The sequence below is a fragment of the Castor canadensis genome, chromosome 1 (genome assembly GCF_047511655.1).
Source record: "Castor canadensis chromosome 1, mCasCan1.hap1v2, whole genome shotgun sequence".
In the NCBI taxonomy this organism is placed as follows: Eukaryota; Metazoa; Chordata; class Mammalia; order Rodentia; family Castoridae; genus Castor; species Castor canadensis.
Genome location: NC_133386.1, coordinates 171145995 through 171399480, shown reverse-complemented (window position 1 = coordinate 171399480; position 253486 = coordinate 171145995). Strand labels below are relative to the sequence as shown.

At 43.9% G+C, this 253486-nt stretch overlaps 1 protein-coding gene across 1 annotated transcript; it reads left to right on the top strand.

Moving 5' to 3' along the window:
* Positions 1-88567: 88567 nt before the first annotated feature.
* Abtb2 (ankyrin repeat and BTB domain containing 2) lies at positions 88568-251329 on the top strand. The gene is made up of 17 exons (XM_074044256.1): positions 88568-90005; positions 205342-205488; positions 211469-211682; positions 231746-231898; positions 233062-233227; positions 235944-236033; positions 236725-236826; positions 238669-238765; positions 239173-239308; positions 240891-241120; positions 242496-242674; positions 242997-243102; positions 243287-243389; positions 243856-243946; positions 247936-248004; positions 248623-248736; positions 250008-251329. The coding sequence occupies exons 1-17, from the start codon at positions 88607-88609 to the stop codon at positions 250203-250205; spliced, it is 3594 nt and encodes a 1197-aa protein (XP_073900357.1). The 5' UTR covers positions 88568-88606; the 3' UTR covers positions 250206-251329.
* Positions 251330-253486: the final 2157 nt, after the last annotated feature.

Genomic DNA, 253486 nt, shown 5'->3' with positions numbered 1-253486 from the left:
TTTTATCTTTAAATACCTTGATACATGTAAATAAATCATCAACTTCAAATTAAAAGTTCTCAGCTTTTACCTCTGTTTTTTGGGTTGTTTTTTTTTTCAGTAGAATTACATATAATAGGTGGATATATCATCATGAAAATTTGAGATGTTCTTGATTTTACAGAAGTGTGACACTAAGAATCTTAGTAGCCAAAGTTTAACTTTTGAAGTTCGTTGGGAAAACAGACCACAAATTGGTTTTATCACCTATACTTTTCCTATACGGCACCTAGCACAATTGTAAAGATGTTGTTAGCTGTGTGATTTATTTGCTGTCTTCTGCTACTCACCCCATTCTTACTGCTGCGAGACTATAAAGTCCATGAGGGCATGAACTGCCACTGAGCACTTACTGTGTGTCAGAGACTGCTCAGAGCTTTTTGTCTGTATTTATTTGCTTTGTTAGCTCTCCTAATTACATTATGAGTTAATACTAATATTCCCCAATTTTACAGATTAGGAAACTGAGGAAATTACACATTTACTAAGGGATACAGTCAAGATTCCAGCCTTGTCCATTCATCTGTAGAAGCCATGGCTTGATGAATAAGTGAATGATGAAAAATCAAACAAGTCCTTTTCTTCTTTAGCTAGGATAAGCATCAACAAAGTAAATAAAAAGAGACTTTGAGTCATATGTTAATCTTTGTAGTTTGTATGAACATTGTCCTGTTTGGGTTTATTTTTTTCCCTCTGTTTTAATTATTGTTAGTTTGGATTCCCAAAGAATTTTTTTCCAGAGAAAGAGAAACAAGACTGGTTTCTGATCTTGTCGTATCTTGTGTTTTAAAATATGATGTGAGTTTGCAAGTGATGACAGTGAATTTATACTGGCAAGATAGTAGAATTTCTATTCATTAGGAAACTTGGAAGATGAGGGATAATATATCAAATAAATAATCATTTATAGGTGGTAATAAATAGATATCTGTCTCACTAATATTTTTCTCTTGTACATATGAGATATCTCATTTATATCATGTGTGTGTACCTGCAAGGTTATATATAGGAGAGGTAGAAGGAGAGAGAGATTATTTATAATGCACCATGTGGAATATATAATCTTATGTCTATCAGGTACATGTGAGAGAGAGACAGAGAGAGATTTACAATGCACTGTGTAGAATATATAATCCTATGTCCTGTTTTTTTCTACTTAACATTATAACATGAAGTTTTTCCCAAGTTATTAAATATTCTTCCAAAAATATGATTTTTTTCCCCACGGCTGTGGTCAAAGATTGTTCTTTATTTATATATTCCCTTACTGAGAATATTAAACTTTTTCTACTATAATAGTGTAATGACCTTCATGTGTATTTGCATTTATTTCTTTACGGTCCTTTTCAGAAAAGTTTCTGATTCAAATCATTTAAATATTTCTTTTTTTTCTTTTTTCTTTTTAGCATTACTATGGTTTGAATTTGCTAGGCTCTACCACTTAAGCCACATCTGAAGCCCTTTTTGCTCTGGTTATTTTGGAGGTAGTACCTCCTTTCTCAGGCCAGTCAAGGCTAGGGCCCTCCTATTTTAAGTTTCTTGCCTTCACTGGGATGACAGGCCTTGGTCACCACACCCAGATTTTTCCACTGACGTAGAGTCTTAGAAGCTTTTTTTTTGCCTGGGCTGGCCTGGAACCATAATCCTCCCCATCTCAGCCTCCCAAGTAACTAGGATGTTAGGCATGAACCACTAGCACCCGGCTGCATTTGGACACAGTAAGGCTCTTGTAACAGCGTACACTCACTGGCACTGAGTGACTAGGCAGAGGAGTAGCTGCATTTGAGATGTCTACAAGTTTCATATTAGATTCTTCAGAATGGACAGCACCTCTCATGTTAGGTCCAGCCATCACCAAGACCCCACAGAATTTAACCTACTCACTGTCACATCCTCAGTCCTCTGCCTGCTAGGCTTTCAGAGTACAGCAGTGAGGGAGATAAACGTAGGCAAAGAGTAAGACAGTGACACGGTGAAGCATGCTGAGAGAGGGGAAGGACAGCTGCTTTAGAAATAGTCGAGAAGGGTGTCTAGCCTGAAACTGAGAGGCCTTGGGAGGCTTCCTTGAGGAAGAAACAGACAGATGAATGTTGAGGAATAACTAGGTGTTAGATACAGTACCAGAGAAAACAAATTATGGCCCACCCAGCACCACAGAGATCTGAAGACTTTCTTCCATTTTTCCTGACAGTCTGATGTCATTAATGATGGTATTGTGAGGACACCAATAGGACTGAGATAGAAGCAAACATTTACAACTGGCTTAAAAGCCTTTTTCAGGTTGGCCCAGGTACACTGGCTTCTGTAATTGACTTTGACTTTGACTTCTGGTGTTTACAGTGTTCCCTCCTCCCAGATGGGATAATACAATGCCTGTGTAAGCCAGTCATGTTTAAAGACTGAGATGATATGCCTGGCTTGGAATTATTCCAGGGCTGTCCTCTTTGAGCCATTTGATTTCCTTCTTTGTGTGTGCTAGTAAGCACTGCATCTGTGCTTGACTCTGAGCTGAATTCTGTATGTCAAAACTACATGTGGGTTCTTACACTCCAACAACACTAGTTTCAATAGCAAGTCAACACATTCACTATGCACTGAAACTCAGTTATCCATGAAGATGTGAATAATAGAAGAAGTATGTTTTGGGGAAGCCACCTGTTGTAACTAACATGGTCATCTAAGGAGGAATGGAACAAATGTCTCTTACATCTCTTTTCCCCCATAAACCCAGATCATAGACCAGCAGGACTTCAAAAGGCAAAATAAGGTGGTTCGTAGTTAAAAGTCCCAGCACTAGCATTGGAGCACTGGGTATTAGGTCTTACCATAGCCACTCATGAACTGTGTGACCTCAGGCAAGTCACTTAATCTTCTAAACTTCCATTTCTCCTTTGTAAAATGGAGATGGTAACTCCTTCTATTTTAGTTATAATCTAAGCTGCTATAACAAAAATAACAACACCAAAAAAATAGCAGAGCTTAAACACAATGAAAGTTTATTTCTCCACACAAAACTTCTCAGACCTAAATGGTGCAGGACTGGCTTAGGCAATTCTGCCATCCTCAAAAAGTGGTCTCCCTCTCTGGGGCCAAGGTAGCCCTCCAATCACATGATAATACCTGCGAATGCCAACTGGGAGGAAGGGGGACACAGGAGCATATGGAGCACATGCCCATTTCTTTGTAGAGCATAACCTGGAAATAGCATTTTCCTTTCTGCTCCTATCACATTCCATTGGCTAACATTTAGTCACATGACCAGGCCTACCTACACAGGACACTGGGAAATGTAGTCTCTGGCTGGCATTCTGTATTAAAAGAAGGGCGAATGGATGTTAATGGTCAGTGAGCAGCATCTGCTACTTCAACCTCCTGGGACTGCTGAGAGATGACATGCAGAGTTAATAATCAGTATTCTAGTTTCCAGAATTTCCATTGCTCTTAAACCACATATTGTTATGTGCTGCCTCAACTGTTCAGAAAATATAACAAACTTTATGTTGAGTTACATTACATTCATCCTTATGGGATGTAGCTACTGAAAGTGTGACTCTGAAATCACTGTGATGAACAGGCAGTGTCCTACACCAAACCTTCCCATCCCACACCACCCCCCACTTCAAAACATATTTTAACAAAAACTTACATGGTTCCTACCATGTCCAGGCTCTGCATTGAGAGATTTACCTATATTAACCTATCTAATCCCTCTAACAATCCAATAAGGAATAAACCCTAATTCTTTTTGCTCCACATAGGCAGACACTGGGGTACAGAAAAGTGAAGTAATCTCCCAAAGTTATATCACTAGTTAGTGATGAGGCTTCAGACTATGAAGTGTCTCTGGATATCACATCTCAACTCCTGCATTGTTCTTCCTGCAATAAAGTGGACAGGAAGACAGGGAGCCTGGGGTGAGTGTTGTACATTCTTAGAATCCACCTAAAGCATTGTACCATCTCCTACCCACCTAGAACCCCACTTTGTGGGAAGCACACTAATGTAAAGCAATTGTGAAATCCATAGTTTGCATACCCCATAATTAAGAAAGATCACAAAAAAAAGACATTCCAGACTTTGAAAGAAAGATTGGGAAGTGGTTTTGGAATTATGACACCAGAGCACGACAGGCTTAGAGACCCACATAGGATTGAGGATCAGCCCAAGGGAATGGTAAGAGTGCCAGAGAAGAAGCCCCCCTACTGAGCAGAAGAGATGAAGGGGAAGGAAAAAAGATCCTCAGCCACCCTCCTTCCTTACCACAAAGGGCAGGCAGAATGAATAGTCCCTGGGAAACCATGTCCATTCTAAGACTCAGTTTCCACCACGCAAGAAGAACCATTATTGTGCTTTATTGAAGCAGGAAAAATAGATGAGGAGACAGGGAAATTATATTGTTTTAGGATCCTTGAATGGGTAAAGGAAAAGGCTTGTCTGGCAATGAAAATCCTAAAGCTTACCAATTGTCTCTGTGTTTTGGGTGAGTCTAGGTAACATCTCTATATTGTACAATAATAAACAGCACCCTTCTTGGGTGCTCAGAACCATTATCTAATGGTTAGGACTGCTAGACTTCTGGTGACATGGATTCTCCCATTCCAGCAGAGTATAAGACTACAGATACCATTTTGAGTCTTTGCTCCTATTTCCTTCCTGGGGAATAGGAAGCAATTCTTTCTCCTCCCTCCCCCACTTTGTCTATACCTTATCCTGTTTCGCTAAAATAAATCCTTGCTAAAACGTCCACCTTGTGAGACATCTTGCTGTGAGACAACTTGAAAATGCTTTTCAAGTTTGAGGATCTCAAGGACCTGTGATTTTTGCATGGAAATTGGAAGCAGTGGGAGTCCCCTCTATTGACATAAATTGGTGAGCCTGAGGTTGGAGTTGAATCTCACAAGGTATAGAAGGCATTTGGCTTTGGAACATCTCAGTTTAAATCTGTCTCAGCCATGGTGGAGGTTTCTTTCATGTTTTCTACTCCATAGCCTGCTCCTGTCTTCTCTCCTGGACTGGCCACCCAAGTGAGGACAACAGAAGCAAAGATGGACAAGGAGAAGGGGGAAGGGAGAAAAGTCCTGATCAAGTTGCATTGTCAGTTTTCTCAGCCTCCTGAGTGACTCACATGGTCCCAGGGTTCAAAAACAAAATTAAAGGGAAATCTAAATGGCTTATGGCTGAGGATTGGAGCTGCTTCTCGGGACAGATTGACCTGGATTTTTTTTCCACCTGATGCTAAACCTCTAAATCTGCCTAAACTATACTAACAATTTTCTCCTTTAAGACTTGGTTTCAAAATGGACTGGCTTCCCCATTCCAGACATGTCAAGAACAAGAGAAGGAACAGGTCATGTCCAGGTCACTGCAGACAGTGACCCTGGGCTGGCCCATCCTCTTTCCTGGCTAAGTCACCATGCGGTTGGGGTTACAGACCCGTGCCCTCAGTCTGATGTGCACACAGGCTAGAGAGACCAAAGAGGAAATTTTAATTTTCTGTCTAATCCCCATGTATTTAAAATTGGAATCTTAACATTTCAGGTTATAATATTAGCTAAAAGACAAGAAATTTCTGCTATGGATCTAATAAGGCATTTGAGTTTATGATTATGAGGGGCCTCTTCCCTGAAATTAACTCTTGAGGGGCTAATTCATCCCACCTTTTCCATGCTTACTGAGATAGCCAGATACCACCAGTTTCAATGGGGATGTAATTCTTTTTCACTGTCAACAGTTTGCCTCTTTCCCTGTCTGACATGTTTGCATGTCTGATTTGAAAAGAAAACAAATTTTGATGTAAATTAAGAGGGTGGATTGCTACAATCTGTATCCTCTTTCAGGAGGAGGATATAGGATGCCACCTCTGCATCCAAAACTAGGCTCCCTAAATTGACTTTAAAAGGTTTGCCTAATAACAAGGTTGCTATAGCCCAAGGTCAACTATTATTGGAGATTATTTATGAAGCACCCTCTAGGAGTAAATCTGAAGGCTTTTAATATTAAAAGGGGTCATTATAAGCTAACATTCCACTCCTTGATCCTAGTTGTATGTCTCAATGTGCCTATTAAGTAGACTCCATAGATGACAGGGAACCTCAGAACCCAGCAATAAGAACTGCAGAGTGCAATGATTAGGATGGGATACTTCCATAAAAATCACTGCAGGTTTAGTAATCACACTCATTAAGGTGTAAGGAGACATCCGTCCTTAAGGGTATAGATTGATTGTTCTGAACAAGGGAACATGGGAATGGGGGTAAAATAACTTCCCCAATCTCCCAGCGAATTGTTCCCAATGTGGGCACAGGGTACATAAGGGGTGGGGAGGAAATTTTCCTAACCCCACAGTGAATGATGCAGCTATGCATGCTTCCACTTCTTTCTTTTCTTCCTTCTATCTTTCTTTTCCAGGCACAAATAGGAGACAGCATAGGAGAGCATGTCAGTACTGGCAATGCTCCCTTAGGATTTTATGAGCACTGCCTACTGTGCTAAGGGTACTACTAAATGTGTAAAATTTTTAAAAAGGAAGAAATTAAGAAAAATAATATATGACCAAACCTAACATTAAAACACCTCAAAATTGGACCTTAAAATACTCCAATTGCAATTTTGTGTACTTTTAAGCTGATTTTAATTGTCTCCAGTTTGATTAACCTGGAAATCTGGATTCTGTGTCAGTCTTTAGCAAGAAGGTATGTTACATACTAAAACAGGAGATTTGAGAAGAGCTGTTGTGATTTGCATAAAAATTAAAACCCCTGAGCCTATCTTGTTGACACACTAAGGAAAATTCTAACTTAAAATACATATGGTTTAAAAGGTTTTTCTGAGAGTACACTTTAATTGTTTTTATGTGTCGTTTTAAGTATGTTTTGGTCTTGTGTTTATGATCGACTTAATGGAGGCTAAGATTCTAAAGGTTGCAATAACAGTCTTGCTAGAGATTTACTTTTGCTTCAGCCACTAAGATAAGCCTCCAACAACATGAGTGCTAGAACAGCACTGGGCAAAATTTAATTTGTTCCTGAAATTCCAGCTCATCTTAGGCACAATTAAATTGACATTTTTTTCAGCATGCCTAACTTATAAAACTTTTCATGTGTGTGTGTAAATATCTTCAAAATGGTTCTTAAACTGCTGTTATAAGGTTAATGTGATATTCAAAGCTAACAAAAAGGAGGTAACTTTTAAGTATTTAGAATTAAAATAAAAATTATTTTTAGGGCTGGTGGAGTGGCTCAAGTGGTAGAGTGCGTGCCTAGCAAGTATGAAGGCCCTGAGCTCAAACTCCAGTCCCACCAAAAATAAAAATTATTTTTAAATGAAGCTACATAAAACTGCTTAAATGTATGTGGACTAGTGATCTTTTAATGTGTTTCATTCTATTGAAATTATAATTTAGATCCTATTCAAAATATTTGAGTCAACTAGCAAATGTATTTTTTATAAGTTTTCATTTAAAGAAATAAGATTGATTTTTTAACAAATCTTCATTAAGTTATAAGATTAAAACTATTTTATTGGAAAAGAAGCAATTTTGTTTAAATTCTTAAACATTTAATAGAAATTAAAAGATTTCAGGAAATAAGAAAAATATAAAAAGGTGTTAGATATTTTAAAAAAAAGGTTAAAAGTACAAGGAAATGACTTTTAAATAAAGGATTTTATAGGTTAAGTTTGTCCTAAAGGCTTGTTCCAAAATAAAAAAGGACAAAATCCATTGTTCAAAAGGTAGCAAAATATGAGTAGTCTTAAGAATATAAAAGCTAAAACTCATAAAGTTTGTATAATTAATGTGACTGTAATTTAAAAGGTTGTATAAATGATTTTCTAAAGTCAAAATTTAGTAAACTAATGAAAAGCTAGCATATAATTTTATCTTAAAATATTCTGCTCTTAGTAATATTTGCTAAAAACTGGTTTAAAGGAGAGATTTTATGTTTTTATCAAGATAATTGCTTATGGAATTCATTGAATTTTGACTCTGTAGGAAACTGAGTCTTAACTAAATCAGTTTATTTAAGTATCTGTCTTTTCAGTGATTTTAATGTATTTAACACCCTAAAAATGTGTAGGCTTATGTCGAAACTTCATTTAAATGCTATACAAAAGTCTAAGGGTTAAAGTTATATAAGTTTAATACAAAGTGACCAGCAATTTTTCAATAGACAGCAAGTCTATTTTGTGACACTGGCACTGTCTCCTTAAGCTTATAAGAGGTCTAAAATATTGATTTTCTTAGTGCTATGCACTTCTTATCTTACTTAGCCAAAGATTCTAGATTCTACTCAAAAGGTAAAATCTGAGTTAATACATGTAAGACATCTGTGTAGCTGTAATGCTAACTGTTGCTGTCTTTAAATGTTCAGTGTACTTAACATTCCCTAAGTATACATTTTCTAAAATTAAAAGCAGTGTCATTTGATTAAGGATTGGACATTGGTCACCCATAAAGTACATCTGTAATATTAAAAAAAAGCATATTGTAACTTCTTTAAAATTCATTTACCTTAAAAGCAAAATTAAAAGGGGGACTTATTCTATTAATAAGATGTATATTATGTCATTTTTTATACTGAAATAAGAGTCTCAAATATATACTTGAGAAGGAGAGCTTAATGGTACTAATTAATGCTGTCCATCATTATTACCCTAAAATGGTATATGCAATCAAAATTCTTTTGTCAGTTGCTAAACATTTAAAAACATTCTATAGTAATTGTTCTAAGTTTTTGTCATCTATAGTTTGGATCCTTCTCTAAAGCATTTATAATCAAACTCCCAGAAAACATCTCTAGCAAGTATTTACTTCTCAAACATTTGTCTATTTAAATATTTGCTCTCATTTATTTTGTATTTTCCTTATAAAACTTTAACTGTTCTCTGTTGACATTTTGCAGAAATATGACACAAATAGCATTTTTTTTAAATGCCACCACAATATCTACAGAACAAAAAAATTAAACTTAAAAGTGGGTACACTATAAGCCCAGCCTAGGGGCCACTTCTAAACTTCTCAGGTTGCTTAAATTGGCCAGCAAAAGGGTTTTTATTGGCACTGACTCTCAACCTATCTGGCGCTTGTCCCCCAACTTGGGATCATGGATCACATCAGACCATCTAGGGCATCTCATCCTGGCAACAACAATTACAACCAGACTAGAGTGACTGATCAGTGGATACCTTCAAAAGGAAATGGTTCAGAAACAAGTGAAAAGTTGTCAGAATAAAGATAAAGTCATGCTGAGCACGGTGGTACATGGCTGCAATCCCAGTGATCGGGAGGCTAAAACAAGGATCATGAGTTAAGTCCTGCCTGGACTACATAGTGAGTTTCAGGCCTAAACTATATGAGACCCTGTATCTAACCCAACAACAAATGAAATTACTCCTGCCAGCCCTTCCAAAGTAAAGCCAAGAAGTTAAAAAGAATGGGCTCTTAAATGTGGGTATTTTGGACAGGCAACTTAACTAGAGGTTTTATTCTTAGCAATTAAACAATTATAGTTAGTTTTTTCATAGAAATCTATCTCCTAATAGCACCCACTTGAAAGAAAAAAAAAAACCCATTATCTTCAGAGGATGATGACTTGACCATTACAATGTAAAAACAGACAATGGATGGATCCAGTTGCCATCTTCATAGAGGCTGTTTATCTACTACACTGTCTCTATGGATGGCAGGTGTTTTCAGTATGTTTAATCTATAGACTTTATACATGTGCTTAATATTTTCATGATTCTTCTGAAAAATTCTGTTGGCAATAATGGCGCCAATAGGTTTCAGTTCTTACCGCACCCTTAAGCCTCCGCTTTCCAGGGTCAAGGTCCTGCCTCAAATCTAGCTTGAATCCTCCTTCTGCCCCAACCTCCAATCAGCATGAACCATAAGATCCTAACCATTCAGATCATACTGAGTCTCACTGAGGGGCATTTAAGCCCCTGCCCTTCTTGCTTCTCTCTCTTGGCTCTCTTAGCTCTGTCCCTCTCCCACCTGGCAATAAAGAATCTCTTGGCCAGATCACTCCTCTCCACGTGGTCATTTTTGGGGCCTACATTTCCAACAAATTCTATTAACTTTATCCATGTAAAAACATTTTTTACTTTAAAGGATGAACTTCACTAATTTCGTTTTGATTTCTCTTTTAGTAAAAGAATAATTTGATGTCTCCTTATCCTGATTCTGGCAACCAGTTGACTAAATTTTCAGCCAAGTAAATTTCCCTTGCCACCTCCTAAATTTAAGATATGGAAATGACTTTTTGGTTCCATTTTTAGGTAGGACCAGCACCCAAACTCAACAGGAAGCAGCTATAGAAGATTGAACTGTTGCTCCTCTGCCCCCTTTTAAGATTAAAAGGGACAAAAGTCGTTTAGGGGGAAAATGAGGCAAGATAGATAGATGAGGAGACAGGGAAATTATTTTAATAAATATTTAAAGGGCCAGACACTGGAATAAGGAAGTAAAGGCTGAAGAGCCAGAGCAGCTAACCCCTTCCTATCTCCTTTTAGATGCTAAGTCACAGGAACAAGGAAGCATAAAGGAGTTTCCTGCTTTTGCTTTCCTCCTTCAGATGTTAACAAGCTGCAAGAATCCTTGGATGGGTAGAGAATAATCATGTCTAGCAAAGGGAAGTGCTAAAGTTCATGTGTCTGTGTTCTGGGTTGTCCAGGATGACCCCTCCTTTTTTCTGACAGCCAGCTCAGCCACCCAGATCCATTATCTTTGACCATGTATATTCTCCCAGCTCTTAGGTATAAGACTAACAGATGTGGGCCACCATTTTGAGTCTTTGCTCCCATTTCCTGTGTCTATATCTTATCCTGTTATACTAAAATAAATCTTTGCTAAAACTTTCACCACAAAGACTCCTTGTTGTGAGACACCTAGAAATGCTTTTCATGTTTGTGGATCTCAAGGACCTGTGGTTTTGCATGGAAACTGGGAAGCTGTGGGAGTCCCCTCACCCACCCTCTAGTGACATTGCCACTTGTAGGCAGCTCTTGCTCCAGGACATGTGGACATAAACAAATTCAATTCTGAGACTTTGTGACATGAAGCAATATTCTAACCCTGCCACGTGTCAAAAACAATTGCCTCATGAAAACACAAGGTCAAATAGTTGGGGTTTTAAAAGGCTCAGTGTCTGCACTTTATACTTAAATGGGTCGGAGAAAATAGCACATATGCCTGTAGTGATATAAAGATAACAAGCAAATAATAAACAGGGCAAAATCTGGGTAGAAGGTAAACTGAAGTTATTTGTACTATTTTTGTAACTTTTTGCAATTGTAGTATTATATCTGGAAGGAAATGTGGGCCCCAAAATGACCACGTGGAGAGGAGTGATCTGGCCAAGAGATTCTTTATTGCCATGTGGGAGAGGGAGAGAGCAGAGAGAGCCAAGAGAAAGAGGGAGAGAGGGGCAGGGGCTTAAATACCCCTCAGTGGGACTCAGCATGATCTGATTGGTTAGGATCTTATGGTTCATGCTGATTGGAGGTTGGGGCAGAAGGAGGATTCAAGCTAGACTTGAGGCAGGACTGTGACCCAGGAAAACAGAAGCTTAAGGGTGCAGTAAGAACTGAAACCTATTGGCGCCATTATTGCCAACAATATCAAAATAAAAATTTACCCAAAATGTAAATATATTCCTAGAAGAGGCCATATGCAAACATTTTCTCATTCAGTGCCTTAATTATAATTATTTGACAGTGGCTGAGAAGCAGAATGGGACCCAGGTTAGATCTGTCATGGGGAGCAAGTGTCAAGAAGAAGGTAAGAAAGGAGGAAATTGAATTTAAACTTCATCTGCATCAATTTTGCCTTGGATGCAGTGATTTTTTTTGGTAGGAATAACTTAAGACACAAAGATAGAACTTAAAAAGTAGGAAGATATAAACACAATTACTGACAGGCAATACAGAGAAATGGCCTTATGATTTAATTCTTATATATGTATTATGAGGTTTAATGTGTTGATACTTATAAAACTCTGAGGTCATCTGACAAAAACCACTCTAAGCCTATATTATATTATTACCCTAACTTAAGGAACTGCTTGAGAAGAACATATGTTTCTGACTGTATGAGTTATTTGTTTAACAAAGATCAGCTATTATCTTCCAATTAGGTCCTAATTTTATGGCCACCTTCAGTGGTGTTAAGAACACAACCTGTCTTGCTGTAGGTTCACACTGTTAGGTTTAAAGATTATTCTGTATACTGTTCTATTGGCAGAAACCCTGAGAACACAACTCTTGACACCCCAAGAAAGCACCCTGCCTTATAACAACATGCGTTTCTCAAACATTCTGAGCTCCGTTATCTGAGTGTCTATAGTTATAACCAATCAAAGCAAAGGAAAGTATCAGGATGTTGGAAAGGGACTGTGGCCACCAAAGTCCACAACAAACAGAAGGCGCCAAAAACACCAGTCGCCAAGACTCCCCATGTAGCACAATGAACCCCACGGGGAGCCTCACAGTCTGCAGCGTGACTCAGCAGTGCTGACCGCAGGCCTAAGGAACCTGGACTTCAACTTGGGCACATGGTCAAAAGCCTGCACTGGGTGGGGGCGGGGGTGGTGTGTGGTTGTACCCGGAAAGGCACAGGCCCCATGTCATTGCCCCTCAAACATTCTGACACAAAACCCCTATGACCTAAGGATGAAAAAAAAAATACATATATATGTACATATTCTTCCACATATTTCATATATATTTAAACATGTATATTTGTAACCATCAGAAGAATTATATAACTTGAAAAATAATAGTCAAAACATTAACCCATAAGTTGTGAAACCAAAGGCAAAGTTCTATCTGTTCTGTGCCAGCGTTTTTTATTTTGCTTTGTTTTTTTAAAGAGGCATGTTTTTTGGAGATAGAAACTAAAAAGATGGGGAAAAATGTGTAGAGTCCTATCTACACTGTGCCAGGTAGTTAGAACATTCCACTCCCAGCCACTCTATCAGCCACCCTTTGCATCTGGGTCTGGCAGAGCCTAGGAAATTAAAAGCAGTTGGCAACACAGTCACCGTAGTCAACATCTGTTGCAAATGTCCTTTCCCTCCAAAGCACTAGAAATGTGTCAATGTGGAACCAGAAAAACAGTCTCATAATTAAATGCAGATGTGCAATTATTTTACACAATTGCGGATCTAAAAGAAATTAAAGGAAAACCTGGTCCAGAAGAAAGTGTCTCCCTGACAGAGCCAAATCCGAGGATAGATTGAGCTGTGAGGATCTGGTTAGAAAGGAAGCCTTAGAAGGAAACTGAACAGATAAGAGTGAGTTAATGGGCAGCAGAGAATCTGCCCTCACCAACTGAGAGAGAAAAAGAAGAAAGAGGAGCAGGAAGAAGAGGGGGGAGGAGGGGAAGGAGGAGGAAGAAAGAACATTAGAGAAAAGCTTTCTGACTAGATCTGAACTCTGAAATGCTGGAGAAAGCACTATGTCCAGAATGAAAGGAGGGAATGTATAGGGACAAAGTCCAGGGAACCATGGGGGAGGCAGGCAGAGAAACGGCTTCAGTTAGGAGCACAATTCTCAAAGGGTGGAGGAAGGAAGGCCTGGCTACAAGAGACCTTTCTGCTTGGTTAGCAAAGTGAGCATTGACTCCAAAGAAGTGTAAGAGGAAATAAACCCACTTAGAGCAACGGTTGCCTAGGAAGTAGCTAAACTGACCTTTGAGTTTCACCATAACCGTTTGTAAGCAGTGGCCACAATTCGGACCATATACTTGGAGTGAGCCCAGTAGGCCAAACCCTCAAATCTAACTGTTTCTTGGCCAATGAGCCACGGGACCTGTTTTAACCAACGTACAGCTGTGTGGACTCTTCCATTCTGCTGAGGAAGGAGCTAGGGCCGTGACCACACTAGGGAAGTGCCATGCCACTGAGCTATGACCCCAGCCCTCACAGTGTTAGTTTTTAATCCTTAATGTGTGATTTTTTTCCCCTTATCAAAACTACTCAGTCAGTTTCTTCTATAAGATGTGTGCTGGAAAGTTAAAAAAGAAACTTTAATTTGTTTTGAAGTGCTAAGGATCTTTCTTAAGCAGTCAAAGGTAAGGGACCATGGGTTTAGGAACTAAAGGTGACTTCAGCCCCAGAAAAGCCCTATGAAATCAGGGAGAGCCAGAAAAGGGTTGACTAATGCTCCCCAGTGCCAACTGTGGGAGAAGGGATGTAGATATACAGCCATGGGAAGGGATATTTGATCTCCAGGAATCAGAACGTCTTTCCTGGAATTCCAGACATCACTGCAGGGTCCCATCTCCATCCAGCATCTTGGAGTTCCTGGTTACATCAGCAGTGGGAAAACAGAAAAGCATCCTTGCTAGAGCTGTCAGTGTAGCTCTTCACTTGGAGACCAGGTCCCCGCTGCCAGTGGCATCACTGTACTCTTCCAGTAGACCGCACCACTGTCACCATGGCACCTGCCACCACGCCTCTCATTTAGTTACTATTTCCTCCGCAATATTTTGCTGCCTCATCCAGTTTCCTCTCCTGGTCACTACGGATGTCCACCATTTAGGAAAACCAAGCAACCAATTTGTCTGGGGCACAGTGGTTCTTGGGATGTGGGGCTTTCAGAACTAAAATGGGGTAGGTTTTGAGGAAACTAGATAGTTGGTCATGCTACCACCACAGCTGCCACAACTGTGACCACCTCTGGCTTGTGTCTTAAAATTCAAGATGTGCCCAGGGCCTGTGGCTGGTGCCAGTAATCCTAGCCACTTAGGAGGCAGAGATCAGGAAGATTGCAGTTTGAAGCAGCCGAGGCAAATAATTCACGAGACTCTATCTTGAAAATACCTTTCACTAAAAAAGAGTTGATGGAGTGACTCAAGGTGTAGGCCCTGAGTTCAAACCCCAGTACTACAAAAAAAAAAAAAATTCAAGATGGAAATAGTGCTCTATCCCAAGAAAAAGTGCTGCAGCTTTTCACTTTGTCTTTACTATCTTGCCACGCTCCCTGGGAAACACCTTCACATCCCTGTGTGGAACTGTGTAACCCGATGAGACTGCCCACTGCCTTCTCCACCCCCTCTCTACCCATCCCACCTCCCCACAGCTATGCCAGCTATGCTTCCTCCAGACTAAGTCTGCCCATGTCGCCCTTATCTTTGGGGAGGGCCCTCATTGTACATCCTGGGAGATGTGTAAATCTTCCTGCAATTGTCTAGTGTGTGCACCTCAGCCCAGCACAATGCTCATGTTTTCCCCCTTAAAATCGCTTGTGTGCTGTGTTTAATGCTAAAGGGTAGGTAGGAAAAGAACATTTTTCAGATAATTTTTGAAAAAGAAATGAAATCTTCAAGAAGAAATTTCTTAATCTCACCAAAAAGCTTTCTTTAAAAAAAAAAAAAAAAACAATGCTAGGAATCTCTCTGTATAGCTATCCTTATGTCAAACTAGCAAAAACACTATGTCTTTCTTATTATTGCTTATGTCTTCTCTTCAACAAAATTGAAGAAGAGGGCAGAGATCAGGTTCTGCCTGGAAGCAAGAGGGGTTGGGGGGAGAGGATGGGAGCGGGGGGGTGGGCAGGCAGGAGGAATCCCCAACGTACCAATGTATTCACATATGAATAAATTTTTAAAAAAACAAGATAGAGATTAATTTGCTGGTCTTTAAAAACTCATATGTCCTTACTTCAACTGCTTTAGAAAATAGAGAAAAACATTCCCAAATTGTTCCAAATTACATCATTCTAAGATAATCATTGTTAATATCCTTCTATTGTTATGTATAACTATATTTGTATTTTGATATAGAAGGTCTCAAATAAAAATGAGAACATATATATAAATATTATGTATATATACATGTTCTAATAATAACTTCTTTATTCACTTTTTAATATATCATGAACATAGTCTCATGTTGATAAGTAATAATCTATAAGATCACGTGTAATGGCAACATGATATTCCATGTGTTCCATGGCAGCTCATGGATATTTCCTCCAGACTTTTAGCATGAGTAGTTAACAGAAAAAAATTCCCCAAAAAGAAGCCATTTAGAAAGCATTTTCCTTAGAAGCTACCTCCATTTCCTGGTAGTATGCCACCCTTTAAAAACCTGCCATAACTCTAATTTTCCACAATAGTTTACTGAATAAATCCATAAAATAAAATATCTAGAAATATATCTTGATTTAATATCACTGAAAGGAGGAACTAGAAAACCCAAAGCACCCCAGTGATTCCACATGCTGTAGGTAGGAATCATTCCAGAAAGCAAGAACAAATCAGTGAAAAAAAAAAAATCACAGGGACTAGAGCATGACAAGAGCAATCGGGAAGCAGAGAGTAAGTGAAATCATAGAGAAAACAGTAATGGCTCTTCAGAACTTGGGGATTGTAGTAGATAGCAAAAAAAGGAAAAGGAGAGACAAAATGCAGGAGTGTAAATTAGTACTTCATGTTTTAAGTCAGAACAAATTTAATTGTGAAATATTTCATATTTAAATGTTTGAATGTGATGAATTCATATATATGCAATGTATGTGTGTATGATAAAGAATAATAAAATCAAACATCTGGAACCATCACTCAACCTAAAAAAACAACATGGTCAATACGGGTAAGGCCTTTTGTATTTCCCTCCCTGGCATTCCTTTCTTTTCCCTTGCTTTACTTTATAGCTTAGCCGCACAATATATATAGATAATATATTTGGAGGGAGGTTGTTTTCCAGGGCCTCGCACATGCTAGGCAAGTGCTCTACCACTGATCTATATACAGTCACACTCCAGTCTACATGATTTTGAACCTTATATAAATGCTTTCATACTGTATGTGTTATTTTGCAAACAGAACACTTGCTTCTCTAAAGAGTCCACTTTTAGGATATAGGGTGTCTGGATATCTGCTATGATATGAATAAGTGGCCTTCAATGGTCCATGTTTTCAAGGCTTGCTGCCCAGGTGGCACTCTGGTGGGGTGGTGGAATTTTAGGAGGAGGGACCTTGTGGAGGTCCTTATGTCATTGGAGGAGTGCCCCCAAGGGAATTACAGGACTCTGTCTTCTCCTTCTTCCTCTTTTGCTTCCTAGCCATTAGGTGAGCAGTGTGCTCCACTACCCACCTCTCCTATGATGCACTCCTCATCACAGGCCTATAGATCACAGACTGAAACCTCCAAAACCATGGGCCAAAATAAACCTTCTCCCTTTGTAAGTTCCCTTTGTCTCAGCTATTTCATTATAGTGACAGACAGCTAGTACAGTATGTCTGATGACATGGTGGGACAGCTTTCTTTGTTTGAATGCTAAGATATTTCTATTTAAGAATGTATGCTGAGTGCCCTGTTGGAAGTTAGATGTATCTGGTAACTGGTAGGAAGGACACCACAATTTCTTTGCAGAGGCCCTAAGGAACCTCATATCTTTAAAGAAAAAGAACCCAAGCTTGAATTTTTGGACCCAGAAACAATATTTGAGGTAGGAAAAAGAAGTGGCAATTCTAAACATAGCACTTTGGGTATAAATTTAGTACCAAGGGAGAGATAGTGCTATAAAATAAAAGTCAGGAACTTCTTCCTGTATATCCTGAAACACATTGGAGTCTAGGCAACACTGCTGTGACATAAAAGAGAACTAAAGGTTCTTCCTCACTCTGAGGGCTTAGGGCACATATTAGGAGGATATAGCAAAGTCTAACGTTACCAACCAGAAACAATGAGAGTCTTCCTGGCACACAGGCAGGCAAAGCACAGTAATCTACCAGATCTCAGAACACAGCCCCCAGGGATGAGAGAGAACTATCATAGCAGCATGCCTGGCCAGTTCAGATACCATTCAACACTTGAGAACACTGCTGGAATTCTCAGAATTATTTAGGAGGAGATTTGGTAGAGGTTTGGACTTCCTGTGTCTTAAAGGCCAATGAAATCCCCATATTGATGATTAATTTATAAATTAGGTACAGTAAGAGACTATCAATGATTACTAATAATACAACAGAACAATTAAAACACTATACTATCATAAAAATTATGTGAATGTGATCACTCTCAAAATATCTTATTGTTCTTAACTTTCTTCTGATGATGTGCAATTATCAATGCGTATGTGATGAGGTGAAGAGAATGACATAGGCAGTGTGACATAGTGCCAGGCTACCATATAAGGGTAACTTGAACATAAGTACTATGATACCCCAACAGTTGACCTGATAACCAAGAGAACTAAACACATTAGGGGTAACATATACAGTGTGGATATACTAGATAAAGGAACGACCTGTGGCCTGGGCATGCCAGAGCAGGACAGCACAAGATTTCATCATGCAACTCAGAACAGAATTCAATTTAAAACTTATGAATTAGTTATTTCTGTAATTTTCTACTTAATATTTCAAGCCATGGTTGACTGTAGGCAACTGAAATCATGAAAAGCAAAACTGTGGAAAAGAGAGGACTGCTGTATAACGCCACCTTGTTCTTTTTAGTGGTCACATAAAATATTCCATGCTATAAGCAGGCCTTAATTTATTTAACCATTCCCATATTAACAGACATTTAGGTTGACTCCAATTTTCACTAATGCAAACTATGTTGCCATGAATATCACGTGTGCTTTTATAAGTCTTGAACAGGACAGATTCCCAGAAATTGAACTGGAAAATTCTCCTGTTTTATGAACAACACTCTACTCTTATTTATCCAAAGGATCCCACACTGGCCAAATACCCATCATACCAGTCTTAAAGGTGGACATCCACTATTTCTTTCCCCCACTGTAGGAGACATCATTTTATTATCTCAGTGAGATGCCTGAGCTGATTAACTTTATGAAGAGAAAAAGTTATTTAGCTTACAATTCTTAAGGTTCTAGTCCAAGATCAGGCCACCCCATCACTTTGGGCCTCTGGTAAGTATGACACAATCATGGCAGGAGTGTAGCAGAGCAAACCATTCACCTCATGAGCCAGGAAGTAGAGAGGGGATGAGAACAGGGTCTCAGAATCCCCTTCAAGGGCACAAACCCTATGACCTAAAGATGTCCCAGTAGACCCCTCCTTTCACAAGTTCCACCACTTCCCAATAGTGCTACCCTGGGGACCAAGCCATTAACACATGGGCCTTTGGGTAACCCTCAATCAAACCCAATACCCAGTCTCCCTTCACCTCCCACTTTCAACCACATGCTATCACTAACTGCTATCCTTTGAGGCAACTTGTTTCACAGACCACTGGTTTTATGTTCAGGGAATGTGGTTGAGCAAAAAGAAACAAGAATTAGTGCCATATAAAATGAGCTTTCAAAATGATGGACTGAAGGAGGCACAGTGAAATCATGGATAACTAAAAGGGTAATTTCAGATCATAAAGTAGTCTAAATGGTTTCTTAAGAGTCATTGCTTCAGATGCTCAGTGCTGAAAAGAAGTTGGACTCCAGATATCTTGGTAAATTGTCTTTTCTCACTGGTAGATTCTTCATTAGGCAACTTGTGTCAGGCACCTTTATCAGAAGAGACAGGTAAACTGGTACCAACTACTCATCATGCATGTTGACAGGTTCTTTTTCATGCGGAATTTCATTTGATCACCATGATAATCCTGGGAAGGAACGGAAGATCTAAGGAGGCTCAGCAATGGTTAAGTAACTTGTTCCACTATTGAATGAGGCTTAGGATTCTAAATCACCTGACATCAAACTTGTCACAGTCTTACTCTAGACCACTTTCCCAGGAAAGTGGTTAGTTAGTCTTTTACAGGTAACTCCTCCTAAGATAAAAAAGAAATCTAGAGAAAAAAGTATTTTTATCTCTGGGCCAGATCTTTTTTTACATTATTTCTTGCATTTATTTGTAGTATTTTTACTTTCTGTAAAGTTTCACTAAGACATAGAAATTGACCCATGTGAAAATAGAGACTGAAGAAGATATCAGCACTGCCTTGGAAAGCCCTTTCCCCATTCTGCAGGTAACACAACATGAAAGCAGAAGCCAGTTCAATCAAGGGCTAAGATATGGGCAAAGTCCATTCTATTTTTAAGAAAGAAATCCTCAAGCTAGACGACAGAGTTGATGACTTCCAGGACTTTGGTTCCTTGACCTTGGAGTTAAGCAGAAATAAGTTGAAACATTTTTTCCAGTTTTAATTTTTTTTTAACTTAAGACATTGTATTTTCCACTTTTAGTGCTTATAAAGTGCAATGTTATTTCCTTTCCCTGTGCACAGTTTCCATATTTAAGAATGAAACATTTTTTAAGGGTATGTATTTCCACAGAAACCCATGCTTCGTAAATAATAAAAGCCAGGACCGAATGAATAATAGGGGGTAGAGAGTAAGAGAGAATAATAGAGAATGTTGAACTGCCCAAGTACAGTACATTCACAGTTGAGATACATTAAGAAACCCTTTTAAACATGGACTTTGGAATTACAAAAGAAGGACAGGACTGTAAAATAGGTACTGGGGGGTACATGTGAGAGGGGGGAGGGTGAATGGAGGAGATAAAGAGGGAATATGGTTGATGGGTTTCCTATACATATCCAAAATAGAACAATGAAACCTTTTGCAATTGTTTTAAGTGGGGCAGGGAGGGAGTTGAGGGGGGAGATCAACTAATGTACAATGTAACTAATGTATAGTTGTCACAGTGAATCCCTTTACAATGAACATATGCTAATAAAAATGAAAAATAGCCTTGATTACATATGGTCCCTAACTTATAATGGTTCAACTTATAATTTTTTGACTCTATGATGATGCAAACATGGTACACATTCCGTTGAAACCACACTTTGAATTTTGGTCTTTTCCTAGGTAAGCAATGCACTTAATGATATTCTCTCACAATGCCGTGTGGCAGCAGCAAGCAATGACTCCCGGTCAGCAATGAAGTCACAAGGCAAACAACCAATATTCTACACTGTACTGTGTTGCTATGATGTTTGCTAAGTTAGGTGGGTGAAACACACTTTATTTATATTTATTTATTGTCTGTACTGGGGTTTGAATTCTGGGCCTCATGCTTGCTAGGCAGGTGCTATACCACTTGATAAACTCCATCAACCCTTTTCAAAATAGGGTCTTGCAAACTATTTGGCCCTGTTGGCCTCAAACCTTGATCCTCCTGATCTCAGCCTCCTAAATAGCTAGGATTACAGGCATGAGCCACTAGCACCCAGCAAAACACACTTTTGACTTAGGATATTTTCAATTTGCAGTGTATTTACTGGGACATAACCCCATCATAAATTGAGGAGCCTGTGTACTTAGCCATTTAGGAAATCCAGCTTCGTAAATGCATGGAGCACAAAGCAGGCTTGTAATTGAGAACTTCCTCTCCAAATTCAAAGGGGCTGGGGGTGTTGTCTCCAGTGGTGGAACTCCTGTGTAGTAAGACAGGCCCTGAGTTCAAACCCAAGTACCACCAAAAAAAAAAAAAAAAAAAAAAAACAACCTTTATACATTACAGCACAGTTGTAGAACAAAAGAATAAAGAGGAAACCATAAAATCTAAGCAAATTAAAGGACAGAGTAATTACACAATTAAAAAGTATAATAGCGCAGACTGTCCTTAGCAGCAACACATGCTCAAAGACAACGAAGGATGGTCTTCAAAGCACTAAAGGAAAATCAATGGTAATGTAAATTGTTATACCCAGCTAAAAACCATCCAAGAACACTGGCATAACAAAGACATTTGAAACCTACAGAATTGCACGAACACTTGATGAAAGAACAACTTAAGGATGTACTTCAACAATCAAAAGACAGTAGCCCATAGACAGGAACTCAAAAAACAAAGGAAGTTTTAAGAGACAGACTTCAAAAGGACCATCCAGACAACTTGACATGTGTCCTCTACAATTCAGGGATAGAGATCATTGGAGGTCTGACTCAAATGTGAGGAAACTAGCATGGCATGGGGGAGAGAATGGAGGTCATGAGTAGGGAACAGCATTACACTTCCACCACAAAACAGAAGAACATGAATCCTGGGGATCTGATAGGAATCTGAAATAGCCAAAGGGGCAAAAATCAAAGGGATCACATAGGAGCATCCCTTAAGACACTGTAAAAGTACTCATGAGAGAAAGATTTGCATCTGTCTTATCTTATAATAATTCTGGTCAAGAAAGGACTTTCCAATCCTCAAACCTATCCTCCCTCCTGTTGCTTCAACACAGAAGGTTCAGTAAGAACAACTGCTGGATAAGGAAAGAAGAAGGCAAGAAAGAGAAACAATTCAATTGTCCCTCCTGCCTAGAAGGCATGTTCTTGTCTGCCACAGGCCCAGACAAGGAGAAGGGAAAAACACTAATACCACAGTAAGACTGAACTTACAACTTAATGTGACCATATGTTTATTATGTGTAACCACTGACTACCCAAGTTTTCATACAGGAGTAGGGAAAGGGCCACTCCTGTGGAGAAAAAAATGAATTGACTTTACCATAATACTTTGGTTGAATGCACTGGTAATTCAAATACTGCTAGATGTTGAGGCCAGAGGTCTAAAATAGAACTTAAGGCCTTGCCATAGCTCCTGAAAACCCTCCATATGGAGAGGAATCTGCTCAACTCATGAAAGAGGAGTACCTCTCTTCCTTCCCCTTCACACCCTAGTCCCTCAGAAGGGGAGGAAATCTGTCCCTTCCATGGTCCAGCACTCCCTTTTTACTCCAGGACGGTCAATGGCGAGAACAAACATTTTCTGAAGGGGGAAATTCACCTTCTTATCCCCATGAGGGGTACAATCTGACACACAAGTCAGACTAGAAAATTATAATGATTGCAAATTTCCCAGAAATAGTCCATCTTACTTGGTGCTCCATAGACAGCAACCTTAGTTCAGTCCAGGTTGAGCCTTCAAGTACAACCAGATCTTTACCATGGTTTTTCCTCCACTGGGAAGTGTACACAATCAGACAACAGCCCCTCCGTGTATGCCTTCATTCCAGATTGTCTTTCATCTCTTATCAGTTTAGACATGAAACTATTTACACCTTTTAAAAACAGGTAATGTTTAGGCATTGGGCATTCACATTCAAGATTTAGGAAAAAGAGGCATGGTTTTAAAGATATATCAAATTATATTTTCAAATATAACTGTTTGGGATACAAAACACTAAAGAGTTTTTCCTTAAGTGGCTTACCACTTAACTTCCCCCTATCCCCAGTCCTTTTTGCTTTTAGTTTGTTTTTCAGATAGGGTCTCACACTTTTCCCTTGACTGCATTCAGACTTAAATCCTCCTACCTCTGCCTCCCAAGTATCTGGAATTTGCAGGGATGTACCACAATGCCTGGCCAATTCTTACAACACTTCCGATACCAGATGTGTGAGGAATTACCCCCCCACCTCCTGCCCAACAAGCAATTCTTCAGCAGATGTCAGCTGGATGTCCCTAGTCTAACTCAATCCTGACAGTATGTGTCTATGGACATAACACAAGATCCCACAGGTTAAGAGCTCATTCTTTCAAGATTGCCCTCACTTCAGATATCAATTCCAAGCCTCAGGCTGTGACCTGTGCTTCTGATTAACTGGCTATAGATCTAGGTTCCCACAATCCCCTAATTTGATTAATTTGCTAAAATGGCTCAGAGAACTCAGGGAAACACCCATGTTGACTGCTTTGTGATAAAGAATATTACAAAGGATGCAGATAAAAGAGCCAGATGGAAGAGATGAATAGGGAAAGGTATTGTTAGGGTACGAGGCCGGCCACTTTCTGAGAGGACAAAGGACACTCGAGACAACGGAAGTCACAAGGCGAGGTTTATTTTCTGGCTAGCTAGGGTCCGAGCATCCACCTGATGCAGCAGGTTTCAACAAGGACCCTGAAAGCAAAGTTTAAGCAGGTCTTATACTCTTTAAAGCATCAATCATCATCACATAGGAATTCCTCATGCCCCTGGGGTCACATTTTCCTGATCTTGCCCACATCCTGGTGGTGGGGTAATATTATTTATTGGGAACTGGGGAAACACCAGAGGTTTACTTATCAGGTTACAAGGAATGTGTTCTCCCATAAATTAGGGGCTAGTAGTGGAATAGAAACCTAAGGTTTAGATAAGAACAGCAGGGGAGTCCTGTTTTGGAAAGTTTATTTACAAGTGGAGACAAAGAAAGGCAGGAATGGGTGCTTATCTCTGCATGGTGCCTTTCATCTCAGTCCCGAACTTTTGCATGGCTCTAATGGGCAATTCCTCACAGCTCTGTCCGAGGTTACAGCTTTTAATTGACAGTTTACCATGTTTTACAACCCTGTTTCAAGGCTATCTTCCTCTTCATGAGGTTACCCAAGGGTCATGCCAGTTATAGCTGATTTTTAGGCTAGGTGGGCTGCAAGTTAAAGTATCCCAACAGTATGTGAGAAGGGATTGGAGATTCCATTCTCCAAGTTCATACCAACCTTCAAGAGCCACCTTGTGTTCAGCAATCCAGAAGCTCTCTGAACCCAGAACTTCTGAATTATTTGGAAGCTCCATTATGTAGACATGATTGATTATGTCATTGGCCATTGATGATCAACACACTCTTCAGCTCTTACCTTCCTCCTCCCCAGAAGTTGGCGAAGCAGGATGTTAGATTCCAACCTTCTAATCACACCTTGATCTTTTAGGTGACCAGCCCCCGTCCTGAAGCTAAGGGACCCTAGCCAACAGTCATTTTATTAGCATACAAAAGACATTTTTCACTACAGAGAATTCAAGGGTTTGGGGAACTCTGTACCAAGAACCAAAATCACATTTCTTTCTTACTATATGTAATATCACAATAATCCTTGACATCTTAATCTAGAGTTATGGTCATTCAGGTCACTGTGTAAATAAAGGGATCCATCCAAAATCTATTCCCAAAATATCTTCCCCCAAATAAATTTCCAAAATAGATACTGGTGTTATCTTTTAAATGACATCTTAGTGTCTTAAAAACAAAAACTAATCCCACTGAGTGCCATATTATACTAACCTCAGCATTTGAGGCATTCATGTATGCACAAATAGGAAGCTCTGTCCTTTTGTCACATTTACCCATGTGATAAGGTGACTTAGAATATAAATGGTCTAAACCATGACATCTTTCCTTCCAAATCCATTTTCTCTTTTAAGATTTGACTCATAATTTTTTTTATACTTTTGACTTGCTTTTTAGGAGAGGACACTTTGAATCCATCTCCCAGGGTTATCTGCTTCTTAAGGTAGCTGGTTTGCTCTGCCATTTGAGTATAAGCTGCTGTATGTAATGCAAAAAAGTAGAATGTAATAGGGAAAAGGAGGCCCTATGTCATAACACGTTGTGCCATTGCTTTGCCATGATCTGAGTGCAGGACCAATTATGAAAATACACTGGGCCTTGGTGAGTGAGCTCCACTGGGCAGAGTTTTAGGTAGGGTGGCAGATTGCCATTTGAAACTCAGGATCCTAAACCTCCTGTATGTTCTAGGTTGGAAGGCATCCTACACCTAAGACAGGATTAGATGGTGACTGCAATGAAGACGAAAAGTAGAGTTGGAGTAGATCAACTCTAGGTTCCAATTTGTAATGAAAAGAGGAAAGTATGCTGGAGTACAAGCAGACTTTGAAGATGATCAGATGGAACAAAATTAAATTGGTCATCCTTGCCAGCACCTGCCCAGCTTTGAGGAAATCTGAAATCAAAGACTTGCTGCATTGGTCCAAACTGGTGTCCATTATTACAGTGACAATAATAATAAATTGGGCACAGAATGTGGAAAATGCTACAGAGTATGCACTGACTGTCATTGATCCAGGGGATTCTAATATCTCTAGAAGCTGCCAGAACAGACTGGTGAAAGATAAACTATGCAAAAAATTTCTTTAATAAACTTGTTTAAGAAAAAGAAAGAAAGAAGGAAGGAGAGAGGGAGGGAGGGACAGAGAAAGAAAGAAAGAAAGAAAGAAAGAAAGAAAGAAAGAAAGAAAGAAAGAAAGAAAGAAAGAAAGAAAGAAAGAAAGAAAGAAAGAAAGAAAGAAAGAAAGAAAGAAAGAAAGAAAGAAAGAAAGAAAAGGGAAGGAAGGAAGAAAGAAAGAAAAAAGGAAGGAAGGAAAGAAAGAAAGAACTAATTATCTAACCCCAGAAATGACGGTTCCCAATTGCTGTCGCCCACTACCTTCTCATTTCTTTGCCTTCCTTCTCTCTCTTTGTTATCTGACATTTCTCTTGGTTCTTCATGTGCTTTTCAACTTTGGTCAAACAGCAATATAACCAGATGTCATAAGAAAGTCTCCTTCACATCTGTGTTGGCAGAATGAGGAGGAGAATTCCAAGGTCAAATATCAGAGAAAAGAGGGAGCTGGAACTACCAGACATTTTTGCCAAGTCATCATGACATTGAACTCTGAGTTGGAAAGCTTTTTTTTTCTCTCTTCCTTCTTTTTGATTTATGAGCATGACTTTTTTCCCCCTGCACCTGCTCCATATCTTAACAATTAACTGTAGAGTCAGTTAAAATGAACAACCCTTTCCCAGCACACTCTTTCTTTCCTAGGTTATCTGGAGAAAGATCTCAATTATGATCCAGCAATACCACTCCTAGAGATATAATCGAAGGAATGTGAGTTAGGATACAATAGACACTTGCATATTGGTATTTATTGCAGCACAGTTCACAATAGCCAAGCTATGGAAATAGCCCAGATGCCCTATAACTGATGAATGGATCAAGAAAATATGATCATATATATTTTTGCAATGGAGTTTTATTCAGCCATAATGAAGAATGAAACCATGTGGTTTGAAGTTAAATAGATGCAATTGGAGGACATCATGTTAAGTGAAATAAGCCAGGCTCAGGCTCAGAAAGACAAAAGCCACATGTTTTCTCTCATATGTGGGAGCTAGACACAATACAAGTACAAGCAATATTATAGAAACAGGTCACCACACTAAGGGGAGGTCACTAATGGGAGAGGGAGGGTAAAAGAAGGAAGTTAAGAAAATGAATATGGTTAATGTGATTTTTATACAGAATAAACAGAATTTTTAAACCTATTGAAATCACCATAAGAAGGGAACTAAGGTAGAAAGGAGAAAAATAGAGGGGATGAACCAGTTCAGGTTATAATACATATATACATGGAAATGTCATGATGAAACTCCCTGTATTTTTTTTTCAAAAATGGAGAACAGGAAGGTAAAGCAGGTCCTGTCTGGGGGTTGGTACCAGTGGGAGAAAAGGGTGTAGGAGGGTAAATGTGGTAGAAATATTATATACGCATATGAAAATAGAAAAATGACCTGTTGAAACTATTCTAAGAATGGGGGAATGAGGGATAAATAAAAATGATGGAGGAGTGAATTCAACTATGATATATTGTAAGAAATTTTACAAATATCATAGTGTACCCTCAGTACAATAATAATATGATAATTAAAAAATAAAAATAAAAGGTAGTTGTAATAAGTATAGAGCAGAGACTGTGACAGCATCCAGAGGCACAGCTCTTCAAACAGCAAACCTCTGAACAATGGCCTTGTCTCACATTCACAGGTCCAGGATGACCCCCATGACCTTGGAACCTAGATAAGATGCTCAGTTCCAGAACTGGCCAACTACACTGGTGCCAACTGGTCTTGAGACTGAGACAACATTCCCACAAAAGATGCTACGTGAACTTTCTCTCCAAAGTGCTAGGGAAGATGAGCCCAGATGCCAGAGTTTATTTTCCAACCTGCTGTCTTGTTGCTAAAAAAAGCTTTTCCTTTTCTGCCACTCTGTCTCACAAGTCCCTGGCTCTTGTTGGGTGGCAGCAGAATTGAAGCTTTCAAGGTTACAACCAGATCTGTTACAGAACCCTACAGACGACACCAAAAAATACATAAGAAAAACAAGCACCCACAGAGACCCTTCGGGTATACAACAATGGATACAGTTTCTCCAGAGGGGTCTTATGTCAGTCCCCATCTTGGGCTCCCTCTGCTTCTCATGTCTCCTTATCCCCTTGTCCCAAGGCCTCCGCTGTTCAGTGCCAGGCCTTATAGTCCTTTCTGTTTCTACTGCAAGTGGGATCAATGGCAATACTACTGGTCCTGGCTTAGCTTACACTACCCATGATGGCTTGACATTTTCTATTTGCTCCTCCAGAATCATTCTCTACCCTTCTCCATTCTACTATGTACTCTCAGGGGTCTTTTTCTCCCCAAATAAAAACTATATGTATTTTTTAAAGATAAAACATGATGTTTTGAAATTCATATATGTTACATGGAATGCCTAAATCAAGCTAATTAACATATGCATTATCTCACACAATTATTCCTTAAAATCTACTCTCAGCAATTTTCAAGAATACATTATTGTTAACAGTAGTGACCATGATGTACATAGATCTATTAAACCTATTCCTTCTGTCCTCAAATGTGTTCTTTGACAAACATCGTCCAACACCCTACCCCCAGCCTCTCTGCTTCTATAAATTTGATATATTTTTTAGATTCTGCTTGAGTGAGATCATGCTTCATTATGTCTTTCTGTGCCTGGCTTATTTCATTAATATCTTCCCGTTCCATTTATGTCATCACAAAGGACAAGATTTGACACTTTCTATGGATAAATAGTATCCTGTTGTATATCTATCCCACATCTTTATCCATTCCTCTGTTGATGGACAATTCAGAATCATATCTCAACTTTTGGGAATAGTGCTGCAGTAAACATGGGAGTACAAATGTCTCCTCTGCATACTAATTTCATTTCCTTTGGGTATGTAACTAGAAGTGGGAGTGCTGGATCATATGATAGCTCTATTTTAAATTTTGAAAACCTGGATACAGTTTTCCATAATGGCTGTACATGATGGCATAATAGCTGTTAAGAGGCTTTATACTCCTACCAACAGTGTGCAAGAGTTGCCTTTTTTCCACTTCTTCAATACTTATCTTTCAACATATTTTTATTACAGTTTTCATTTTTCTGTTCTCATACCTGAATACAAAATACTTCCAACATAGTTGTCCTCCTTCACCTTTTCTTTATGCTCTCCCCCTCTCCCTGTGAACTGTTTGGTAATAGCATTCTAACCATCTCCTTGTGGTTTTAACTTGCATTTCCTCAATGGTTTTATATATATATATATATATATATATATATATATTAGCCATTTGTGTCTCTTCTTCTGAGAAATGTCTATTCAGGTGTTCTTGCTATTCAACAGTTTGAGTTCCTTATTTATTTGGGCCATTAACTATCAGATATATGGCTTGCAAATGCGTTTTCCATTGGATATGTTGTCTCTACTGTGTTGATTGTTTCCTTTGCTGTAGAAGCTTTTTAGTTTGATATAATCTCATTTGTCCATTTTTACTTCTGTTTGTGGGTCAAATAAAAAAAAATCATTGTCAAGACCACATGGAGCTTTTCTCTAGGCGTCTGGACTTTACCATGCATTTGACTCCATGGCATCCTGGCTTCTTGCCAGGTTTAGCCAGTGGGAGACCAGAATGAGATTACAGTCAGGGAAAGGGAGAGGCCAGTGTTTTCATTATCTCAGCTCCAAAAATGGATTTACCATGAAGCCAATGAGGCTAAAACTCTAGAGTTCATTTGCCTGTGTTCCTTTCAAACCTTTGGTGCAGTCCTCACAATGTGTTCACATGCAATGTAATTCAACATGACCATTGTTTTCTACTGCGCTTCCTCTCTTATTGGGTGTCACTGGAGTGGCTGTAGGATTTTTTGGTAGGCCTTGTCCTGGAATGATCTGGCCCAATTGCAATCACTTCAACTTCTTCTTAACATAAAATTTCATATATAGTATCACAGCACAAATGATAAATGTATATTCAAGTCAAAGAGTGTTCACCATTGGCCACTATACAAGAAAACTTCAACTACCTTGAACTCCTACAATGTCTAGATGAAAAAAATTGGTATGGATACCCCTAAATTTGACAACAATCTTTAATTTTTAAATGGCATGACCAGTAAGAAGTTATGAAGCTGAAACAAAAGTATTCTAAAATATTAATAACAAACAAATTTTTGGTAAATTAAGTTAGAGGAAAGACAATTATCTTCCTATTTCTATTTAAAATTGTGACATTTTCTGGTGTATAAATAGATGATCAAACAGTATGCGATCAAAAATTATAGAAAATAAGGGCTGGGGTGGTGGCAAATTTTTGTAATCCCAGCTACACAAGAGGCATAGATGGGAAGATAGAGGTTCCAGGCCATCCTGGGCAAAAAATTAGCAAGACTTTATCTCAACCTACAACCTGGGTATAGTGGTGCATATCTGTAATCCCAGCTACATGGAAGGCAGAGGTAGGAGGATTGTGGTCCAAGGTCAACCAGGAGAAAAAGTAAAAGACCCTACCTGAAAAATAAACTAAAGTGAAAAAGACTGGGAGTATGGCTCAAGTTGTACAGCATTTGCATAGAAAGCACAAGGCTCTGAGTTTGAACCTTAGTACTAGGGGTAAAATATGCAGCTTAACATTAGGGCATTTGACTCCCATTAACATTCAGAGGGGACATCCTGACATCTCATTAGCTAACTTAACTTCCAAGATGGCTCAAAGGCAGCTATTATTTGTCTCAGGAAACATTAGATTACAAATTGAAGGATTTAAAATGGTTAATATTAGCAATTTCTGTAGTCTTTTGTTCAGGCACTTCACTTAGTAGGTGTGGAAAATTAAGTGATTTCCTCCAGACCACATTCTAGGGGGCAGCAGAGTTAGAATTAAAACCCAACCAAGGACCTTAACTTTCTAATCCGGACCAATTTCTCTGTTCCCAAAATGTGATTCCAAAGTTTGATCTAGAAAATCCTCTGTTCTCCAGGGACCTTCCAGAGGGCCAGTAAGGTCAAACTTCTTACTGCTAAGTTATTATTTCCCTTTCTACTCTCTTCCTCTCCTGAGTGGACAGTGGCGGTTTCCAAAGTTGCACGATGGGATACGAGAATCTAATCGCCTTCCATTGTGTCAGGCAGCTAAGACACTTGCCAAAACTAAAACGGTACAATTATTCTCACCAGCATTTAAGAAATGTAGAGTTATTTTTCATAGCAGTATGTTTTATATATTAACACATACTGGGCTTATTGTTTTATTATGAAACAAATAAATAATAAATATTTTAAATTTCTCATATATATGTGATAGATGGCTGGGTAGACAAGTACTTTCTGATTTTAAAAACAGAACTTTTGGAGAGTTCAGTAACTTAAGAAAGTATAAGTTGGTTCTAAAGTCCAAGATTTGAGAACTATTGCCCTGTATCAGGCTGGCTGGACATTTCATTGTGTGAGACAGGGCTGTGATATCTCCAGAAATTTTTCTTCAGAACATATTGCATTATTTTGCTTTATAAAAGTTGTATCAGTCAAGAGCCTATCAGCAATCAGCACACTCTAAAGGCACCACTGAGAAATTATCATGAAGGGACAATACAAAGTATGTGAGCAGAGTTAAGGGAAACTAACAAGGAAGGAGGAGGCAGCCATGACTATCTAGTAGCCTTCACCACCCCTGAGCCTAAAGAGCCAAAGAAAAAGAGGTTTCTGGAACCAATTATACCTGCTGCTGTAGGAGGCAGCTCCTCCAAGGAGCCATGATCAGGTAGTCAGGGAGTAAGCCTGGCAGGGATGGGTCCAGATATCTGGGGGTCCAAAGCTTATGCAATTTCAGTACCCTTTAAGGAAACAAGAACAAAGCAAGGTGCAAAAGTAAATTTTTATTTGCAATAATAAAAGAAACCATAGTTTACAAACTTGAATAATATGACAAATACCGTATAGATCACAAAATACAGAAAAATCGCGTGATATCTTGTTAAAGACTGACACATCTCTAAAATACTGTATGTGTGTGTGTGTGTATGACTCCTCCAGCCCCTTTTGCTTTAGGCTATTTTTCAGATAGGATCTCACTTTTTTTTTTTTTGATGGGATGGGATTGGAGTTTGAACTCAGGGCTTTACACTTGCAAAGAAGGTACTCACTGCTTGAGCCCCACCTCCAGTCCATTTTGCTCTGCTCCTTTAGTTGGTGGTGCTGGGATTTGAACCAGGACCTCTTGTTTGCTAGGTAGGTGCTCCATCACTTGAGCCCCTTTGCCAGCCCTGCTCTGGTTTTTTTAAAGATTGGGATCTCGTGAAGTATTTGCCCAGGTTGACCTTGAACCACAACCCTTCTGATCTCAGCATCCCAAGTAGCTAGGATTATAGGCATGAGCCACTGGCACACAGCTAAGCTCTCACATTTTGCCTAGGGCCGGCTTCAGACTGTGATCTTCCTATCTATGCCTCCCACATAGCTGGGATTACAGGCATGCACCACCATACCCAGTTAAACTTCACTTCTGAAGGCAGGTATCAGAAAATAATCAATTATGACTCAAGTTTTTGAGAAACTAACATGCATATTGGAACTCTCAATCTCTACATTACCACACAAAGATAAGATGTGGTTATGATGAGGCATTTTTATGGTAATTTTCCCTGGGAAAATTACAACAATGGTTTCCACCTTTCCATTAGCTAGAAACATGGCATGTGGCTAACCTCAATGATACTTAGCATAAATGTTTTGAGTTCTAAACAAGAAAAGTAACTATGGACAAAACAATGCTAGTAAATTCTCAGAGAAGTTTACATGTGTTAAGAACTAAGTTTAGGAAACCCAGTCTCTTCTACTTACAAATATGGACCAAGAGTAAGAATGAGCTTTTGTAACTCTCCCCACCCTTCCTGGGATGTGTCCAAACCATTGAGGTATCTTGTCTGGAACATCCAGTTAGACTGGATCTCTGGGGATGCACTTTGCCAGCCTGAGAGCAAAGTGTACCAACAGCACAATCCTTTCTTTGCCTTTTCTTATTTTCCCTGGTACTTGATCTTATATCTGGACCCACAGAAAACTGCCACTGGCACATTGGGGTGGTAACTGGTAGATTGCAAGAGTAAGAGGGAAGGAGGGTCAGAATCCACTGACAAGTTAGTTACAAGTAGGGCAGGCAACATCAACACAATGAACATCTGTTTGCTTATAAAAGACCTTTGTTTCGTTTATGGTACTGTCAGAATAAGTCATGTTCTCTGGGTTTGTCATAAAAAGATCTAACCTAGCTATAGGAGGCTAAAATGTCAGAATTCTCACCCTTACCATCAATGGAAGCTGTCATTTCAGAATTCAGTTCCCCTTGTGGTTTCTCCAAATGCATACTGACTATTAACTTTTAGATTCATAGCATAAGAACTTTAGGTATAGCTAGCTTTGAATTGGAAGTAACCCAATCCTGCCAATCCTCATTGTTCTACATTCCCAGGGTTTTACTGGTGATCTACATGGACAGGCATCAGATGTCAACAGTTAATAAAATAGTCATGATTCCTGCCCTATGGACCTTATGATTTCCTCTTCTTCCAGTTAGCAATATTAGAGTTCCAAGACTCAGTCAATTCTCAAAGGATAACTAACTGAGCTAGAAGAAACCATCCAATTCACTCAATTTGCCAATTTAAAAATAACTCTCAGAGCTGGGAGTATAGCTCAGTGGTAGAGCTTATGCTTAACATACATGGGGCCTTGGGTTCAATTCTCAGCACCCAAAATAAAAATAACTTTGAAGAGACTGTATCTGTGTATCTGGGATTCAATGCTAGTTAGACAGACAGGACTAGAACCCAGTTCATCTCACTTCCAGATCTTCCCTCTTTCTCTCTCCTATTCCCTCCCAGAAAGTCTAAGTTCATGTTTAAGGTACTTATCCCAATAAATTTCTGCTGACTATGCTGGAATAATGATTATTGACTCTGGCAAAAGAAATACTTTATTTGGTATATTTGCCAACTGCTTGGAAGAGAGTTGTGACATAAATTTGTTTTTCATAAAACTTGCTCTATTTTCAAAACCAAAGTCCAACAGAAAGCTGGACATAAATATTTCACATGCAAGTTTGATCAATGGATGGATTTAAAAGGTAAGCATTAAATAGTGGCATCAATCTTTATTATTTTGTATGTGAGGAAAGTCTCATCAAAGCTTGCCTCTCAGAAACATGAAATATTCCTTTAAATTGGCTCATCAGATTAGTAAAAGGACTTAACATAATCTTTGGATAAGGGATTTTAAAAAATGTTCTAGATGGATGAAATTGTGCAATCTCTTTTGTAGTAGGAACTTTGCTGTAGTTTTTTTTCTCCTTCTTCTATCCAGGGGGTTCTATGTCTTTTAGCCCAGTGTACGAAGTAGAGTAGTTAAATTCATGAGAAAATTGTCGAATATTCCTTGTTCTGGTTGTCTCAAAAGGATTTTTCTTTCAAAAAGAAGGCCCAGGAAAAACACTGCCAAGACAAAGCTTGAATGCTCAGGAAGATTGTAGGCAACACCAGGAAAGTGTCTGTTTTTCCAAAAAGTGAGGAGAGAGGTGGGAAAATGGAAAGAAGGAAAGAGGAAAATGAAATCTACCATATGCTCAGCACTGGCATTTACTTCTGTACCTTTGGTTTTGTTTTTGGTGGTACTGGTATTTGAACTCGGGACTTCACACTGGCTGGGCAGGTGCTCTACCACTTGAGCCACTCCACCAGCCCTTTTTAGTACTGGGTATTTATGAGATAGTGTCTCATTTTTTGTCCAGGCTGTCCTCCTGATCTCTGTCTTGTTAGTTGTTAGGATTCCAGGCATGAGCCACTGGCACCCTATTTCCATGTTTGTTTGTTTTTTTTCTCAATCCAGTGAGGAGAACACTGATACCATTCCTATGTCATAGATAAAGAAATTGAAGTTCAAATTGTCACTTGCCCAAGATCACAGGACCAGAATTGCAAAGCCTAATCTCATTTCTATCTCCTAATTGTAAGTCCTACTTGCTTTCCACTCTCCAGGCGTGGAGACTATCAGTTGTGCCAGGCGTGATGCATCCAACATTGTGTTTAATTCTCATAATGAGACCATGAAATGGAGGCCATTCTCAATTACAAAATTGAGATGTCTGCCTCGGAGAGGTGACATCATTTTGCCAAGGGCCCCACAGTGGCAGAGTGAGCATTTAGTACTTCACTGAGTGCACAGCTCCGCCCTTCATATCATTTCAGTGCAGCTGAAGCAGACACTGTGGGATTATGGGCCTATTCTGAGCTTGAACATCGTCGTTAAGAACTTTTAAATTTTGTACTCTGATTTTACAGAAGGCATTTTGGATAACCAAGCAATGCAATGAAGTTCCAGTGCAGGCATTTATGTTCCTGTTTATACTCATGATGACAGTGTTTATTTAGCTGGCAACTTTGTTGGCTACCTTTGAATTGGCATGCCCTTTGGTCAAATTGACTGTAACTCTTCTGCATTTGTACCAAGAAGGGTTTTTTTTAAATTATAAACTTTTCTTCTTCAGTAATCATTCATAGCTGAAAAAATCTTAGAATATTAAGTTATTTAACATGTCAAGACAGTAGCAACTCTAGAATGTCGATCTAGGAGAAACGAATGGTTTTATTGGGTTGGAATTAGGAGTAATATGAATTTTCTCAAAGCTTCATTAGTGAAGCAAGAGGAGTTCCCATCCAAGTACTAACCTGGCCTGGCCCTGTTAGCTTCCAAGATCAGGCGAGATAGGGTGCGTTCAGGGTGGTATGGCCATAGACACAAGCAGAGTTTTAATTTAATTTATATGTTAATTTTGGTGGCTGGGGCAAATAGAGCTTATGGTGGAACCAAAGACCTTCAGGTGACCTTTGGCAGCACCACTTAAATAGAAGACTTTGCCATCGTGACAATGCAGAGAAGTAATTTTATTATGGCAAATTAATCGTACAAGAATAAGTAGGCATAATACCAATTACATTCACAACAGGTAGAGGTCAAAACTACAGTGCACAAAGTTTCACCAAAGTTTAAAGAAAAAAAATTGCTGAGGAATCACATGGCATAATTCACTCAGATGAGCTGAACTCTGATCATACCATTGCTCAATACACAGAGAACCCAATAGCCAGAAAAATCCAGCAATAAAACTATAAATTTTTTTAAAGTTTGCTTGCTTAATTCTTCCATAATTACCAAATTTTGTAACTCAGTGACTAGTGAGTAAAATAGATTTTATTCTATTTTGAAACTTATTGAGTTTCACTGTGGGCATCTGCTGTTTTTTTCCCAAGCATCCCTGTAGTCTGCTGCTGGAAGTATCCTAACTTGTGAGTATCCACCTGTCCTCCGTGCAGCTCATGTGACCAGTGACTGCCTATTGAATGGAGCAGAATAGAACATTTCCATCATTGCAAACGCTTTATTGGATACCATGGATCTAGATCTCAACTGAGATGATATAAAATCATGTTTACTCAAGGGCAAACACAACAAGGGGATTGAACTTTGACCACAAGAAAAAAGCAAGAGCACACAAGGGAGATATGAGGACAGGTAAGACACCTAAAAAATTAGCTAGCATTTGTTGCCCTCATCGCAGAGAAACTAAAGCAGATACCTTAAAAGCAACTGAGGCCAATAGGAAAAGGGGACCAGGAACTAGAGAAAAGGTTAGTTCAAGAAGAATTAACGTAGAAGGTAACACACATGCACAGGAAATTAATGCAAGTCAACTCCCTGTATAGCTATCCTTATCTCAACCAGCAAAAACCCTTGTTCCTTCCTATTATTGCTTATAATCTCTCTTCAATAAAATTAGAAATAAGGGCAAAATAGTTTCTGCTGGGTATTGAGGGGGTGGGGAGGAGAGGAAGGGGACGGAGTGGGTGGTAAGGGAGGGGGTGGGGGCAGGGGGGAGAAATAACCCAAGCATTGTATACACATATGAATAATTAATTAATTAATTAATTAATTAACTAAAAAAATAAAAATTAAAAAAAACTAAGAAAATAAAATCATGTTTATTAAGGCATTTTATAAACTTCACAGCACTTCTAAAAATTCTTATTAGCAGTAATACCATTTTTTTGGCAGTATTGGGGTTTGAACTCAGAGCCTCACACTTTCTAGGCAGGCACTCTAACCACCTGAGCCACATTCCCATCCCAGTATTCATATTAATCACACTCATTTTTAGTCACTGGATGAGAGTGATTTTCTGCAAATGAATTGAGTTCTCTACAGAGAATGGTAATCTTTGAAAAAAAATCTCTAATATTTTAGCAAAATGATTATTACTCCATTATTACTTAATCTCTTTCCTTCTTGAAGACTTGTTTAAAATCAAACACCTTTCCCCCAGATCTTTTGTAATTCCTGGTGACTTTGAGCCTCTTGATTGTGCAACGTAAATATTTAAACTCTGAACATACTTAACCAGAGGACAGGCACGTGATTCAGATCAAAGCTTTCCCTCGGGAGTTAAATCTGTTCAATCTGACTATCAAATGGATTAGATGCAGTATAGATTTTGATGGTCAAAGTCACTGTGCTCTGTCACAGAGCTTCTGATTACAGAGCAATGATATACAGTTTTCCTTTCTTAATTAAATTCACTCTCCAAATTCATACTATCTGAATCCGGGAACAGAGTTCATTTGGATAGCAAGGAGTAATTATATAGAGAATAAAACATGCCCCAAATCTATTTGTTCTTAGAAGTCTCTTCCATAGAGGCAAAAAACGATACTGACCAATTGCATTCCTTCAGTAAGAAAACAGAAAGCAGCACTTCTTGCATGGGTTGGTTCTCTTTGTAACATCTTAACATGTTTTGAAGACAGAATCATTTGGTGCTGCAGAGTGCAAAAACATATTATTTATACTAGTACCTTTTTGGTTTTTTGGTGGTGATACTGGAGATTAAACTCAGGACCTCTGGTTTGCTAGGCAATCACTCTACTACTTGAGCTATGCCCCCAAGCCCTTTTTCCCTTTTTTAGATTGTTTTTTCAGATAGGGTCTCACACTTTTGCCCATTGGCCTCAGACCATGTCCTACCTCCACCTCCTGAGAAGCTGAGACCACAGACATGTGCCATCTGCCCAGCTTCTTTTTGAGATAGGGTCTCCATAACTTTTTCCCAGCTGGTCTAGAACCACGATTTTCCTATCTCTGCCTCCAAGGTAGTTGGGATTATAGGTGTGTACCCCTACACCTCACCACTAATGGCATTTTAGAATAGTATTTCTAGAAATGAGATTAAAGATAAGACCACATGAGGAGATTATATACATATATGAGTTTATGAATGTGGATATATAACCATACAGAAATAAGGCACTGGCAATAGGAGGAATTTCAAGCAGTGAATGATTATAAGAAGGGGGGAAACTCTTGCAAATATAAAGACCTGGTTAATTTGGAGAAGTTCCTGCTCAGTGGAGGGAAAACAATTATTTAAAACATTAACTGTCCTCTCTTTCACCTCTTAAGGTGGTTAGGAGGTGATTAGGATGTGGAGAGAGACCACATCCAGACTCTAGCCTCCAGTTCAGCAGAAACATCAGTGAGTCCGTAGCTAAGTAAGGGGCAGGAAGGAGAGGACTTGGAACTGACTTTAAGGACAGGGAAAGGAGCATAGTGAAAAAACAAAGCAATCAAAAACAACTTTTAAGTTGTTGGGATCCAGTGGTGTGGGGAGTGAAAGACAGAAACCTAGAAATGGTCAAGGAATTTTGAAAGACAAGAGACCTTGTTCCATTTTTTTATGTGCTCTATAGAGAACTGTAATATAATCACCTTTGCCCCTTACTCCAAATTATTTGTTCTACAAGTGAGTTTTTTCCTTCTTGTGGGAGCAATGGACATCAAGACAATGTGACTGAGTTGTAACTGAGCAGAGAAGAATAATAGCAAAGACAGTAACACCCTTGAACTTGGGCTAGAGAGGCCTAGTCCAGTCTAAGCCCTGTTCTAAAAAGTGCCATTCATACTGCAGTGCAAATGACCGTCCTCTCTCCCATCCTTGAGATGCAGTAGGCGTGTTAAAAGGCAGGCTCAGATTCAGTGAGCCTGCAGTAGAGCCTCTGTCTTTCCTACAAGCTTCCAGATGCTGCCGATGGGCTCAGTCAGAGGACTAACCCTCCTGCAAACCATACTCCAGATGTCTTGCCCAGTGGCCCCAGCCCATCTCCAGGACTATACAAATTTTGTCCATGGGCCCTCTATCCTGATTTTAGCCCATGTTGCTTATACACATGTCACTAGAGCTAAGATTTGCCCAAGGGGTGGCTGTTTGAGGGTAAGTGGACTGGGCAGTGTGCATTGAATGCCTGTGCATGATAGTGGGTGAGGAGAGCATGGGAAGAAAAAAAGGAGGTGGGATAGGAGTGGGATGCAGTTGCTGGACAGGGTCCAGCTCTCTTCACTCTGCTGAATTCCAGGAGGGAACCAGAAGTTCAAGAACTTTAAATTTCAAACTGGTCTTACAGTTTTTTATGAAGGCACATTTGTCAAGGTAGCTTGCTATCTATTTAGTCCTTGATTTGTGAACTTCCCTTCTTATTCTTGATCTGTACTTTCTTGGGCTCTGCAAATATAGGGGGCAGGCCTGGGCAAAGAAGACATACCTCAAGGCAAAGCAAGAGTGTAGGAGCTGGAACCAGCCAGAACAAAATCTCACTAAGAATATGCAGAAATCCTGGCATAAGTGTGCAATGGGAGGCCTGAGCTGACATCTGGGTTACATTAAAATGTTTGGAAAGTATCAAAATATACTAAGACTGAACTGGAAAAATGATGGCCTCATCCCAGAAAACTTACAATCAAATTTGACAACATGGAAACACAGTGAAACAATATATTAGCAACAGTTTGTTTCATATTTTGAAGCACAAGAGAGACTATCGAATATTCAGATAAACCAAACAATATCTGCAACATTGAGAACATTGCAGTTACTTTCATTTCCAAGCTAATAGAGAAAGGACAAAACTATTATTATTTCAATGGCCTGTACTTGAACTTTTTTAGCTTGAAGGGTAGGATAAGATTACAAAATGAGTCACAACTCCTTTACACAGAAAACCACCAGTGCCAAATGTTTTCTTAAAAATAAAAAATGGTTAGGAGGTCCTGGCCAGGCAATTTTGATATTGTTGTTTTAAATACTTATCTGATATTTCTTTTTTGCGGTGTTGGGAATCAAACCCAGGGCTTTGTGCATGTCAGACAGGCACTGGACCACTGAGCTATATCCCTACCCTTTGGTTTTTTGAGACAGGGTCTCACTGTGTAGCCCAGGCTGGCCTCAAAATCACAATCCTCCTGCTCAGCCTCCCAAATGCTGTGATTACAGTTGTACACCACCACATCTGGCAGAATTTCTTTCTTATTGGCTAAAGTCAGTGGCTATTAAAGTCCAAGGTCATCCAGATTGGTTAGGGGCAGTGTGAAGTATAGAAGGCATTACTCCAGAAGTCAGATCCCCAGATGTTAGTCTCAATTCTAGACTCAAATAAGCTCTGTGACCTTAAATCTCTCTGTGGTTAATCTTTAAATTAAAGCAGCATGCTTGCCAGAGCATGAAGGCAAGAGAAAGAAGTGGAAAGCATCCAAATAGAAAAGGGAATTAATAAATAGGAATAGTGAAATTGTCACTGTTGGCCAACAGTGTATGTATATCTTACAGACTCCACCAAAAACTGTTAGAACTAATAAATGAAGATATTGAAGTTTCAGGGTTCAAAGCCAACACAAAAATCAGTAGCATTTCTATCCAACAAACTATTCAATAAAAAGGAACTCAGTAGAACAGCCTTATTTACAATAGCCGCAAAAAATTAAGACAGGAATATATTCAATCAAAGAGGTGAGAGACATGTACACTAAAAACCATAAAACATAGATGAAAGAAATTGAAACCGCCAATAAATGGAGTGATAACCCATATTTTTGGATTGTAATAATTAATATTATTATCATATTCATACTAACCAAAGAGATTAACAGATTCAATGCAATCCTATCAAAATTTCAATGTCATTTTTTTCTAGGAATAGAAAAAAAATCCTAAAATTCATATGGGACCACAAAACCTGCCCAAATACTTCAGGATATTTACCCAAAATACTTGAAATCACTTTGTTGAAGGAATATCTGGCACTCCTATGTTCACTGCAGCACTTTTTATAATAGCTACATTATGAAATCAAACTAAGTTGTCCATTAATAGATGAAGAGATAAAGAAAATATGGTGCATGTTTGCATAATGGAAAACTACTCAGCCTTTGGAAAGAAGACAGTCAAGCCATGTGACGACATAAATGAACCCAGAGGAGCTCATACTCAGTGAAATAAACCAGGCACATATGGAATGTTTAAAAAAAATGTGCAAAAATATAGCTGCAAAGAGAGGAAAGAAGTTAGAGATCTGGGCTGGTGAAATGGAGCTGATGGTGATCAGAGGTTACTCAGACAGGAGTAATTTGTTTGGCTGCTTCATTAGAGTTCTATTGCACAGCATTGAAAACGCAGTTAATAACAGAGTAGTGTACATTTCAAAATTGTTCAGAGAGTAAATTTCAAATGTTTTCATCACAAAAAGATGAGTAGTATTTGAGGTGGTGGATATGTTAACTGGCTTGATTTAAAATATTCCACATTATATTCATAAACCACAACCTCTCCTTTGTACTCCACAAAACCATACACTTATAAATTATTAACTTTCAATTTTAAAAACTTATATGATTACAAAGACTTCAACACTTCAACACAAGCATTCTATGTTGTCTGTGAATATGTTATTATTTTCTCTCTCCCTGTACTGATGTTGATGGTATTATTGTTTGTCACCAGAAGAACCAGCACATATATCACAGAGTAAAAGAAGAGACATAAACCAAATCTCATTTTTACAGGCAAGAATATTGAGGTAGAGTTCAGAAGCAATCTCTTCAGTTAAGGCTTACTAAAGCAGGAAAGAGGAATTTACTGACTTGGACTAGAAAGTTTATAGAGCCAGGTGCTGGTGGTTCACACCTGTAATCCTAGCTACTTGGGAAGCTGAGATCAGGAGGATCGCAGTTTGAGGCTAGTCCAGGCAAATAGTTCATAAGCCCCCATCTCCAAGATAGGCAGAACAAAATGGGCTGGAGGTGTGGCTCAAGCAGTAGAGTGCCTGCTTTGCATGCATGAAGTTTTTAGTCAAATCCCAGTCCCACCAAAATAAAAGAAAGTCAGTCCATGGATAGGCAAGAGTTCTAGGTTCATGTCCTTTTAGGTGCAAGTTCAACGAAAAGGGGATTTGTCCTCTGCAGTTACTTGTTCTGAAGCCTAGGATCTTAGTTCAATTCCCCAAGAGCTGCCATGAGGTAGATATGTTTGTTCCCTTTAATACACACAAGTACCTTATTCATGGGGGTGCTATGAATTCAAAGCACTCAACTTAGGAATGGGTGAACTAGCATGGATGAGGCCCTAGGCTCCATCCCCAGCACCAAAAAACAAAAAGTACTCAGCAAGATCTGTAGTAAGAACAAGAAATGTTATCTATTGCATACATGCAAATCTGTATATATATGTATATATATCATATATCTCATTTTTATTATTTTACTTTATATGTGTGTTTTTTTATCTACACTAATGGTTTCCAAAATGTGCTCTGAGAAAATAAAGGTTTCCATGGACTCCACAAACAATGAAAAATGTTTGCCAGCATAATGAAAATCACTAAATGAGGAGCACATTTGATATTTAAATGTATTTTACATATTTGTATGTTCCACGTAAGACTTTGTTGAAATGAATTTCACTGCTGAAAATAGGTGTTTTAAAACACTGGCAATATTCTAATACATTAGTTTTACACTTTTAAATATAATATTTGATTACAAAACTGAAGAACAGAGAGATGAAATGTTTAAGTTCTTGGCTTTGTACATATTAACACATCCTTTAGGACATATTCAGTTGTAAATAACGGAAAATCTAATTAACTGACTTAAATAGTAAGGGCAACCTATCAATCACAAACCTAACAAGAAGGTCCAAAAGTAGGATCTAATTCAAGATTAGTTTGATTCAGTAACTCAATGATACCATTACTGTTCTATCTGCCTTCCTCCATGAGTCTTAGCCTATATCCAGCATCCCTCATGAATGTAAAATTGCTGCAATTTTTCCAGATTTTTAAACTACCCCAGGCTATTCAGAAAGAGACAAGGGGTTTGAATGTCAGCATTTCAACATTCACTCTGACTGGATTAGTTTGGGTCATGTGTCTACCTCTGAAACAATGACTATGTTCTGGGGGAATTGAGAGGCTACCCTGGTTGGATATTGTTCAGGGTCCTCCTGTCTATGGAAGGGTATATCCTCACATGAACACTCATGAGCAATTAGGAAGGAGGAAGAGGGAATGTAAAGCCAAAATATGTGCTCTACACATTGGGTAAGTTACTTCCATTTTCTTCTATGTAAATAAGGTGTTGAGTTGATCAGTGATCTCTGATATTAATATGCACAAAATTTCTGTGTTAATCATAAAACTGCCAATTCAGCCGGCACCAGTGACTCACACCTGTAATCCTATCTACTTGGGAGGCTGAGATCTAGAGGACTGCCTTTTGAGTCCAACCCAGGCAAAAAGTTTGAAAGACCCATCCTAACAGAAAAAGTTGAACATAGTGCCACACGCCTGTCATCCCAATTTCAGTGGGAAGCGTAAAACAAGTCCTGCTGGTTTAGGCAAAAAGTGAGACACTATCTCCAAAATTACCAGTGCAAAAAGAGCTGGAGGTGTGGCTCAAGCAGTAGAATGCTTGCTTAGCAAGTGTGAAACCCTGAGTACCATCAAAAAACAGAAATAACAAGAAGAAATCTGCCTAATGTTGACAGGTTACATTTTTTTTCTTTTTGGCAATACTAGAGTTTGAATTCAGGACTCTGTGCTTGCTAGGCAGGTGTTCTACCAGTTCAGCCCCAGCCCTGGGTTACATTTTTCAAATTAGCACTACTGATGACTTGCCCATAAGTGGTATGTGGACCTTTCACAGGGAAACACTGGGCCTGCTTCCAAGTGAGTAGTGTCAGTTCATGAACTGTATCTTGTGTGCTCTGTGGTGAGGCAGGAGCTTGCTGCAGAAGGCAAATGGGCTGTGACACTGAGCACAAAAATCCAGTTAACCACCTTTATGCAAGTCTTCCATGATGAAAGAAGTGATGCACTAGTGATGGATGACAGCAGAGTTTTGTTCTCCAATTACAGTAATTATCTAAGACAATTGTTTCTACTGGATGCTGGCAACCAGAGACTAGAGGAGTTGTTTTTAGTGAGACATACAGGAATCCCATCTAAGCGTCTACAAGGCATTGGATGCTAAGATATCTAGCATTTTAAGCAAGAAAGTGCTCTCCTGACCTGAGAGCCTTTTACTCTCACTCTGCCACTGTGACCAACTAAATAATGCACCAACTTTCTTAATGCGAAGCTCTGGGATTAGTCAACTATTTACAAGGAAGCTAAAATCAAAAACGGCCCCGAGCCACTGGTGAAGGCTGAGTAACAGGGCAGGTTGCTACCGATCCCTGTTTGAGCTAACTCTCTCACTGACACACTTTCTATGTAGTAATTAAATTCCTTCCTCAAGTATGTTCCTCAGAGACTCATTGAACTACAAATCATTATTCAGGGATATTTCAAAAGTTCTGTTGGGATAAAATTACGGGTCTCAAATTTAGGAAGTTAGATTTACCAGTGTCACTGTCCTTGTATATTAGAGTTAGAAAATTTAAAAAGCAGTGTTAGATAATATTAACAACTCAGACCTGGAATGAAACATATTTGGGTTCCAATTCTAGTTCTTCAATAGTCACACTTCATTCTTATCTTATAAATGTGGATTATATTTATACCTACCCCTCTGAATTTTTTAAAAAACACTTTTTCATATTAAATAATTTTTCTGATAGTACTGGACTCAGGAACTCACACTAACTATGCCACTCTGCCAAACCTTCTTAGGGGTTTTATGAGAATCATAGGAGGAGACCATCTAAAGCACTTATAACAATGTCTAACATTTAATAAATCAAATTAAATAAAAAAAATATAATCCACATGTTAAGATTGGCCTGAAATAGATACAGCAAGGATACTGTTAGTATGAAGAGAGTATAGTTAGTATGAAGTTAGTATAGAGAGATAACCTCTGATTCTACTGCTGGTAACTGTACTTCAGTTTTTCTCTAAGGAACCACCCGTACCCTCCCCCTACTCTCCACACACGTGTGTTAGGATGGTTGATACCACCCTACCTCAATTCAGTAGTGGACACAGGACTAAAGCCTGGCCAATTAGGTCACTGACAGAGCAACGGCTTTAGGAGTAGAAACATGACCCAACAACAGCTATTGGGAATGGAACGACAATTGTGCCGGGAAACTGAGAAATTTAACCTTATATTGTTAAATGTGAAGCTTGAGGAAGGTGTGACTTTTGACAGTCATCTTGCTCTACATAAGAAAAAGGGGGAAGGAGTTAGACAACACAAAGAAAAGCAGAGCACAGGGATGAAGAGAAATAGCCTAGTGAACATAATTTAATGCCTACATTCACCTCTGCTGAGTTATGCTTAAGTGAAACAATAAGTTCCCTTTTTGGCTTATCCCATTTTTGCAATCCAAAGGGCCTGAACTAATATATCCAGATGCATGTTTTAAAAATAGTTATGTTAGCTGGGCACAGGTGGCTCACTCCTATAATCCTAGCTACTAGAGAGGCAGAAATAAGGAAGATTGAGGTTCAAAGCCAACCTTTGGAAATAATTCAGGAGACCCTATCTCAAAAATACCCAATACAAAAAAGGGCTGATGGAGTAACTCAAGTGGTAGAACACCTGCCTAGCAAGCTTGAGGCCTGAGTTCAAGCCACAGTACTACAAAAAAAGTTAGAAAATAGAGCTAGAAACTTCCTAGCTCATATTGTAAGGGTAACATATAAATAGACTGAGGAGGAAATGAATGTGATACTCTCAATAGGTACAAAAGAGTGACTCAAAAGTTGATATACATTACTTTAAAATAAACATTTTCACTAACTAGGAATAAGAGCAGAAAGACTCTTTTTTGTGAGTTTGTGGTACAAGGGATTGAACTCAGGGCGTCATGCTTGCTAAATAGGCACCCTACTACTTGGGCCATTCTGCTACCCCTGCCTTGTGTTGGGTATTTGCAAGATAGGGTCTCCTGAACTAATTGCCTGGTCTGGCCCTGAACCTGGCTCCTCCTGATCACTGCATCTTTAGTAGCTAGGATTACAGGTAAGAGCCACCATTGCCCCACAGAACAGAAGGAATCTTTCTTTTTTTTTTTAATTTTTATTTTATTCATATGTGCATACAATATTTAGGTCATTTCTCCCCCCTTCCTCCCATCCTTTCCTTTACCCACCCCCCCACTCCCTCCGTTACCCCTTGGTACCCAGCAGAAACTATTTTGCCCTTATTTCTAATTTTGTTGTAGAGAGAGTATAAGCAATAATAGGAAGGAACAAGTGTTTTTGCTAGTTGAGATAAGGATAGCCATACAGGGAGATGACTTGCATTGATTTCCTGCACATGTGTGTTACCTTCTAGGTTAATTCTTTTTGATCTAACCTTTTCTCTACTTCCTGGTCTCTTTCTCCTATTGGCCTCAGGTGCTTTAAAGTATCTGCTTTAGTTTCTCTGCATTGAGGACAACAAATGCTATCTAGTTTTTTAGGTGTCTTACCTATCCTCACCCCTCCCTTGTGTGCTCTCGCTTTTATCATGTGCTCAAAGTCCAATCCCCTTGTTGTGTTTGCCCTTGATCTAATGTCCGCATATGAGGGAAAACATATGATTTTTGGTCTTTTGGGCCAGGCTAACCTCACTCAGAATGATGTTCTCCAACTTCATCCATTTACCTGCGAATGATAACATTTCGTTCTTCTTCATGGCTACATAAAATTCCATTGTGTATAGATACCACATTTTCTTAATCCATTCGTCAGTGGTGGGGCATCTTGGCTGTTTCCATAACTTGGCTATTGTGAATAGTGCCGCAATAAACATGGGTGTGCAGGTGCCTCTGGAGTCACCTGTGTCACAGTCTTTTGGGTATATCCCCAAGAGTGGTATTGCTGGATCAAATGGTGGATCAATGTTTAGCTTTTTAAGTAGCCTCCAAATTTTTTTCCAGAGTGGTTGTACTAGTTTACATTCCCACTAGCAGTGTAAGAGGGTTCCTTTTTCGCCCCCGCATCCTCGCCAAACCTGTTGTTAGTGGTGTTGCTAATGATGGCTATTCTAACAGGGGTGAGGTGGTATCTTAGCATGGTTTTAATTTGCATTTCCTTTATTCCTAGAGATGGTGAGCATTTTTTCATGTGTTTTTTGGCCATTTGAATTCCTTCTTTTGAGAAAGTTCTGTTTAGTTCACTTGCCCATTTCTTTATTGGTTCATTAGTTTTGGGAGAATTTAGTTTTTTAAGTTCCCTATATATTCTGGTTATCAGTCCTTTGTCTGATGTGTAGCTGGCAAATATTTTCTCCCACTCTGTGGGTGGTCTCTTCAGTTTAGAGACCATTTCTTTTGTTGAACAGAAGCTTTTTAGTTTTATGAAGTCCCAATTATCCATGCTATCTCTTAGTTGCTGTGCTGCTGGGGTTTCATTGAGAAAGTTCTTACCTAAACCTACTAACTCCAGAGTATTTCCTACTCTTTCCTGTATTAACTTTAGAGTTTGTGGTCTGATATTAAGATCCTTGATCCATTTTGAGTTAATCTTGGTATAGGGTGATATACATGGATCTAGTTTCAGTTTTTTGCAGACTGCTAACCAGTTTTCCCATCAGTTTTTGTTGATGAGGCTGTCTTTTCTCCACCATATATTTTTAGCACCTTTATTAAATATAAGTTGGTTATAGTTGTGTGGCTTCATATCTGGGTCCTCTATTCTGTTCCACTGGTCTTCATGTCTGTTTTTGTGCCAGTACCATGCTGTTTTTATTGTTATTGCTTTGTAATATAGTTTGAAGTCAGGTATTGTGATACCTCCTGCATTGTTCTTTTGACTGAGTATTGCCTTGGCTATTGGTGGCCTCTTGTGTTTCCATATAAATTTCACAGTAGATTTTTCAATCTCTTTAATGAATGTCATTGGAATTTTGATGGGAATTGCATTAAACATGTAGATTACTTTTGGGAGTACAGACATTTTTACTATGTTGATTCTACCAATCCATGAGCATGGGAGATCTCTCCACTTTCTATAGTTTTCCTCAATCTCTTTCTTCAGAAGTTTATAGTTTTCCTTATGGAGGTCATTCACATCCTTTGTTAAGTTTACACCTAGGTATTTGATTTTTTTTGAGGCTATTGTAAATGGAATTGTTTTTATATATTCTTTCTTAGTTTGTTCATTATTAGTGTATAGAAATGCTAATGATTTTTCTATGTTGATTTTATATCCTGCTACCTTGCTATAGCTGTTGATGGTGTCTACCAGCTTTTGAGTAGAGTTTTTTGGGTCTTTAAGGTATAGGATCGTATTGTCTGCAAATAGGGATATTTTGACGGTTTCTTTACCTATTTGTATTCAGAATGAATCTTTCTTAATCTGACAAATAATTGTCTCAATGGTAGATCATGGAAAGCTCTCTGTTTCAGCCTGGAAATAAAACAAAGATAATTCCGATCATAAGCTTTGCTTAACACTGTTGTTGTACTAGAAGCCCTAGCTGGTGCAGGAAAGAATGAGAGAAAGACACACTAAGAGAAGCAATCAGAAAATAAGAAATAAAATGTCATTTCTAGATATTATAGTCATATACATAGAAAACCCAAAAAATCTACCTCCACCTTATTAGAGTTGGAAGAGATTTTAGCAATGTTGCTAAAGATAAATAAAATTTACAAATACTACCTGCATTTCTAAAACAAAAACAAACCATTATCAGATGAAAAATTTAAAGTGAAACTATCAGCAGTAGCATATTAAGTATGTAGAAAGGAATCAAAGAATGTAAATTTTCTATAGGGAACATTATGTAATTACAGTGTATTTTTAAAAACCTGATTAAATGGGGAGAGATACTATATTCATTGACTGAAAGATTTGCCAAGATTTGGAGGGAGTTTTTGGCTTTGCTATGTTCTGGAACTTGACAAATTGATTTTAAAACATATATAGTAGTGCAAAGGATCAAAAATATCCAAGACAATCTTGGATAAAAAAGAAAAATGTCAGAGGCTGCTCTAAAACATATCAAGATTTGTAGATATCAAAGCAACAATAGTTAAAACTGTGAAACTGACACAGTGAAAGACAAAGAAACTAGTACATAACATAATACAGAACTTAGAAACAGACCCACAAATGTGTGGACCTTGATTTAAACAGAAGTGGCAATTCGGGGTATGGAGAAAGGACAATATTTCTAAAATACTTCTGAGACACTCCAGTGTAGATGTAGGAAAAAAGGAAAAAGGACTTGAAAAGGTGCTGACTTCATGACAAGCCAGGAAATGCAATTTAAAAATTACAAGGAGGTACAACTACCCACTCATCAGAATGACTAAAGTATTAAACAAGCTTTGATGAAGGCATGAACCAATCAATAAGTATCTCAGTATGCTGTTCATAAGAGTGTAAATTGGCTCATTCACTTTGGAAAATAGATTACATAATCTATCAAAGGTGAAGAAATTCATTGCCTATAACCTAGCAGAACCTACAGGAGTGTATCAAAAGAGCATATGCATGATTGGAAACAACCAGAAGACAGAAATCATCCAAACACCCAATAATCATAGAATGGATGTGTGTGTGTGTGTGTGTGTGTGTGTGATATGTTCCTATAATGAAATACTACGTAAGCAATGAAAATGAATAAACAATAGCTATCTACATATGAATCTAAATTTTAAATTTAAATGGTGGCAACATTTAAAAGAAAGCAATGTGGTTATTATAAAAGGAAAGCAGCCAGACATTCTTGTCTGCAATCTGATCTCCTTGGGAGGCTTAGGCAGGAGGATCTCAAGTACAAGGTCAGCCTGGGCTACACAATGTACATTTCTATCAGTAATGTCCAGTGGGACTTTCTGTGATGATGGAAATGCCCTAGAACTAGGCAGTTCAATCCTGTAGCCACTTATCATATGAGACTATATTGAGTTCTTGAAATGTGACAAACGAGACTGAAGAGCTGAATTTTAATATTTCATTTTCCATTTCCATTCATGGGAATGCAAATTTAAATAGCCACATATGACCATTGTCTACTATTTTTGCACAGTGCAGTATCCAGTTTACTGCCAAGATTACAACGGGAAACAAAGGGCTCACTCAAAAGGAGGACTCACTGACAGCTAGTCACCACGGTGCAAGTGTGGGGGACCCATAAGAAATGGCTTTACAACCTGAAGGTACTGACAGTCAAGCTATTGCCAGCCCTAGGCCTGAAGAGACAGGGGAAGGAGTGGTCCCTGGAACTAGAAGGAGAGAAGGCGATTGTACCATGTTAGGAGACCAGTAACCTTTAGTCGAGAAACACAGCCAGCCTGAGATGACCTTACAATAGGAGCTACAGGATAGGTATTCTATAATCACTTTCCTTCCTCACAACCAAATCCAAGAGGGAATGAGAGGGCAAGAAGACTCTCAGGTCCACACAAATCAACCTCCCAGACAAATAGCAGGAGAGACAGAGAGAAGACATCCAGAACATGGCTCTTATCTTGGGTATACACTGCTTCATTACTACATTGGATCATTTTTTCTAGATGGGGTTATAGCTTATATTTTAGGCAAAGAGGGTGCTGGAGGTATAGATCAGTGATAGAGTGCTTGTCTATCATGAGTGAGGCCTTGGGTTCAATTCCAAGCACAAAATTGAAAATAAAAAAGAGAGTAGGGAAAGAAGGAAGGAAGGAAGGAAATGAGGGAAGGAAGGAAATGAAGGAAGGAGGGAGAGAGGGAGAAAGAGATGAAGAGAGTGAGTGAAAAGAAAAAGGATTAAAGAGGAAAGAAAAGGAAGGGAATAGATAGGAAACAGAACATGTCTGACCAGCAGGGTCCTGCATTATGTACTGGTAAGAATCCAGTGGGTTTATCAAAACTCAAAAATAGTAACCAGGGGGATTCCAAGATGGCAGCTAGAGGTAGGAAGCAGAAAGCGAGCCTCCTATAGTGAAATCTTGGAGATGCTGGAGACACACTTTGCAGGCATAATCACTGAGAAAAGGAATAACTTTGACCCCTCCACATCTCCAGCCAGCACAGAGAATCTCCACCTCACGTTAAATGGAGAAACGAGGAGGGCCCCCGTGACTGCCAGTGGCCGGCACCCAGCCGGCTTGGGAAGACACGGACCAGGTGAGCTTCGTGGTACCACGGTACTCCCACAAACAAGCCTGGGCCAGAGCAGCATAGCCCCCTGGACAGGCTGACCTCCACCTGGGGAAAAAGAGAAACTGAGTGATAATCAATAAGAACAATTAAGACACGCTGGAGGAGGGTGGTGCGCCCTGAGCGCTGAAGATTGGGGGAAGGGAATCCTTCCCGGGACTGTAAATAAACAAGCCGGGTGGGCCGGAGAGGCTGTGGCAGGAGCGGGGCGCGCGCCCAGCAACCAGGAATGGGGAAGCTGGTGAGAGTGGCGGAGGGAGAAAAACTCCACAGGAGAGGAGGGAAGACCCACTTCCCACGTGAACTGTAAACAAACATGGCGGCCAGCAGGAGCAGCAGCACTGCCCAGTAAGCAGGAGCAGGAAAGCTTGTGAAAGTGGCAGTGGGAGTAAAACTGCACAGGAGGGGGGGAAGACCCACCTCCCACATGAACTGTAAATAAACACGCAGGCCTGACAATGCGGGGGCAGTGTCACCTTTCCCAGTGCTTGGAAAGGGGAAAGCCTGTAGCAGAGGCCCCCGCACAGGAGAACTCTGAGCAAACAAAGCCTGTGGGACCAGGTGAGTGCTAGCTCACCCCAGAGATCTGCATAAATAACGCCGCCAGCTACAAGCTGAGAGCAGCAGGCAGGCAAGCCACAGTTGCAGATACCATTCTCAGAACTGTCTCCAGATGCTTTTTTTTTTCTTTTTCTCCCTACCTTTGATGAGAGAACAACTGAATTACACCTGCAAGCAGAAAAACTTACTGAAACTGTATTGCATTTGAACTTGGGACACTTGGTGGGGCTTTGTTTTGTGTGCGTGTGTGTGTGTGAGTGTGCAGTTTTGTTCTACTTTATGCATCCCTTTGATGAGACAACTACAGAACAACATCTGAGGCACCAACTCCAGGACTGGAGATTGAGACGGACACCCAAATTATTAAGACTGAAACTGCATTGCATATAAACTTGGAAGTTTTTTGGTTTTTTTTTTTTTAATTTTCTATTTTCCATTTTATTTTAATTCATTTTTATATATAGATATTACTTTCATTTACTTTTTTTTATCTTTGATTTTCAATCCTCTCTCTGTGTCTCTAATGTCTGTTCAGCTTACTGTCGATTAGTACACTAACACTCCCTGTTTATACCTTTGGAACTCTCTTGTCTGATACCTTGTTCTGCTCTCTCCCTCTTGTCTGTATATTTGTTTTCCCCTTTTCTTTAACTTCTTGCTTTCCATCTCAGCTCACCCTTCCATTCTAAATATTACCATTGTTATTATTACAAGCTAGAAAATACTTAATTACACACAGTAAGGGACAGTAACAACAACAAAGACAATGATGGGAAGACAGAAAAAAACAGGGAAACCAGTTTCCCCACAGCAAAAAATAAGTACAGGAACCAGAGGGGAATGAAGAGAACAGAAACTCAGATCCAGACTCCAACAAAATGAAGATAAACTATGCCAAAGGACCCAATGAAGCCCACAAGAATAATTTAAAAGAACACATATTACAGGTACTCAGTGAGAATTTTATAGAGATGATACTGGGTAGGGTCAACCAAAATGTACAGGAGACACTCAAGAAATTCCAAGACAACAAAAATAGAGAATTTGAAAAAAGCAAAAGAAGAAATAAAGGAAACCATAGAAGCACTGTATAAACACCAAAGTGAAAGAGAGAAAACAATGAATAAATGGATAAATTAACTCAGGACAAAAATAGACAACATTAAAGAGGAAAACTGCCAGGATATGGAAAACCTCAGAAAAAAGAACGAAACAGAACTGCAAAACAAAACGGAAGGCCAATCCAGCAGAATAGAACAAACAGAAGACAGAATCTCAGAACTTGAAGATGAAATGGTAATTAAAGGAAAAACCGAAGAACTATTAATTAAACAACTCAAGACCTGTGAAAAAAAAATGCAAGAACTCACTGACTCCATCAAAAGACTAAACTTGAGAATCATGGGCATCGAAGAAGAAGAGGTGCAAGTGAAGGGAATGCGTAATATAGTCGACAAAATAATAACGGAAAATTTCCCAAATCTAGAGAAAGATATTCCCATACAGATGCAAGAGGCCTCCAGGACACCAAACAGACCAGATCAAAATAGAACTACTCCACGACATATCATCATTAAAACAACAAGTTCAGAAACTAAGGAAAGAATATTGAAGGCAGTAAGAGAGAAAAAACAAGTAACATACAAAGGTAAACCCATGAAAATCACAGCAGACTTCTCAACAGAAACATTAAAAGCAAGAAGAGCGTGGGGTGAGATCTTCCGGGCACTGAATGAAAATAACTTCAACCCCAGGATACTCTACCCAGCAAAGCTATCATTCAAAATAGATGGAGCAATAAAAGTCTTCCATGATAAGCAGAAACTAAAACAATATGTGACCACAAAGCCACCATTACAACAGATTTTGTAAGGGATTCTGCACACAGAAAGTGACACCCAACTTAACCATGAAAAGGCAGGCAGCACCAAACCACAGGAAAAGAAAAAGCAAGACAGTAGAGAGTAACATCAAGTTAGGTACACACAATCAAACCTTCAAAAAACTAAGACAACTAAAAGGCAGGAATCACCACATACCTATCAGTACTAACACTTAATGTTAATGGACTGAATTAACCCATCAAAAGACACCGTTTGACAAAATGGATTAAAAAAGAAGATCCAACAATTTGTTGCTTTTTAAGTCTCTGTTTCTTTTTTTTTTTTTTCATTTTGCTTTTATTATTCATATGTGCATACAAGGCTTGGTTCATTTCTCCCCCCTGCCCCCACCCCCTCCCTTACCACCCACTCCGCCCCCTCCCTCTCCCGCCCCCAATACCCAGCAGAAACTATTTTGCCCTTATTTCTAATTTTGTTGTAGAGAGAGTATAAGCAATAATAGGAAGGAACAAGGGGTTTTGCTGGTTGAGATAAGGATAGCTATACAGGGCATTGACTCACATTGATTTCCTGTGCATGGGTGTTACCTTCTAGGTTAATTCTTTTTGATCTAACCTTTTCTCTAGTACCTGTTCCCCTTTTCCTATTAGCCTCAGTTGCTTTAAGGTATCTGCTTTAGTTTCTCTGCGTTAAGGGCAACAAATGCTAGCTAGTTTTTTAGGTGTCTTACCTATCCTCACCCCTCCCTTGTGTGCTCTCGCTTTTATCATGTGATCATAGTCCAATACCCTTGTTGTGTTTGCCCTTGACCTAATGTCCACATATGAGGGAGAACATACGATTTTTGGTTTTTTGAGCCAGGCTAACCTCACTCAGAATGATGTTCTCCAATTCCATCCATTTGCCAGCGAATGATAACATTTCGTTCTTCTTCATGGCTGCATAAAATTCCATTGTGTATAGATACCACATTTTCTTAATCCATTCGTTGGTGGTGGGGCATCTTGGCTGTTTCCATAACTTGGCTATTGTGAATAGTGCCGCAATAAACATGGATGTGCAGGTGCCTCTGGAGTAACAGTCTTTTGGGTATATCCACAAGAGTGGTATTGCTGGATCAAATGGTAGATCGATGTCCAGCTTTTTAAGTAGTCTCCAAATTTTTTTCCAGAGTGGTTGTACTAGTCTACATTCCCACCAACAGTGTGAGAGGGTTCGTTTTTCCCCGCATCCTCGCCAACACCTGTTGTTGGTGGTATTGCTGATGATGGCTATTCTAACAGGGGTGAGGTGGTATCTTAGCATGGTTTTAATTTGCATTTCCTTTATTGCTAGAGATGGTGAGCATTTTTTCATGTGTTTTCTGGCCATTTGAATTTCTTCTTTTGAGAAAGTTCTGTTTAGTTCACTTGCCCATTTCTTTATTGGTTCATTAGTTTTGGGAGAATTTAGTTTTTTAAGTTCCCTGTATATTCTGGTTATCAGTCCTTTGTCTGATGTATAATTGGCAAATATTTTCTCCCACTCTGTGGGTGTTCTCTTCAGTTTAGAGACCATTTCTTTTGATGAACAGAAGCTTTTTAGCTTTATGAGGTCCCATTTATCTATGCTATCTCTTAGTTGCTGTGCTGCTGGGGTTTCATTGAGAAAGTTCTTACCTATACCTACTAACTCCAGAGTATTTCCTACTCTTTCTTGTATCAACTTAAGAGTTTGGGGTCTGATATTAAGATCTTTGATCCATTTTGAGTTAATCTTGGTATAGGGTGATATACATGGATCTAGTTTCAGTTTTTTGCAGACTGCTAACCAGTTTTCCCAGCAGTTTTTGTTGAAGAGGCTGCTATTTCTCCATCGTATATTTTTAGCTCCTTTGTCAAAGATAAGTTGGTTATAGTTGTGTGGCTTCATATCTGGGTCCTCTATTCTGTTCCACTGGTCTTCATGTCTGTTTTTGTGCCAGTATCATGCTGTTTTTATTGTTATTGCTTTGTAATATAGTTTGAAGTCAGGTATTGTGATACCTCCTGCATTGTTCTTTTGACTGAGTATTGCCTTGGCTATTGGTGGCCTCTTGTGTTTCCATATAAATTTCACAGTAGATTTTTCAATCTCTTTAATGAATGTCATTGGAATTTTGATGGGAATTGCATTAAACATGTAGATTACTTTTGGGAGTACAGACATTTTTACTATGTTGATTCTACCAATCCATGAGCATGGGAGAGCGCTCCACTTTCTATAGTCTTCCTCAATCTCTTTCTTCAGAAGTGTATAGTTTTCCTTGTAGAGGTCTTTCACATCTTTTGTTAGGTTTACACCTAGGTATTTGATTTTGTTTGAGGCTATTGTCAATGGAATTGTTTTCATACATTCTTTTTCTGTTTGCTCATTGTTACTGTATAGAAATGCTAATGATTTTTCTATGTTGATTTTATATCCTGCTACCTTGCTGTAGCTATTGATGATGTCTAGAAGCTTCTGAGTAGAGTTTTTTGGGTCTTTAAGGTATAGGATCATGTCATCTGCAAATAGGGATATTTTGACAGTTTCTTTACCTATTTGTATTCCTTTTATTCCTTCTTCTTGCCTAATTGCTCTGGCTAGGAATTCCAGTACTATGTTGAATAGGAGTGGAGATAGTGGGCATCCTTTTCTGGTTCTTGATTTTAGAGGGAATGGTTTCAGCTTTTCTCTGTTAAGTATAATGCTGGCTGTAGGTTTGTCATATATAGCTTTTATAATGTTGAGGAACTTTCCTTCTATTCCTAGTTTTCTTAGAGCTTTTATCATGAAATGATGTTGGATCTTATCAAAGGCTTTTTCTGCATCTATTGAGATGATCAAGTGGTTTTTGTCTTTGCTTCTGTTAATGTGGTTTATTACGTTTATTGATTTTCGTATGTTGAACCACCCCTGCATCCCTGGGATGAAGCCTACTTGGTCGTGGTGAATAATCTTTTTGATGTGTTGCTGAATTCGGTTTGCCATTATTTTGTTGAGGATTTTTGCATCAATGTTCATTAAGGAGATTGGCCTATAGTTCTCCTTTTTGGAGGTGTCTTTGTCTGGTTTTGGGATAAGTGTAATACTGGCTTCATAAAATGTGTTTGGCAGTTTTCCTTCCCTTTCTATTTCATGGAACAGTTTAAGGAGGGTTGGTATCAGTTCTTCTTTAAAGGTCTGATAGAATTCAGCAGAGAATCCATCAGGTCCTGGACTTTTCTTTTGGGGGAGACTCTTGATTGCTGCTTCAATTTCATTTTGTGTTATAGGTCTATTCAGGTGATTAATTTCCTCTTGGTTCAGTTTTGGATGATCATATGTATCTAGAAATCTGTCCATTTCTTTTAGATTTTCAAATTTATTTGAATATAGGTTCTCAAAGTAGTCTCTGATGATTTCCTGGACTTCCATGGTGTTTGTTGTTATCTCCCCTTTTGCATTCCTGATTCTACTAATTTGGGTTTTTTTCTCCCCTCATTTTAGTCAGGTTTGCCAGGGGTCTATCAATCTTGTTTATTTTTTCAAAGAACCAACTTTTTGTTTCATTAATTCTTTGTGTGGTTTTTTTTGTTTCTATTTCGTTGATTTCAGCTCTCATTTTTATTATTTCTCTCCTTCTATTTGTTTTGGGATTTGCTTGTTCTTGTTTTTCTAGGAGTTTGAGATGTATCATTAGGTCATTGATTTGGGATCTTTCAACCTTTTTAATATATGCACTCATGGCTATAAACTTTCCTCTCAAGACTGCCTTAGCTGTGTCCCATAGGTTCCGGTAGGTTGTGTTTTCATTTTCATTGACTTCCAGGAACTTTTTAATTTCCTCTTTTATTTCATCGATGATCCATTCTTCATTAAGTAATGAGTTATTTAGTTTCCAGCTGTTTGCATGTTTTTTGTCTTTACTTTTGTTGTTGAGTTCTACTTTTACTGCATTGTGATCAGATAGTATGCACGGTATTATTTCTATTTTCTTACATTTGCTGAGGCTTGCTTTGTGCCCTAGGATATGATCTATTTTGGAGAAGATTCCATGGGCTGCTGAGAAGAATGTATATTGTGTAGAGGTTGGATGAAATGTTCTGTAGACATCTACTAGGTCCACTTGATCTATTGCATATTTTAGATCTTGGATTTCTTTATTGATTTTTTGTTTGGATGACCTATTGATGATAATGGAGTGTTAAAGTCTTCCACAACCATTGTGTTGACGTTTATATATGCTTTTAGGTCTTTCAGGGTATGTTTGATGAAATTGGGTGTGTTGACATTGGGTGCGTACAGATTGATGATTATTATTTCCTTTTGGTCTATTTCCCCTTTTATTAGTATGGAATGTCCTTCTTTATCTCATTTGATCAATGTAGGTTTGAAGTCTACTTTGTCAGAGATAAGTATTGCTACTCCTGCCTGTTTTCGGGGGCCATTGGCTTGGTAAATCTTCTTCCAGCCTTTCATCCTAAGCATATGCTTATTTCTGACAGTGAGATGAGTCTCCTGTAAGCAACAAATTGTTGGATCTTCTTTTTTAATCCATCTTGTCAAATGGTGTCTTTTGATGGGTGAATTCAGTCTATTAACATTAAGCGTTAGTACTGATAGGTATGTGGTGATTCCTGCCATTTAGTTGTCTTAGTTGTTTGATGGTTTGATTGTGTGTACCTAACTTGATGTTACTCTCTACTGTCTTGCTTTTTCTTTTCCTGTGGTTTGGTGCTGCCTGCCTTTTCATGGTTAAGTTGCGTGTCACTTTCTGTGTGCAAAATCCCTTGAAAAATCTTTTGTAATGGTAGCTTTGTGGTCACATATTGTTTTAGTTTCTGCTTATCATGGAAGACTTTTATTGCTCCGTCTATTTTGAATGATAGCTTTGCTGGGTAGAGTATCCTGGGGTTGAAGTTATTTTCATTCAGTGCCCGGAAGATCTCACCCCACGCTCTTCTTGCTTTTAATGTTTCTGTTGAGAAGTCTGCTGTGATTTTGATGGGTTTACCTTTGTATGTTACTTGTTTTTTCTCTCTTACAGCCTTCAATATTCTTTCCTTAGTTTCTGAACTTGTTGTTTTAATGATGATATGTCGTGGAGTAGTTCTATTTTGATCTGGTCTGTTTGGTGTCCTGGAGGCCTCTTGCATCTGTATGGGAATATCTTTCTCTAGATTTGGGAAATTTTCTGTTATTATTTTGTTGACTATATTACGCATTCCCTTCGCTTGCACCTCTTCTCCTTCTTCGATGCCCATGATTCTCAAGTTTAGTCTTTTGATGGAGTCAGTGAGTTCTTGCATTTTTTTTCACAGGTCTTGAGCTGTTTAATTAATAGTTCTTCGGTTTTTCCTTTAATTACCTTTTCATCTTCAAGTTCTGAGATTCTGTCTTCTGTTTGTTCTATTCTGCTGGATTGGCCTTCCGTTTTGTTTTGCAGTTCTGTTTCATTCTTTTTTTCTGAGGTTTTCCATATCCTGGGAGTTTTCCTCTCTAATGTTGTCTATTTTTGTCCTGAGTTCATTATCTGTTTATTCATTGTGTTCTCTCTTTCACTTTGGTGTTTATACAGTGCTTCTATGGTTTCCTTTATTTCTTCTTTTGCTTTTTCAAATTCTCTATTTTTGTTGTCTTGGAATTTCTTGAGTGTCTCCTGTACATTTTGGTTGACCCTATCCAGTATCATCTCTATAAAATTCTCATTGAGTACCTGTAGTATGTCTTCTTTTAAATTATTCTTGTGGGCTTCATTGGGTCCTTTGGCATAGTTTATCTTCATTTTGTTGGAGTCTGGATCTGAGTTTCTGTTCTCTTCATTCCCCTCTGGTTCCTGTACTTATTTTTTGCTGTGGGGAAACTGGTTTCCCTGTTTTTTCTGTCTTCCCATCATTGTCTTTGTTGTTGTTACTGTCCCTTACTGTGTGTAATTAAGTATTTTCTAGCTTGTAATAATAACAATGGTAATATTTAGAATGGAAGGGTGAGCTGAGATGGAAAGCAAGAAGTTAAAGAAAAGGGGAAAACAAATATACAGACAAGAGGGAGAGAGCAGAACAAGGTATCAGACAAGAGAGTTTCAAAGGTATGAACAGGGAGTGTTAGTGTACTAATCGACAGTAAGCTGAACAGACATTAGAGAGACAGAGAGAGGACTGAAAATCAAAGATAAAAAAAGTAAAAAAATAAGTAAATGAAAGTAATATCTATATATAAAAATGAATTAAAATAAAATAGAAAATAGAAAATTAAAAAAAAAAACCAAAAGACTTCCAAGTTTATATGCAATGCAGTTTCAGTCTTAATAATTTGGGTGTCCGTCTCAATCTCCAGTCCTGGAGTTGGTGCCTCAGATGTTGTTCTGTAGTTGTCTCATCAAAGGGGATGCATAAAGTAGATCAAAACTACACACTTACACACACACACACACACACACACAAAAAACCCCACCAAGTGTCCCAAGTTCAAATGCAATACAGTTTCAGTAAGTTTTTTGGCTTGCAGGTGTAATTCGGTTATTCTCTCATCAAAGGTAGGGAGAAAAAGAAAAAAAAGCGTCTGGAGACAGTTCTGAGAGTGGTATCTGCAACTGTGGCTTGCCTGCCTTCTGCTCTCAGCCTGTAGCTGGCGGCGTTATTTATGCAGATCTCTGGGGTGAGCTTAGCACTCACCTGGTCCCACAGGCTTTGTTTGCTCAGAGTTCTCCTGTGCGGGGGCCTCTGCTACAGGCTTTCCCCTTTCCAAGCACTGGGAAAGGTGACACTGCCCCCGCATTGTCAGGCCTGAGTGTTTATTTACAGTTCATGTGGGAGGTGTGTCTTCCCCCCTCTCCTGTGCAGTTTTACTCCCACTGCCACTTTCACAAGCTTTCCTGCTCCTGCTTACTGGGCGGTGCTGCTGCTCCTGCTGGCCGCCATGTTTGTTTACAGTTCACGTGGGAAGTGGGTCTTCCCTCCTCTCCTGTGGAATTTTCCTCCCTCCGCCACTCTCACCAGCTTCCCCGCTCCTGGTTGCTGGGTGCACGCCCCGCTCCCGCCAGAGGCTCTCCGGCCCACCCGGCTTGTTTATTTACAGTCCCGGGAAGGATTCCCTTCCCCCAATCTTCAGTGCTCAGGGTGCCCCACCCTCTTTCCAGCATGTCTTAACTGTTCTTGTTGCTTATTACTCAGTTTCTCTTTTTTTTTCCCCAGGTGGAGGTCAGTCTGTCCAGGGGGCTATGCTGCTCTGGCCCAGGCTTGTCTGTGGGGCTACCGCAGTACCACGAAGCTCACCTGGTCCGCGTCTTCCCAAGCCGTATGTTGCCGGCCACTGGCAACCCTGGGGGCCCTCCTTGTTTCTCCGTTTAACGTGAAGTGGAGATACTCTGCAGCGGCTGGAGATGTGGAGGGGTCAAAGTTATGCCTTTTCTTGGTGATTATGCCTGCAAATTGTGTCTCCAGCATCTCTCCAAGATTTCACTATAGGAGGGTCGCTTTCTACTTCCTACCTCTAGCCGCCATCTTGGAGAAGATCCCAGAACTTTCTCAAAAGAAGAAATTCAAATGGCCAGAAAACACATGAAAAAATGCTCACCATCTCTAGCAATAAAGGAAATGCAAATTAAAACCACGCTGATTCCACCTCACCCCTGTTAGAATAGCCATCATCAGCAACACCACCAACAACAGGTGTTGGCGAGGATGTGGGGGAAAAAGGAACCCTCTTACACTGCTAGTGGGAATGTAAACTAGTACAACCACTCTGGAAAAAAATTTGGAGGCTACTTAAAAAGCTAGACATCGATCTACCATTTGATCCAGTAATACCACTCTTGGGGATATACCCAAAAGACTGTGACACAGGTGACTCCAGAGGCACCTGCACATCCATGTTTATTGCGGCACTATTCACAATAGCCAAGTTATGGAAACAGCCAAGATGCCCCACCACTGACGAATGGATTAAGAAAATGTGGTATCTATACACAATGGAATTTTATGCAGCCATGAAGAAGAACGAAATGTTATCATTCGCTGGTAAATGGATGGAATTGGAGAACATCATTCTGAGTGAGGTTAGCCTGGCCCAAAAGACCAAAAATCGTATGTTCTCCCTCATCTGTGGACATTAGATCAAGGGCAAACACAACAAGGGTATTGGACTATGAGCACATGATAAAAGTGAGAGCACACAAGGGAGGGGTGAGGATAGGTAAGACACCTAAAAAACTAGCTAGCATTTGTTGCCCTTAACGCAGAGAAACTAAAGCAGATACCTTAAAAGCAACTGAGCCCAATAGGAAAAGGGGAACAGGTACTAGAGAAAAGGTTAGATCAAAAAGAATTAACCTAGAAGGTAACACCCATGCACAGGAAATCAATGTGAGTCAATGCCCTGTATAGCTATCCTTATCTCAACCAGCAAAAACCCTTGTTCCTTCCTATTATTGCTTATACTCTCTCTACAACAAAATTAGAAATAAGGGCAAAGTAGTTTCTGCTGGGTATTGAGGGGGTGGGGAGGAGAGGGAGGGGGCGGAGTTGGTGGTAAGGGAGGGGGTGGGGGCAGGGAGGAGAAATGAACCAAGCCTTGTATGCACATATGAATAATAAAAGAAAAAGGAAAAAAAATAGTAACCAAAAGTCTGAATAAATGATGATATAAAACACTTTTATAAAGTCAGTAAAACAATAGAAATTTTATCAATTGCCTTTCTTTACCCATGATGAGCTTTAGACAATAACCTCTGTGGTTTTTTTTAATCTTAACATCTTTCTTTCTAAAGTAACCAGAAATTAAATAAAGACACATGAGATTCTCAGAAATGATGTAAACAAACATGGTTGTGTGGGCCTTTGATTCAGATTGCCTTCTTACAGTGTTAGAACTGCACTTTAGCCTTCTGGGTAAAACCAGATTCAGGAATGTGAACTGCGGTTTTTTTTCAAAAATGTGTGTGTCAGCCAGAAATGCCTTGACTGAAAGTGAAAGACAATCTGGTTTAACATACAAGGATTATTTTTCATGGTTTTTTTGTTTTGTTTTGTTTTTAAGAATCTGGATGAATGCAGCTGCTAGTGCTGATTCAGTGTCTCCCTGATATCAGAACTGGCATCACTGGGATTCTTTTTTGGATTCTTCCTCCTGGTCACAACTGACCACAACAGAACCAGGTATCAGTTGAGGGCACCTGAGGGAAGACAGGAAGAGGCACTGCAAGGCACAATCATTCCTTCACACCAACAGACCACTGCCTATATCTCCTAGGCTGGAACTGTGCCACCACCACCCCTGGCTGCAAGGAGGCCGTGAGCATAGATATATAGCTTTTTAAGCTTTTACAGGGAAGTTGGCAAGGGATGTCACAACTGGGAACAGCTGTCAGCTAAGTCAGCTGAGCTTTAATGCTTAAAATCCTTCTCTGTAACCTTCACAATGTCTACCACAAGAGTGAAATTTTGGCTTTAGGAGTAATTTCTAGAAGGCCTTTATTCGTGTGTACACGTTGTCCAGAAGGATGGCATAACAGCACACCTATGCAATAATCTGTTTCTGACTATTTGTTAGCATTTGCCTGGAACAAAACCAAATTAAAAGAACAGATTTAACATAGGAGAAATATATTGGGGAAACCCCAGACACTAATTGTGGACCTGCAAGATCAACAACCAGAGGAAGGGCTAAACTTAGCAGAAGGTCAGGTCAGGGGAGGAGGCACTTAGGGCTAAGGTTCACCCAATGTACTGGGTTTGGGATCAGTTTCAAGGCCAGCTCCTGAAGGATGTGGCAGATTCTCTCTAGTATTTGACCTACTATTCCCCTGCAGCCTGCCCAGAATTAGGGAGGCACAAAAAGAGGACAGCATGGGGGAGCAGCAATTCCTCTGCGAATGGTAGGGTGCTCACTAGAATAGGCTGTAGAGCTGGCTGGATGGCTGTGGTTCAGATCCTGACTCTACAAGTTCTGTGACCTTAGCAGGTTCCAGAACCTCACTGTGCTTTAGTTTCTTCTCAGTGGGAAAGGTCAGAGGTTAAGCAAGTTGATCAATGTAACTTACTTGAAATCATACATGGCGCATAGGAAGTGCTTTTGAAGCTGTAAGAGACGGTTTAAAAAGTAAAATAAAGCCTTTATCCCATGATGATGTTGGTATTGTGGGGTTTTGTTGTTTTGTTTTGCTTTGCTTTGAGACAGGAAGACGCTGTCTCTCAGCCTTCTGAATTCTAGGATTATAGGCAATCACCACCATGACTGGCTGATTTTATGCTTTTATGTGTGTATGCCTTGGGGAAAACTCTTCTTTAAAATTCTTATTCTAATGGCAGATATACTTGCCAATTAATTACTCATCAGACAGAGGGTTAATATCCAGAGTATCTAAGGAACTTGAAAAACTTGACAATAGGCGGAGGAATGGCTCAAACACTAGAGCACCTACTTAACAAGCACAAAGTCCTGAGTTTAAATCCCAGTAACAACAACAACAAAAATCACTTTACAAGACAACAACAACAAAAAACTAGTAATGTAACTGAAAATGGGCAAATGACCTGAATAGCTACTTCTCGAAAGAAGAAATAAAAACGGTCGATATGATTAGCCATCAGGGGTATGCAAATGAAAACTGCAACGAGATGCCATCTTCCCCCATTAGAATGGCTATTATCAAAAAGGAAGAAATGCTGGTGAGAATATAGAGGGAAAGGAACTCTAATACACTGTTGGTGGGAATGTAAATTCATATATCTATTCTGAAGAAAGGTATGGTGGTTCCTCAAAACACTAAAAATAGATCTCCCTTATGATCCAGCGATCCCACTTCTGGATACCTAACTAAAGAAAATAAAATCAGCATACCAAAGAGATATCTGCATGGCCATGGTTACTGGGACACTATGCATAAGAGTTAAGATGTAGAATCAGCCTAGGTGCCCATCCACAGATGACTAGATAAATGTGGTATATTTAGTCAATGAAATATTAGTCAGCCACAAAAATGAATAAAATTCTGTCATTTGCTGCGAAATGGCTGAAACTGGAGGATATTAGGTTAAGTGAAATAAGCCAGACACTACAAGTACTGCATGAGCTCACTTACATGTAGAAACTGAAAAAAAAATAGGCAAACTGAAATTAGAATAGTAATTACTACAGATTGGAAAGGGAAGTGGGGAGGATGGAGCAGAAAAAAAGTAGGTTGGATTTGATCTCTCTATGCTTTGTGAACATACAGGAATGTCACACTGCCCCATTAATATTTATAATTAATGTGTTAATAAAAAATAAATTCTTATTCTAAGAGCAGTGCAGGTTCTCTACAAAGAACTCAGAAAAGACAGAGAAAGAGCTTTTAAGAACCCATATTTTCTTTCCTGCAGAGAAAACCACTACCAACATATAGTATTTGATCCTTCTATAATTTTTTTTGTCATTCTGGGGATTGAACCCAAGACCTTGTCTATGTTAGGCATGTGTTTACCATTGAACTTCATCCCCAACCTGTCTATAGATTTTATTTACAAAATGAGATCGACTCTGCATGTCCTTTTATATTTAGCAATAGGTTAAGGACATTTTTCCATATCTAGAAATACATTTCCACAAAATCTTTGTAGTTGCTCTAAGGTATTCTTTAAATGAGCATTCTATCATTAACTCTGCCCATTCTCTGTTACCAAATGTTGATACTGTTTCTGTTTTTGCTTTGCTGGTTTGTTTTTGCACTGTAATGAATATCCTTATGGCTAATTTCCTATGTACATGTAAGATGATTTCTTTAGAATATATTTTCAAATAAAATTACTAGCTCAAAAAGCATATTTTTAAGGCTTGGATCTTCAGAAAAAAAACGCACTTAAGTACCCATTCATTCCCTTATTTGTTTTATTCAGTTTTCCTGTAATAGTTCCTAAGATTCCCAAACATGATAATGGTTTGATACAGAACGCCCAACACTCATCTGTGATTTCTATGAACTATTTGCCTATATGGCCCCTGACATTTTATCTTAGCTATACCTCAAGGACTTTGTTTTTTGTGGATTGGATTTTTGCCATGATGCTTTTATAGCTAAAGAGGTTTTTTTTTTTTGCAGTACTAGGGTTTGAACTCAGGGCCTCACACTTGCTAGGCAGTCACTGTACCACTTAAACCACTCCACCGTGTATGTGTGTGTGTGCGTGTGTGTGTGTGTGTGTGTGTGTGTGTGTGTGTGTGTGTGTGTGTGTATGTGTGTCTGGGTGTCTGGGTGTCTGGTAATTTTGAGATAGGGTCTCAAGAACTATTTGCCCAGGCTGGCTTCAAACCCTGATCTTCCTGATCTCTGCCTCCTGAGTAGCTAGGATTACAGGCATGAGTCACCAGCACCAAACCGTCCCACCCCTCCACCCCACCTCCACCCTACCTCCACCCTACCTCCACCCTGTGCCCTGTGCTAGAGAGTCTTTATGTCAGTTTCTGATGTGGTTGGGACTGGAGTCCTAGATATTAGCTAGGTTTGAGAAAATTTTTTTTTCAGATCAAAGTTTGTTTTTAGCTGGGCACTGGGTGGGCTCATGCCTGTAATCCCAGCTATTCAAGAAGTGGAGATTGGGAATATCACAGTTTGAGGCCAGCCCTGGCAAAAAGTTTGTGAAACCCCATCTCATCCAACATCTGGGCCCTGTTGTCCCAGCTATTGCGGGAAGCATGGCTAGGAAGATCAGGGTCCAGGCCAGTTGAGCCAAAAAGCAAGACCTTATCTCTAAAATAACCAGAGCAAAAAGGATTGGGGAAATAGCTCAAGTGGTAGAGCATCTGCCTAGAAAGTGTAAAGCCCTGAGTTCAAACCCCAGTATCAACAACAACAAAAAGTATGTTTTAATGTAAAGGGATACATTCATTACATTCTTTGTTAGGGCAAGACAGATGGTATGATTATCACCACATTTCTTGAAATTAAAATATAAGTCTTTCAACACACTTCTGAGTGCTGTTTACTCAATTATTCAACATTTATTTTTCACCTAATGAGTTTATGACCTATGTGCTAGGGATACTAAGATGAACATGAATAGCTTCTGACTTGGAGGACCTTAAGACTAAGGGAGGCAGACAGATAAACAGACAAATCACAATGCAATGCAGAATGCATAAAACATGTTTATCACATATCATGATAGCACAAATTATCACATAAAGAAAACTAGACATTAAGTAGCCTTTAATTCTTTCATCTCAATAATATTTAATAGAACCAGGCCTCACTTTTATTTTCAAAATGTGTCCTTTGTTGAAAAAGAACATGCTCATTTTAAAACATCAAAACATGCAAATGAGCCCAAAAAGGTGATTTTTCTTTTTTGAGATAGGATCTCCCTATATAGCCCAAGCTGGCCTCAAACTCACAATCCTCCTGTCTCAGCCTCCAGAGTGGGGGATTACAGATGTGTATCACAAATGTTTCTAGAAGGTACTTTTAAAAATATGCATATTAATAGTACAAATTCATGGATTTCATTCTGACATTTCCATACATGCATATAATAAGTATACTTCGATCATATTTACTCTCTCTGTTACCCTTTCTTATCCCCCTATCTGCCTCCTCCTTTTTCCCTACCTTTCTCATATCCCTAATGTCCCCCTGTTACTTTCATGTTCTGAATTGTTTCCAAAAGGTACTTTTTCTGGTGGTCCTAGGGTTTGAATTCAGGGCTTCACACTTGCTATGCAGGTACTCTACTCCTTGAACCATGCCTCTAACCCTCAAAAATTTCCTTTTTAAACTGTAATTTCGTCTACCTTGAGCCATTATAAACACTTTAGCATGTTAAGTCTTTTCCAACATAAGTGGAATCAAAACATACATGTTTTATAATCTATTAATCTAATTGCCAAGAATATATTTCAAGATAAAAGATATGTTTCTGCAATATCATTTTTAAATGACTATATATTATTCCACTATAGGGATATTCTATTACTATTTTAGTAATGTACTACTGTTAGACATTTATATTGTTTCTTTGTTTTTACAATTACCAACAATACTGGGGCTCTGTGGCTCACACCTGTAATCCTAGTTACTCAGGAGACAGAGATCAGGAGGATCATGGTTTGAACATGGTTCAAAGCCAGCCCAGGCAAATAGTTCAAGAGACCCTATCTTGAAAATACTCAACACAAAAAAGGGTTGGCAAGAATAAGGTCCTGAGTTCAAACTCCAGTACCACAAAAAAAAAAATGACCAACAATACTGCAATGGATTTTTGATTACTAAATATTTGTTCTCATTCTTATTGCCTTATCACAATTACAAGAAATTATATAATATTTGTAATGCTTTACCTGTAGTAGGGTTTAGAAAAAATAGCTATGCTATAATAGTTCAATTGCTTTTTGTGGTCTTGAATTTTATTCCTGCTTACTATAGTTTAAACTTGATCAAAGGTGCATATACTAAGTAATGTTAGACAAGAAGAACATGGTAAACAAGATGATCCCAGCCTGCGTCTCCACAAAAACAATAATTTAACAAAATCCATGGATGAAAAATAGCTATAATAGCTATAAGAGAGATCCAGAGTATAATAAAAAAAAAAAAGATGCAGCAACCCAATGGACACTTTGGCTGAATTTACCCCATCTCCCTGAGAACCACCACAGTCTTTACCAACAGGGACCCCAAGCGCCAAAGCCACCTGGTGGCAATAACTGCTGCATATCCCACCCAGAGCAGGAAACGATTGCACCCTACCCAGCTGTGCCCTCACGCCCACCTACAGGTGAAAGTCTTTCCTATCAAATTTAGTCTGCCACATCTGGACAAGATGACTGCTTCCTCAAATGCACAAATATCTCTACAAGATAACAAGGAATGTGAAAAATCAGGGAATCATGACACCACCTTAGAACACAACAAATTTCTAGTAACCAACACCAAAGAGATAGAAATCTATGAATTGCCTGATGAAGAATTCAGAATAATTGTTTTTAAAAAGTTCAGTAAACTACAAGAAAACAGGTAGACAAATCAACAAAATCGGGAAAACAATACACTAACAAAAGAAATTCATTCAATAAAGAGAAAAAAAATCATTAAAACATACCCCCAAAAAATTTAAACTGAAAAATGTAATAAATGAGATATTTGTAAAAATGCAATAGAGAGATTTAAAAGCAGAAGAAAGATCAGTAAACTTAAATACAAGTCATTGTGAAGTATTCAGTCTCAGGAAAAAGAAAAAAGAATGCAGAATAAAGACAACCTATGGGATTTATGGGACATCATCAAGTAAACAACCTACCTAGTCACACATTATGGAGTTCAAGTGCACACATGCACACATGAAAATAAGGATAATATAAGAAAATGCTGCCATTTGCAACAACACGGGTGAAACTGGAGGTCATTGAGCTAAATGAATTAAGCCAGACACAGAAAGACACATGCCACATGACCTCTCTTATATGTAGAATCTAAGGTGGTCAAACTCACGGATGAAGGAATAAAATGGTGTTTGTCATGGAATGAGAGGAGGGAGAAATAGGAAGATGCTGTTACAGGGTACAAAGTTTCAGCCATAAAAAGTGAATAAATACAATATACAAATGGTGACTACAGTTACCAGAAATTTGCTAAGAGGTTACACCATAATCATTCACACACATACACACACACACACACACTCACACACACACTCACACATACACACTCACACACACTCACATACATACACTCACACTCACACACGCACACACACTCACACACACACAGAGAAAGAAAAGGGCCACTCTTTGAGGTGACAATATCTGTTAGCCTGATCAAGGTGATCATTTCACAAAGTATACATACATCAAAATATCACAGGCTGGGAATATAACTCAGCAATAGAGCACTGCTTACTTAGCATATGCAAAGCCCTGGGTTCAATCCTAACACTGCAAAAAAAAAATCAAGTTGTATGTCTCAAATAAATACAATTTTATTTGTTAATTATATTTCAAAGAACTGAGAAATCACATGATAGATTATTCCCCCAGAGAATTTTGAAAATATATTAATATTGGTTCATAAATTATGTGAAATGTAGCATACTAACATAGATGTTAATTATACAGGAAATTGGGTAAGGAGCACATAGCAACTCTCAGGACTATCTCCACAATTTTTCTTTATAACCGTTCTAAAATAAAACGTTTCTTTACCAAAAACTGTGTATGTGGCATATTGTAAAAGTGCATGTCGCATGGGTTGAAGTTCAACAGATTTCACTCCTGCAGTAGACTGGAGGATATCTTCCTGCTGTAAGTTACAAGATTATTATTACTCCTCAAGTGTAATGTTTTCTTGAAGCCTGATTGTTATTTTTCTTTGTGATTTTTTTTTCTGATATCAGCATTTGCAAATTATCTTAGTGCACTCTTGGTAAGGTTCTGCTTGGCCACATTCAGCTGCAGCTTACCAAAAACCATGGGTATGTTTCCTGCTGCAAACTCCTACATGATCTTGGTCTACTCCAAGCTGACCATCAGCTTGTTAGCTCTGACTAAACAAAGAGCAACTTGTTCTCTGGGACTTATACTCAGGTTAGGTTCTGGAGATGCAAGAATATGGAGGAAGAGATATAAAACAGGGTTCTTATCTTCAAGAAATACAATACAGTAAGAAGGAAAGACAAATACCTGTGAAGCCAATTATTGGAGTCAGAGGTACGGGTGCATGCCTTGTAATGCCAGCACTCAAGAGACTGAGTCAGGAGGCTCCTGAGTTGGAGGCCATCCTGGACTACATAGCAAATTTGAAACCAGCCTGGGCAACAAAGGGAGACATTGTCTCAAAAAAAGCAATGATTGGGCATATATGATAATGTCATTGCTTCATTCACACCACAAAAGTATTGAATGTTTTCCGTGGGTCAGAGCCTGTGCTTGGTGGGTAGTGAGAACACACAATTAAATGAAATAAAATCTCTGCCTTCAAGATGCTCCCATTAAAATGGAAGAAATGGACAAGTAAACAACAGTTACACTGGACTGTGATAAGGGGCAACAGTAACAGAAATGGAAGTTCCCCTAAAAGGATCCAGAGGTTGTGGAGAAGTGGCAGGTCTAATTTTGAGACAGGAAAGTGCAAGGTAAGTCTGGGTTAGGGCAGAAATTTGTTCCTTGGATTCTTAACAAAGTGCACTGTGCAGTCTTGTATGCAATAAAAGTACAACGTGGTTTAATAATGTCACAGATTAAAACAGACTAAAACTCCTGAGGAATTTTCAGAGTGTGGTCAGAGAAGGAGGAACTTTGCTGAATTTTGGAAGAAATCTAGGATTTAAGGACAGCATATAAACAGGCATAATATTTAGGGAGAAATTTTGATGTATCTTTTTTAAAAAAAATTGAAGTCCATGTACGATGACTCATAATTCTGCTTCTAGGAATTGGTCTGTTACAGTTTGGATATTAAGTGTCCCCCAAAGGCTCATGTGATAAAAGCTTGGTCACCAGAGTGGCCCAAAAGGAAAATTAAAAAGTTGCTCTGGACACAAGGGAGATATGAGGATAGGTAAGACATCTAAAAAACTAGATAGCATTTGTTGCCCTCAACGCAGAGAAACTAAAGCAGATACTTTAAAGCAACTGAAGCCAATAGGAGAAGGGGACCAGGAACTAGAGAAAAGGTCAGTTCAAGAACAATTAACTTAGAAGGTAACACACATGTACAGGAAAGCAATGCGAGTCAACTCCCTGTATAGCTATCCTTATCTCAAGTAGCAAAAACCCTTGGTCCTTCCTATTATGGCTGATACTCTCTCTTCAACAAAATTAGAGATAAGGGCAAAATAGTTTCTGCTGGGTATTGAGGGGGGGGAGAGGGTGGTGTGGGGGGGGAAGGGAGGGAGTGGGGAAAGGGGGGAGAAATGACCCAAACATTGTATCACATATGAATAAAATAAAAATTTTTTTAAAAAAGTTGCTCTGGACCAGCCCCCAGGCTCACGCCTGTAATCCTAGCTACTCCCCAGGCAGAGATCAGGATGATGGAGGTCTGAAGCCTGCAAACAGTCTTTGGGAACCTATCTTGAAAATACCCAACACAAAACAGGACTGGTTGAGTGGCTCGAGTAGTAGAGTACCTGCCTAGCAAATGTGAGGCCCTGAGTTTTTTGGTGTTTTCAGTACTGTCAAAAAAAAAGTTGCTCTGGAAAGCCATTTGGTGTCATTGACTAGTTGCATCCTTGCTAAACGCAAGTGGCATGGTTCCTGGATGTGTTTCAGCCCCAAGATGTTCCAGGTGAAGAGTTTGATTTTCATTGAGTATTCCTCATGATATCATGTTTTTTGGGAAATGAGGTGGGTCCTATTTTTTAACTAACAATCGCTTCTGGGGACTTGGCCACATCTCTGGGACTTAAATAGAGTGGGTCCCATTTTACACTTAGGGTTTCCTCTTCTCTTTGGGGGCACCTCTTTGGCTCCTTAAGTTTGCTGCTTAGCATTGGAAGTTTGCAGGCAGGTGATCACACTGCAAGCTCTTACTGGCTCTGCAAAGGCAGTGATCGGTGAAGGCCATCATTACTATAAGAGCTGCAAGGCTGGAGTGTTTTCAGAATCTGCTGTTCACAGCTCTCCACTGTTATCCAAATACCATTAGTGCCAGCGCACTAATCTTGAGATAAGATTCATTAGTAAGTGCGTAAATGTTAATTTTCTCTTGCAGAAAATAGTACTGTATCTGAATTAATTATTAATATTTAAAAGATTTCATTCCTTAACCCTCCCTCATTTGCTTTGCCCACAGCCTTGTCAGTTCCTTTGTTTGGCAAAATTCTGTGAAATGTATTTCACCCACTACTGATATTATTCAACCCCTAATGTGTGTGTTTCATTTTGTTTTATGGTACCGGGTTTGAACTCAGGATTTCATGTGTACTAAGCAAGTGCTTTACCACTTGAGCCATACCTCTAGTCCATTTTTCTCTGATTATTTTAGAGATGGGATCTCATGAACTATTTACCTGGGCTGGTCTCCAGCTGCGATGCCTCTTATCTCAGTTTAGTAGCCAGGATTACAGCTACTCAGCACCTGGCTTGCTCTGGTTATTTTTGAGATAGGGTCTTGCATTTTGATTGGCCTGGCCTGGACCATGATCCTCCTAGTTTTGCTCCCCATAGCAGCTGGGATAATAGGTGTGCATCACAATGCCCAGGTTTTTCTGTTGAGGCAGGGTCTTGCAAACTTTTTGCCTAGGCTGGCCTCGAACCTCATTGCTCCCAATCTCAGCCTACCGAATAACTAGGATTACTCCAGTACCCAGCCTGTTATTTCTTTTAGCTTGTCCTAAAATGCATGTAGAAAACAGGTATTTTATGATAAAATTTTTGTGTGGTACATGCTCTGTCTGGAATTCGGTGGAAAAACCCTGATTCATTGATTAACAATGCCAAAAAATGCAAGTAACTAGCTATTGTTTAAATGATGGTGGAGCTATTTCTCATTTGTGGTGTTTTCGACTTTTGTTGCCCTAAAATTTCATTTTATGGGGAATCCATTTTCCAACTGGCCTGTCTTGACAGGGACTTCTCTACTTTAAACAGTTCCTAATAAAACTCTTTATTTAAAAAAAAAAAAAGTCTCTGCTAGTGGCTCCCACCTGTAATCCCAGGTACCCAGGAGGCAGAGATCAGGAGCATCACAGTTCGAAGCCAGACTAAGCAAACAGTTCATGAGACCCTATCTCAAAAAAAGCCATCACAAAATAGGTCTGGTACAGGCCCTGAGTTCAAACCCCAGCACTGAAGAAAAAAGAAAAAGCAAAAAGAAAGGAAACAGACTAATCATAATTATTCATACTTATATAATAACTTATAGTTAGTTTCACATAGGAGGGTACACTCACACCTAGCCAGGTATACATTGGGCCCCATAATCTAGAGCACAGCCACATTTGCAAATGTCTTCTTGGTATCAGGGCTATATTCTTTGACTCCAAAGCATATTTCCTTAACGTGAAACCAGAACTCAACTTAAATGGTTCAAAGCTACTGAGTCCAATAGCCAAGCAAAGATAGAAATGGAAGATACTCAATGGTATTAGGTTCTTACTAAATAGATAGGAGTTTTGTAAGGAAGAAAGAATCTGTTCATGAGGCAGTCAAGTGGTCAGATGTGGATATGGAAGAGCAAGTCTCAAATCTGCTCCTGGAAGATAGGGGTTGGATATTGATATACTTAGGTGTGGGGAAGGCGAATTGGAGACTGGGAAGTACTTGATGTTCTGTGCGTGTATAATCAAGCCCCTCTTAAGCTGCTGTTACCATGAAGACCCACACATCAGAGGTGTTATGTTCACCTCTGACATTGCAATTTATAGTCAACTAACAGGAAGTAACGAAGAGCAGTCAAAGCATATCTAAATGGGTTATTCACCTTTTCTTGGGTTTTGATGTCTGAGATTTAAAATCAAAATACTGGCACTAGGTAACTTAGTTATAATATAAACAAGTTGGATATACGTTAAAAACTATTAAATCTTGGAAATAGGTATATGGAGGCTTGATATGAAATTGTATTTTGATATATGCTTGAAATTTTCAATAAGAAGAAGTTGGGTTTTTTTAAAGTATGGGGCTTAGACCATTCAATTAGAAATCATATCTTGGCAATTAACCTGGTGTCTGATCCTGGCTTGCTGATCGAGTTTGTTAAAATAAATATTATGTGTTCCAGTCTTCATCTCGAAAACAGGATCATCTCTAACAACTGCTAATAACTTCAATTGCCATTTGATCACTTGCTTTGATTTGGAATGTTTTTAAAAAGATTAAAACAGGGTTCAGATTTAAACCCTTTGCTGCTGAATTAAGACATGTCCTCACAAATGTGTAGCCTCAATTGTTCTTAAATTAATTCTATATTGAAAGTGTAAAGAGGCCCCCATCTGAACTCTGAAGATAATTCCACTAATTCCACCTGCGGTTCAGCCCATCCCTGGGCTGAGGCTGTTTCTAATGCTGGTATTGTGCCTCAAGCTTAAGGGCAAAGATACATTCAGATTTGAGTGTGTAGCGCCACCTGCTGGGAATACTGAAATCCCTGGACTTGCATTTTTTTTTCCTTTTTTTTTTAATTATTCATGTATGCATACAAGGCTTGGGTCATTTCTCCCCCCTGCCCCCACCCCCTCCCTTACCACCCACTCCGCCCCATCCCTCTTCTCCCCACCCCCTCAATACCCAGCAGAAACTATTTTGCCCTTATTTCTAATTTTGTTGTAGAGAGAGTATAAGCAATAATAGGAAGGAACAAGGGTTTTTGCTGGTTGAGATAAGGATAGCTATACAGGACATTGACTCACATTGATTTCCTGTGTGTGGGTGTTACCTTCTAGGTTAATTCTTTTTGATCTCACCTTTTCTCTAGTTCCTGTTCCCCTTTTACTATTGGCCACAGTTGCTTTTAAGGTATCTGCTTTACTTTATGTACGTTAAGGGCAACAAATGCTAGCTAGTTTTTTAGGTGTCTTACCTATCCTCACCCCTCCCTTGTGTGCTCTCGCTTTTATCATGTGCTCAAAGTCCAATCCTATTGTTGTGTTTGCCCTTGATCTAATGTCCACAGATGAGGGAGAACATATGATTTTTGGTCTTTTGGGCCAGGCTAACCTCACCCAGAATGATGTTCTCCAATTCCATCCATTTACCAGCGAATGATAACATTTCGTTCTTCTTCATGGCTGCATAAAATTCCATTGTGTATAGATACCACATTTTCTTAATCCATTCGTTGGTGGTGGGGCATCTTGGCTGTTTCCATAACTTGGCTATTGTGAATAGTGCCGCAATAAACATGGGTGTGCAGGTGCCTCTGGAGTCACCTGTGTCACAGTCTTTTGGGTATATCCCCAAGAGTGGTATTGCTGGATCAAATGGTAGATCGATGTCTAGCTTTTTAAGTAGTCTCCAAATTTTTTTCCAGAGTGGTTGTACTAGTCTACATTCCCACCAACAGTGTGAGAGGGTTCGTTTTTCCCCGCATCCTCGCCAACACCTGTTGTTGGTGGTATTGCTGATGATGGCTATTCTAACAGGGGTAAGGTGGAATCTTAGCGTGGTTTTAATTTGCATTTCCTTTATTGCTAGAGATGGTGAGCATTTTTTCATGTGTTTTCTGGCCATTTGAATTTCTTCTTTTGAGAAAGTTCTGTTTAGTTCACTTGCCCATTTCTTTATTGGTTCATTAGTTTTGGGAGAATTTAGTTTTTTAAGTTCCCTATATATTCTGGTTATCAGTCCTTTGTCTGATGTGTAGCTGGCAAATATTTTCTCCCACTCTGTAGGTGTTCTCTTCAATTTAGAGACCATTTCTTTTGATGAACAGAAGCTTTTTAGCTTTATGAAGTCCCATTTATCTATGCTATCTCTTAGTTGCTGTGCTGCTGGGGTTTCATTGAGAAAGTTCTTACCTATACCTACTAACTCCAGAGTATTTCCTACTCTTTCTTGTATCAACTTAAGAGTTTGGGGTCTGATATTAAGATCTTTGATCCATTTTGAGTTAATCTTGGTATAGGGTGATATACATGGATCTAGTTTCAGTTTTTTGCAGACTGCTAACCAGTTTTCCCAGCAGTTTTTGTTGAAGAGGCTGCTATTTTTCCATCGTATATTTTTAGCTCCTTTGCCAAAGACAAGTTGGTTATAGTTGTGTGGCTTCATATCTGGGTCCTCTATTCTGTTCCACTGGTCTTCATGTCTGTTTTTGTGCCAGTATCATGCTGTTTTTATTGTTATTGCTTTGTAATATAGTTTGAAGTCAGGTATTGTGATACCTCCTGCATTGTTCTTTTGACTGAGTATTGCCTTGGCTATTCGTGGCCTCTTGTGTTTCCATATAAATTTCACAGTAGATTTTTCAATCTCTTTAATGAATGTCATTGGAATTTTGATGGGAATTGCATTAAACATGTAGATTACTTTTGGGAGTACAGACATTTTTACTATGTTGATTCTACCAATCCATGAGCATGGGAGAGCTCTCCACTTTCTATAGTCTTCCTCAATCTCTTTCTTCAGAAGTGTATAGTTTTCCTTGTAGAGGTCTTTCACATCTTTTGTTAGGTTTACACCTAGGTATTTGATTTTGTTTGAGGCTATTGTAAATGGAATTGTTTTCATACATTCTTTTTCCGTTTGCTCATTGTTAGTGTATAGAAATGCTAATGATTTTTCTATGTTGATTTTATATCCTGCTACCTTGCTGTAGCTATTGATGATGTCTAGAAGCTTCTGAATAGAGTTTTTTGGGTCTTTAAGGTATAGGATCATGTCATCTGCAAATAGGGATATTTTGACAGTTTCTTTACCTATTTGTATTCCTTTTATTCCTTCTTCTTGCCTAATTGCTCTGGCTAGGAATTCCAGTACTATGTTGAATAGGAGTGGAGATAGTGGGCATCCTTTTCTGGTTCTTGATTTTAGAGGGAATGGTTTCAGCTTTTCTCTGTTAAGTATAATGCTGGCTGTAGGTTTGTCATATATAGCTTTTATAATGTTGAGGAACTTTCCTTCTATTCCTAGTTTTCTTAGAGCTTTTATCATGAAATGATGTTGGATCTTATCAAAGGCTTTTTCTGCATCTATTGAGATGATCAAGTGGTTTTTGTCTTTGCTTCTGTTAATGTGGTTTATTACGTTTATTGATTTTCATATGTTGAACCACCCCTGCATCCCTGGGATGAAGCCTACTTGGTCGTGGTGAATAATCTTTTTGATGTGTTGCTGAATTCGGTTTGCCATTATTTTGTTGAGGATTTTTGCATCAATGTTCATTAAGGAGATTGGCCTATAGTTCTCCTTTTTGGAGGTGTCTTTGCCTGGTTTTGGGATAAGTATAATACTGGCTTCATAAAATGTGTTTGGCAGTTTTCCTTCCCTTTCTATTTCGTGGAACAGTTTAAGGAGGGTTGGTATCAGTTCTTCTTTAAAGGTCTGATAGAATTCAGCAGAGAATCCATCAGGTCCTGGACTTTTCTTTTGGGGGAGACTCTTGATTGCTTCTTCAATTTCATTTTGTGTTATAGGTCTATTCAGGTGATTAATTTACTCTTGGTTCAGTTTTGGATGATCATATGTATCTAGAAATCTGTCCATTTCTTTTAGATTTTCAAATTTATTTGAATATAGGTTCTCAAAGTAGTCTCTAATGATTTCCTGGACTTCCATGGTGTTTGTTGTTATCTCCCCTTTTGCATTCCTGATTCTACTAATTTGGGTTTTTTTCTCTCCTCATTTTAGTCAGGTTTGCCAGGGTCTATCGATCTTGTTTATTTTTTCAAAGAACCAACTTTTTGTTTCATTAATTCTTTGTATGGGTTTTTTGGTTTCTATTTCATTGATTTCAGCTCTTATTTTTATTATTTCTCTCCTATTTGTTTTGGGATTTGCTTGTTCTTGTTTTTCTAGGAGTTTGAGATGTATCATTAGGTCATTGATTTGGGATCTTTCAATCTTTTTAATATATGCACTCATGGCTATAAACTTTCCTCTCAGGACTGCCTTAGCTGTGTCCCATAGGTTCCAGTAGGTTGTGTTTTCATTTTCATTGACTTCCAGGAACTTTTTAATTTCCTCTTTTATTTCATCGATGATCCATTCTTCATTAAGTAATGAGTTATTTAGTTTCCAGCTGTTTGTATGTTTTTTGTTTTTACTTTTGTTGTTGAGTTCTACTTTTACTGCATTGTGATCAGATAGTATGCACGGTATTATTTCTATTTTCTTATATTTGCTGAGGCTTGCTTTGTGCCCTAGGATGTGATCTATTTTGGAGAAGATTCCATGGGCTGCTGAGAAGAATGTGTATTGTGTAGAGGTTGGATGAAATGTTCTGTAGACATCTACTAGGTCCATTTGATCTATTGCATATTTTAGGTCTTGGATTTCTTTATTGAGTTTTTGTTTGGATGACCTATCTATTGATGATAATGGAGTGTTAAAGTCTCCCACAACCACTGTGTTGGTGTTTATATATGCTTTTAGGTCTTTCAGGGTATGTTTGATGAAATTGGGTGCATTGACATTGGGTGAATACAGATTGATGATTATTATTTCCTTTTGGTCTATTTCCCCTTTTATTAGTATGAAATGTCCTTCTTTATCTCATTTGATCAATGTAGGTTTGAAGTCTACTTTGTCAGAGATAAGTATTGCTACTCCTGCTTGTTTTCAGGGGCCATTGGCTTGGTAAATCTTCTTCCAGCCTTTCATCCTAAGCATATGCTTATTTCTGTCAGTGAGATGAGTCTCCTGTAAGCAACAAATTGTTGGATCTTCTTTTTTAATCCATTTTGTCAAACGGTGTCTTTTGATGGGTGAATTAAGTCCGTTAACATTAAGTGTTAGTACTGATAGGTATGTGGTGAGTCCTGCCATTTAGTTGTCTTAGTTGTTTGAAGGTTTGGTTGTGTGTAGCTAAGTTGAGGTTACTCTCTACTGTCTTGCTTTTTCTTTTCCTGTGGTTTGGTGCTGCCTGCCTTTTCATGGTTAAGTTGCGTGTCACTTTCTGTGTGCAAAATCCCTTGAAGAATCTTTTGTAATGGTGGCTTTGTGGTCACATATTGTTTTAGTTTCTGCTTATCATGGAAGACTTTTATTGCTCCGTCTATTTTGAATGATAGCTTTGCTGGGTAGAGTATCCTGGGGTTGAAGTTATTTTCATTCAGTGCCCGGAAGATCTCACCCCACGCTCTTCTTGCTTTTAATGTTTCTGTTGAGAAGTCTGCTGTGATTTTGATGGGTTTACCTTTGTATGTTACTTGTTTTTTCTCTCTTACAGCCTTCAATATTCTTTCCTTAGTTTCTGAACTTGTTGTTTTAATGATGATATGTCATGGAGTAGTTCTATTTTGATCTGGTCTGTTTGGTGTCCTGGAGGCCTCTTGCATCTGTATGGGAATATCTTTCTCTAGATTTGGGAAATTTTCAGTTATTATTTTGTCGACTATATTACGCATTCCCTTCGCTTGCACCTCTTCTCCTTCTTCGATGCCCATGATTCTCAAGTTTGGTCTTTTGATGGAGTCAGTGAGTTCTTGCATTTTTTTTCACAGGTCTTGAGTTGTTTAATTAATAGTTCTTCAGTTTTTCCTTTAATTACCTTTTCATCTTCAAGTTCTGAGATTCTGTCTTCTGTTTGTTCTATTCTGCTGGATTGGCCTTCCGTTTTGTTTTGCAGTTCTGTTTCGTTCTTTTTTTCTGAGGTTTTCCATATCCTGGCAGTTTTCCTCTCTAATGTTGTCTATTTTTGTCCTGAGTTCATTTATCTGTTTATTCATTGTGTTCTCTCTTTCACTTTGGTGTTTATACAGTGCTTCTATGGTTTCCTTTATTTCTTCTTTTGCTTTTTCAAATTCTCTATTTTTGTTGTCGTGGAATTTCTTGAGTGTCTCCTGTACATTTTGGTTGACCCTATCCAGTATCATCTCTATAAAATTCTCATTGAGTACTTGTAGTATGTCTTCTTTTAAATTATTCTTGTGGGCCTTGTATGCACATATGAATAATAAAAGAAAAATGAAAAAAATAAAATAAAAAATAAAAAGCAAAAAAAAAATTATTCTTGTCGGCTTCATTGGGTCCTTTGGCATAGTTTATCTTCATTTTGTTGGAGTCTGGATCTGAGTTTCTGTTCTCTTCATTCCCCTCTGGTTCCTGTACTAATTTTTTGCTGTGGGGAAACTGGTTTTCCTGTTTTTTCTGTCTTCCCGTCATTGTCTTTGGTGTTGTTACTGTCCCTTACTGTGTGCAATTAAGTATTTTCTAGCTTGTAATAATAACAATGGTAATATTTAGAATGGAAGAGTGAGCTGAGATGGAAAGCAAGAAGTTAAAGAAAAGGGGAAAACAAATATACAGACAAGAGGGAGAGAGCAGAACAAGGTATCAGACAAGAGAGTTTCAAAGGTATAAACAGGGAGTGTTAGTGTACTAATCGACAGTAAGCTGAACAGACATTAGAGAGACAGAGAGAGGATTGAAAATCAAAGATAAAAAAAATAAGTAAATGAAAGAAATATCTATATATAAAAATGAATTAAAATAAAATGGAAAATAGAAAATTAAAAAAAAAAAGAAAAAACCAAAAAACTTCCAAGTTTATTTGCAATGCAGTTTCAGTCTTAATAATTTGGGTGTCCGTCTCTGTCTCCAGTCCTGGAGATGGTGCTCAGATGTTGTTCTGTAGTTGTCTCATCAAAGGGGATGCATAAAGTAGAACAAAACTGCACACTCACACACACACACACACAAAGCCCACCAAGTGTCCCCAGTTCAAATGCAATACAGTTTCAGTAAGTTTTTCAGCTTGCAGGTGTAATTCGTTTGTTCTCTCATCAAAGGTAGGGAGAAAAAGAAAAAAAAAAGAGTCTGGAGACAGTTCTGAGAATGGTATCTGCAACTGTGGCTTGCCTGCCTGCTGCTCTCAGCCTGCTGTAGCTGACAGCGTTATTTATGCAGATCTCTTGGGTGAACTTAGTACTCACCTGGTCCCACAGGCTTTGTTTGTTCAGATTTCTCCTGTGCGGGAGCCTCTGCTACAGGCTTTCCCCTTTCCAAGCACTGGGAAAGGTGACACTGCCCCCGCATTGTCAGGCCTGAGTGTTTATTTACAGTTCATGTGGGAGGTGGGTCTTCCCCCCTCTCCTGTGCAGTTTTCCTCCCACCGCCACTTTCACAAGCTTTCCCGATCCTGCGTACTGGGCGGTGCTTCTGCTCCTGCCAGCCGCCATGTTTGTTTACAGTTCACTTGGGAAGTGGGTCTTCCCTCCTCTCCTGTGGAGTTTTCCTCCCTCCGCCACTCTCACCAGCTTCCCCGCTCCTGGTTGCTGGGTGCGCACCCCCACTCCCGCCACAGGCTCTCTGGCCTGCCCGGCTTGTTTATTTACAGTCCCGGGAAGGATTCCCTTCCCCCAATCTTCAGCGCTCAGGGCGCCCCACCCTCTTTCCTGCGTGTCTTAATTGTTCTTATTGCTTATTACTCAGTTTCTCTTTTTTCCTGGGGTGGAGGTCAGTCTGTCCAGGGGACTATGCTGCTCTGGCCCAGGCTTGTCTGTGGGAGTACCGCGGTACAGCGAAGTTCACCTGGTCCGCGTCTTCCCAAGCCCTATGGGCGCTGGCCACTGGCGGCCCGGGGGCCCTCCTTGTTTCTCCGTTTATCGTGAAGTGGAGATTCTCTGCGCTGGCTGGAGATGTGGAGGGGTCAAAGTTATGCCTCTTCTCAGTGATTATGCCTGCAAAGTGTGTCTCCAGCGTCTCCAAGATTTCACTATAGGAGGATCGCTTTCTGCTTCCTACCTCTTGCCGCCATCTTCTCTGGTGACATTTGACTTGCATGTTAAATAGCAAATTGCCGGGACTTTGAATCATCTGGACCTGATGGTTAAAAAAATAAAGATCCATGGTCGCCAAGACTAGTGACTTAGAATTTCTGCAGGTGAAGCCTGAAGACTAGAAAGTTTGTAGGTGTTTTGAGGCTTAAGAAACAAACGCAGTTCTCCAACCTGCCTGACCAGGCAGTCCCAGTTATTCAGGGGGCGGAGAGTGGAAGGATCTCAGGCCCAGGCCAGCTGGAGCAAAAAAAATTAGGAAGACTCGCACCATTTCAACCTGTAAGCTGGGCATGGTAGCAAGTGCGTATCATCTTAGCTATTTGGGAGGCCATAGGTAGGAGGATGGAGGTCTGAGGCTGGTCCTGCCAGATCCTACCTAAAAAGTAAATAAAGAAAAAAAGGGCTGTGGGCATGGCTCAAGTGATAGAGCTCCTGCTTGGCAAGCTCAAGGCTCTTGTTCAAACCCCAGTATCAACAAAAACAATGGTAAAAAAAAAAAAAAAGAATCACTTGTTAAAATACCAAGAAAAGGGCCTAGGACTTTAGATTTCTCCAGATGAACACCTGGTAAATACTGCACAGTTGAAGGTCATACTTAACTCTAGAGGTTATCTAGATCAAGAAAGCAAAGCACAAATGTGGGCCGTTTGTAACAATATAAGAAGAGTCTACAAGTGGGAATCTGGTGGCCCTTGTCTAGCTCTGTAGTGCTATGATTTAGTCCATTCCCTAAAATTCTTGCCCTTAAACCCTAGGCTCCCAATGACTTACTTTATGAATCTGTGATGCCAGCTGCCTGATGAGAAACCCAAGTCTTGTTTGCTTTGTGAATCTTTTTAACCTTTGTATTATACTGAACCTCTTCCCCCTTTCACCCTCGTTTGGACCTGCCTTTGGAATCACATTTGTATACAAGGCCTTTGTGCAGTCATCACATGATGAGCGGGACCTGTTCTAAGATCTTTCTGGGTTTCTTCCAAAGCTCCTGCCCTACCACAAACTGCCTGATCAGACACATGAAAAAGGGGCGTTGTCTTCTCCAAGTGTTAAGTCCCAGTCACTTCAGAGCAGCCCTGTAAGATTAAAAAAAAATTCTTTACCTAGTTACACCTGGGATAGAGTGAGTTGAAAGAAGTATAAACAGAGCCTTACATAAAATATTGTGCATCATGAATATATGAGAGGGAGAAATCATACAAAAGTTCCCAAACTTAACCACCACGTCCTTTCTGCACCGGCCATCTCGCAAGAGTACGCATTCTGAAAACATAGCTTGGGGAAATGTATTTCTTTTTTAACTTCTCCATAATCATCCTGAAGACTCTGTTTCAAATTGCTGTCATATCTCTCACTGTGCATAGGGAGTTGGTTCCAGATCCACTCCCCCATACCAAAACCTGCAGATGTTCAAATCTCCTTGAAAGATAACAAAGAAAAATGTCTGCCAGTGTTCAATACAGGCATAATTTTTTAAAAGAATATTTTCTACAGTTGATTGAATCCCAGATTCAGACCTGTAATGCAGAGGGGTGGCTATACCTGTATTTCTCTTTAGTCAGGAGGTCCCAAAACAATTAGTGGGCTAATCTTGGTTGTTGGAATGAAAAATTACCTCAGTTTCCCCCACAGTTGGTTCCTTTTCCAACAACTGAGTATCCTGCTTGATTCTGCAACTGCACAGCTGCTCTGCTAGCATGGCTCCCTTCTTTACCTATTCCCTATTCAGTGCCCTTTGCACTTTGTGGAAGATTTTTTCCTTTTGTTTACCATTTCTTTCCTAGATGCGCCAAGCTGTGTGGTGAGTCAGAGAAGAGACTACGACTGACATCTGTGATTTTTGAACAGTTATCAGGTTTCCTATGAATTCCTCAAAGGCTGCCTGAAAAGTCAGGAGTTGAGAGAGAGGAGATATAGCTCTAAGGCTGCACCCAAATCCCCAAAGCAAGCCCTCTGCTTCTTCTCATAGACTGTTTTGTGTAAGCAATTCAAAGCACACTGGTTTAAATGGTCACCCATTCTCAGGTTTTTAGTAGTTAAGTGACCCAAGAGCCTAAACAGTTGTGTAGAGTCAAAAAGTCACAAAGGAGTCTTTTGTAATCATCTCTGGTTCTCTCTCAGTGACTCTCTGACCTTGGTAACTGGGGCTAACCCCATCTCATCCTAGTTTCTGGGACCAAGACTGGCATCTGAGATTCAGGATTGGACTACACTGCCCTTTTCCTGGCTCTGACAATTAGTGCCCAAGCCCCTGCCTGGGACCCCACAATCACAATAACTAAGTCCCTGTCTTGACTCTCTCTATTTGTCCTTCATTCCTTGATCCCCATCCCTGGGTTTAAAGGCCTGGAGTCTTTTACCAGTCACTCTGGTGGGGGCCTGCTCCCTGAATGCTATTTCTTCTGCCAATTACCTGGTCTGAGCACTTTCAAACCCCCAATTCAGAAGCCAATTGGATTTCTGAATCTGAGCCATTCCTGGCCTGACTTGCTCTCTACTTCTACCCTTTCTCCCATCTAAGCAACCTGTTACTTCCCTGCCATTAAAAAAAGCTTAATTTTCTTTGATAAATTTCAGATCTATTTCTCTAAACCTGAACACTGATCAGCTCTCTGCTTAAAACTCTTCAATGATAAAAACAGATGCAAAAAAAAAAAATCCTCTTTTGCAACCCAGAACTCATTGTGTATAATGGGTATGATACATATAAAAGAAATATAGTGAAAAAATAATAAAAATAAAAATAAAATAAAAACCCTACCACCTCACCCCTACTGTCTTCAGATGACTCTCAGTTCTTCCTGTCTTCAATTGCTTCCTTAAGGATTCCAGTGTCTCACTGTCACTGGTGTATTGAAACACCTGAGCTTGTTAGTCCAGCTACTAGAAAACTTCAGTGACTTCTCCTTACCTCTAAGATTTAAATTTTTTTTTTTAAAAAAAGAACACATCACAATCTGACTCTTGTTTTCCAGTTTTTAAGTGTCTCTTGACTATAAAATACTTTCTCATTGTCAACCTCGGGTTCCCAGTGCTTTACTGTTCTTTTATAGGTGAAAACATGAATCCAGAAGACATGGTTGTTCTCCTGGACTACCATGAGGATGGGGCGACCCCATATGTGATTTTTTTTTAAGGATGGTTGAGAACGGAAAAATGTTAACAAACTGGGTAGTTATGTTGGATCTATCACCTGTCATCACAACTGACTGCTGCTTGTCATCTACTCATGCAAGGCATTAAGACAAATGGGACTGATGTCATCTTGAGTCCTCATTTCTCTTGACTGTGACTTATGTGGAGTGGAGGCATTGTTTTTCAAGAAAGACATGTCATGTAGGTTGTCTGAAAATAAAGTACATTTAAACCAAAAATAAAACCCTCTTCAATGACATTCCATCCTGCCTAGCAGAGATGATTAAGACCATCTGTGAAGCTGGGCATGATGGTGCATGCCTGGAATCCCAGCACTCAGGAAGAGAAGGAAGGAAGAAGGAGAACTCCAGGCCAGCCTGGGTTACATATTGAGATTCTGGTAGGCTATAGCTCAATGATAGAGTGCTTTCCCAGCATGCACAAGGCCCCCAGCATTGAATGAAAGGGATATCTATCTATCTATCTATCTATCTATCTATCTATCTATCTATATATATATACACACACACACACACATATACATGCCAAATGCCTCAAAGATGATCCATAAAGTAAATTAAAACTTGGCCATTCTGCAAAGCCAAGGCCATAATCTATGCTTACAATCCCCTCACTTTCAAGATAAATTTTAAGGTATTTTGTCCCCTTATCTCCCGGTCACTTTTGATTTTGTAAAAAGCTGTATGACCAAATAGGAGACCTCACCAAGGTAAAATTTCCAAAGTTTATTTTAATCTACCTCTCTGATATGATTTTTGCATGGGCAGTCCCAAATATGTTTTTTAATTGCTCTCTGGACTGGGAATTTCCCCAGTGTTTACCATGGTCTTATGTTTTGTTCAACTTGTCTAGCTATGTGACAGCTCTTTTTCTTCAAGGATTATATTTAGCCCAGGCCTGTGTTAGGATGACATTCTCTCTTCTTCTAACATAATTTGTATCCCTAAAGTTAAATACTACTAACAGATTGCCTTGATCAAACACACACACACACACACACACACACACACACACACACACATACGAAGCCACACCCTTTCTTTTTTATCCAAAGTTTTGTATTTCAGTATGCCTGCCAAATTCCAAATCAGTTGGTTCATTTCTAAGATGCCTGGATGTATCTTTCCTTTCCATCTCTGCCTTTTTGTCTTGTCAAACAAAACACAAACACAGATACTCTGGATTCACTTGGTACCTCCATTCCTCAAGTTAACTAGAAGACTTTGGAGGAAATTTGAAAGACAAAAGATTTACAATCTTTTGTAACTTTCTAGTCTCTGTACTAGAACTTTTCATAAGGATTTTCCTTCCAAATGCAAGAAATTACAAAACACTTCCGTGTTTTGTAAAAGATAAGAGCATTTAATAAACGGAACCACACTGCTCTGACGACATCAGAAAGGATTTTGCAATAGCAAATATTGAGGCAATGTTCTTACTTCCAGTGGTTTCATAATATCGAATGCTTACTTTTTTTTAGTCAAAATCTAAAATTTCACACCTTGTGCTTGGTTAATGTCTTTTAAGTCTCTTTTAATGTGTGGTGTTCTTCTCCTATCCTTAGTTGCCTTGAAATTTATTTATTAAAGAAACTCAGTTGTTTGTGTAGAATCCTTGTGATGCAGTTTAACAATCAGGCATTCTGAAATTTGGCTATAGGCATGTGTACATTTGTATTTTAAGTCATCAAGTAATTTTAATATACTAACATAAACCCCATCTGCTCTTTTATCCTGAAGAAACACTTCAGATAATTCCCCCAAATCATTCAGTAGTCCCCCAAATCATTCAGTAGTCCCCCATTGCACTTTCCAGTTAAGGAATTTTCTTTACCTGTGAAAGGCGCGCACGAAGAAAAAAGGGGAGAAAAAACCTTTTGCAGTTAGTTTCCTCTAGGGGGCGAAATTTCCTTCATTGTATTTCTCCTGATGTTTTTGGATTGCACCGAATTTGTTTTCTTACTTTTGACAAGCACCTCATTATTTAAATTGACCTCTAATATCACCTCTAAAGCATGTGTTCTCCTCTGTTAATTTGATGCCGACTCGTGTCTTTTCACATTTCTTCCATCCTTGACTCGGTTCCTAATACTAACCATCAGGCGGCAATATTGGATAAATAAAGACCTACAGAAAGGAAAATTAAGTAGAACTGCCAAACACAAAGCAGTTTCACAGGGGAAAGGACCATTAATTTTAAGAAGGAAAGAAACAAACCAGACATTTCTAGTTCGTATCCAACTCACGGCCCAAGGTCAGAACTGCGTCAAACACAACACAAAGGAGCCATTCAGGACTAGGGGAGGCGGCTTGGGCAAGCGTGCGCACAGTCCTCTTCTTGATTTTGCGGTTCCTCAGGAGAGCAAAGGTACGTGTGTGCACGTGCGTGTGAACAGTTACGGGGCAGCAGCGGGACTTGCATGGGCCGGGCGTGGGTCTGCCGCAACCCATCCATAGCTGTCTGACCAACTGCTTCTGGACTCACATGGCAGGACCGGGCAGCGGTCCACTTGTTTTACCCAGGAGGAAACCAAGTCCTGTGGGCGCAGACGGCTCGCCCACATGAATACCCCACTGTTAAGAGGTGATCACCTGCATTCAGCCTGGTGTGCGAGGGCAGGCCGGTGTTGGGAACTCTGTCTCTCCTTCTTGTTCTTCCTGTAAAAACCGTGAAGAGAAGGTTCACCTGACAGCAAGTGCTGTCATAACAGTGGTAACAAGGAAGTCATAGATTCTTTTCAGAATCTGACAAGTTAGGACTCTCCCTCCAAAGTAATGCTCGGAAAACTTTTGGGTGTGAAACTACAAAGGAGGAAGGGGCGGAGGGCATCACAGGCCTCTTAGGGCCAGTCCATTCAGCAGATCCCAGGTTAAGAAGTTCTGTTGATTGGAGCCCAATGGCAACGTAAAGAAAACCAGTCGCATTTGTGAAGAAAGGCAACCCCCGCCTCCCTCCAAATGCAACTAGCGTTTCATCTCGGAAAACGGGAGGGGCTTGGCAGAAAGTCTAGGAGAGAGGCGGAGCGCCTGGCGTGAGTCCTCTCCCTTTTTCCTATTCCTGAACACCGGGACGTAAGACTGCAGAGGGTTTTAAAGGGAGCTGCGAACGTCCAAAGCCTGGATGGCGGGAAGGGGACAACACACAGTGGCTTTTCCTTTACGTTTTTATTTAAATCATCAGCTCCGGAGTCTAACATTTCCACCCCGCCTATCCCGGTCTCTGATCCCCCCCACCTCCCAGCCTGCTCTCCCTCTCGCAAGCTGGCTCGCTCTTTCTCCCCCTCTCCATCAACACAGCGGCTACACCCGACCCCGGGCCTCCAGCCCCGCCTCCACCTCCACTGGGTTTCACCCCCGGCCGAGTGAAATCTGCATAGTGCCCGCCCCCCCGGAGGTCATTGGCCCAGCTCTTGCCCGTCGCGGTCGATGATTGGTGAGTCGCTCGGGGGGAGGGGGCTATTTGCATACGGGCAGCGGTGGGGTACCCAGCTGTGCGGGCGGCAGGCGCGGCGGAGAAGTTTGCCCAGCGCTTTCTCGCCGGCTGGTCCCGGACGCGCGCTGCGCCGTCTCCTCCTTTTTGCCGCCGCCGCCGCCGCCGCCGCCGCCCTGTTCTCTCGGGATTTCTTTTCTTTTGAGGGCAGACGCTCTGTTTGCGGGAAGTTAAGGTGGACCAGAAGGAGTGCAGAGGAGGAAGGCGGGGAACCATTTTCACTGACAGCTTCGCTTCGGGACGCCGGGTGCGCAGGGCTCCGGCTGGCTGCGAATCTCGCCCACCTTCCCCGCGGCCCCCGGGCGGGCGATGCGGCCGCTGAGCCCCGAGGCGCAGAGAGGAAGGAGGGCGCCCCGGAGAGCCTAGAGCTTGTTTCTGCCCACTTGGGGAAGAGGGGGGCATGGAGTTGTGAGCGCCCCTCGCTCGGCGAGGCCGCCCGCGGCAGGCTCCCCATGGCCGGGACGTACAGCTCCACACTGAAGACGCTGGAGGACTTGACCTTGGACTCCGGCTATGGGGCCGGGGACTCGTGCCGCTCACTCAGCCTCTCATCTTCCAAGTCCAACTCGCAGGCGCTCAACTCTTCGGCGCAGCAGCACCGCGGGGCGGCCTGGTGGTGCTACTCCGGCTCCATGAATAGCCGCCACAACAGCTGGGACACGGTCAACACAGTCCTGCCCGAGGATCCCGAAGTGGCCGACCTCTTCTCGCGCTGCCCGAGGCTCCCAGAGCTGGAGGAGTTCCCCTGGACCGAGGGAGACGTGGCCCGGGTGCTCCGCAAAGGCGCGGGTGGCCGGCGGCTGCCGGGGTTCTCGGCCGAGGCAGTGAGGCGCCTGGCGGGGCTGCTCCGCAGGGCGCTCATTCGAGTGGCCCGCGAGGCGCAGCGCCTGAGCGTGCTTCACGCCAAGTGCACCCGCTTCGAGGTGCAGAGCGCCGTGCGCCTGGTGCACAGCTGGGCGCTGGCCGAGAGCTGCGCGCTGGCCGCGGTCAAGGCGCTGTCGCTGTACAGCATGAGCGCCGGCGACGGGCTGCGCCGGGGCAAGTCTGCGCGCTGTGGCCTCACCTTCTCCGTGGGCCGCTTCTTCCGTTGGATGGTGGACACCCGCATCTCCGTGCGCATCCACGAGTATGCGGCCATCTCGCTCACTGCCTGCATGGAGAACCTAGTGGAGGAGATCCGGACCAGGGTGCTGGCCAGCCAAAGCCCCGATGGCGGAGGGGCAGGATGTGGAGAGGTGTCCGCTGAGGCCTTAGAGATAGTCATCAACAATGACGCCGAGCTCTGGGGCGTCTTGCAGCCCTATGAGCATCTCATCTGCGGCAAGAACGCCAATGGTAAGCACGTGGAGCTTTGACCCACCAACGGGGTGGGCTAACCCGGGGAGTGAATTTCCTAGGACGAAGCTGATGGCGGTGTATTGATAAGGAGGACACTGGGAGAGTGTTTGGTCCAAGGGTGGAGGAGTTCATTAAATGGATCTTGCCAGAAACTGTTTTGCTGTGGAACTTTGTCCTGTTCTGGGTGGCATTGCGACTTTCTGGGTGTTCACTGATTGGGCCTCTGAATCGAGCCATTCCTGAACTTCTCTCCAAGTGAAGTTTACTGCCTTGTCACTATTTGCCTTGCTTGATTGGGTCTCTAGGTGTTGGGTCTTTCCCAACAGCTGGGCAGATCAATTGTGGTTGTCCCTCTTGTGTTGGTTTTTGGCTTTTTCCTCCAGCCCAATAGCAGCAGCCAAAGTGTCTGAACTCCAAGGCCTGAGTCTTAAGTGAGATAAGTGGGATGAGCAGAGGCGAGTGGGAAGCTCAGTACTTGGTTCTGTGCTCTGAGCTTCAATGGGCTGCAGGGTGCCAGAGTCGGGCCCCTCACTGGAGATGGAGGTGGGGGAGGGGGAAGTGGCAGTTTCTTAACACTATGTGTCCTGGGCGGGTAATGGAGCCTGGGGACTCCTAATCCCCTTCCCAGAAAGGGAGCCACACGCTGGTGCCCAGTGCTTAATATTCCTAGCTGTCATTAACCAAGTGCGTGATTGATTAAAAACCCTGTGTTGAATTAAATGCATCTCCTTCTGGGCTTTCCTGAAGGATGACCCACTCAGCAAACCACGTTATGGGGACAAGGTGGGGGAAGTGGACAACTGCATGGTGTCAAGTATGAGAAAGGAACCATTGGGTAGCTGCATTTCTCTGAAGGATGACATGGCTTCAGTGCCAAGGATGAAAGCAATCTACTTAACCTTGTCCATGGTAAGGTTAGGGTGTGACATGCATTCAACAGCAAACTACCCATCAGACTCCAGTTTCAGAAGTCAGGCACCATAAATTATTTAGAATGGACTGTAGTTAGACATCCTTGCAATCTGATTGGAAAGTTCATTTTGGGTACAGCTTTCAGTGGCGAATGAGCAGGCAGTGGAAGAGGCCAGGTGGATACTTGAAAGGAATAAAGGGAGCCAAATTCAAATGTGATTTAATATAATCATGATAGCTAAAATTTAAAATAACCCTTAGTGTGTTAGTCACTGTTCTTGGCACTTTATATGGTAGCTACTTTTACATGCTAGCAACCTAGTTGGTAGTTCAGTGTTGTGAAATATATATATGTGTCTTAGTCTCGACTTACTGGCATACAAATTCTAAAATCCTCTAAAGAGAGTGCTGACAGCTGGCCACCTCTAGTTAGTATAGAGTGGGGGCTAGCCACCATAAAGACTAAGGCAGAACTTTCAGCCCCCACCCCCAAACCTCCAGGGAGGGGAGAGAGGCAGATTAAGTTGATCATCAATACCAAGGATTTAATTAATCATGCATGTATAATGTATAATGAAGTCTCCATAAAAATCCAAAAGGATAGGGTTCAGAGTACTCTAGTTAGGTTCCTGGAGGGTGGCATGTCTTCTTCTATACATTGCCCTATGCATCTCTTCATCTGTGTTCTCTGTAATATCCTTTATCATAACCCAATAGACATTAAGTGTTTCTCTTAGTTCACTCAAGCAAATTAAACCAGAGAAGGGAGTTTTCAGAACCCTGATTTATAGCCAGTTGGTCAGAAGCACAGATAAAAACAACCTGGAGCTTGCCATTAGCATCTGAAGGGAGGAGAGCAGTCCTCAACCTGTGAGACCTGATGCTATCTCCAAGCAAATAGCAACAGAGTATGAGTTGACTTAGAGGACACCCAGGAGTGTCTGCTACTGAATTGCTTGCTTGCTAGTGGGGAGAAATGCCCGCACCTTCTGAGATCACAGAAAGAAGTCTTCTGTGTTGATTGTGGTGTGAGAATAGAGGAAACATGGTTGGTTTTTCCAAGAGTACCTATATATACAGATGGGGAAATAGGGTACCCAACAGTTAAGTATCTACCCAAGATTACAGATCTTAAGTAATGAAAATGGAATTTGAACACTGGCATGCTCCAGAGAATTTCAGATTCCAAGCACTGGTGGAGAGGACCCAGCTTCCAAGAAGAGAAATTGACATTCGAGTTTGGAAAACACTGTCTGTTTACCCAGAATGGCTTGTTTTGACATTCTTTGCTTTAGTTTTTCAATCCTAGCCCTGCCACTGGACTTGCCTGCAATGCAAAAGCATTTGCCTTTTCATTTTACTCCTCTTAGATCACAGTTGAGGTCCGTCCAGAAGCTCAGTTGATGATGTCACAGCTGATAATTGTGCCTTGCCCTTCAAATTTGTGGCGTCAGCACCAGGAACACCAGCTCCAGGAGAGGAAGTGAAGGGTAGGGGGATTTCCATCTAGTTGTCATAGCCTAGGGAAAGAGTTTTGTATTTTTGACTGAGAAGAGGTCAAGATCAGTCTTACTACTCAAAGAAGTAAAGGCTCATGGGTAAGAGGAAGCCCTAACCCTATAAACCAAACTAGACTAAAGGTGGAACAATGGGTGCAAATCAAACAAAACCAAACCCAAACATGCCTTTTGTGCCCAACTGGTCCACCACACCCAGGAACTTTTTCTAACTGTACATTGAGGCTAGGAAGAGCAGCTGCCTTTCCATGGTACCCTGAAAGTGTCAGTGGCCAGAAATTACTACAAAACAGGTGCATTCATCTAAATGGCTTACAACCAAAGAGCATTTCTTATTGAGGGTAAGCATCCCTTGGGATTGTCTTTATAGGATGGGTTTTTGACCCCAAGATTTGACCTCTCCTCCTACTCCACCTCCCCAGTAGTCCTTCTTAAGCCATGGTAGTCAAGGCAGCAGGACTCCCTATGTGACAGACAGCAAAGCTCCCTAGATACAGAGCCTAAGTGTCTCCCTCTATGCCTTCTCTGGTCTCCAGGGAATGCTCTAACAGGAGAAGTGGCCGTTCACTTCCACTTAGTAACATTGATGCTCATTTCTTATACATGAAAACCAGGGGGTGGCCTCACTAAACAATAACTAGGTTGATTTATTAAGTCCCTTTAGACAAAGTGAAATAGATGTTTAGTAGAGGAAAAATGAATTGCATATGCCTGGAGGCTGGCTGGCTTAAGAAAGAAATGGAGCGATCCAAGTCTTCTTTATGTTAAAGTTACTACAAGACCAGCAAGGTAACAGTTTACACAGCTGAAGACCAACTGGGGACTGGCTGTGTATGGGAGGGAGAGTGCTGGTTAGTATTTTTATCCTCCTGGTCTTCCCTTTAAATTATATATTTATTGTTGTTATGCCTGCTAATTATACATCATGGTCACATGCATTTGACTCAGCTATATAGGGCTCTTAAACTTGTAATGTCTTCCAAGCAGGAATTTAAGAGCTGTAATCCATCTATTCTTGTCCATTACACAGAATGCCTCACAAGTATGGTTTTGCTCAGCCTGAGATGGATGATAAAAGTTCTGCAGTGTTTATAAAACTTGATCCCAGCTTCACAGAGCAGCAGGAGTTATATATTTTGCTCATTTGGTATTGATGTCTTGGATCCCAGGACGATGTCATTAAACGATGATATCTTCATGACTTCCTTATGGGAGGCAGAGAAACCATTTTAATAGAGTAGTATTTATAAACAGAGGACTGGTAAAAAATAGAAACTTCTCCCTCCCTTGCCTTCCCTCTATCCTTCTCAAGAAACTCTCTGTGTGAGAGTTCGATGTAGAGTCTCACTTCTGAGTTTCTTATGAGCCTCCATGAGTGTCCATGGTATTTCAGTGTCTTTGGTTTCGAGTTTCAGTTAATGGTAGGACATTGCTGGGAATGTTCTATCATGGGGCAAACATGAGTTTTGAAGCTTCTTCTGCCATTTATAAGAATGACCTAGGGCAGATGTCTTAACCATGATAAGCCTCAATTTTATCATCTGCAAAATGGGGGATAATAGCACCTAGCTCATAAGTTTGGTATGAGGATTGTGATCATCGCTTTAACGATCATAATAAATGCTCAATAAATAGTAGCAACTCATTGAACAAATATTTACTCAGCACTGGCCCTATGCCCCTACTGTTAAAAAGTGCTGTTGCTTCAGTGGGGAAAGCCCTCCTTTCATAAAGTTGGTCTCTTCCAGTGGAGGAGACAAGAGAACAGTAAATAAGGATTTACTCTTAGTGTTTTGTGGTAGGCCAGGGTGATGGGATAGTGTGATTGGGCTAATTTAAACGACAGTCAAGGAAGGCCTCTCCAAAGTTTCATTAGTACTAGCCAACAATATCAACGTTGTGTAAGACATTGCATTGAACCACAACTAGTGACGGAGGACTTCTCTGTATTATTCACTTATTTACCAGCTGAGGCAAGTCTCAACATCTCATTTGCAGCCAAGGAATAAAGGGGCTGTGTAGAAAGCAGGAATGAAAGCTCTGGCGGTAGCATTCATTTATCAAGGAGATTGTAGACGGATTGCCACTGAGATAATAAACTAAGGAGCAAGGGTTAATTGAGCTGTGAGTTGCTGTTTAATCAGTTTCCACACCTGGGTAGTCCAAGGGAGGAGGGCTACTCCCCTTCTCTTTGAGCATTTTATTGAAACTACTGGAAGCTGGCAAAACTGAAGCAAAGCAAGTTTTGGAAATGAAAATGATTTTATTTCCCTTTGCTTGTCAAAGAAATGAAACCCCAACCTTAGGTGTAAGAACAAGCTGGAGTTGTTCAACTTCCTCCAGAAAGCTTTGCCCAACTCCCTACCCCCACTAGAAGAGCCACCCCTCCTCCACAGCACCCAGAGCTTATTCTTGAACCATTTCCTGCTTCTGTCTGTCTCTCCCATCAAACTGTGACTTCATAGGCTTTGCTGTCTCCCTTAAGCCTCTTGCAGAGTTTAACACACAATAGGTGCTGTGGAAACATTTGTGGAGCAGAAGACATAACCCACTCTGCAGTAGGTTTAATTCCAAATTGTGCATTTGAATTCCTCTGACCTGTTGGAAGCACCTTCTTTTATCAAAGCAGAGAAATCCAAGTTGTTCTGGATGAACAGAGGCAGCATTCCATAGGGACTTCCTGCAGCCAGTTGATGCCCTTGACCTTCTATGAGGAGTAAGATGTGAGGTGGAGGTTTCAGGTTGGGGAGATGCCTTTTGATGTGCAGTACCCAGAGAGGAAGGGCTTCACAGCAGAAGTCCAATGGGTAGCAGATAAATCAATGGGAAGACTGAGCTGAAAGTTTTTCTCATCTGTCATCTTCTGGGATCCCTATAAAATCCTGTGAATGGGATGTCTTTTCACAGAGAGGTCTCCGGGAGTCCAGTAATGACTGGACCAGGACTAAATCCTATTTTGTTCAAGCCCCAAGCCTGTGCTTTTTCTGTAAAGAATCACAGACTCAAAGGTAGAAGGAACAGATCAGTATTTGACCCTCTTCAAATGGCAGCTAGGGTCAAATTCATAGTAGCAGCATTACTTCCTAGAGATCTCACTTGTTAATGGCCTACTGTGTCCAGGCACTTTAAATTTGTCAGGCCAGCAAGATTCTCTAGGCCCAGGGAGTGTGCCCTGGAGGTGCCATTGATTTGAAGAAGTCATTATTGCTGCTCCTGAGGGAATAGGGAACTCTGCTGCCCAGGGAGGGCCTTACAAGTGGCAGCTGCTAGATGATCAATAAACTAGCTAAATGGAAAAGCTGTAGAGTCACTATAGTGATGCTCCTCTGTAGGAGGGTGGGCCAGCTTGGGACAGGTGGACACACAGGGAAGGGAAAGCTCCAAAAGCAACCATGAATTTGGGCCACCGCTCTTGGGGTGTGTGTGGGGAGGGTCAGCTCGCTTGCCTTGGAGTTGGTAGGAGAGACTCTCTGAAGATACATTGATTTCCTTAGAGTCCACCACAATGACCAGGTTCTGACTGCACTTCAGTGTTAGAACTACAGGGAGAGAAGGAGTCAGCCTAGCATAGTGATGAAGCGCTCTCCTGGCTTGGGAGTCCAGGTTGGGTCCTCACTTGCTTTGCCTGTTGCTGATTCATGCCTTCAAGCAAATCACTCCAAGTCTCAATTTCCTCTGTTGCCCAGTAAGGGCCCCATTCTTATGCCTAGGACTATTATGCCTAACACTCAGTGCTCCAGGGAAGTTAAAGATGCTGAGGTTTGATAAGAAGGGCACAGAATGGAGGTGGACTGCCTGGGGGTGAGACCTCCAAGTCTCACTTGTGAGCTGGGAGGCAGGCAGGGCAAGTTCTGTGCCTTAGCTTCTTCCTCTGTGCAAGGATTCTCAACCTCAGCACTATTGACATTTTGGGCTGGATCATTCTTTTTGTGGAGATGTCCTGGTGCATCGTAGGATACTTTGTAACACCACACACACACCAGTTGCTACAATCAGAAGTGTTTCCCAACATTTCTAGATGTCCCCTGGGTGGCAAATTCACCCCAATTGAGAAACACTGCACTCTAAGCTAGGACTGAAAGTAGTACCGAACTCAGGATGGTTGAAGATTTAAGCATCTCTGCAAGGGATTTTTTTGCATTGTGCCTGGCATGTAAAATTCTCATTGTTTTTCAGACTTGTGTTGGATGCATTGGGTGTGTTCACTTTTGCTAAAGTAGGAGTCTCTTGTGCAGGAGAGGATTATGATCTGAATCTCAGGGTGACAAGTGGTAGTCAAGGCTGTCTTTAATGACTAACACTTTGTGTGAGGAGGTAGGAGGAAGTAATGGAATCTGGAAAAAGTATCCTCACCCCCTCCTCAGGTATGGCTCCATTGTCCCCAGGACAAGGTGGCTTGATAGTGGCCAGTAAGATTGGACCTCTCCCTCTGAGCTCATGCCCACCCTGCCAGGATGCCAGCAACAGTGCCTATTCAAAGTGTCAGGCCCCCAGCTTGTTGTAGCCACCAAGAACTGAGTCACAGCAATAGCAGGTGACTAGTGTTCTGCTGGTCTGTCATGTAAACACACTTTTGTGGTCATCTTGCTTGTTTTTAAAAAGGCCTAAATGTTTTTGCAGCTTTGTCTGTTTGGAGCTGCTTGCTGGATTGGGAGGAGATGATTGAGAAACAGCCCATGTAAGCCTGAGAAATGCCACGCAGGCCTCATTAATCTACTTGCTGAGCACCAGCTATGTACAAGGCAAAGGAGAGAGGTTGGAGAAGGACAAGAGTCCTTGCCCACCAAGGTGTTTACAATCTAGCAGGGACAGCAAAGTGGGCACATGGATAGTTGCAAAGAAGTTTGTCATCATTGCATCAAACAGTGATTGGGGGTGGGGGGCAGTGCTGATGGCCTCCATTTATTACATGTGAGTGTCCATCATGATACTTTCCATGAGCAAATTTTTTCAAACCTCCCAGCCTCTCTGAAAGGTAGATATGGGCAACTGAGAGCTTTGGCTGAGAAAGGGGAGATGATACAGGGCTTAGGCTTCCAGACAGAGGGAAGAATGTGAGAAAGACCTGGAAGGCAATGCATGTGTGTTGGAGAAGAGCAAGTAAGGCTGCTTGGCTGAGAGGCTCAAATACTAATAAGGAGGAGCAGGAACGATAACACAGGAAAAAGGAAAATTTTCCCACATCTTTTATCCAGATGTTAAGATGTTAAGAAGCTTGCCAGAGTACAGGACAAGAGTTTTCCAAAACTTATTTTTATAATTCAGAAATGGAGTGTGTCTGCTCCCCAGCCCATCTTAACCACAGCCTCAGACCTCCCATTACCCTCTTGTTGACTGAAAGCTTGACCTCAAAAATGCATCTGTCCACTGTCCAGTAAAAGTAATGCCCACCCCCAAAAGACCTTACACCAGAAAACCTGGGCCAAGGAAACATGGAAAACCTTCAATCAGCCTTGCTTGTCAAAGTTGGCTTCTGATTTGGTTATTTCTTCCATGACCCTAAGTACAGCATTTTAGGCCAAATGAAGGTTGGGGACTGGCAAACTTGTTGAATGAGACAAATGAATTTACTCTTGCCAAAACAGGATTCTCAACCATAAAACAAGAAGCATAAAACAAGATGAGACGAAAGGGTTCCAGAAATTTTTCTGGCTTTAAATATAAGTTGATGAGTTCAATTTTTAATGTAAGGGTTTATCAGATGACATTTCAGTTCTGATGTTTAGTCCTTTTCTAATTCTTAAGGTGTTTCTAGAGCATGGGTAAAGATTTTAATTGTGTTAAATGTTTGATATTGCAGACCACCTTTTAGTTCATTTTCATCTGGATTGGACTTCCCAGGGTCCAGCTGAATTCTGCTGACAGCAAAATGTGAAAGATCATGAATGGCTTAGCTAATAACTTGAGTGTTTGTCCTTTTACTGGCCACAGTGTTATGAAAGAATATTATTGTCACTTAAAAAAGATAAACCTCAAATCTATTTGGGGGCCCATTATTTGCTCTCTAAGAGTGAGCTAAGGAGTCTCATGAGGGAAGAAAATTAAATAGGAGAGCTGAACTTGGATGTACTGGAGATACAAAGCTATGCTGGGAGAAATTGCATTGAGCCTCAAAGAGCAAAAGGGCCTTTTCCTTAGGAACTCCATTCCTACAAGTGAAGCCAAGCTTTTGTTGAATTTTTCTTTTCTTTTTTTTTTTTTTGTGGTGCTGATCCAACCCAGGGCCTCATGCTTGCAGTGCAAGTGCTCTACCACTGAGCTACACCCCAGCCCCTTTTGTGGAAAACTTTAAAGCTCTTTTTTTTTAAACCTTATACCTTCTAAAATATGAAAATCAGTATTTGCTGTGTGGCAAGATATTAGTAAACTTGAACAAAAGCTCACACAGCAAGCAAGTGTATGTGCACAAGTGCCTAGAACAATCCAGTGTAGACTGTGGATTTGAATCCAGAAAGTTCTGGATTAGAACTTCCCCCCTCTGCATCTGGAGTGAATCACTTCATCTTCTTGGATCTCTTTTTTTGTCTGGTATGAAGATGTTGGATTAGATTCTCTAAGGGCCTTTCTGCATCTGATAATATTTCTGGACCCCACAAGAGCACTGTGAAATCATTTTCCTAAGGTCAAGTCCTGTAATTAGTATCCTCAGGAAAAGAAACAGCCCTGGATGGAGCGGGATGCTGTCTCTGAAGACTCAGGCATAGTAGGCCTAAACACCATCTTTTCTATATTAGCATTAACTGTGATTACTGTACTTAGACTTTTGCTTTCCCCTTTCTCTCAGAAGGATGTTCTATGTGCTTTTGGCTGACCTAAACAACTTGACAGCTGTGTCCAGGCCCTGGCAGGCCAGTGCTATGGTGAGATCCAACTCTGAGGTGACTTCATATAGCCAGTGTTTGAAGCCTGCCTCTCCAGACTTGGGTATTTATAGTTGGGGAGCAGCTTTAGAAAAAAATTAAATATGCTACACCCTTCTTTATCCTACGTGGGACAGAGATGGGCATTGTGAGGAAGTTAGAAGGCAGCACTGTATAATCCAGCAAGATATTTTTAAATGCTGAGGAGGGAAAATGAGAGTAACTGAGGATGATAGGCTGCCAGGAATTCAGAAGGCCAAGACTTGGAGCTCAGTGTTTTGAGGTTTGCAGGCTGTAGCTTTCCTTCACAGTCCTCAGGTTTGAGCAGGACTTGGGATGAGAGGCAAGGAAATGAAATAGCTTGTTTATCCCTCTTCTACAGTCACCCTTCAAATTGCAAGTTGAAAATCAATGAAATGTTCTGGAGAAGGCAAAACATATGTCCAAAAAAGGCTGGCCTCTGTGAAAACCTGGACAGCCCAGTAGGTCAAGTTGCACATGGGATGTGAGCAAGTTCTCGCAGCTGTTCTTCTGGACTTAATCCTCCCAGGACAAGCCGGGCAGGCCAGAGCTATGTTGGTATCCTGTTCAATAGCGGGTGACAAGGCTTCAGAGGGAGAGCTGCCTCTGAAAAGCATCAACTTGTCAAATATCCTAAGCAGTGTTGTCTATCCAGCTGGTCCTTGAGAAGACAGATGGTGGTTAGGGTGGCAGGGGCCCCGGATTTAGGAGCAGGGGAGAAAGTTCAGTCTGGGGTATGTCCATTTGTTTATTCAACAAATATTTATTGAGGACTTACTGTGGATTGGATGGACACTGTTCTAGGTGGTGGTGATAGAACAAATAAATAAGACCTGAGGGAGGGGTGGGGTGCCTGCCCTGAGGATAATGAGGACAGTAGGTACAGAGGAATCACACTGAGGCCCTCATGGCTAGAGAAGGGAGCTCCAGGTGGAGGGCATAACAAGTGTTCCTGGTGGCTTAAAAAAGCACCTAGGCATGAGGAGTGTAGGAGATACAGTGGGAGAAGAATGATAGGCTGGTTGGGCAGGGCCTCCAGGCCATTGTATAGAAATGCCTTGGTTTTTAATTTTTAAATTTTATTTTATTGATTGATAGATTGAGACAAGGTCTCACTGTGTAATCCAGACTGGCCTTGAACTCATTCTGTAGCCGAGGCTGGATTTGAACTTGAGATTCTCCTGTGTTGACCTCCTGAGTGCTGGAATTACAGGTGTGCACCACCATGCCTGGCCTACCTTGAGTTTTAAATCTTAGTAAGCTGGGAGCCATTGAACAAACTTGAGCAGAGTGAGATGATTCAATTTGAATTTTAACAAGGTTATATTCTCCTCTGTTGGCATTGGACTGTAGCATCAAACCTGGAAGCAGGGTGACCAGTTAGTCTTTTGGAAAATCTAGATGTGAGAGGATGAGGCTTGGACCAGGTGCCTGTGGAAGAGGTTGTGGGTGTGTTTTGAAATTAGAATCAATGGCATTTGTATCCACTCAGATGAGTGATGTATAAGAGGGGGATTAAGTGTGATACAAGATTTATGATCTGAGGACTGCAAGAAAAGAGTGGCTACTGGAGACTGAAGTATGGGAGAGCAGAGTTGAACTAAAGATCTCAGGGTGGTTTTGGTTGTTGTCCCAGACTTAACAAAAAGATATTAAATAGGAGGCTGGCTGGCAAGCAAGGCTACTTTAAACTTCATTAATCATATGATGGATTTGAACATTGCCTTCCTTTACCCTTCCAGAGGGTGGCCACAGTTCAACAGGGCTGGGCAGGGCCTCGGACAATAGAGATTTCTTTGGTTGATGGCCTAAGAGCCCCTGAATTTTGCTTTCTGGCTTCTTTGCAGGCAACCAGCAGCTTTCAATGAAGATCATCAGCTCCCTTGTTTCCTGTCATTAGCATGTGGTCCGTTTAATTGGGTCCAGTTGTTCTGCGATCACTATGACTTTACACATGTGTCCTTCAATTCTGGGAAAGTGTGACTCCATTTTTAGGCAGCATCAGATTCCTAGAGGTCAAGTATGAGTCAGAAAGAGACACTGCTAGTTAGTTTGAGAAGGAGCAGGGTCCTGGAGCAGTCTCAGAATCTGAGTGTCTGTTAGACAGTTTGAACTCTGCTTTTCAGGAAGACCAGGGGAAACGTAAGTAAGACATGGAATCTGAAAGTTGTCACTGCCTGACTGCTGGAAGTTACCTGGTGTCTCTGAACCTCAGTTTTTCTCTTCTGTTGAATGGGGGTGTCATAGTTCCTCTTATAGGATTGACATCTCTCAAGTTCTCTACCCTAGATTCATGCTTGTATCACCTAGAACTTAAAAATAAAAGTGTGTGTGTATGTCTGTCTGTTTGTCTTAAGGCCCCACCCCCAGAAATTCTGAAATAAATGGTCTGGAGTAGGGCCCAGACCATGTGGCAGAGTTCTCGGGGCGAGTGTCTGGTACGCAGCAGGCATTCAGACATTAGCTATTATTAGTGGCAAAAGCATCGTTGTTCTGGAGTGCTGGTTGCTGCCCCACCCAGGTCGGTGGTTTTCCTTCACTTCACAGCTATGCTGCTTTGGCTTGCTCCTCATCTGGAGAGATCCCCAAAGAAAACCAAAAAAAGCCTGAATTGTTAGGTTTACCTGGAATGGGCAAAGTTAACCCAGAATGGCAATGGTACCACAGCATCATGGTTTTACCCCATGGGTAGTGGGTTATTGTTAATTCCATCTGTAGAAGGATAAAACAGACACAGAAAGGTTAAGTAACTCACTCAAGGTCACACAGGTCATAAGTGGTAGAGACTATAACCAAACCCAGACAGCCTTCCTCTGATTCTCTACGCTTCAGTCTGCACTCTGTCCCCAGTATGTAACAATCCTGTGTGGAATCTATACAAAGCACAAGGTGCCAGTTTGTGTGCTTCATGTGTGTTCTATTCTGTGATTTTTGGCATATGTGTTCTTTTTCTTCCCATTTTGCAGCTAAAGAACCTGCAACTATGAGAAGCCCAGGTGATTTGGCTAATGAAAGACATAGCAAGTGTCAAACTAAGTTCTGTAGTGCTGGAGTCCTCATTTGCCCTGCCATCTCCCCCACTTCTCCTGTCCTTAGTAGTTGTCCCAGGTGGGACCTAAGCATATGCAGTGATTTCCTGAGCCATGAAATACGTGGGTTGGTCCCACAGAGTGCAAGGAGGTGAAGCCAGGCCAAAGCATCCCTTGAGTCTCTGAACAAACTGAGCATTTTAGGTGCCTTAAAATAGTAGGTCACTGGGGTGCCAGCCTGATCTACAAACACACAAGTATTTGTTTCTGTGTGTGTTTAAAGATACACATTGCTTCCCTTCTGTTGAAGTGAATGAAATAACCTCTGAGAAATGGTACATAGTGGCTGCTTAAAATAGTTTCAGAAGAAGAATGTTTGGAAGCTTTTAGCTCTTGAGTCTATTTCCTCTGGATTTATGACACCTTGGAGAGCGCTGGGCCTCTTCTTGTTTATTCTTCTGGCTTTTCCTTTCTAACATATTTGAGTCCTCATGTCATCAGAAGCCAAAGGCATTTGTCACCAGAAAAACTGGCATCTTTTCTGTAAGTAATTTAGTTGGGGGTCCTTTTGCACATTTAATTTTTTTTCTTTTAAAAGGGGGAAAAATGAGAAGCCATTTGTTTGGAACTGGCCATTTCTTTCTTCCAGCTGTGAGGTTCTAAGATAGTGGCAATGACCTTGTCTCTGGAGTGAGGGAATTTTCTTGCTCTTTATTCACTCGCAGAAAGGCTGCCCTGGGGAGCCAGGATAGCCTTTACCCTGTGTGCTTAGGGAAACCTGACATACGGTGAGTGAGAAAAGCCTCCCAGTTGCTCTCTTCTGTAATGTGGCCACTCACCATGCGTGGCTAATTAAGTTTAAATTTAGTAAAATTCGACAAGGTTAAAATCTTTCCTTGTCCCACAAGTCTCATTTCCTGTGCTCAATCATCCAGTGGGCCCAGTGACTACCATACTGGTCAATGCAAATATAGAACACCTCCATCATCACGAGACAGTTCAGTGGGATAGCATGGCCATTAGACTGGGTCACCGGCCGGTCACATAGGGCCAGCTTTCTGGGTTTTCACATGTCTAAACATTTGAACCATTCCCTAGCTTTTGTCTCAGAAGCTCTGTTTGCAGAAGAGAGAAGATTCATGGAAGCAGAGATTAAGGCCATTGACTCTTGTGGCTCTAACCTTTGGACCCCTGACACGAGGTCATGGTTTATGATTTCCAAGCTGTGTGGCCTAGGGCAAGTCACTTAGCTTCTCTGAAATAGTTGCCTTGTTAGGGAAATGGTGGTTTCAAAAATACCACATGGGAACCACTACAGGGGAATCCTGTAAAGACTAAACCAAATGGTAAAAGGCATCTAAAACAATGAGCACAGTGCTTGACACCTAGTGAGGGCTTCTGCATGGTACAAAGTATCCTTACAGCCCCCCAGGGAGTGAGCTTGCTACTATTGCTGCTGCTGCTACTGTTCTCAGCCTTCTTCCTGGACCTGTCAGCTCACTTTCACTCCTGAACTGTCTGTTCCTTCCACCACCCCCACCTCCACCCCTACCACATGAGCTCTGTTTCAGAGGCATTTTGCCCAAAGCCAGTTTGTCAGCATGCCCTTGGATAGCTGCCACTGGGAGAGTTACTGCTGCAAACGTGGACTCTTGGAACTTGCAGCATACCCAAAAGGTTCAGGTTTTGAGTACTTCATGTGCCCCATGCTCCTTCTGCATCTTTTGCTGGGAGCCTAACAAAACCCTTGGTGGGATCTTGGTAGAGGGTGGCTTTGGGAAGAGTGTCTTTAAGATGAGTGAGGACCAAAAGAAACCTTTCTTGAGCTGTAGAGAGAGCAAAGAAGATATCTGGCCACATCCGGGGATTGGGTACGAACCTTGACTACGAACCTTGACTTACTTGCTGAGATTATTCAGCTAATTATTTAAACTTCCTATGCCTCCATTTCCCCATCTGTAAAATGGGGACGACAACACTGGAACCTACCTGGCAGAATGGTTGTGAGAGTTAAGTGAGATGATGCAAAATAAAGCATCTAGCCCAGGGCCTGCTTCACAGCACCCCCACGTGTGAGCTGGTTTTGCCACCTTCATCACTGCTCCCCAGTGACGGCATTTGGTGTGCTTTTTGATATGTGGGCTTTGCATTTTCTTCTTGAGGATGTTATCTGTTTAGTCAGAGGAAGTGATTCAGTGGGGGTTAGCACTTAGAATGAATGTGTAAATTAAATGTATCAGAACTCCATGCAGTCTCTTCTTTCTTGCCTTCCTATGGATGGTGGTGATAAGCAGGACAGTGCAGTTGTCATTTAGAACCTCACCAGCCTGCTTTCCTTTGTTGCTTTGGGCTGTGTAACAAGAATCAGAGCTGGTTTCTTTCTATAGGACTCCTTTGTGGTGTCAAGTGCCCATGAATTCATGTGATTGCCATTCATTTGCCCACATCCAGAATGCACTAAATCTGCTGCTTGTGATGAACTCTGTAACTTGGAGCCATTCATAGGGAATCTAGTAATTTTCATCATAAGCCTTGCAAGAAATGGATTTAAGTTGGGGGAATCCAAATGCCACCTCCCGAGGGAGGTACCACTCACAAAGAGAAGCATCCAAGAAAAGAAGGGGTGCACTCGGGCCAGAATATTATACTATTGTGTTGCCATTTGTGTGTCTTGGGCCCCACTGTGACCCCTCTTGTGTCCAAGCTGCTGTCCTTTGTGTGGTTTCCCTGAAACTGACAAGTCACTCATGGTTAATGGGTAACTCTGGTTCTTCTCACCAAATAGTTGCTTTGTCTGTTATCTGTGCTGTGGTCTCCTCCATTATCAGCACAGTCTCAAACCTCAAAGGGACTGTGTGTATGTGTGTGTGTGTGTGTGTGTGTGTGTGTGTGAGAGAGAGAGAGAGAGAGAGAGAGAGAAAGCGACAGAGAGAGATTGGTGAGCAGGCATACATGCAGGCACATGAGCCCACACATCTCCTCTTCCTTCTAAAATACAGGAGACTCTTAGTTAACTCAGTCATTTCCAAGACTGGCTGGTTGCTGAAACATCTTGAAGCACTTACAAAATTTATGTTCTGGAACTCATCCTGGATGTATTAATTTAAAAACTTTTAAAAGAGGGTCCAAAATAGCTGGACAATACTTTTTAATACTCCTCAGGTGATTGGGGTAAATAGGAAGATTTGGGGACCCTATTGTGTATCACTGGGAGTCAGTCAGATTTTGTGGTGGGCCCCACTGGAAGTGTGTGTCAGACCAAAAGAGGAGCTGGTCTGAGGCTGCCCTGGGAGGGTATCTTCTGAGTCATGGGATGGATACCATGATCAGAGCAACTTAAGAAGGGGGGAGATGGGGAGTGGTATTGCCTTGGAAAAGGGAACAGTGGCCAACAGTCTTGTTCTGTGCTCTTAGCCAAATGTGATAAGGTAATGGTGATGTTTGTTGAGCATCTTCCGTAAGATTCCAGTGATTCTCATGGAGTCCTCATTATAGCATGGGAGCAGAAGGTCCTATTAGATATCCCATTTACAGATGAGGAAAACTGAAATAGTCCTGCCACATGAGTATCCACGTTTTTAGCTATTATGAAGATGCTATTGACTACTAGGGGATTCCCTTGGAATGCAGAGGGAGCCCCTGTACTAGCACATCTTGAATATCAAGGGAGAGATCGGGGCTTTGGAGACAAAGTGGGTTCAACCCCACTTAGGCTGCTTTCTTAATGTGATGCTGAGCAGGTCTCTCAGCCTGTTTGTTTTGTTTTTCAATCTATAAAATGATTATGTGTTATAAAGGTGAAGTGCAGAAACAAAAGCAAAGCTTTTATGAGGCACTTGGGCTCACCTGGCAATGAGCAACTAAGAGGAAAAACATGAATGGAATGAATGAACTTTAGCAATATTATAATGAAGAAATCAGCTCAAAAGATCACATGATCTGTGATGCAGCTTTTTAAAAGTTACAAAGTTGGAGGAATACATTACAAGTAGAATAAATACAGTATAAAAGGAAAAATGAGAGGACAGCAGACATGAATGTTGGTGGGGAGAGGGGAGGAGAGAGAGTAAGAAGAGGACCATATGGTTAATGTAGATGATGGTCACAGCTCTAGCTTTTTGTTTTTAGAGGTGAGTTCACATTATTATAACTAATTAAAAGTGGTCATGAACCAAGGATTGTGATAAATCAAATCCATGCACCTGAGGTGAAAAAAATTAGTGAGCTCTCAATAGGTGGTGGCTGTCTATTATTAGTGTGCCGTGAGCCACCTGGACCATGCCGTAAGCCACCATTTGAGATGGCCTGTCATTTGTGCAAAATACCCTGAGAACCAAGTTTTTCCTCCTCTGGCCACAGTGGCTTCCATGTGGGGAGCACAGAACAGTCAGGATGTTTAAGTTGTTCGTTCCTCAGGTTTGGTGCAATGCTTGGGATAAGCTCCCTGTGAGTCCAAACTCACTGAACAAAGACAGGGTTGTTTTGTCCTTGCTATACCAGATGGAAGGCTTTCATTAGTCACTCTAGGAGCATTCACATTAGCTGGAGATTTTCTTTCCGAGGGAAGGAAACGTTTGGCTTGGACTCCATGGTGTTTGTCTTGGGATGATCTTAGCTCTCTCTGCTTTCATTACCATTGCCAAGCCTGATGACCTTTGCCTGTGTCTTTTCTTTACCCATGGTTCTCCTACCTTAATGGATGGGGAAGCATAGAGGATGTTTGACAGGTGCCAGTCACATGCTCCCATCTGGCTATACATGACCCTCATTCCCAGCTCCTCTCCTCTGATTGTGACAAAGAAGAGGAAACAAGAACATAGGCTTTGGAATTAGGGAGGCCTGGCCTTGGTTTTGGGCTCTTCATTGTGTGATTTGAGGTTAGTGTTCTGTGCTTTTCCTATATTTTAAATTAAGGTGTATGTGGTTCTGAATCTTAAGTGCATACCTTGATGAATTTTCACCCAGGCCCAAACCTGTGCAAAGTGCCCAGGTCATGATCAAGATCTGAGGAGGTTCCCTCCTGGCCCTTCCCTGTTTTTGTTGCTATCAACTACTTTTGCCTGTTCTTGAACTTCTGGGATTGGAGACATTATTAAACCTTTCTGAGGGTCTTCATGCATCAAAGTAAAAGTTTAGGGCTGTGCTATAGCACTGAGTTGGGAGAATCTGATACAGCCCCATGTGGACATCCTTTATGAAAGAGTTGTCAAACAGGTAACACCTGATGAGGTAAAACTGGTGTTTGTGATTGCCATTGTTGGCTTCAGAGACTTTGCCTATTTCTCACCAGAAAAGCAGACCTTCCCCTCCTGCTAACTGTAATACATGTGTTTCCTGTGCCCTCCATGTCCCTTACATCCTGTCACTCTCTGAACATGCTACAGATTGTTCCCCTACTGGTTTTTAGGGTTTCTTACTGAAACCATTCTTTAGCTTAAGAAGGCAGAGGAAATGGGTAAGAAAGCAAGAGTTCTGCTGTTGTTGCCTCTGTTTCAAAGAGGGTCTGTTTGCTCTATTAGCAAATCAACAAATGCACTGCACACAGCAGGCTGGACTGACCCCACTCCCATGGGCAGGTGGTTCCCAGGGGACCAGGTTTGCTGAAGTGCCAGGGGTTGGTCACTGTAGCTTAGTAGCAACAGAAAGGGCCATTTCTAGCTCCTCAGAAACAAAAACACCGACCCTTGTGAGTGCTCAAAATTCTACATTTATAATTAATTTCCTTAAGATGGGGAGAATAATGCCTGAGTTGGGTGGGGAGTTGCATCTTGGGAAGATAAGACTTTTATGATGTATTGATTCTATTTGGCTTTAACCTGAATTTTTAAAAAATCATGTCCTTTCCTGGGAGCAGGCCTTCCTGAAGAAGGTAGGACTGTGCAGTTGGTAGGAGACCCAGAGAGGTTATGAGGGCAAATTTCCTGAACCTGTCATGGGTCTGCGGTCTGCCCACACCCACAGACCATTCTCCACACATTCATAAAACACTTAGTTTATGTCAAGCACTGTTTCAGAATAGAGGTGAGGGGTTACAGGCCCTGCCCTGGAGCTTTGAGCTAGAGAGCAAGTGTTGAACAGGCAGCTGCAGTGAAGCCTGCTGTATGTGCTTTACTAGGAACACCATTGACCTTAAACCAGATTGGGGACTAGGGGTGATCACAGTTCTGCAAGTAGTGTCATTTGGGCTGAGATTTGAAAGATAAATAGAAGTTAGGTCTTGTACATCTAAAACCTATGACTCATGTCAGCAGGGTATCCTTGAGACTCTCACCAGGAAATACATTTCCAAGGATAATATTTTTGCCCACCCATAAATGAGCTTTTGCTTTTAGTAAAATGCTGGACACTTGCTAGATGACATGCCATTGATTTACAGCTCCTCTATCCATGCAATGTAATTTTGAACACAAGGCTCGGCAAATGATCTTCATTTCCCCCTGAAGTAAGTGAAAGAAGCTGAATGGGAAGATCTGTTTGGAAATTGAAGACTTTATTATTTAGAGTTTGTGAGTAGGAGCCTAACTCTGCCTTAGAGCTGGAAGAGAGATACATGTTTATTGTGGAAGAGGTACCCACTTGGCATCTCTCATGTGGCCAGCCACTGTGTAGGGAGCCAGCATGCCAAATTTCTCCAGTTACCATGGGACCCAGACTTAGACAGGAAATCATGGTAGGATGGGAAGGAATCCAAAACATACATGGCTGGTATACAGGCTGCAGTTAGAAAAGAGAGCAAGAGAACAGTCCATCTATTTTCCTAAGCAAGTTCTACAGTGTCAAATGGGGTTGTTTTCCAAGACTCCTTTCATTTTATAGACCTGATTTTCAAGCTTTAATTTTTTCCACATTAAGCAATACTTAGGTGATTTGAAGTGACCTTTTTATATGTTTGTGGGGCGCACTTTTTAGACTTATATGTTTTAAAGCCTCCAAATTATAGAAGAATCAAAGTCCCTTCAATGGGAGGGAATTTCCTCTCCAGCACCTGCAAGGATTATCTTTTGGGTTTCACCACAGCTGTCTCTGCTGCGAGCAGCCCCCTATGAAACCCAGCACCCCCATTTATTGAAATAGTGGAAACAGGAGGGGCCTTCTATAAGGCAGTACTCCTCATGACTGGGTTTCTTGGAATTCTCTTCTGCCACATCCAGCAGCTGAAATTTCTCATTCATAAACAAGCCCATTTGCATCCTGCCCATGAAGTCGTCATTAAATCAAAGTCAGGAAGAGGATCTTACTTGGACTTTTGCAGATGTAGGTCTGGTAAAGTTCAGCAGGGACCTGAGTGTGCATAGCTTGGGAACGGTTCCAGGACTCCAGAGGAACATTTAACAGGTCGCTATTGATAGCATTTTTTATGAATCACTCAATTCAGTAGTGTCCTTGAGACCCTCTCATATTTCTTGGGAAATGTGCTTAACTGTTAACAAAATGACAGTTATAGCATAGTGTTTGCACCCCATGCCTCACTGACAACTCTTTCCCTCCCTCTCTCCTTTATTCCCAGACTGAGTATAATTTCCTGGTTAATCTCATTTCATTGAGTGTTTTGCCTTTACTCCACACTATGACATTCTAAGTATAACCAGTTTAGGAGACAGGTGATGATGATTTTGTGTCTGTGTGTGTGTGTGGTACTGGAGGGTTGAATCCCTGCTAGGCAGGTGCTTTACCACTGTAGCCTCCAGCCCAACAGTAATCCCTAGTGCTGGTGTAGTGCCTTAGGTTTTTATACCAGATGATGGAATGAGGGAGTTACCACAGACTCTCTTTTTCTACCCCAAATCACAAGTACTTGAGACCCCACACAAGAGAATAGAATTTCAAGGTGTCTCACACACAAAGAGAGTCTCACAAGCTGTACATTTTAGCAAGAATTTATTTTAGTGTAACAGGATGAAAGTAGGGAGAAATCTGAAAAGGGAGAAAAAGCACCTCCAGCCAGAAATGAGAGACAAGCTAAAAAATGGTGACCCTTTTGTGGTTCCATGTGTTCTGAGCTGGGGAAATGCACATGATGAAGTTAACATCTATCAGCCCCGCTCATTAGACAATGGCTCTGGGTGGCCAGGATTTGTGCTGCTTATTATTCTAAAACATGGAGATGTCATCAAGGCCTACCCAAAACATAGGCGCAAGAGATGAGTTTTAGGGCTTCCTTTTATAAGACATGCCTTCCATTTTTCTGTCTACCCATTCAAGGAGTCTTGCAGCTTCTTAACATCTTTAGGAAAAGTCAGATACAGTTAGTTCCTATATGTCTCCCTGTTCTTGTAGCATAAAACCTGAATGGAGGTGGTAGGAGGGAACTAACTATTCTGGGGTTTTGTTGGTTAGTTTTTTTTGTTTTGGGATGGGAGGTTCTAGTTTTTACTTCCTGATTCTAATGTCTTTTAATAGTTATTAATTTTGATTTGCCTGTTTCCTCATCTGTCTCTCTTGCCTCACTTTCACATTCTTTCTCCTTTGTTATAAAGGCTGTTACAGCCACCATTTATTGTGTTTTGATGCTATGTCAGTACATTGCTAAACCACTTACAGACTTTACCTTATTTGATCCTTGAAGCAACCCTATGCAATTATATTCTGATTTTTTTGCCTCTTACCTAAGATTACATACCTGTTGAGGGTGGCTAGGGATTTGAGTGCAGATCTACCTGACTCAGAGACCATGTTCCTGAGGACCATGCTAGTGGTAGAGCACAAAGAAGAAAACAAGGCACAGAAGAGCTTATTTGAGGTCCCATGACCAAGGAGTGGCTAAGAAACCAGTGTATAGTCCTTACCCCAGACCTGTTTACCTGAGCATTAGTCCCTGAGTGAGATCCCTTTCCAAGTCAGCAACCAATTGGCAAGAAGCCATCAGTCCTGTACTCATCCTTCAAGGAAGATAGCAAGGAGTTCTAGGAATCCAGTGCATCATTTTTATATTCTAAGTAATTTGACTGAACCTGAGAAGCCATAAAGTTGCCAGTTATAAGTGTGCTTCTGTCTAAAATTTATACACCAGGGCTCTATGCAGGTCACAGACACAGTTCAAACCAATTTAAGGAAAGGAAATTTACTGCCTTATTTAAAAGACTTCAGATGTGCTTTAAGTCAGGGGTTTAGTAGTGTCTTTACTTGCTTTCTGGATTTTCATGCTAGGGTTGGCCTGGTTTTTGCAACCTTTCTCCTGTGATTGTAAACTGGCTATACCAAAAAACTTGCTTTGAAGCCTACTATAGGAAATAGCAAGTTGACTTCCCTGATAGCTCAAACAAAAATCTTGGATTTGAGTTTTCTTGGCTCTGATTGGCCTGGCTTAGGTCATGTGTCCATCATTGAACAATCACTGTAGTCTAGGGTCACATGCTATACCCCATGCAGGAGGGGAGGGCTGGGAATCCTCATGTCTGAGAACCATAGGGTGGGCTTTCTAAGAAGGAAGGACCTGGATGCTGTGGAGCTGAGATGCTTGGAGATTCAGAGTAGGGTAGGTGTGAGTAGGGTAGAAAAACCAATCACAGAGAAATGCATCTACCACATTAGTTTGGTTAAGGGTAACTTCTTTGTTTGAAGAGTTTCAACGTGCCATTGAAGAGAATATCTTTTTGTTGCTGCCATTAGAGCAATTCTTATTTGTTATGTTCATGACTTCAGTATATATTTATTCTAATGGAACTTTTCCTCTCTGGAAGAAAAGCACTTCTTTAGAGTGCCTCTTAAATATTCAGATGGCAGGTTTTAGTGAGAGAGCCATTTAGGTTCTGAATAACTCAAAGACTGAGTTTATTTCTGATTTAATGGCATCCTAAATTATGCCAGATGAATTAAAATACCACTTCTCTTTTCTTCCAATCAATCTCCAGGTCCATGCCACCTTAACATACTTGAAATTTTAGTGAGACGCTTTGGTCAAGCTGCATGCTGTCAAATATTATGGAAAGGTTTATCTCCCAGATCCTTGTTTTTAATCAGCTGCAGATGCAAGTGGAAGGTGTGACAATCTTAGGGACCACATGTTTTCAGAATCCTGGATGGTTAAATTACTAATTTGTTTTCCATTTCAGAACTAAACCAGACAAGAAGGGGTGTTATTAAATATTCCTTTTGAAGTACCTACAGTCAAGTAGATCCAGATAGTGTAAATGTTGAGCCAACAGGGGTGCCATGAATGCTTGCTCTGTGACTGGCATCACTACAGAAGGCATCGTGGAGGACAGAAAAGGAAAGAATGGTTTCTGCCATTCTTTTGTGGAGTTAATGACCCAGTTGTAATAACTGGAAATAATTTATTCAGCACTTACTGTATATAAAGGTACAGTGGGAAGGACTTAGCATACATTGTCTCACTTAATCTTCACTGGCCCAGCAGGAGGGCAGGGACCAGTATCCTCATTTTGCAGCAGAAGTAAGAGGCTTGAAGAGATTAAGCAACCTGCCCAGCAAGGGAGTGTTACAGCCTGCCTCACACTGAGCTCCCTCCAGCTGCAAAGCCCACAGCCCTCACTGCCGTACTATAGATAGAGACTGTCATTGCAGAATTTCTTTCAGTCAAAAAAACACGTTCTCCCCTGATAGCAGATTTCATCACTCTTGAAACTGGAAGCCTGGGAAGAAAGAAGATTGCCTGACTGCTGGGGCCCATGTCTTTCCAGAAGGAGGATACTGGGTGGGCCTCCAGCCAGCCTCTCTGACACACGTGATCTCTCCATCTGTCTGACTTCTGACTTGCTGCTGGTCCAGTCTGTCTGCACTATGGACAGTGGGATTAGGCCAAGTACAAACCAAATCTTTATCCTGAAATTGGGTAGACTTAAGGTTGCCCAGGGCTGCCAAGGCCACCTTCATCTTGGTGTTTTCACACACTGGTCTAGATGACACACTTGAGAGTGCAGGCAGCATGGGGTTGGAGGTGTTAAATAGACTGTGAGGAGTTGGGTCTGGGTCTGGGAGGCGAGACAGCAGACAGCGTGCATGCTAGCCATCCACACATGGCTGCCGCAGGGCTTGTTTAAACCAGAACTTGCCAAGATTGCAGAAGCAGAAAACATAATCCAGAACTCTTTCTCCTGGGCAGGATCATTTGATTTTTATAAGTTTTTTCCTGCATGGCTTCTTCTGGAAGAAATATAGCTGGGTGAGCGGGAAAGAGTGAAAGTAGGGGAGTTTTCTCTCAAACTTTCAACAGCGTGGATGTGGAGTCCTACATACAACATGGTGCTGATAATTTACCCCCAAGAATGAGTGGCTCATCCTGGGCTGAGGATGGCTTTCTCAACAAGGTCCCTGACTCCTGTCACTTTTTGGGTTACTTTTCTATAAAAACTAATCAGAATTGGACAAGAATTGGGAGAGCAAAGTTAACTGAATGTGTCCAAGGCCTAGGAACAAGAGCCAGTCAATGTCTCTCCAGCTTCAATGTCTCAGGCAGCTGGGGGAGTGGAGTCCTGGGAGCAGAGGACCTTCTGGAAATCACTCCACCCCATCCCACTAAAGCATCATCTTCTTGGATGTTTTATATAAAAGCTAGCATTATAATTTACTCTTTATCTCCTTAATTTTCTATGCTCTGAAGTCTACTTTATCTGATATTAATTATAGCCACTCTAGCCTTCTTTTGATATATATTTGTATATTTTTCCATACATTTAATTTTAACTGGCCTATATTGTATTCCAAGTGAGTTGCTTATGAACAGCATATAGTTGTATTTTGTTGTTTATCTGATCTCACAATCTGTACCTTAACTAGTAGAGCTAGACTACTTACATTTAATGTAATTCTTGATCCATTTAGATCTAAGTTCCACTATTTTATTATTTCTGTTCATCCTCTTTTTTGCTTTTACAGTTTTGTCATTCCTCTTTCTTGCCTTTACATTATTTGAACATTTTTGTTCCCTATTTAAGTTTACCTATTGTGTGTTTTGACTTTATCCCTCTGTGAATTTTTTTCAAGTAGATGTTCTAAGGATTAAAAGATACACATTAATTTCCAGAATCAGTATTTGTTATTATAGGTGGAATGTATAGAAAGCTTCCCACCACACAGGTCTCTGAACCCTCTGTATAAAACCTAACTTTGGAGACTGTGCTGGCGCACTAATCTGAGTACAGAGGTAGGATAATAGACTTGGAAGGAATGGCAGCTGGTTCTCCTCATTCATTTCTTTAGTTAACATTTATCCAACATCTGTCAGGCAACAGAATCTTCTTCCTCCTGGGTTGTGTAATTCATAGACCAATGTTAGTGATAACTGACTTCATTGAGCACCTACTTTGCACCATGCACTGCTCTCAGTTCTTTAGACATTTTCTTATAATTCCAATAATCTTCTTATGTAGGTACTGTAATTATCTTCACCTAATAAGTGAGGAAGCAAGGTATAGGAGGTTAACTTGCCCAGGGATGCCAAGTTGGCAAAAAGCAAAACTTTGGACCCAATGATGTCATCCCTACATTTTCAGAGGGTCTCCATGGGGGAAGAACACATTCTGGAAGGTAGGGTAAACTCCTCCCTCTGACTTGGGGTGTTCATATACTTCACCACATCCAGCCCTTCCCCTGCTAGAGCCCCTGTCCTTTCCTTCTCTTCCAGGGATCATACACATAATACAAAGCTTGGAAAATGAATCTTGAATTTGAGGGTGGAACTGTATGGGACTTTAAATGTGATCTGTTAGTGCACTTTTCGGATGGGGGAGCTGAGGTAGAAGGGAGGGGTCAGCCTTCTCGGGGGCACAACCATCTAGGCTGGGCCTGGACTGGATATAGGCTTTTGACTCCTGCTTTGGTGTCTTTGTGCCTCTTGTGTTCTCTTGGCAGAAGAATGTGGGAAGCTGAAGAGTAGAAGAGCTGGAAATTCTGATCTGTAACTGAACAGAGACTGCCAGAGGTCCCCACAGGGAGCCCCTCCTTGCATGCCAAGCCTCAGAAGGCTCTGGCAGCTGGGTGTGCTATTTAATAACCTAAGGGAGGTTGATCTAGTGGTCTGGCAATATTGCTCTTCAAGACTGAGGTTTATTTGTAGCATTAGGTTTTGCATTTCCTAAAGATGCAAAAATAGACCCCAGGAAGAACTATCGAAAGGGTAACTCAGTCAAACTGGCACCTGCTTTTTTGGTAGCATGACCTAACATAGGAATGGCAAGAAAAGTATCACCTCATGGACTAAATCTGAATAAGTAATGATAACTGCCTGGAGTACTGAGTTGAATCAGGGCTCAAAAGAAAGAATTCAGAGATCCAGTTGGTCATGCCTGTCACAGACCCAGGAATGGTGGCTAGAAACAAGTCTATCAGGTATTTACCACAAGCATAAGGGTAAAGTAAGCCTTGGATTTTAATTTCAGTGCATACGGATGTACGTTCAGTGCTTATTAAGTGGTAGTCATTCTGCTTAGTGTTGATAAGGGCTTCTAACAAAGGCAAATTCAGTTTATTCATTGCAACATTTGAGTGCCTTTTTTATTTCTGGTACTGATTTGGCACTGGGGAAGCAATGTATAAGATATAGTAGGACACTCTTCTCATGGAGATTGTTTTATATGGAATAGACAATAATTAATAAATAAACAAGTCAGATAACTTCAGATAGCAATAGAGTATTGAGCAAAGATAAAATTCAGACAAATAATATAGAGGAGGACTTCAGAGGAAGGAAAACCCCTTTCAGCAGATGATGTTTAAACAGAGTACAGAATTGAGAAGGAGCCAATAATGCAAAAATCTGGGAAAAGGGAAGAAAAAGTGTCAAGGCCTTAAGGAGGACTACCTCTAAGGCACAGTAAGCTTTCAGAAGGCAAAGTCAGTGATATGTCTTTCTTACTAAATTTTTTTTTAATTTATGAAAATATTTAAAGTATTAAAAACGAGTAGAGGGCTAGAGTGTAGTTCAATAGAATGCATGCCTAGCAAGTACAAGGCCCTGGTTCCCATCTCAGCACTGCCAATAGATGATAGATGGATAGATAGATAGATAGATAGATAGATAGATAGATAGATAGATAGGTAGAAAGGAACGAAGGAAGGAACGAAGGAAGGAAGATACGAAGGATGACTTGTATAATGAGCCACTGTGCATTCATCAGGCAAATTCAACACCATCATTTACCTATTTTGACTCCTTTTTTTGACAGAATTAGGTTAAAGCAGAGAACCAGAAGTTGTGCCATTTTATCCCTAAGTACTTCACATTTTTTCTTTGACAAATAAGCATTTACTTACATTTGAATGTGTTCTATGATGAGAAAGACTCTTGACAACAGATCTGCTCAATATCTGGGTGGCTTTTGCATGCTTTTCTGGCCAGATAGTTATTTTAGATTTTTAGGAGCCCAATACAGTAGGCACTACTGGATATTCAGTAACCTCTGCCCATCATTGTTGCTAACACAACATAGCTCCACTCAGGAGTCAGAAGCAAGCGATTTTTGTGTGAGTCCTGCCAGCCCACAGGTGAGTCTAGACTCCTGGTAGTTGAAGATTCTAACCCCCTTAACTGTGATTGGTTTATGGGTGGGCCCATGGACCAATTCAAGCCATTGAGGCAGGAGGGAAAGTCTGCTGATGGGGCTTCTGGAAAGATTTTCTTTTCTTAGAAAGATGACCCATGTTTGTATGGATATATGATATTGGAAACATAGCAACAACTTTCTAATGACTGTAGGGAAAATCAGAGGAAACTGAACATATTGATGCAGACCAAGGTGGGAAAAGGAAGCAACTTGGGTTGGTTGGTTTGTTTGTTAGTCTGAGACAGTGCCTTGCTGTGTCTCAGTGACAATGTTATTATAAAACTAACCAACCTCCAAAACACCATACCCAGAACTTCTTGTTATAGGAGATAATAATTCCTCTTACTGTGTAAATCACTTTTTGTTGGTTTTGTATTCATACACATCCCAATGATACATGCACTAGTTTATAGGCATCTTTCTGAGTAAAGCAATATTATCTCTAATAGGTTTGCATTTTCTTTGGGACAGAAAAGAAGAATCAACCTTCAAATGTTACCTTGTCCTCCTTCTTAAATCTCTGTGTTTGTTTTTCCTAATTGGTGAGTTAATGTTTCTCCCTTTCCTATTGAACTCCTGTTGAACTTGGTATACTGCTTCAATTTGTCCAGACACATTTGGGAAGGTTTGACTTCTGTGGAATTGGAAATAGGAAGCTTGTCACTTTAAACGTTGATGCACATGGCTGAAAGCTGCAGGTGGTAGTGGAGAGGTTGAGGTGCTTGCATGTGCTGCTGGCTAGAAATACAGTGTTGTCAGGATGAAGCAAACTTCATTCTGGAGAATTCAGCAACCTCTCACATAGACATGAGTGTAAATGCTTTCTACCCATTAGTTCACTTGTTCTCTAGGAAACAGTGGTGTCATGTTTTCCAGACGACAAAAGCAAGGCTGAAAGAGGTTGAATAACTTATTAAAAGTGAAGAATAAGAGGGGGGGATTTACACCCAGGTCTGGCTAACTCCAGAGCCCACCTTGTTGACTGCTTCCCAAGATGACCATAACTTCTTGGTGTATTGTTGGCTCTTCCCTTCTTGGAGTTATTCCAAACCTAGGTTTCCCTCCACTGCCACCTGAACACTAGCTGACCCAGGCATCAGAAACACAGCTGACCCTGGATGGACCTGCTGCTCTATGACAAAGTGAAAAAAGAGCCCAAATGAACTGTACTGAGAGCACTGTGACCTTCTCCACCTGGCTATGTAGTGACACCTGAAAAGTGACATGTGGGAAAGGAGGTTGGGATCCAGGCAGTGGATCCAGGCTGTGTTTAGTTACCTTGCCCAGCTCCTCTGTTTTGGAGTTCAGAGCAGTCTTTGCTCAGGGACCACTCTCATCACTGTAGGGTTGACGAAATGCTGTCCCCCAGCTGCCGGGGGCCTTTGCCCTCAGCCTTGATGAGATAATGCTGGTTTCAAGATGGAAAGAAGTGCCTTTGGCAATACCACTGACTCAATAGGCTAATAAGTGGGGCAATTCCTGTGAAAGGTATGCAAGCTTCCTTCCTTAGCCCTGAGACGCTACTTCTTGGTATTTCTCCATCAAAACATCTTGTTTCTGTAAACATTGGCATTTATGTATCATCTTGGACTGCCAGCTAAGCTGTCCAAGAGAGACCGAAGAACCACAACTTGGATCCTCATTACATCATCGGTCACCTGTCAGCTTTGAGCATTGAATTCTGACTCCCTAGCTGGTACTAAATGGAAAATAATCCCCTGGGCTTTTGAACTCTATAGTTACTGGTATAGGTACAGAGTCCTTACTGAGTGATTCACAGCCTAGTAAAACCACCTTCTTTTGGACAGTCCAGAAATCTACATTGGAATTTTGATGACTGTGCCATTGTGTATTTAGTAACAGATACAGAGTCATTTCCTGGCTCTACAACCAGCTGATGGTGATTTTATGCCAGTCCCTGGACCCCTCAGAGCCCATGTTTCCTCCTTGGGGAAATGTGGAACATTATTTTATTAGGTGGCCTTTGGGTTGCCCTTAAAATAAGTGACCTTAATCTTATTGACCAACAGCATCTTAATCTGTTTTCTGTTGCTATAACTAAATACCATAGGCTGGATAATTTATAAATCATTTATGGTTCTGGAGGATGTAAGTGCAAGAGCATGATGCTGGCATCTGCTTATCATCTGCTGAAAGTTGTCTTGTAGCAATTCAGCATGGTGGAAGGCATCACATGGAAAAACAATGCACATGGAAAAACAATGCAGGCATGCCAAGAGAGATCTTGCTCTTAAGGTTATTCTTATAATAACCCATTAATCCATGGGGGGATGAATCAATTCATAATAGTTGTGCCCCATTGATCCAGTCTCCTCCCAAAGGTTCCACCTCTCAACACTGCTGCATGGGGAACCAAGTTTCCTGGGGTACATGTTCAAACCTTAGCAGAAGTTTTCTCTTACTGTCAGTCATTTGCATTTGTTCAATCAGTCATTGCCTTCTCATTGAACAGTCCTACAGAGAGGGGACAAACCCCAACTCTCTTGCCTGAAGGAAGAGGATAGTATCCAAAGTAAGATTAGCTCTAATGACTGTGGTAAGGATCTGAACAGAGGACAAGGTCATCAGACAGAGAGCAAGGGTGGCCTAGGTAGGTCTCATCGGTCCATCTGGACTATAAACAGATAGGTTGGGTGCTGAACCCATGCAGGAAAAGACCGTGTTTTTATTAAACCTCTGGAGGTCATGTGGGAAGACCCAGGGATTCTACATATATTTCTGATTGGAATTATTCTAGCTTGGTGACCTGCTGGTGGGAGAGAATCGAACAGCCCTTTGAGCCTCTTCCACCCTGAGTCCCTCATGCATAGGAACCCTGAAGCCAAGACCAGTGGGGACCCAGTACCAATCTTTACATTCTTTCCCATGTGCCTTTCTGGGCTTCTCCAGTGAGTCCATTAGCATGAGAGGGAAGAGCTGAACCAGAAACTTCCCACGCATCTTTGGTCATGCCTTGGCCATGCATAGTGCTTTCTGTACTCTGGGTGTAGTCAACACAGGCCCAGCTGTGCTCTGTTTATTCTTGGAAACTCTGTGGGCAGGTTTTATTGTTGCAGTTTTATCACATTTGATAGATTCTAGGACCTGGGAGTGTGACTCAGTGGTACAGTGCTTGCCTAGCATGTATAAGGCCCTGAATTCAATCTCCAGGAATCCCCAACCCCCCGCCCCCCAACAAAGGCAAGTACTGTGTGTTTTGTTTTTATTTTTATTTTTTTGAAGTATCTTTTGGGGCTCACAGATTATCTGTAAAATTGAGTTCCGGCAGCACCAGTGGAAATAGTAACTTGGGACTCAATGATGAAATATTTGTGGCAAATACATGTTTGCACTCGGTCACTGACTTAAGTCTGTGGGTTTGGGAGAATGAATGAGTAGAGTGTAGGCCAGAATCCCTCGAGAATCTTCTGCCTCCTGAAGTAGCAGTAGGCTCAGTCAGTCAGCTGGGCTGGACTTGGATTTGAGTTTTAAGTGAAATTGTTTCTAGAAGGTGAGAGTTTCCCAGCTGTGAGGAGTTCTTGTCTGTCCAGAGGGTCTCAGTTTGCTGATGGATTCGGACAAAAGGCTGAAAGGAAGCAGTTTGTAGCTTTTCAGATATCCATGTGACAAGTGCTAACATGATGGCCAGAGTGTAGGACTGACCATGAAACAGCCTCTTACTGGGTGCCCTCACTTGAGAGCTGTTTCCCTTGCCACCACCCATGTGGCCTCTCCCTGCCTCCTCCCTGCCCCAGGGCACAGCCTCAGAGGCTGGAAGATTCCATCCTGCCTTGCAGGTGAAGCAGAGGCTTTTCATCCTGGTCCAACAAGTCTGACCACTTGGTTCCAAAGTTAGTTCTTGTCATATCAAGTGGGTCAAAGCAAAACAATGTTTTCTTCCCCTAAAACTTTAATTGCAAAGATCTAATTGGCAATTTGATGTGGGGATGGATTGGAAATTGTTGTGTAAGCTGAGGTAAGTTATCCTACACCACCTGGGCCCTTCTCTGTGAAAGGAAGGTGCTGGTCACCTGATTGACCGTAGACGTTGTGGAAGTCTGTCACTGGTGTCAGAGGTACTGAGAAAGACTGGGAAAGACTGTCAGGCAGCAACTTGGTGCCTGGGTTTGTGGAGGCCTGTGCTCTTACTGACCAGATTCGTGTAGAGAAAAGCCTCAGAGCCTCAGTGGCAGAGGGTTGTGGATGAGCTATGACTAAGTGCAGGGAGGAGGGCTGGAGGTGAAGGGAGCTGGATGAGGAGGGGAGTGGGAAACCAGAGCGCATCACTGGAATCAGTCTAATTGTTTCCATTCTTCCTCCTGAAGGTCTGAGCCGGTTTCTCCAAAGCTTTCTGGCTGCTCAGATACAGCTGCCCATTATCTCAGAAGTCTCCCAACATAGGCTTTTAAACTTTGGGGAGCCAGGGCCCAGGCCCTCGGAACCCAGGTCAGAAAGTTCCCGGGTGGAGGGAATTTCAGGAAGTCTCATTTCTCCCCATCCACAGAAACCAGTCAGCCTAAACTGGGTGTGTCTGTGCAGTGAAATCCAGGAACCTCCACGCACTGGTTTTAATCAGGAGACTCGCTCTGTGGTAATCAAGGCTTCTTGACCAAGGGTCTGGTCTCACTTAGGTTTCCAAATGCCAGGCGAGCTCATTTCCACGGATAGAATGTCTGCTGCTCACGTGGCCGCATGCAGATGTACACTATCCAGAAAGCAGGTTCGCCCTGCACCGCTCCAGCTCAGGCCTCTCTTTAATGGGGAATGCTGAGCTCTTCTGGCTGAGAATTTTCCAGGCTTTGTATTTTGCAAGGAGGGTAAGATAATCTGTGGCGGCCTTTCTGGAGAAGTCATTCAGAGAGATAGACTGGGGGTTGGTGAGGAGAAAACTTTTGGGACCATCAGGGGCTGCTTATGGCTTATAAACTCAGTGTCTCCCTCAGCTTCGCAGAGCAGGGCTGGCCTTGTGGATTTATGACAGTCACTCATGGGCCCCCTAGTCAGAGGCCTCCTTGACTTAATCTGTTGTCCCTGTCTTGAAAGTCTTAATAATTTCTGAACAAATGACCCCCTCCCAAGTCCCCATTTTCATTTTGCTCAGGGTCCTGAAAATTATATGGTCACTCCTGCCTACTGAGAGGGTTCTGGCACAAGTGATAGGTACCAGGGGTGATGGTTAGTTTCTGTCATTCAACAGCCGTATGTCCTAGGGCTGAGGGGACAGTGAAGGATACTCAAAGGGCATACATCTCTCTGTAGCACCTGGCACAGTATATGCCACATAGTGGGCCCTTCCTTACATACACACACCTGACTGACCCTTCTAGTTATTCCTTTCTTCATGCCACAAATACTAGTGAATCATACCTCCATCTGGAACTGGCCATCCACCCTTCCACATGGCCCTCCAGGATTTAGGGGATGCGGGATGTCTAGGGATTAAATCCTACCCCAGGTAGTATTTTCCCTCTTCACTTATCACCAGCATCAGCCCCTCCCTCCCCTTTGCTGTTATAAATGTCAAACCTCATGCTGTCTTGGTTTCCAGTATATGTCTACCCACATCCCACACCACAGTGACACCCCTCATCTCAGTGTTATGAACTTGCCCATGTTGGCGCACTCAGCTTTAATATCACTGGTGCTGGAAAAGTTTCCTTCCCAGAACTATGGGGAGGTTTTTATTCAAGGAGCCTATGATTTCTTGGTGCTCTTCATGGGGTGGTAATAGTAATAGTAGCGAGTACTTTCTGAGTGTTTGCTAAACGCCAGGCACTGCTCTGAGTGCTTTCCAGATACTGATTCATTTCTCTCTAAAGTTGCAAAGACCTATGGTTACCCTATTTACAGATGAGAAAACGGAGGCAGGTGAGCCCTCCCAGTGGCTCTCTCACTTGTATGGCATGACTAATATCTTGGTGACATGTGTTTGTGTATGTACAACTCCTACTATGACCCAGGTGTTTGAGATGGTATTCTCTAGACATCTGCTTCCACATGCCCTAGGTTACAGTGACTAGATTGCTTTTGAGGGAACAAAGGGCCTCAACTTAACCAGGGAGTCCTGGCCCCAGTAGGCCAGTTGATAGGACTTCTCTGGTGAGTGTGATAGTGACACAGGCTGCTGCTCCTTGAGGCTGGCTTGCCTTCTGAGCCAGGTGGCCTGCAAGAAGCTACCAGACACTTCAAAGAATGCAGTCAGACCGCATCCTACCCAGGGGATCTTTGAGGTGATCTGGAGCCAGCCAATGGGAAGGCCTGCCTGCTAGCCAGCCCTGGAGCCAGCCCCAGGAGGCGATTTTGAGGGTGTCTGGTCATCCTCTTTCTGTCTTCCCACTGCCAGCCACTCTCTAGCTGCTGACCTCATTCCAGGGAAGGTTCCAGAACCCCTTCAACAAGAACATACTCATGGGCTCCTGTATAAATTGCTCCACTGACAATGAGCTATTATTAACTCTTTCCCTGGTCCATTTCCAAATCAAGAATATAGTCTCAATTTTAGTTTCACTTGCTAAGAAAAGGGTTTTTCCTTAAGAGTGTAGCTTTTCCTGGTAGAGTGGCTCAAGCAGTAGAGCACCTGCCTAGCAAACATGACGATACTGAGTTCAAATCTCAGTATTGTCAAAAAAAATGACGGGGGGGGAGGGTGGTGCTTTTAGAATTGCTTAGGTCTGTGTGGGAGGGCCAGTTCTGTCACTTCCTAGATCTACAAACTAACACAAGTTGCTAACTTTCTCCAAGGTTCTTTCTTAAAATGAGACTAGTAGAACCTACTATACAGGGCTGTTGAGAAGGTAAGAATGTTATGCAGGAAACACAACATAGTTCATAGCTTATAGTAGTAGAGTTCTGTAAACCTTAGCTGCTTCTGTTTCTGCTGCTTCTGCTGCTGCTAGACGCAGCCTGAGATAAATATCTTTGGGGAGGAGAGAGACAAGGAGTAATGAGAACTGAGAACTGCAAACCCACTTGGTTTTGGAACACCTCAGAGTGTGGTCTTTTTAATGTAGAAATGATACAGTACTGACCACCCTCCTGGGGGAAAAGGCAGTGAGTAGCTCCCCTTGAGGCAAGTATCTGACAAGCCCATGGAATGCCTGTGATGTGCTCTCAGTGGAGTTCCTCTCTTAATCCTCAAGGCAACCCCTGAAGGTAGGTAGATACCACTCTGTTTTGGGTCCAGAGAATATCCAGTTTTTCCAACTTGAGCCCAGATCATCTTCCTCTTCCTCCTCCTCTTTTTTTCTATTTCTTCTCATCCTCCATCTTTTTCCTTTTTTTTTTCTTTTTTGAGACAGGCTTTTACCATGTAGGCCAGGCTGACCCAATTCTCATACATCAGCCTCCCCAGCTCTGCACCCCAGTGCTGGGATTACAGGTGTACTGTGCCACTCTGACTCTAAAATTGTAATTTGTAGTTTTTTTTTTTTATTGGAGGAATTGAAGCCAGGATTTTATACCACTGAGCTACATCATCAGTTGTTGAGCCCAGTTCTTCTATCACAAGTCTAGTATTCCTCACTCCTTACAGCCCCTCTAAAAACAAGCAGAGTAAATTGTCCTGGTATTCCAGGACAAGGGAATCAAACAGGGACTGTGTGGAGGTCTCTAAATATGCAGTCAGTTCAAGGACGCCTTCCAGGCAGAGCTGCCTGTATTTTGCCAGAATATTCTGAGCCTCTTCCTCTGAAAGAAGGGGAAATCAGAAATCCTGCCCTATACAGTGATAGTTTTTACCCCTCTACTGTAGGCCTCATCTCAAAAGAGAAGTGATATAATAATCACCTGAAGATAGAACATCAGTGACCAGGACTGCATTTAAATAATTGCTTCCCATTGAAAACGGACACCTTAGCCCCCTATCCCCCCCCAAAATTTTTTTTATACTCAGCCTTGGAGAACAACCTCAGCTGCTATCCAATAGTGTTGTCTTTCCCATATCAGTGGTAACTCTACATTTCTACTTAATTAAGGCACTCAGCCTTTATCTGGCTTCAGGGAGTGACCCATGACTGGTTCAAAGCATCATTTGTATTGCAGAAGACTTTCTTTCTGGCGGTACTGAGGTTTGAATGCAGGGCTTTGTGGTTGCTAGGCAGTCTCTACCTTTTGGCATGACTCCAGCCCTTTTTTGCTCTGGTTGTAGGTCTTGCTTTTTTGCCCAGGCTGGCCTGGACCGTGATCCTCCATATCTCTGCTTTCCAAGTAGCTAGGATTACAGACGTGAGCCATTCGCAACCAGCTAAGACTTCTTTTAGAGTGAATCTGCTTGGATTGTTGCAGAGTGTCCTCTGAGAGTAATGTTGAGGACAGCTAAGGCCTTGTCGAGGCCAGTGTGGTGTCCTTAGGACTAAGCCCTGCTTTTGGTATTTTTAGACCTCCCAGCAGCAGATAAATTTAGAAGTACTTGTGATATGCCTTTCTGGGTCTTCAGCTTGGAAGTGCTATGTTCTGTCAGCTTCCCCTCATGGGTCAGGTTGTTGCTCTTAGAGGATGGAGGCACTCCTTCCGGGGCCTGACAAGCCAAGGTGTGCATGAGGCTTGCCAGGGTCTACTGGGATAAGATGCAGAGTGCTGGAGAAAGCAGAAAGCCAGAGCTGTGGGGCAGTGTCTTCTCACTAGGTGAAGACAGTCAGAACCAAAGGGTATGGGAGGGCTCACAAGCACACTGAGCCCCTTGAGAACAGAGAGAAATGTTTCTCAGATTGTCATTGTAAATCAGACTGGTATCCCCCATCAGGACCTTGACTGAAGGGAGGGGTTACCAAGGAATTGCCTCTCTTCCAGAAATATACTATTCACACTTTTGTTCTAAAAGCTGTTTCTGAGGTGGGAAGAGATCTGTATGGAGGCCATGGAGTAGTTCAAGGGACAGGCAGGGCAAGCTTAGGGAAGGTCCTCATAGTACATGGGAGACAAGCCATAGTGGCAGATTCTGGAAGTTCACTGGACATTAGAAGAGTTAGGGGAAGGAGCAGGTCATTCAGGGCTCTCAGTTTTCACATTCACAACTGGGTAGAAGCTCAGGCTTTAGTTGAGAAAGGGAGGGACCTGGAGGAGGAGCAGGTTTGAGAGGAGAGACTAAGTGCAGGAGAATTATGGGATTTCCAAGTTAAGTGGTAGATAAAAGGTTGGATAACAGAGCTGAAGGTGAGGATTTGGAAGTCATCAGCATATGAATAAGCAGTGATTGGAGATGCTACTTCTCAAGTCCTTCCTGGCACTCAGCCCTCTCATGCCTCAACTCACTTCAGTGACATGCACAAGACAGACACACTATTTATTCTCCTTTTAGAAACAAGAGCCAGGCCCTATGGGGTGCTGTAGAGAGACATCTCCCACACCAGTCTCAAGGTCAGACAAAGTGATCAAGACCTTACAGGAGGCCATAGTCAGGGACAATCCAGGTTTTGAGACCTAAAGTTTCTGTAGTCAAGAAGAACCCAAAATTATGAATGCAAAGGAAGTTATAAAAGCCAATGTGTAAAGTGAGAAAAATACTACGAAACATTTTGAGAAGCTGACACATATCCCAAAATCCAGATAAATCATTGTATTGACTCCTGACTCACTTCAATAATATTTAATTTGATGTTATATTCATTGACTCTGATTACTCTTTATGTTACAAGGATTCTGTGCTAGTTTCTAAAGGTATTATTTAGCCTTCCTTTTAGAATGTATAACCAAGAGTTTGTGTTTGTTTTTTAATCTAAAGTATCACTGATAACTTAGAAAACTGAATTTTAGCTTCATTATTCATTATTGGTGATGTCAAGTATTATTGTCAAATTTGGGGAAACCACAATCACATTTTTTGTTATTGTTGATGAGCTGTGAAATTTGGAAGAATTTTTTGCAGATTCGTTTCTGACTCCATGCATTTCAAGGTTTGTTTCTCTTCCACTTCTCACCTGCTTCTGGGCTGAGCATGAAGTTCACATTGTGATATGACCTGTGGCTTGTAACCTTGTGTCAGGACACATTTGGCAACTGTACTTCTGAATGACACTGGTACACTGGGAGGGCTGGTGATATTTTGCTGTATGTGAATGTGACTGTGAGCCACTAAACCCAGCCGACTGTGTCTGAACTCAGCTTCCCTTCATCCAGGCCCCAAAAACGTGCACTTGATGCATGGGTCATGTAGTCAGTTGACATGGTAAGAGATGGCGGTCTTAGGTGACTGTGGTTCATCTTCCCATGTCCAGTAGGAACACATTGCTAGAACCCCACTGAGAGTGGGAAAGAACCTATGCAAAGGGAACTTGCCTAAAGTTCAAATTTGCCTGGCTTCATGGTGAATTTGCTACCTCTACAATCTTACTTAACTCATCAGATCTCAAGGATTGAGTCATCCAAGATGGTTGCTCATTTGAGTCCTGTAAGGGCCAGAACTTTGTACAACAAAACTTCACCTGAACCAAGGCACCCAAAGTGTTTCACATAGTTTTCTGTTTTCTTCAACTGTGAGCTGAGCAGATGTGAGTGTGCCCTTAATGATTCAAGGTCATTGTGTGAATATTCTTACAGCACTATGTGGTTAGGGAATAACTCATAAGGGACCACAAGATGTGATCGGATGTTGACCCTGATACTAAGTGCTCCACACCGTATTCTTAAGTCTCTATGCCCACTTTCTATTTTTGCAAATTTTTAAGTTCTTTTAATGTCATCAGCTGTCATTTGTTTCTACTTTGAACAAGCTGTGTTCTGAGAAACAAAATCAGCCTGCTTTCTTCCAGTCAGTAGATTCTTTGAGTAACTGGTATGTGTTGAGTGATGGCCCAGGGAATGTACACGTAGTAATAATGATTAATAGTCGTGAGTATCCATGAGTGCTTATTCTATATCAGGTGTTCTAAGTTCATCAGGTGTCCATCCACTCATTTAACCCTCAGGTGACCTATGAGGCAGACACCACTGCTATTATCCCCATCTTGCAGGTAAGGAGGCAAAAGCACAGAGAAGTGAAGTAATTTGCCTAAGGTCACAGTGCAAGAGGTGGCAGAGCTAAGATTCCACCCCAAGCAGTCTGGCTCCAGAGCCACACTCTTAACTGCTGTGCCACACAGATTTTCAGTGTGTAATCTCTCAACTCACTATACCCTCAAAGCAAGTATAAACAGATTGTATTTTAAGAATAAGGGAATGGAGACTCAGAGCCACTGATGATAAAGGAATCGGATCGAGAGAGCACAGTCTGTGTCCCCAAGGGAATGACCCTGTCAGAAACATGTGGAAAGAGGAACTGTACTGTGAGGTCAACAGCGCTCTCCCAGCAGAGCCACGGTCAGTGCCCGTGGCATTTCTGTTAACCGCTCTCTCTTCACTTCCTGATCATTGGCTGAGTTCTGGGTGGTGGAGATTGCTCAAGAGCAGAATGCTGGGATATGAGGTGTTGCATTCTCCAAAAGTTTTAGGAGGCAGTGGTAATGTATACAAGGAGATGGGGGAAGAAGTGAGGGGGATAAACATGTGATCCAGTTGAGAGATTATGATTGGTTATTTCTCAGTTCTGATCTCATGCGTGCTTTAGAAATGACCTAGTAGTTCAGGACTTCAGTTTATGACCCGGTGATGTGTTGCCCTCTCTAAGCCCTGTTAACATTGGTTGATGTTGGCACCCTCCCCCATTACCAAGAGGGAAGGTCTGGCCTGTGGAGCAGCACAAGCTTGAAGGAGCCCAGGTGGCTCAGGACATCCTTGTGATTTGGTTTTTAGACTACCCAGCTTAGATTGAGGGAGTCACTAAGGGATTCATGCAAGGAAGTTCACCCCACACTCAGTAGCCCCATATGAAGTCATCTTGAAATTTCTACTGCTTCCCTCCTCTCCCCTCCCCTCTTCCTTCTCCCTTTCCTTCTTTCTCTTTTTCTTTTTTTTTGAAGTCCCCTCATCTGCTTCTAGCTGTCATTGCTTGCTGTGACTGGAAAACCAAGTAAGCAAATATCAGTTCAGTCAGTAGGCACTTTTAAATTATGGCCATGTGTTGAACTCATCGGAACTCTCATAGCAGAATTTTCTAAATAACTTCTTTGAAAAATTATAAAGTAATAATTATTTAGAAAAAAGTAAGAGAATACCATGGCTGAAGAAAATGGCTCACCTTTTAGTCTTTCTTTTTCTAAAACAGGAATACTTTTGTCATGTGGCAAAAGGCAAGAAAAGCTGATAGTAGCATGTGTTTCTAAAAACAACCTCCCAGCTATGCAGTGGGCTCCATGTGCTTTGAGCTTCATCTGCCCCATTGAGTCTACAGTTTTGCAAGATGAATAAATTAGTTTAGAGTCAAGGTGCTAAGATCTTGGAAACACTTCACTGTCATATGAAAGTAACGTTTATTCGTGGTGCTGTTCCTAGAAGGACACTCTGGTATAGTTTAGAATTATTTTTCTTACAAATTAATTAAATCCAAATTGTGTCATCCTATTTCATTGAGGTTTTGCTGACTCTTAATATAATTAAAAAGGGTCATAATGTGAGTGGATATTAGATAATGTTCCTGTGTCAATATTAACTCTCTTGAGAATGGAAACGATATATAGAAGAGTATCTTTCATCTTAGGTGAGACCTGCTAAAATGTTGAGAAAGGAAACCACACGCCTGCAACTTTCAAGAGGTTCAGAAAAAGAAGGAAGAGAAGATATGTGGCAAAATGTTAACAATGAGTGGATCTTGGTGGAAGGTTTAGGGGATTCATTGTGCTCTCCTTTTTCTGTAAGTTTGTACATTGTCAAGAGGAAAAGTTGTGGAGCGAGGGAGAAAATTCTCCTTTTGTTCTCTCTTAACTGCCTCTCTGAGGTAGAAATCATCTTAAATGAAACATTGAGCCATCAGATCTTTTGCTTCCTGTCCCCTTACTCCACACATTTCTAGGCAAGCGCTAAGCCACTTGTGGAAGAGTTTCATGAAGTGCAAGATTATCATCTGCCAGGAAGATGAGATCTCAACAACTGCTCCGTGGGCTGGATTCTTCAGTTTGCTAGGAAAGAGGTCTGTAAGGTGTTATTACCCATCCTGCCCCCAGGCTATGCCCTTGTGAATATTGGACTTTACCAACTTCGAAAATTTCCTGTTTGAGGAAAGAAATGTAGTGTGTGTGAATACACACGTGCATGGAGGAGCAAGCCTGCCCTGTACAAACATCACTATTCGTGTGTTCAGAAAAACACTGCCCAGAGATGCCGTGTGGGCTGTGCACCTTGTCTTGGGCATGTGCTGGTGAACTTAGTATGGAGACCCAGCTTAACTTCTAATTTTCAGCCAGAGGATGCAAGGGCCTCTTCTGGCTCAAGTGCACCTGGGTGCACATTCAGAGTCCATGTTCTCTGTAGCCTGAGCTGTGAGCTTTGATGTAGAAATTGATTGTCTACATTGACGTGCTATTCCAGATGCTACTCCAGGGAGTCTGAGCCAACCTAGGTGCTAGGCTCTGATGTCAGCACATATGGCAGAAATTGCATATGGAAAAATGACTCCTGAAAACCCCTTATATGGCCTATCAAGTAGCCTGGGAACTGACACTGGCAGAAGATGCCCAGAGTCACACTCCTCTCCCACCTTGTCTCCGGGAACTATGCCCTTTGAGGGGAGTGGCAACACATGCCCTGTGGCCATATGACTGGTTAAGAACCCCCTGTAACTGGACTACCTGGGTTTCAATCCAGGTCCCACTGCTTCCTAGCTATCTATCCACAGACAGACCCCTTGACCTCTCAGGGTCTGCTTTTTGTTTTGTTTTTATCTATGAAGTGGGAATTACACTTACCTCATAGGTTGCCAGGAAGAGTCAGTGAGTTCATTTACAAGGAGTGCTTCAGTAGTGCTGGCACCTAGTTCCAGGTAAACATTGCTAGGGTTATTCTCACCTAAGTTAAAAGAATTTAAAAGGCCATGTGACTGTAAAAGGTAGAGTGTACATTAGAGTCGGCAGTTAAAGAAGAGAACATTTGTTCTGTTCTTCCTCTGGGCAGAAAGCTGCTGCACAGTGCCACTCATGCCGTCTTTACAGTTGATTAAGATCACCTTAGATGTGAGGAGCTGTTTCTGATCTTCACACCAGACTGTAAAGTAAAACATGCTTGACAGGTTAATAACAACGGGAGATGGACTTAGAAAACATGAATAAGCTGTGAGAGATAAGGCCGCCCAGAATAGCAGCTCATGGTTGGCTGACCTGTTGGTGGCCGCCCCCCAACCCCAGATTTGCTCAGTGAAGGAAGTGACTTTTATACCTCTTCCTGGGCCTCCTTGTGGCTCTCCATTCTGACCAATGAAGTGAGCTGACCACTACCATCTACCTAAGCACCACAATCCACCAGCACTGTGGAGAGTGGAAGGTGCTAATTGTATCCTCTCTCTATTTGGTTCCAAAAAAAGAAAGTGTGTTCTGTGGCCTCTGCTGTAAGTCAATTCCCAAGGGACAGGACTGTTGAGAATGAAATGCATCAGAAATCAATCTGCCAGAGCCAGGAAATTGAGTCGGAGGTGTCTTTATCAGGTGCTGATCTTAACCCCACACTCCCAGAGAAGTACCAACAACTGGAGACACAGATGTGGCTGCTAGTTAGAACCAAACCCTGAGTAACCCACAACCCATGGTGAATCTGCCACACCGCTGGATGGTAAATCAGGAATTTCTCAGAGGTCCTACTAATTGGGCCTTTGGGTATGTCACGTAGGTCTAAACACCCCACACAAGGAGAAAGAGGTCAGGCTCCTGGTCATGCTTCCAGGGATGTGAGGCAATTTCCCATCAGCAGATCAGAAGGGACACCTTGCTTTGCTTGCTGCCACAGATGTTTTCCCACAAGCACTGAATCACTAAGGGCCTCAGGCTCAATGACCAACTCAAGCTAACTAGGGAAACAGCAGGCCCAGGCCAATCCTTGATTTCCAGCCTCAGCAGCCTTTCTGGTTGTGACCTGGCCTCTTCTGACCTCTCATGCCAGAGACCTTCAAGGGAGGAACTTCTGCTCTAAGGTTTCTTTAGAAGATTGTTCCTTGAAGGATCTGCATATGTTTGATGATGGGTTCAGATAGGTATAAGTTTCAGTAGAGATGCCGCGAAGAGATTAAAATCCTATATCCATATCATCTGAGAATACTTAAAGAAATCATAGCGCTTGAATATAGTGAAATATATGCAGCTCTATTAAAAAATCTTTGAAGGAAATGTAATGGCATAGGAAAATGCTCTCAAATATCCATTTCTGGTAATGAAGGGGGTGAGGCAAGAAACAGTATATATTCTGTGGTCCAGTTCTGTAAAAATAGACGTACATGTCATGTTTGTAGAACTACACAAAGGTGTTACTAGTGAGTATGGGGTGGGCAGGAGAAATGCATGTAATTTTTTTTCCTTTACACTTCCTAATACTTGCCAAGCATTATACCCTGAACATGTGTTATATCTAAATGTAGTGAGGGTCCCGTAGTGAGGAGAAACTGAGGAGTTTTGATTACTCAAAGGGTGATGCTAAAGTAAACACATTAGCCCGGTAGCAAAGTTCATTGTTACGCAGGTTGGCCTGAAACCTGTGATTCTTGCCTCAGCTACCTGAATGCTGGGGTTACAGAAATGTACTACCACACCCCATTTTTCCTTTCAACTTGGAAGCCAGGCCTTCATCCAGTACTAGCGGATGTGATTGCACCAATTTACACAGGCTCATGGTTTGTGCTAACTTCATTGGACAGGAAAATTACATATTCATTAATTTAGAATTAAAAAAAAATCTTGATATAATCAAGTGATCATATGGAAGATCCAGTTCTAGTTTATAATCCTTTATCTGCTCCCCAATATCTGAAAACACAGTTCCATTCTTGCATTCATTTGGTGGCAAGAGGGTGTTGCTTTTTGAACAGTTCTAACTGCCAGAAAGAAAGATCTGTTTAGGAGCGTGTGAGCTGCTCTCTTCTCTGACATCCTCCATGATGGCAAATGAACCAAGTAAGTAAGGATGATGTCAGAGCCCAACAAAGGTGTGAGTCTGTTTTCAGTAACACCTGTAAGAACTGGAAGGCCTGCCAGCCACAGAAATGTCCTGCAGCTGGTGACCTCATGACACAATTGTAGTCCACTTGACTCCAGAAGTGTCCTGTAGCTGGACAGAAAAACATGAGATCAGAAAAATGTCAATAAAGCATCTTTAGCCTCTTCCTCTCCATGCCCCCTATTACCAGCAAAGATGAAGACCATCACAGGGATGGAACGAATCCTCCCATCCTATGCCATGCCCCCATAAACTAGATGGATAGGTAAAGTTAACCCAATTGAAAAAGTTTATGATTCATGTTTATTTCATGAAAAACAAACACACAAAAGACAGAGCAAAGAAAAGAAAACAAAAAGTAGAAGCATTTATAGTCTTTAATGGGTTGCCCCACCTTAAAACCTCTCCTCGTTGGTTGTCTTTACTGAGTATCATGCTTTTAAGCTTGTTCCCCACCCCCAGTTTTCTTCTTTAAAAAGCACAGATGAAAAAGCTATGAGGAGGTGTTTAAGTTCTGACTATACCCAATTACACTTAGCAAGCTCAAGACAAAAATTAATGGGACCAGATCAGTCTTCTGTAGGAGATGCAGTTATTGCCCAGCCTCGCTATTTTTGCTCTTGCCATGCTGTAGATCGTCAAACAAATTAATAGCATGCTAATGGATGCCTTTCAGGCTTCTCGTTTATATTAATGAGTTCTACTCCATCCGATAACCAGTGATTTATAGCACTGGAACTTGCAGCCTGGCTGTAAAGATTGTCTTTTGTCACTCTTTCTGGGATGGAGCAGCTAGCCTAACAAGCTAAATGGTAGGGTTTTGTAATTGAATTCTAAACTGTGAAACGCCTGATGTGAGAACATTTCATTCTGATCATGGCTTTGGAAATTGAAAGGGCTTCAGTATGTCTCCCACTCCCCAAAGCTGAATGCAGTCTGATTTGGGTTTCCACGACTTGGGACTGGCGAAGCAAGGGTGTGACATGATTCTTAATGGAGGGTATTCATGCTGAGCTAGCATGGCAGTTAGACTCAGCAGGCTGTAAATTAGCTTCCCTAAAAGAAAACAGTGCATTTTTAAGAGCCATAAAAGAGACTGCTTCCTTACTTTGAAGGTATCCCCACCCTTCACCATTGTCCCACCACAAATAAGTTGTAGAGAGCTCTGTGTGCCTGGTACTGTGCCACCTATTTATTCATGTCTTGTTAATTCTTTCCTGGGCTCTATGAAATAGGTAGTCCCATTTTCCAGAGACAAAACTGGAACACAGAGAGAGTAAGTACCTGACCCCAGTTCTGAGAGCCAGTAAGTGGTAGAGCCAGGGTGCCAACATAGGCACCCTCTGCTACCTTCCAGGCCATTTGCTTCTCCTGATTTTGTAACCTTCTTATTTCTAGTGCCAGAACAGTGCAGAATGGGAGCCCCAGTTGAGCAAACTTTCAATGTCCTTCATATGAGGTCCTCAAGTATAGTTGCTGTCATTTTGAGCCCAGGAAAGAAAAGTCAGCTCACAAATGACATGGTCCATTCCCCTAAGAGGTATCATACAGAGTTCATTTACTGTATGCTCCCATTGGGAGCAGTGGGCTGGCAGTCCCTGGTGGAGCAACATAGGCTGACCTGGCACCTCCAGAAGCCTGCAGCCTCCTTTGGCTTTGCAAACAACTGCCTTCATTGTTTTCTATGAGGAGTGCACTACCGTGAACTCCCAAACAGTCCTTCCAAACAAGGAACCTGATACCCTTGGAGAGGTTGGCTTAAACATCAGAAGAATGTCTTGCTTAAATGATTATTTTTTTTTACATCAATTTGGGTACATTTTCTCTGGTCCATGACCATCATGCATAGCTGCATCACAGAAATGATCCAAAGACGGCTTATTTTTCATAAGCAGCAGTCTGGAAATTTAATTGATGTGCCATTCCTGTCTTGTAGTCCAAACCCCTGCCCAATCCATCCTTTTTACCTACTTTGACTTTGATTCTTTTAGTTTTTCCTATTTTACAATCACCAGCCATTCCAGAAAAACATCTGCTAAAAAGATCCATCCCCTGTAGTGGGAATTAAAGTACATATTTTAACTTCAGACAATTTTGTTTAATGTTTTCTACATTGCATAAAGCAAAGGATTACTGCAGATGTCCCTGAAAAGCTCCTATGAAACTTTAAGTTGTATCTTCAATCACTCAAACTGTTCAAGGGCCGGAATTTGAAAGATGATGAGGAAGTAACAAGATTGAAATTAGAACAGGATCTTTATTAATTTAAGCATCTGTGTGGGCACAGGTGTACATAGGAAACACTGAAGTCTTTTGCTGTGGTGTTCCTAAGCCCAACAGTGCCTTTTTTTATGGAAATGAAATGGCCTTTTTAAAAGTATTTAGTTTAAAAGAAGAGAGAAGAAATGAGATTTCACCACCTCAACCCAATTTTCTTCCTGGAATCTTCTTGTGCTTTAAAAGTAGAAATTCAGACCTGAGTTTTATGCTAAGAGTTATATCATGAGTGATTGAGTCTGGCTGGTAGTTTGCAATGAATTGTGGACATACATTTTGTGGCATATACTGGAGTGGTTGTAGCTAATGATCCTGAGGTCTGGTTCCATTTCATACATACCATGTGTAATCAATCATGGGCAAATTATTTAGCTTCTCTGAGTGTCTTAGTCTGTGTGTGCTACTATAATAGAATATCTGAGACTGGATAATTTATGAAGAACAGAAAATCACTTCTCATCGTCAGGAGACTGAGAAGTTCAAGATCAAGGTGACAGCGGGAACAGTTGTCTAATGAGAGTTGCATCCTCCACAGAGGAGGAACACTGTGTCCTTGTACAGTGGAAGACAGAAGGGCAAAGCTGGCAAAGCCTCTCTTATGAGGGCCTTAATTCTTTTCACAAGGGAAGAGTCCTCAAGTCCTACTCACCCCTCAGAGGCCCCACCTCTTAGTACCATCACATCAGCAACACCGGGATGCTGGAGAAGACACACCGGAGCATAGCACTTAGTGAGTGAGATAAGAACTGGATACGTTCTCCATTCATACCCAACTCGAAAACTCTTTAGGATATTCTACTCCAAAGCACATTAGAAAAAGTTAACCAGGTTTTGGCTGGCATTCTTCATGCTAACCACTTAAAAAATAAGTAGTTGAAAAGACAAGAGAGAGCAAGCTCAAGGTACAAAGGCTAAAGAGAGGCAAGGGACCTTTAAGGAAGAGCAAATTCATTTATAAACTCACAGAATGCCTGTCTTGAGCCAGGTAGGAGCTAAGAAACAGAGAAATAAAATGAATATGCACGTAAAGTGCCAAGATGAAACCCATTTGCCTTAGTGAAATATCTTTTAAAAATTAGTTCCTGGGCTGTGAGCATAGCTCAGTGGTAGAGCACATCCCTAGAATGCATGAGGCCTTAGGTGTGATCCCCAGCACTGAAAAAAAAAAACAAAAACAAAAATCTGCCTTAAAATTCATAACTGGGACATGTTGGTAAGTTCTTTTAGGTTTTTGAGCAGGTTGGATTTGTGCAGAAGTTGGTCTTGTCTTCTTTTTATACACACACACACACACACACACATACACACACACACACACATATGTATGTATTTCCTTCTTCATTCTTCATTTTGCCATAATGAAACTGGGCAATTTTCTCTGGAGGACCCTGCTGTCCCTACAGCCTTTTTAAGCAGTGAATGTTTATTTCTCCAAGGCCTGGATATGAGTCAGGATATTCCTTATTGTCATTTCCAGTTCCACACCTTCTCCCAACCCCCGCCCCCCCGCCACCATTTTCTTATTTTTGAAGAAAAGCAATTCCAGGGCTTCAAATTATGCCATCTGCTGTCCTTCCTTATTTCAGTAATGCCCAGCTCTTAAGCCTCCCATCCCTGCATCTTTCCTGCCTCCCTGCCTGTCTCTCATTGTAACTCCTCCCTCCTCCCCAACATCAGCATCCACAGAGAACACTGATGTCTCTTACTCCTTGATCACCTTGTGCCCAGTGGCCTATCCTTTATCTGACTTCAGCCACCTGCTTTCAGGTCTTGTCTTGGCCATTGGCATGACCAATAACTGCACTGTCACTGAAATAATCATAAGCGATCTTTCCATCTTACTTCTCTTTGTCCTAACACTCATGGTTCCTCCTCTCCAGCAGGGCGTGTCACTGTCCAGGTATCCCCCTCGTTCTTTTCTTTCTTCCCTATCTGTTTCAGATTTCATGTCCATCATAATGCCTCACCTTTTACACTCTTCCTCTCGAAAAATCCTAGTCTTGGTTAAACCCAGCTCTGCCTCCACATGCTGGTGCCCACACAGCTCAGCATGCACACAATGTACCAATTGGATTCACTTTACGTAAATGGCCTGTTAGGGACAATGTTTGCATCCCCCAAGATTCACATGGTGGATTCTTGTTCCCTAGTGTGGTGATTTGGGAGATGGAACCCTAATGAGATTGGTGCCCTTACAAAAGGAACTCTGGGGAGCTCTGCCACTGTGTTTCTGCCATGTGGGAGAGAGTTCTCACCAGAATTCAGCTGAGCTGGCATCCTGATCTCAGAGTTCCAGCCTTCAGAACCTACAGACATAAACTTCTGTTAATTATAAACCACACAGTCTATGAACTTTGTTATAGCAACCTGGGCCAAGATGTAGTCACATACCTCAAGTGAGCTTTCTGCTTTGCCTGACAGTCCTATTCATTCCATAGTCAGCTCACTCTTACTTTCCTACAACTCTTCTCTCTGAAACCTTAAACCTACCATCACCTCATATTCAACTACTGACCTTGTTTTTATACATTGCAGAGAAAATAGAAGTAATCACAAGGGAATCTCCTTGTGTTTCCTTTACCAAATCAAACAACCTCCCTGCATTTGTGTTTGGATGCTCTGCCATCCATCCTCCCTGGCCTTTGGCCAACCTCCAACTTGTACATTAGGCACCAACCACCTCTCATCTATGAAAGATCTTTGCTCCTGTTGTCCTCTGTTGTCTTCTGGGCCATACTCATTGAAACAAATACGATGTCTGATGTAAGTGCCATCCTAAATTCTTTCTGCTTGACCTCATGTCCATTGTGTCTTCTCACCCCATTTACGGGTTCCACCTCATAGCGGAATTCCTGGAAAGTATGTCTGTAGTTAGTGTCATTGTTTTCTCACTTCTCATGCTCTGTTGGAGTCATCAACAATCAGGGTTCCATGTCTACCCCCCATTGAAGTCACTCTTATAAAGGTACAGGGATTTCAGATTTTTATTTTCAAATTTTGGGATATTTTCATATATGTAATGATGTATCTTGAGGATGGGACCTAAGTCTACACAAATGAAATTATTTACGTTTCTTACACACATAGCCTGAAGACAATTTTATACATTATTTTTAGCCTGGGTTATGAGGTCGGGTATGAAATTTTCCACTTGTGGTGTCATGTTGACACTCCAAAAATTTTGGCTCTTGGAACATCTCAGGTTTCAGATTTTCAGATTCAGGATGCCTAACCTGTGTCAACAAGTTCAGACTCTATTTCCTTCTCAGATCTTCATCTTACTGGATGTCCCAAAGACATTATCTTTTTCTTTTAACATTTATTTTGGGATAATTTCAGATGTAGAGAAAATTGCAAGAATGAAACAAAGAATTTCCACAGGTTGCCAGCTGTTAACCTGTCCCAGTCTGTCACCTGCACATTTCTTTTTGCCCCTTGGGAGGATGTCTCAGAGGCATTCAATACAGATGACCATTATCCCTTTTTGCAGCAGTTGCTTCACTGGCTTCATTCTTCCTCAGTGGCCTCTCCTCTTCTGTCCTTTTTACATATTCTTCTTTCTCCTCCTGAGGACTAGGAATGCTCTTCAGGTGCTGCCCTGGGGTTAGGCCAATCCTGGGGTGTTCTGAGAATCTCACATCTCAACTCCATCCTAAACTACCTCCCTCAGATGCAGACTGTCCTCTTGCCTCCACCAGATGTCACAGGCCCCAAACTAAGTCCTAGTTTCTTCTTCACTGCTTCACTCCCCATGTTCCCCATATCAGTTTACTGATGAGACTAACTGCCACAAACCTAGCAGTTATTCTTGACTCTTCTCTCTCATATCTCATACCCAGCCCATTAGCCAGCCAGTGGAATGTGCTTTCAGAAATCCTGCTGTTTCTACTGCACTCACCTCCTAAGCTGTCTCCCTACTCCTGCTCTTGCTTCCTGGAAACCAGAGCCAGTTTTTAAAAATGCAAATCTCATCATACCTCTCCTGGACAAAGATCTCTTGTCATACTTATAAAATCCAAGCTCTTTGTGATCTGACCCTTGTCTTCCCCAGTGACTCTTTAATGACCATCGCTCAGGGATATGCACCTGCTAATAGCTTTCTTAACCCAGGGGGCCCCATTTCAGGATTCCTTTTTTAGTACAGGTCTCTGCTTCACTGCCACCTCCTACAAAAGGTCCTCCCTTGACTTCCCTATGCAGGATCCCAGTTTTCTGGTCCTTCTCCATTCTCTCTCCTTGCTCATTTCTCTTCCTCCTGATCACTGCTTTCTGCCATAGGTATATTTGCTTATCATGAGATCCTTAAGGTGGACTTTTGTCTGTTTCACATCACCTGTTCTGGCAGTATTCACCAAATATCTGTTGAATGGACATTCCAGTGAGTAAAGGCAAAATAATTGGTTGGTTTCTAGCTGGGGAAGTCAGTGTCCCTGGCCAGGCTGCCACCTTCACAGGCCTCGACTGAAAGAATCCAGAAAGAAACTGGCTATTTTCGGGTTAAAGCCAACATTTTACCAAAGGAGGAAAGACCATCTTCGTACCACAAGGCATATAGTTCTGCAGCTGTCATTAGAATTTTCCAGGTCCTCCCAAGAATACTGTGGCTTTTCCTTCATTGCTGGGGAGGGAGGAGGCTATAAAAGGAAGAGAAGGAATGCATGCAGCTTTGCATCCAGTGGACTTCAACCAGAGTCGCAAGCAGAATGAAATATGTGCTTGATTCAAGGTCAATTAGACTTGGTCCTCCTTTCCCCAGTTCAGTACATCCAGAAAATATATTGGTTAGGGTTGGAACTGGGCAAATTAGTATATATGGCTTATGTTTAGATGTATAAATCATTTAAGACCAGATTACCCATGCATTTGTTTAAATAGTGCCATTATGTTATTTGTGTGAGCCACTGTAAAGGCCTTAACAAAACAAAAGTCCTTATTAGCTACACCCAGGGTTATTTCTTTTCAGACTATTCTGCTCAACCAAAAGCAGCCCATTTATGTTAAACAGTAACAATAAAAATAGTGTTGGAGGTGTGGCTCAAGTGGTAGAGCACTTCTCTTGCAAGTGCAAGGCCCTGAACTCAAACCCCAATACCAGCTAAAAAAATAAATGAAATAAAAATAATAAAAAATAAACAGGCAAGATCAGCTGGAGGAACAGCTTTTAGTCGCATGTCACCTCTTTCCTACTCTGTGATCTTCCAGAGTAGAACTGCCTGGTTGGCAGCCCAGGTGCTCTGCTGACAAAGGGGTCTCCAGCTGCCTCATCAGGCTGAGAGTGTGATCACGGGCCCCTCATGCCTGTGTGAGGCCGACTGGGATGCAGAGCTGGTCCACTTGGGATGAAGACATCAAAGCTGATTCTGATCCAATTAGAAAAAGATACTATTGTTCGCTAATTCCCAAAGTTCTAAGGCTGTTATGAACACTTAGCTAGTTTCCCTGGAGAGAGCTGTGCCATTGACTTAGAGCTGAGGCTCATTGAAATGCACACATAATGACAGACCCCAGTCTCTCATATGTGCAGAGAGCCAGGGAAACCCAGGAGCCACTTGCTCTACTTCCACTTGGCAGATGAAGTTTTTCAGGATTTGCACAGTGGCTGTAAATGCTATTTTTCCTCAGTTGGTCTTAAATGAGTGTTAGTCTCCTGTGTCTTAGAAAGAAGAATGTGAACGCTTTATTGGGAAAAAAATTTATAACTGTTTCCATTTATAGCACTTTAGAGAATGAACATGGGAAATAGTTTAAGCTGGTAATTTTAGCTGTGAGTCCTGGCTGAGGAATTCATGGAGACACTCACCCGTCGGTGTGCAAGTCAAAACTATTCCATTCTCTCCAGCACGCACTTCTTTTGTTCCATGGTGTTTCTTCCTCTGAAGTTTTTCTTGAAGACCACCTGCTCTTGGTGATATACAGATGATTTTCATATGTGGCTAAGGAGTTTCTTAAAATATCTTTGACTGCTATTACCTATTGCAGAGAGGAAGCACATTCTTTAAAGTTTAGAAAGTTTTTTCCTGAGGTTACTTGAATTTGCATGGACTGCTGATGCCAGGGAGAAATTAGATATAATCTTGGCAGAAAACACATCTGCCTTCTGTATTCCCTGGCCACAGTATAGACCATAACTCCACTGCCATCTTGAAAATGCAAGTTGTTCCTAGAATTATGCAAGGGAGGATAACCACTTCATCCAGCCCCAATCCAGAAGAGCACCTGCCCTCGTTTATTGTCTTTATACCTTGATAACTTAGTGATTCCAATTTCCTCTTGTGATTTTTGTCCACAGCTAAAAATTACTTGACTACATTTTTCTCAGTATTTCTCTTTTAAATCAGTTTTACAAGTAAGCCTTTTTTCTCAGTAATATTCATAAAATTATGGGTTTGGTGAGCTTGTTTTATATACATATATATATATATATATTATATATATATATATATATATATATATTATATATATATATATATATATATATATATAATTACTAGTAATATATATATATATTACTAGTATTCAAAAAATTTTGAATGATCATCCAACTACCACTAAATTTCTAGGCACTACACTTAGAGTATTATTTCTTTAGTGGCTTAGTATAAGTGCTGTTTTTCTTCAATAATGATTTAGAAAAAGCTTTAGGGGAGTTGGAGGGTCAGTTTTTTATATACTCATAGAATAGAAGCCATGAACTGATTTCAGAAATATAAAGTCAAGAAAATATTGGTAAACTCGTTATAGTACTCGCCAAAAGAGGAATTTTCGGAACCCACTCAGACTATTAAGAGAGAACATTTAGAAGCACTGTTGAAGATACAACCAAAATAAGAAAGAACAGAAACATTAGGGTACCTCACCATTTAAAATGTTTGCTCCAAGAAAGAGAGAGAGAGAGAGAGAGAGAGAGAAACAGAGCACCAAGAAACTATTCAATCCAGTGTTCTAGCTTGCACCTTGACTGTTCTAGTAAGTGTACTTGGATCTCTCTTGCTCTCCCTCTTCTTCAAATGAGCATATATTTAATGGCCAGCAGTCAGGCCCCAGATATCTTAGATGGAAACTGTTTTGCCTGCTACCTTAAACAAAGAGTAGGCACCTGGGCACATGCCATGAATGTGTAATCCCATATCCTATCCTTAGAATGTTATTAAGCTTGAATTACTTTTTTGTCAAAGGGGAAGTATCTCTATTGATTTTTATCTAATAATATTTAATTATTTAAACTCTGGGCAGAGATACAACTAAACTTTAGAAGTATTTGCCTTTCCCATCATTTAAAAATTTCTTTTAAAGATGGTGTTTTAAAGAAAACACAACATAAAATAAAATTTAGCATCTTAACTATTTTAAATGTACAGTTCAGTAATGCAACTTCTGTATCTTACAAATCCGAAAGCTCCCCTTTTACTCTCCCACAAGCCCCTGGTAACCACCATTCTACTTTCTCTTCCTATGTGTTTGACTATTGTAAATACTTCATTTAAGTGAACTCATACAGTATTTTTGTCTCCTTTGTGCCTGGCTAATTTTGTTTAGTGTAACATCCTCAAGGTTAGTCTATGTTGTCACATGGAATAGGACTGACTTCTTAAGGCTGAGTAATATTATTTGGTATGTATATATGCCACATTTTGTTTATTCTTTCATTGATGGGCCTTTGGGTTACTTGTACCTCATGGCTATTGTGAATAATCCTGAACATGGTGTGCAGTACCTCTCTGAGACCCTGTTTTGGTTCTTTTGGATATATACCCAGAAGTAGGATTGCTGGATTCCATGATATTCTATTTTAAATTTTAGGGAAACCCTATACTGTTTTCTATAGCAGTTGTACTATTTTACAGTCTCACCAACAGTGTACAAGGGTTCCAGTTTCTCCACATTCTTGTCAGCACTTGTTAGTTTCTGGTTTTTGATAGTAGCCATTTTAATGAGTGTGATGTGATACCTCATTGAGTACCTTCCTATCTTGCACAGATGCTCCTGCCCTATGATGGGGTAACATTCTGATAAAGCCATTGTAAATTGAAGTATCATAGTTGAAAAATGCACTGAATACACCTAACTTATCATCCTGGTTTAGAAACACAGTGCACTGTAGAGTCCCAGTTGTTTATGTGCTCATGATTGCATGGCTGCCTGGTACCTGTGGCTCACTGCTGCTGCCCAGAATCACAAGAGAGAGTTATAACACATATTACTGTCTTGGGGAAAAAAATTCAAAGTACAGTTTCTGTGAATGTGTACTGGTTTTTACACTTTTGTAAACTCTAAAATTATAAGCCAAGCCATCAGTCCTATCAAAGACCATCTGAATACACAGGGGAGGCTAAAAATCACCTCTACTCATCTTAGTTCTTAATCAGGATCTTTGGTTGAGTCTAGAACCCTGCCAACAGAAGACAGACGAACAGGAGAAATCATACATGTTTTATTTTTACATGTACATGGAGACCCTCACAAGACAGTGAAAGCCTGAAGAAATATCTAAAGCAGAAAGTTTCTATTCCTCTTCGACGAACGATGATAAACTTGTGAAAAATGAAAGCCATGGAATCTGGAACGGGCCATAAATTCTAGGGAAGTTTGCAAAGAGGAATATGGAGGGATGTTAAAACTAGCAGAAGACCAGGGTTATTTTAGAAAGATCATTTATATAAATCCATCTGAGCATGAGTTTGCAGAAAGTGGTGGTAAGGATTACCTACTTACGTGGGTACAAGAGCAGCATGTTTTTCACAGGGATCTTTATGGCTTGCTGCAGGGAAGAAAGGGCAGTTCTGATGGCTCTTTGTACACCTGCTCTTCTCAAACGCCTTCAGCTCAAAGTAATCGATATGCCAAGTCAGCACATCTTGGTATGGTACTGTTAATCCCTTCATTCCTCTATGTTGCAAGTGCCTTTAAGACACAGTGCAATCATGTTCTATGTGTCTTCTTTGTAGTAAAATAGCTTCTCTGTATTGGTACAGTTTTGTAAAAGCTGCTAGCTTTCATAAATATTCTAAGTCTTAGCATCAAAGGAATAATCCAAGTTATAACAGAAGACCAGGTTGGTGGGTTTTTGTTTGTTCTATTTTTAAGATCAAGTTTGTTTTTGTATGTTTTGGCAGTATTGGGGACTGAGCTTAGAGCCTTGCCCTGGCTAGGCAGGTGCTCTCCCACTTGAATCATAACCCCAGCCCAAGACCAGGTATATTTTTAACCATTTGTGTCATGAATCCATTTGGAATTATTTTTAAAAATTCTTTTTTTGTACTGGAAAATTTTCACACCCAAATTTTTTATTAATTTACATTTTTCTGACCTTAGTAGGACAAAAATGGAGTGAGTTGACATCACCCACCTATTTGCTGACTCTCTTTGGTATGCTTTAAGAAGTGTTAGCTTCTCTCACATGCAAATGGATATTCTGAGAAAGTCAAGTTATGCCTGAGCAGGCTTGGTTTGTTGGATTTCAAGAATGTCATGCATCTCTTAGTGGTCGTGGACTCTCACTTGGGTAGCTCCATCTCTGCTCCTTACAAGTTGGGTAGCTTTAGTTAGGAGGCAGCCAGAATGCTTCTTGGCCCCTATGTCAGCTGGGCTCCATTATTATAACAGTGGGTTATAGCTGAAAGATCTGAAAGAACTGTTTAAGAAGGAGTTCTCAGGGAAGCCCAAAGATGAAAGAGAAACAGAAACAAGGGCAAGAAAGGAATCTGAAGATCCTGACATTACAGTAGAGAATACATAACTAAGGTCAATATACTAGCTTTATGAGGCAAATTGCTTTGTTCTCTAAGCCGCTTTTTCTACCTTGAGGATGGGGACAATAATGAAAATGATAACTAGGTTGTCATGAGATTGAATGAAACATTGTGGGTCAAGCACTCAGCTCAGTGCCCATTACAGAGCAAGCCTGGCATTAAGCATTAGCCATGGCTGTTGTGACTTAGAGGCTTTGTGGCTGTGCCATGATGAACCCATGTATTCATTGCAAAATGTTGTGTTAATGTACAGTTCATTTTCCCTGAAGAGTCCTGTTACCTTTTCAGATTCTAAACATGGACCAAGACAGAATAGAAACCCTCATAAGACACGAAGCTGAATAAGTCATTATAGTACTCAGAGGTTTAGAAACTGACAAACAAGTGCTTCTGGACTGAAAAGTAAAAGAGCCATCTAGGGTAGCTCTTGCCACCCTCATCAGAACTTGACTGATCATAGCTTTGCACTATTGACCTGCTTCCTTCAAGGGCAGAGCCAGTTTTCCAAGCAGCACTGATGCCAGAATTGGAAAAGCAGATTCAATTCAGCAAACGTGACCTTAGTACAAATGGCTGTATTGCTGGTCTACATTTGAAGGCAAAAGTACAGATAAGACTAAGTGATTAATAACCCCAGAGGGACTTGATGGTCACTACCAATGTCTGGCATGTTCAGGAGTGCCCTGCAGAGGGCTATGCTTTGTGGCAAGGTGAGAAAGCACAATATTTCCATGTATATTCTTTTTCAACCCCTCCATCTTCTTTCTGTGCATTGGTTTCTGAAGTCTGGCTGAAAGGGCAGTGTTTTTGGAAACGTGGCAGAGGGTCATTCTTCATGGTCATCTCTCTGTGGGCCTATGAGCTCCCCAGCCATCCCCTCCCCTTGGGCTGAAAGCATGCCTAGGAAGACTAATGTGGCAGTGGAAAAATAATACCCAGTTGGTGTCAGTCCTTGTGTTATAGTCATTTCAGACCTGACTTAAAGTTCTCAGAAAACATGGAAGGGGCTTCTAGGGACTCCTAGAAAAATCTTTAATTATTGCTGCACTTAGAATAACTCCATAAACAGTGTTCCAGTTTGTTTTCTTTGTTCAAGCAATGGAGTGTTAGATGATTGACTAGAAATTGGTAGAGGAAAAGTTAGAGGGACAGACAGACAAATGGAGACCTACGTGAAAATACAAAAACAAAATGTAAATAAGCGACTCTAAACAGGTGTCTGCTGTAAAATGCTCCAGATGTTGCAGTATGTTTGAAATTTTTAATAAAATGTTAGGGGAAATGAGTTGAAGTATTTGCATGCAACACTTTTAGATAACAGCAAGAGAGAATTTTCAGGGACTTGGGGTTCCCCAAGCCCCACTGTTTCCCCACATTGTTGGTGCTCTTTCTTCACTATGCTTTATTCATTCAGTTTTGAGCACTGTGTGGCAGCATGTTGTAGGTGATTTGTTACAGTGCTCCTCCATGGAGCACTGTCCTTCCACTCTTCTAAGTGGGGGTTGGGGGTTGAGAGAAAAACAGGTGACTACAAGATGTTCCATAAAAGGGAGTCATAGAAATACAGAATGCTGAGGGGTTGAGCTACCATACATAGAGGACTAGGAAAGGCCTTTCCAAAGAGGGAAGAGAGAGCTGAGCAGACAGAGGAACCAGCTATGCAGGTATGTAAGGAGGACAGCTGATGTGTTTAAGAAAGGGGAAGGAGGCCTCCCCCTGAGAGAGGAAGGAAGACTAAGAGACAGGTCAGGGAAGTAGCAGAGGCTCGCACAATGAGCCCTAGAAAGCTTCTGGTTGCCAGGGACCACCTTGGCATGTCTCTTAAGTACCATTCACATGGTACACAATGGAAAGCAATCCCCAAGTCAAAGCAATCTATGTAAAAGTCTTAGTTTCTGCAGAAAAGTATAAAGATTGTGCAGAAAGCTATCTTCAAAAATTCAAGGAATTTTTTATTTGGGTGACTAAGATCAATTCACCATTTATAGTTGCAGAATTTCCCCACTTCCGTCTCAGAAGGAGATCTATTCTGTTGTGCGTATATTGTTTAAATTGCCCTATGGTAATATTGATCTACTAAGGGGGCATGTGTACAGTTCTATGAGTCTTAACCATGTATACATTTATGTGTCTACTACCCTAATCAGGAGACAGAACAATGCCACCACCCCCAAAATCTCCCTCCTCTTCTGCTTTCTAGTCACACTCTCCCCTCCTCCACCCTTGGCAACCACTGATCTGCTCTCCATCATGACGGCTCTTTCTTTTGAGAACATCATATAAATGGAATTGAGCCACATACAAGCTTTTGAGTTTGGCTTTCACTCAGCATAATGTCCATGAATATGTTTTTCAGCCTTCAAGAGAACATGTTGAGAATAGTAGTTAAAAGTCTTTTGTTTTGCTGGGAGCCAGTGGAGGGGAAGGAAGAGTATAAAAATAGCAAGGGATGGTGAGAACCTAGAAGGGGGGTTATTGGGGTGAGGGCCTGGAGGTAGGTAGTAGAAGGAGAGTATTGGGGAAGGAACCAGCATATAAAGGGGGTGTGCTGAGAAAGTTTGCTGCTGTAAATATGTATTATAAATCTTTTTTTCCTCCGAGAACCCTTCAGTGATCTCAGGTCATGGAGTTGAATTTATTTGGAGGGTATTCCAAGAGGCTGACCCCTGCTCCAAGGTGCATGTGGGCCAAGGACAGAGACTACCCATGGTCCCATGTACAAGCACAAGCTGCAGGGGAGCTTTTAGCTTAGAAAGAAGAGACAGTGGAGGAAAAGGAGCAGGGAAGTGGTTGCTTCCCTATGTCCTGGGTGTTTTACTGTCAAGCAGCAAAAGGGCAGCCCATTGAGATGCTGAACAGCCCTGAGCTGGGAGAGGGGCAAGAGCTTGGCCCAGCTCTTAGAGATTCCCCAAGTGAATCTGGCATTTTGTGCACATGTGACAGAGCCAAAGGGCAGGGCAGTGAACCTCTATGTTTCCAGCTAGACAACCTCAAGCACCCCTCACGCTTCCTGAGATAACATATAGACGCTTTGTAAACTGCAGGCCTGTTGTGGCCTTTTAATTGTGACTGCCCATTTCTGCACTTTTGTGGGTAAGAGCCTACAAGATGATTAAGAGGGAAAAGAAGGGCCACCTCGTTTTTCCATTGGCAGGGATGCATTGCCATGTTGCTCTGCTGTTGCTGGAGTAAAGCACACACCAGGTCCTGCTGTATAATGAATCCCCAGAGACTCCCGATAGTGATCGATAGTGCCTGCCCAGCTCTGGGGCTCACGTAATGAACTGCACAGTCCTGCAGAGTCACAGCCAGCCTCAGGGAAATCTCCCCTCCCCCACCGTCCACTCATACAGCAAATACCCCCCTCCCCACCCACCCCCAGGGTTGGGTTTCCCTTTGATTGGCAGAGGCCCTGTTATTTCCGCCTGGATTGCCTGACAGCCCCTCCGCCTGCTCTAATTATGCTGGGTCTATTCTCAGACCAGTACGACCCCAGGAAGGCTTTATCAGGTTGCCCAACTGACCGTGACCAGATCTCCAGCACCTGCCTCCTTGCTGATTGAGGGTAGAAGGTGTTTATACACAGCAGAGCTGGTGTCTGATTGACTGGCCATGGTCCTGGGCTGAGGACTGCCTGTCTGAGTGTCAGTGATGAAAAATGGAGTCTGCCTTTCCACACAGCCTCATTAACGCCCCTCCGGGTCCAGACAGCATCAAGCGGGATGTATGCACACACAGGAGCCGGCTGCTTTGTTTAGGGGCCTCCGGGACAGGTTTCCAGCTGCAGCCCTGTGGTTTGGGTCCCTTTCATGCTATTGTCCTCTGCATTCTCCATCTTTGTTGTTAGCTACCCATGCCCTGCTTCTGTCCACCCTTTTCTGATTTACCCTAAGCACCACACGGTCTCATTGCCCATCTTCTAGCCTCACACCTTCTTACCGTGCCAGCTTTCATTTGAGGGTGGAAATACTAATGTCATTCAACTGTTTCTGAATAGGATCTTTGGTGCTGTCTACCTTTCCCAGGCACCCAACAGTGATTCTGGTTACATAAAGCATTCCTGTAAGTCAGCTTGGGTATTTTGGCCCACCCCCCTGTCACTGTCAAATGACCCATTTTCATGGGAACATTAAATCATCAAGGTCCTTTAGGGCTCCATTTGGAGCACTTGCTAATTGATCACTGGTGGCCTGACAAACTAAGGGTTGTTTTGTTGTTTTTTTTTAAAGCCTTTTCTATGTCCTCTCTCTCCTGTCCCTCTCTCCTCTCTCTTCTCCTCTCTCCCCTCTCTCCCCCCTAAATAATGAGATTTAACCCGTTGTCTCATTTAAGTTCAGCCTCCCTGGGCTGAGCCCAGTTCTCCTGTGTGAGAAATGCTGTCCAGGGCCTGACTGTCAGTGTTGTCTCTGGGTCTGCAGCCTGGGCATTCCCTGGAAGCTTGCTAAAAATGCAGAATCTCAAACCCACCTCCACCCTCCTGCATCAGAGCCTGTGCTTTGACACCTCCAGGGTTCAGGTGCATGGTACAGTTTGAGAGAGTCTACTCCAGACATTGTAACTCAGGCAGGGAAGCTCTCCTTTAGTGTTACTGAGAAATATGAGAATAAGTTTAGCAGATTATTTCCACAAAACTGGCCAGTGAAAGGTTTTCCTTCCTTCCTTGGGCCTTCTGAAAGGACCTTGTTGGGAGACAAGAAAGTCAGTTGGAAGTGTGGTTGATGAAGAACCAAAGGTGAGTTTTGGGCCCTTAGGGCTGTCTTTCCTGACAGCTGCTTCTCATTCTTGCAGATATGTTTTCTGTTTAAAGACCTGCAAAAAATGGATTGCATCCTCATGGGCCACTTTGTGATGACACCTTCTAGGCTGGCTGACATTTAGTTACAATTTTCTGTCTTCACCCATGCTCTAAATTATTACTACTTGCCTTTGGTTAAATCCAGAACTTTGAAGCTCATTACAGGATGATTTTTTTTCTCAATGTGTTTTTACACTTGCTAAATATGCTGTTTCTTTAATATGATAAAACATTTACTTAAAATGCACCCCTACCTCCATCTCCAACAATAAATCTTTTATATCTTTTATTATATACTATGTTTCACACAAACTAAAAATAAGGATCATAGGAGGCACGTAAGAATCATCTATGCTTTCATTGCTTGTTGTTTGTGTCTTCAAGATGTTGATAGAGATGTTCTTTACAAAAATGTGATCTCACTTTCAATACTGTTTTACATACTCATTCTACATACTTATTTTCAATGCCTCACAAAGTATTTCATTATATAAGATGTTCAATATGGCTATGGTCTGAATGCCCCCTGCCTTGCAAAAAAGAGCCCTATGTTAAAACATAATCACCAGCTAGGAATGATGGTACCTAGCACTTGGAAGGTTGAGACAGGAGGATCACAAGCTCAAGGCCAGCCTGGGTTATGTAGTAAGACCTCACCTCCCCCAAAAAAAGTCAAACTAAGTAAACAACACAACTTAATTACCAAGTTGATAGTGTGAGAAAGTGCTAATCTTAGGAACCTAATCACCAAAGTGATAGTATTAGGGACTTTGGGAGGTGATTAGGTCAAGTGGGAGGGATCCCTCACCAGTAGGATCAATGTGTTTATAAAGGGTCCCAGAGAACTGCCTTACCTTTTTAACCACATCAGGACACAGCCATCTATGACCCAGTGAACATACCCTCACCAGGCACCAAATCTGTCTTGATCTTGGACTTTCTTGCCTCCAAAATGGTAAAAAACGAATTTCTGTTGTTTATAAGTCTCCTGGTGTATGATATTTTGTGATAGCAGCTCAAATAAACTAAGGTATATAGATTGGATTTATATAATCATTACCTATTACTGGGTATTGTGGTTTGCAGCTTTTTATCTTTATCAGCACTGCTGTGAACTTCATCTGTACCAAAATATTAGCACACAGTTTAATTGATTACTCAGGATAACTTTTTGAATACATAATTTTAAAATGTGACATTTGGGCAAAGGAAGAAAAACAATGTTCCAAGAGCTAGAAAAACCTGATTCCATCCACAGATGCAGCTTGGTGCCTGTCAATATCGACCTCAGATGAGTAGCTGCCAAGAAACCGGAACTTCATGGTACAGCTTCATTGTGGCAAGAGACTCTTGGGCATCACTACAGTTTTCTGAAGAAAACAAATTATTTAGGTTCTGGTCCTCATTGGCCTGCCTACGGAAGACCACAAAAGGCTGTGTTAGAGTTTCACAGCATGGTTGACAAGGCGTTGGTGATAGTTATAGGATTGTCTCAACAAAAGTGTCCAGGGGAGGTATAGAGGCTCCTCAGGGTGAGGGGAAGCATGGATGGCAAATTGAAGATCAGCCTGGGTGGAACTGGGGCTGACTGACTAAGAAAATCTTGGAGAACTGTGGTCAGGTATATATCAAAGGCATGTCTGGACCTGGATACTGGAAGCGGGTGCATTTTCCTGAGTTCATGCCTTTCTGGACTGGCAAAAAAAAAAAAAAAACAAGAAAGAGGTGGCCCAGGGCAGCTCTCAGTCCTGGGAAGGCACTTTTCATGGCAGACTTCAGACTAGTATTCTGAATGGGCACAGTGAGGATGCTGTGTGATGCTGTCCCCTCTGACCTGCTCTTGGGAACCAGTCCAGCCCAGCAGGCAGGCAGGCAGCAGAGCCATAGCCAGGAACTTGACCTCCAGACTTGCTCCCTTCCTTCTTTGTGATGCTGTGCAATTGTAGCATCTAGTGAACACACTAGAGTCCCATCCCAGCCCTATCCTTCCTACTGTGTGACCTCAGGAAAATTCTTAAGCTCCTTGTGATTCAGATCTCCTTATACAAAGAGGAGGACAGTACCTGTTGCATAGGGTTCTCGTCAGGATCAAATTAGTTTGTTCATGTAAAGTGTTTAGAATAGTGACTAAGGCATTTTCTTCTAAGTGTTAGCTGGTACCTTCCAGGGTTTAGATCTCTATGTCTCAGGCCTTGAATTTTAACATCTTCTTTCTCTCTGAAAGAAGCCCTGTTTGAGCCATGGAACCTAAGTGTACATAGTGCAAAGTAAGAGTAGGACGGATCGATGGGGAAGTCAGCTATGACGCCAGATAGATCTGGGTTCCAACTCTGGCTGTGCCCCTAACTCTCTCTGGGGCTTTGACTTCTGGCCTCATTTCCTCATCTATGAAATGAAATGAAAAATTAGCCTTCTTTTGGGGTTGTAATGAGAATTAAGGGGCACATGCAAAGCACGTGACAGTCATGAGCTTCTGGGAAACAAAGTGCCAATGCTAGAGAGGGAAAGTGCTTCCATAGGGCTCATTCAGCCGTGTTAGTCTGTATCATCCAAGGTTCATTTCCCAGGTGGCTTTTGCTTTCTATTTAGCTTTCCCCAGTGACTGTCAGAACTATAGGAGGAGAGCAGGATGACTGTGTATACATGCCATGACACAGAGTGGTATCCCCGTGTGCACTTTTCAAAGCCATTAGACCAGGGGCTAATCATAGTCTTGCAGCCCTTGTACCTCTATAATGACCGGGGCCCTTGGGCATCTTCTTGGCCTGCTTGATGGTAGCCTGACTTAGAGCATGTCTCCTAAGTGTTTCCAAGTTGCTGTTGCAGCTTCAACATGGAAGTGCTAGCACAAAGTTGTGTGTGTTCAGTGACTTCATTTTCATGAGGTACCTGTGCAGTGTCCACTCCTACAGTGTGGGATGTTTGGAAGACCTGGAAGGCAATAAGCCCCCTGCAGGGGGCTGCAGGAAGCCAGAAGGGGGCATGATTCATGTTCTACACCAACAGAGATGGGTAGTATTCATCCACTTACTGTCAAAATGAAGCTAGAGGGTCGGGGGATTGGCTCAAGTGGTAAAGTGCTTGCCTAGCAAGTGGGAGGCCCTGAGTTCAAACCCCAGGACTAGTTTAAAAAAAAAAAAGAGCTAGCTCATTATATATCATTAGTTTAGGTTCCTTGTCAGTGGGGGAGGGGGATGGTGATTACTTAAGAGTACTTAAACATCAACTGATCCTCACAGGGCACACCTCATATAAGAAGACACCAAGGAAAAGATTCCATGTCCAAATGGAAAATGTCCTTTTTGGCATTTTATAACATTTGCATATCAAGGGTCTGAGAAAGATAGTTAGAAGATGGAATTAAAAGTGTTTGGTGATTTTTTTCATAGTCACTCACTTTTAGATTTGGCATATACTACTCATAGGTACTCTCACCAACCCACCCCTCTCTTGAGCTACCAGGCTCATAACATGCTAAAAGCTGACTCCACTGGGGTGACTCCTGAGCTTGAGTGATAAAGGTCAAATTAAATGTTCAAAGATGCTCTTCATGAAACCCTAGACTAACCAGCCTTACACCCAAGTAGTCCCATTTGAGCTTTTAAACATGCTCTTCCCACCCAATTGTCACAACATTCAGACTAAAGTTTGGCAAGCAGTATAAAACCCCAGGATGATAGATTTACCCTGAAAAATGCCCTTCATGTACTTTATGTCATTGGGATGGCACTCATCTACAAAGCTGCCTCACAAGAGGAATTGCTTTGACAATACTCATTTGAGAACGTCCACATCCTCACAGAGCTGTCCTGTACAAATCGGGATGCATTACCGGACTCCAACAAGCCTCATTGCTCACCTTCTTACACAGATCCCCCACAGGTCAACACTGCCCTGCATCTGAGAGTCTATGAGGTCATCTCTGAAACCTCTGTGCTAGCTAGACAAGAACTGATGGATCAGCTGCAAGCCCATGTTTATTATTGTAGTATCCCAATCCCACACCCCTCTCACCCTTTCTCTTCTTTGACGGGTCAAGCTAATTTGATTTGACATCCTAGCATTCAAGATTTGTCAAGTATTGTAACCCTAAGCAGTACTAATATTGAAAACCATACTTGAAATTTATGTAATCCAGATGTGCATGCCAATAAAGTAGAGATGAAATGGCAGGCTGGGGGCAGGGGAGGGGCTGTGGTGTGGGGGGGGTGTGCATGTGTGGAAGAATCCTGTTGCCCTATATTTTTTCTGCATGGTATATGTAGCCAAGTAGGATTTTATGTATTAATATTTTCCCTTAAGAATAGTAACTGGATTATGAAGTACAGCTTCAAGTAAGTACCAGCACTGGTTTTATTTGCAGCCAAAAATAACTGATTAAGTGTGGGGGAGAAGAAAGGCAATCTATTTGAAATGCTTTTTAAAACTTTTAAATTGGTCAGGATCCTTCAACAGTGTGGTCTTGGGAATTATTAGTCACACTGAGTCAGGGTTTTTGACATGGCTCTCCAGGGTTGAATTTTTCCTATTTGAACATGGCATTTTCCTCATTCAGTGTCATTCAGAAGCTCCTCCAAGAAACAGGCTTTGACCTCTAGGTTGTCAGCTCAAAGCCCTCCCACACTGGCCATGCACAAATGCCATTTCTAGTTTCTGGAAGCTTAGTGAGTAGGTGAACTAGATGTGAAATAGGTCTCTAGTCAGTATTTGATGTGGGTCTTGACATTGGAGGGTTGGGAAGTGGTTCCATTGTGTCCTTCACCTTCTGGGACCACAGCCTCTCCCCACCTGCAGGATCTCAGGGCTCTAACCAGATGACCTGATGGAAACAGAGCAAGAACCTTATCTAATAGGGAGTTCTGAGTCAGAAGTTTTGGAGTGTGCTTGACATGAAAGGGAAGCGCAATGCATGATTATTCCTTAGCATGCTGTACATAATTAATAAGTACCCTTAAGTAGCCCAGGGAAGGTCGTCATACCAGCTAGTAAAAGCAGGTGAAAAGAGATCCTGAGAAGGAAGCATGGAGCTGGGGGTCTATATACGTGAGGTGACTTAGGGTAGACTCGGGCGTTCATAAAATGTCATTACAATTGGTACCATTGTCCCTAGTGGCTAGTTCTAGGCTGGAAAAGGAAGGATCAGGTTGTGATTTTAACCCTTCCTAGGGCAGAATAAAAGGAGGTGATGCCCTTTATGCAGGAGAAGCAGAGGAATGCCTTCATCCCTACTGTTTGTCTCTGGAGAAAGTCCAGTATGTGTTATTTATACAGCGGGGATGTAATGTTGTTTGCCAGGGTGGGAGGGGGTTTACCAGTTTTTCTTTGGTTCTTATTCATAGCCCCAAGTCCAAGAGGGTGAGGACATTGCCTGTAACTGAGACACTCCTTCACAGAGCCTTGGCCTATGGGCTATGGCCCTGTTCTGAGTCAGATTTTGAATAAGGAATGTTGTCATGGACCCAAGCCAAATAGATTCCAAATGATGGAATCTGATTTTTCCTGTTGGGTTTTGAGTCCAGGGAAATAGTGTGGCGTGTGATGAGGCCCCTGTGGTTTATTCCATAGGAGTTCAAGGTACAGGCAGCTGAATAAGAGATCTGGCAAGCCCAGGTGAGTCATTATCACCTGGGAAACATCTCTCTCCTCAGTGAGACTGAGAGAGAGCCCTAGACAAGAGTCTGGCAGTCAAGGCTGCTGGTCCAGTTCTGCACTGATGTCATCACCCCCTTGTAGTCTAGCATGACTGGCAACCTGGGCCTGAGGAAGAAAGCTGGCTGGGAGTGGAAAAGCAGGAAAGATTTCAGTGTTGTGGATTTTCAAGATACTTTAGCACAATATTGTGCCAAGTCAAGTTTGTATAGCTGGTCCACTTGTCAAATAAGATCCCAGGACTGAAATGGGTCAGACCCAGTAGTCTGACCTTTTACCCTCCAACCAGAACTCAGTAAAAACCTCCCTAACCCCCCAAAAAAGTGACTTCTTGTGCAGTGCTGGGGATCAAACTTGTGCATGCTAGGTAAGCACTCTACTACTGACCCAATCCCCAGCTGTTTTGTTTTTTTTTTTAATGTTTTCCAGCTGAGGTACATTTTTTAAAAATATGTGTATAACCCATTCCAATCCACTACTCAATGTGGAGATGCAAAAGCTCTTACTAGAAGGGCAGTAACCAGAAATGGACCGGCTAAGTGGACCACGGCATTATTCATAAAGGACGGATGAGAGGCCAGCTAAAAAGCACTGTGGTTGTTGGGGAGGTAATGCAGCCTGATGGTGAAGAGCTCTAGGATGGGTGTCCATCAGCTTAGGTTTGAATCTGGCTCTGTGGGTTACCATCTGTGACCTTGTTTTCTCTGACCTTCTCTCTTACTGTAAGATGGGGTGATAGTACTGTCATAAATTAGTCTGAGGACTGAATGCACTGGCACCAAATAAGTACTTCATAAGTGGAAGCTGTTGGCATTATTGTTACCTTTTCCCATAGCAACAACCTAATTTGGAGTGATGCCCTCCATGTTGCCAGGGAAGTGTCAATTGCCTTCCTCTTTTCTAGATTGTCACTCCAGTGCTAGGGCATAATGGGATGTAAGTTCTTAGGAAGTTTGACTTTGAAACAAGACCATATGGGTGAGGTCCTGTTTCTTCTATTTCTTCTGAGTCAGCCAGTGTTCCTCCACTGTGAAGCCCATCAAGGAGGCCCGAGTTGGATAGATAGAGACTTCCGTAAGAGGAACAGTGAGCAGTTGGGGGTGCTGTCTTCCTGGGCCACGTGCAGGCTTTTACGGGGATGTGGAGGCCAGCAGATCCTGCCCTGTGCCCCTCCCATTCCCCTTGCAGCTTATGTCCCCAGCAGAGACAGCTCTGGGCAGCTTCACTTTTCAATCCAAATTACATAAAGGGTTTATTCCAAAACAAAACAACAAAAGAAGACCTCTGGTGCTTCCTTGGTTCATTTTCATAAAGTATCACAACAATTAACCAAAGGAAAAGAAGGGTCTGAGTCCATCAGAAGTCAGGCCAAGATTGTTCTTACCCCTCTCTTTCTGGGTCCCAGGAATAGTAACAACGGTAAACATAATAAAAGTTAAACATTGTGGAATGTTGCTAAGAGCCAGTACTATTTAATAAGCACTTTACATATAAGTTATTTAATCCTCCTAAAAACCCTGTAAAAGAAATGTTACTAGTGTTCCCCTTCTGCAGATGAGGGGACCAGGATACCGAGCAATTAAGGAACTAGAGGCTGTACACTTACCCATAGCCCTGTCCTGCCCTCATGACTGTTAGAAATTGTAAAATAGTTGCAATTGTAAAAATAAGCCATAACACGTGTGATAAAATAGCATAGTACTACACATACACATTGCTTCAATGTCAATTTCACAGTTCTGTTATTAGGATCTAGTTATGTAAGATGTAAACATCTGGGGTACTCTGGGCAAAGGGCACACAGAACATTTCTGCAATGCTTTTGCTTGCCATTTTCTGTGAATCATAATTATTTCAAAATTAAAGATCCAGACAAACAAAAACACACCATAGCCAACATTCATTGCATGCATTCCTTTTTTTTTTTTTTTTTTGAGGTCTCACTATGTAGTTCAGTCTGGCTTCAAACTTTCAATCCTCCTGCCTCAGCCTCCCAAGTGCTAGAATTCCAGGTGTCCAGTGTGCACCCACCCCCCACCTAATGTTGCATTTTTATTGTATGCAAGGAATGTGCTAACAACTTTATATGAGGAAACTGAGGCTTGACACAGTTAGTAAGTTGAATAACATCAACAGAAAGCAGTAAGGCCACTGGGTTGTACCTGTCTCCTTCTTTTATTACAAATAGCAAGCAGGGGAAAGTACCTGGTACATGGATGCTCCGTAAATACTGATTCTCTCATGTCTGTTCAACAGACTTTGAGCCCTGTAGTCTTGCGTTAGCTAGTCGAAGCCTCTGCTGAAGTTTGTCATGGGATGCCAGGGATACAAGGACAAATACAGCATGGTGCCACCATCAAGGAGCATGTAATGAAGGGAGGGTGGCTATACATGCACAGCCCTGCATTGATTAACAACAGGGATCTAGTCTGAGTATGGATGACTTCATCTATGATGACTGAACAGACTGTACTTTCCCAAATGGAGATGCTAACATGTCACCAAGAGATACAAGTTTATTGATACTGTTGTATAAGTGGTTCATGGTTGACCTCAGGTCACTACATGTAGTTAGATATTAACCTCACAGGAAATACTGGCCTAGCCCAGAGCTCCTTCCCCTAGAGCCAGAGTCTGGATAGTTGGATCCAAGCCAGGCACCTAGCTGGGATTCAAGGACACAATGGAGGCTTGGAAGAGGGAACATTATCAATCACCACATTGGATGGCATCAGTGATTATCATCTTTATTTCCATCAAAGATGTCTGTGACAGGGTGTCGTCAAGTTCAATTTAGTCAAAATCAGGACACAGCAAGGACTTATTTTCTATTTCTGCTCTGGGCTGAACCTGTGTTGAATAATTCAGTGTTCATCTACTTTCAAACACCAAGTGTTCTCCCCACTCTTGTGCTGCTTTATTCAGGGTCATTTGGTTGCTTATTTCTCCCTCTCTCCTCTCCATCAAAAACCTACCAATCCCCACCTCTCGTTGCCAGTAATGAATGGTTTTAGGAAAAAGCATCTGTTTCATTTATGTACTTCCAGCCCATATCAGCTGCCTAAAGTCTAGAGACAGGCCTCAGGGCAGAGGTTATACACAGTGGTCTATAGACATCTTTTTGACCTAATACTCTTGTAACAACTTAAAAATAAAATTCTTATGCTATTTAAAACTTGGGAACATTCCAGATCTGGCAACAGTTGACTAAAACTGAGTAGCATCTGCCCCCCTTTAGATGAGGCAAATGCTCCTCAATTTGTTGTAGGCTTCTCCATCCCCTAAACTTCACTTATGTTGCACACCTGGTCCCCACAGCATCTAATTATCATCCCCAATATAAATGAAGGAAAACTCTGTCTTCAAAGATGCAACAGAGTCGATGCCTCAGGAGTCAGCTGGGGCCATGGTGGATCCTGGAACCTGCTGTTTGCTTAGGCTGGAGGCAGCAGACCAGTTGGGAGCTGCTTACAGCCCATCCTTCTCTTAGGCCAAAGTTACATCTGGGCCTCTTGGTCAGGAATCTTCAGTTCTGGAGAATTCTGAGCTCTATATCTGTTTCTCTTGTTGCAGCAGGATTCCTGGAAAAGTCACTGGTTGGGGGTGACAAATGCCGATGTGCAGTTGTAGGTACATACATACATACATACATCTGTGGGGAAGGAGCTGGTTTGAAGTATATCTAGCCTGTTAGCTGGGTCACAAGATAAAGAATCAGAAGTTTCAGTCTGACTCTGCCACTTGTAAAATAGGCATTTGGCCTGTTGAATCTTGGTTTTCTCATCTGTAAAAGGGGGATAATTCAGTCCACTGTGCCTAACTAACAACAGGGTGATAAGAGGATTAGGTCACATGATTTTAAGAAATTACGTTCTGAACCATAGAGTTGTATTGTGAAATTAGGTGCTATGACAGCAGTGTGGAAGAACAAACAACTTCCCTGACAGTTGGAAGTGTTAATTAAGCTGGGGCACCTGGGCCAAACTGTACCTACTAAGAATGGTCTTTACATTTTGAAATGGTTGAAAACAGTCAAAAGACAGATCATGTTTCCCAGCACATAGAATTTGTGTGAAGTTCAATTTGAACATCCATAAATTACGTCTGTGGATCACAGTCATATCCACTTGTGTGTATATTGTCTGTGGCTATTGAGTCATCATGACAGGGACTCTGTGACCCACAAAGCATAAAACACTACCTGACCCTTAACAGAAAAAGCCCTCTTAGCCCTGTAGAAGGGCAGTGACTCAGTGCCTCCACTTTCCCCTCATTTTTTCTACCACAGCTCATACAATGGCCCAAAGATCAACCATGTCAAGATCTAATCTGGACAAATATTCTGTGGCCCACAGCAAATCTTCCCTTTATGATAAAGCTAGGAAGTTAGTTCCCAATGAACAGGACTCCCCTCCTTTGAACTCTAGATAGGGATACTTCCTGATGAAAACCACAACACTTTTTGTAAAACCAATGTCCCTTTTAGCATTAACCACAAAAAGCGAAGAGCCTGTTCCGTCACACTGGGCATTTCTCCAGGCCTGGTCTCAGAGCCTCTTCCCAACTGGAAATGCAGAAAGTCGCTGCTGCTCTGATAAGCCTGGCAGGGCTAAATCATGCCCCTCTCCAAAATATGCCAACATCCTAACCCCTCATACAAAACATGCCCTTATTTGGAAAAAAGGGTCATTAAGGATAAGAATAGTTGAGTGAGATGAGTTTGCATGGAGCAGGGTGGAGTCCCTCATCCAACATGATGGGTATCCTTTAATAAGAGGGACATTTGATACAGAGCCAGAAACACACAGGAAGATCACTGTGTGACAATAAGGCAGAGATTAGGGTGATCAATATATGAACCAGGATTGATGTGTCCTCCAGAAGCTAGGAAGCAGCAAAGAAGGTTTATGCCCAAGATCTCTGGAAGCAGGGCCCCGCTGATGCCTTGTCTTTGGTACCTAGCTTCTGGGAACATAAGAAAGAAGAAATCTCTGTGGTTTAAAGCCCTCCAGTTTGTGACACTTTGTTACTGCAGCCCTCAGAAGCTCATGTAGCAGCTTACCCAACTTGTTGATGCAGCATTTTCAAGCTTTTCAAAGCACTTGGAATTATCTCTGCTCTGCAAGCGAAGCCATAGAGCCACAGTGGTTCCAGGGATCTCCCCGAGGCTTTGACTGATGGTAGAGCAGGATTCAGGCCTCTGATTCCAAGCTACTCTTACAGATTTTCCAGGGAAGGGTTTTCTTCCTCTGGCTGGTCCCTACCATTCTCCAAGAGGGAAAGGGCTGGATCTCAGAGTGATGGCGCCTTCTGTTTCATGTTTCTCATTCCAGCAGCTCCAAGGAGAGTATTTCTTTACTGTGGTCATCTGAACTTATTTACTTGAGCTCTCAGATGTGTAGGAGGAAAATTCAGTGATTAACTTAAAAAAAAAGGGCATGTTTTGCATACATCTGTGTGTTATTTACAGTAGAAATTGAGAGATGAGTGAACTGTCATTTTTTTAGCACTTGCCACACATCTGAAGAATGCATATAAGAGATCCTTGGAGATAAACTGAATAAAACCCCAATGTGGAAGGCAATTTAATAAGGGAAGTCTCCAGTGGCCTGCTAGAAAGGCTAAGACACTGATACTTCCTTCTCAGGTAGCATGTGCTGGCCAAGTTCTTGTGAAACAAACATGAAATCTGTGCCCTAAACCCCTAAAGTGCTGTGCTTCTCCTCACTAGGGTGCTGCCTTTAAAATTTGCCACTCACCCACTGGTGAAGAAGCAGGTGGCGAGTGGAATCTTACCGTGGAATTTTTGAGATTGTCTTTTTCTGTATCATGAATATTTTCAAACATTCAGACAGGTATAAAGAATTGTCTGGGGAGCTCCAACAGAGCCTCTACCCAGACTACCCAGCAGTCATCATCTTGTCCCACTCACCCATCACTTTGCTGTTACTGCCGAAGTATTTGAAAGTATACCCCATATCGAATGTCATTTTTGCCCATCATACTGCAGCATGTACCTTTCTAAAAATCTCAGTATCACATTGAGGGTGTAGCTCAGTAGTAAAACACTCACCCAGCATGTACCAGTCTCTGGGTCCAATCCCCAACACCACAGTCAATCAAGTCAGTAGCATTATCACACCCAAGAATATTAACAGTGATTCTTTGGTGTCAGTTTACCTAGTGTATTCAGGGATCAGGATTAGGGTTTTTAAACTGCATGAGTAGCAAATGGGAGACAGGGAGTAATTCCATGGGGATGGGTTGGCAACTGGGGAAGGGGCCCAGGAAAGAGAATGTGAGGAGGCACTCTCTGGCTGAGAGGGACTTTCTGAAAGTCAGCAAGCTTGAGCCCTGGTAGGGTGTCCCTGACCACTTTGTCATGGTGATCCAGGTTTATCTGGAATTCTACCAGTGTTGGCCAGCTTTTCTGAAGGTCACTGCCTCTCAGGCAGCCATGAGTTGGATGCCCAGTCTCAGCCATGGATGTCACATTGTAACATATGGCTGGCAGTGCCTGATGAGTATGTCTGGTGCTGCCAGTAGAACTGTTTCCTGTTCTGAACAGTGTTCATGTACATCTAGAGAACCCCACTTGCCAACCTCCCCCAGTCTCCCTCCCTTCCTATACCCACTGAAAAAGGTTTCTGGGAATTTGTTTTCAGTGGGTTTGCTTAAAAAGAGCTTTATGTTTATTTTTCGAGTGGCTCTCTGGATCATTGTGTCCATTTATCATGCTTACCACCATCCCTCCCCCATTTTCCTCCATCTCCTCCATCCTGAAAACCTAAACTTCATCAAACTGTTCCTAACGACTACCACATGTCCATGCAGGGTGCAGGGCGGGAGGTGGGGGCTGGGAAATGAAGGAATCCTCCCAGGAGCACAGTAGCATATTAAAATTCAATGGCTTAGTCATCAGAGTCTTCAGCCCCAGCACCAAAGAAAAATAAATGAATGTTCTGTAACAGTCTTGTGGGTCGCAGAGGAAGGGGGAAGGGGGGAGGGAGGGGAGAGAAGAGGTTGTGGTTTTTAGATAGAGGAGTTCATGCTGTTGAGAACAATTAGGGCCTTTGCTCAGAAATAACAAGACTCACCACTGTTTTCCTGCTTGCTAAAGGCGCACACAGCACCAGGGCTACAAAGGCTCAGTGCCATCTGCCAGCTCAGCTTACAGATGAGGAAACTGAAGCCCATATGGGACCTGACTGCTCCAGAGTCCCATAAGGAATGAGATGGGACTGCATTCCTGGATTCAGTGTTCTGTCCTCCCTGCTCAAAGAGGGCATTTTGCTTTTGCTGGTAGGCCTGCTTAGAGTTTCTGGCAGAAGGGATTCCTTTGGGCACCTCTGGGTTTGAATAGCATCAGCAAGTCTCATGGCTGAAGAATTGTCATGGCGTTCCTAAAATGTCAAAGGACTCACCTTGCTGAGGGTACCTGCTATAGCATGCCCTCCCCATTGTCTTCTTCCTCCAGTAACTTTTGAACTCTAGTAGGTAGAGCCTTCCCCAACCAGCACCTCCCCCAGTTAGGTGAAGAGCAGAACCCAGATGTATAGAAGCCATTGCACACAGCTGAGGTTCTAACCACTGTCAAAGCCTGCCTCTGGAGTGCATTCTTTTGTTTTTGTTTCTTCTGTCCCTGCACCTTCCTTAGGACAAATAGGCCAGATGCCCTTTCTTCTTTTTGCTTTTAGATGAGGCTACTGAATCATAAGAAAGTAAGATGATTTGGTGATGGAAGAAGAGGCTCTCCAATGCACATCTCCACATTTCCTGTCCTCCATGCTGGATTATCCTTCCTTTTGGTGACCAAGGACATTGATTGTGAAGCTCTTGGGATTGGGAGTTTTTGTGAAATCTTTGGACTAGGAGAGGTTTGCCGAAATCAAAGCCAGGTCCCCCATCTGAGGATGAGGAGGCATGGCCAGGGCCATCAGCTAGTGCAGTCACAGGCTGCAGAAATGTCATATCTACCCTGGGACATATTATAAGCAGTTCAGTGTCCCAGGAGTGGCAAGTTCAGGACACTAGTACAGAGCAGGGAGGGCATTAAAGTTGACTGGTATATTGGCTTTCAGTCTCTGTGAGTTTCTTTGCTCAGCTTCTGAAGAAAACTGAAGGAGGTAGAGCATGTAACCAACCAATTCTGATAAATGCTAGCAGAAGAAGGTCAAACAAAGTCAGACTTTTGGAGCAAGTTTGAAAGGTCTCCCTAGAGTAGTACCTGGGCATCTTTCATGGGTTCGAGCCATTAAGTGTAATTTCCAAAGGCAGCAGTCTACTCCTGCTTTCTTTGCCTTAGGACAGACTGTGGTCACATCTGGTTGTCCCTCTTTGTATCTAGACAGGAAGAAGCTATGGTCCCTGCATCCCCATGGGCCCCTGATGTGCTGCCATTTAATCACAGGGGTAGCACAGATGGAAAGCTTGTCTCAGACAAACTACTCCCTTTGTCTCTGGCTGGGGAAGCCTGGTACTGCCTGTGTCACCTCCTGTAGAGAAGGTGTCGGGAGACTGTTGGCCCACCATTGAAAGTATAGAGCAAAGCCAGTTAAATTTCAGACCCCACAAAGATGTTAGCATGGAAAGGAGAGCTGCTTGGGCTCCCAGCCTTCCAGCAGATTCAGTGGGAGGGTTGGGGGATTGTGCTGGGCATTTTAACAGTGTTGTGCATGTCTGAAGTGTCTCACTCTTTGGACTAGGACAAAAGGGAGAAATGGGATTCTCCTACCCAGATAAGCTTTGGCTACCTGTAACAGGTAATGATAAAAGTAAAGACTGAGCAGACCTGAGATACCCTGTTCATTAGTGTGTGTTTGCCAGGGTAGGGGGGAGTGTAGGGGAGAATATTCTGCCACCAGAGATGTGCTAAGCTAAAGCTGAGAACCTGCAAAAGAACATACAATCGTCCCCCTCATCCGTGGAGGGCATGTTACATAACCCCCAGTGGATGCCTGAAACCATGGGTATGGTATTGAACCCTTATATGTGCTTTGTTTTCTCCACTCAGGAAAAACAAATACAGTATAGGTGCTTAGGTTCACAAATATACTGCCTTTTCTATCTTAACTAAGCACTGTCACTATAACTTAGGCAGTTTAAGATGTGACAGCAAAACCAACACAAATTTCTTTTTCCTTCTTCACAATTTCACACATAGAAGATGTTGTTGTTGTCATAGATCTTAACAACTTCAACACACAATCTTTTTCCTTTCCTTATTTAGTTGAGAACATTTACTTTTTAAGTGAAAGACCCTTGGTCTGGTGTGTCTCTGCCACAGTCAAGTGAGGCCTCTCACATGGTCTTGGGGCTCTCTCCTCTGTCTAGTTTTCAGGGCCCTTGAGAATATAATGAGGGGTTTAGATAACTAGATGAAGAGGTCAGTGCTAGTACCAATATCAAGGCAGCTGAGGGTTGGCAGGTGAAAGCCACCAGCAAGAAGAGGCGTCAGGAAGTAGCATGGTGCTGATCTGGCAGACCCTGGTGGAAGTCTTGAGAAAACAGTATTTCATTATTGTCACCATTAATAATAGCCCTTTATTTGAGCCATGCTAGGACAATGCTCCAAACAAAGCTGAGAAGAAGAAACAGTCCCTGCAATGGGGCTTTGTAATTTATCAAGGCTAATGAAGGGAGAAAAATTCACTGGAGAAAGGTTGTGGGGGTGGACTGAGGGTAAACTTGATCATTGCTGGAGATATAATTGGAAGATACCCACAGCCTCACTATGTATCCCTGTTAGCTTTGTTCCAAGAGCACTGTGTTTCTGGTCCCTCCTTTGTCTCTTGTATTCCACTGGCTCTGATCCCCTCAAAGGCACTGAGAATAAAGTCTGGCTTAAATCTTGGATCCAACAGAGCAGCATGACCTTGTGCAGATTCTCTTCTTCTGAGTCTTCTGCAGAGGAGGAACCCAGATTGGGAATCATATCAGTGAAAAATAGAAAACAAGATGATAAGAGAAGACTTGTTGGAATGCCTTAGAGAGAGGATCAAAATGTTGTACTTGGTCCTAACTAATGCCACCAAAAATTGAGAGCCTGTTGTGTGCCAAGCACCAAGCCTGTTGCATTTTTGAACATTATTTGCTTCTCTGTCGCAGAATGGGTGCGGGAATGATTGCCTTCACTCATTTTTTACACGTGGATGTGTTCTCTCACTGGGTCTGGACTCACTGTCCCAGGGGTGTGCTGGCATTTTGAGGCTGAAAGGACTCCATGAGAATCAGTAGCCCATCCTGCCAAGTCGGAAGTTAGGCTGCCCTCCCTGATGCTGGCCTCCAGGAGCTGCAGCTGTGTTGCAACAAGTCTGATTTAATGGAGGAGGGGGACAGATAGCACTGTGTGGTGCTTGTTAAAAGCCAGAAGAATGGAGCTTATTCACCAGTTTGTGAAAATGGCTATGCCTTGGGTGTGAGGGAGCCAACGGAGAATGTGTGGTAGCATTCTCAGAGTGAAAATGCTGATAATTATAAATTTATCATAAAGCCCATTATGCATGAGGTCTAAGTGGATTAACTCATTACAGCTGAGCAAGCATCAGGTTTTTTTTTGAGGTCTCTTCTGGGTTTGTAATTCTATTCTGGACTCTCTATTAATCTAGAAGATGGGAATCCAATCATTGTCCTCCTTCAGAGTTCTCATTACTACCACATTGGTTTGATAGAAATAAAAACCAGGCCAAAAAATAAAATACATGTTGTACATAATGCAATTGGTATAAACCCAAAAATGTTGGGGAGGTGTGGATTTTTATAAGCTAAATCCTCATTCAAATGTACAAGAAGTATAGGCTACTTACTGGAATTGCAGGTAAATAGTTTTGTAAAGCAAAGATGCATACATATATTTATCTTCCAGGTGTACCTGGATCTTAGTATCTGCAGACTGTGTACTCAAGCTTGTACATGGGCCACTCCAGCAGTTATTATCTTTTTATACTAGCCTGTATTCTTTCTGTAGAGAATCTTTCAGTTTAGTCAACGCTGGGTGAGAGTGACTGAGACAGAATATATGAAAGCACCTTGCAAAGTCCCACTTAGGTGAAAAAACATGTCAATTCCCACAGTACAGGAAAGGGCATTTGGAGAAAGTGGGCTGTAGGGCAGGTGTAGAAATTGAGTCTCAGTCTCCCCTCAGCTGTGCCCTCAGACTCTGAGTGGGACACTTTGTACTCATGGGCTTCTGTTTTCATATCTCTAAAACAAGGGAGGATGGATAGGATGCTTTAAGCAAATCCATAAAATACCTTCTAGAGAATTCTTCCAATGAGACAGTCCTGGGCCAAATGTCCATTTAAGCCAAGCCATCCAGCACTGCCAGTTCAGATCGATCCCTCAAAGGAGGCAGGCAATATTTCTGACAGTGTATGGGAGTAACTGTATCTGGAAACTCTGCTGCTTCTTCAACTCTGGACTGCAGCATGTGCTGACACCAACCCTTCAGAGATCCCTCATTGAATTACATCTCCATTGGAGGCTGGGAGCTTGTGTATTTATTATTCAAGAGCACTACCCTGGCCTGCAGAATACAGGTACTGTATCACTAGGATCATATAGGTTATTGGACTCAGAAAGTCTTCCTTTTGTATTCAGCTTGCTTCTCCCTGTTCTACTTGACCACATTATTGGCTCCCTGGGGTTTCATGGCAGGAAGCATCCAAGCACAGGATGCTAGGTGTAGTCCTGCTCTCTTTCACATCCGGTCAGGGATACCCAAGAAAGCAGCTGTTCCAAAGCCTTACCTGACATCTAGTAGGACCTTTTTGTTTTTGTTGTGCTTTGTTTCAGTTAGGTGAGGGGAAGGTCTCCGGGATTGGTTGACTAGACCTAGTCTTCTGGAGGTGCTGACCTGTAAACATGACCCCGTGGCCCAACTAATTCCGAAAAGCCATTGGTGAGTTATACTACTCGGCATTTGAGTGCCACCTTTTCCCATTCTTTAAGGCTCCAGGACAGATCCTACCTGCTAAAAGGGAAAAAAGACACTCTACACATCTGTGAATGTCAGCAAAAGACAGAATTTGTACATGGCCCAGAGGAAAGAGGTCTTTTTGTTTCTGGGAAGGCAAGAAGCTGATAGAAGACTTCAACAGAGTTGTATGTTTCCTCTCGACCGACCACAAACAAAAATCTGTTGGCTTCTTCCCGTATCCTTCCCATGTCATTCCTCTATACAATCACTACAACTAGTTCAAACCAGAGTCATCAAATCTGACCTTGTCAGCCTCATTCAGGCTCAGCCCTGTACCTAGAAGAGCCTGGGCTAGACACACAGGCTTGTAACCTCACTGTGCAGAATGGCAGGAAAACGAAGGGCAGGGTGGAGTGGAAAGGCGACCCAGCAGGCTGTTAGAGCAAATTATTCAGCCTGGGGCTGAGAACAACTGCTATGTTAACAGTTTCAATAGCGATAGCTGACATAGCAGCAAACATAGACTGAGCACTTGGATTTGGCCAACCACCTGTTAAACTTCCCCCACACACGATGACAGCAGCAGAGTAACGGGCACGAGTCGATCGGTGAATAGACATAAAGTGACATGCCCATGCCACCACACACAACGCATTGCGCCTCCCCAGTAGAGGCAGACAGTCTATAGAGCTTTCTAGGTGTCAGGCACAGGACTATGTATCCTTTAACCCACGGGAGCCCTAAGAGGCAAGCACTGCCATTGTTTCCACCTCATACATGACAGTGAAGCACTGAGAGGCTGACGAACTTCTAACACAAATTCACCTTCAGTCTTCTGAAAATCCTTGACAAGTGTGTTTCTCATCTAAAAACCAGAAGCAATAGTACCTCCTTCTTCCTGTCTGTCATTGTGAAGATTAAATGAAAATAATAATGAAATAGAATAGGAATGGGTAAATTGTCATTCTGCATTCAAATGAGCTGTGGGGAACACATGTGGTTACTTGGAGTGAGTGAAATGAAGTGAACAGCTAATGTGAGGATCCATCCAGTAGATATGGGGCTCTTAATCTTGAGATTTTTATGGGGCAGAGCAGACTGACACTCTTGAAAAAGTTCCTGACAGTAGGAACTCCTGAAGGGCCCAAAAGGCAGCCATGGTGCTGTGTCTGTCCCAGCCTCATATCTCCAAAGGGATTCTGAGCTGGTTGGGGAGACTGAGGCTTATTAGTTGGAATGTGCTTTGGAGGGTTTTGGATGGTTCTGTGTGATTATTGACAGTCCTTAGGGAAGACTTTATGGCTAGGAGTCCAGGTGTTATAAGATTGAGCAGGCTGAAGGCCCAGGGGCCCAGGGACTTTGAAAAGCAAGGAAAAAAGTAACTGTCAGAGGTCTCTGTGGGAAACAGTTCTTGGGCGTTTTCAAAAACAAGGTTTAGCGGTTTGATCTTGTTGTTCAGTCCAGTGTGGTAGCCACTAACCTCATGTGACTAAGTTCACACTTAAATTAGTATTAAATTACATTTAAGTTAATATTAAATAGCATTAAATTTTCATTTCCTCAGTCATATTAGCCACATTTCCAAGTACTGAATAACTGATTGGCTACTGTGTTGAAGAGAACATTTTCATTACAGAAAGTTCTAGAGATTACCACATTCTAGGTAAATGACAACAAGCCTGCTCTTTCCTAAGCTGGAGTCTTTAAAAACTCCCTTTTTACCTGTTTACAACCCAGCAGTGTCCAGATTTAATTGCTTGGGTTGCTTTTTACAAGTACCAATTCCAAGTGCCTTTTCTTCTTGGTCATGGTTTTTCTTCTCTGCTGCCATGTCCACATACAGGTTGTGAGTTGATTTTCTTTCAGTTTTTCCCTCCCAAGTGAGGGCAAAAGGTATTATATCATTCTAGAGCAGTTGTCCTCCATGTGTGTTCAGAATGGACTTACTCAAGTTCCCTGGTGCTGGGGATCTGAACCATCCCCAGAAGCCAGTCTTAAGAACTATCTTCATAACAAGCCAGCTCCGTGAGATGATGACCAGGGCTCTTCATACTGACTCTTGGGGGTTTCATGTGTGAGGAATAATGAAGTTACACTGTATACTTAGAACGTTTGAACTTGACGTTTGTGCTTCAGTAGGCAAACTGCTGAGAAGGGCTCTGATTCCTATGAGTGACTCTGTGTCTGGGTGGACCATGATACAGGGTCGACTCATAGCCACCTGAGAAATCTTGGGCTAGAGACAGGGCTGACTCTGTCTTGTTCTTGCAGCTGCATAGCTGTGACAGTCCACAAAGTGGGGACCTTGCCAATGAGATTTGTCAGGATGTAATTTTTCCTTTGGGGTAGCCTGTAGCTCCCTGTACCATCCCCTTTGGAGAGAGGGAAAGGGAGAGGGAGAGGGAGAGAAAGAAGAGAGAGAGAGAGAGAGAGAGAGAGAGAGAGAGGGACAGAGATGAGGGGTGAGGAGAGGGAAGAGAGAGAGAGAGAGAGACTGAGGAAATAGACTATGGTCCATTTTTCACTTGAGAAAAAAAATATCATTGGCAATTTTGACTTGAGTATTTGGAACCTGACACCAGCCCACTTTTCCTCTATTGCACCCCCAAATGTCACACTGTACAGGTTGCTGACACCAGGTCTTATTACCTATGTGGTTCTACCCCCAGCCTGCCTCCTTTTCCCAAACAAACCCCTCCCGTGTGGAGGTCAGAACCCCGGACAGCTTTTTACATTGCCACCATATGGTGTTTGCTTTAGCATAGATCCACAAATGACGTGTTATTACAGTGGAGGTGCAGAAAATTATATGACAAAACCGGGTTTGTTTCCCCACTAGAAACCTGAGGCTGAAATACTGCAGTGTTCCTTCAAGCCTGACCCAGAGGATGGAGGGGAGCCTTTCCCAGAACTAGAGGGTACTCACCAGGGACCAGAGGAGGGAACAAAACAAACCCAGCAGCATTGCACTGGTCACTAGTGGTTGGGCAGTGGCTTATTTTCTGTCTGTGATTTATTATTTCTCCATGTCTGCTCCTGGAGTGACTTTTTTCTGTCTTTAGATGTCCCTCGTCACAGTAGATCAGAAACTGACTCTAGCATCAGCCTCACTTTTAGCTGAGATTCATTGGTTGGATGTCATAGAGGAGCAGGAATAGGTAGAGAATTGGTGCCGGTGTCTTATGAGGTCTTAATACCCACCCAGTGGATTCTGTCTAGTTTGGTATGAATGGTGGTCTCCTGAGAAAATTACAAATCCACATGATGATGCATTCATGGTCAACCTCAGGAGAGACCAGCAGGCTTCAACAGGGAAAGGCTGGGGAAGGGGTGGCACATGGTAGTTTTAAACCAAAGGAAGTGATGGTTAAGTGAGGCAGTTTTTTTGCAAGTGCCCTGAGTCTGAAGAAAGGGTCACCCTTCACTGTGAGAGTAAAGAATTTCACTCCTGGGCTGGTGGAGTAGCTCAAGTGGTAGAGTACCTACCCAGCAAGCACAAGGGCCTGAATTCAAATCCCAGTACTGCCAAAAAGAAAAAAATTCACTCCTTTCTGTGGGTGATGGAGGGAGGGGCACTGTTTCCAAGTAGGATGAAACTGCAACAACCACAGGCTTTTGCTTCCTGTGTAGCTCCCCAGAAGCAGACCGAAGATATGCTGAGCATCTGTCGTTGACTCAGAGATGGTACCATTGGTTCTGACTCCCCTCAGTGGTGTTGTATTAGTAGCTTTCCATCACTATAACAAAATACCTGAGAAAATCAACTTATAATTACAAAAGTTTTATTCTGACTAATGGTGTTGGAGGTTCCAGTGATGTATAGCAAGGTAACACATCATGGTGGAAGTGAGCGGCAGAACAAAACTATTTACTTCATCACCAGGAAGCAAAAGAGGAAAAAAAGGTGTTGAGGGTCCCCCAATTCCCTTCCAGGGAAATGACCTAAAGATCTATCAGCCTCCCCACCCCCCACTTCAAGAGCCCACTACCTTCCAATAGCACCATCTGTGAACTAAGCCTTTAACACATGGGCCTTTGGGGGACATTCAAGATCTAAACTGTAAAGCCGGGCGTGGTGACACATGTCTGGAATCCCAGCACTCAGGACGCTGAAGCAGAAGGATTGAGAGTTCAAGGCCAGCCTAGGCTTTACACACTGTCTCAGTAAATAAATAAATAAATGAGAGCTCCAAACTATAGCAGTTGCACATGCCAGGAGCATAAATCATGGCCACCTTGAATTCATGCTGCAAGTGCCTTTATATTATACATACAATGTGTAACACTTCAGGTAGGCATCTGGTCATGACTGCTTCATAGATTTTGCAGTGCCAGTACCCCAAGACTCAAAGTTTAAAAAGTGATACAGTTGCGTTCACTTATGAAAACCACACTGTAAATGAGTTTGCTCCATGTACATTCTCAGGGAAGCTGAGAGAGGGTGCTGATCACACCAAAGGCCCAAGCAGTGCCTTTAGTTCCCTCAGCAGATGGAGCCACCTCTGAAGTGGGCCAGGCATAATCCTGCCTTCAGTAAACGTAGCTCCTGGGAACACGGACTAGAAATGCAGTCCTCGTTAAATGCGGGCATTTCCATCTCACCCTTTTAAAAGAAATGAGCAGTGCTCCTGGTGTTCCTTCTGAGAACAGGGGTTTCCCTGCAGTGGGATCAGAGGCTAAGTAAGCACATCTGTCCCCCAAATGCAGCACTTCTTTCTCCCCGTGCTGTGTCACACACCTAGCATGTGCAGTCGGCCCTTCATATCTGCGGGTTCTGTATCCGCAGGTTCAACCAACCACAGATGGAAAATATTCAAAAAATAAAAGCACACCTAAAGTTGGGTGTAGTGGTGTACTCAGGAGGTAGAGGTAGGAGGATTGTGGTTCAAGGCTGACCAAGCGAAAACATGAGACTAAAAACAAAATCTAAAAACTGAAAAAGCAAAAGGACTGGTGTGTAGGTCAAACAGTAGAGTGCTTGCTTAGTAAGCATGAGAGGCCCCAAGTTCAACCCCAGTGGTGAGAATGTGTATGTGTGTGTGTGTGTGTGTGTGTGTGTGTGTGAGAGAAATTAATTTTAAAAAGTGCATCTGTACTGGACATGAACAGACTTCTTTCTTATTTCCTAAGCAGTACAGTACAATTTATATTATATCTGGTATTATGACTTATCTAGAAGTGCTTTAAAATATACAGGAGTATGTTACAATCAAACAGTGTATTATTTTATACAGGGACTTGAGCATCCACAGATTTTGGTGTCCTCTGCAGGTACTGAGGGTGACAGTACACGCTTTCTGCCTAGCACAGAACACTGCATGCTCAACAAATAGCCTCTTGCTCCCTGAGCTCCAGCCCCACTTTCTCACATACAAAACGATGCAATAGCAGCTTCTCTCATAGAGTTGGTGAGAGGCTTGTGTGAAGTGGTGTGTGAGAGCTCTTATCAGAGTCTTTGGTCTACAGCAAGGACACAGTCACTCATCAGCAATTGCTGCCATTTTTGGTGAGGGTCACCAGTTGACTGGGGCTTCATGGCCTGCTTTTTGGGCCTTGATGCCTTAAGAGACCTGCACTTACCTTCAGCAGTCTGGAAGACAGCACAGGTGGAGGTGATGTGAAAAGCAAGCCAGGCAGCCTGTGACTAGGGCCAACCAGTCAACAGCCCAGACTGAGTCACCAGGTGTGCCTTGGCCCAGCTATTAAGAAACTGAACTTCTGACAAAAAGTGATTTGGTGCTGAGTACAGTGATGCATGTCTCTAATACCAGCACTCAGGAGGCAAGGCAGGAGGTTTATGAGATCAAGGCCACCCTAAGGCTACATAGCTAGACCCTATTAAAAAAAAAAAAATCAGAACCTAAAGTGATTTGTTGAGCAGTTCAAGGCTCAATTCAAGGAAACACACTTGGCTGTTACGGATAACTTAAAAAAAAAAAAAAACTAAAAGAATACATGAGGCTTTTGTTTTAATAGAGTTCAAAGTAAGTTGGAATGGCCAGGTATACTAATATCAAGAAAAGGGTTTAGGAAGCAAGATTGGACTCTTGTTGTTGTCATTGTTGTTTTGGAGACAGGGTTTTGAAACTGGAGTTTTGGACCCCACACCCATTCACTCCTATATACCAAATAGAGACATGGCTTGGGACACGCTGTGGGAAGAGGCAAAGCAAGCACTCAGCCTATCTTCAGCCATCTTCAGGTACAGATGTGAGCTATAGGTTTAAATAGACAAAGAATTAGGGTGGGAGGACAAAAGGTATGCATAGCTAAATAGTTCCAATCACAGGTATGTTCTGGTGGTCTGATTGGTTAGGTGAAGCCATTATCTCAGCCCCTGTTCTTAGAGGGTTCTGGAGAAAGTATCATTGTCATCACTTGAGGGGAGCAGTCTGGTTCCCATGAGATGATTACTTCTGCTCCAGGGTGCAGCCCCTTCATTATAGGCAATTATCCTCATGGGGTGGGGTTGTGGGGAGAGTTTCTCCTGCAAGGCTTCACTGACCCTAGGTAGTTTCAGTCCCTTGTAATAAAGATATTAACTATCATTCCTGTCTGTCCTTGATTCCAAGGTGGCTGCAGGAGAGAATGGCTTAGAGCAAAGGACAAAAGATATAGCATGGAGACAGACATGTCATGCTTTTCTCCTGTTTTTATTAATTCATGGGCCAAGTAAGGAGTCAATGCTTTTCAGCAGAAGCAGTTTAAGTACCTCTCAATTTGTATGTTGGCCTCCAACTTTCTACCTTCCTGCCCCCACCTACAAGTGCTGGGATTCCAGATATGGGATACAAGGCCTGTCAAGATTTGTCTCTTAAAAACCAAACAAGAAAGGCCTTTTTTTTTACTGCATGGACACGAACCTCCCCAACCTGGACTGCTCCTGTGGAACTTTTTAAAAATAATTTCTGTCTGCTGCTCTGCTGGAGAGTCTTTATTTGAGTAGGAGTCTCTTCTCTTAGGAAGGAGTAAGGGTTGGAGTCACCTGGCAAGTCCTGCCTGATGCTAAGGCCCTCAAGCTCCCCATGAATCCAGCACTCCCCAGCCAGGTCCCTCAAATCTTAACAGAGGCTTATGACAGAGTCCGAGCCTGCTGGGGAGGTTGCCTTGCTGGTTGTGTCTTACAGTCTGCCTGGTGGAGAATCTGCTACTCAGAGCCTAGCTAGATTCCAAGCAAGATGCTGAGCCCTTGGCTATGGCCAAGGCAGCCATGTCCTTAAGGAAGTGTGGAGGCCAGTAGTAAGAGGCGACCTGGGACTAGCGAGGGCTTCAGCTCAGTGTGTTGGACAGGAAGAGAGTGAGAAGGCTGGGTCCCGCCTGACCAGCCTGCTGTCCTGCTGCCATTTGTGGGGGAGGGCTGCTAGTGGACACATGCTACAGGAACTGGCAGCAAAGGCCAACCATGAATGACGAGTCTCTCTCCTGTGCTGGGATCCATCTATTTCTGTGGCTGCAGCATCAAGACCTGGGTTATTCCCTGGCTCACTATATAGTCCAGAACAGCAAGTGACTCCAGTCCCTTAAGGACAGCTTGAGGGGAGCTTGTGGGACCTGGGCCTTAGCCATACCATTGCTCAGGGTGGAGGAGGTAGCCCATCCAAAAGCTTTGTTTCTCTTCATGATGAGATGCTGCTCTTCAGAGAAGAGCTCAGGTGTGGCCAAGTTTCTGCAGAGACACCAGAGGAAGCAGCTGTCTGGATGGTGGCCTTCCTGTGAGCCACCTGCTCCTCTCCAGATCAGAAGGGAAAAGCAAACAGAGACAAAGTGCTGTCTCTGACTCAGGTGTCTTAGTGCTCAGTCAGCTGAGAGTCAGGCCTCAGATCTACCTGCCCAGTGTTTCTGGTCCAGGGTGCTTTGCTACAAGGGGATGATGTCTGTATGGGAAAAACCAGATTCCTACAGCCCTGTGCTTGAAGAAGGTCTGATGTAGTGAGTTGGGCACAGGCCTTGGCCTGGAGAGAAAGCAGTGTGGGGCCTACATCGGTCTTCACCTTGGGAATTCTCAGTTTTGATTTTAGGGTATGTGAGCTAGATGATGCATATGTCACTCAGTAGTTAACAATTGCTGTCATGACAGTAGTTGACATTTATTGAAGACCTCTGTTCTGTATCCTAAGTGAAGTTTTATATGGCTTTATTCACTTAATAGTGCAACAATCTTACAAGGTAGATTCAGGTATCCAAGTTTTACAAGGTTAAGCCAAAGTCACATAGTTGGTGAAGTGGGGGTGAATATTTAAAACAGCCCAGGCTGACTGCTTATAGGGCCAGCTCTTGTCCATCCTAGTGAAGACTAAATGAAATTAAATAAGTATCTATATGAAAGGCATAATGCACACACCAGGTAAGTGCTGGCTAAGTATGGTGAGGGCTGCTGGATGTCCCAGTTCATTTATTCTGCATTTTGTGCTACGGGCTCAGCTGTGGATTATTCTAGTCACATGCTAAAAATGTGCAGGGCTTTCAGTCTCTTTGTGCTGCCAGTGAAACTGCTGCTTATCTGTTTTTCCCATCGGCAGTCAGCCTGGGCTGCTTCCCTTTTCACTTTGAGTTTTCAAAGGTCAGGGGAATCCTGATAGATTGCCCTCATATCTCCTAAGTGTTTTAGAGCTGTTTATTCATTTAAAAACTGGAAATGATTTTTAAAACATAGGCATAAGAGATCAGCAAGATCTCATGATCAGCAAGGGACATCTCTGGATATTAGCGTCCCCTTCTGAGGGAAGGTGTGCCTGCAGGTGTCCAGGCAGGATGCTGAAAGAGGGAGCAGTCTCCTTTCTCTTTGTATCTCCAGGGCCAGTACAGGGTCTGGCTTGGGATAGGTGCTGGGAGAAACAGGGTGCTTTGTGGATTTCAGCACCCTGAAATCCTGGCAGGGGGCTGGGGGGCAATTTGCAATGCTGGACCTGAGAGCCAAACTGAAAAACTTCATCCTTTCTTCAGATGCATCACCTCTTCTGATCACTACGCAACCAATAGGGGATTTCCGGCACGACTGTTTGTAAGTGAGGGGATTGTCCTGTGCTGAGTCACCACCTGATACCTGGAGCTGGGGTGTGTCTTTGAAGAAAGAGTGCTGCTCTGGACGGCTCAGGGCTGGGTTCTGGAGCCTATCCACGGGCTTCAAGTCTTTCCCTCTCAAAGGCTAAGCACTTTCCATAAATGATCTTAGCAAATCTGTGTAGAAGCCTACTAAGAGAATCAATGTTGCCATTCCCATATCCAGATAGATAATGCATCCATACATAGGAATAAGCTGGGTCCCGTCCCCTAGGATTATTTTTGCAGAGGCGATACCACATGGAAGCTGAACAGGTACTAGAATGCAGTAAGAGCTCTTTAGATGTTAGTGGCTTCTGCTGGGGGAGGAGGTAGCGTGTCATAGATGAGGAACATGGAGCTTGGAAGAGGCACGTGATTTGCCCAAGATTACAGGCCGGTCCTTGTAGTCAGTCCTTGGCAGAAGCAGGATTTGAAGTGGGTGGAGCCTCTTATTCCTTTCTTCCGTGGTCAGTGTAGAGATAACAGACTCCCTACCCAGGACCCCAGGTATTCCTAAGAAGTCAAGGTTATCTTAGGTGTGATTACTCTTGGAAAGATAGGTTCTACCACCAGGCTTCCTTATGAGGCTCCCAGTGCAGGTGGCCAGAGGCTGTGGAGGGGCAGAGACTCCTGGTCCAAAGAGACTCCATGTCTCTTTACCTTAACTCCATCTTCCACTCTGCAGTGACTGGGCAAGTTGCTTGACCCCTCTAAGCTTCAGCACCTCTTCTGGAAAGGAAAGACATTGTCCCCCTCCTCCCTAACTCTGAGAATTAACAGAGGCGGTGCACTTGACTCAGTGACAAATAAGGCTCTGTAGACATCAGCCTGTGGTGAAGCGTCTTATGTCAGGGAGGAGCCTGTCTGGTCACCACCACCTCCTCTACACACACACAAAATCCCCTCCTCCCCCAGACACCAATACATCTCTCCCACTCAGAGTCAGTGTAGTCACAGCTGTCACAGAACTCATAGTACCCTGCTCCACCTGCCACCTCGCTCCCTAAGAAGAAATGCCACGGCCTGAGAAATCGCTCTGCTAACTGACCTCCGCGTGTGGCGTGTGACAAGGTGATGTAAGTGTCTGCACCATCACCATTCTTGCTGTTACTGCCCCTGTATCAGATACTGTGCACCCAGCACCTGACAGCATCTCCTATAAAGATCAGGACCCATAATGCCAAGAGTCACAGAGTACCCTGGCTGCTGCCAGCGGTGGGAAGGGCTGTCCTGGCCCCCTGCTCTCACCCCTCTTGTCCCTCTGCCCTCTTGGTTCAGCACTAATGCCTTCAGGCAGGAGGGTGTGGCCAGCTCTGACTCACTGTGACACAGAGGTACTTTACAGATTTGCACTCATAACAAGAGAGCAGAAGGCATCATATCATTCATGCAAGAATGAGTCCTGATCTCATTTTTAAAAAGCAAAACCCCCTCATTCCACAGAGTAGCCTGGGAGTGAGGGATCCTGTGAACAGTTATGATAAATATTGACCACCCAGAGAGAGCCCAGATACAGGGTCAGGGCATCTCCTCACAGCCTCTATTTTGCGTCTCTCACTGGCAGAAGCAAACAATGGGCTGGGGACAAGATCCCCTGTGGAGCCATCACACGTCTCTGCACAGAGACCAGATCTTCCTGCAGCCTTCCAGGGGCTGCAGCCTGTTTCTGACTTAAACTCAGCCTGAGATCTTAAAAGCTTGGCATTGTCCGGTGGCATGATGAAAGGGGAAAGATGTTGACACGTTATAATGAGAGAAGTCAGTTTTTCATATATCTAAAGATTAATGTAAGAGTGAATGCTGCCTTCTGTCCAAAGCCCCTGCATCCCCAGAGGCAAGCAGGGATATTTAATTGCATTCTTCTTCCCTCTTTGTTAGATCTTGGAAGCCAAGGTGTTGACACTTAAATCCTCACAAACTCCAATGAAGGAGGTTATTATCATTCCCATTGCACAAATGAGGAAACTGAGGCAAAGCAAAGTGAAGAATTTCCTCACAGTGGCCAGAAAAGCTTGGACTGGAACTCAAACCACTTGGCTCTCAACTTCTTCTTTTAGCCACCAGACCATAATGCAGCCCTTCTAGACAAAGGGCTGCTCTGACTTCAGGGGATCAGTTGAGGAGCAGGAGCCTCTGGGCTTAGTGGCCTAACCTTCTGTCAGTGCAATGCTAGCTTATTAGAAATCTCTGTGGTCTCTGGTTTAGCCACAGCTGGCAGGTGGGTCCTCTATGGGCAGTGGGGCAGCTGGCATTGAAAGAAGCAAAGCCTGACTCTTGGGACTCCTCCCAGTGGGTGAAGTCACATCCTGCACTTGGACCAGGTGGATATTCAGAGATTCCCTCCAATCACAGCCCCCGGCCTTGGAGCTGCTCCTATTGGCAGCTCAACTCCACCGCTGGCAAATGCAGTCAGTTCATCAAATAAGTTTGGGAAACTATGGGAGCCGAGGCGTCCTTCTTGGGCTGTCTTGGCTTTGAGCTTTAAAGGGAGGGTGGGGGAACCACCACACACACACACACACACACACACACACACACACACACACACACACACACACACATATACACGCACACCTCCCTTTCTTACCCATTCTCAGAAGCCCAGGGAGAGAAAAAGAATTGGAACGCATAACAATTGCACTTATGATGATTTTCATGTGACTTGTCAGATCATCTACCTCCATTAACCATCTTTTGTGGTGAGGAAATTGATTGTGTGACTGAAATAAGAAACTCCACCTGACTATTCAGTGATAATTCAGTGCCTCTTGGCTCTTTATCCAATATTCTTTTTAATGCCTTTGTGGAGGTAAGACCCCTCACTTTTCTGGAAAACTGCCCATTGCAGTTATAATGTCCTCCTGTCTTTCATCTGATAGTGGGTCTCCAGTGGGTCCTTGTCAGAGGTGAGGGAAGGCGCTGTGGAGGGGCAGAGTGGCAGCTGCATTTAGCCCCTAAATCTCAGTGCTTCCCTTGGAGCCTCATCAAGGAGGACTTACCTTGCACCATGGCAGAAGGCAGAGTTCCAGAGGAAGGGGTGGTTGCTGTTTTCTGGCAGGAAGCCCAGAGTGGGGGCAGAAGCAGGGAGAAAAAAAGAGCATGAGTGAGTTCTGGTTGGCCTAGCCTCAGGTAAGCTGCAGTAGGTGGCTTAGCTTCTGGCAAGCTCTGTAGGTGGGCACACCTACAGGCAAGGTGGTAAGTCCTCTCCTCTCGACTCTGGACATTATCACATGCATTGCTGGGCATCTTCTGAAGACCCAGCCCTGTTGTTCCTGGAGCTTCTAGTCCAGTAGGGAAACAGATACCAGTGATTATATTACAAAGAATGGGACAAATGATGGGACCAAACCTAAGGAAACAGAACAGTCCTGGGAGAGAACAAGGCTGGAGTGTCTATGCCTCAGTTTCATAGACTGAGGCTATGACATGTGGTATCGCCTTTCCTCACAGGCTGTAGCAGCACTTAACGGGATTGTGTTTGTTAAGTGCTTGGCATAGAGTCAGTGCTACCTTAGTATTTGAAGAAACGAGTATGAATATGGTTAGAAGGCAAATCCCCCTTTTCAACAGATATTTATTGAGCACCTACTGTGTCTTAGGCTGTGATAGATGCTAAGAATAGGGCTGAGGATGGCACTTAGTGGTAGAGTATTTGCCTAGCTTGTGTGAGGCCTGGGTTTGATCCCCAGCACCACAAAAAATAAAAAGATGCTAAGAATATAGCAACACAGATATAATCTGTATCACTGTGGGGATCACATAGTGTTTGGGGAGACAGACAATAAAATAATTAAGTAGAATGCGTAATATATTTGGGGAAAATAGTACAGGGAATGTGAATAGGGAGAGCAGAAGCAAGCAGATAACAGGTCAGGGAAGACTGGGGAAGCTCTGAAGGAGATAAGGGAGTAGCCATTAAGATATGTGGTGGGGGGAGCAAGTTAGGAAAAGGATCTGTGAGTTCAAAGGCCCTGTGGCCACAGCATTCCTTGCATGTTTGAGAACAGCAAAAGTGGCCAATGTGGTGTAACCAGAGAGGAAGGGGTGTGGGGAATGATATCGGGACTTTGATGCTAATGTAAAGGCATTTTTACTCAAAGTGTGGTCAGGCCTGAGGGAGTGGTGGTATAAGAGGGCTTTGAATAGAAGAGGGGATGTTCACATTCAAATTCTTGGTTTGGGGGTTTTTGTTTTATTTATAATTCTTACTTTTGGCAGTACAGGGGTTTAAACTCATGCTTGTCTAGCACCAGAGGTATGTCCCCAACCCTTGTTTTTGTTTTTTTGATTTTTGAGACAGGCTGGCCTAGAGCTTAAGATTCTCCTGCCTCAGCCTCCCCAGTGCTGGGGTTATTGGAGGTTTCCACCATGCCTGGCTGGCTTCTTGGTTTTAATAGCCTTTGTTCTACTGAGAATGGAACACAAAGATAAAGTGTGGGCATCAGCAAGGTAACTGTAGGAAGCCAGGCAAGTGCTAATGGTTGCTTGGACCAGGTGGTACCAGGGAAGCCTGTGAGATGGAAATTGATCTCCTGGGGAGGACCGCCCCTTGTCTGTGGAAGTGCCCTCCCTGCTCCATCCTGACCTTCCTTCTCAGGAAGGAAGAGGAAGTTGGTGACAAATAATTGCACCCTGACTTTTGGGTGCCCTGGCCCTGCCAGTCCTTCTTGAAGAAGCCAAAGTGGCTCAACAAGGGCCCGGGTCAAAGCAAGACTTAATCCTCCAAAATAGGAAGTTACAGAATTATGGTTGGCCGGACCTTTTTAGCCTTGAAGGAGGTGTCCAGGGTTTCACTCCTTTGGCTGGTGGCTTTATCTTAGCTCAGGCTCCTTCAAGCCTTCACAGCTGTTTATGTTGGGTTCAGATCCTTACCAATAAGTGTATTCATATCATAATTGTAATCTGGCAAGGGCATTTGTGGAGATGATAGGAAATCATGTTGAAATCAGAGCATCCAGGAATATCCTGAGTACAGTTATGGTAAGCATTGGTGAAGCATCATAACAGTCTGATGGAGGTGGGTGTGTGGGCTTCATTTTGCAGATGGGACACACACACACACACACACACACACATTCAGTAACTTATTTAGGATGATCTGTCCCCAAATTCCTGCTGTTAGACACACTCCATAAAATGTTTCTGAATAGCTTACTATTCTCATACAACTTAAATGACTTTAATATTGCATTCATTCAGTTGTCTCATAAACTTCAGAATCACCAAGGAGAGAATATTATTTTTCCTACAGATATTAACTGCCAAAACAGGTCCACTGGATAGTCGGAAAATAGCCTGAATATGCAAAATTCCAGCAAATAATGGTGGGAATCCCATTGGGTTCCCAGATGGCTGTGGCACATCCCAGACACAGAGCTTGTCCAGAACAATTAGGGCCAAGTTGGTGCTGATCCACACAGGAGGGCCGCAGGCTGATGTGAATGCATTTATCCCCCTCCTCCACTCTTTGTCTCTCTCTCCTGGCTGGCTGGCCTGATGCATGGGCATTTTGATCACTCCTACTTTCCCTAGAGATCCCAGCCTGGCCTTGGGCCCTATGGCCTCCTGGAGTAAGTTGTGGGGGGAAGAGAGCAGGAAAAGAATCAGAGAGCAGGATCCTGTGGCTTCCAGCTCCTTAGATTTGTGCTTGAAACACCATCCTCAGGGAACTCTGGAGCCACGAGGCCCTTCTCCGGCCCTAGAAATCAGCTTTCTTCACCCATCACATGAATCAGCTCAAGTAAGGAAGATTTTTTTCTTTCTTATAAAAGTACATTAAATTGAGTTTTGTGTTTTCTGCCCTTCACTCAAGGCCAGAGGTAGAAGATAAATGTGATTCCTCCAAAAGCAAAGGAAGGAAAAAATTTCCATATTTTCAGCTATTTCAAATGCATTTTCTGCATTTCAGATGAACAGACTGTTCCCCATGACCACTTCTTTCAAGGGAAAAAATACTCCATTCCAATTCTTATTGCCCCACCCCATTCTCCAGCCCTTGTCCCTTTTTTCCCATTTTCAATCTTCCTCTCCTAATAAGAATCTCCAGAGACTTCTACCAGGCCTCTTTCCTCTCTTCCTTGCAGAGCTGTCCCCACCAGCCATGCAGAGATGTCTGTCTACCCCCACCCAGTGCCCAGCTGGCTGTCATCCAGCTTCTGGACCTGGGTGGCCCAAAGCTCTCTCAGTTTAGGGCTTTGCGACCTGGATGACCTGTGTCCAGGAGGGACAGAGTCTCCCCTCTGCCTTCCCAGCCTTATCTCCTTACCAGGGGCACAAACAGTGTCAGATTAGCTGATACTGACCTCCTGTGGCTAATTAGTGCCTTTAGCTGGACTGGACAGGCTAGATCAGGAAAAGCACTGCAAAATGGCAATTACTGATGGATTGCCTTGGTTGCCTCCTAGGAATGGCATCATCAGGACCCTGGCTTGTGGCTTAGAAGCAAGGGGGTCCCCACTCAGAGTCCTGGATGGCTCTGATAGGCAAATCTTTTTAGGAAAGTGGGACCAGAGGCACCAGTTAATTTTGATCTCCTTTCCCTCCTCCCTCCTGGGGGCTCTTTGACAAAGGTTAATTCTTAAGTACTTGGGATATAGCAGTCTTTTGCTGAAAGGTTCAGGTCACCCCTGATCATCAGGTTTATCACCTGATGATGGTGATAGACAGGGAGAACCCACCAATTACTGGTTTACTTAGCTCTTGCTCAGTATCAGGTATTGGGGCTTTATGTGATTTAAGCACAACCATTAGAGACAAGGAACTACATCCATTTTACAGATGAAGAAACTGAGGTCCAGATGTTAAAGAACTTGCCCAGGATCATGATCATAGAGCCCAGGATCATGATCATAGAGCTGGTTGGTGGCATTCAGTCATTTCCAGAAGTTATTTATTGAGCAACTACAATGTGCCTGATAGTGTTCAGGTAATCCTTGCTATGAGGAGCTTGCAGTTTGCAAGGGTGGGGCAAACATTGACTGCATGACGAATAAATGCAGCAATCTGATAAGCTTCAAGGAACTAAGGGGCTGTGTTCTGTGGCAGAACGGCCATTCCCAGATTCTCTGATGTGAGCAGGAGCAGAAAGCATTGCACTGTTAAACTGGGGGAGAGGGTGTTCACTGCAGTTAGTCACCTGAATGTCCATGCGTTCTCATTAGGAAAAGATTTCTGCGTTAAGCATCGTGCCCAAGTGCTGTGAAAGGTGAAGCTACAGCTGACATTGAGGGCTTCCCACAGTGCTGGACTCTAAGGCTCAGGAAAGAATTGTGTATCTCTCCCGGGGCGGAGCCAGTCATGGTGCCCAGCTTCACCTAGGGTGTGGTACATACTCTTGTTATCAGTGAAAGTAGCTCAGGAATCTCCCCATGGGGGAGCCCTGCGTATTTTACAGTGGCTCTGAGGTTCTGGTTATGGCTTCTGCTCTCAGAATGCCAGGGAGGGAAAACCCTAATAGTTCTTGTTATCAGCTGTGACCAGGTTCCCACATGAGACAGAGCCCCTCCCTTCCCTCTGTCTCATTGAGTCAGCAGTTAGCTGACTCTGCCAAGGTATCCACAAATAGCTTCTCTGTGTGATCTCACCGGAAGCCCATCTGAGTGACTCAGGGCTGCTTGGAGGCTTCTTCCAGGGAAACTCTCCTACCTCTGCCCCACCCAATAGGAGAGGAGACACAAACAGGGAAAATCCCTGATTGAGCCACAGAGAAGGATGACAGAAAACAGGGAAAGAGTTGCCAAGTTTGTACAAGGTTTTATTATGGAAATAAGAAGGAAAGAACTGGAAGATGTGCTCTAAACCAACTGTCAAATCAACTTCAGGTAGACACCCATGGTAGGTCCTATGGCCCTGCCTGGGTGCAGAGGTGCAAATGGGCACTGATGCTTTAGGGAATAGCTGCCACCACTTTCAGATTCTGAGGTGTCAGTCCTCTTCATTACCAACCTAACCCAGGTAAGTTTGACCATAAAAGTCATTGCCAATTCGGTGACAAAGAATAAGTCATTTTCTTAACTATCTTATAATGCAGTGCCACTTCACTAGGAGTACTACAACCAAACAGAGAGATAGCATGTGCTGACTAGATGATAAGTTAGAACCCTCATACTGCTGGTGGGAAATGAAAAATGGTACAACCACTGTGGAAATGGTCTGGTGCTTCCTCAAACTATGTGACCCAGAAGTTCCTCTTGTAAGTTTATGACCAAGAAAAATGAAAATATAGGTTCACACAAAAACTTAGACGATTCATAACAGCTATTCATAATAGCCAAAAAATAGAAAAAAATCCTAACACCCACTAACATTTGAATAAATAATGGTGTATCTATATGATGAGATATCATTCAGCAGAAAAAGGAGCAAAAACTAATGCATGTGGCCACATGGATAAACCTGAACATGTAAAAGAAGCCAGATGCAAATGGCCACATACTGTAGGATCCTCAGTGTGTGAAACATCCAGTACAGGCAAATCCACAGAGACAGAAGGTAACTAGTGGTGTCAGGGACTGGGGAAGGGGAAAAGTTGGGAGTGACTATAAAGGGGTCCAGGCTTACTTAGGGTGATGAACATGCTCTGAAATTAAATAGTGACTGTGATTTCACCATTCTGAATATACTAAAAACCACTGAGCTGTTTCTTGTGTAAGGCCAAGTTTTATGATATATGAATTATGTTTCAATTTTTTTTTAAATGACCAACTTGGACTCACAATTGCTGGGTATAATTTTCCTATAATGAAGGAGTGAGAGTGTGGGCCTCTGTTTCTGAGCTATGTTTTTCTGGTCAAGTTGCTCAACCCTTTGGAGCATCCATTGTCTTACTATAAATCAGGGGTACTGTTAGGTGACAGGGTCCTTAGGAAATGACCAAAGGTGTTAGTTGCTCCCTAAGGAGACAGACTTGTCATTTGTGTGAAGGTGTCTTGGTTTTGCTTTCTATCCCCATAAGAGATCTTCTATGAGTCCCATCTCTTCCAAGACAATGGGCTCCAAGATTGGACAGGGAGGCAAGGATGGCCCATCTTGCCTAGCTATTTCTAATGTTTCTTTGAGATAGGACAGGTCAAATTGATAGTGACGTCTTCTAAACTGTGCAGATATAAAAATGACTCCGGATTTCTAAGCTCAAGTCACTTGGACAGTACGCTTGTTTTCCACACAGCTCCTTTCTTCTCTCTCCCTTTCTTTCTTTTCTCTCTTTTGCACTCTTCCTTTTTAAGGAAAGGCATAGATGAGCTAGGGTAGGCTCCGAGTTTGTAAATCCTGTGTGGAGTCAGAGCTGTTGTTTATAGCCATCGACATCAGCCATAACAGTGGCAGGGCTTTCAACACAACACTTCAGCACTCTGCTCTCCTGGGCCATCTTTGGCTCAAGATCAGGGCTGAGGAGGATTGGAGCTGGAGGCCAGGCTGACAAGCCTCTCTCCTTCCCTTTTCTTTGAAGTCTATACCAGAGCGAGTAGTACTCGGTTCTCCAATGGCCACCTCCCTGATAGTCACCTCCACATTGGACATGCAACTGGTGGAGACTGGTGTGGTGGACCTTCTTTCTCGGCCATATAATTCCATCTGGTTTGCTTTACTAGTGAGAGTATCTTGATGTTTAAGAATAAGATAAGCCCATACTCTCTGAACATGGGTTTTTCAGACTTACTAAGCACCTGCTATGCTCTTGGAACTGTAACTGTAGAGCTGGTGAGACAAGGAAGAGTAAGAAAAATACTTCCCACCTTTCATAGGCCAGAAACTGATAATATAAAGGCCATCAGTTTCATAGATCATCCCTACCTCGAGTCTGAGAACCATGAGAGAAGGGCAAAGTGCTAAGACAGAAGATATTTGTTCATGAGGACAATGACACCTTGCATCCACTGGGGACTGTGCTGAGCATGCATGTGCACAGTCTCTGTCAGTCCTTGCTCTCACCTTCTGACAGCAAGTGCTGTCCCCATCACTCAGTCAACCAGATGAAGCTCAGAGAAGACATTGCTTGTCCATAGCTACCCTGCAAGGCTGGGTCTGCCTAACCTGTGAGCTGGCACCCTTAACCACCACACTGCTGTAGGGGAAGCTCTGTGAAGAAGTCAGTGGGTAGAGGGAGAGGGTGGCAAAGATGGGGAACCTCCAATGTGGAGACTGTGAGCGTGAGTGTCCAGGAAGGGCTTGGTTGTCTGAGTCTCTGAACCTGTTGGGATTACACACACAGCACTCCCAGGGTTGTGGGTTGTGACTGAGGTCCTGGACTCCTGGATGTGAAGGGGAGTGAGTCATGACATGTGAGAGACCTGTGACAGGGTAGGGCCTCACCTTGGGAGGACTGCTCTAGTGCCTGGACATAGGACCATGGGGTGGAAGGTGCAAGAAGACACTATTAAATAAGGAGAACTTCCTAGCAGTCAGAGCTGCAGAGGAGCTCTATTAGGGTGAATAAGTTGCAGGTCACATGGACTATGTCCTCACATGGCCATGCAGGGTATTGTAGGGAGGGACACTGGTCAGAGCAAGGCAGAGACAGTGCTGTTCCTATGGGATATAGCTGAACTGGGAGAAGTGGGTGTCAAGCCCACAGGAGCAGGATTGGACGCTAGCTGGTTTCCGTCATCCTTTCCAGCCCTGGCTGTATATGGTATGTGTTCTTCTGGGCTGGCTCATAGTTTTTATGTTTTGTTTTGGTTTTGATGGAGGGTATTGTCTGTGTGTATGTCAGTGAAGTCCAGGGACAGAGAAATGACCTCCTGAACTTAGTCAACAGGGTTGAAAGATTCTGATTCTCACCTTGCCATCTGCTATGGGCAGTACGATGTGCAGGCCAACACTGTGCCTCAGCCTCCATGTGATTTGTGGCATCCTGTCTGGTCAATGACACAAGTAATGAGACCAATCTGGGGAGGCGGAGACCTGCCGTCTGAAAGGTGGGGCACCTCATGGGGCAGGAGCTAGAGAGCAGTGCCCAAAGTTAGACTGTGGACCAAGGCTATTGGGCAAGGAAGGGAAGGTCAGTGTGCCCAAAGCATTGCAGGGTAAGGGGTGGAGGGGAGCAGCCTATGCTGTAGTGACAGCGGTGGGGGTGTGTAAATGGAGCTGGGGGGCTTCATCTCAAGAGGTGAGTGGCTGAGGGGCAGGAAAGGATAAGTTCTAGAGGAAGGGCAACTCCGGCTGCCTTGTGTCTGTCCGAGTGCCAAACCCACGTCAGCCGGGAGGCACTGGAGAGAGGGGTTCTGCCGAAACCTTCTGGCTGATTCACTGTTTCCACTCAGTCCTCTGCAGTGCTGGTGAGCAGATCATATGCCAGCCTCATAAACTCACTCTCCGCTTGTCCATGTGACGTCTATAGCCCCACGGGGAGCTGGCTTTTTAATGAGCCTAATTTGAGACTGTAAGTAGGAGTTTATAAAACAAACAGCAAGGGGCTTCGGGCCAAAGCCCAGAGTTGCAGTTTAAGTACATGGGGTCACTCATAGCTCTGCAGACAGGGCTGGAACACCTCCATACCCAGGTTGAGGGGGACAAAGGCACTCCCCAGGGAAGGCCTCCCCTCCAAAGAAGCCAGCTCCAGGCTCCATCTGCCCCTCCCACCCCAGGATGGGGAGACAGCCGAAGAGCTCCATGTGGGTTGTGTGTACAAATCACGTGAGGGTTCTGACTGTCCCTCAGGGAGGCAGGAGTCCTTGGGAGCAGGGCTATGTGCACATCAGTGCTAGAAGTCAGTACACCCAAAGGCCCCAAGAGCTTCCCAGCCCTGAGCAGCCTCTGGGAGGGAGGGTCTGTCCAAAGTCACTGTGTAGGAAACTCCACATCTGCCTGTAGCCTGAGTCCCTTTCTGGGAGAGCTAGTTTCCAGATTAAGATGGAGCTGAGGTCTTAGGAGGCCTGCTGAGTTGGCCTCTGTCTACAAGGCTCCTGGTGCAAGGGGAGGCACCTCACCTCCCATGAAGATGCTTAGGGCTTTCTTCAGTGCTAGAGCACTGAGCTGTGTTGGGTCAGGGACCACTGTCCACTGGGGGGTTGCCTTGGAGATTCCTCCTGCCTCCCCAAAATAACAGCAGTAAGCACTGTGAATTTTAGAATATGGGTACCGCAACCATTGAAAAGTGACCATGAGAAACTATTTGGGGCCATGGAAAGGTAGCCATGAAAAATTAAGTAAACAAGAAAGTCCTGAAGTATGTGGAGTGATTCCTTTTTAAAAATTACATGTAGAGCTGGACATGGTAGGGCACACTAATAATCCCCGCACACAGGAGGCTGAGGCAGGAAGATTTCACGCTTAAGATCAGCTGGGTTACATAATGAGATCCGAACTCAAAACACCAAAAGTTAGTTAATTAAATGTATTGATGCATACTCTAAAGTACATTGCATCATATCTCATGGGTGATTACCTCAGGATGGCAAAATTGTCATGATTTTTTTGTTTTGTTTTGTTTTTTGAGACAGGGTCTATGACAGCAGCCCAGGCTGACGTTAAACTTTGAATCCTCCTGCCTCAGCCTCCCAAGTGCTGGATTTTACAGGCATGTACTACCACACTCTGCTGCGGGGACTTTTATATTCTTCTCGTCTGATTTGTTTCTTTTCTGGGTACTAAGGACAGAACCAGGGCATGAGCATGCTCGGCAAGTGTTTGATCTCTGTGCTAAACCTCTGTTTATTTTAAAATTAAAATAAATGATGAGCATGGGAACCCCCTCCCCCCAACCAGACCACGGAGCAGCATCTGAATGATCTATCTGGAAAATTCCCTCAGGAAGGGAGCTTCCACTCCTTACATCCAAACTATGTGGGTAGAGTTGCTACGGCCAACTTAGGCCTTAGGGATTGGACCAGAGCCACTCTGTTCTCTCTGGAGGTGGAAGGTGTTTCCATAGGCAGCTAGACCTGACAGTGAAGTTGAAGCTGTCATTTTCAACCTGCTTCTTGGAGATGTGTGGACCAGAGAAGGGGGAACCTTGCCATTGGACCCTTCATGTGCTTTCACTTGAATGAAGAACTGCAGAGTTAAATTTTTATTTAGGAAACTGCTGGTTTATAGTAATTCTTTTACATCAGAAAATCACACTGTTTGCAGGTCACAGAAAACCTGATTGTTTTGGACTGAATTGGGCATCCCTTGAAACTCATATGTTGAAATCCTAACCTCCAGGATCTCAGAATGTGACTATATTTGGAAATAGGACCTTTAAAGAGACAACTAATGTAAAATGAGGTCATGAGGGTGGGTCCTAATCCAAAGTGACTATCGTCCTTGGAAGAGGGGATGAGGACTCAGGCACAGTGTGCAGACTCTGGGAAAAGACAGCCACCGACAAGCTAAGGAGAGAGGCATTAGGAGAAACCAGCCCTACTGAGATCTTGATCTAAGAGTTTTAGCCCCTAGAACGTTGAAAAAGTACCTTTTTATTATTTAAGCCACCCAGTCTATGGCACTTTGTCTTAGCAGCCTTAGCAAGGTAACAGACCCACAGGGGTTTATTTTTGGCTTACAACAGGAAGTTCGGGGGCAGTCCGTGGGGATGCTCATTGCTTGGTGAGGCTGTGACACACTGGCATTTTTACAGCCTCTGCTCTGCCACCCTCAGTGTGTTGGCTGTGGTCTTGTGGATGAAAGTGCTCCCATCCTCACCCTCACATTGCAGCACGCTGGAAATGGTGCTCTAGTTTCTGTAGCCCGGGCTTGCCGCCTGGTTATACAGTGGCTGCTGCTGCACCTTCTCAGTTAGTGTGTCCCAGCTGAGCCAGTAAGAAGAGCAAAAGCAGACAGTCAAGTGGCCCATCCCTTCTGTTTTGCTTTTTTTTTTCTATTTTTTCCTTTTTTTTTTTTTGGTGCTGGGGACCGAACTCAGGGCCTTGCACTTGCCAGGCAAGCACTCTTCCACTGAGCTAAATCCCTAACCCCGGCCCATCCCTTCTGAATAAGGAAAGCAACATTTCCAAAACCCCTGAAGTGCTGAGTATTGGATTGGTGTCTCATTATCCATTACTGTGCCACTAAGATGCTAGGGGGCCTGCAAAGGTGACTTTCGGGGTTCCTGGCATACTACACAGCCACTCTAGACAAAGTTAGGTTCTGTTAGCCAAGAAGGAGAAGGAATGTGTTGAATGGGTCACTGAGAAGGGTGGCAGTTTCAAGTGCCCAATGACAGTTTCCTTACATCTTTGCTGAGAAAGGTCACAGTACACTTCAGGATCCTGGAAGTCTGGGAGGCATGTACCCATCTGGGAATGAACATTCTACAGGGACCTCCTGTCAGTAATGGACACCTTTCCCTGTACCTCCTCTGCCCCTCCACCCACCCTGATACTGTGTGCTTCACTCAGCCATACAGTGAACAGGGTGTGGCTGTTCTCACAGTCTTTAAAATGCCTGTGGAGTTCTTTGAGTAAACGGGGCTCTCAGCCTTACTGTTGGTTTTCTGCCCTTGCCAACAATGACAGCACACATTAGAGGTCCTGTCCAGGATCTTCCTAAACTTCTAGAGCCTACTACAGGCCTCTCCTCTGTTACTTATTATGGAGCATTTGAATTTCTTGGCAACATGATTTTCCTTTCTACTAGAGCAGGAACCCAGGCTGTATTCCCCTCTGCATTCCTAGCACCAATTAACAGGCATGTGATGAATATTTGCATAAGTGGGTAAATGACAAGAATAACACAGGAATAAAATACTCCAAGACAAGTAGGTCAATGGAACAGAGTAGAGCGTCTAGCAATAGACCCACATGACATAGCCTGCTGATCTTTGACAAGGGAGCAAAAATAGTGCAATGAAATGAAGGCAGTCTTTTCAACAACTGGACAATGGCATGGAAAAAATGAATCTACCCCTGGGGTGTGCACACCTATAGTCTCAGCTCTTGGGATATGAAAGCAGAGTTCAAGGCCAGCCTGGCTACATAGTGACACCCTCTCTGCCTCAAAACACACACATACACGCAGAAAATATCTAGACCTGACATTCTTCTCAAAATTAATTCAAAATGGATCACAGACCTAAATGTAAAACGTGAAACTACAAGACTTCTAGAAAGTAACAGGAGAAAATCAAGATGACCTTGATAATGACTTTTTAGATATGTATGACACCAAAAGTACATTTTATGAAAGAATGAATTGATAAGCTAGACTTCATTAAAATTAAAGTTTTCTGCTTTATGAGACTAAAGCATTCATTCTCTTTGTCAAGAGAATGAAAAGGTAACCAACAAATAAGAATAAAATATTTGGAAAAGGCACATCTGATGAAAGACTGCTATATAAAATATACAAAGAACTCTAAAAACTCAACAATAAGAAAACAACTCAACTTTAAAATGGTTCAGGGCTGAGATGTAGCTCATTGGTAAGAGCATTTGCATGTGAAGAGCCCTGAGTTCCAGCCCCAGCACTGAAAATAAATGGGCCAAAGCCTCACCAAAGAAGGTATGCAGATGGCAAGGAAGCAAATGCAAAGGTGCTCAATGTCACTTGTCATTAGGTAATTCCAAATTAAAACAGCAATAAGATACCACCACACATAAGATACCACCACACATCTATTAGAGTGACTGAAATCCACAACCCTGACACCACCAAATGCTGGTGAGGATAGGGAGCAATAGAACTGTCCTGCATTGCTGGTGGCAATGAACAATGATCCAGCCTCTTTGGAAGATAATTTGGTAGCTCCTTACAAAACTAAGTATAAGCTTACCATACAGTTCAGCATTGCACTCCTTGGTGTTTACTCAAGGGAGTTGGAAACTTAGGCCTACATGAAAATTTGCTTGCAGCCTTATCCATAATTGCCAAAACATGCAGCAACCAAGTAGGTACATGAATAACTAAACTGTGGTACATCCAGACAGATGGGATATTACTGAGAGCTAAAAAGAGATGAACTATCAAACCATGAAAAGACATGGAGGAAACTTAAATGCATATGACTAAGTGAAGGAAGCCAATCTGAAAAGGCTTACATGCTGTATGATCCACCGCTGGAAAGGCAAAACTACAGAGACAGTTGAAAAGCCTGGTGGTTGCTAGGGGTTAGGGGAAGGCCGAATGAATAGGCAGTGCACAGATTGCTTTCAGAGCAGTGAACATACTTGGAGTGATTCTGTAATGCTGGATCCATGTCTCATACCTTGGTCAAAACCCATAAAATGTACAATACCTTCCAGTCTGATTTCTGCTATAACAGAATATCTGAGGCTTGGTCATTTATAATGAACAGAAATGAATTCTTTGTAGTTCTGGAGGTCTTGGTGAAGGACAAGATCAAGGGATTGATCTGGTGAGGGCTTGTTGCTGCACCATAACATGACAGAAAGCATCACATCGGAGAAGATAAGAGGAGAAGGGGGCCAAAGGACCCCACTCCTGTGATAACTAACCTACTCCCTCTAGAATGGCATTAGTCTATGAGAGCAGAACTGATGACCTGCCCATCTCTTAAATGCCCCAACTCTCAAACCTGTAACATTGATGGTTGTTTTCAACTCCTGAACTTTGGCAGGGGGCGGGGGGGGGGGTTGCATTCAAACCATAGTGAACACCAAGAGGGAATCTTGATGTGAACTATGGATCTTAGGTAGTAAAGATATGTCAATGTAAGCTCATCAGTTGTGAGAAACAGACCACTGTGGTGGGGGATGTTACCAGTGGGGGGACTGAGCATGTGTGAGAGCAGAGGGATCAGGTGTTCTACACACTTACAACTCAGCTTTGCCATGAACCTAAACCTAAAACTACCTAAAATTTCAAACTTTTTCCCTAGCCTTCAGATGCTTATTCCACATTTGAATGTACTCTGTCTATAGGCTTATTAACTACCTGCTAACAACCCTCTCCCATGTGTGGGTATGAGAGGTGAGGGGTATGCTATAGGTAAGTTACAAAGGAAACAACCTTACCTCTGGGCTCTGGAGTCCCCAACACACTTAGCATCAAGGTGTCTTTTACCAGCCCAGATTGCTAAGCACGTGTTATAAATGAGCCAACAGAAATTCTCCCCTTCTTTGTGGGTATCTTCTTGACCCATAATTCAGTGGTACCCAAGAGTTTTAAGAATTGAAAATTCAAAGATACAGTTTTATAATAGAGGAAAGGGAGTAAGGTAAACATCTGGTCCAAGACATCGTCTGAAAGATGATGCTGGAGTGGTCATTCACCTACCACTATCTCAACCAAGAACCACAAGTACTGACCACATTCATTGATGGCTTTCATGTTTCTTCTATCTACTGTGTTTTAAGACACAAACCCATATATGAAATGCTTTAGAATCTTACTATGTGAGTTATTTAAAATACATGTTACAATAAAAAAATTAAAAAAAAAGACTGACAGATTGAAAATTGCTGCTAGCCATGAAGAAGAACGAAATGTTATCATTCACTGGTAAATGGATGGAATTGGAGAACATCATTCTAAGTAAGGTTAGCCTGGCCCAAAAGACCAAAAATCGTGTGTTCTCCCTCATATGTGGACATTAAATCAAGGGCAAACACAACAAGGGGATTGGACTATGAGCACATGATAAAAGCCAGAGCACACAAGGGAGGGGTGAGGATAGGTAAGACACCTAAAAAACTAGCTAGCATTTGTTGCCCTTAATGCAGAGAAACTAAAGCAGATACCTTAAAAGCAACTGAGGCCAATAGGAAAAGGGGAGCAGGAACTAGAGAAAAGGTTAGATCAAAAAGAATTAACCTAGAAGGTAACACCCACGCACAGGAAATCAATGTGAGTCAATGCCCTGTATAGCTATCCTTATCTCAACCAGCAAAACCCCTTGTTCCTTCCTATTATTGCTTATACTCTCTCCTCAACAAAATTAGAGATAAGGGCAAAATAGTTTCTGCTGGGTAGCAAGGGGGTGGGGGGGAGAGGGAGGGGACGGAGTGGGTGGTAAGGGAGGGGGTGGGGGCAGGGGGTAGCAATGACCCAAGCCTTGTATGGACATACGAATAATAAAACAAAATAAATAAATAAATAAGGCAGACATACACACACACACACACACACAAAGAAAATTGCTGCTAAAGTGATGTGGGATGTCACCAATTTTAAAGGTAATCAAAAATGTTTTCCACTTACTTGGGCTCAAAAGTGACCCCTTAAAACTTTTTAGTTACTAGAGTACCTACCTAGCAAGTATGAGACCCTGAGTTCAAATCCCAGTACCGAAAAATGTTTACCTGTGTGCCAGGTGCTGTGACTTATGCCTGTAATCCTAGCTACTTGGGAGGCAGAGATCAGGAGGATTGCAGTTCGAGGCCAGCCCTGAGCAAATAGAAAGACCCCCCCCAAGCTGGGCATGGTGGCACTTGCCTGTTACCTCAGCTATGGCAGGAAGCATAAATAGGAGGACTATGGTTCAGGCTGGCCCAGGCATAAAGCGAGACCCCATCTACAAAAATAACAACAAAAATGACTGAGGTGAGGGTGTGGCCTGCCTAGCAAGCACAAAGCCCTGAGTTTCGACCCTAGTACTGCCTATATATACATACATACATACATATGCGTAATTGTTTAGTTGTGCAGGGTAAGGTGGTTGCATAGATGTAATCCCAGCCCTTGAGAAACTGAGCTACATAGGAAGACCTTATCTCAAAACAATTTCTTAATTGCAAACATAGTCTGTGATCTCCATCTTTTATATTTAAGTGCTTAGCACCAAAGCTAACAGAGATGGCCAGCTGTATTGAGAAAGGCTGGATAGTGTCACTGCATGTGTCACTGGCAGCTAGGCTCTCAGGATGACACCCTGGCCTCCCTGCTGTACCTGCCTCAAGTATGCAGGCGAGCCTGTCATTTTGCTGCTTAAATCCCTTCAGTGGGTCCTCCTGGCGTTACACAGAGTCCAAGGGCTTGGGCTACTGAGCCTGTCATGCTCAGCCTGTGTCCCTCTAAGCTGTCCCTTTAGGTCCTCCTAAGGGATCCTTGGGCCAACTCCATCCTTGCCTGTTCTTATGCGGCCCTTAAGATAAGAGTTATTGTTAAATTTTTAAATGGTTGAAAAAATATTAAAAGAAGCATCTTTCATGACACATGAAAATTATACAAAACTCAAATTTCAATGTCTATAGTTTCATTCTTGGAGCACTGCCGTGCCATTTGTTTGTCTAGTCCCATGACAGTGGCAGAGTGGAATCATTGTGACAGAGCATGTAGCCAAGAAAGCTGCATTATCTTCTGTCTGACCCCTTCCAGGAAGGTTGCTGATCCCAAGGTTAGCAGTAGCACAGGGTGAGAGGAAGGCAGTGTTCTATTAGACACCCCCGAGCTGCCCCAAATAAACACAGTCCACATAGGAATAACAAGTTCATGACAATACATAGGCCTCTCCCCACCTGTTCCTACCCCCAAGCCTTCTCATCAGACTTGGGAACCACCTGTGTCCTCTTCCTGCTTGGAAGACTCATCCAGGCCCTTCTCTACAGCCGCTGGGAGGTTGCCTCCTCCAAGAAGCCTTGCTTGTGCCAAATCTACAGTAGCTATCTGCATGCAGCATGGACGTGGCAGGTATACTGTCTGCCCTCTTTCACTCGACTGTGTACTTCCGAGGGCAAAGGCCCTATTTGTTCCCCTTGACACCTATCCCCAGAGCACTGCTGCTTCTGGCACATTAGGTGATCAGGCACAGGTTGATCACATGAGTGGATGAAAGCAGAATAAATGATCCACCTGCAGCGAGTAAAGCTCGATTTTTTTTTTTTTTTTTTTTTTTTTTTTTTTTTTTTAGTGAATGTGAGCCCCAGTGGCCTTTAAAATAACAATAGAGTGGCATTGGGCCCATCCCTTTCTCCCCACGGTGTTAGTTGCTTTTATATAGCAACTGATGGCTTTATTCCAAAGCCATTATAATGCCTTTGAAACCGGTGAGACCATTCATAAAACTATTCCTGCTGTGTGGCAAGCCTTTCACAGTGCTTTCACAACCTCTTTCAGTCTTGTCTTATCACTCAGGAGCTATCGTTAGAACTTAGCTATCATTCTGGGCAATTTGAGACTCAGAAAGGTGAAGCAACTTGTCCAGAGTCACACAGCTAGTAAGTGACAGTACTGGGTTTTCACCCCTCCTCTCTGTGACTCATGCTCTTAAATTATCTGGGGCATCTACTGGTCAAACCTCTCCAGGATTTGCACCAAAGCTGACTGCAGCAGGTTATGTTTGTGAGCGTGCTCTAGTGCAGTGCATTCCTGACTAATGCACTCATGTTCTAGTAATAACCTTGGCCATCTGCCCTGGACCTTGTGATAATTAGATTTTTTTCAAACCCCCAAGGAATGACTTATATTCATTACAGGTACTCCGCTACTTTTGCCCCTCTTCTATCTCAGCTGGCGCTGGGAGGCCCCACCCACTCCCCTGTTCCTGGGCTGACAGCACTGCTGCCACCTGAGTTTCTTCCACCAGGAACATCCTTCCCCTTAGTCACTGGTTTTTGTTTTGTTTTTTATTTTTTCCTCCACAAACTCAAAATGGTTGTAATAATAATGGTCTTGCTAAAAAGTTCAAGAATAATGTAGAAGATCATTTAGATCTTGCATTTCTACCATGCAAGAAAGAGCCATCTTTGATGCTATGACTGACATTCCAGGCACTTTGCAGGTAACTAGATAGTAGTGTTCTAACATTCACTGTGCTTAAAATTTTAATTTCAGATAACTAGTTCTGTCCTGTATTTGAAATTATGGATAGTTCTTTGCTCAGAAGAGCCATTCTGCCGTTCTGTCATCATCTCCTACCTCTGGTTATATGTCTTCCCCCTTCTCAGCAACCCCCAACATCATTTTTCACTACATCCATGAGTTGTATCCACTGTAAAAAGTTTGGAAAGAGGGGCTAGAGATGTGATTCAACCAGTAGAGTGCCTGAGTTCAAAACCCAGTCCTGCCAAAAAAAAAAAAAAGTTTGAAAAGAAAAATGATTCAAAAAGCAAGACTATAATAGCAATCCAGAGAGAATTTGCCTTGCCTTGGTGGTTGTGAGGATCAGTAGGGAAAGAACTGACATTCAAGGGTCTCATCCTCAGTTTTTCCATATGCTTTGTGAGTACATGTCTTCATTTTGTTTGCAGTGCTGGGGATGGAATCCAGGGCCTCAAAAGAGATAGGCAAGTACTGTATCACTCGCTCGGCTCAGCCTGGCTCCATCCCTCATCCAGTACATGTCATTTGAATACATTGCCTGTATACAAAAGTGGCCCACTGTTGGATTTATGGAATCTCCCATTACCCACCCACCAGCACCAAGCTAATTCAGCTTCTCCACTGCAGAGAGGTCCTTCCTGTCCTGGACCACCAGCTTAATCCTACCCAAAGAATCTTTAAAACATGGTATCTTCTTCAGTTAGCATCAGGTGGTATCTTCTTCAGTTAGTATCTTCTGATACTAACAAATTGTGCTTTGGCCTTGTAACACAAAGACTTGGTTTCTTAGAACGGGGGAAGTGAAAACACAACAGATAGAATAAAAATAAATAATACCTCTTCTCTCAAAAAGTATCGGTGGAATGACCTAAAAATGTGATGATTATACTTTGGCTATCTGTGTTCTTCTATTACGGTGTTTTATTGAATGCCTGCAAAAAAAAAGAATCTATAACCAAAATTGGCCTACTACTGTTGTTAGCTCATTAGTCTGGCTGGAGGACAGCATATGTCAAAGGACCATGGTCACGGGGTGGGTTTTCCTTTTTATAAGACTCATGCTTCCTGGGTCACTCTACTTGTTGACATGTTACATCAATCCTTTGGAAAGAGGCCACCCAGAATCTCTTAGAAAGTATTCAAAGTGACATGGAGATCTTTTTCCCCAGGAAAAAGCTCAATAGTTCAAATGTTGGTTTTCTACCCCACACTGCCTAGTGTTGTGACTATTGCTGTTTTTTCCAGAGTTCACAGTTAGGTTTTAATTTCCTGAAATTGGTCTTCATGGTTATTCTATCTTTATTTTACTTTCTTGCAAAAAGAGGAAACAGCAGTGAACAGACTGCCTTTTTATTGAGGTTTTGCTTCAAAACAATTACATAGGAATCCCATGATCACTACTGGTTTATCTTCCTTTGGGTGTGTGAGAGAACTGAGATTTACCTTAACGAGAAGAATTGCCAGAATGGTATTGAGTCGGCATTTCCACCAGGAATTCCAGGGTCACCTGCTCTGTCTTGTGCAACTGTGGAGTTTTATGGTGGCCCTTCTGTCCCTTTCTAAATCCTTGCCTTGCTTGAGGCTTCCTGGAGAATTGGAGGAGCCAGCTGTAGGAAAAAAGGGTCAGCCCCACCACCAACTCCATAGGCAGGTCCAAGACTGTCACCAGGGGGACAAATTCTAGCCCACTACTCAGGCTCAGGTTTGCTCCTTGCCCTCTTTCTTAAGAGAAAAGGGGGTTAGTGGTAATGAGCATATTGTACTACACTACCTTTTGATCTTGCCCCAGGTCCTCTGGTCACCAGCTCCCTGGGCAATGATAATAGGGCAGCTCCTGGCCCATGACTGGACTTCCCCAGAAGACCACCACATCTCACTGGTGGTGTTCTGATAATTTAGCCAGTGTGAGGTGTTAACCAGAACGTGGTTATCATTCATTTTTAATTTCCGGCCCTTAGAAAGGGAAGGTGGAGAGTGCTGTGCTGATGGTATGGTGAAAGCGCAGGAAGAGTTCTGTCCTAGGTTTGAATGGGGAGAGCCTGATGTGCTTCTCCTCTGAATCTGAAGCTCAGCCCTGGGTGGGCACCACAGTGTGCTGGGTACTGCCGTGGCCCCCATGTCAGATACACTCAGTCTGAATCTTCCCTCTGCCATTTTCTAGTGATAGATAGCCAAGTGACCTGGCCCATCTAAACCCGTGTCCTTCACAAGCCAGCAGGGCACTATAATAGTTGTTCCTTACTGCTAGGTTCTTTGTAGGGTTTCAAATGCTTGTTTATGACATCACTAGTGTAGAGTATAACTATATAGCATTTGATAGTCCATCTATATTTATTATGGTAATATTTGCTTTATTTTATTATTTATTATGGTAATTACTTGCTTCCCAGACTCAATTTATTTATTTATTTATGTTCATTTTTCTTTTATTATTCATATGTGCATACAAGGCTTGGTTCATTTCTCCCCCCTGCCCCCACCCCCTCCCTTACCACCCACTCCGCCCCCTCCCTCTCCCCCCCCCAATACCCAGCAGAAACTATTTTGCCCTTATTTCTAATTTTGTTGTAGAGAGAGTATAAGCAATAATAGGAAGGAACAAGAGTTTTTGCTGGTTGAGATAAGGATAGCTATACAGGGCATTGACTCACATTGATTTCCTGTGCATGGGTGTTACCTTCTAGGTTAATTCTTTTTGATCTAACCTTTTCTCTAGTACCTGTTCCCCTTTTCCTATTGGCCTCTGTTGCTTTAAGGTATCTGCTTTAGTTTCTCTGCGTTAAGGGCAACAAATGCTAGCTAGTTTTTTAGGTGTCCCAGACTCAATTTAGATGCCTCCCCATATGCACGCACACACACACACACACACACACACACACACACAAACACACCTCCTCTTTTCCTGTCTCCCAGCATTTTTCCACACTTCAACTCTTGAGCATCACAGTATGGTGGTCCCATCTCAAGGTGATAGGTTTGCCCAGGAGTTAGGTTTTGATTATTCTTGATGAGTCATTTTCATTTATGTGAATGATTAACACTTCATCAAGGGGCTTCTCCTCTAATTTCCCTCCTCCTGCCCTTGCCTCAACACCCTGCTCCCCCACCTCTGAGGTTAGAATGTCAGGAGAAATACCACTCAGTGAAGCTTTTTTAGAATTGACTGCCCTTACACTGCATTGGGTCTCTTTGAAAATATTCATGCTTCAACTTTTCAGCACTTTGTTCTAGGATGACTAATATTCAACAACTCAGCATTGAATGTACTATATATAAAATTCCAGATCAGAGAGTGGAAACACTTTTTAAAAAATGAAAGCATTGGATTGTGTGGGCTATTTGGAAACCATTCAGTGGGGCAATATAATTTTTATTTTCAGAAGCTTATGGATTGAGCTCCACCCAAGCTTGCAGGGCCTAAGAAAACTGACAGAGGAGGCCCTGCCTGTGTATTTCCTCACAGAGCAGTAAAAGAGCTTCTGCATCCCAGGCTTCATTTCAAAGAAATGGGACTGGCAGTACCCTAGGCTGCCTTGGTAGATGTGTGTCCCCATCTAGATGGCCAGTAGATCTGGTGGGAGCGTCAAGAGCAGGGGTGGGAAAGGGTGCTGCACACAGGGGCCTGAAAAGTGTCTGACCCACTGGAGTCGTTTGCCCCAGAGAGAACATTTGCAAGTCTCGGAAGAGTGCAGGTCATGGGTTGTTGAGTTTGGAGGACAAAAAGCCTTGATGGCTTTTGATGAAGGATCAGAAAAGCTCAACCACAGATGGGCATAGTGACTCACACCTGTAATCTCCACATTCCCTATACTTGGGAGGCTAAGCAAGAGGATTGGAACTTCAAGGCCAGCCTGGGCTATTTAGCAAGAACCTATCTCAAAAATAATGATGATGATGATGATGATGATGATGATGATGAAGAAGAAGAAAAGATGCTTCATATTTACAATTGTATGCGAGGGGGAAATTAAGCCATAGGAACTAGTCATAACTGGGTCTACTTATTCCCACTGTTGATAGTTCAAAGTTAAATGGTAGAATAATAAGGGGTGAAGGCTCTCAGGGGTTCACTTCAGTGCTAGAGCACACATGGGTCAGTCAGAGCCTAGACCAGAGCTGGAGAGGACTCAAGATGCCCTCATCTCAACCCCCGTGTTTTACAGAGAAGCAGATGCAATCACCACCAATTCCTTTGCACTGAAAGTCTGGTTTGTCAACCCATTGTGCTGCCCATCTGTTCCTGGTGTGGCATGTGCTTGGAGGAGACTGTGCCTCTGAAAGCAGAAACCTTGTCTTGGAACCACCTGGAGAAGGCAGGATTCCCAGGCTTCTGAGTGGAGTTTCCCACCTAACTCAGTGGCTCCCCCTTGTGGGCACTCCTGGAGAATCACCTGAGAAGGAAATTGAGTTGCCCCACCTCCACCCCAGAGTCTAGAATTATGCTGAGTGACCACCACACCAACCACAACTTAGAGAAACAAGGAGCCAGTGTGCTAGGCTTCCTAACTCTGCTGGCGTCTGGGAGATGCTGGGAATTTTATTGGCAGGCTTATATTTCTCCCTAAATTTTGGAGGAAAAAAGATCTTATCTCTTCTTAATTGTGCAGACACTTGGATGTCTTCATGAGAGCGGTGCAGAGTCATGGAAGAGTACAAGGTCAGAACAGTGTAATCAGAGAGCGAGATAGTGGCAGTGCAGGTTTTAGAGCTATTGAGGTGGTAAAAGCTGCAAGGCCTGGTAGGTGATTGGAAGTGCTGGAGGAGAGATTGATAACGATGGCTCCAGAGGTTTCTTGTTGGGCATCTGGGCAGATGCAGTGCTGTGCTCAGAGAGGGGATGGTGAGGAGAAGAGAGTAAAGGAGGCTTTGTGAAACAAGATAATGAGTTCCGAGATTCATGGGTTGGGCAACCAGAAGGAGAAAAGTTGAGTGGTAGAAGATTATGGCTCCCTGTGTGGATAGAGAAAGGTGGAGGCTTCACATGTGGTGGTAGGTGGGACATTGTCCCAATAGAAATGCTGGTGTTAGAGAAGAGGGAGATGGAGGACAGCCTGGTCACGCGCACTGCTTCACACTCCCTAGTTCATTTCACAGTGATGACCCTGTGATGCACGTGGGTGTCCTCTGTGACTTTTGCAGCATCCACAGGGGTGGACATGGGCTGTCTTTATCCACTGATGAAGGAGCAGAAGGAAACATTCCAACATGCTTGCTTTTGTCATGACTGAGCTAAACTTTCTCCTAAGGATTTTACTGAATGGAAGAAAAGAGACGCCCTCTTTTTTCTTTCGTTTGTTGGAAATTCCTTCTTCTAGAAACACCTTGCCCTGGGCCCATGTAGGACTTAGTAAAAGAAGACTTTGAGGTATTGAAAGAATTTAGAGAAAGTGTTTTCCATCTTCCTGCAAGCTGCTGAGAGATGGGCTTATATGAGGCACAGAATTTAGGATTGATGTGGAGAAGGCTTTCTAAAGGAGTAACTTTGTAAGACAAGCTGAGCTGTAGAACTGTGTTCTGGAAAGATGAGAGGGAAATACGAGCAACGGCCTTTTACCTGTAGTGTTTCATGGGAGCTTGCAGGAATTCTTGGCAGGAGGTACCCAGAGACCCATTAAAAGGAAAGTCCATTTCTGGGTCTTACTTTGGGTTTCCTCCGATCAAACCTCAGGCCTAGTAGACCACCTCCCTTCTCAAACATTCTAAATGTTGCTTACCTCATGAAAGTCAAAGGTAGCCAAAGTTAGAGTGTCATTTCACTTAGGCAGTTTGAGAAGAACAACATTGAAGTTCAACCCCCCCTCCACTTTCTCAGTTACCTTGGGCAAGTTGCTGAACTTTGTCCTGCCTTGGTTTTCTCATCTTCTAGGTGGGAGAAAATTGTAACATGATGATATGTAAGTTGTTCCCACAGTGGCTGGCACATCATAAGCTCTCAATCAAAGACAGCTGCGACTCTTATTAATCCTGACTGCTCCATCTCCCTTGCTAGAAAAATAAAGTACAAAATAGATGTACAAGTCTCTCAAAAGCAAAAAGTTCAATGCCCAAGCTATGATGCTATCAATTGCTGTTATCAACAATAGGTGCCTAATTACTTTTGCCACAGTATTAAGTGAAAGCCCGTTAGGTGGATGATGACTGGGAAGATGGGGACTATTATTAACAGAGCCGCCAGCTCCTGTTACTGAATCTATTGACATTATATTTCTCTCTGGGAATCCTTTGACAAATCAGCTGAATGTCCAATTGCCTTGCCCTAAGCACTGCAAATTTGATCCACATGTCTCAGTGTTGTTTCTGTGGCTGAATAGGGAGAGAGGAGGAGGAGCTGAGCTGCACTTGGACTCCCACAGCTGTTTGGGCTGTCTGTGGGCTGTCGCTTGAGGTTGGGTGGATTTCTCTTTTGTTGTTCATGTTTCAGTGCTCAGAGCCAGCTCTTCCTAGTGGGTTGGTTACTCAGCTGTCAAAGGGAATTTCTGCTTTAGGGAACGGGGCCTTTGGTAGGGGATGAGAGCGACTCAACCATACACTTTCCCTCCTCTTCCAGCAGAAACAAAATTTTGAGCTTTGATGAGGAGCTTTGCAGAGTTAGCCCTGTCCTGGTGGGAAGGGCAAGGGGAGGGGCAGGGCAGCCAGCCTTGGCTACTCTAGCACCAAGGATGCTGGGGAGGCCTGGCTCAGGGGAATGACAGGCCTAACCAGCCCTGAACCTGCAGAATGGTCCAGGAGGATACTGCCAGGCTAGGCTAGAGGAAGACTACAGGCTGTTTTGCGTGCCCCACAGCAGAGAAACACCCAGGCTTGTGAGTGAAAGGGGCTAGCATTACACACGAGCCATGGAAGAGGGACAGTGTGAATGAGCCCTGGTGATGCGTTCATTGCACTCTGAGCTGATAGGGGTTAGAACCATCCCAACCCCAAACAGAATTCATCTGCACTACTTGCCTAAGTTATTCATACTCTCCCACTGTTGGTCTCTCAGTATTGAAAATGGAGCTGTAGTGCCTGCCTCCTGGGCAGTCGAAAGATAAACGAAACAGTGTAAACACAGCCTGTGTTCCCAGCACAAAGTACAAATAGCAGCAGCAGCATTCCATCGAGGACCCGCTCGGAGCTACAGTGTGGTGCCGCCTAGTGGCTCAGCTCGTCCTCGGAGCAGAGTCATGATGTTGTCTGTAGTTAACGGACGACGGACCCTTGCACAGAGAGGCTAAGTAACCTGCCCAAGACCACAGTGCTGGTCACAGGCCAGCACTGGAATTATGAACCCCAACCTTCCACCCCAGGACCCTGTCCCAACCACTTTGAGGCACCACCCAGCACAGCTGCTGCTCATGTCACATCACCTGGACATGAGCATAGGGGACTCTAACTCAGACTTGGCCACATCTCAGCGCCTCTCCAGTTAGCTCAAGAAATTTTAGGACATTTTCCCCAAAAGTGACTGACTAGATTCCTGTGGGTATTTTTCTTTAAAAATAATAATAATAAAAAGTCTGAAGGATTGGCTCAAGTGGTAGAATGCTTGCCTAACAAACATAAAGTTCTGAATTTAAAGCCCAGTGTCACCAAAAAAAGAAAAAAAATCTACTAAAACGACAATAAAAGTTGGGCAAGGGTTAGGGGGTGTTGGACAAAGAAACATTAGAGAAAGAACACTTACCAAAAGTGAGAATCCCTGCTCTAAACCCTGGCTGCAGTGAGAATCTCGGTGGCAGTGTGTTGTCTGAAACCAGCCTGATTTTGCTTTTCTGCTTCCTGCTAAGAAGCCACACAGGGAGCCAGGGGGACTTACAGTCTGTCTCCCCTGGGACAGATTCTGACAGCTCTGCTCTCAGCTGTTGAAGTGCTAATGAAAAACACTAATTGGACTTGGCCAGGAGCTGTCCCCTTCTTGGAATGGAAGAGAGACAGGACTGTCCCTTTCCAGTGTGACACCCACCCCATCTAGGCTTGAAGAAGAAAGTGGGCAACATGGGACTCTCCGGGGTGGGTTGGGGGGGGACACACTGGTCTTTGGGTAGCAGGATGGTCACTGACCTCTAACTTAGTCACCCCTGAGCACCATGGAAATAAAGCTAGGTCTTTTTGTCATCCAAGAACCCTGAAAGCACAATGCTGACCCAGTCAGACATGCTGTAAATGTTCAGTGAGTGCCCCAGCCTAAGCAGGACAGTTCATGGGGCAACTCAATGAACGGATGGCCTCCACATGGGTAAAAACCCAGCCACAAGAAAGCTACCTATCTTTCTGCCCACCCCCCCAGAACACAGGCACAGTAAGACGTCCTCAAGGCTCAGTGGAATCTGCCCCATGACCCTGTTCTGCCAGAAGAGAGGAGAACAAGCCCTGTCACAGCAGCTGTGCCCACAGAACTTTTCCTCCTTCCTGTGTGTGACCTCTCCATCTTGCTTCCCCACAGGCGTCCTCTCCCTGCCTGCCTACTTCAGCCCCTACAATGGCGGGTCCCTGGGCCACGATGAGCGAGCCGATGCCTATGCCCAGCTGGAGCTGCGGACCTTGGAGCAGTCTCTCCTGGCCACATGTGTGGGCAGCATCTCAGAGCTGAGTAAGTGTGGCCTTCACAACCAGCCAGGTGCTAGGGCAGGGGTCTACAGGAGAAGGCAGGGCAGAACTCACTGCCTGGATTCTGGCTGCCTCCTCTATACTTTGGGCCTTCCTTGCAAGCTAGATCCTTCTAAGTCTGTGGTGGCAGATGGCTAGCCTACAGACCTGCAAGATTTGGTCAGCACATGGGTATAATTACACATCACTCTGAATTTCTGGTGTCTCCTGCAAAGAGCTGAGCTAGCCACCCTCTACTCCATCCCTGCCAAGAGTAAGGTGGACAGCATACAGACCTGGCTAGCTTATAGCTGGCCTGCTTCATTCACTCCACCTGCCTGGCTCAAAAGGCTCTGAATTTCTAGCAGTGCTTTATCAAGCCTCACAGTGGTGAAAGGAACACATCAGCTGAGCTGCTCTGGCTGGAGGGTATAATTGGTGGCTCCTGCCCCCGGCCTGCAGCACCTCCTAGGACCTCAGGGCTCTATGGAACACACCATCTCCCAAGTGCTCCCTTTCCCTTCACTGAAATTACTTAAAAAATCAAACTACATGATCTGCCTCTTATTTTTCCCACACTCTGCTGAGAACACCCATTGAGGAGGGCGGTGCCCATAGTAAGAGTCACAGCACCCAGCATGAAGACCAATGGAGGTTCACTCTTCTCCAGCTGTCTCCAGTTGTAAGTCCTTGGAGTTTTCTGGCCCCTGAACAGTCAGTGATAAGCCTTTCTGTTCCTTCCCGATGCAGTTTCCTCCTTCCATTCTTCTCTCAGCTGCCAGGACAGGAAACAAAGGTGCCTGGTTCAAGGTCACAGAGCATTTCCTGGCTCCCTGGCTCCTGACAACAGGAGCTGCCTGGGTCCACTGTCCTGGAGGGTCTCTGTAGGATATGGGCTCTGGTGTGAGGCTTGATCTCTGCCCTGACAAGTGCCTCCTGACCAGAGGGCTATTCTGGGGCCGATGGGTGTGTTTTGGGAGCTGTCCTGTTCTGAGCACAGTGAGAAAGCCTGGCCTTCTGTCCATTGGAGAGCACCTTGATTTTACTTTGGCATTGAATGGTAATTAAGCATTTAGTGTGTAAATCACCCACACACTTTATTTACTCCTCCAAGCAACCTGACAAGGTTTGTCCTGATGGGAGAACTGACATATACAGAAGGAAAAGGATTCTCCCAAGTCACATGGCCAACAAGGGGTGAGAGCAGGGTTTGTCTTTTGGTGTGTCTGCCTCTTACAGTGGTGCTCATAATCACATAGGTCTATGGGCTTCCAAAATGCAACCAGAAGCCCAGTCACCAGCCTCTCAGGGCAGCTGAGGTCAAGATCAGGCTCTGATCATTTGCCTTTTCTCATGGTGCCCCTGACAGTCCAAGCCAGGCACACAGCGAGCATTCAGAGGAAGGACTAGTCCATCATTCTGTCCTTGCTGTTCTTTTAAAACTATCCCGAGTTTTAGTTTGCCCTTTTACCCTCCTCCATTGCTTCCAGCCCCACCCAAGCTCAGAACATTGAAAACATAAATTCCAATGATGAATGACTATGTCACTCATGTCTCCCCTTCACTGATAGCTTCCCAGTGTGCTCAGTAAAACCCAGTATCCTCACCATAGTCAGTAGAGCCCTGATGTGTGATCTGGCTTCATCACTTACCACTCTTCTCTTGTTGACTGCACTCCAGCCACCAGTCCACTTAGCCAAGTACCCTCCCATCCCTGGGTCCTTGCAGTGGCTCTTCCCTCTGCCTGACACATTTCCCCCCACCAGAAACCAAGTAATTGGTTCTTCACTGTTTCAAACCTCCACCCAAATGGCACTTCATCAAAGAGGTCTTCCTGGAGTTCCTAGTATAAATGATCTCCTACCCTCATCCCTCCAACTCTTCTCTGTGGCTTTGGTGTGGCTTTGGCAATGGTGCTTATAAGTTATTCAGAGCACTGACCACCACTTGACATAGATTTACTGGTGAGTAGTTACCGCTCTCTCCTCTACTAGAATGTCAGCTTTATGAGGACAGAGACTTGATGACCTTTATCCACTGCTCTGTCCCTAATGCAAAGAACAGTCCCCAGCACAGGGAACAGCACCTGATGTTCACTCTGTGTGTGCATACATGTGTGCGTGTGAGCATGTGTGTGCATGGAGATGGGTTAAAAGGAATGAGTTCTATCCCACCTAGTATTTATCTCCCAAGCCTCACATAGGTTTGGTGCCATCCTGGCCCAGCCATTCCTCAGGACCCAGAGAAGAAACACCTCCATAAAATCTTTTCAGGGACAACAGAATAGGTTGTGTCATACCACATTGTCCAGTCCCTCCCTCTGAAACCAGAGGTTTTGCTATCCCACTGTGGAGGAGGGAGGAAACAGAGGTGGAGGCAGATATTGTAATTTTTCTCTGAGATGAAGGAAGTTAATGAGGCTAGTGATACTTGGCACTGAGCACCTTGGACCTAAAAGTTTACCCTGGGTTTTACATGTGTTAACTCTCTGCACCCCGCCAAGACCAGCCTGCCTGGTAAGTTTAAGAAGCTTCATTCTTGTGTTAGGTCCAGCTTGGGGTCTTGTGTTTTTTTCTATCCCTCTGTTCCCATGAAAATTTTTAAGGGCAGGAATAAGAAATAAACAAAGCAGAACACTTCTTTTCAAAGGTAGCCAGATGTTAAAAGGCCTTATGTTGAAGACAGTGCTAAATTCCAGACTCTCGCCTGCTGTTTTTATTTGATGGCTCATAATGAGGGTTGGAAAGACCAGAGTGAAACCCATGGCACCTCTAATCAAGTCTTTCATGGTTAACAAGGGGCAAGGGCTTGTTTTTCCATGCCTGGTGGGTGTTTCTGGGCTTCAGACCAAGGTTTCATTGAGCTTGGATCAATTGATTCTCGAGTATAAGGAAGTCCCAGAAGCACTAAGTGCCCACCTGTGCTGAACCAAGAGCCCAGCCAGAACAGGGCTTCACCAGCTAGCTGTGCTGAAGGGCCAAGGATTATATTTTCCACCACTGTGTTATAGACTAAAACTTTGTAAAACATAATAAAAATGAATGTCTAGAAAAATAAGACATGCAAAACACTAGTCCAAGTTGAAAAAACTATACTTAGATAGACATAAAATCATTCTGTCCAACTGCTATAGATGTCTTTTTGAAAATTCACTCTCCATTTCTGAAGTTAACTTGTAAACCAGTAACCGAGTGTAGACCTGTCCTGGTTCACAGACCACACTTTCCAGGGCATCGGTACAATGGCCCGGAGCCTGCACAAGGCCAAGTCCTGGCTAGTTCACTTGCTAGTTTGCAGTTTGGACAGATTGCTGGACTTCTGTGAGCTTGTTTCCTCATGTGTAAAATGGAAATACTTCCCTTCCAAGGTGGTCACCAAGGTTAAATGAGATTTTTGTCTATATTTTATGGTCTGTCACAAAGCCTAGAAAATAGAAAGTACCAGAAAAGGGAAATAGCCAAAGCAAGCTGCTTTCTTTGGCCATTCGTGGGTTGCAGAGTAGCATAAGCTTTTAGACAAGTCTGATCCAGTTGTCTACAGGCATCTGTCTTTTTGGTCTTGGAGAGAAACTGCCCATAGCAGGGCTCAGGAAGAAGCTGAGACCTCCAGCGCCAGTTGCCTTTGTGGTTTTCCTGAGCCTTCAGGAACCTCTCTCTGGTCATGGCTTCCCCTTAAGGAAACTTTAGGATCTGCTTCTTTTTCTCTCTTGATTCTCTTGCCTGCATTCTGGCTGGAAAGGTGCTGCCAAAGGGTTCTCTACCAAGAACAATAAAACAACAATAAAATAATTCATGATAATGGCTTCTGCCTTGTGGAGCCTTTGGAATATTTCAACAAGCTGGTTCTTTGATGCTATCACAGACTCTTTTGATTTCGCCTCCTCATGGTCCTATGGTCCTGCCAACTGTTATGACACTTAGACCTGGAAAAACAGGAGCCAGGTTTCAGCTTCCTGCCCCCAGCTTAGCTGAGGGACGGCTTTGGGAGGCGAGGCCGCTGCTGCTTTCAATGCTAGTTTCTGCCGCCCAGGTGCCTTGAAGGCAGGGCTGGGATGTGGCATTTCAGAGCCCAGACTCCTCCTGTCCTGGGAAACGTGGGACAGTGTGTGACCATAGGCAGTGATCCTGGAAGGAAGAGCTCCTCAGGAGGTGACTGTAAGATAGAGGAGCAATAATACAGGGCATTAATACAACTAGCATTATGTTCCACCTTACCAAGTAGTTACACTATGCCAAACATAATGTAAGTGTACTTCACATTTGTTCGTCTAGGTCATCAAAATTCCATTTTAGAAGTGAGAAAACTGAGGTGCAAATGGGCTGGAAGTAACAGAGCCCTGGTCTAAAGCCACATGTCTGACTCAAATCTATGCTCGGATCAGATTTCCTGGTGATTTTCCAACCTGACTGGCATTAGAATCACAAAGGAACTTTTACAAACTATAGATGCCAGAGTCCTGCCCCAGACCAATGAAATCAGGGTCTGTGGACAGGAGCACAGGTCAAGAACTCTCTGTCTCTGCCATCTTGGCCCTAGGGTTGACCAGTTCCCCCCAGACAGCTAACTATAACCACAGGGATGAGCAGAGTCAGGGTGGGAGGAGGAACAAGGAGGACTCTTTTCTACTGAGCAGCTCCAATTATAGGAGTGCCACTGGTCTCTGCTTGGGAGCCAGACACTGTCACTGTAGCTGTCCTGGGAGAATTCGGCAGCTAATAAACTGAAGCCAGCCTTATCCAAAGTTTTATTTGAAAATGAAATGCATGCACAAGGCTACTGCTTCATCCATCCTGCAAATGCTTGCTGAGTGCCTTGTGTGCAGGTGACCTGTGCAGGGCTCTGTAGACACAGGACACAACGGAGCACAGTACCAGAAACTTCTATATGAAGGTTAATTAGATAAATGAATGAATCCAGCTCTGCTAGACATTTAAAGACACTTCTCTGGCCAAATTACAACCTATTCATTTCTGCCACCATAGGGTCATTGGGTCCCAGAGGCTTCCTGTGGAAGGACTGTCATAGAGGGGAAGGCTGATTCACAAGGGAGTCCTCTCCAAGTTCTCAGGCTTAAGGCGAAGGCAGAGGCACCGCTTGTTCCAGAACAGAGGTGCCTGCAGGTGTCTGAGGCTGTTTTGGCCCATCCTTTCTCAGCATTGTGGACTCACACAATGAGGGACATTTCCTGCTTCTACTGGTGGGATGTTGAAAAGACTTGGACAGAAATACAACACAGGATATGGGGACCTAGGACCCCCACAGATTCCAATAGGGCAGGATGCAGTACAGATCACAGTGAATTTCATAAACTTTGGAATCAAACAAGGCTGGACTCAAATCGTGACTCTGCTGTTCCCTAAACACATGACTATGGCACAGTAATGCCACCTATGTGCAGTTTCCTTGTGACCAGAAGAATGCACAGGGTCAGGAAGCGTTTGTCAAATAAGCCTCAATTTCATCTGAAAAAGGGAGTAATTCTCAACCCTCTAATACTGTAAGGATCAAATTAAATTGTATCTCAAAGAAATTGCATCCTTGGCACATAGTGAGTGCTCAATGAATGGAAGTAGTCATTGTCACTGTGGTGATAGTCTTCTGAAGTCCTGGGGCTTTGCACAACACAGCACAAAGAAATCATCACAGAGCCTGGCACTGGCTGGTTCCATGGTCAAAGAGCTGGGGAAAGGCCCCTGGGGTGGTAGGGAGAGTGGAGATGTTGAAAAAGAAACCACATTAGCATAGAAGACCAGCCTGCCAAGTGTTTAACTCAGCTGCGAAGGCAAGACTGGAAATGAAAGGGAAACCAAATTACTATTGTGCATTTAGGTGACAGCTTCCACCTCCGCCTGTTGACTCCAGGGTAAACAATAATTACTTGAGGAAAGAAGGGAGCTGGTTCTCCTTAGCCACAAGCAGCCCTGGGAGAATATGGGCTGTGAACTCAGACTTTGTCTTCAGCTTTTTTTCCCCTCCCCCTCCAGGTGACCTGGTCTCCCGAGCCATGCACCACATGCAGGGTCGCCACCCCCTGTGTCCAGGCACCAGCCCTGCCCGCCAGGCCCGCCAGCCGCCACAGCCCATCACCTGGTCCCCTGATGCCCTCCACACGCTCTACTACTTCCTACGCTGCCCACAGATGGAGTCTATGGAGAACCCCAACCTGGATCCCCCAAGAATGACCCTGAACAACGAACGGTAGGGATCTTCCTTCACTGAACACCTCCTAGGGTGTGTTCAGAAATGTGCACTGACCAACTGACTGACGACTGATGGACTGGGCAAAAAGAGCCCAGGAACTGGCTGCCGGGCCTGTGAGGAGGTCGCCAGGGAGCTCAGGTGGATGAAGGCCTGGCCAGAGTGGAGTGTGACTTTCCCCCAGAGAAGGTGCAGCATGGGAACATGGAGGCTCGGAAGTGGGCATTAGCCTCAGCCGGGCTGCCTAAAACTCAGTTGTCTTATTAAAAGATGTGGTATTTATTCTGCCCTACCTGGAAAAGTGGTCATAAGCTAGTACTCTGAGAAAAACACCAAAGACACTGGCTAGGTAATAACTGGCCACTATCAGTGGCAGCTGGTACCTTTTTGGTGATGATGGCGACTGATGGGGATCTTGAAAGGTTTGGCCCCATCTGCTCATTGTATAGGTGAGAACATTGGAGCCCTGGCAAGTCATAATCTGCACCAAGTCAGGGGTTTGAATGGCTCCTGATTCCAAGCTCACAGGCCCCCAATCAGTGCTCTCTCTACAGAAACTCAGCCCCATCCCAGCTGGGGACAGGGCTGCTAAGAACAAAGGCACAGGTTGTGCACTGCCCAGGGGTGACTCTGTGAAGGGCTTGAGTAAGAGACACACACGAGGCCATGTTAACCTGAGGACAGGATGCCTAAGAGTCTACTCAGGCCCACCATTGAGAGTACTGTCCTTTTGAAATCTTCTGCCCAAAACACCACATGTGCTGACATGAGCCTCACCTGAAGGCCACCCAATGGCCACTCAGGCATGGTCTGACTGTGCTCTCAAAGGTCATGTGCTTTTGGTCCAGGAAGAAGGAAAGACCCCACTTAGCTTAGGAAACCCCGCCATCCAGCATGGCCCAGGATGGGGAAATAGCTGAAACGGCTTCGCCCATATGGAAGAAGATGGTCTGAGCCCTCACCTCAGCTGCCCATTTTCTTTGGGTACAATCAGCCTGCTCCACAGTGTGGCCCACTTCTCCTGGGCCTCCAAGGTCACAGAGCACACAGGTGCTGAAGAGCCCTGCACTGTGGGAAGCAGTGACCATCCTGTAAGCGTATGGTAGTACTGGGAACTGGCAGTGCAGTGGCTCTGGAGCCAGGTGGCCTGGGTACAAATGACAACACATGCCACCCTCATTTCCTCAGCTATAAATATGAGAGCAGTAACAAAGCAGGTGGGAGCATTACAGGGAGACAGCCAGAGTTACTGAGCATTTACTTGCACCAGGCTCTGTTTGGGCTGAGCACTTTGCAGGTCATTTCATTCATACACTACCAGGAAAGAGGTGCTCTTCATAGACCTACTTTACAGATGAGTAAGTGGAGGCACAGAGAGACTCAGTAACTGTCCAAGACCACACAGGCTGTGTTCCTCATAACCACTGCACCATGTGACCTGTCACTTGGCAAAACATAAGGCATTAGTGGCATGCATACAGTAGTAATGGTGGTAATGGATGCTACCATCACTGTTACTGTTACTAGCATCATTATTTGTCACCATCATTTTATTCCTCTGGAGATTGGAAGGTGAATGCAAGGCTGAGGGCCACATGGGCCCAATCCAGACAAGAAGGCTGCAGATGGAAGCTGGGTGTTCAGAAAGCAGCCTGCAGTGAGGTGGGGTGGAGCACGGGCCCTGCGCCCAGCTGTTTCTGCTTTGTGGAGAAAGTGTTGCAGTTGCAGGAGTTGGCTGAGAAGGAGACAGGGCAAGGCAGACATCTCAGAGGAAGGAGCAGAGCAGAGGAGACTTGCTGTCTGGTAAGAATCCCGAGGGAGGAGGCCCAGAACCAGGCACCCAGGCAAAGGTGACCTGGGGAAGAGGACAAAAAGCCCTCTCCCAGCCTGCTTCCCTGGGCTGGGCTGCTCAGCCCTCAGCTGTGATGTGGCACTGGGCTGGCTTTGTAAGTGGCAGTCTCTGGCATTTGCCCCTGGTGTATCCCAGTCCTATACTATGACACGCAACATCAGGTTTCTCTATGGCAGAGTCCCTTATCTGCAGTGGCAACACACATGTGTATGTGTTTAGATACTTAATTGTCTGGAAACCACACTATCTGCAGCACAAGTCTACTGGTAGTGAAGGTATTTTTCCATGAGTCATTTCAAATGAATATTAGATTCATAGGAAATTGGAACCACCATTAGAGGATAAAAATCCAAAATTTTCAATTTTTAGTACTGAGAAAAAGGATACCCTAAAAATACCCGGCTGAGGAGGCAGCCCAACCACTGTCTGGTGGCCTTGTTCCTGCATACTGAAGCAGATTCTGCTGTACTGTAGACTCACTCTGATGGGGCAAGCCCTGGAGGCCATGGAGAGTGGGGCTGGGCCTCACAGACCCTCAAGGTTCTGCCACCCCAATATCCTCTCCAGAACTCTGGGGAAAACCTTCCCTCCAGTGCAAAAGGGAGCTGGAGAGCAAGGCATGGTAACCCACACCTGTAATCCCAGCTATGTGGAAGGCAGAGACAGGAGGATCACAATTTCAAGGCCAGCCCTGGCAAAGTTAGCAAGACCCTGTCTTAAAAACAAAATACAGACAAAAGGGCTAGGGGCATAGCTCAAATGATAGAGTACTTGCCTAGCATGTGAGAGGCCTTAGGTTCAATTCCCCAAAATAAAAAAATACATATTTTTAAAAAAGGTAGAATGGGACTGGAGTTTGCTAGGGTTCCATGGTGACAAAGCTTGCCTTTGTGGGGTTGGGCCCAGTCCCCATCCCCAGCTGCTTCATTCCCTTGAAGCTTCTTCCTGTGTCCCACCTCAGGTCATGGGGTGCTCACCCAAACTGAGTAGAGCCTGTGATTCCAGGTATGATAAAGGGCGTCTGGCCCGAAGGCTTCTGGGGGGACTGATGGCTGCCTGGGTCTGTTTGTGATTAAGGGACCTCTTCCACTGAATAACTGCACATTAAAGAGCCTGGTTTGGTGGCCTGGGTTTGGCAACCTGACACCACTAACAGTGCCACTCAAAAGTGTGTGCTTATTTCTACTTTGAAGGAACGTATACCTGTTCCTTCCTGTGAGGGGCTGTGTGGGAGCACATGCCTGTGAATAAAAGGTGTCCTGATGTCATCCCTTTTGTGTGAAGCACATTGTGGTATCCCTGCTACTCTGCATGCTGCGTCTGCAGTGTTTGTGGGGCCTGTGGTGGACCCTTCCTCCCCACCCCCAGTGCTGCCTGCTTTGGCTGGAGACAGTGCAGAAACAGCAGGCACTTAGGGTGGCAAGCAGGGCAATGTTGCAAGGAATGTGAAGGCTCAACCACCCCTCTGCCTGCTCCCCTCTGTGAGCCTGGCAGTGACAGCAGCAGAACACAGGCTCTGGCAGAGGCCGGGGCTCCAGTCCATGCAGCCCCTGCATGCCTCATGCTGCTCACCTGTGAAATGGGGCTCAACCACTCTACCTGGGAGAGCAAAGTGAGATGTCATACGCTCTTCCTTTTAAAGACCATTTCTTTTCTTTCTTTTTAATTTTTGTTTATTTTTGCTTTTTTTTGAGATGGGGTGGTCCTTCTCTATAGTCCAGGCTGTACTCGAACTCACAGTCCTTCTGCCTCAGCCTCCTGAGTACATGGATTACAGGCTTGCATCACCACACCCAAGTCTTAAAGGGCATTTCTACCTATTTCTTTTCTGCCCATGACACACCAGGAAGGAGGTGCAATCATTACCACCATTTTCCAAACATGGAAAAGGAGGAGGAGGCAAAGCTGTGGGCACCAGCTGGTTGAGTGGCTGGACAAAGATTCAAACCAGGTTTCTGACCACTAAGGTCCTTGTCTTTCACAGCACCAGGCTACAGCTCTCCCTTCTGGCTGCTGAGACCTTTCCCTAAAGCTCTGAGACCATGAGTGGGTCCCAGCATTGAGGGCCACCTCCTCCAGCCCCTTCCAGTCCCACCTACCTCTCCTCTCCTAGGACTTCACCCTGGGAAAGCTTCACAGCTGGGCCCTCTTGCGCCCTCCCAGGATGCTTTGCTCACTGGCAGCTCTGCAGCATAGCACCAGCCAGGAGCAAGGCAGAGCCTGAAACCCAGGATTAGTTACAGCTGCTGCTCTGCAGGGTGTGTCATCATCTGAAATCAAGCTTCAAAAGTGAAAGAACCTCCTGTCAGGGATCCAGCAGGTCAGGTGCCTTCTTCCCCCAAGGTATGGAGGAAGATGGTCCTTGCCTGAAGGGTGGGCCAGCTGCAGGAGCAGCCTGGGCAGAGGATACCTCCTCAGTTATTATCCTCCTGAGAAATGAGGCAGAGGGCTGTGTAGACACACAGGAAAAGCAGGAGACCCTCCAGCAAAGTACCGGAAGAAGATGTCATCAAGGAACAAGAATGGAGGGAGAGCCAGGTGCTGGTGGCTTACGCCTGTAATCCTAGCTACTCAGGAGGCAGAGATTAGGAAGATCACTACTTGAAGCCAGCCAGGGCAAACAGCTCACGAGACCCTATTTCAAAAATACCCATTACAAAAAAAGGGCTGGTGGAGTGACTCAAGGTGAAGGCCCTGAGTTCAAGTACTGCAAAAAAAAAAAAAGTATAGAGGGAGACCCAGGGCAAGAGGTGCAAGAGGGTAAAACAGGAACTGAGCCAAGCCTCTGCATCAGAGCCTGGGGCCTGCAAGAAGTTACCAAGCGTAAAGAGTGGCAAAGATGGTGGGCTAACACCTGGCGCCAGCCCTAGCCTCTCTCCCCCTGTTGCACAGTGCCCCTTTCTCATGGCCTGCTCAGGAGGCTTGGGGCTTGCCGGTATCCAGGACATTAAACCTGGCATGGGGCCTAGCAACATCGGGTGTTGACTCAGCCAGCTAAAGTAGTGCTATCTGAGGAAGGGACATCCCCTCCGTGCCACATTTTAGAACCTTCAGCCAGTCACTTAATCTCATCGGGGCCAAGTTTGTGGACAACTGGCAAGAGATTAAATTACATGAGTTAGTGTACTTTTAGAACTGTCCCTGGGACACAGTAAATACTACCTAGGTATTAGCTATTATAGTTGCATTAGGCAAAGGAGCAGCAAGTGTAGGAACATGTAGCAAGAGGGAACAGGTACCCAGGAGAGACAGGAGGCTGCAAGGAGCAGGTGTAGGTGAACAGGGCAACGTGGTGTAAAATGAAGCTACAAAGTCAGGCCTTGGAGACCAAAGTAAGAAGAGGCTTGAGCATGTGACCCAGAAGATCCTGCCTGCTGTGATCCAGCAGTTCATGGATGGCTGATTTTTTATTGTTGTTGTTGTTTTTCTGTGGGACTGGTGTTTGAGCTCAGGGCTTCAAGCTTGCTCTACCACTTGAACCATACCTTCAACCTATTTTGGAGGTGAGAGTCTTATTGAACCATTTGCCCAAGCTGGCCTCAAACTGCAATCCTCCTGATTTCAGCCTCCTAAGTAGTTAGGCTTATAGGCATGAGCCACAGGCGCCCAGCTGGTTGGCTGCTTCTTATTTGTTCCTCTGCCCTGTTCTTGAGGCCTGAGCCCTTCTGGGAAGGAGGCAACAGAGGGTCCAGAAGCCCCTCTCACACTGCTTCCCTGGATGCTATAAGAAGAGGTGCTTCTACCAAGCTCCACCCCTGATGCTCAGCCTGCAGCAGTGTGGCATATGGTCCTGAAACACTAGTCAGCTTTTGGAATGATACCAGGCTAATTTGACACCAACCTTAGTCCCCATTTCCCACAAAACTCTTTTTGCTTTGGCTACTGGGACCTGCTCAGGGATAAGGCCATGGTCTAGGTGAGGTTTTGGCAGAAGATAAATGGGTGTCTGTCCCAGTTCTCAGCTGCCTTGTTCCATGTCATGCTGGCTGAGAAGGTTCTAGCAAGTATGTGAACAGAATTTGGAAGAGCTGGAGCCACCATAGGTGTGAACCTTGTCGGGTTCCACTTACTCCACCTGAACCCTACATAGGGGCTTCTGAGATTGCTGAGAGTACAGGCTTCTGAGCCTCTGGGGTGATCCTAGGTAAGTCATTGCCGCTGCCTTCCCCAGGATGACACAGGTTTGTCCTTCTGGGCCTCAGTTTCCTCATGGGTACAATGGCAAAGATAGCAGATGGCTACCCTGATTAAATGAGGCAGTGCAGTAAGAACTTAGCTGTGTGCCTGCCACATTAAAAAGTGTTTATTTAAACAGTGACTGTCATCTTCCTCACTATTACACAGATTACAAACATATTTAGATGACATCTTTGACATTCAGAATAGGGTGTTTTCATTGATATAGTGTGACATTTTTATTACATTTTTAAAAAACTTTTTATTATGGAAATTTCAAATGCATAGTAGAGAAAATAGTATAATAGACCCCTGTATATCAACTATCATTCACTGTTAATAATTATTAACTCATAGATAATCTTGATCAACCAGTTCCTCAGGTTATTTTGAAAGGAATGCCAGCATATTTTATCTGTATATATTACAGTGTGTATTTTTTAAAGATAGAGGTTAAAAGTAAAACCATAATACCATTGTCACACTCAAAATGAATAGCTGCTTATTATTATCAAATATTCAGAAAGTGAACAGTTCAAAATAATAAAATAAAATCAAAGAAAGTGAACAATTCAACATATCCTTAGTCCCACCAGAAACATTTCCTTTGTAAATATTTCAGTATTTTTTTTTCTGAAAAAGAGCATGTTGTTAAACCTAAAATTAATAAAAGAAACATTTCTTATAAACATTAAGTACCCAGTCAGTGGTCACATTTTGCCTTATGCCTCATTTTAAAATTTGTTTTTCGTTCAAATCAGGACTCATATTGGAAAGTCTGTCTGTCTTCACTGGTGTGCGGCACCGAGTCTATCAAATCTCATAGCATGCATAAATAGATCAGTGTGACACTTTGTAAGAGGTAGTTCTCAAGTGATATCTGGGTCAGTAGTGGTACTGCTACAATTCCTCATCGTGCTGTTCTTATTACTAATAAAGCACTATCATTAGTAAGAATAGTAATACTGCTGATGATACTACATCCACTCCCCACACCACCACAGTGGCCAGTTCGAGCACGTATTAAGAGACAGATACCATCTTAAGTGCTTTACTCATTCACTCATATTTCTCCCTGTCCTGTTGACCAATGGAGAAGTAAAAGAATTTTAAAGAGCAGCTTATGTAATTGAGTTTCTAGCCTAATGGGGAGGCAAAAGCAAGAAATAAAAAATGAGCAAAAGCCACCAGACCGTGTAAGAGGAAACTCAGCCACGTGACAGTGTGTTAGGTCAGTCCTCAGGCTCGGAGCCCTGCTATTTGTGAGCTGGGTGGCTTCATGCCTGTCACATGAGCTCTGTGCCTCAGTGGCTTCTTGGTATAGGAACAGCAGTGACAGCCTCATAGGTGTGCTGTGGAATTAATTGTTGATGTAGGAAAAGCACTTAGAAGAGTGTTAGGCACGCAGCATGTCTCCATCATACTCATCTCCACCACATTTGAAAGGGCCTCTGAGAAGGCTGGACTTGTTAGGGAAAGGTGTCAGAGCAGACCTGAGACTTTTCCTGGACCTTAAATGACAACCACCAAAATTCAGACAGGTGGGGTGATATGGGTAATGAAAGTCACTGAAGGACTGCAGGTATTTCAAGGCACCTAGTTCATGACAGGAATGGGTTCACACTTTAAAGGCACAAAACTTGGGTAGGTTTTTCCAAGTTATCACTGCTTATTGTTTAGCAAATGCTTTAAGGTCAGGCTGGGTCAGTGGTTGCCCAGTGCAGAGGTGCCCAGCCCCTCCTCCTCTGGCTGTGTGAGCCAAACAAGTCATGTTTCCTCTCTGAGCCACAATTTCATCCTGTAAAGTGGAGATCCAGGTCTGTTTCCTCAGGTGACTCCAAAGTTCTGAGGAGATGCCCCCAACACAACCGAGGCACCTCTTTGTTCCATCCAGATGTAGAAGGAGGAGTGCTCCTCTCAGCAAGCACTTTACATAAACCAGAGGCGCCCACTGATAGGCTGTGTGTTCATCTAAAAAAGCGGGCTTGTTAATCTTTTGCTCAGCTTGTGAAAGTGTTTTCTTATCAAATAATAGAGATGATGGCGTGGTGGCTTCATACGACTGACTTGTAATTCCTCTAAATACTGTTTCAAGAAGATTTGCAATGTTAAGCTCTTTTTCTCCCTGCCCCCCCCCCTTTTTGTGCATTAAATTTCCATCTGTTTACCCAAAATGGAAGTAAATGAAATAATAGCTGGAGGGTGAATTAAGTACTTGCTTCCCTGTATTTCCCATATTGGCATTTCCAGTAACCTCCCAGGAGACAAGTCTGCAGTGCATGCAGGCAGCCATCCCCTGCCCTCCACCCCACACACACAGTCATTCCTCATCACCTTACCCTATTGTTTCTGTCTGACCCTACCTCACTTAAGTACTTGTTTACTTATCTGTCCTCTTCCCAGCCCTCTAGGATGTAAACTCTGCGGGTCTGACTTGTTCTTGAGGTGTCCTCAGCACATAGACCAGCCCCTGGCACATAGCAGGCAGTTAAGTCTTCTGTTTGGTGATGAAATAGGCAGTGGAACATAATGGTTGGGCTGTCTGGGGTCAGGTTATATCATATGAGGTCTCTGCTTTGCCATTGACTGTCTGTGAGACTTCAAGCAAGTTAGTTAATTTCCCAAGTTCTTGTTTCCTCAGCTTGAAATGGAAAATTACTTGACCTACTTCTAAAGGATTTTGTGGAGATCCAAATGTGTGAAGAGGACTTGTCATAGAATAAGCTCCCCATACATGGTAGCTGCTAATGTCAGTATAATTACTATTGCCATAAACCTGGGAAAGGACTTAAATGAGCAAGTCAAGTTTAATGTACAAATAATCCGAAAACATTGATGAGCTTAAAAGTCATATTCACCCAAAATGCCTGTTTTTCTCCCTTCTCAGCCCCTGCCATTAAGTCCATTATAACTCAGCCCAGGAATATGGTGAATGACAGTGAGGATAAGGTAGACCAGATGTCCCAAAAGGATTGCTTTGAACATTTACAAATTTTAGAGTTATAATTTACTATCTAAGGATTTCAAAGAACTCTACAACCTGTACTTCATACAGCATTGTATCCAAGACAAAGCAGGTATCAGTCACTCTCTACAGTCGATGATTTCTGGGGTCCTTGGCCCCTGGCTTGCTGCTTCGGCTGCATTGCCTGTGTATGACCAACTGCCATTGCCTGCCTGAGAGTGATATGATCTGATTCATTTTGCAGGAGCTCTAGGCACTAAGATAAAGCCTGTGAAGCAATTTACACAGCTCCCTAATAGACCTTCATGATAGCTCTTTTCACTCCCATTTACAGATAAGCAAACTGAGGCCCTGAGAAGGTTCCAGGCATACCAAGATCACAGTTGAGAAGAGGCAGAGTTGAGCTTAGGCCAGGAAGTCCAACTAATGATTGTTCAGTGACTTCAGTGTCCACAGTGGTAAATCCCTTCCCCCCCCCCCAGGAGAGCAAGATGAGACTCAGGAGCCAGGTCTCCATCAGCACCTCCTCCACCCACTGTGACTTGGGCAGCCACTCTCACTACTTGGGGCATCTTTCTCATCAGATTTGAGTTTGCTGGCTCTGGGTGGCCTGCCTGAGTATGGGCATCTGCCAGCATGCAAGAAGAAGCAAGCCAAGGACTTGGGACAGACAAAGGAAGTGGCAATGCCAGCAAACAGGGCACGGAAGGGGGCCAGGATCCTGGCCCGGCCTCTGACAAGTGCCCGAGGGAGCTGCCTGTTGCAGGACTTCCTGTCCCATTGTTGGACCCACTGGTCAACAGAAAAGACGACTGGGAACTGCTGGGCCCCAGGCTTCGTTCCTTTGGAGTGTTTTTGTTACACGACAGCAACAATTCTCTTTGTCTGCAATGTGACTAGGGTTTTGAGAGTGCCTCAGTGCGGGGAAATCCCAGCTCTCAAGGGAGTGGTTCAGACCCTGAGGATGGGGCAGTTTGGGAGCTCTAGCCTTTGGAGAGCCAGGCTGGGCTGGTTTCTGGCCTGCTCTTACTTGCCTACCAGGCAGCTCTTCAGATTTCTCTCTTTGCTCAAGACTAGTCACCTCTCATAGCTGTCTATGACTTTCCCTTCCCTCCCATTTACTGTTGCAGGTTTGGAAGGAGGCTATTACAACCTCTTGAACCTGGGTTGCTCCCCCTCAAGCTTTGGGGTCCTGCCTCCAGTTCTAGGCCAAGTTGGGACCTGATGAAGTTGGAGGTAGAAAGCTGGAGTTTGGGCAGAGGAGTGACACTTAACTCCATCAGGCCTCCTTTGCTCCTCTGCTAGCTGGTAGGGTCATGGTGTTTCCTCTGTAACACTTTGGGATCATGAAAGACTAGCATGCTTATTTTGCTTTGTTTTTAAGGGCCAGGCTGATCACCCTTGGCTAGCTATCATGTGTTCAAACCCCTCAAAGCTTTGTTTGACATTCAAAAAATGCAGACTTCTAATATACCACCTTGCAGATGGCTGTAGGGGTCAGAGGTAATAGATGCAAGTGGCTTCATGCTTGCTTGGCACACAGCAGGCCTCAGCAAATCCTAGCAATGCGATGTGCTACCCAGAAGCCCATACCAGAGTTTTCTCTGAGGCTGCAGTTGGGATGTGGGTGCAGAAAGCTGCATTGGGCACATCCTAGGAGCCTGCCTTTTCTCTTTCTTTTTCCAGCTGGATTGGAGCACACACCCTCACTCCCAAGGCCCTATCCCCATCAACCAAGCCACTAGTTTGCCGTCAGGAATTTCCCCCTTACACACTTATGTCTTTGTCTGTTTCAAGAGCAACATGCCCCTGCATGAAAGTTTTCATGTGACACTCTGAGTAGGTCACCGTTTTGTTTCAGACTATGGGGGGGTGGTGAAACCAGGAGCTGTGGGGTAGCCCACCTGCTATCTCCACCACCATCTAGACCTTCTAGTCACATAAGATGCTGTCTGCAGTCAGGCCCAGGGACCAAGGACAGGTGACAGTGCCCCCTCCCACAAATGTTCAAGGCCACATCAGCACAACCACATCTGCCTCTTCCCTTCCCCAGCACGGCTCCGTCCCGACAAGCCAGATTCCTTCCCAGAAACCTCCTTAGCCCTGCTCTGCCAGGGTCCCCCCACTCCCTCAGGAAGCTCTTCCTGGTTGGGAAGGTCCAATGTGATATATTTTATCTGGGAAGTATTTTCTTTTCATCTGAAGAGAGCCATGTGCAAACACCCAAGCCTCCAGGAACAAAAGACAAAGCAGCTCCCTTCATGAGAAATCTCTGGTGCTTTTGGAACAGTCTAAGAGGAAGAGCAGACCCCTGAGAACATGGCCAGAAGACTGTGCCTCCCCCTTATTTATGAGTTCAGTAGATGAGCGCCTAATGCAGGCTCTTGTGCAAAGAGATGGGGAGATGCCAGTGGGAAAACAGCCGCTGCCATCAGAGAAACTATAGTCCAGAGGAGAAAGAAGACAAATTCCCACACAAACACTTAAGGAATCACAAATTGAGTGAGTGCCGTGTGGTGGTAGTGCAGATGGATGGGAAGTGATGATACTCTCCCCTCTGCTGATAGAGAGTGCAGACCTGAAGAGTTCTGGGCACAGAAGACCTTCCACTACTTGGAACAGGCATCGTGGGCCAGGCAGAGGGACTTCTGCAGACAAAAGTTGTCTTGCTAGGTGCCCCAACACTGTGACAACACAGATCTACTTTATGCCTGATTATCCCAGTGTTGGTAATAGCACTCCTTTTCCCACTCAAAAGTGGTCCAGTTCAGTTGACATACCACAGATGCTCCTCAGTGTACGATGGGTTACATCCTGATAAACACATCATAAGTTGAACACATTAAGTCAAAAACGCATTTAACTTTTTAATTTGGGGATATCTCCATATAGTCTAGTCTGGCCTCAAATTTGTGATCCTCCTGCTTCAGCCTCTCATGGGCTGGGATTACAGTCACCATGCTTGGCTCCAATGGCTATTTTATAATGAAGTATTAAATATATTAGTTATTGAATAGTGTACAGGAAGGAAAACAGAATGGTTGTATGGTGTGCTTTTGCCCTGTCCTAAAATCAAAAGATTGTAAGTTGAATCATAAGTTGTGTCTTATGACATAAGGTTACTGCGCCTGCCACTCATTCTCCTAGATGAACAGGGCCAAGCCACCAGTGGAGTGTACTCTTCAAGAACTTGGTCTGGGGGAATCTGCCTGGGTTCCCTTCCTAGCTCTGCCACTGGGAGGTGCATGATGAGGAACAAATTTCCTCAACTGTTTGGCATAAAGAGGGCACAATAATAGTACCTGCTTCATAAAGGAGGTACGAGAATGAAATTACTAGTTGTAAGGGATAAGAGCCAGGAGCTTAGTAAGTGCTGTGTAAACATTAGTGATTGTCCATTCTTCCTAGATGTCCCAGCTGTCATGCAGTTGACCTCACATCCCACTGCTGACTGTCAAACTCCCACTGAGATGCCCACTGAGACAACCACTGGGAAAAGATGGGGAGATGCTCACAGCTAATCATGACAGGCTATGTTCTAACTCAGTATCCATTTGTGTATATAGCCTGGTTTGGGAGATGCACACCTGTAAATACTCAGGAGGCAGAGGTAGGAGGATCACTTGAGCCCAGAAGTTCCAGGTCAGCCTGAGTAACAAAGATGGTATGGTAGTACACACCTGTCATCCCAGCTACACAGGAAGCAGAGACAGGAGGATCCTGAGTTCAAGGCTCACTGGAGCAAAGTTAGCAAGACCGTATCTCAGAAACAAAATGCAAAAATCAAAAGGGGGTGTGGCTCAAGTAGTAGGGTGCTTAGCCTGGCCAAAGGCCCTAGGTTCCATCCCCAGTAGCTCCCCAAAAATGTATCCTAGAGCACTGAAGTATAGCTCACTGCTTATACTTCTCACGTGCTTAGCATGTGTGAGAACCTGGGTTTAATCCCCAGAATCATGGGGGAAAAAACTCACCAGCAATCATATGCATAGCATATCAGCCTATCTGAACGTGTTTTACCTAGTGCTTCTAATCTGTACCAGATGGGCTGTAATAAGAAGAGCATATTTTTCCCACAGAAACCCAAAGTCACATCTCAAACTGAAGTCACCTGACCCCAAGCAGAGATGCCTCAGGTCAGCTGCATGTTCTAAGGTAGCTTGGTTCAACCAGGAGATAGGCCTGAGGGTCCAAGGAGAGAAATGGGCCCAGCTCTGACTCCAAGCTGAGCCAAACCATCCTGGTTTACCAGGCATTCTAGAAAAATAATTAGTTCAAGATGTGAGCTGAACTAGAATTACTTCCTTTGTGCTGGGAGTAGAGTCTAACTTCAGTGGGACAATGTTGGTTTTATTCTACATGGGCGTTTTGGCTTGGTTTTGGGCCACAGTGGCTCTGTGGAAATCTTAGGGAAGCCACGAAGAGGGCCTCAAACTGGCACTGCAGAGCCAACCCCAACTTTCCTAGGGAAGTCTATGTTTGTGGAGCCATGGCTTGATTGGGAATATCGGGCCATCTTTGCAGGGCTGCTTGCCACTCCCAGCCCTAACCCCAGCATAGACAGCAAGACAGAGGGGCGTAGGAACAGCGTGGTTCACAGCAAGATCCGTAGGAAGATGGCATTTCAGGGGAAAACTACCTCATTAAACCCCAGAGCTTGGCTCTGCCTCTACTGAAGGTGGAGGAATTTAGGGCTCAGTGGCAGCACTGTGGTGTGGCTCTCTGGCTCCTCTTCCCTGGGCTCCCAGAGTGCTCTGGGGCAGTGCTCAGGGGCCAATGGGGAAATCTCCCAGGCCTCCCAACACAAGGAGCCAGGAAGGCACGCCGGAGTCACAGCTGAGGGGAAATAAAACCGTGGCTCAGCCTTCCCAGGGCCGAGCTTGGGCTGGCTCTCCTGGCCCTTTTCCAGCAGTGGGCACATCTAGTCCTTGTGCCCAGAACCTCCCAGGGGAACGCAGAGGAGGACAGACCTGCTGGCCCCACACACTCAGCACATCAGGTTGGGGACAGTATGCAGCTTGGGTCACACGGCCTCCACTTCAGGCCAGTACCCAGTTGCCAAACTGACTCTCGTTCCAAAGCCCCTGCCCACCTCGAGAAAGAACAGAGCCTGCTTTGAGCTGGAATCAGGGGCGTTTCCTGTTCCATGTTGTTCAGACACTGCTTCTAGGACTGCAATCCCAATAAATCACACACTCGTGGAGTAGGGCAGGGTTTATTTTATTTTCCAGGCTGGAGGGACCTCTTAAAACCAAGGCCTTAAGTTTGTTCCCCTTCATTTTTTCTAAGGGTGAAAAGTAGATTTTACAGTCTGGGTCTCTTGAGGGGTCTTAGGAGACCCTTGGATTTGTACAGTCAGACTCATCAATATGATTGATGGAGAGAGAAAGAGAAAGTGAACAGTGACACCTGGGTCTGGTGTTGGTTGCTTGCTGAACTGGCTGTGTGACCTTGTGCGAGGCACTTAGCCTCTTTGGATTTTGATTTTTCTCTAGCAGTGAGAGGATTTGGTTAGTCATGTAAAAAGATTCCTTTTCACTGCTGTGTTTTGTGGGCTCTCCCCACATGGTAATAGTTTTGCTCTGCCGTTCACACAAAGACAAATGCCACCAGAAAGCCAATGCTCTTTTTAGTGTCTGTGTTTGTCACAGTGGCTACCAGATTTGTTTGCATGTGTGTGGTGATGTTTAGATCAGGCACCCAGAGCACGTCAGGGTTGCCAATCCCTAGAAGTAATTCTCTCCCCACCCCCATGCCACCACACATGTTCCTGACTCCTGACCCCAGGTCTGCCTTCCTTGTTGTGGCCCTTTATGTGAATTTCACTGCCAAGGCTGGAAGGCCTGTGCTGGCAGAAAGTTTGCAGCCTCCTCCCCTCTCCCCCGACATAATGGTTACATTTGTTTGCTCTGTTTTATGAGCCCGGCTGGAGCGGGTGGTGGGCAGTTGCTGGCAGGCTTCTTTGGGCTTCACGTGTTTGTGCTTGCTGGCAGGAGAAGGCGGGAGGGAGCTGAGCCACTCAGTAAGGCGAGATTCCTGTGCGCTTTTTTTGCTAGTATTGTGTGCTCTCTTAGATACTAAACTAGTAATGGTAGTTAGCGTTTATGGAGAGCTCACCACATTCCAAATGCCGTGCTAAGCACTTGCAGTTGTGCACCCTTCCCACTGTCCTGGGAGGTGGTCCCATGGTTTAGACCCACTTTGCTCATGGAGCAGTGAGGCTAGACACGAGACATAACTTGCACAGAGTCACATTGGGGGAACACAGCAGAGTCCAGGCAGGCAGTCTCCCCTTCCAGAACTGTGCACTGGTCCCTGTGCAGCAGGTACAGCTGCTGCCATGTGGAGTCTGTGAAATAAAAGCAGAGGGGTTCTCACGGTGGAGACTGTCTAGAAACCAGTAACCTACACCCTTCTTTAATAGAAAAAAAGACCCACAGTAGGCAGTCATCTGCCCACCATCTCAGAACCAGTTCACCTGTATTGAAGAAACTAAAACTTTCTCTCAGTGAGGGTGCTTATGGGAGGGACCTGGGCCAGAAGGGTAAACATCACCACTTGGGCAACTCTCAAGGGAACGTGCCCTTGCCAGACATGTGCCATCAGGAGCAGAGTCCTAGCCTCATGCTTGCTGACCCTGCCAGCCCTGAGCAATGCCGTCGTAGGGACCTGCTATGGTCTTCCAAAGCAGAGGACTTCAAAGTGTGGTTTTGGGACTCATGGGATCCCAGAGACTCTTTCCAAGAGTTCCCAGGGTCAGAAACAAATGCTTTCCTAAGATGTTATTTGCTTTTTTCACTCTCATTTTTCTCATCAGGGTCCAGGGGGATTTTCCAGAGGCTGTGTGACATGATGATATGGTCACTCTGAGAGCTAATGGGATGAGAGTTTGCACAGTCATGCATTTTGACATTTTCTCTGTTTTAATTTCTGATCGTCAATAATGAGACGATAACACGTGAAAGAAGCTCTTTGAAGGCCTGAATAATCTTTAGAAATATAAGAAGTGTTCTGAGACAAAAAAAAAAATCTGACAGTGGCTACTCTAAGGTATCAGAGCATCTAGGGGGAAGGTCAGCAGGCAGAGTAGCTGAATGCAGGGGCTTTCCTCCTCCCTGAGCTAGGCTCCTGGCCATGCCCCTGCAGACATCTCCATTCCAATGTGGAAAGGCTTACAGTCAAGCCTAGCCTAGGGGAGAGGCAAGAAGTGAAAATCGGCGTCCTCCTTTTGGAAAGAGCAAAGCAGAGACCTTGAGGAAGATCTGTGTATTAGTTATCCTTAGCCTCCCTCCTCCAGGCCCTTCCACCCTGGGGTGATAACACTGCCATGCCCACTACAGATGGGAATTTTCACAGGGATTTTCCAGAATGTCCAGCAATGCCTAGTCGGCTAGATGAAATTACCAGAAAGGAAACAGCCTGGAACTCACATCCATGAGGGGGACGTTACTGAGAAAGCCCATGAATTACTTACTGTTTTTATCTACCGAAGAACCACAGGCCAGGGAGGGGCAAGCCAAGGAGAAAGGCCTGAAGAGGCCAGGCACAGTGGCTCACACCTATAATCCTAGCTACTTGGGAGGTGATCATGAGGATGTGTTTGAGATCAGACCAGGCAAAAAGTTCATGAGATTTCTCGCTCAACCAATAAGCTGAGCACGGCGGGACACACCTATTATCCCAGCCACAAGGAAAGTGTAAACAGGAGATCCTTTTTGAAAAATAGCCAAAGTAAAAATGGCTGGGGATGTGGTTCAAGTGGTAGAGCATCTGTTTAGCAGGTACAAAGCCCTGACTTCAAACCCCAGTACTGCCAAAAAAAGGACAGAAGAGGTTGATTTGGGGGCAGTCATAGCCTTGTATAGGGAGAGTTGGGCTCTACCCACCACCTCAGAGGCAGAGGGGCAATCTAGATTTCTGTATGCTAGAGTATTAATCAAGAAACGAAAACCATGCTAGGTATTTTCAGCTGGAAAGGACTCAATGCAGGGAAGTAGGGACTAACAGAATTCATGAAAGGGCTCAAGGAATATTCTAGGCCAAGCCTCTGGAATGACTCCATGGTCAGCACAGAGCTCATCCATCAGGGACATTGTCCCTGGAGCTCTGGTTGAATACATGCAGCTGGAGATGAGATTGAGGATTGAAGTGGAATCAAGAAGTCTTTGCTGTTGCTTTCACCACCACTACCTCTGCCTCTGAAGCACAAGAAAAGTAGAAACTAAACAGTGGGATGTTCTATGGGGGCTTGCTAACAAAAACAAAGGGGATTCAAAGGTGGCCTCTCCCGCATGTTCATTTGCTGGAGCTTATGGAGCAGCATCTTAATGGTGAAACCTATTTTGTATCCAGAACCTCAACTACAAAGGAGCCTGGGAAGTGTAGTTTCTATTCTCTAACCAAGATGGTACAAAAAGGCTGAATGAGTCAATCCCCGGTATACACCCACCCAAGTTTATGAGTACTGCATTTTCACATGTGCTGAGTTCTAAGAAGCATAAAGCAGAGAATGAATCAAGATGCCATCTGGTTTACACTTTGTGATTTCTCCAACTCCCTCTTGGATTTCCCCTGGTACAGCCGGAAGATGCCCAGTTAGAGGTTTAGTAGCCACACTTGGCACTTTGTCTTGGCTATTGGCCACAACAGGGAAGAATTGACTGGCAGATCCACAAATTATCTTTTTATTCGCCTATAAGTCTCCAATGCTTATGGTTTAACTAGCACCTTCTCCTTGGATTAAAAGGAGTGATATATAGAAGTATCTCTCTGAGCTTGCCATCCAGCCTTGCAATGAAAGAATTGTAAAATTCAAAAATATTTGAGGGGAATTCAAATGGGCATTCATATAAAGGGAGATCTTGTTTACAGAGGGTCATCCATGAATGGATTGTTTTTCCTTCCTAGATTGCACAAGATTCCCCCATAAAGTCCCGTCTTCCCACTCTCACAAGTCAACACCATGACCTTGAAAATTAGGCCATTTTTTCAGGGCAGAAACATGACTTGGTCCGTAACTGAAGACCTGGATGTGTTATGCTAAGTTACTGGTGCTCACCCATACTTTCACACATCCCATAGACATTTATTGAGGGCCTACTGTGTCAGGCCCCAGACCTACCTGAACACAGAGAAACACACCGTTCTTGACCTTAGAATAGGCTAGTCAGGAAGATGGTACACATTCAGTGCTAGAAGAGAGAGTTCTAGGGTGTCTTGGAGCAGGAAGAGCTTTTTTGGCTTCAGAAAGAGGTACTACTGAGATAAGTAGAATCTCAACCAGTGGTGAGTGCTGTTCATTCTCACGAGGGGATGGGGATGAGCAGTGAGCCTGGAGAACCTCAAGCACTGGTGGTCTGCTGTGTCCTAGTGACAGGTGCTGGCCAGGGCTGGGGACCATTGACTAAGGCCTGAGTGCCCTTGAAGACCAGGAACAGAGAGGCTTTAATGGCCTGTGATCTCCTCACACCCACTGGTACACACAGGGAACGAGTTAAGTGACATAAACCCTGACATATTTGCTGCAGGGGCAGAACCAGAACCTCAGAATAACTTCCCCAAAGAACCATCTTCAAGGTCATATCTGATTATTCTGGATTTTGTTTTGTTTGAAAAGCCTCCCTTACCCTCAGGGAGGAAAACTTCAAAGATGGTCAAAGCTTTCAAGAGGCCTGAGATAAGAGACCAGTGGGCGCTGTGGCTGGCTTACATGGTAGCTGAGGAGAGGGTCATCAGTAGTCTCCTCACCTCTGACTCGAGGTTGGAGAATTTAGCTGTGGGCTGGGGAGAATGATGTAGTGACAGCATCAGCCAGAATGCCAGAGCCCAAGGTATCAGAGGAAGTAGAGTGTGAATGGGGCTGGCTGCCTGCCCAGGCCTGATGCCCACTGCTTGGCTTGTTTAAGAGGATGACCAACCGACAGAAGGGATGAAGCATCAGAAGGGGCTGGGAACACAGGCAGCAGTGGAGGCTGGCTCTTGGGCTATCATCAGAGAAAATAGCCGAATAGGGCAAGATTCCAGAGCTGCTGTCTCTCTGTGACTGGTAGGGGAATAAAGGAAGAGTGACATCCATTCTGGGCACAGCAGACTGGTGTCCATTGAGTTCTGAAGCTGAAGACTGGCTACTGGGGCCATGAAATTCACTGGACTATGAGGGCCTTCACCATGGGAGACTTGCCAGAACTGGCAGGGGATGAGAGGAAACCTTTTCCAATAGCACATAAACCTCCACCCCCTCAGCCCCTACTGCCCGGCTAAATCCAAAGCAGGAGGGGAGCAGTGTGGCAGCATAGTAGACAGGGAAGGCCCCAGGGGGGTGGTAGCTGTGTTGGTACCACAGTGCCAGAGGACACTGTCACAGCCCAGTGAATGGCGCCCCCTGGTGGCATATAGTGCTTGCAGCCCAGAGGCCTACTGGCAGCCTCTGCTGGCACCATAGCCATTTGTTCTTAGCGTTACACAGGCCCCTGGGGCCGTTGCTCCCCAGAGGGATTGGGGTTGCTACTCCTCCCTGAATGCCAGGCTGGGGCAACCCTGGCCTGGAACTTGTAGGGCCACTTCAGCCTGGCCTCACAACACCCTGGGAACAGGTGTTACCCACACTGCAGGTGAAGAGGCAGGCTCAGGGGGGCTTGTCTCAGGATGATGAGGTGACAGTTGCTAGTGACAAAGCTGGGCTCAGAGCCTGGCCCTTTCCACTGCTTCCCACCTCCCACAAGACAGGGGAAGACCCTGACACCCCAACGGAGTTCTTTGAAGGGGGCAAAAGTCCCACCTGCACATGATGGTGAACCCCCTCTTTGGTTGGCTGCTGAAGGGTCCTTAGTTTCTGCTAATGGCCCATAACAAGAATTCCTCCTGACGTATGACAAGGCTACTGTGGAATGGGAGAACAAATGGGTCTCTGTGGGCAGAAGAACCAGGTCCCCTCCACACCTCACAGGCTGAGGGTTGTGGGGTGACCCGCCTTTGTATGGCTGTTTTATGAGAACATGGGTGCTACAGGAGCCCCTTCTGCCCCCTGCATGGGAGTGTCCCACGCAGATCTGACCTCTCTCTGCTGCTTTGCAGGCCCTTCATGCTGCTGCCACCGCTGATGGAGTGGATGCGCGTGGCCATCACCTATGCAGAGCACCGCCGCAGCCTCACTGTGGACAGTGGTGACATCCGGCAGGCAGCCCGATTGCTGCTTCCTGGCCTGGACTGCGAGCCCCGACAGCTCAAGTACGGAGCCGAGGCTGGGCAGGGATCAGACAGTAGGGCTGCTCTAAGAGGGTCCTCCACAAATGCCAAGGCTGAGTAAGGGAACAGATCTGTGCATTTGGGATGCATGCACTGCAGCTACTATGTGGTCCACAGAACATACACCTTGGGATTTGGCAGGAGAGCTCACACAGGGTGACTCTGGGGTGTCCGTTCTTTCCTCTGTTCCTGTAATGGCCACTGTTCCCTTGAGTACTTCCTGGGGGCAGGCCCTGTGCTGTGACCTTCTTTTTAGATTGTCATGTGACAGCTTTGGAGAAGGGACTCTACTGTTTATATTACAGATGAAGAGACTACATACAGGTCAGGGTGGGACAGCAGCTTGGCCGCAGAAGTTTAGCTGACACATTGACCATGTCTGAATTTGAGTCCAGATCCATATGGCCCCCACACCTGTGCTCTTTGTCCCTTCCTGAGGTGCCCCCTGCACATGGACTAGTCTCCTGCAGGAGCTGTTACACAGGTCCCTCTGCATCTCTGCCTGGTGAAGGCCTTACGTCTACTTTTTTGACCTCTGCCCAGCTTTGTCTCCTCTGACTGCATGACAGATACCTGAACTACATTCTAGATGTGAACTTTCCAGACTTTGACCTAACCAAGGACCCTGGAGAAAGCTGCCTATTGAGCATCTGCTGTGCGCCCTATGCAGATGCAAGTTTTCTCTGTGACTCTCCTTGGCAGGTCGGGTTGATTACTAGTGGGATTCTAGGCCTTGTCCTCCCATGTCTTTGGTACTTGCAGACCTTACCAGGCAACTTTGAAGAGAGACATAGAGGCACAAACTAGACTTTGCCATAATGACCATTTTATGGACTGAAGGCAGCCAGGTGCTGGGTCCTAAGCCCAAGCTGAGTCCTCGGGGTCATCCCCTGGGAGGTTATTTTAACTAGGAATTTGTTCTTGACTGCTGACAGCTCCCAAGAGCACAGTGTATTTCCTTAACCCATGTTTAGAAGAGCATAAGTATATGCTCTTCAGGTCACAGAACATGGTGAGGGCAGTCATGGCTGACCTGAGCCTAATTCCCAGACTTTCCCTCAACCCAGCCATTCCCACTCCACCTGTCAGCCTGGCCCAGCTGTGCCACAGTCATGCTCACATGCCTCCTGGTCTCTCCTGGGCAGACCCGAGTGCTGCTTCAGTTCCTTCCGGAGGCTGGATGCTCGAGCCGCTACTTTAAGATTCAACCAGGACCTGGGCTTCCGCATGCTCAACTGTGGAAGGACGGACCTCATCAGCCAGGCTATCGAGGCCTTGGGCCCTGATGGAGTGAACACCATGGACGACCAGGTAATTTCTGAGAGCTCTACTAGGCCGGGCTCAGGGACTAGACTAAGACGTTCACAGTTGGTAGAGTTGAAGGCATAGTCTCCTGTGTCCTAAACCCGAGACTTGCTTAGCTCTGTGATTCTGAGAGGTGAGCTGCCTCCTGTTCCAGGTGGACTTTCAGACTGGGCATTCCCCAGGACCCCTTGTACAACCTTGCTACTGTGGATTCTGGTTCCCTGACTGAAGGGCTGGTGACTATCACAGATAGTGTGGGGCTGGGGAAGAGTCCAGAGGAGTCAGGGTGATAGCAAGCTATTCATGACAATTGCTAACACATGTATGGGAGCATGTGTGTCCACCATGTGCCAAGACCAAAGCAACACTTGCCCTTGTGGAGTTGACATTTAGTAAGGAGACAGACAGTAAGAAACTAGCACACAAAATAGAGCATATAGTAACAAAAAGTGCTAAGGAGTAAAACAAAGCAAAAGAAAAAGTAGGAAATGTTGGAGGTGATTTATAATTTTAGATAGAATTTAACCTGAGTTCATGTGTTTTTATTACTTCTTTTGGTTTTGCTATAAACAGCTTATACTTTTGCTATGTTCTGGGGGCATTATTTAAGTGTTTCACATAGATTGCTCATTTAATCTTGACAGCAGCCCTGTGATGTGTACTATTATTTCCCCCCATTTTATAGGTGAGGAAACTGAGGCACAGAGAGGCTGCTTCACCCAAAGTAGCACAATGAGTAAGAAGCCAGGCAGTGTGACTCAGGCTCTGATCCACTGTGGAATATCCCAGTTGTTTATCCAATGTCATTATTGTATACATGTTGGCACCGTGGTTTGGAAGACCACACAGAAGCACAGGGGAAGTTAGGTGACACAGAGGGTTAAGCAGTGGTGTTGGACAAGATGACAGCATGACATGGGCAGTGAGGAGCGCCGGGAGAAGCATAGGCCCAGGCGGGCTCTGGTGGGATGGCCTCCTCTGGAGGGGTAGGAGCTGAGCCTGAGAGGAGGGCGCGGCAGGGGCGGGGCACAGCGAGGAGGAGTGGGGAGGGTGTCCTGGGGACGGGGATGATGTGAGCAAGAATGTGAAAGAAAACAGTTGGAGAGCAGAGCTTAGACGGGGAAGATCATGGGACAGAAGGGCGCTTCAGTGGCACAGCAGGGAGGTGATGGTTGGGGTCAGATCCCACACATGGCTCTCAGTCAATGCAGATGTCGAGGGTCTGGGGGGCCTTCATCCTGAGCCGTCCTTCTTCAGGCACACAGTGTGGAAGCCCATGCGGTTTAGCTTCAGATAGCCAGGGTTTAGCACTGCACCTCATAGCCGAGGCTTCTTGACAAGTTACCCTGCCTCCCCAAGGAGTACCAAGTGCCTGCCACGTAGAGCTGTTGGGAGAATTCTCCACCTGGCACCTTGAAAATGTTCAGTCTGTGTTCACTCTGGTTCTTGCTGTCAGTATGCTTATTATTGTTGTCACTTTGCTGCCTCTTTAGCCTCTTTATGTGCCTGGAGTGGGGAAGGAAGGAGCACACCAAAAAAATGATTTCTCCTCCAGGACTCATGGCCTCATTTATGCTCTAATTGTGTACAGATGTGTGAAGGAAAAAGTCACGCATGTGCACAGGGGATGAAACAAAGCCAAATTTCCATGATGTTGCTTGCTGTAGCTATAGTGCTGTTGTTCTTAAACCTTGATATTTATAGGCTGATGTGTGGGCAAACAGTCCTCTAGTCCTGTGATTAATTTCTGGCCATTTCTTTATCTCTTGGCACTAGACAAGGATTTATGAGTTAAGGAGATCTTGTATACACACAAATAACCTAATAAATAACATCTCAGGGCGCCAGACAAATGCTTGCCAGGATCCAACTGTGGAAAACACATTTCACTGCTATCTGAGCGATGGCTGGTCCCAGAGGGAGACTTCCAGCCAGGGAGGTAGCCATGTCAACTGCCCACCAAAACTCAGGGAAGGAACAGGGCACAGCTTCAGAAAAGCCCTGGACTTCTCAGTAGCACAGATATTGGACTTCTCCACCCTCTTGTGTGATGGGCTCCAAGCATCAGCTTCCCAACTTATGTGGACCTGGGTTCCAGTCCAAGTTCTACTTCTTGCTAATTGTGTGACTTGGGCAGTTAATTCCTTCTGCTGCTCCTCTGCAGAATGGAGACAACAGTAACTCCTCCCTCAAAGGAACAGCACGGTGACTGTATGCGATGGTACCTGTAAGTCACCCAACCCAGGGCTTTCCAGGCCCCGGTCCAGGAGGGGATAGTAGGGGCAGTGTAACACAGTATCAGTGGTGGCATTGTCACTATCTTCTTAGCTCTTAGTCAAGGTAAGCTCACTCTGCACGTACTAAGCACACGACACACGCTAACTCGCACTGCAGCAACTGAGACAGGCACTGCTGTTCCTGCTCTAAAGATAAGGAGACTAAGGCACAGAGAGGAACTGGAACTTATACAAAGTTTACAGTTCCTTTGACAGAGGTGGCTTTTGCACAAGTCTGCCTGCAGGATCTGTGCTTTTCACTTTCTGCTGTCACAGTGCTACGGAAATGGCCCCCAACTCACCCTTCTAGTGTCCTTCGGGGGTCTTGCAAGTACAAGGTGCAGGAGAGCTGGGGAGGAGCAGCCAGGAAGAGGCCTGGTGGAGGGGGGGTACATGGTGGTGTGGTCTGTTCCAGGCAGTTCAGCATCAGCCTTTGATTCCCACAGGGTATGACACCTCTGATGTACGCCTGTGCTGCTGGGGATGAAGCCATGGTCCAGATGTTGATTGATGCTGGGGCAAACTTGGACATCCAGGTAAGCAAACCCCACAGAGGCCTGTGCCAGGCCCTGGCCTAATAAAGAGAGCACTGCAATGTTTAGCACCCAAGCTAGTTGCAATATTTTGGAGGACTGCGTAAATGTGTCTCAGAAGACTAGAAATACAAGGTGCATAGAGTTCACAGCAAAGACCAGGCATGGTGGTACATTCAAGAGGCTGGGATGGGAGGGTCTCTTGAGCTAAGCAGTTGGAAACTAGCCTGTATGACAGCAAGACCCCATCTTAAAAGAGAATAAAGAAGGAGGAGGAAGAGGGGAGGGAGGGAGGGAAAAAAGAAAAATCAGCAATCCTCAAGATTTGGACTTTCTGTCTAAGAGGAAACAAGCTGAGGAGAGATGAATGGAGAGAATGGCCATGACTGTTTCTATGGTATTTTCCCTCTCTTGCTAGACTAATCACCAGCCATCCTCCATCCCCAAATACTAGCTCCATTTCCTCTCCTCTGCCATCTTTGCCCAGGACAGACATCACTACTTAAACATCCACCCTTTCCTTGTGAACTTTGTCTATATGGTGCTCTAAGCAGACATTACCAATCAAATGTAGAAAGCACTTGTGCTAACTCCTGCTCACCATCCCTGCAGGGCACCCCCTTAGCTAAGATGCTTGTGTCAGGTGCTCTGGGTTGTCACCTACCCAGGAAACAGAGAGCATTGTGTTTTCCAGGTTCCAAGCAACTCTCCCAGACACCCCTCCATCCACCCTGACAGCAGGCACTGGACCTCACTGACGTTTGCTGTGCTGCATGGACACATCTCTGTAGTGCAGGTGAGCTCTGGCCAGGTGCACAGAGTGCCTCAGCTTCCCCTGAGGGAGCAGATGCCTCAAGTCAGAGATCTGGGGGGCACTGCTTTAGGCTGACTCACCTGGTCGACAAATGCACCTCACTTGCCTCAAGAAAGAGGTTAGTGTGAGGATGCAGTAGGAATTGTAGGAAACCAGGCCCAGGCTCCAGCTATACAAGGATTTGACTTCTGTATCTCTGAGTGGATCTTGGCACAGCGGGGACCTGTCTGAGTGCTCGGTTCTCTAACTCAGCCCTCTTTTTGACCCTTTGCTCTTTCCCCTCTCTCCTGAATTCTACTGCAGAGCCATGCCCTGGGACCCTTCCAGTTCTGCCCCTCCCCATGAGCAGGCCTGATCCCGCCACTCCCCAGTTCCTGAGAGAGGACAAGTGGCACAGCTCACCTGTGGAGCCAAGCCAAGTCATTGCCCACCGTGGCCTAGGTGACTGTGGCTGCCATGACTGTGGGGTGGTGGTTCCAGAAGTAGAAGCTGGAGGCAGAGTGGCTTCCCATGCCAGAAGTGGCACCAGCTCCCAGGTTCTCATGCCACTGGGGGCTACAAGATTTCATGGCACTCCCCCAGGACTTCATATAATGCCCTCCTCCTCTGCTAGATTCTGAAGCCTCTGAGGGCAGAGGTCACATCTGACTCTCAATGGTTGTCAGTATATTCCTGACCAATAGTAGGAATTGGTAAATGGTCATTGTCAGGCTGGCTGCCACACCTGGCCTGCTTTGTATTTACTGCCCTCCCGAGGACCTGAGAGGAATTCCAACCTATGTTCAGGCTGGGCCCTGGGCTGGCTTGGACTGATGCCCAGTTTCATCCTACTGGGCAGGCCTCCACCTCCACAGCCTTGGCACTGGTGCAGGCATCAGGGCACGATTGGTTTCTGACTGACGAGTCTCCAGCAAACAGCCATGCCCCGCTCCCCACACCCTGCTGTGGAGGTGGGAGGTCACCTGGGCTCCTCACACCTGGTCTCCAGGGAGGGGTGAGCAGTGGGGTCTGAGGAGCTTGGGAAGGTGCTCTCTCCAGAGCAGAATGCAGACACCACCCTTGCCCCAAGGCAGAGCCGGGCCTGGCCCAGATGGGGCCGCTTGGTATCTGTGAACCCTGCCCCATCTGTCCCCTGGCAAAGCCTGTCCTTGCTGGAATGAGGATTGGCCACTTGCTGTCCTGGAGCATGCACAAAATTCTGCCTAGCCCCACCTCTTGTCTTGCTGCCTAGGGTAGCAACTGAACCTCTCCAGTGAGACCTAAGTACTACTGGTTTTTGAACCCAGTGTGTTAAGCATCATTTCATTTAACCTCAGCAAAACTGCAAGGCAGGCCTCTACTCCCATTTTGCAGATGGGGAAAATGGAGACTCAGAGAGTTGAAGTACCTACCCAGGTCACTCACTGCTCTGTGGCCTGTACTGCACACACACTTTCTGACTAACACCTGCTGCTCCCCAGGCCTTGTTTCCCCTGTGCATTGCAGGTGACACTCTCTGTTCTGCCAATCTGTTCAGTTTTCTAGGTCATTGACACTAGGTGGTAGGAAAGTACTGCAAAGAGAGAAATAGCTCAGAGGTTGTCACAGCTTAGGGGCTTGATCCAGGGCCACAAGAGCAGAGCTGAAGGTTCTACAAATTTTGAGCCCCAAGGGTAACCAGGAGTTCAGAGGTTCTAATTCTCCTACTGCCAATGTGAGCCATGTCTTGGTCACATGCCTGGAGAGAATTACAGGTTCTGTGCCCTGGAGCTGCCTCTGGCTCACAGCAGCCACTCCCTGCCATGCTGAGTGTCGCCCTTCCCCCGCCCCCCCCCCACCCCACAGTTGCTGCTGGACGCTGGTGCCCATGTGGAAGGCTCGGCAGTAAACAGTGGCGAGGACAGCTATGCAGAGACGCCCCTGCAGCTGGCCTCTGCAGCGGGTAGGTATACGCATGGCTGCCCTGTCCAGAAAGGTCTCCCCATCATGAGGCCCTGGCCACCTCCTTGCTGGGTCACCCAAGCTGGACATTAGCCCATATACTCCCTTTGGGAACCCTTGAAGTCCCTCCTTCCGTGCCACTGTGGGGCTTTCCCTCACCCCAGCCATTAGCCTTTCTGCTGAGCACAGTGCCAGGCAGGACCCAACCAGGCACAAAGCCCCTTCCTCAGTGTGACAGGACACAGAACACAGCCAGCCTTCTTCCTCCAATCTCCCTGTCACCTCTACATCATCCCCCAAGATGCACTGAGCATGGGCTTTCCTCACTTATTCCACATTCAGAGCTTGGAGACCCCTCTCCTGATCCCTTTTCCCTCAGCATCCTCAGCATTGCCCCCTGTCTTTCAGGGAACTACGAACTGGTCAGCTTGCTGCTGAGCCGAGGCGCAGACCCCCTCCTCAGCATGCTCGAAGCCAATGGCCTGGTCTCCTCCCTCCATGAGGACATGAACTGCTTCAGCCACTCTGCCGCCCATGGCCACAGGTACCTGCCCTGGGATGCCTGCCCTGTGTGGTCTAGGCACTGAAATCAAGGCGCTAGGAGCCTGGACTCCCAGATGGCAGCAAAGGAAATGGCCCCAGAGGCCAGGGCCTATCTTTGTGTCAGCCAGAAACCTTGGGACTTGGATTTGGAGGCTGTTGCTTAGTGAGGCCTGGCATCAAGGTCCTCAAAGATCTGGGATGGGGGCTGGGCCTGATGCCGAGGGCAACCTGTCCCATTTTCCAGCCGGGCAGTTACTGCTGCAGCTGCCAGGGTCTGCTCAGAACCACATCCCTTCCAGTGCCTGGTGGTAGTCTCCAGGGCCTATGTTCACCTCGGGGCACCCCAGGAGCTTCCACATGGCACATGGCTCAGCTGCAAAGAGGCTCCTGGTGGCTCTGCAGGAAGTCACATCTCACTCCAGGAGCAGATGGTGGACCTGCCTGGCATTGTGACGGGGCAGCAGCAGGCTGAAACCAGGGCCATTAGGCAGCACTGGGGATCGGGTGGGAAGAGAAATAAGGGAAGACGTTACTAGAGGGCAGAGATGGGGTAGAAAAAGAAGGGCTGGCAGGTGGGAAACTGACTTGCAGTTCCCAGGGGCTCTTACCACCCTACCCCAGAGCACCCTGTCCATGCATCTTTTTTCCAGCCCTGCCCCCACACTCACCCACTCAAACCCACCTCACCTCCAGGTACCATTGTACCTCCCTCAGACCCTACGCCACCATGCCCTGTGTTTGCCCCTCTGTGGCCTCTTCCCCCTGGTGTGCAGTTGTTTGCTCCTCTGCCTTTCACTGTCTCGTGGGGACCCAGGATCCCAGGAAAGGCATTGCGGCAAGTTCACCTTCACAAACCAGGTACTGTGTATAAACTCAAGAGTAGCAAATCCCCAAATCAGGAGCCAGCTATTGTCAGCCAGCCCCTAAGGGATGGCCCTGGATCCTTAGAACCTCAAACTTAGGAGACGTGTGGAGGAGGTTCAGCCCCCAGGTGTCATATGGGTCCCTCTGTGCTGCATCCATTCTAGAGCCACAAGCCACAGGATGTGACAAAAAGAGCCTGGGGTCAGGTCTGCACTTCCCCCAGTGTGGCCTTAAGCAGGACAGGTCCATCACCTGGAGCAGTACGTGGGAACATGCTCTGCCCAGTCTATCTTTATAACTGGAAGGAGCCCTACATTCTCCCCACTTTGCCCTATTAATGCACAGGAGGGGAACAGTGAGGACTGGAGTGTTACCTGCGTGGTCGGCTGCTATTTAGGAGCTGCCTGGTATCAGGCACCATGTGCATTTAATACCTTCTCATTAGCCTCACATCAACCCCAGGAGAGGGTGATGCTTGCATCCTACCCTAAGGTGACAAATAAGTGGGGCTCAGACCTGTTTGAGGTCACATAACTAGGAGGGCAGAGCTTACTCAACTGCAAAGCCTGTGATTCCTCAGTAATAGCAGGACAGCAGGGGGATCCCCCTCAGGTGCCCCAGAGCAATCTATCTGCGCCATGGAGCCCTGGAAGGCAGCTCAGGTAGACATTGCCTATCTGTCCTAGGGACCTCATCCTCCTTTACCCCTTGGCCTGCAGGAACGTCCTGAGGAAGCTTCTGACTCAGCCGCAGCAGGCCAAAGCAGACGTGCTGTCCCTAGAGGAGATCCTAGCTGAGGGCGTGGAGGAAAGTGATGCGTCCAGCCAGGGCAGTGGCAGCGAGGGACCTGTGCGACTCAGCCGGACCCGCACAAAGGCCCTGCAGGAGGCCATGTACTATAGCGCCGAGCATGGCTACGTGGACATCACCATGGAGCTGAGAGCCCTGGGTGAGGCCTCACAGGCATGCACCACACACAGGCATGGCCACTCCCCACTTATCCAGCAGGCCAGAGGAGGCCAGGCCCACAGAGTAGACTGAGGCCACAGGGAAGCTGAGCATAGGGCAGCGACTGACACATGCTTGAGCATGACCTGACCAGGAGATGCCCTAGGCCTGAGGCAGTCCCCAGTAGTGACATCTTGAGGTCATAGCCACAGCCCTCTGCCCTCAGGCCCACTTTTCCCCCGGGTCACAGCACCAGGGGTCTTTGTAGTATCCCAGAAATTCATACACAATGAGTCAATGCATCTGGTGGTTCAGCCAACTTTCTATTCCTTGAACCTGCGAGTCTGTGGACTTTTCATGTCCTCTATGGAGGCTCATCAGACTGACAAACTAGGCCCAGATCCTGTTAGTTGTACACCATTTAATCTCTCCAAGTATCAGTTCCTGCCTCTCTCCCTGCTGATGATCCTCAACTAAGAATAAGATATTCTTGCACAAGACACAGTGTGTACCACGAGCACTTGGTCCATGATAGCCGTGTTTTTATTCTAGAGCCAAATGCACCAATCCTCAGGACTGGGCTATCAGAGCAGTAAGGCAGCCCCTGCCATAAAATGGGGACATCCCCTCCCACATACAGCCAGTACACCCAAGATGCTGACACCACCTATGTCATCATGTCCCTAGGGAATGCCACCAGGTCTTTTTAATCCACAGTTAGATGGGGATGGGATGGGGGATGTATACTATCCCTGTAATTACTGGAATCTGACTGGCTTCTGTCATGAAAGTCATGTCCCAGCCCACACACCCAGGGAGCTGGTTAACTCATCACATGCCTTGGATGTGCACTGACACAGCCGTAACCTGGGTGCTGGAGCTCCTCTGCTTCTGCAGAGGATGGGGGCCACATGTCTTTGGGTACCCCGAATAGTTTCTGGGTACCCTAGTCTACCTGGCCACCCCTTAAGAATTAATGGGGGCCCTCTAGCAAATAACTCTAGGGGGCAACAAGCAAGGGTGCAAGAAACCCCCAGACTGGGCTTCCATTTTTAGAGCTTGAATGCCCTGCACGTGGTAAGAGCTACCCTCTACCTCATCTAACACCTCTGTGCCTGCCAGGAAGGCCCAGCAGTGAATGAAAGCTTTCGTCTTGGTTTCACTTTTTTTTTTTTTTTTTTGGCAGTGCTGGGGTTTGAACTCAGGGCCTTGTGCTTGCCAGGTGGGCGCTCTACCATTTGCGCCACCTAAGGGTCATGCAGCATGCAGTCATAGGGCAGGTGGCTCAGGCGAGACGGGGCATCAGAAAAGAGTCCACCAAGAAAAGAGTGTGCTTCACAGTGACTGACACCTGCTCTTCTCCCCTGCCCTCCCAGGTGTCCCCTGGAAACTGCACATCTGGATCGAGTCTCTGCGGACCTCGTTCTCCCAGTCGCGGTACTCAGTGGTGCAGAGCCTCCTGCGGGACTTCAGCTCCATCAAGGAGGAGGAGTACAACGAGGAGCTGGTGACTGAGGGCTTGCAACTCATGTTTGACATCCTCAAGACCAGCAAAGTGAGTGTGGCCCAGCAGCCCTGACCCTGGGGCAGACACATAGACTGACACACTTGGGCAGCCCCACATGCCTAGACTCGCACTGCCTGGCTACAGGGGGCACAGGCCATGGGTTTGTCTGGGCTGGAGCCCTGCCAAAACAGCCATTTGGGGACTCACTGATGAAAAAACAAGACTCTTTCTCACCAAGTCACATCCACCAGGAACAAAAGACAGCGCTGCTCTAATCCTCGCCTGGACTTCGGAAACTAACCTGCTGTATCTGCAGCTATAAACAGGCTGCAGCAGCAAGCTGACAGGCCTCTTGCCTCTCTCCCCACAGAATGACTCTGTCATCCAGCAGCTGGCCACCATCTTCACCCACTGCTATGGCAGCAGCCCCATCCCCAGCATCCCGGAGCTCCGTAAGACTCTGCCGGCCAGGCTAGGTGCGGGCTTGTCCCCTATGCCCCTCTTCTTTTTCTCCCCTTCACTCTGTCCTTTCCCATTCCCAAGTGCCAAGGCCCATAGCCTGTTTCTCTGCTCCTCGCCTTTGTGCCCCCACATTCAGCATGCTTAGAAACCCCTGGAGGTGGACACCTAGGCCACTTTCCTGTCTTTCCTTATCCACAGATCCTCACTTTCTGAACAACAAAGAGATGTCAGATGTGACCTTCCTAGTGGAAGGAAAGCTGTTTTATGCACACAAAGTCCTGCTGGTGACAGCTTCTAACAGGTAGGCAGCACAGGTAGTAGTCTCAGCCCCAGGGGCACAGGGAAGAGCAACCTCAGGGACTGAATCCTGCAGCCTCTGTCCCATCATTGCAGAGTGCTCACCTGCCCGTGGGGCCCAGCTGGACAGAGGGCACAGAAGGAGTGACATCGAGAGTGCCCCAGGAGCTCTGGGAAGCACCTTCTGCTGAGTTACTGCTTATAATTATCAGACCACATAGATGTGCTGGAATGAAGAGACTAGCCATCAATTGGGGGGACGACAGGCCAGTAGGGACAGAATGGCACTTGGCCCAACTGTCAGCCCAGGATGATGTAAAACGTCACTTGCCCAAAGTTATTTTGGGAACACGGTAGTCATTTTCCAAGCGTGTCTCCAGCTGGTCAGGTGATGGATGGTGCTGGTATGGCACAGGGATGGAGTTAAAGTCGTGTTCAAGCCCTGCCTTGTCTTGCCTCCTTTGCTCCAGGTTCAAGACACTAATGACCAATAAATCAGAACAAGACGGGGACAGCAGCAAAACCATTGAGATCAGCGACATGAAGTACCACATTTTTCAGGTGTGTGGGCGTCAGTGCTGCACTATTCGGAGGGAAGCCCCTCTGCCCAGCCCATCCTTGACCTTGCCTACCTGGGCTTAGGGGCTGCTGTAAATCAGTTAGTCTTCCACTCTGTTTCCTGGGCAAAGGAAGACACCCCACTGTGGGGCTGTTGCTTCAGAGCTTGCCCCAGGGTCCTGAGTCTAATCACTGGGCCAGGGGCCTCAGACAGATGTGAAGGACACACCTGTTGTGTGGGCCCTGCCTGCTTGCTGGGAACGCTGTGTCCCAACTTCCACCCCCCTGCCTCAGAGCCTGCATCTTCACAGATGCCCAGAGGCTTCACAGATGCTTGGTACCTTTGGGAAAGGCTGGTACCGGTGGTACCCTCTCTCCAAGCATCAAACCTCAGCCACACACCAGGCAGGAAAATTGCAAGGAGCCTGTCCCGGCCATAGTGGGCTAAGCTCAGGGAGTAGAAGGTGTGCCATAGAAATGTCAGGATGGGCAAGGAGGAGGGTTTGCAGGAGCTTGATTGGGAGCGCCTTTCCACACAGCGGCAACTGCAGAGGGTGAGGGGAGCTCAGGACTGCAGGACTGAGCCTTTGGGACAGGACTGAGGCCCAGAGGCGGCAGGAAGATGGGTGCGAGACTATGCCCTGCCCAGGAGAGGGTTGAGAACTAACCTGAGAGATCATAGACTCCATAGCACCTCACGGAATACATGGGATAAAGGGAACCACCATCTCCCTCATATTCCCTGCAGTCACTTATTTGGAATCCAGCCACTTGTGGGCATGGAGGGCACAGCAGTCATCAGGTATGACAGGACTGTGAAACCTTGAGACAGTTTGGGGAAGCACGGGGGGTTGGGGGGCTCTAGCAGTGCAGGAATGGGGCATCTCCCCCAGACCTGGAGCAGTGACAGCCAGGCTGCAGTCTCAAGGACCAGTTAGCAAGAGATCCAGGAGGAGGGACTGCACACTCAAGAGTCCCAGAAGCCTGAGCCCATGGCATGTTCAGTTCAGAACTACCAGAAATGAGTCTGATGCTGCTCCAGGGAGCCACAGTACGCAGGGCTTGGACTTTAGCCCAGGGACCCAGGACGTTCCAAAAGGCTTCACTCAGTGCAAGGATGAGGTTGTCATTTCTTAGACACGGTTCTGAGTGCTTCCCCTCCTCATTTAAGCCTCACAGCACAGTCCTAGGGGGTGAAGGTTTATTATCACTCCTCTTGGTAGATGAGGAGTCAGATGCACAGAGAAGCTGAGTAGCTTACTCAAGTTAGCACAGCTAGAAAGTCAAAGAGCTGGGACTCAACCCCAGGATGTAGGGCTGGTTGTTTGCATTTAGGGAGGTGAGAAAGAGACTGAAGTTAGCATGGTTGCCACCTGGGGGGATCAGTTAGGAGCTGCTGAGGGATCCACTGAGTTATGACAGTGACCTGGACTGGACCAGGGGATATGGAGAACAGGTGGGACACAGTGGGAGAGGTCAAGGTTCTGGCCTGAGTGTGGTGGTGCCTCTTTTCACTTTCTCATCCCTTTATCCAAACTCCCTGGGAGGGATGGCTTTGGAAACTTGTTGGGCCAAGAAGCATCAAGTCCAGGTGAGTTGGAGCATGAGGTAGAGCCATGATAGGATATGGAGGTGTGTCTCTGAGCGCAGCAGGGGTTGGTGGGAGAGAGAGCACACATGTGGGCAGTGATCACTGCAGGCAGAGAGACCTGTGTGAGCTCAACTGCCTACCAAAGCTGGGAGGGCACCAGTGATAGGACGGGCTGAGCAGTCACCTGGTGACATTTTGGGGTTGGTGGGAGGGTAAATGGGGACAATGGTCTAACGTCAAGGCACACATGGACTGTGGAGAGGTTAGTCCCTGCCCTTGCCCTGGGCATCTCACCTGGAGTTCTGGCCAGTTATTTAGACCAGGCCCACAGGGTCTCTGAGTACAGAGCTCTGCTGTTGTCTGTGTGTTTCACCCCGGTTGGGACTTTGGATATCCATCCACCCTTGGTTTCCGAGCTTCCCAACAATGCCTGCAAAGTTCCACAGCAGCCCCCGAATATCTCACTGGCTCTCACAGCACTGAGAGAAGAGGAGGGAGGTCATCACTGTCTTTGTTTTCTGAAGAGGAAACAGGTTCAAGGAGGCCTATGCAGTACTGACTGATGTGTTACATACTATAATTCAAAATTTCTTAAGTTGCATAAAAATAGGCAAAATCAATTTGAATAATATATTTAGCCCAAATATTATGCTTTTAACTTGTAATCAATAGAAGAAATTGAGATATACCAAGTTTTCAAAATCTCGTGTGTATTTGACACAGCACATCTTAATCCAGACCAATAACATTTAAAAGGCTCAGAAGCCAATGTGGCCAGTGGCTATTGTAGGCCTGGTGCAGGTCTGGAGACTTGCCCAGGTCACTGTTAACTAAACCCAGACCTTTGAAGGACAGTCCAGAAGACCTGGCATTCCAACATGGTTTGTGCGCCAGTCCTGGTCCTGCAGTCTGTTTCCTAGTAGCTCTCTCAGGGCAGCAGGAAAGCATGTGGACTTTCCTCCAGCAGCTCTTCGGGCTGCTCATCCAGCCCTGCAGGCTGCCTGCCTTGGGAGAGAGGTGACCCGTATCTGCCCAGGCTGTGCAAAATTAACCCACTTCTGCTCCCTTTGCAAAGCTCCAAGTGAGCACTTCTCATTCTGTGGACTCAGGCAGTCAAGCGGCCTCAGGGAGACCCACATACCACAGCTGGCCAGCCCTTGCCAAGTCCAGCTCCCAAAATGCAGCAGGAGGCCCTTCGGAGCCATGAAGGGAGCCTGGATTTCAGGCCCTTGCCAAGGGGCTGAGGCCATTCCTTAGTAAAAGATTCTGGAAGAGCTGACCCACCTGCCAGTCCCAACCCTGAGTGAAGGGTGTCTAGGGTCTGGGCCTCTGTCCTGCTGGCTCACTCAGCACAAGGCCCAGAAATACAAGGAACTGGGTCTGCCTGAAGTACACAGCATCCAGCAGGATGGACAGACATTGAAATGCAGTAAGATGCAGTGTAGGCTTCAGCAGGGGCTGAGAAGTCATAGGGACCTTGCTTTCTGGTGAGGAGAGGCTGATGGCGCCCGGTACCTGGCCAGGACCAGTGGTTGGGCTTTCTCATAGACCCTCTGGTGCCTCTCCAGCCTGAAGGCTGGCCCACCTGTGTGGCTGCGGCTGTGTTTATTTATAGCCCTGCCAGTGCCTTGCTGGGGCTGTTTCTTCAGGCAGCCTTATTTTTTTCTTTTTCCAACTGGGAACTTCACCAGACTCCAGCGTGATGTTAGAGTTTACAACTCAGACCTCAGAAGAACTAAATATAACTCCATCTTCCTGGGCCATCTCCTTTGCTATCCCAGGAACACCTTCCTCCCAGTTCCTGAGAGTCCCAGGCAGGTCTCAGCCAGGCAGCAAAGTGAGCGCTGCCATTTCTTTCCAGGGCGATCAGGCAGGGAGCCAGATCTCCTGAGGATAGCTGGTTAGAAATTCAACTATCAGAGCCTCAGCTACCTCCCAGCTCCAAATGTAGTTGTTTTGTTTTTGAGGCAGGGTTTCCCTGTATAGCCCAGGCTGGCCTGAAACTCACAATCCTCCTGCCCCTGGTTTATGCCATACCTGGCCATATGTGGACTTTAGATAAAATGAGCAATGCACAGCTCATTGCCTGGTGGGGTGGGAGGGCCCTGCTGTGGGAGTTGAGGCTCAAGAAATCTGAGCCTAGTCATCCTTCTTCCTGGGCTCAGGGGGTTGTCATGGGGATTGAAGGGAAACCACTGTGGACCAGAGCTGGTCACAGAGACAAGGGGGGTCTTGGAGTTGGCTTCTAGAAACCTCATTCTGGGGAAAACAGTGTCTGAGAGTCTCAGCCTGAGCAGAGAAGAGCAGAGGCAAACAGTTAGTGGGAGGGCACTCTCGGGCCAGGAGTGGACCTGGGCCCTGGGTCTTTAAGGCACTCACACAGGGCCTCTTCCCGCCACAGATGATGATGCAGTATCTGTACTATGGAGGAACAGAATCCATGGAAATCCCCACGGCTGACATTCTGGAGGTGAGGCACAGGGGGCCCCAGCTGCCCGGTATCTCCCACTCACTCTGTGTCCCTGGCTCGATAGCTCTAGATCTCTGCATGTCTCAGCCCTATTCTCAGAAACAGCATTTGAAAGGGAGAGGGGAGGATGGTAGCCCTTTTGAAGACCTCATGGTTCCGAGGGCCTTTTCTCTCATCCCACCACAAGTCCAGTTCTAAGAGACCAGGAATTTTGGACACCAGCTTCCTGGGCCACACCCTCATGATAGAGACAGACAACCTGGTGGGGATGGTCCAGCGCAGGAGGGATGAAGTGGTGGTGGGCCTCCCACTCACCTGGTCATCATGCCAGGACGCCTGGCTCAGCAGCGCAGGTAGATGAACCATGTCACTTACAGGTCAAGGCCCTTTGAGGTCAGAAACCCCATCTGTGCCTTCCACATTGTCCCAACTAATACGGAGATGGCCTACAGTAGAAATAAATCAAGGCTGTCATCTCTTCCCCTGAGACCAGACCAGCAGGTGGGCTGGGCCTGAGGTTGGGGAGCAAACAGGGCATATATTCAGAAGCTTTCTCTGCCTTAATGCCTGGGTCACGGGCCTGACCCCAATTCCCAAGACCCTCTGCCTCCTTTCTAGCTGCTCTCAGCTGCCAGCCTGTTCCAACTGGATGCCCTGCAGAGGCACTGTGAGATCCTGTGCTCCCAGACGCTCAGCGTGGAAAGTGCTGTGAACACCTACAAATACGCCAAGGTGAGGGCAGTGCCATCCAGCCACTTCACTGCACTGTGGATAGGAGAGGAAATGCAGGCGGCTGGACCTCGTGGAGGGTGGTAGAAGGCCGAGGGAGGGTTAGCAACTCCCACTGTAGCCTGCAGCAGCGTGGAGGTGAGCATGCTCCCAGTCCACGTGGCTCATTTTCTCCTCTACCACACCTGTGTGCTGTAGAACTGGGCAAGTAGCTGAGCCTGAGTCACCTGAAGTCCACAGGTACACACTTGATTTTCTTCCCTGCCAGCCCTGCCCGTCTTCCCCTGCTCAGTAAATGACATGGTTATCAGCTCAGACTCAAAACCAGAAGGCAAACTTGATATCTAAAAAAATATCCCATACCTAGGCTATACACCTCTGAAACACATCGGTGGTCTCTGCTTCCATCTCCACTGTCCTTCTATCCTCATCTGTCTTGAACAGTGCAGGGCCAGGTTCTTTCAAAAATGCCAAGACCATGCCCTTCCTTTACTTAAGCCATCCTGCAAATCAAAGCCAGCCCTTGTACAAGACCTCCAGGACCCTGCCCATGCCTCCCCTCACTCGACCAAACCATTCCAGCCCACCCTTTCCAGTGTGTCCCTGCCCAGGACTCCTGTGACAACCCCTCTTCCTATAAAGCACTTCCCAACACCAGTCCTTTGTCTTCATCAGCCCACGGCCCCATGCCTCCAATAGCCACCCTGTCACTCTGATGCATCATTGGCTTTTATCTCCTTTACAGCCTTGAGCAGTGTGCAATTACCTGGTTTATTTGGTCAGTCACTTGGATTTTGTCTCCCCCATCCCAGAACATTAGCCCTAAAAGAGCCTTATAGAGTTCATGACCTCAGCAACTAACTAATACCCAGGGTGGCCACTGGTATTTGCCGAATGAACATTGACATGGAGCAGATGCCCCATGAACACTCCTATGCAGGGCCTTGTGCTGGACGCTGGAATCCTGCCCTTAGGAAGGGAGCTTCCAATTGAGTAGGAATGACTGCCATGCAACACAGTGTCCCCAATGTGACATAGGCAATGAAAACGATGGGGGCCGTGGCTAAGTCTTCAGTAATGTGGCACAGCTGGGACCTGAGCTCAGATGGGTTCCATTCACAAGAGAGGGCCACAGATGTAGTCTCAAGGGGCAGACAGGGAACTCGTCCTGTGGGGCCAGCGTAAGGGTTAAGCTGGATCTTGCTGTGGGCGGAGGGCGGTTTCAGGTGGGACTGTGTGAAGGCCATGGGCCTTACTCCTCTTCCTGCTTGCAGATCCACAACGCCCCCGAACTGGCCCTCTTCTGTGAGGGCTTCTTCCTCAAGCACATGAAGGCCCTCCTGGAACAGGACGCCTTCCGGCAGCTCATCTATGGCCGCAGCAGCAAAGTGCAAGGTCTAGACCCACTGCAGGATCTGCAGAGCACCCTGGCCGAGCGTGTGCACTCTGTCTACGTGACCTCTCGGGTGTGAGGCAGGTTGTGGGACAGGCTGCAGGCCCTCTTGGAGCCTGGCTCATGGGCTATTTCCCCACCACCTTTTCTGGAGGTAATCTACCCTTGGATAGGCAGATGTGCCCTGCGTCTAGCTGTCTGCCTAACAAGTGACCGGCAAGGAGGGTGGCGTGCACCTAAAGGTAGCCCTTTTCTGCATCCTCACAGTTTGCACCTTGAGGACCATCCCTGAGGCTCAGCAGCAGGTCCTTAACGACCTCGCCTCTAAGCTCTCTGCACCCCAGCTGGGGCACTTGGGACTATGGGCATCCCTAGGAACACACAGAATGTATCCTCTCTGCCCCAGGCCACTGAGAGCAAAAGCTTGCCTTTGTTCTCTTATATGTCACAGATCCTGGCCCTGTCCTCCAGGCTGTGCCTTTAAAAGGCCTGGCATGGGCCACTATTATAGAGGCTGGGCCTACAGTCCCTTCAGGATTGCTAACTTTAGTCCCAGCTCAAGGATTCTGAGCCCAGGGTGTAAAAGGGGTACAGTGTAGAGCACAGTGGCTTCAAGCTCTTGCTGCTGCAGCGAGGGGCCAAAATAAAGGGGTGGAACCTCAGGCCTGGCTCTAGGCTGCCTCTGTGGACTCGGGCAGCAGTGCCTACACGTTCCCCTGGTGGAGCCTCTCAAGTGAAAGTTTCCTTTAACTCAGGACTGGAGAGCAGGGCACACTTCTCACTGGGAACTGCAGCCTTAGGCATAAAGAACATGGCACTGGTGGGAGGGAGGGGCTGGGAAAAGCCCCTCACCATGTCCCCTCCCTTGCCTGCCCTCACGGTCTTGGCTCCCCACACCTGACCTGTTGACGGACCAGACACTGGGACAGCTTGCTCTGAGTGTAGTGTGGCTGCACCTTAGAAACTATTTATTCACCAAAAGCCCTAGGAATTTTAGGAGGTGTCACTTAAGTCACCTTGAAAAACCCCCAGGGGCTTGCAATTCTGGAAAATATTTTCAACTAGCTTCTTGAGCTGGATGTACAAAGAATAGGTGTTATTTTATTGCTGTAATATTGTATGATACTGTAACTGTACATTAATGTTGTCACTTCATGTAAATGTACTATGGTTTTATTAACAATAAAAATACATTAACAATGATGTTGGCCTCACTACTTCTGGTAGAAGGTTACTTGGAGTTCAGAGCTGGGGAGGTGCCCCACAGGACCAGAAAGGAAACCCAGAGCCGATTCCATGCCACTCAGTAGGAAAAAACCCCCTACCAGAGCGTACTGTGCCATGCCACACTCACCTCTGCCCTGGGACCTCAACCTGGCGCTATCCCTCACTGGGCTGTTTTCCTCACCTGTGAAATGAGATACATCATTATTTATTATGTATGTGCCACTCGACTGGACAGAAGCCAGACTGGGGAAAGAGGACAGTGTCTAGGGCTTTCCTAACCTTTGATCCCAGGCCTCCCTGGAAGGATGGGATGGGGAGCTGCTTACATATTTTGCATTCTCATGCCAACCTCACACATTGAGGACTGGCAGGGAGGGGCCTCTCTCCCCAGCCCTGGCCTGATTGAGACAGAGGCACCTGCCTTTGGGCCTGCAGCTTGCTGAGCCCTGGCTGACTGAACCACCAAGGGGACCCTGAAACAGATAACGGGTTATGCTGAGTCAAGTGCGAAGTCTGGGCACAAAGAACAATTCTTAAGGTCACTGGGAACCTAACCCAAAGTGGCTGTGATTCAGGAACACGCTGCCCGAACACAAACTTGGGGGATGACAAAGGTCACTAGGAGCCAGTCCTGGGAAAGGCCCTGGTGGAGACCAAGCAGAGTGGACCCAGGGACCTTGCAGAGTGAGAGAGCCCTACGGTGTGTGGCCCACAGCGCCCTCTGGGGGCTGCAGGGAGGAGATGAGCTGCTCAGCACCACCTTATATGGCAGATACTATGAAGGTTGCAGAGGTGGTCCCTCCTCATTGCTTGAGCCCCTTCAGGGGTCTGGATCCCTTGAAGGGATCCAGTATGGATCTCCCCAGTAGGCAGAGAAATTAAAGAAAGGGACAGCCCCCTCTGGCCTGTGTACATCAGGAACATTCTTTAGGGGTGGGGGGATAACTGGAGTCTGAACTCAGGACTTCATGCTTGTTAGGCAAGTGCTCTACTGTTTGTACCATACACACCTCTAGCCCAGGAACATACTCTTGAACAAATATTTAAAATAATTAGAAAAAAATCATTCTTCCCAGGAGCTAAGATTCTAACGGCAATGGGGTATTTGATCACTTAACTCTGGCAGCTGGACCTTCTTATTCAGTAACATTATCTGGGATTGTGGGGGGCAATTTCTACTCAGCTGCAGGCTTCAGGCTACTGTAAGCAGCCAGACGGACTCGGGGAGAGCCAAGCTGATGTCTCACAGTCCTTGGGTAACTGAGGCTGAAAGCACTGGCTATGCACACAGAAGCTCATTCTGCAATGTGGGCAGCAACAAGATATTTACACAGCCAAGTGCCTGAGCCTTGTCTCCAAAGGAGACCCTGTTCTCCTGACATAGAAGGTTCCAGAGCCCAACCCTGGGCCACGTAGGTGAACAGTAACACCCTTCCTCCTTCTGGTGCTTCGCTTTCTTCACTGCCCATTACCCTCCCCACCGGAAGTTCCCCATGCCACACATAGGGTGGTCACAACTTTCCCCTCAACAAAACCAGCAATGCACCGCCAAGAAGCTACTGCCAGGAAGCAAGAGGCCTTCCCTAACCCTCTCTACAGAATCCCTATGATGTCTAGCCAAATTGTGCACAGAATCAAGGGTGTCCTTTTCTCCCTAGTCTGAAATTATCTATTGGAGCCCAAGGGCCTTCCAGCCCCACCCCCCTCCTTCAGGCCCACACACTGGTGTCATGTTGTAATAGCCCCAGAAAATGAGCCTACATTTTTCCAAGGTGACAGAACTATTTCTGTCCCTTTTCCTCCTATCTCAGCAACCCCCTTTGTGTCTCTTGGTCACTCAGTCCTCTGGGACGGCCAGGAGCAGATGAGCAGTGGAAGCACTAAAGCAGGCTGGTACCAGCCCCTCCTGTCCTGGAGTGGGAGACCACAGAGGAGCTCCTTTGTTCAGGCCTCTTTAGCCCCTTCCCTATCCTGGTGACAGCATACAGAGCTGGCCCATCTGAATTCATCTTCTGAGACAGTTGAGCTTTACAGATGTCACTGTCTGGGGGCCAGATGGTGAGGTCTGGGGGAGGCATGCCCTTTCAGGTTTGAAGGAGACCCAAGATTGCAACACAAAATGCAAAGACTTGT

Coding starts and splice junctions, on each gene's coding strand:
- Abtb2 (XM_074044256.1), top strand. CDS start 88,607: ATGATTGGTGAGTCGCTCGGGGGGAGGGGGCTATTTGCATACGGGCAG. Junction 205,489..211,468: donor GGGCAGCATCTCAGAGCTGA/GTAAGTGTGGCC, acceptor CTCCCCCTCCAG/GTGACCTGGTCTCCCGAGCC. Junction 243,947..247,935: donor TGAAGTACCACATTTTTCAG/GTGTGTGGGCGT, acceptor TTCCCGCCACAG/ATGATGATGCAGTATCTGTA.